Genomic DNA, 232,657 nt, shown 5'->3' on the forward strand with positions numbered 1-232,657 from the left:
ATGAAATGAACAGAGCCCCACCTGTCTGATTATTGTCCCTGATCCCAGCTCTGAATGGCAGAAGTCAATGGATTTTAACCAGTTTCTCTTTTGCTTGTGGTGTGTCATTATTCTGCAAAGCTGTTGGAGCTTTGATGAGGAGAAGCAATAACAATGATTCAGATAATTGCAGAGGAGATAATTATTCCTGATGTGGGGTTAAGCAAGTTACATTTCCCCTATTTTTCTGCTTAGTAGGACATAAAGTGGCATTTTGGTTCTGATGGCAACAATGAGCAAATAACATTAAGAGCCCCTGCACCCAGGAGATTTTGAATTTCAGTATCCACCAGCCCCTAGTCAACATGGTCAATGATGAGGGGATATGGGAGTTGTAGAAAAGTGTCTCATTCCTTCTTTATTCTGATGCTAGGAAAGGAGATGAACTCTATGACTTACAATGTAATTCTACAATTGTCCTCTCACTATCATTGATAAGATGATAAGATAGCAAGTGCCTAAGGGGAGCTCGTTGTTGGGATCCCCACCAACATGGCTGAGGAAGTCAATTATGAATTTACACATGGCTCATTTGTGTTGATGTTATATATGGATATTAGGTATCTTGCTTGAGTATGCATGGAATCTGATCTCTCCCACTGAGTAGTTCCCGTCTAGAATACTAATGTGAATTTTCCATTTTGGGAGAACACTTTTCACTTATGTTCCTCAGTGACAGTTCTTTTAAGAGCAGAAGGATTGTAATGTATGAATTCTCCACCCTCTACCATGTTCAAACATTTTTACACATGAGAGTAGTGAGTGTCACTAAGGCTCATGTTGCGAAAATATCATGCTGTCAGTCAGGGCCAGGGTGGTATGGTCAGCACCAGCCCTACCATTGGGAAGAGTTAGGCCACCTCAGGAAACAGATACTACAAGTATTTAGGCGTCTGGTGGACAGACGTGTGCCATGGAATACACTGTCTTATAACAGGCATTGAAGTGGAGAATAGGACTAGCAAAGACTATTAGCTACAATATGTTCTCCCTCCAATCAGTAACATCTTAAGGGTATCCAGCGCCGTGATTCAAGAATCCTCCGGTGCCCCCCCATGGTGGCAGTAGCGCGCGGCTGAAGGGTGGAGACGGAGGATGGCGGAGCCTGGATGGCGCACACCACCTTGCTGGCCTGGGCGCAGAGGGGGCTGCTCGGCCTCCTGCCCTGGACCGGCCCCTCCTTGGCGCCTCCCTCCAGCGGCCGCTCCGGGACGTGGCGGTGGCGCACGGCCATTGAGTTTCCTCCATGAAGCAGAATCAGCAAGTCTCCTGCCTAGAGTGGCAGCAGGGGGGGGGGGCTGCCAGCAGCAGCTGCTCCCAGACACCAGCCGTTCGACGCCCCTTCCACGCCACTGGTGGTCAGGCGCCCTGGTGCCTTGCGCCACCCAGCCCGGGCCTAGAGACGGCCCTGCCTCCAATGTCAGAGCACTATACCTCTGATTACCACTTGATAAGAAACACAAGTAGAGAGAGAGCTGTATTATTCTTTTCCTTTGTAAAGGCTTCCCATACGATGGGCATAGGGGGTTCTCTCTCTCTTTTTAGGGAGTATCTTTTTTGGAGCATTTTATTTGTTTATTTGTTTCAACCAAGGGCTTTCAGATCTATGAGTGCTTTCAGAGTAGCTAGGGCAACCCAGTCAGATGGGTGGGGTACTTTTATTTTATTTTATATTATTTTATTTATTATAATAATTATAATTATACCCCACCCATCTGGTTGGGTTTCCACAGCCACTCTTATTATACAGATATTATATCATCATCATTTTATCATCATCAAAAGATTTGCAAAACTACACACTACAAGCATATTCTTGCTTTATTTTATTTGTGGCTGTTGCTGCCACTTCCTATGGTATCAAAACAATGAAAAGGTAAACCACAGTGAAGTGCAAATATATAAATGTATATGCACCAACAACCTTCACATATACAGGGAGTTTCAAAAATGTGTACAAAATCTCATGCTGATATGACTCTAGAACTGCCATATATTTCTGTCTCAGGAGGATTTTAAAAGTGTGGGATACTTTAAAAGTATGGGATACTTTTCCGCATACTTTCCTGCCATGATTTAAGTAAGCTGAATCCAACTTGAATTAGATTTGGGGATATAAATGATTTACAGAAAGGTTGAGAAGTTGTTGTTGTTGTTGTTGTTGTTGTTGTTGGGAATGGCTCCCTTTTTAGAAACCTCCCTTTTAAAAAACCTCCAAGAATGAGGTGTTTCTTGAGCTAAACTCTGTGGCAGCAGCTGACACAGCTGTATATTATTGTAGCCAAGAAATGGAAGATGAGTAGCACAGTGACTAAGGCTCTTACAAAATATTCTGTGTTCAGAAAGAAGGGGATACCAGGGGACTAGGAGATGATTACGTGCATCTTTGTCTGGCATTTAAAAAGGTATTTATTTCCTTCTTTTATGAGGTAAATAAACCCAAATGTCTATTCATAAGTTCATATTTTATCTGCTAGAAGGTTGACCTAGAAGTTGCAACTAATGCATTATGTACAGTAGTTTGACTGCTCATGGGTGCAGAATCTGAAAGAATTGCTCTGGTTGCCAGTAAGGCACTGGTTTTGGAGCTCAAATACTGATACAGCTGGAGATCACAATACCTCAAACATTATCTCACTCCTTATATACCCAGTTAATCACTACACTATGCAGGTGAGGCTTTCCTGCAGATCCCATCTCATCAAGAGGTCCATTCTCTACAATGTAGGAACCAAAACTTTCCTGTGGCAGTGCCTACCCTTTGAAAGTTATTCCCGTATTAGACAGACACCATCTATAATGTGGTTTTTTTGAACTTACTAAAGACCTTCCTGCTTCAGCAATCACTTAAATTGGAGCTTCTTACTGAAATTGTTTTTATATATATATATATATATATATATATATATATATATATATATATATATATATATTTCTTGTTGATGCTACTATTGTTAGTGCTTTATTGTAGATTGCTGCTTTGTATGGTTAATCACTTTGAGATGTTAAATGGAAAATGATTAATAAATTAAATAAATATGCAAATATTGACAGCAAAAAATCATCCAGAAACTGTAGTATGGGTTAAGCAAACATACTGCTGTCTTCAATATGTCAAAAACTAAAATTGGTTTGAAACCCTAACTCTTAAATCCATCTATGTGGATTAGAAGGACAGGTATAGATTAGATTACTCAGAGGCATGGCAAGTTCTGCAGTAGGTTTCAAACCAATTTCTGGAGGGCGATACTTATGAACCTTGAGTTGAAGGTTATCTGTTATCCTCTCCTGTGAATCGTTCTTTTGCCCTCCAGGGACTGCAAAAGCATAGCAAGCAAGTCTTGACTGTTTTTCCTTTCATTTTGGACTAAAGAATATGGGCCAGAAAGAACATAACATAACCACTGAACATAAACCAAGAGACCCACGTTTTATTCATGAAAGATGCTTGTGCATCACATAGAGTATTAGCACATGTCTCAGGCAGCTGAAACTCAGCAGGGCTCGGACCATATAAAAACTATGCTCCAATTCATGACTGGTGGCTACCATCGCTCACAATGTCATTTCACATCCATCCCATTTTAAACTTGTGGAGAAAATGGAATGCCTTATCAGTTCCTGGGCTGATCTTCCGAACCTCTTGTGAATTTTTAAAGCTCCTGGTCACAACAGCCTCCAAATCTAAAAAAAACCAACCAACAACCCATTTTTCATCTACGAAGAATGGATGAAGCAATTTTGCTTCGCCAGACTAAAGAAAAGTAGATAAACAAACATCTGCCTTTTTCTCCAAGGTCATAGAACACTGTGTCACATCCCCAAATGGCTCATTCAAATGAACAGAATCCATCAAAGGACTCAGGGGTGGTGACAGCTACCTGAGGGAGTGTAAATGTGGTGTTTCCACTTCGCATTAACACCCCAGCACAGTCAGTTTGATATTTACAGTCTTTATTACATATGTACAAAAAAAGCTACAGTTCAGAATTATGTGTCCAAACCCGTTGAGTCAGATTCAGGGAGTGGCTTCCTTCGATTCCCACACCAGCAAAGAAGGCGGGGGAATCGCGCGAGATGTCTTTGCCCCTTACATTTCATTTCCCTCCTTGTCTGTGCTGATTTGAAAGCCCCCTCTCTTCCAGAGTCTGAGCTCCCTTCCCAGACCTCTGGGTGGTTGAAGGGCTCTGCAGCATCCCTGAGCCCTTCCTCCTCGTGGCTAATCTCCACCCGCTCTTCCGCATCCTCTGTCTCTGGGCGGTTTAAGGGCTCCACAGCATCCCTGAGCCCCTGCTCTGCCTCTTCTGTCACTTGCTTCTCCGAATTCTCCCTGGCAGTTAATGAGGTGGCTAAGGGGTACTTGGATGAGCAACAGAAACTATGGGGAGCATGTTGGTCTTTAAACATTTGTGAGTGTGTGTGTTTAGGGTAATAAAAAATACCTTCGTTACTGGGGACACACTGAGCCAAACCATTGTTCCATCTAGTTTGGTATTTTTTACACTGGCTGGCAGTGATTCTCCAGGTTGTAGAATCAAAGAATCATAGAATCATAGAGTTAGAAGAGACCACAAGGGCCCTCCAGTCCAACCCCCTGCCAAGCAGGAAACACCATCAAAGCATTCTTGCCATATGCCTGTCAAGCCTCTGCTTAAAGACCTCCAAAGAAGGAGACTCCACCACACTCCTTGGTAGCAAATTCCACTGCCAAACAGCTCTTACTGTCAGGAAGTTCTTCCTAATGTTGAGGTGGAATCTTTTTTCTTGTAGTTTGAATCCATTGCTCTGTGTCCACTTCTCTGGAGCAGCAGAAAACAACCTTTCTCCCTCCTCTATATGACATCCTTTTATATATTTGAACATGGCTATCATATCACCCCTTAACCTTCTCTTCTCCAGGCTAAACATACCCAGCTCCCTAAGCCGTTCCTCATAAGGCATCATTTCCAGGCCTTTGACCATTTTGGTTGCCCTCTTCTGGACACGTTCCAGCTTGTCAGTATCCTTCTTGAACTGTGGTGCCCAGAACTGGACACAGTACTCCAGGTGAAGTCTGACCAGAGCAGAAGACAGTCGTACTATTACTTCCCTTGATCTAGATGCTATACTCCTATTGATCCAGCCCAGAATTGCATTGGCTTTTTTAGCTGCTGCATCACACTGTTGACTCATGTCAAGTTTGTGGTCTACCAAGACTCCTAGATCCTTTTCACATGTACTGCTCTCAAGCCAGGTGTCTCCCATCCTGTATTTGTGCCTTTCATTTTTTTGGCCCAAGTGTAGTACTTTACATTTCTCTTTGTTAAAATTCATTTTGTTTGCTTTGGCCCAGTTGTCTAATCTGTTAAGGTCATTTTGAAGTGTGATCCTGTCCTCTGGGGTATTAGCCACCCCTCCCAATTTGGTGTCATCTGCAAACTTGGTTTTCTGATAGGGGACTTTCACAGCCCTACCAGGAGGTGACAGGCAATAAACCATACATGCCAAGCAGATTTCTCCTGAGTTATAGCCCTTCCCTAAATCCTACACTGTTCCTACATAATGACAGCACAAGAGAAAAATCAAAGAGTATCATTAATTCCTTCTCCTTATAAGTTGCTCTCGGTTGTTCAGCTCTGGCCTCAGTATGATGATATAGCATTTAGGGGCAAAGATGCAGCCCAATAGTCCAGCGCTGGAAGCTAAGATGGAGAAGATCTCCACCATCACCATGTATTTCCCTTTGGTGCTCAGGTAAGTTGGGACAAAGGACAACCAAACACTGCAAAACAGCAACATGCTGAAGGTAATGAACTTGGCTTCATTGAAACTGTCTGGTAATTTTCGGGCTACAAATGCTACAATGAAACTGGCAATGGCCAGGAGGCCCATGTAGCCCAGGACACAGTAAAACATGACAACTGACCCTTCATTACATTGCACAATGGTTTCTTCTGCTGCTGAGTCCATATCTAGATCAGGGAATGGGGGAGAGGTTGTCAACCACAGGATACAAATATTTGCTTGAATAAGGGAGCAGGAAAGAACAATGGAATGAGACAATCCTTTCCCTACCCATTTAGTCATGCTAGACCCTGGCATTGTAGCTATGAATGCAAGAGAAACCATGATAGTTTTGGCTAACACACAAGAAACAGCCAATGAGAAGATGGTGCCAAAAGTTGGCTGTCGGAGAAGGCAGGTCACTTTACCAGGTCGACCGATGAACAACAAAGATGAGAGGAAGCAGAGAAGAAGAGAGATGAGCAGGGTGTAGGTGAGGTTCCGATTGTTGGCTTTGACGATGGGAGTATCTCTGAACTTAATAAAAGCTGATAGCACAAAAACTGTGATCAGGGAAAAAGAAACAGCAACTGAGGCCAAACAGAACCCTAAAGGTTCTTCATAAGAAAGAAAGCTCAGAGTTTTGGAGAGGCATCCAGTTTTGTTCTTATTTGGATACTCATCTTCTTGGCATTTGAAGCAGACATCTGTGTCTGAAATATTGAAACAGAACACATTTCAGTGCCAGCTCATGTGTGACTCATGAGCAATTATTTACTTTCCATGTGGTGGTTGTTTCTCACATTGACTTGAATTTTGTAATTCCAAGTGAACTAATGGTCATATAAAAGGCATTTTAATATTATTTCAATTATTGTTTGACAGCATAACTGTCTTAAAACCAAATGTACCTTAGATATGATGTTTTGTGTTTTTAAGGTCCTTTAATTATAACTTAATGTAAATCTTGTTGCATTCAATGAGACTTACTCCCCAATCAATGCACATAGTATTGGAGCATTATTAGTTTGCAAATGTTATCTTGAGAAGATACTGGAAGGCAGTGGAAAAATATTTTAATATCTTCCCAAACTAGGTTGTGTGATTTAAAAAATGCAGATCAGCATTGTAATTTTCCAGTTGTGAATTCATTTGATGCAACAATCTCTGTTAATCATCACTGATGAAGAAGTAATGTACTCCATCACCTACCTGTCTGGTTTGAAATCTTCCCTTCTGGGCATGGAGTACAATCATAGCAGCAAAACTTTTCCCCTTCTTTCCTTTTCTTCTGATGACCAGGACTGCAGTGCTCATTGCACACAGAAAGAGGCATCCCCTATCCATAATCAGGAAAGGAGTTTTAGCTGGTAAAATGTTCACACATGCTCTCCAATTACTGATCATCAAGCAAAAAAACAAAAAAAACTGACTGTATTTGAAATTATACCACAACAGACTACATTTGGTCGAATTATACAGTATCATCTATACAGACCTGGATCTTCCCCATCCGTTCCTGGAGATATTAATTCTGAGCCTGGAACCTTTTCCATGCAAAACAACCAAGACATGCAACATGTCCAATACAAATAGAGACAGCCATCTGGTTGCCCATCAATAAATTTTATCTTTGTGTTGAAAAACAGAGAGCTACCTAGTAGTTCCATTTCCATTTTTTCCCAATGTGCTAGATAGTCAGAAAATTCATTGGATTGTTATGTTAGGCTAGGCTGCATGGGTAGTTTCTGTCACCTGAACAACCCATCTGAAGAATGAAAGGTGCCACCAAAATTCCAAAGATCCCATACCTGGTTAAAGCTTCTGTACCAGTCAATTGTATCTTCATGAATGGTTATTTTCTCCCCTTCAATAGCATCAGGATTGACCTGTCCAATTTTCACTCTAAGATAGGAGTTGTTTGGGAAAGTGATTGTGTTCACAATGTCAAAGCCACTTGCCATTTCCCTTTTATCATTAAAAGACACTGTTTCACCAGCTGAATTGTTAAATGAGATGTCTTGGAGAATTGCGTCGAGCTAATTGAAAGGGAAAATAACACAAATGGACTGAGAGTATAATTTTTATGTACACAGGCAATCCCTGATTTGTGCATTCTTGGACATCGTGCGCGTCTGTGAAATCATTTGCAATTGAAAAAAGCCTGCACTCTGCCCCGGTCCCACCTTTTTGTAATATCTTTTATTATGTTTCGGGGTCACTTCTGGGTTTTCTGCTGTGTGCATGTTTGCAATCATGCACATATTGGTCGTATCCAAAAAGGGGGTTGCCTGCATTAAAAATGAACTGTTTTGACATAATAGATGCAAAATACTCCATGCAGTGGTAGAAAACATAAATATATGTTGAATTTCAATCTAGAAGAGAAATTTGTGAATCTGCAAATCTTAGACCGATGTGCAACACTAGTCATACTTAGAGTAGATCCAATGAAATTAATGACCTTATGACGAACAATGCTATTTCATCATTTCTGGGTGAAATGAGTAGGATTTACCTGCCAAGCTTGCAGATCCTGAAATTCAACAGGTTTACTGCCAACCGTTGTTCTGTCCTTGGATCTTGATGAGTAAATAGCATGCAAAGCATGAGCCGCGGCATAGACAGCATTGTAGATGCTGTAACTCTCACCAGTCACATCCATTTCAAACACAGGCCTAGGAAGGCTCTGAAATTTCTCATCCCCAGTACACATTCCATCTAGCATTTCAGGCACACTGGGGTTTGAAAACGAACAATCAAATGCTTGCTCCCAGAAGTCTTTGAGAAAGCCATCCCCTTGTATCACACCAGGCCTTGTGTTCTGAAGAAATTCATCGAATCCTGGAAGATCTTTGGAGTGAATTGTGAAAGAAATAGCACCTTGGAACAGCTGGAAATCCCAGGTCCTGTGAACACTTGTTGAAACAAAATCCACCTGGGATGTCATAATCCACACCTTTGCAAAGGTTGTGTTTCCCTTCTTTGATGGATCTCCGAGAAAAATAACAGTTCTGAGCCATGCTATTGTCAAAGCCTCTCCACTGATGATAAAAGCATTGACTTTATCATCTGTAAAACGTTCAAAAATACTAGAGAATTTATCCAAAACTTCACCCATTTTGTCCCAATGAGCTTCTCGTGGTATTCTTTGTGTGAATGCTGAACAGATGCCATTCAGTGAGAGCAATGCGTCTACTATCTGCAAGAAACGTTCTCCCATATCACCAGCCACAGCAAAGAGCCCAACCCATGTCCACTTGAAATGCTGAAGAAGCTCGATAATCCCCATATATTGATGAGATTCATTTTGGACCATACGGTAAAAGAAAGGGACCTGACGTTCATCACTCTCCTCTGGAGGAAAGGAGCCATATGTGAGCTAAAAGGAAATGTGCATATATTTTAGAGAGATATTAGAAGTTTCCTTGCAAAATACTATTGACTTAACAAATATTTGATGAAGTAATGTGTAAGTTCACTGCAGTTGAATCCATGAACTGTTCCAGCTGTGTGGGAGAATCTATCTGGCTAGTAGGCCAGATGAGCTCTCCTACTTCTTCTGGGCCAAATCTGACAGGTGGGCATGGCCATCATGTGATGGTTGATGAGACTTCAAAGCAGTATGCAGGAATTGCAAAGAGCCCTGTCTGGTGCTTTGAAGCACCACTGATCAGCAGGCTTGCAATTGGCACTAATCAGCCGATGGACAGTGACTTCAAGCCTGCTTTCTTCCAGGGTCATCTGAGCTCAGAACTTTTTTGATGCCTGTCCTAAGAATATGAGGAAGCCACCTGAATCAGAAAAAGCCCAACTAGTCCAGAATACAGTTCTCACAGTGACCAAGTACATGCCTTTGGGAAGCCCAGAAGGGGCTCTGCAGTGTCTTGGTGGAGTGTGTGTGTGGGTTGTGTACATCAAGGCAATATTGGATGGTGGCCATGCGCATAGATCTGACTGTGGCTCCCTACCTACCTCGGTGGTGGATAGCCAATATTAATCCTCAGAGTAGGGACAGATGAATCCATCAATGTTGTGCCTCATTTCTCCAATCTTAAATTCAACTCTCCCAATTTACACACAAGTTTGCATTATTTTAAAAAATATATATCAAAAAGTCATTGTGAGCGTTTGTTAGTATTTTAATGCACAATTCTTCTAAAACACCCAGTTTTCTTTGTGATTTGCCTTGCATATATGTTTTGATACAATGCAATTTTGGATGTTATTTTATTTATGAACAGCTTCCTATAACACACTGGAAAGCAATTTAACAATAAAAAGCATGTATTTGTGTTCGAGGGGATTATCTGGGAGTTGTATCCACAGTTTTGTTTTCTCAAAATTCTAATATATAAGCTATATATTATATAATGCTGGAACAAGACCACCCACTGATTTTTCAGATGGCATGCAATGCCGTCCAGCATGGGTTGACCATCTTGTAGCCAGACAAGGGAAACATAAACTCACAGGAATTCATTCTTGTCAGGACTAAGTCTCAGTCAATACATTCCATCTTTATTTGAATGGCAAATGCATAATTTGTGGGGGGGGGGAACCCATGTTCCCATTCATAGATCCTACCTGTGGAATATTGTAGTGATCAAGGATCTCTGCCATACGGAAGGAGATATCAGCACTAAGTCCCCCAATGATGGCTATGTGATTTTTCTGCATGTCACATTTGTAGTTGGGGAAAAATCTATGTGATTTGAAGAGCAGATCCAGAGTGGTCCTGTATGTCATTCTCTCATCAAAGTAGCTGTCATAGATATGGAACCCAAGTGTGACATTGGGCAAGATCTTGAGGCTTTCATGTATTTCATTCACAGCAAATGCCAAAGCCAGATTGTGCTGGTAGAACTTTGTCACTACACTGCAAAAAAAAAAAAAAATCATTTACAATTTCAGATTAAGAATTCTTCAATTAGTTCCAATGGATGAGGTAGGGTTTACTTCTGTGTAGATGCATATGCACCATGATTCTTGAAAATGAGAACCCATTGAAATCAGTGAGACAAGTTGGTCGTGATTGGAAGCTGAACTCACTCAGTGCTACCCTATATAATCCTACTTGGAAGACAGTGCTTTTCTCTATTAAAAAAATGTTTAGGGATAATCTCATTTTCCTACTCAAATTGAGGCCAAACTTAGATTCACAACATGTTTAGGGGTATGCATCCCCCCCCAAAGGCACTGTTGGATGTGAATCCTCTGAGTTTTATGGATCATACTCCCAGTTATAGGATTGCAGTTTTAGTTTGGATCCAATCACCATCTATTATGAAGTCTGAATAGTCTATCCTAGTTTTTGCTAAATTTTCTGTTCTGAACTTGATAGCTGAATGAACTAAGCCAATCACCCCCCCACATTCCCCTACCTGTGACCACTTGATAATTGTTGAGGGTCTTGGCAGACCATTTAATGATGTTTCTGCTTGTTGTATCTACTGTAATGGGGAACACTGGCCTGTGAGAACTCCAGTTGGAGAACAACCTTTACCAAAGGTGTCATGTGTTTTGAAGATGCTTGAATTCAGGACAAAAGGGAGAAATGTGCTAAGAGGAAGGCACACTTGGCAAACCCTCAGCATGATCAACTCCCACCCAGAAACCTATGTCCCCACTGTGGAAGGACGTGTGGATCCAGAATTGGCCTCCACAGTCACTTACAGACTCAACAGTGTTCATGGAAGATAATCTTACTCAGCTACGAGTGATCGCCAAATAATGTTTAGTGCTAGGTGCTGTATGATTTTTATTTGCATTTTTACAGACATGCTATGGACAACATTGTTGTTGTTGTTGCTGCTGCTAAAATCAGTATACCGCTCTTCATCTGTAGATCTCAGGGTGGTTCACAACATAAAATTACAAGATATAAAACAGAAAATACATGATGTGCAGCCACAGTTGGGGAACCCCTAAACTAAGCTCCTCAGGCATGTTCTTATTTCTGTAAAGCTATACAGCAGTAAGCAAGCCACATGTCCCCAGAACATGTGGGGAATCATTTAGACTTTTGTTGCTAAGCCAGGTTTCAGTGATTTGGGTAACCTGAGGTTAGTGTTCTGGAAAGACAGGAGAACATATCTTGCTCCATATCCATATGTTGCTTTCCAAAATAAAAAAGAATTGTCATTGTTGCAGAACAAAATCCACTTTTACTTCCTGTAAAATTAGTTGACTTAGAAATAAGTGACTGAGAAAGTTGAGTACCCCTGGGGCAGAATGACCCTACATGGGCTTCCTCTCAATTGTTTAGATGAATGTCTGTGAACTGGCGAGGCTCAGAAGGTGCATTGGAGAGGAAGGGGCAACAGCCTTACTATGGAATCTCAAACATATTCTGCGAAGGGTGTTCCTTGAAGTCCACTTCATAGAAAACATAATACATCTGAGAAATAACCCCACCAATGAGGAGGTCACCTGGATGATACCACTCATGTGGAACAGGGAAAGGATCGTTTCTGGGACACCTGAGAGTATCTGCTTTAGACACAACAGGAGTTAGGAGAAGCAGCAATGATAATGACCACAACATCCTAGCATCAAGGCTAGTTCTCTCTAAATGTGAACTTTCCTGTGTCCATCCATACTCGCTGCTTGGCTAAAGCAGCCTGCAGTGGATGTTGCCTGGCTCTGCCAAGGCAACCGTAGAAAAGGCATTTGCAATACTTATTTTTAAAATCAAAGGGTAGCAAATAAATGCCTTGAATACTAGCTGGTTTTTTTTCCAAAATTTGAGTTCTCTCCAATGATATTAAATGGCTGTGTGTGTCGGAAATCCAAGCGACAGAGTCCCTCCTGCCTCTTTCCTCTACTCTCAACTCTCCCAAGTTGAGAGAGTCCAAGGGAGAATATTTGTAAGAACTTCCAGGCTTGCTTATGGTGCCACCTAGAAATGTTTAGATCTTTTGGCCAGGTGAACTAATTACACTACTTGGGATAATTGCAGGGAGAGATAATTACTTCATCTGAGTTTTGGCTCTGAGTAGCAATTTTGCTCCCCACTCCTCCGCATCTGACCACAAGTCTCTTCTGCTCTTTTGTGACAGAATAAGTTATCCATGGTAAGCAAACAGCAGGAGGAGACCTGTGCCTTTGGGGACACAAAGCATGAGAGCCAACTCTTGAAAAAAAGGCCACTACGGAACTCCAGTTTTTGTGGGCTCCTAAAGTCAACATTTATCCATACAATGCAACTGCTGCTAAATTTTTGAACAGAATATATTAGAGGAGAGGTGATCCTTAATCTAATTCAAAACAGTGCCTAGGATTTGGTATGAGATGGGACAGTGTTGCATTATTTAACTGTTATTATTCTGGTTTGTGCTACCTGAGTACTCTTTGTTAAAGGGCAGCACATATATACAATATAAATGAATGAATAAACAAATAAATAAAACTAAGCAAAGTTGAACCCTCTTGAGATAAAATTCAGCACATATGTCCATGGGGAATTGTCCAGAAAGACTGAGATGGTTATTGCAAAATAAATAAAATATAATATGAAATTAGTTAAGAGGAGGCTGCAGGGAAGAGTTAATTTGTATGCTCATCGGTGGGGTCTTTCATCTGTTTTGCACAATGTCTCTGGAGTAACGGATCACAGCCTGATACAGGTGTCTTGCTTATGTGCACAATCATGAATGTAGAACCTTTGGCCCTCCAGATTTTTCTGAACCATGACTCCCATTATCCCTGGTCATTGGCCATATTTGCTAGGTCTGATGGGAGTTGCAGTTCAGCAACATGTGGAAGGTCAAAGGTTCGCCACCCCCATTTCAATGGAACACTTGCTAGGAAAAACATTGTGAATGTTCCCCATCACTGTGTGTGTAAAAGAGAAATTTATTTTATTTTATTTTATAAATCTAAACTTCCAAGTATGGGTCTGAATTTCTCCCACAAGAGTGTAAAACTTTGGAGTCCTTCATCATAACCACTATAGTAAATCTTTGAATATATATATCAAAACAATAAGATAAAAAACAATGGTCTTGTTCAGTTCTTACTCATTATTTGCTCCCTATCTTTAAGCTCAGGCTTCAGCACAATGATGTAAAATTTGGGGGCAAATATTCAATTACATTATGTAATGAGCCTCCTCCTCCTCCGCTCTCAATTTAAGTAGCAGTTTCAATGCAACATGAAGAAAACTGTGCCTCCATTACCCCCAGCTACATGGTTGGGGGAACTTTTCTCCAGAAAACTAATAATTGGGAACTCATTTCAAGATCCTGATTCTTCTGCAAATGACACATTGGTACATTGTCCTACACTTGATGTCACATACGATGTCAACTGTGGTACAAGTGGATGTGGTTTGTGAGGGATGTCCTGACAATTGGAGCACCTGCTGGGCAAAATTTGGGAAGGTTCCTCACCCATATGCTAGTATGACAAAGCACTTTAACAGTAAAAAATATATATCCAAATTTACAAGTATGTGTTTGAATAGCTTCCTCAATCTGTCAATCATCCACTCACTCCACCCTTCTGAGTAATACCTCCCCCCCACCATCTGACTTCTGCTTCAGTGTATCTGATAAAGTGTGCATGCACACGAAAGCTCATACCTATGACAAACTTAGTTGGTCTCTAAGGTGCTGCTGGAAGGAATTTTTTTATTTTGTTTCGACTACGTCAGACCAACACGGCTACCTACCTGTTCCTCAAAAGAGTAACACTGTGGATTCAATCAAAGTAACCACCTCTATTGTAAAACCCAGAATAAAAGCAAAAAAAAACCCCAGTAAGATAAAAATGAAGGTATTGTTCACTTCTTTCTCATTATTTGCTCCCTATTGTTCAGCTCAGGCCTCAGGACAATAATGTAGCATTTAGGAGCAAAGATACAGCCCAACAATCCAGCACTGGAGGACAAGATGGAGAAGATCTCCACCACCACCATGGATTTCCCTTTGGTGCTCAGGTATGTTGGGACAAAAGACAGCCACACACTGCAAAACAGCAACATGCTGAAGGTTATGAATTTGGCTTCATTAAAGCTGTCCGGTAATTTGCGAGCTGCAAATGCCACAATGAAGCTCGCAAAGGCCAGGAGGCCCATATAACCCAGGACACAATAAAACATAGTCACTGAGCCTTCATTGCACTGCACAATGGTTTCTTCTGTTGCTGACTCCATGTCTAGAGTGGGGAATGGGGGAGAAGTCATCAACCACACAGTACAAATACTTGCTTGAGCAAGAGAGCAGGAAAAGACTATGACATTGGCCAGCCGTTTTCCTACCCACTTCCTCATACTAGACCCTGGCTTGCTAGCCATGAACACTATAACTACAGTGACAGTCTTTGCCAACACACATGAAACAGCCAATGAGAAGACAGTGCCAAACATTGGTTGGCGAAGAAGACAGGTGACTTTCCCAGGGTGTCCTATGAACAGAAATGACGAGAGGAAGCAGAGTAGGAGTGCAATAAGGAGAGCGTAGGTGAGATCCCTGTTGTTGGCTTTGACAATGGGAGTATCTTTGTGTTTGATAAAAGTTTCTATCACCAAAGTTGTGATCAGGGAAAAACAAAGAACAAGTGAGGCCAAGCTGATTCCTAAAGGTTCTTCATAAGTAAGAAAGCTTATTCTTTTTTGGATGCATCCATTTTTCTTCTTGTTTGGATACTGTTCTTCTGGGCATCTGACACAGTCATCCATATCTGAAAAAGAGGATAAGGTCAAATTTCAGCAGCAATTCATGTGTGCTCTTTGCTTTCATTGAATGGATCCTTTTAATTTTAAGGGAGCTGATGGTCATATAACATTATCTGAACCACCCTTTGAGTATTCTGCAGAATTTATCATATTCTCCTGGAATAATACCTCCTGCACATGGAGGTATTATTCCAGAAGAACCAATACAGTGGTTTCAGTAGATTACTGGGCATTAGTGGGATCTTTGTGTTGCTGGGAAGACCAGAAGTGGCCTGGTAGAGCATCGTGTGCCAAGGTACCAAGACTTCCCACCAATAACTCACATTTCACACGAAAATTAAGTTTTGGTTTTTGGCATTAATTTTGGCCACAACTTTATTTAAATACAACTGATGTGAGTGGTTGCTTAGGCATTGGTTCCCCAGCCATCTGTCCCCCGTCTGGGACAGATCTGACTCCCCTAGCGTACTGGGGAAGTCAGGATAGGTAAGCACCCTCTGAGAGAGGCTGGGGCAGGGCCACCAAGCCCTTGACCTCTCCCCCAGATGCTCCCCAAGGCTCATGCCTGGTCCTAGCCCCTACCGGGGGTACGGACAAACATGTGGAGCCCCAGGATTCCTTTAACGGAATACCCCTAAAGGCAGCAGCAATTTTGAGGGGCAGGCCAGCCAAATCCATACCCCTCCACCATCCAATTTGAACCAATGCCTAACCGCAACCTTACAAGTTGTGACATTTTGCTATATAGTAGGCAAAAACCACCTGGCACCAGCCAATCAGCCAAGTGGCAAAATTCCTACTAGGCCCCCACATCAAAACGGACGGCCCCATGACAGGCACAGCAACGTCATGTGCAAACAAACCCCTAAATATAGGGAGGGCGGGCGGGAGATCTGTTGCAAGCACCAAAAGTGAAACCATAAGCTGCTTGCTCAGTATATATAGGCTGTGGCTGTCAATCAAATAATTGCAACATAACATTCTCTCCAGCAACAATACCGCAGTGGCCATCCAAACGGACCCGCCCAACAAACCAGGGAACATCTTGTTAACCCTTCCACAACCCATGCTCTCCTTAAGGGGAGAACCTGCTGAATGAGGCTGGCCTTACCGAAATCAATATTGTGGTTGCTTTGTGGGATTCTTCACACTTTTCCCGAGACACACCAGTGTCCATCCCTGGTTAACACCTAAGCTTATTGTGTGCATCTCCCTCTTTCTGTGGAGTTTCAACAGCAGGTGCCCATTTGAATGATAACCCTCTGTAGATCCTAATACTTTTGCCACCCCTGCTTACCTATGCAATAATGAATAAAGTCTGGCCTAATTCCAGCCAACATGGATGTCTGCTGTATTTCATTGCAGTCATACACACAAGCCCCACTCATCTGAGATGTGTGAAATCTATGCACATTGTATTGCACCAGGTTTATTTACTTTTTAATATTTCCTTCAAAAGGTACTGAAAATCAGCGGAAAAATATCAGCACACCGCTCTAAGCAGGATAGTGTGGTTTCATGTAAAATGTATCATTTAAATAATCTTTACTAATATTGAACAATGAAAAAGGTCATGTACCATTTTGGTTGGAAATCTTCCCTTCTGGACATGGAGTACAATCATAGCAGCAAAATTTCTGCCCTTCCTTCCTTTTCTTCTGATTACCTGGGCCGCAGTAGTCATTACACAGAGAAATGGGCACCCCCTGCTCAGAAACAGGAAATATTTTCATAAGGGAGACATAATTTCTTTAAAAATGTGTTCGTCCACTGCACTTGAAATAAGAAATGAACCTCTCATGAAAAAAGAGGCAACAGACAATACATGGATTACATTAGGCTCACTTTATTAACTGTAACTTTAGGAACTGATAAATAGCAAAGGGGAAAATGTCTAAATATTCTATCAGTCTCCTAAACATGTCTTGATGAGGTGATGTCTTCCTCATAACACCAGACCACATAACACCGGTCCTAAGAGACCTACATTGGCTCCCAGTACGTTTCCGAGCACAATTCAAAGTGTTGGTGCTGACCTTTAAAGCCCTAAACGGCCTCGGTCCTGTATACCTGAAGGAGCGTCTCCACCCCCATTGCTTAGCCCGGACACTGAGATCCAGCGCCGAGGGCCTTCTGGCGGTTCCCTCATTGCGAGAAGCAGAGCTACAGGGAACCAGGCAGAGGGCCTTCTCAGTAGTGGCGCCCGCCCTGTGGAACGCCCTCCCATCGGAGGTCAAGGAGATAAACAACTACCTGGCATTTAGAAAACACCTAAAGGCAGCCCTGTTTAGGGAAGTTTTTAATCTGTGATATTTTAATGAATTTAGTATTTGTTGGAAGCCGCCCAGAGTGGTGGGGGAAACCCAGCCAGATGGGTGGGGTATAAATAAATAAAGAAATAATTCACAGCACCATTTATTCCCACAAGTTCAGGTTAATGACAAAGGTTTATCTCACAGACACCCATACTTTGCCACATTTTTCACAAAGCCCTGTGATGAGTCACAAGAACCAGAATTCACATTTGTGCAACCTAGGCAAAGGAGGAGAAGGGAGGCATGTGGAAACCACTTTAGATCCTTTCTGAGCTCTTAACCAGCGGCAGAACACATCCACATATGAAGCCAGAAGAAGCTAATTGAGAGCCCTTTGGCTCCGCCCAGAAGGGGTTCCGATTGGGAAGTAATACTAGATCTTTAGGAATATCTCAAATGTTGGGGTTTTGTCAGCCCTATTTAGATATGAAAATGATTTGATATGGGATCTTCAATTGAGACATGTTCAATTGAGACATGTTGAAGCAGAAACCACCCATATTTGCACCATGAGTATATTTTATCTGAATCATCCTAAGCTCTTCCATACATACAGTAAACAAAGCATAATAAATGTTATTAAAACTTCAACCAAGAAAAGAGAAAGTAAAGCTCAGTGCACACTTGCATCCATCTAGGTTTACAGACTTTTCCCATGAGGACATCAAAGAGAGAAGTAGTGCTGATCTCAAAAGTGCATCGGCTTAAAGGGATACCCGGATTCAGACCTGGTTAAAACCTTTGTTCCATATAATCATGTCCTCATGAATGATGGATTCTTTTCTGCTGGGAGCCCTGGGATCCACCCATCCAACCTTCACTCGAAGGAAAGACTGGTTTGGGAAGGTGAGCATGTTCATGATGTCAAATCCACCTCCCATTTCTCCTTCATTAGTAAAGGACACTGTTTCTCCAGCTGAGTTGTTAAAGGAAATGCCAGGAAGAAAATGGTGCAGCTAATTGAAAAAAGAAGGATGAAGGGGAAAGAACATAATGGAGGTATTGAACAAAATGCCATGATTTATAAAGACCTTTCTTTATGAGCATTAGTTATGGAGCTTCACTTTACATAGACGGGGTATAAAAAATCACGCGTTTTGACACAGCAGATGGAGACTTCTGGGGAAGGAAGATGGTGGACTGATGTTTGTTGGCAAGTGTGATCATACCTTTGAGATAAAATGCGGCTAAACTCTGAAATAGCCATTTTCTACATATTATTTATACCCCACCCACTCTGGGCGGCTTCCAACAAAATATTCAAAATGCAATAAAACATCAGACATTAAAAACTTCCCTAAAGTCTTCAGAAGTCTTCTAAAAGTCAGATAGTTGTTTATTTCCTTGACATCTGATGGGAGGGCACTCCACAGCAGTATTACTTTTGCAATAAAATTGTGATCGTGAAGCTGAGGCTCCAATACTTTGGCCACCTCATGAGAAGAGAAGACTCCCTGGAAAAGACCCTGATGTTGGGAAAGATTGAGGGCACGAGGAGAAGGGGACGACAGAGGACGAGATGGTTGGACAGTGTTCTCGAAGCTACGAACATGAGTTTGACCAAACTGCGGGAGGCAGTGCAAGACAGGAGTGCCTGGCATGCTCTGGTCCATGGGGTCACGAAGAGTCGGACACGACTAAACGACTAAACAACAACAACAACACAAAATTGTGATGAAATCTTTTTGTGTTACCTGCCAAGGCTGTAGATCTCGAAGTTTTAATCTTTCACTCATTACTCTCTGCTTGGATCCAGACAAAGAAATGGCTTGCAAAGTATGAGCCACAACATAAATAGCATTGTAGATACTGTAACTATGGCCAGAGAGCTCCATTTCAAACAGTGACCTTGGAAGACTGTCCAGGCTCTCCTCCCCAGTACACACTTCATTGATGTCCATTGGTGCACTTGGATTTGGAAATATACAGTCAAATGCTTGCTCCCAGAAGACTTTGAAGAAACCTCCTGCCTTTGTCCAGGAAGGGTTTATGCTTTGAAGAAATTCCCTGAATTCTAGTAGATTTTGTGAATGAACTGTCAATAATATGGCACCTTGGAAGAACTGAAAATCCAAAAACTTACAGAATCCTGTTAGTATTAAATCAGTCTGGGCTGTTAAGATCCACACCTTTTTAAATGCTTTGGTTTCCATATTTGTTGTGTCTTGCAAAAATACAAGACCACTCAGTGCTATAATTGTCAGGGATTCTCCATAGACAATAAAGGTAGTGACTTTATTATCTCTGAACACTGCATTCATACTTAATCCTACTTCATGCATTTCAGCCAGGTTATCAAGATGGACTTGATGTGGGATTATTTGTGTAAAGGCGGAACAAATTCCACTTTGGGAAAGCAACGGTTGGAATTTATTGAAGAAATATTCTCCACTGTTATCATTAGGAACAAAGAGCCCAACCCATGTCCAACCAAAATGCTTAAGCAAGCGGATAATCCCCGTGTACTGGTGGGCTTCATTGGGCACCATGCGATAAAAGGATGGGAATTGACTTGTGTCACTCTCCTCTGGAGGAAAGGAACCATATGCCAGCTAAAAGAAATTGTACAGATGTTATGCAGTGATGTTAAAATAATTCATCAGGTACCATGTGACCTTCCATAGAGGATGGAAGAATAAAATCTCTGTGCAAGCCTACACATAGCTTACCTGTGGAATCTTGTAGAGACCTAATATGTCTACCATATGGAAGGACGTATCAGAGCCAAGTCCCCCAATGATGGATATGAGGGTTTTCTGTGTGTCACATTTGTAGTTGGGGATGAATCTACCCATTTTGAAGAGGAGGTCGAGTGTTGTGCGGTAGGTCATCCTTGCATCAAAATAGCTGTCATGGATGTGGAAGCCAAGTGTGATATTGGGCAAGATGTTGGGATTCTCATTTATTTCTTTCACAGCAAATGCCAAGGCAAGTACATGTTGGTAGAATTTTGTCACCATGCTACAAATAAAGTAAATGATTTACAGAAATGAATATAGTGTAATATTGATCACAATCTCTTTCAAAATAAGTCATACTAGTCAAGGGCTAATGGCAGCAGAGTTGTTGCAAGTAGAATCCCTGATCTTGTGCTGAGTAGAAATGAATAATTTCTCCACCACAAGTAAGAGCCTCAAATGTTTCAGTGCAAACTGTAGCACCTTATGGACCATGACATCCCCTATTAAAAAGGTAAAGGTAAAGGACCCCTGACAGTCAAGTCCTGTCACAAATGACTCTGGGGTTGCGGTTCTCATCTTGCTTTACTGGCCGAGGGAGTCAACGTTTGTCCGCATACAGTATTTTGGGGTCATGTGGACAGCATGACTAAGCCGCTTGACCAGAGCAGCGCACGGAAATGCTGTTTACCTTCCCGCTGGAGTACTACCTATTTATCTACTTGTACTTTTTCAGCTTGCTTTCTCTTATCTGAAGCATAATAACTAAATTTATGGCCTAATTTCACCCAGGATGGATGTCTAGGTTGTCCCAGCCACCACAAAATTCTCAAACATGCAACTTTTTGTACAATTGTACTACTTGCCAGTTTCTCTTAAGTTACGTCTAGAATGAAATCATTTTGGGGGGCTTAATTTCAGATTCACATGCATGGGATTTCCCCAGCCTTCTAAATTTTTGAAGTTTTTGATGTGAAGTTACTGGAAAGTAGCAATGAAATATTAACACTATCCTGGTTACAGGCACAACATATTGTTTAAATTCTTTTCAACGGATATTTGCTGATCTTGTAGAATTAAACCTGTCTACCATTCTGGTTTGAAATCTTCTCTTCTGGACATGGAACACAATCATAGCAGCAAAATTTCTGCCCTTCCTTCCTTTTCTTCTGATTTCCAGGGCGGCAGTAGTCATTGCACACAGAAATAGGCATTACCTGTCAATAAACAGGAAATAATTTCAGAAGGGAGAAACATCGGAAAGTAATGTTCTGCCTCTGAACTTCAGATAAGAAAGTGGTCCTCTCTTCACATAAATATCTGCATAGGGCGGCTGCTTTGTACAAAGAACAGGCATTGGCTTATTTTTGGTTAGGAAACCAGAAAAAAGAGGCAATACCCTTGGCATGGATTAAACTAGGGCCCCTATCACTCTCCTAAACCTGTCAAGGATTTGGTAAGCCCCCATCCTCCTTCATTTAATGTACACACCTGCCAAGTGATGAGAAAGCCAATTTCCATAATTACTGTATGTGGCTCCCACTAGTAACATGGGAAAGTGTGCCAACCCTACCCCTGGCCCCTGTTCTATTGAAACAGAGACCACCCTGCATAGCTGCCAAGTTATCCCCTTTTTTAAGGGATTTTCCCTTATGCTGAATAGGCTTCCTCACGAGAAAAGGGAAAACTTGGCAGCTATGCCACCCTGTTGTGTCGTGGCTTAATAAATCTAGATACACATCTTCAAGAGAACAGTTCTTTATTTAGGGCAAACAGGACTGGGGATTAGGGTAAAGGGAAGCTGTATTTATAGGAACAAGGTTTGGGTAAAGAAGGATACATTTAGGCGGGAACCAATAACACACTAACTTTCCGGCGGAACCCAATCATGCTGAGGATTGTTTTTCTCCCCTTTAAACAGACAAATGGATACTACTCCCGTCAGATTACAGAATATTTGAATTAATACACAACATGCTCATGAATCTTCACTCATGAATCAGTTTTATCTGGATAATCCTGAACACTGCCATACACAATAAATATTGTTTTAATATTCATTTCAACTGGGAACATAGATTTGTTTGGTATGTTCATAGTTTCATCTACCGCTATCCAAAATATTTCATTGAAAATAGTAATGGTTGTTTGGGATAATGTGAATGACCCATTTGGAGAATGTGGGGCCCACATGAAAACCCTAGTCTCCAGACCTGATTAAAACCATTGTGCCACCTGATCTTGTCCTCATGAATGATGAATTCTTTTCCATCAACTGCATCAGAATCAACCCATCCAACCTTCACTCGAAGGAAGGACCTGTTTGGGAATGTGACTGTATTCATGATGTCAAATCCACCTCCCATTTCTCTTTGATCAGTAAAGGACACAATTTCTCCAGCTGAGTTATTAAATGAAATGTCATGAAGAACAGGGTGGAGCTAATAAAAAGAGAAAACAGAGTTGACTTGAAAAGAATATAATGGAGATTTTGAGCAAAATGCCATGATTTACAGAAACCCTTCTTTATGAATCTTATTTAGGTATAGTAAAATAGCTTCAATTAGCAAAGAGCACAGGTGAAAAATAAGTGATTCTGACACAACAGATGGAGGCTTTATTATGCATTCACTGAACACATAATGTTATTTCTATCAACATCTACACAATTTAAAATGCACACATTAATCTTTTTCAGTGGATAAGATTTGGAGTAACATTTCAACAGAACTTCTCTATCCGAATGCTATAGAGTTGTGTGTGTGTGTGTGTGTGTGTGTGTTATGTGTGATAAAGAGCCTAAATAAACACTATTTCAACAAGCTGAAAGCAGCATAGTGTTGGACATTATAATTTAAGTTGTTACTCCAAGAGATAACAAAAAAAAATACAATTTTCCCATAAATCTGTTAGGCTGGTCTATATGTATTCATTTATAAGTTACTGTCATCATAGCTAATATGCATCAAATTTTCTCAGTCCATTTAGATATAGTAGAGGAAATGCTACTTTCCCCCATTTTAGCAATATTACTCTCCACAAAAGTAATAAAATTGCATAGTATTACTTTATCATTTTCTGGAACAACATATTTTAGATAACCAAGCAGAAATATTTTAGGTTGCAAGGTTATGTAAAATCTTCTGTTGTACTAATGCAGATATAATAATGTTTTTCTCTTCAAAAGTTAAAAATGCACTGAATATACAATTTAACAGCACTTGTGGATGATAAGTTTGATTAAGTCTGCTTCAGTGCTATTTTTCTAGAAAAAGAGGTGCCGGAACTCACCATGAACGCCTCCCTCTTTTTCTTAGAAAAGCAATGGCACCCATCTGAGAGGTGCCGAAACTCACCTGAGATGTTCCTGAACCCACCTGAGACATGTCGGAACTGAGTTCCAGTGAGTTCCCCCTGAAACTTGAGTCTGCTTGCCTTAATCTGTCAGGCAGTATTGTTGCTTGGCACAGCCCCACATCAGTGATCCTGTACTAAAATAAAAAAATTGTATAGTAGCACCTTATAGAACAACTAAGTTTGTTCTGGTAATAAGCTTCTATGTGGAAGCATACTTCTTAAGAAGAAGTGTGCATGCACATGAAAGCTTATACCCAGAACAAACTTAGTTGGTCCATAAGGTGCTACTGAACAATTTTTTTTTTAATTTTTTGATTTCAACTGCATCAGACCAACACGGCTACCTACCTGAATCTAAGATACTGTACTAATTTATTCATGAAAACAATATATTTTGTTTCTCTTCATTTGCATTACCTGCCAAGGCTCCAGATCTTGAAGTTTAAATCTTTTACTTCTACCCATTGCTCTCTGCTTGGATCTCAGTGAGTAAATGTTCTGCAAGGCATGAGCCACAGTATAAACACCATTGTAAATGCTGTAGCTGTGACCAGTCATGCTCATTTCAAATAGAGACCTTGGAAGGTTCTGCAACCTCTCCTCCCCAGTACACATCCCATTGACCTCCGTTGGTGCATCGAGATTTGGAAATACACAGTCAAATGCTTGCTCCCAGAATTTCTTGAAAAAGCCATCTCTTTGGGTCCAAGGCGGCTTTATGCTCTGGAGAAATTCTTGGAATGCTAGAAGATTTTGTGAATGAATTGTGAAGGAGAGGGAACCCTGGAAGAGCAGAACATTCCAAAACTTAAGAAGACCCATAGATATGAAATCAGTCTGGGGTGTAAAGATCCATACCTTTATAAATGGTGTGTTTTCTTTATTTGTGGGATCTGGCACAAATATGATAGCTCTCAGTGCTATAATTGCTAGAGATTCTCCATAAACAATAAATGTAGTGACTTTATTATCTCTGATTTGTACATACATATTTGAAGCTATATCATGCATTTCATCCACATTATCAACGTGGAGTTGTTTTGGGATTCTTTGTGTGAAGGCTGAGCAAATTCCATTTTCAGAAAGCAATGGCTCCAGAATCTGCAAGAAATGTTCTCCACTGTTATCATTCTGAGCAAGGAGTCCGATCCACGTCCATCCAAAATGCTTAAGCAAGCGGATAATCCCCACAAACTGGTGGGCTTCATTGGGAACCATGCGGTAAAAGGAAGGAACATTACTTGCATCACTCTCCACTGGGGGGAATGAACCATATGCAAACTGAAAGAAAAATGTGAATATAATTTCAAATCATATGGAAAACATTCACCCTGCACCATTTGGCTTTTTAGTCAACAAATTCTAAGCTTTCTTTTTTCCAAAATGCACGTTTTGATTTGAGCTGTGACTAGATCAGTCTCACATTGCTAGAAATAAAACAGAAAAAGAAATGAACAGGGAATATGGGATAAAGATGTAGCCTTGTATACAACTAAATTTTAAATTAAAGATCCTGACTAAAATAGATCCATTAATTTTGTTGAATCTGCTCTGAGTAAAACTACTAAATAGATCTGCTCTGTGTAGAACAAACATGGAAGCAAACCATAAAGGGAATAAGAAAAAAAATCCCATGTGCCCCTTCATACCTCTTACCTGTGGAATCTTGTAGAGACCTAATGTGTCTGCCATATGGAAGGTGGTATCATGGCCAAGTCCCCCAATGGTGGATATGAGGGTTTTCTGGGTGTCACATTTGTAGTTGGGGACAAATGTCCTCATTTTGAAGAGGAGGTCTAATGTAGTGCGGTAGGTCATCCTTGCATCATAATAGCTGTCATAGATGTGGAAGCCAAGTGTGATATTGGGCAAGAAGTTGGGATTCTCATTGACTTCTTTGACAGCAAATGCTAATGCAAGGACGTGCTGATAAAATTTCAGCACCATACTGCAAATAGAGTAAATTATTTACAAATATGCATTTACTACAATATTGGACATCTTCTGTTTCAAACTGAAATGAAAAGATTGCATTTGTCATTAACACATTTAAGTGAATAAAAACCATGTTCTCCAAAGAAAATATGTAATTGATCAGGACATTATTACTTTGTATGGCTCCTTCTAACACCTGCCGTTCTTCTATTGCTTGACATTTCCCTCTCATTCAATCAATAATAATAATAAAATTAATCTGTTTCTGCTTAAGTAGGCTAGAACTTCATTTAACTGAAGAAATGTGTTCTGTACCCTGAAAGCGGCAATGTAAGAAACCCTTATATGAAAGTATACTTGAATTAAATGAAGCTTGCTTCTCAGCATAGAGTTGGGATAAGGTGAGGAAACACCTGATGGTCAATTTTGCCCACTGCCTCTCATCTTGGTCTAATGCCCTGTCCTTACAAACTTCTGCCATCTAACCTTACTCAATGCAATTCAACCAATCTCCAGAACCCTAAAAAAAACAAAACAAAAAAAACCCCACACACACTTACTGAACTTGCATTAAAGCCCAGGGAGTTTCATTATGGAACTTTTTCAGATCAGGAAAGAAGAAATGTTTTTTCCCCAGATTTTCCAAATATTTAATGGAAAGAAAATTTCACTCGAGTAATTAATACCCAACACACACTGAAACTTTAAAACATCTTGAATATGAGGGTAGTAAAATATAATGCTCTTTTAAATGACAAGGAAGCTTTGGAGATATTGAAGGACAGTGTGTGGTAGAGCTCTAGTTTTTTTTAATTTCTCTGCAATGTAACCTTATGTAATTATTTACATTTTCACCCTTCTCTTCCCCACAAATACCCTCGGAGTAAATGTAATAAAAAATATGAAGACTCTTTCCCCATCCCTTTACAAAATAGAAATCATGTTTTACTATGGGAGAACAAAAGGCATATTTGCTGTCTGCAAACATAGTAGACTGTGGAAGATTCAGGAGATGACAGAATGAGTGTGTCGGGAGTACATAATAAAGGTTTATTGTAAATCATTAAAATCATTTTTTAGCAGCTAGTTTGTGTGTGTGTGTGTGTGTGTGTGTGTGTGTGTGTGTGTAACTTTTTTTATTCCACCATTCAGTCAAAATGGGGCTCCCACTGCAGCTTTAAAACATCACTGATAAGACATAAGACAAGCCCTCCCTTTAGGGTTCCTGCCTGAAAGACATGAGACAAAGGGAAACGCCACCCAGAGGGGGGAATGGAAAATTCTTACGATGAAACATCAAACAGGTTCTGTGATGGGTGTTCCTTGAAGAAAACGTCAAAGAAAATGTAACAGTTCTGAGACATAATTCCACCAATGATGAGGTCACCTGGCTGGTACCACTCATGCGGAACAGGGAAAGGTTTATTCCTGGGGTACCGGGTAGAATTAGAGCTATTAGAAACTGGAGTGATTTGAAACAGCATCACCAATAGCAGCAACATCCTGGCAGCCTAGTTTGCCTCTGAATTTGATTCTGCTCTGTGCATCCATAGTAGCTACCTTTAAGGAGACTACATTCAGTGATGCATGGCTCTGTCAATGCAGCTCTATGAGGGAGATTATGAGCTAAAAAGTGTTAGAAATGAATTCCTTGTGTAATTACAGAGATTATATTGTTATAACTTGAATTGATAAAGCCCTGCCTGACATAGGCCCTACACTATCTCTCCATAGGTCATGGGCTTATTTTTAATCATGTTCAGGCTTGCTTGTTGATTGTTTCCTTGTTCCTTCAGGAAACCATCTGGAGGTTTAACCAGGTGGGAGAAAGATGCAGCGATTTAAGTAATTGCAGAAGAGGAGTATTAATTACTTATTCAGAGTTTGGAGTCTGAGTGACACTTTCCCTTTTTTAACTCCCAGTTCTGTTCCTTTTAGCAAAAAAAAGTGACAGAAACCTATTCCCTTGGTGGTGGTGTTTAGTCGTTTAATCGTGTCCGACTCTTTGTGACCCCATGGACCAGAGCACACCAGGCACTCCTGTCTTCCACTGCATCCCACAGTTTGGTCAAACTCATGTTCATAACTTCGATAACACTGTCCAACCATCTCGTCCTCTGTCGTCCCCTTCTCCTAGTGCCCTCCATCTTTCCCAACATTAGGGTCTTTTCCAGGGAGTCTTCTCTTCTCATGAGGTGGCCAAAGTATTGGAGCCTCAGCTTCAGGATTCCCTTGGTGAGCTAACAGCAAAAGGAAGCTCAGATTCAACACACTGGTTCTGGGAAACAAAGCAGCAGCGCTATATTTTGAGATTAAAGCTAATTCTCAACTCCACCTCTCTTCCGGGAAATTGGACCCCTCAACTTTCCCAATTAAATTGGAGAAGCATTTTGGAGGCATGCTGTCATATGAAAGCACAGCACCAAAACCACACAAGATCATGGCATCCCAAAAAGTGCCGTGCTCTTGAATGGGTCACATAAATCTCACGGAAGCATGACCCCAGAAGGTGTGCATTCTGGTTTTGGTTAGCCTCTTAAGGCACAACAAGACTCCTTGTTGATCTTATTCTACTATGTTGCTTTTGTTAATTATAGCATTTAATTTTAAGTTTGCTAATGGGTAAGGAGTAAACTCTTTTTTAAAATAATAATAATTTAAAAATCATCTTTATTTTAATTCCATAAAATACAACACCATAACATACAACACCATAAGAATTACAAATTATAACCTTTGTATAGATCTTGATATACAGTATATAATTGGTTCCAATAAAAGAAAATGTTACATTTTCTTTTATTGTAGAAAAGATCTACATTCACATGTTTGAATAACTTCCTCAAAAGAGTAACACTGTGGACTCAATCATAGTAACTACCTATATCATAAAACCCTGAAGTACAAAAAAACCAAAATAAGATAAAATCAAAGGTATTGTTCAGTTCTTTCTCATTATTTGCTCCCTATTGTTCAGCTCAGGCCTCAGGACAATGATGTAAAATTTAGGGGCAAAGATGCAGCCCAACAATCCAGCACTGGAGGACAAGATGGAGAAGATCTCCACCACCACCATGGATTTCCCTTTGGTGCTCAGGTATGTTGGAACAAAAGACAGCCAAACACTGCAAAAGAGCAACATGCTGAAGGTGATGAATTTGGCTTCATTAAAGCTGTCTGGTAATTTGCGAGCTGCAAATGCCACAATGAAGCTGGCAATGGCCAATAGGCCCATATAGCCCAGGACACAATAAAACATAGTCACTGAGCCTTCATTGCACTGCACAATGGTTTCTTCTGTTGCTGACTCCATGTCTAGAGCGGGGAATGGGGGAGAAGTCATCAACCACACAGTACAAATACTTGCTTGAGTAAGAGAGCAGGAAAGGACAATGGCATAGGCCAGACGCTTTCCTACCCACTTCCTCATACTGGACCCTGGCTTGCTAGCCATGAAAGCTACAACTACAGTGAGAGTTTTGGCCAACACAGATGAAACAGCCAATGAGAAGACGGTGCCAAACATTGGTTGGCGAAGAAGGCAGGTCACTTTGCCAGGGTGTCCGATGAACAGAAATGACGAGAGGAAGCAGAGTAGGAGTGCAATAAGGAGAGCGTAGGTGAGATCCCTGTTGTTAGCTTTGACAATGGGAGTATCTTTGTATTTAATAAAAGTTCCTATGACTAGCGTTGTGAGTATTGAAAATGAAAGAGCAAGTAAGGCCAGGCAGATTCCTAAAGGCTCCTCATAAGAAAGAAAGCTGATTTTTTTTTGGACGCATCCGTTTTTGTTCGTGTTTGGATACTGATCGGCTGGGCATCTGACGCAGTCATCCATATCTAAAAAAGAGGATAGGGTCAAAATTCAGTGGCAATTCATGTGTGTTCTTTGCTTTCATTGATTGGAACAGTATAATTTTAAGGGAGCTGGTGGTCATATAACATTATTTGAATTATCCTTTGAGTTTTCTGCTGAATCTGTCATGTTTGTGTTTAAACCATTTAAACTGCCACTCCATGCACCCGGCACATGGAGGTCTTATTCCAGTGGAACCAATACAGTAGTGGGAGCAGAGTACTGGGCATCAGTGGGCTCTTTGTGTTGCTGGGGAGACCAGACGAGGCATGGTAGACCACAGAATGAAAGCATGCCCAAAACTCAAATGAAATGAGGCTGGCCTTACATAAACCAATATCATGGTTGCTGAGTGGGATTCTTCACACTTTTCCTGAGACACACCCGTGTCCATCCCTGGTAAACGCCTAAGCATCTCCCTCTTTCTGTGGAGTTTCAACAGCAGGTGCTCATTCGAAGGATAACCCTCTGTAGATTATAATGCTTTTGCCACCCCTTCTTTCCTGTGCAAAAATGAATAAACTCTGGCCTAATTTCAGCCAACATGCATGTCTGCTGTGTTTCATTGCAGTCATACACAAAAGCCCCACTCATTTGAGATGTGTGGGTAGCGCTTTCATACCTATGTTCATAGTATTGCCCCAGGCTTATTTGTTTTTGAATATTTCCTTACTGGAAAACAACAGAAAAATATCAACACACCACTCCAAGCAGAATAGTGTGGATCTATGCAAAATGTAGTAATTACATTATTTAAATAGATCCAACACAATAAATCTTTACAAATATTGAACAATGACAAATGTCAAGTACCATTTTGGTCTGAAATCTTCCCTTCTGGACATGGAGTACAATCGTAGCAACAAAATTTTTGCCCTTCTTTCCTCTTCTTCTGATTACCAGGGTGGCAGTAGTCATTGCACACAGAAATGGGGAGCACCTGTCCAGAAATAGGAAATAATTTCATAAAGGAGTGATATTTCTTTGAAAATTCAGTCAGTTCAAATAAGAAAGTGAACTGCTCATCCCCTCAAAACAAACAAACAAAACAAAACAAACAAACAAAAAACATTAGAAAGCTGTTTCAAATAAAGCACAGCCATTGGCCCATTTCTTTTGCCAGGAAACAAGGAAAAAAAAGGCAAGACACAAGACATGGATTAAGCTAAGGCCACATTATTAGCTTTAACCTGAGGAACCAGCACAAATGAAGCCAAAAGAAACAAATTGACAGCCTTTGCATCTCCCAGATGGGTTCAAATTTTGAAGCAATATTAGTTTCGTGTTCAGACCTTTAAACCTCCCCCTTAAATAAATTCACACAGACTCAAATTTTGGTTTGGTATTTGGCAGAACTTAGGCCACAACTTTATTGATTACAGCAAGTGAGTGGTTGCATAGGCTCTGATTCGACTACCTCCCTGCACCCTTGCAGGTAGCGCTGACCCAGGGCACCAGCTTAGGTCAGCCTAGGGTGAAAACCTGGATAGGTGGAAAGCTGGGAACAGGCTATGTCCACCACCCACATGTCCCCCTGGACTCAGGCATGGGCACAACCCCCTCACAGGGTTAACCAAACCATTTGAGGCCCTAAATTCCTTTAATGGAATACCCTTCACAAGGGGTTGGCGAGAGCGTTCCCCCATCCCTATCACCTGAACCAGAGCCTATCCGCAATCTTACAAGTTGTGACTATTTGCTACGCGGCAGGTGAAACCCAAATGGCACCAGCCAATCAGCCAAGTGGGGAAAATTCCTGCCATGCCCTTGTCCCAACGACAGACGACACACGACGGCATAGCAAGGTCAAGCATGCAAGCCCTAAATGTAGGGAGAGGTTGGCGGGTGTTCCGATGCATACACCGAAAGAGGAAGCTCTGGGTCACATGCATAGGAATATATAGGTCCCTTGACCCAATTAGCCTGCGTCCCATTGACCTGATTAAACCCAGCATCACGGGACCTACCATCAGGTTGTTGTGGCTATCCAATCATACCCACCCACAACACAGGGTTTGGTTGCCAGGTCTCACCACAACACATGCCCTCTTTAAGGGAGGACATGATCTCTCTAGGAATGCAGGAAAGTTTGGGGTTTTGATAGCCCTATTTAGACACAAAAATGAATAGATATTGGATTTTCAACTGAGACATGGGTACTTTTTATTTGAAGCAGAGACAAACTGTATTTTCCACACACATAAATTTTATCTGAACCATTCTCAGCTCTGCCATACATACATGAACTGTAATAAATATTATTAACATTTTGACTGAGAACACAGGGGGGGGGGGAGTTGCATCCAGCTAGCTTTCCAAATTTGATCCATGAAGCTATCAAAGATTAAAGTGGTTAACTGGAGAGGGCATTAACTCAAAGCAATCCTAGTTTTCAAACCTCATTAAAACCTTTGTTCCATATTATCATGTCCTCGTGAATGATGAATTCTTCTCTGTTGGGAGCATTGGGATCCAGCCATCCCACCTTCAGTCGAAGGTAAGACTTGTTTGGGAAGGTGAACATGTTCATGATGTCAAATCCACCTCCCATTTCTCTTCTGTTAGTAAAGGACACTTTTTCTCCAGCTGAGTTGTTAAAGGAAATGTCAGGAAGAAAATGGTGCAGCTAATTGAAAAATAAAGATGAAGGGGAGAGAACATAATGGAGGTATTGAGCAAAATGCCATGATTTACAAAGACCTTTCTTTATGAACATTAATTATGGAGCTTCACTTTACATAGACCAAGTGTAAAAATCATCTGTTTTGACACAGCAGATGGGGACTTCGGGGGAAGGAAGATGGCGGACTGAATGTCTGCTCTCTGCAAGTTGCTGACAAAGATACAGTGGTGCTACCTCGGGTTACAAACGCTTCAGGTTTCAAACTCCGCTAACCCAGAAATAGTACCTCAGGTTAAGAACTTTGCTTCAGGATGAGAACAGAAATCGTGCTCTGGCGGCGTGGCGGCAGCAGAAGGCCCCATTAGCTAAAGTGGTGCTTCAGGTTAAGAACAGCTTCAGGTTAAGAACGGACTGTATTTACCTAGTGATTGATCCTACCTAAGAGATAAAACTCAGCTATCAAATTCACAGGGAGTTAAACTTTTAAGCTCTGAAAAAGCCATTTTCTACATCAGGAGGCTTTCAACTCCTGGAAACTCAGATAAAGCTGAGAGACTTAAGAGCAGATGACATAATATATTGCCAAAAAGTCAAGGAAAATCCCTAATGGGCATAGGGCCGGCAAAAGCCTCCCTTTCTCTGAGGTGCTTATAATTTATGACTGAGAGAAGCTTGTCTACTGATGGAAGTTGACATCTGTTGTATGAGCTACTTCCTGGCTTTAAGAAGTGAATTAATCTGATACATTTTTGTTTGAAGATTGGCAAAGTATTGCCTAACAGAAAGTAGATAAGCTGGATATCATTCTTGAGTAAATATTTTGAAATTTTTATTTTATGTTACTGACAAACAGAAAATGAGAAGTCCTTTGATTTTTAATCTTTTTTTTCCTATTTTCTTTTCTTCTCTCCAATTTTTTGGTTTTCCTTTGGTGTTTACTTTCCCTGTTATTGTTTTTATTTAGATTAATTATTTCATTTAGATTAATCTTATTTTATTGCAGTATTAAAAATTAATAGAATCATATTAAAAAGAAAAAAGACATAATAGATGGAAGATGTGTTATGCTTTCAGTAAAAATAAAATCAGTGAAATGTACGGAAGTAAATGTTAAAACATAAAGCCTTGTCACTCTGTGGTATGAGCAATACCATTGCAGTATTACTTTTGCTTGGAAATTGTGATGAAATCTTTTTGTTTCCTTTAAATAATCATATTTTTCTTGCTCTTAATTTCTCGAGTGTTACCTGCCAAGGCTGCAGATTTTGAAGTTTTAATCTTCCATGGCTCCCCTTTGCGCTCTGCTTCAATGTAGACAAATGAATGGCATTCAAAGTATGAGCCACAACATAAATAGCATTGTAGATACTGTAACTATGGCCAGAGAGCTCCATTTCAAACAGAGACCTTGGGAGACTGTCCAAGCTCTCCTCCCCAGTACACACTTCATTGATGTCCATTGGTGCACTGGGATTTTGAAATATACAGTCAAAGGCTTGCTCCCAGAAGACTTTGAAGAAACCTTCTATCTGTGTCCAGGAAGGGTTTATGCTCTGAAGAAATTTCCTGAATACTAGTAAATTTTGTGAATGAACTGTGAACAATAGGGCACCTTGGAAAAGCTGAAAATCCAGAAACCTACAAATTCCTGTTACTATGAAATCAGTCTGGGCTGTCAAGATCCACACCTTTTTTAATCCTGCGTTTTCCTTATTGGTTGGGTCTCGCAAAAATATAGTAAGTCTCAGTGCTAAAATAGTGAGAGATTCTCCATAGACAATATATGTAGTGACTTTGTTATCTCTGAATGGCTTATACATATTGACGGCTACATCTGCCATCTCATCCAGGTTATCAAGATGGATTTGTTGTGTGATTCTTTGTGTAAAAGCTGAACAAATTCCATTTTGAGAAAGCAATGGCTCTAGGGTCTTGAAGAAATATTCTCCAGTGTTATCATTAGGAGCAAAGAGCCCAACCCATGTCCAACCAAAATGCTTAAGCAAGCGGATAATCCCCGTGTACTGGTGGGCTTCATTGGGCACCATGCGATAAAAGGGTGGGAATTGACTTGTGTCACTCTCCTCTGGAGGAAAGGAACCATATGCCAGCTAAAAAAAATGTATAGATGTTATGAACCTATTTGAAAACAATTCATTCTGTTCCATAATCAACAAATAATTTTTCAATCATGTTAAATCCATTTTTTTCAAGGCTTTTTTTTACAGCTTCTTCTTCTCTTCTTCTTTTTATCATGTTTTTATTATTTTTTAAATAAATAAAAAAGACACTAACAATTAAACACTTATTCAGCAGTAAATCTAATGTAAAAATGTAAAGGGGCCCCTGACCATCAGGTCCAGTCGTGTCCGTTTCTGGGGTTGCAGCGCTCATCTCGCTCTATAGGTCGAGGGAGCCAGCGTTTGTCCACAGACAGCTTCCAGGTCATGTGGCCAGCATGACAAAGCTATTTCTGGTGAACCAGAGCAGCACACGGAAATGCTGTTTACCTACCCGCCGGAGCGGTCCCTATTTATCTACTTGCACTTTGATGTGCTTTCAAACTGCTAGGTGGCCAGGAGCTGGGACCGAGCAACGGGAGCTCACCCCATTGCAGGGATTTGAACCTCCAACCTTCTGATCAGCAAGCCCTAGACTCTGTGGTGTAACCCACAGCGCCACCTGGGTCCAATGTATTGCATTTTAATTTGCGATTTGACCAGATCAGTCTAAAATCCCTAGAAAAACCTGAGAAAACATAAATGTTGGGATAAAGATGAAAAGATTTATCAAACCAAATCTTATTCCAGGATGACCTATTAAAATTGATCATTAATATCAATGAGTCTTCTCTGAGTAGAACAAACATTGAATGCAACCCGTAGAGGAAGGAAAAAGAAAAAAATCCCTGTGCAACCCTTCATACCTGGGGAATCTTGTAGAGACCTAATATGTCTACCATATGGAAGGACGTATCAGTGCCAAGTCCCCCAATGATGGATATGAGGGTTTTCTGTGTGTCACATTTATAGTTGGGGATGAATCTACCCATTTTGAAGAGGAGGTCTAATGTAGTGCGGTAGGTCATCCTTGCATCAAAATAGCTGTCATAGATGTGGAAGCCAAGTGTGACATTGTGCAAAATGTTGGGGTTCTTATTGATTTCTTTCACAGCAAATGCCAGGGCAAGGACATGTTGGTAGAATTTTGTCACTGCACTGCAAATAAAGTAAAAGTATTACAAAAATGAATATAGCCTTGAACATTGAACACATTCCGTTTCAAATTAATTTCAGGGATAAATCAGTGTTGAACAATGATTATAACATGTGATGAAGCAGAGAGAACAACAACTGTTTCTCAGAAAAATAGAGATGAGCATAATGGGACATGGCAATTAGGCAGAACAGGCATGTGAACAGAATAGAAACTAGTGGTCTATTTGATGCAAGGGGAGGTAACACTCTTCTGCCTTCCCAAAACTGAGCATCATTTGTTTTCTGTGAGGGAGGGTTGGTGGGCTATGGTATAGGGAGCAGATAAAAGTTACTAAGCCACACTCACACTGAACTGAGCTCTCCACTTCTTGGCTCTCCTCCTACCCACTGAGAACAGAAGATAATGGGTGAATCTGGAAATGTATCTGCATTGTTCAGTCTTTCCAGTTTTTTCCAGTGCCGTGAATGACCATGATATTCTCCCCTGACTTTTCTGTAGGTTGGGAATGTGTGGAAACTGCAAACTCTACTGCCAACAAATATTCATTTTAACTTTTAGGAAAAGAGAAGTATTTTGTGTTGTAGTAAACTAATGCAGGATAATGAAATAAAAAATAAATTTAGGAAATACTACAGTGCTTCCAGGTAGTTATGAGCTAGCCTCTCAAACTTCCAGAATTTACATTTTAAGTCCAGGGAGATTCATCAAGGTGTAACTTCTTTCCAGATCAGGAGGCATTGAAGAAATGTTCAATGGAAAGAGAAACACCCTCTTCAATGTCACCAAGCTCATACTCAAGAGTTAAACTCAAAACCTCACCCACTGTGAAACATCAAAGCACCATGAACAGGAGATACAATAATCAATCACAAGGGAAGAAAGCTTTGGAGAAATTGGTGGAACAGATTGGGCAGAAACTTAGTTGTATGTTTGAATTTGTCCTCCATATTTATTTATTTAATTATCTAGTGACTTTCATTTTCACCCTTCTCTTCCCTAGTATCTGCACTGCTGAAGAGTACAGTTTTCAGAGTGAAACATTTTAAAGCACCATGAAAATATCTGTACTGTAAAGGGATTGAAAATACAGTTTGTGTGAAGAAAATTGAAAATACGAAGTCTCCTTCTGTACCCCTTTAGAAAACAGAAAGCATTTGTCTTTTACGAGAGAAGAAAATTAGTGTTTCCTGTCTGCCAGCTTAGTAGACTGTAAAAGACTCAGGGGGTGACTGAAACTGAGGAGTCCCTCAGGGCTAGATAAACAGGATTTTTTGTTAATTATTTAAATCATTCCTTGTGAGCTGATAAAATACTTTTAAAATTGAAATATCTTTTTAACATTCCACCATTCAGACAAGAATGTCTCCTGTTGCAGTTTCCAAATAAGACAGACCCTCTCCCTTGGATTGTTATTTAAAAGAGATGAGGCAAAAGGAAATGGAGGAATGTTTGGGGCATGGAAGATTCTTACTATGAAATATCGAACAGGTTCTGTTTGGGGTGTTCTTTGAAGAAAGCTTCATAGAAAATATAATAGATATGAGAAGTAATTCCACCAATGATGAGGTCCCCTGGCTGGTACCACTCATGTGGAACATGAATAGGGTCATTCACAGGGCACCTCATGGTATTAGAGGTATCAGAAAGTGGAGGTATTAGAAACAGGAACATCAATAGCAGCAACATCGGGGCTGCCAAGTTTCCTTCTGAATGCAGACTTTCTTTTGTTCATCCATACTAGCTGCCTTGAAACAAATGCATTCTTTGAATACTATCAGATATTTCAAAATCAGTAATTGAATTGGTAGAGCTTTGCCTGCCTCCAGCCCCTACGTGTATCAATACGTGTATTTACTTATAACCCTTTTCAGGCTTGCTGCTTGTTTTCTAGTTGCTTGCAGGAAGCATCTGGAGGTTTGACTTGGTGAAGAAATTGCTGTGATTGGGATGATTGCAGGGTAGGTTTATGAATTACTTCTTCAGAGTTTGAATGGCACTCCCCCCCCCCCTGGTTCTGATCCTAAGAGGCAGAAAAAGTGAGTGAAAGGCTAATGACAACAGGAAACTCAGAGTGAAGTCATTGGCTAAATAGCAGTGCTATGTGTTGAGATAAAGGACACATCCCAACTAGGGTTGCCAGACTCAATAGAGGACACGACTTCTGTTCCTTTAATTGCACTGCTCTCTTTTGAGTCTGGAAACCTTAAAGAGAAACCAGCAGACCCTTTGTTTAATTTCCAAGCAAAGGGTCTGCTGGTTTCTCTTTAAGGTTTCCAGACTCAAAAAAGAGCAGGGTAATTAAAGGAACAGAAGTCCTGTCCTCTATTGAGTCTGGCAACCCTAATCCCTACTCCATTTCTTTCCTAGCCAGGTGAAACCAACACCTCTTTATGCAGTAAAGCTGTAGTATTAAAACAGATGTCTTGACTCACTTGCATGAACCAACAGAAGGTATTGCTGTGTTGGAGGAATGGGCAAACATTTTCAGCCTGAGGACTGAATTCCCTTCGGAGTAACTTAGTCCAGAAATCATAGTTAGTGCAAAATTCAACAGCACAATTTCAGGCAGGAGTGAAATTCTGCCTGAGCTCAAAGATACGCCCCGGCTACCAGTTTGATTCCAGGCTACGGTCAAAGTGTTATTAATCACAAAGGAAGTCCTTAATTGGCACTAGTTTACTTAAGGAACTGCCTTCCTTCACATGTGCAAGTTCAATAACTTCCATGAGCTGTGGAAGTGCTGTGCAGTGTCTGTTATGCATTTTTCGGGAGCTGTTCCTTTAGTGCTACACAGTCTGTACTTTGGAACCCCCTACTTATTGACATTCAGTATTGCAGGCGCATGTGCAGTATACCCTGGGGCAAGTGGGGGGGGGAATGTCACAATAGTATTCTGGAGTTGAAAATGGCCACAAGTTTCTTGATAACAGGTGTAGGCCGGCTTTGGCCTAGGGCTAGGCATTAGGTATGTATTCTGACTCAGCCTTCTGGCTGAAGGCTGATGTTGAACAGGGTCATGCCTGGGCTAGTGTCATCTCAAGACACTTGTGTACTAAGCTGCTCCCTCCCTTGCTGCCATTGGAAGTTCTATGGCCCACCCACTTCCCAGTGGGACTTCAGTACAGAATCTTCCACGCAGACTCCTTTACTTTGGTACCGTGAGATATCACGCCTTCTCAAAGGAGTGATGCACCATCTCACCCCCCACCCCAACACTGTACCAAGCATATTTACATTGCACATTCACAGTAAGTGTACTCTTTTATGTGTCTGTCTTGTGGTCCCATCCAGACATATGATTTGTTTTGTTTTGTTCTTGAATTTGTGTGACATATACTACTTTGCTGGGGTAAAATACTAAGAGTGCCTTTGATGTACCAAAAACTTTGTTCAATGATTAAAGTACCATATTGGATTATCCCATGTTGGATTATTTTTGTCATGCCTAGGCTTCCTGCCATGCCCACATTTAATGGTGGATGTTCTTTGATGATGATGATGATGATGATTTATTATTTATACCATGCCCATCTGGGTGGGTTTCCCCAGCTCCTCTGGGAGTTGTGAAGAAGTTCAGAAAGAGGGAAGAGAATGAGACATGGCCTCTTCCAGACCTCCTCATGAAGAATCAAGGAGACTAAAGCATCATTTGACTTTTTGACTGCCTTCCTACAAGGCAGAAATGGGGTAATGCTGGGTGCAAGTCTCTGCCAAGAACGAGCCCCCGAAAACAATCCAGAAGATTCTTCCTTTAATTTGGATAATTGGGTAAAACTAGGAGGCACTCTCTGGACAAGATATGCAACTAAGATTGCAAATTTAGAAAGATTTATAATAATTTTGGGGGGGATGGCAAAAATAAAAGTAAAAAAAGAAATAGCCACCACATTGAGAAGAGCATATACTCCCTCTCCATATTATCCTACAAAGGATTTTGGGGCAGGGAAGAGCCTCAATCCCTTAAGTTTAGCTAACCAGGTTGAACCCCCCCATCCAGCCCTCATGCTGCCTTCTCAATGACACACCCCTCTAATGCCTCCCTAGACAAACAGATTTCAACAGATTGGATCCTACCTTCCAGAGTGGGGTAGTGTGTGTGGCAGGAGTGGGGAAGTGTCAATAAAATGGTAGTGGTGGTGATAGGTAATGGGACTCCACCTTGCTCCAAGAGGGTGAGGCAACTTCCATTGTAACTGCTACTGAAATGGATGTGGGGGATCCATTTAGCAGGAGAAATGCTTACACATACTAGCCCTCAGCATGCCCCCATGCAGCCCTTTTGCCACCTTCTCAAAGCCAGGTAAGCCAGGTGGGTTTTGGGAAGAAGGCATGAGGCTCTGGCAGAGTCCTAGAGCCCTTCACCATTTAGTTCTAACCAGGTGGTAGGTAGAAGTAGTTTCTCCTGCTAAGGTGGGTTCCCATCATCCATTTTTATAGCAGTTACAATGTAAATTGCCTTGCCGACTTGGAGCAAGGTGGGTTCCCAATATTCATCACCATCATCATTTGATTGCACTTTCTCCAAACATACTACCCTGTACCAGAGGGTAGGGCCTGAGGCAATGGATTTTGAAGATTCCAAATAAACATCTGGAAGAATGTTCTGACAGTAAGAGCTGTTTGACAGTGGAACAGACTCCCAGAAGAGGTGGTGGACTCTACTTCTTTGAAGAATTTCAATAAAAGGGTGGGTGGTCATCTGTCATGGATGCTTTAGATGAGATATCTGCATTGCAGAGGTTTAGACTAGATGACCGACAGGATTCTATGATTATTTTATTCTATAAAAAGTGGGGGAAATGGCTTATCTGAAAAATATAGGAACATATCTGAAAATCAATCATCCCAAAAATAAGAATAACAAAAAGCAAAACAATATAATGGCAAATATAAAAACATGCCAAAAGCAACACCTGAGTACTATAAATATAAAAAGATTGCAAAATCCACATTACTTCTCCTGCTAACAACAAATATGACAAGGGAACTTAGCAGTTTCACATGGTCCTAGAAAGACCTATCTCATGATGTTCCTCACAGTCCTTCTCCTGCAGCAACTTCTAATAAGACTTTCAAATGTAGGGGCTGAGATTGTTTAAAAGACCTCCCCAGAGGGAACCTAGGAAGAGAAAAATTGGAAATGCTTCTTTGGCTCCTGATTGTTTCTGTGAAGTCACAGGCAATGTCAGTTGTGAGGCAAGCGGGTGCAGTTTGTCAGGAATGGCCTGACAATGGCCTGTTGCACTAAATTGGACCCACCAGCCAGAAGTTCCTGATCCATGAGCTAAGGTGACAGAGCATTTTTACCTGCTTTAATTTCACATTGCTAAACATTCCAAAATCCCTCCCACAGAAAAGTATCACCCTGGAGGAGGTTTCCTTGATATATAGCAATACAATACATTAAAGAAAAAAGATACAGTTTACATCTTTCTCCTTATCAGTTGCTCCCTGTTGTTCAGCTCTGGCCTTAGCACAATGATGTAGCATTTAGGGGCAAAAATGCAGGCCAACAATCCAGCACTTGAGGATAAGATGGAGAAGATTTCCACCACCACCATATATTTCCCTTTGGTGCTCAGATAAGTTGGGACAAAAGACAGCCAAACACTGCAAAACAGCAACATGCTGAATGTAATGAATTTGGCTTCATTAAAGCTGTCTGGTAATTTGCGAGCTGCAAATGCCACAATGAAGCTGGCAGCAGCCAGGAGACCCATGTAGCCCAGGACACAGTAAAACATGGTCACAGACCCTTCATTACATTGCACAATGGTTTCTTCTGCTACTGAGTCCATGTCTAGATCGGGGAATGGAGGAGAAGTCATCAACCACACAGTACAAATACTTGCTTGAGTAAGAGAGCAGGAAAAGACAATGGCATTGGCCAGCCGTTTTCCTACCCACTTCCTTGTGCTAGATCCTGGTTTAGTGGCCATGAAAGCAACAACTACAGTGACAGTCTTTGCCAACACACATGAAATGGCCAGTGAGAAAACAATGCCAAACATTGGTTGGCGAAGAAGACAGGTCACTTTCCCAGGGTGTCCGATGAACAGAAATGATGAGAGAAAGCAGAGTAAGAGTGCAATAAGGAGAACGTAGGTGAGATCCCTGTTGTTGGCTTTGACAATGGGAGTATCTTTGTATTTAATAAAAGTTCCTGTCACTAAAGTTGTGAGCAGTGAAAAAGAAACAGCAAGTGAGGCCAGGCAGATCCCCAATGATTCGGCCCATGAAAGAGAACTGATTATTTTGGGGATGCATCCAGTTTTGTTCGTGTTTGGATACTGATCTGCTGGGCATCTGACACAGTCATCCATATCTAAAAAAGAGGATAGGGGCAAAATTCAGTGGCAATTCATGTGTGTTCTTTGCTTTCATTGATTGGAACATTATAATTTTAAGGGAGCTGATGGTCATATAACATTATTTGAATTATCCTTTGAGTTTTCTGCTGAATCTGTCATATTTGTGTTTAAAGCATTTAAACTGCCACTCCATGCAGCCTGCACATGGAGGTCTTATTCCAGCGGAACCAATACAATAGTGGGAGCAGAGTACTGGGCATCAATGGGCTCTTTGTGTTGCTGGGGAGACAAGAAGAGGCTTGGTAGAGCACAGAATGAAAGCATGCCCAGAACTCAAATGAGGCTGGCCTCATCTAAACCAATATCATCGTTGCTTAGTGAGATTCTTCATACTTTTCCTGTGACACACCAGTGTTCAACCCTGGTAAACTCCTAAGCTTATTGTGTGCATCTCAATCTTCGGGTGGAGATTGATCAGCATGTGCTCATTTAGATTGCAATTATCCATTGACACTAATGCTTTTTCCACCCCTGCTTACCTGTGCAATAATGAATTAAAGCCTGGCCTAACATTGATGATGAGTGTGTTTCAATTGTACTTCCTGATATGTGCACAACAAAATACATTTCAGATGAGTGGGGAGTACTTTCACATCTGTGTGCATAGCATTGTACCTGACTTATTAGTTTTTGTATATTTCCTTCAGAAGTTACTGTATAACAGCAGGAAAATATCACCACATCACTCTAAGCAGGTTATGTGGATATTATCTGCTCACCTGGGACTCTGAGGTGGGACCAGGGAAGCTGTCTTCTTCTGGCAGGTCTGGGGAAGGTGATGGAAACCTGGCACTGCCTACCTCCAGCTGTGTGAGGATCTCAGGTAAAGGCAAGTAGTGCCCGCTTAGCCATTCAGAGGCAGGGGCTTGGGGACTGTGGCCAGGTGCAGACCACCCTATAGGCCAATCATTGGGGGGGGGGAGGAAGAGTAGCACTCTGACTTCAGACCTTGCTATGGTTTATGTGGTCGCTGTATTTTGTGCCAGGGAGGACTTTTCTCCTGCAAGTACATTGGCTGGCTTGCATGGTTTTGCCTACCTCATAGCAACCCTCACAACTTTGGAGGATAAGGCATTGGGCTGGATCCTTAATCACAGGGCTACCCCATAAGAGGGATCCAGGAGGACTGGCTCTGTCCGAGAGTCCCCCAGGGGACTGATGCACCAATGGAGGCCTTTTTGGGTCGTAGCATCAAATCCATCTCAGGAGCGACTCCCCAGCACAAGTTTGACTCATCCAGGTTCCTACCAAGTAGCAGGTGGGCTGCCAAACTTACTATTTCCTGTTAATCAATAAAGTTGTGCCCTAGTTCAACCCAATACCAGTCCCCTGTGTCATTCATTATGCGCCTGTACTGGTAAATGCAAAATGTAGTCATTAATTCTTTTACATACATATGACACAATAATCATTAGTAGTATTCAACAACTAAAAATGCCATATACCAATCTGGTCTGAAATCTTCCCTTCTGGACATAGAATACAATCGTAGCAGCAAAATTTCTTCCCTTCCTTCCTTTTCTTCTGATTACCTGGGCGGCAGTAGTCATTACATACAGAAACGGGCAGCACCTGTCCGGAAATAGGAAATAATTTCATGAAGGAGTGATATTGCTTTGAAAATTCAGTCACTTCAAATAAGAAAGTGAACTGCTCATCCCATCAAAACAAACAAACAAACAAACAAGAAGAAGAAGAATTGTTTGGATTTGATATCCCGCTTTATCACTACCCTAAGGAGTCTCAAAGCGGCTAACATTCTCCTTTTCCCTCCTCCCCCACAACAAACACTCTGTGAGGTGAGTTGGGTTGAAAGACTTCAGAGAAGTGTGACTAGCCCAAGGTCACCCGGCAGCTGCATGTGGAGGAGTGGAGACACGGACCCGGTTCCCCAGTTTAGGAGTCTACCGCTCTTAACCACTACACCACACTAGCTCTCAAAAAAGCTGTTCCAAATATAACACAGCCATTGACCCCTTTTCAAAAAATCAGGAACACCCCCCCCCAAAAAAGGCAAGGCACAAGACATGGATTATCACTTTATCACTTTATCAGTTGTAACCTTAGGTACCACCACATGTCCTGAAGCACATATCTGCAAATGAACCCAGAATAAACTAAGTGACAGCCTTTGCACCTCCCAGATGGATTCAGATTTTGAAACAAAATTAGCTCTCTAGGAATGCAGGAAAGTTTAGGGTTTTGATAGCCCTGCTTAGAAATAAAAATGATTAGATCTTGAATCTTCAACTGAGACATGGAGACTTTTCATTTGAAGCAGAGACAAACCATAATTTCTGCATACATAAATTTTATCTGAACCATTCTAAGCTCTGCCATACATACATGAAATGTAATAAATATTATTAAAACTTCATTTCAACTGAGAACATTGGGTGGGGGAGTTGCATCCAGCTAGCTTTCCAAATTTTACCCATGAAGCTATCAAAGAGAAAGTGGTTATCTGGAGAGTGCATCAACTCAAAGCAATCCTAGATTTCAAACCTCATTAAAACCTTTGTTCCACATAATCATGTCCCCATGAATGATGAATTCTTCTCTATTGGGAGCATTGGGACCCACCCATCCAACCTTCACTCGAAGGAAAGACTTGTTTGGGAAGGTGACCATGTTCATGATGTCAAATCCACCTTCCATTTCTCTTTTATTAGTAAAGGACACTGTTTCTCCAGCAGAGTTGTTGAAGGAAATGTGAGGAAGAAAATGGTGTAGCTAATTGAAAACGAAAATAAAGGGGAAGGGGAAACAACATAATAGAGGTGTCGAACAAAATAGCATGATCTACAAAGACCTTTCTTTATGAGCATTAATTATGAAGCTTCACTTTGTTTTGTTTAGTTGTGTCCGACTCTTTGTGACCCAATGGACCAGAGCACGCCAGGCACTCCTGTCTTGCATTGCCTCCCGCAGTTTGGTCAGACTCATGTTCGTAGCTTCGAGAACACTGCCCAACCACCTCTGTTGTCCCCTTCTCCTTGTGCCCTCAATCTTTCCCAACATCAGGGTGTTTTCCTGGGAGTCTTCTCTTCTCATGTGGTGGCCAAAGTACTGGATCCTCAGCTTCACGATATGTCCTTCCAAGTGAGCACTGAGGGCTGATTTCCTTCAGAATGGATAGGTTTGATCTTCTTGCAGTCCATAGGACTCTCAAGAGTCTCCTCCAGCACCATAATTCAAAAGCATCAATTCTTCGGTGATCAGCTTCACTTTACACATATATAATATGAAAGTCAGCTGTTTTGACACATTAAATGGGGAGGAAGAAGATGGCAGGCAGCAGCGGCGCATGACACCAACATGCAAGGGGACGGGGCAAGCGGCAGAAAACAAAGGCATCGCACATGAAACCCCCACCACCACTGGAGTGACCCCAGCCTCAAGCGGAGGCTGTTGCGTCCTTCTGGCACCCCCCTCCCCAGATCCGAGCCTTGCAAGGCTGCTTGGTGTGGGGACGCAGTGTAAGCAAAAGTCACCTGGCTTGGTTGCTTTGTTTGTGTTTTGAAAGACACTCGCTGCTGCAGTGCTCCTGTTTGTGCGTGTTGTGTTTTCCTGTGGAAGGTTCCGCTCCCAAGTTCGGCCCCTACCCACATCTCCAGTGGGATGGAGTCAGCCTTTGCCCCCCCCCCCGGCTCCCCAAGCCAGTGCCAGCTGCCCCCAGTTCAATATGGTAGTTGTGGGAGGCAGGCACGCAGCACCGGCACCAGGGAAGTGGCATTCCCGCCTCCCAGCTGGTGGGCCATTTTGTCACCCCCCCTCATGCATGACACCCAGGGTGACCCGCACCCCCGTACCCCCCTTCCTACACCACTGGTGGAAGGTTGCCTCCACTGTGTTAAAGCCTCCCTTTCTTGAATAATGTCTGAGATGGTTCCAATTTATGACTGAGAGAGGTTTCTTTGTGAACCAGTGGTAATTTCCGTCAGATCTGTGAACTACTTTATAGTTTGAATAATTTCTATTATGTACCTGTCAGTTAGAAAATCGGAAGACCTTTTTATTTCCCCCTTTTATTCTTTTGTTCTAATTGTTCTGTCTTTGGGGATCCTTTTGTGTTTTCTTTTCTCTTTCTCTCTCTCTCTTATTGGTATAAGCTTATTTCATCTTATTTCATTATTTAAAAAAACCTTAATGATATACCAAAGATTAAATAAAAATATTAAAGATGAAATAAAATCTCATAAAGAATTACCAACACTGTTGAAGTATTATTTCTGCATGGAAATTGTGATGAAATCTTACGTTGTACTTATTGTTTCAATGAAATAGTCAAATTTTTCTTGCTCTTAATTTCTCGAGTGTTACCTGCCAAGGCTGCAGATTTTGAAGTTTTAATCTTCCATGCCTCCCCTTTGCGCTCTGCTTCGATGTCGACAAATGAATGGCATTCAAAGTATGAGCCACAACATAAACAGCATTGTAGATACTGTAGCTATGGCCAGATATTTCCATTTCAAACAGAGACCTTGGAAGACTGTCCAAGCTCTCCTTTCCAGTACACACTTCATTGATGTCCATTGGCACACTGGGATTTGGGAGTATACAGTCAAATGCTTGCTCCCAGAAGACTTTGAAGAACCCTTCTCCCTGGGTCCTGGAAGGGTTTATACTCTGAAGAAATTCCATGAAGACTAGAAGATTTTGTGAATGAATTGTGAAGGATATGGCACCTTGGAAGAGCTGAAAATCCCAATACTTAAAAAGCCCCGATAATGTGAAATCAGTCTGGGCTGTCAGGATCCACACCCTTTTAAATGCTGTGATTTCCTTATTAGTTGGGTCTCGCAAAAGTACAATGCCTCTCAGAACTATAACTGTCAGGGATTCTCCATAGACGATAAAGGTAGTGACTTTATTATATCTGAACACTGCATACATATTTAAGAATACATCATGCAGTTCATCCAGGTTATCAAGATGGAGTTGATATGGGATTCTTTGTGTAAAGGCTGAACAAATTCCATTTTGAGAAAGCAATGGCTGGAAATTCTTGATGAAATATTCCCCACTGTTATCATTAGGAGCAAAGAGCCCAACCCATGTCCAACCAAAATGCTTAAGCAAACGGATAATCCCTGTGTACTGGTAGGCTTCATTGGGCACCATGCGATAAAATGACGGGAATTGAGTTGTGTCACTCTCCTCTGGAGGAAAGGAACCATATGCCAGCTAAAAGAAATTGTACAGATGTTATGTAGTAATGTTAAAATAATTTTCTAACCTTCTTTTAAAACAGCATTCTGATTTGCAATTTGACCAGATCAGAATCACATGCATTGGGGGGGGGGAGAGAAAATGGAAGAGGGGATAGAGATTTAAAGTTGGATCAAACTAAAACCTATTCAGTGAAGACTCATTGAAATTGATCATTAGTATTAATAGGTCTGCTCTGAGTAAAATTGCAGAGTAAATATTACCTGATGGATCCACGCTGAGTAGAATAAACCTTGACTATAGACCATAGAGAATGGGAGAATAAAATCCCCATACAACCCTACACATAGCTTACCTGTGGAATCTTGTAGGGACCTAATATGTCTGCCATATGGAAGGAAGTATCAGAGCCAAGTCCCCCAATGATGGATATGAGGGTTTTCTGTGTGTCACATTTATAGTTGGAGATGAATCTTCCCATTTTGAAGAGGAGGTCTAGTGTAGTGCGGTAGGTCATCCTTGCATCAAAGTAGCTGTCATGGATGTGGAAGCCAAGTGTGACATTGTGCAAGATGTGGGGATTCTCATTGATTTCTTTCACAGCAAATGCCAGGGCAAGAACATGTTGGTAGAATTTTGTCATCATGCTGCAGATAAAGTAAATGATTTACAAAAATGAATATAGCGTAATGCTGAACACATTCTGTTTCGAATTGATTCGTACTGAAATGAAATTATTTCATTTGCAATTAATGCATCTAAGCTTATAAACACCACACAGTGCAGTGAACATTGAACACTGATGATTGATCAGGGCCTAATAATAATAATAATAATAATAATAATAATAATAATAATGAACAACTCAACACCCTGCCCACTGTGAAACATTACAGTACCATGAAAATCAGGTAGTACAGTGGAACCTTGGTTCTCGAACGGCTTAGTTGACGAACAAATGGACTCCCGTACGCCAAAAACCCGGAAACAAGTGTTCCGGTTTTTGAACGTTTTTCAGAAGCCAAACGTCCAATTCGGTTGTCAGCTATTGTTTCCAGGGCGCCTGCACCAATAGGAAGCAGTGCATTGGTTTTCGAATGTTTCAGGAGTCGAACGGACTTCCAGAATAGATTAACTTCGTGAACCAAGGTTCCACTGTAATCTATAATACTCAATTACAAGGGAAGCTAGCTTTGGTGAAACTGGAGGAACAGCATTGGCAGACCTCTAGTTATATGTTTTGCATTTCCCCTTATATACTTACATATAAGTTACCTTATATAGTTAACTATTTATATACTTAAATATAAGTTACCTTATATGTATATCTATTTATATTTGTTTTCACCATTCTCCCCCACAATATCTGTACTGCAGAGGAATTGTAAATACAGTTTGCCTGAACAACAACAACAACAAAAAGTCTATTTCTGTACCCCTTTAGAAAACAAAAAGGAAATGTGACACGGAGGAGTGTTAAGGGCATGGAAGATTCTTACTATGGAACATCGAACAGCTTCTGTGTTGGGTGTTCCTTGAAGACAACGTCATAGAAAACGTAATAGATATGAGAAACAATGCCACCAATGATGAGGTCACCTGGCTGGTACCACTCATGTGGAACAGGGATAGGATCATTCACAGGACACCTGAAAGTATTAGAGGTATTAGAAACAGGAGGAATTAGAAATTGCAACAGCAACAGCAGCAACATCCTGGCAGCCCAGCTTCCTTCTGAACTCAGACTCTCTTGTGCTGATCCATCCTAGCTGCCTTAGAAAAGGCTACAATGGATGATGCATGTCTCTGTTAACCCTGCCCTATAATAGTGTGTGTGCATGTGTGTGTGTGTGTGCTGCATTTCGTCAACGTTTAACAAATGCATTCTTTGAATACTACCAGATATTTCAAAATCAGAAATTGAATTTGTCAAGTCCAGCCTGCCTCTGGCTCCTACCCCAGGTTTCAGTATGCAGGGTTAGTTATTACCACTTTCAGGCTTGCTTGTTGTTTTCTAGTGGCTTCTGAGATGCATCTGGAGGTTTGATCTGTTGAAGAAATTGCAGTGATTTGGGTAATTGATGGGTATGATGATGAACACCTTTATTAGAATTTGGAGTCTGAGTGGCTCTTTTGCTTTTCCAATTCACTATTCTGCTCCTTAGGGGCATAAAAAAAATTATCACATGACTTTTCCATAGTAAGCTGACAACAGGAAACTCAGAGTGAAGTTATTGCACAAATAAAAGTGCTACATTTTGAGATAAAGGACACATCCCAACTCCATTTCTTTCCAAAGGAATGGGAACCAACAGCTCTCTATACAATAAAGCTATAGTTTAAAAACAGCTGTCTTGACTCACTTGCATGAACCCACCTATTTATTACTATGCTGGACAAATGGGGAAATTTTACATTTTCGTAGCAGTTACAGTGTAATTTAAACAAGGAGCGTTCCCCACCACCACCACCACCACCACCACCATTGTATGATTGCCTCTTCCCCCTCCACCCATTCAAGACAGAAAAAGTTGTTCAGCTTTCTTAGGGCTATCACCACTGCCGCTGAGTCTGAGCCAGAGCCGAGCCAGAGTAACCTGAGCAAATACTTTTTATTTTAAACCCAAAATAAACCCAAAAGACATTTGCTTTAAAATGTTGAAAAGAAAAAAAAACCACCATCCTGGATGGGAATGTAGGACCCCTAAAAGAGGATGTTTGTCAACCTTAAACTAATTACCAGGTAGAGCTTTCTGAAAGAAAGAGCTGTTTGAAGGTGTATCAGATTCTCACGAGAGGCAAAGGATTCCACTAAAGCATTTTAATGAAAGGTTGGGTGGTCATCGGTCATGGATACTTTGAGCTTCCTGCATTGCAGGGGGTTGGACTAGATGACCCACAGAATTCTTCCCATTTCTAGGATGCTTTTATTTTAATGGGAAAAGTTGCTTAAATGAAGAATAAAAGAATACATTTGAAAATGTACAGGGCGTCCAAAGCACAGAAACTGCTTTCGTTGTCATGTACGGTGACCACTGTTGAGAGACAGGTAAAGGAAACATGTTCTTGTTAATTCTTCTCAACCTCTCAGCAGCTTTCAATACCATCAACCATGGTATCCTTCTGGAACGACTCTTCTTTTCTGAACTAGGGGTGGGTAGCACCTCTTTGTGGTGGTTCCAGTCCTACCTGGATGGTCGTTCCCAGAGGGTGTTGCTTGGGGAATGCTTTTCAGCGGAACCTTCAATGTGGGGTTCCGCAATGCTCAGTTCTAATCCACACCTGGATATCCAGATGAGGAATGCGTTGGGAGGAGCTTATCCCAACGGTGCGGGTGAAGGTTCTGTGGAAGGCATTCCTGTGGCAATGGTGCTCCAGCTGGGTGAGAACGACCTGCTGGAAGCTCCCAGCTTGTGCCTGCAGACCCACATGCAGGAGGACTTGGATGAGTTGAAGGCAGCTCTTTCGGAACTCAAAATATTCTGGTCGCAACTTCTGCCGTGACGCGAATGGAGATGGAGTCGTTGCCCAATTGCCACTGAGCGGGCCAGAAGGCGCATCCAGAGTGCAGTGGCCAAGAAGGTTTGGGCCTTGGGCAGGACAGTCATCCACCACCCAGCCATTACCGTACGCAATGCATCCCTGTACAAGCTTGATGCCATTCATCTGTCTGTAGCTGGGAATGATTTATGGCTGACCTCCGTTTCAGTGGGGTTAAGGGATTGGGTGAGTGGTTGGCAGAGAGTGCGTGCGCTCATGTGGCGGATAGGGTCTAGTTCAGGTGGATAGGGGTGGCAGGATGCCTAGCAATCCCTATGCATTGGGTATTCCTTTAAGAAGTAATCCGCAAACTCATGGTTGGTCTTCCCTGTGAGGGGGTGTGCCCAGAGCCTGAGTTCAGGGGACATCTGGGTGATGGCCTAGCAGGGTCCTGCTTGTCACTGTCCCAGGTGTTCACCCATAGCTGACTTATGATTGGTGCCCAGGGTCAGCGCTTCCTGCTAGGGTGCAGGCAGCTAGTCGAACCAGAGCCTATGCAACCACTCACTTGATTGTAATCAATAAAGTTGTGGCCTAAATTCTGCCAAAAACCAAACCAAAATTTTGAGTCTTGTCTGAATTTATTTTGGGAGTGGTTAAAAGGTCTCCACATGCAAAAGAATACAGTACATATAAACCAGCCTAAGAAATTGTTGGCTTCTATCTGTCACAAGAGACAATGGAGTGCAATGCAGGACAATTTTCTTCTGTGGGGCACAAGCCTGGGCAGTGTTTGTGGAGGTCCTGGGCTTCCCAGATGACAAGAACCCCTCCCTCTTTTTTTTAATTTTTATTGCTTTTATTCAAAAAAGAAAAGAAAAGAGAAAAGAAGAAAAAGAAGAAAGAAAGAAAGAAAAAGTAAAAAGAGAATGAGAAATGGATAAGTAAAGTAAATAATTACATAAAAATACAAGAGGAGTGGGAAAGTTAACAGACATTAATATAAGTCACAATTCTTTCATACAGATTACTAATAAGCAAATGTAAGTACAAATTTCAGATTTCCAATAAAGTTATTTTGGCAATCAGATCTCGTTTTGTCCATTTTTTACCTCTTTTTCCTTTCCCTTAAAATTGCTCCCCCCCTGCTTGTTTTCCCAGTCTTTAATTTCTACTTGTTAAATTAACTATTTTCTCCAAAATAAACATAAGTAAAATTTTCATCTTTGTTCTGCCGAACTAAGACTTCCCCTTCCCGTACCCTTGGTTTTATTTATCCACTCTTTGCTTCTCGCGCCTTTATTACTCTAATTTATTTGTTTACGTTCACTCTACTCTCTATAGGTCGTCCATATTCTCACTGATGCAGGTATTACCACATTCCTGTAAGTGTCTTCACGTTTAAACAATACGATTTAAGATATTCCATGCATTTACTCAATTCATTTCGGGTTTTCTGATATTTTTGATCTCTTATTCTTCTAGTTAAACTTGCCAGCTCAATGTATTCTATCATTTTCCCTCTCCACTCTTCCACCGATGGAACCTCTGTTAACCTCCATTTCTGTGCCAGAAGCATTCTGGCCGCTGTGGTGGCATACAAGAATATCTTAACATCCTCCTTTTTAACTTCATTCCCTATTAAACTTAACAAGAGTAGTTCGGGTTTCTTTGGAAATGTGTATTTTAACATTTTTTTTAACTCATTGTAAATAGCCTCCCACTAAGGTTTTACCTTCTTGCACAACCACCACATATGGTATATATCCCCATCGGCCTCTTTGCACTTCCAGCATTTCTTGTCTCCTTTTTTATATATCCTGGCTAGCTTAACTGGAGTCAGGTACCAGCAGTACATTACTTTCATGATGTTTTCCTTTAAAAGCGTACACACGGTAAATTTGATGTTTTGATTCCACAATTTTAGCCATAAGTCAATCTCAATGTTATGACCTATGTCCCTCGCCCACTTGATCATAACTTCTTTGGTTTCCTCATCCTTAGTATGCCATTCTAGGATGTAGTCATACATTTTTGACAATATTTTCCTTTCACCTTCAATTATTTCAGTTTGGAATTGAGATTTATCCTTTCCAAAGCCATTTTTCCTATTGTCCTCTTTAAATAAATCCATAATTTGATGGTATTGGAGCCAGCTAATCAATTTAGGTTTTAACTCTTCGTATGATCTAATTGTCAGGCTTTCCTTTGATCTAACTATTATATCTTCATATGTTAACCATTCCTGATCCATATTTTTTTCTTTATTGATAGGGCTTCCGTTGGTGACAACCACAGAGGGGTCTTTCTCTCTAATAGATTCTTGTACCTCTCCCATACCTGAAAAATAGGTTTTATGAATGCATGTGTTAGGAACCCCCTATGCGTCTTGACCTTATTATACCACAGGTACGCGTGCCACCCGTACCTGTTTTTAAAACCTTCCAAATCTAAAAGGTCAGCATCTTTCAATAAGATCCATTCTCTTGCCCATAACAAACATGCAGCCTCGTAGTAGATTTTCAGATCTGGCAGGGCAAAAACCCCACGCTCCTTTCTGTCTATTAGCAATTTATGTTTTATTCTTGGGGGTTTCCCCTGCCAGATAAACCTTGAAATCTTTCTCCTCCACTGATCGAGGCTGTTTGTTCCTTTTATCACCGGGAGCATTTGAAATAAGAAGAGCATCCTCGGTAAAAGATTCATTTTTATTGTAGCTATGCGGCCCCATAGGGATAAATTCAACTTTTCCCACCTTTCCAGGTCTTTTTCTATATTCCTCCAAGTTAGGTCATAATTGTCATTAAAAAGATTTATATTTTTTGAAGTTATCCAGATTCCTAAGAACCCCTCCCTCTCAGCCTCGCTTATGGGGCCCAAAGGAAAGCAGAGCTTCTGCAGTCAAGCTGTTTGGCACCAGCTTGACTGCAGAAGATGCAAGAAGAAGGTGTACAACCATCTTGGGGACTCCAGTTTGGATTTTGTAGAGTTTACTCCTTAGCCTTTAGAAAACTTAAAATTAAATGCTATAATTAACAAAAGCAACATAGTACAATAAGATCAGCAAGGAGTCTTGTCACGCCTTAACCAGAATGCACATCTTCTGGGGCCATGCTTTCGTGAGATTTATGTGACCCATTCAAGAGCACGGCACTCCAAAACAGACCCTTTTTTGGATGCCACAATCTTGTGCGGTTTCAGAGATGTGCTCTCACATGACAGCATGGCCCCAAAATGGGATGTCCCAATTTAATTGGGAAAGTTGAGGGGTGTGCATGTTTTGCAGTGTTCCACAGACTGATACAAATCAAGCTACCGCCCACTAACAAAGAACATTCGAACTAAGCTGACATGGACTTGCAACCAGTGCAACTTGCTCATGCACATGAGTCAAGCTACCTGTTTGTTTGTTTGTTTTTAATATATAGCTTAATCTTATGGAGATTTTACTCCAATTTCCTGGAAGAGAAGTGGAGTTCAGAACTAGCTTTAATCTCAAAATATAGCACGGCTGCTTTGTTTCCCAGAACCAGTATGATGAATCTGAGCTTCCTTTTGCTGTTAGCTCACCGAGGGAATATGTTCTTGGAAGCAAAAAAGGGAAAGTGTCACTCAGACTCCAAACTCTGAACAAGTAATTAATACTCCTATTCTGCAATTACTTAAATCACTGCATCTTTCTCCCACCAGGTTAAACCAGGTGGTGTCCCGAAGGAACAAGGAAACAGTCAACAAGAAAGCCTGAACATGGTTAAAAATGAACCCATGGCCTATGGAGAGATAGTGTAGGGCCTATGTCAGGCAGGTCTTTATCAATTCAATTTAAGACAACACACTCTCTGTTACGACTCAAGGAATGCATTCGTAACACTTTGATTAAATGCAGATCATAATCTCCCTCATAGAGCTGCATTGACAGAGCCATGCATCACTGAACGTAGCCTCTTTAAAGGTAGCTACTATGGATGCACAGAGCAGAATCAAATTCAGAGGCAAGTTAGGCTGCTAGGATGTTGCTGCTATTGGTGATGCTGTTTCAAATAATAACTAACCCTGTGTACTGAAACCTGGGGTAGGGACCAAAGGCAGGCTGGACTTGACAAATTCAATTTCTGATTTTGAAATATCTGGTAGTATTCAAAGAATGTATTGGTTAAACGTTGACTAAATGCAGCGTGCACACACACACAATTATAGGGCAGGGTTAACAGGGACATGCATCAGCCATTGTAACCTTTTCCAAGGCAGCTAGGATGGACACAAGAACACAAGAGAGTCTGAGTTCAGAAGGAAGCTAGGCTGCCAGGATGCTGCTGCTGCTGCTGCTGTTGCTATTTCTAATTCCTTCTGTTTCTAATAGCTCTAATTCTACCCGGTGCCCCAGGAATAAACCTTTTCCTGTTCCGCATGAGTGGTACCAGCCAGGTGACCTCATCATTGGTGGGATTGTGTCTCAGAACTGTTACGTTTTCTTTGACGTTTTCTTCAAGGAACATCCATCACAGAACCTGTTTGATATTTCATCGTAAGAATTTTCCATTCCCCCTCTGGAATGCCTTTCCCTTTGTCTCATGTCTTTCAGGCAGAAATCCTAAAGGGAGGGCTTGTCTTATCAATGATGTTTTCAAGCTGCAGTGGGATATGTTTGCAGACAGCAAATATGTCTTTTGTTCTCCCATAGTAAAACATGATTTCTATTTTGTAAAGGGATGGGGAAAGAGTCTTCATATTTTTTTATTACATTTACTCTGAGGGTATTTGTGGGGAAGAGAAGGGTGAAAATGTAAATAAATAGATAAGGTTACATTGTAGAGAAATTAAAAAAAAAACACTAGAGCTCTACCACACACTTTCCTTAAATATCTCCAAAGTTTCTTTGTCCTTTAAAAGAGTATTAAATTTTACTACCCTCAAATTCACGATGTTTTAAAGTTTCAGTGTGTGCTGGGTATTAATTACTCTAGTGAAATTTTCTTTCCATTAAATATTTGGGAAATCTGGGGAAAAACATTTCTTCTTTCCTGATCTGAAAAAGTTCCATAATGAAACTCCCTGGGCTTTAATGCAAGTTCAGTAAGTGTGTGTGGGGTTGTTTTTTTTTTTTTTTTTTAGGTTTCTGGAGATTGGTTGAATTGCATTGAGTAAGGTTAGATGGCAGAAGTTTGTAAGGACAGGGCACTAGGCCAAGATGAGAGGCAGTGGGCAAAATTGGCGGTCAGGTGTTTCTTCCAGTGAAAAGATAAATATAATGCCGCCTGACTCCCCTTTCTGTCTGACGCCCTGCAGGATCAATGACTGTGTTTAGCTACTGTGGATTGCTCACCTCAAACCTGTGGTTCTGATGTGCAAGACTCTTTCCTCACCTTGTCCCTTGACAAGCAAGCTTCATTAAATTCAAGTATACTTTCATATAAAAGTTTATTACATTGCCGCTTCCAGGGTACAGAACATATTTCTTCAGTTAAATGAAGTTCTAACCTACTTAAGGAGAAACAGATTAGTTTTATTATTTTTTTGATAACGGCAGGTGTGAGAAAGAGCCTAATGAATCATGGATTTCCTTTGGAGAGCATAGTTTTTATTCACTTAAATGTGTTAATGACAAATGCAATCTTTTCATTTCAGTTTGAAACAGAAGATGTCCAATATTGTAGTAAATGCATATTTGTAAATAATTTACTCTATTTGCAGTATGGTGCCGAAATTTTATCAGCACGTCCTTGCATTGGCATTTGCTGTCAAAGAAGTCAATGAGAATCCCAACATCTTGCCCAATATCACACTTGGCTTCCACATCTATGACAGCTATTATGATGCAAGGATGACCTACCGTACAACTTTAGACCTCCTCTTCAAAATTAGGACATTTGTCCCCAACTACAAATGTGACACCCAGAAAACCCTCATATCCACCATTGGGGGACTTGGCCATGATACCACCTTCCATATGGCAGACACATTAGGTCTCTACAAGATTCCACAGGTAAGAGGTATGAAGGGGCACATGGGAATTTTTTCTTCCTCCTTCTATGGGTTTGTTCTACACATGTTTGTTCTACACAGAGCACACCTTTTGGGAAGTATTCTACTCAGTAGATTTACGAAGAACAGACTCAACAAAATTAATGCATCTAGATAAGAGGTATGAAGGGGCGCCTGAGAATTTTTTCTCTTTCCCTTTATGGTTTACCTCCATGTTTGTTTTACACAGAGCAGATCTATTTAGTAGTTTTACTCAGAGCAGATTCAACAAAATTAATGGATCTATTTTAGTCAGGATCTTTAATTTAAAATTTAGTTTTATACAAGGCTACATCTTTATCCCATATTCCTTGTTCATTTCTTTTTCTGTTTTATTTCTGGGGATGTGAGACTGATCTCATCACAGCTCAAATCAAAACGGGTAATTAGAAAAAAAAAAGAAAACTTAGAATTTGTTGAATAAAAAGCCAAATGGTAAAGGATGAATGGTTTCCATATGATTTAAAATTATATTCAAATTTTCTTTCAGTTTGCATATGGTTCATTCCCCCCAGTGGAGAGTGATGCAAGTAATGTTCCTTCCTTTTACTGCATGGTGCCCAATGAAGCCCATCAGTTTGTGGGGATTATCCGCTTGCTTAAGCATTTCGGATGGACGTGGATCGGACTCTTTGCTATGAATGATAACAGCGGAGAACATTTCTTGCAGACTCTGGAGCCATTGCTTTCTCAAAATGGAATTTGCTCAGCCTTCACACAAAGAATCCCAGAACAACTCCACATTGATAATGTGTATGAAATGCATGATATAGCTTCAAATATGTATGTACAAATCAGGGATAATAAGGTCACTACATTTATTGTTTATGGAGAATCTCTAGCAATTACAGCACTAAGAACTATTATATTTCTGTCAGATCCCACAAATAAGGAAAACACATCATTTATAAAGGTATGGATCTTTACAGCCCAGACTGATTTCATATCTATGGGTTTTCTTAAGTTTTGGAATGTTCTGCTCTTCCAAGGAGCCATTTCCTTCACAATTCATTCACAAAATCTTCTAGCATTCCAAGAATTTCTTCAGAGCATAAAGCCGCCTTGGACCCAAAGAGATGGTTTTTTCAAGAAATTCTGGGAGCAAGCATTTGACTGTGTATTTCCAAAACTCGATGCACCAATGGAGGTCAATGGCATGTGTACTGGGGAGGAGAGGCTGAAGAACCTTCCAAGGACTCTATTCGAAATGAGCATGACTGGTCACAGCTACAGCATTTACAATGGTGTCTATACAGTGGCTCATGCCTTGCAGAACATTTACTCACCGAGATCCAAGCAGAGAACACTGGGCAGAAGTAAACAATTAAAATTTCAAGATCTGAAGCCTTGGCAGGTAATGTTTTCAAAATGAAGAGAAACAAAATATATTGTTTTCACGAATAAATTAGAACAGGATCCTAGTTTCAGGTAGGTAGCCATGTTGGTCTGACGCAGTCAAAATTAAAAAATTGTTCAGTAGCACCTTTGCACCAACTAAGTTTGTTCTGGGTATAAGCTTAAGAAGTATGCATGCACATGAAAGCTTATACCCAGAACAAACTTAGTTGGTTTACAGGGTGCTACTATACATTTTTTAAAAAAAAAATTAGTACAGGATCGCTTACGTGGGGCTGTGCCAGGCAACAATGCCGCCTGACAGATTAAGACAAACAGAGTCAAGTTTCAGGGGGAACTCGCTGGAACTCAGGTGTAGCATGTCTCAGGTGCGTTCAGGAACATCTCAGGTGAGTTTCGGCACCTCTCAGATGGGTGCCATTCCATTCTAAGAGAAATAGGGAGGCGTTCATGGTGAGTTCCAGCACTGCTTTTTCTAGAAAAATAGCACTGAAGCAGACTTAATCATAATTTTCATCCACAAGTGCTGCTAAATGGCATTGCATATCTTATTCAATGCATTTTAACTTCTGAAGAGAAAAAAGTTATCATATCTGCATTAGTACAACAGAAGATTTTTACATAGCCTTGGAACCTAAAACATTTCTGCTTCATTATCTAAAATATGTTATTCCAGAAAATGATAAAGTAATACTATACAATTTTATTACTTTTGTGGACAGTAAAATTGCTAAAAATGGGGGAAAGTAGCATTTCTCCTACTGTATCTGAATGGACTGATAAAATTTGGTCCATAGTAGCTATGATAACAGTAACTTATAAAGAAATACATATAGACCAGCCTAACACATTTACCGGAAAGTAGTATTTTTGGTATGTTTTGGAATAACAAGTTCAATAACAAGTTGGAATAACAAGCTGCTTTCAGCCTGTTGAAATGCTATTTATTTATTTATCCTCTATTTAAGCAGGTTCTCTCCATAGGAGAGAACATGGGTTGCGGCAGGGCTAACAAGAAGACCCAGGGCCTTGGGGGTGGGTCCGATATTGGGCTTTGATTGGTGGTTTGATTGTTGCTGGGGATTTTTTCTTGTTGCAATTTGTTGATTGACAGCCCTTGCTTGGTTTAAGCTGGAAGAGCAGTTTTGTGCCATCTCTTTGCTGCTCGCTTCGAATCTCCCGCCCACCCTCCGCTTTATTTAGGCCCCTTTGCTTGACCTTGCAGTGCCTGTCTAGGTGGTCGCCTGTATTCGGGGGCCTGGTAGGAATTTTTCCACTTGACTGATTGGCTGGTGTCGGGTGGTTTTTGCTTACCATACTGCAACTAGTCACAACTTGTAAGGTTGCGGTTAGTCATTGGTTCAAATAATTGGACGAGGGGTACGGATTTTGGTTGGGCCTGACCCTCATGTGATTGCTGCTGCCATATAGAAGTATTCCGTTAAAGGAATCCCGGGCTCCACATGTTTGTCTGTTTATCCCCGCTAGGGGTCAGGACCACGCATGAGCCTCGGGGAGCATCTGGGGAGAGGACAAAGAAGGGCTTGTGCCCCCTGCCCCGTCCTCTCTCAGGGGGTGCTTACTTACTGACTCCCCTACTAGGCTAGAGGGAGTCAGATCTGTCCCAGGCGGGAGACAGATGGCTGTGAACCAATGACTAAGCAACCACTCACATTTAATTGATTGTATTTTAATAAAAAAGTTGTGGCCAAATTTTAATGCCAAAAACTTTAACAAAAATTATGGCGTCTGTGTGAGTTATTGGGGGGTCTTCTTGGTGCCTCGGCACGCAACTCCATTTTACTCTATTACATTTTGATCCAGAATGCTGTTGAAATGCTATTGCAAATCTTATTCACTGAAAAAGATTAATGTGTGCATTTTAAACTGTTATTCACTGAAAAAGATTAATGTGTGCATTTTAAACTGTGTGCATCTTGATAGAAATAATATGTGTTCAGTGAATGCATCAAAAAGTCTCCATCTGTTGTGTCAAAATCACTGATTTTTCACACGGGCTCTTTGTTAACTGAAGCTATTTTATTATACCTAAATAAGATTCAAAAAGAAGGGTTTCTGTAAATCATGGCATTTTGCTCAAAATCTCCATTATATTATTTTCAATTCAACTCCATTTTCTCTTTTTATTAGCTCCACCCTGTTCTTCATGACATTTCATTTAACAACTCAGCTGGAGAAATTGTGTCCTTCACTGATCAAAGAGAAATGGGAGGTGGATTTGACATCATGAATACTGTCACATTCCCAAACAGGTCCTTCCTTCGAGTGAAGGTTGGATGGGATGATTCTGATGCAGTTGATGGAAAAGAATTCATCATTCATGAGGACAAGATCATGTGGCACAATGGTTTTAATCAGGTCTGGAGACTAGGGTTTTCATGTGGGCCCCACATTCTCCAAATGGGTCATTCACATTATCCAAAACAACCATTACTATTTTCAATGAAATATTTTGGATAGCGGTAGATGAAACTATAAACATGCCAAACAAATCTATGTTGAAATGAATTTTAAAACAATATTTATTATGTACATATTATATATGTATGTATGTATGTATGTATGTATGTATGTATGTATGTATGTATAAAATAAAAAAAATTCCTTCAGTAGCACCTTAAAGACCAACTAAGTTTTTTATTTTGCATTTTTATTTTGCATGCACACAAAAGCTCATACCAAAATGAAAACTTAGTTGGTCTTTAAGGTGCTACTGAAGGAATTTTTTTATTTTGTTTTGACTCAGACCAACACGGCTACCTACCTGTAACTAGATGTATGTATGTATGTATGTATGTATGTGCTCAGGATTATCCAGATAAAATTGATTAGGAGTGAAGAAGGGTTGGTCTCTGTTTCAATAGAAAAGGGGCCAGGGGTAGGGTTGGCACACTTCCCCATGTTACTAGTGGGAGCCACATACAGTAATTATGGAAATTGGCTTTCTCATCACTTGGCAGGTGTGTACATTAAATGAAGGAGGATGTCAGAATTGATGATACACTCCTCCACTGAGTTCTGATTTAAGAGACTTCTACAATGGCCTCTTAAGCCTGTGGGGCAGAGAAAGATGTCTTTTCAGGTTGGCTTGTTTCACTTTCATGGAGTTTTATGCCTCAAAGGCAGTGTGACTCAAAAGGGGCTTACCAAATCCTGACAGGTTTAGGAGAGTGATAGAGGCCCTAGTTTAATCCATGCCAGGGGTATTGCCTCTCTTTTTCTGGTTTCCCAGCAAAAATAAGCCAATACCTGTTCTTGGTAGAAAGCAGCTGTCCTATGCAGATATTTATGTGAAGAGAGGTCCCCTTTCTTATCTGAAGTTCAGAGGCTGAACATTACTTTCAGATGTTTCTCCCTTCTGAAATTATTTCCTGCTTATTGACAGGTGATACCTATTTCTGTTTGCAATGACTACTGCCACCCTGGTAATCAGAAGAAAAGGAAAGAAGGACAGAAATTTTGCTGCTATGATTGTGTTCCATGTCCAGAAGGGAAGATTTCAGACCAAAACGGTACTTGACACTTGTCATTTTTCAATATTTGTAAAGATTATTGTGTTGGATCTATTTAAAATAATTTAATTACTACATTTTGCATAGATCCACACTATTTCAAACCAGAATGGTGGACAGGTTTCATTGTACAAGATCAGCAAATATCTGTTGAAAAGATAATATGTTGTGCATGTAACCACACTATCCTGCAGAGTAGTGTTAATATTTCGTTTCTACTGTCCAGTAACTTCACATGAAAAATTTCAAAAATTTAGAAGGCTGGTGAAATCCCATGCATGTGGATCTGAAATTAAACTCCCCCCCTCCAAAAAAATGATTTCATTCTAGACATAATTTAAGAGAAACTGACAAGTAGTACAATTGTACAAAAAGTTGCATGTTTGAGAATTTTGTGGTGGCTGGGACAACCTAGACATCCATCCTGGGTGAAATTAGGCCATAAATTTAGTTATTATGCTTCAGATAAGAGAAAGCACACTGAAAAAAATGCAAGTAGATAAATAGGTAGCACTCCAGTGGGAAGGTAAACAGCATTTCTGTGCACTGCTCTGGTCAGGTGGCTTAGTCATGCTGGCCCCATGACCCAGAAATATTGTCTGTGGACAAACGTCGGCTCCCTCGGCCAGTAAGGTGAGATGAGAACCGCACCCCCAGAGTCATTTGTGACAGGACGTAACTGTCAGGGGTCCTTTACCTTTTTAATAGGGGATGTCATGGTACTAAGGTGAATATAGGGTCCTTATTGCAACCAGCACTTGCTGTTTGATTGCCATTCTACTTGATGTTGTGGATGCGCTCTGCAGCCTTCAGAGTTGAACAAGGTTGGACCTTTGTGTTTGGTAAGATAAGCTTCCAGATTCCCAGTAGGTAACCTGCATGCATGTGGCTGTGTGTCAGAGAGAGAGAGATAGGCAAGATTGGACATGCCTTGCTCCTGTCATTTTATAAACCCTTTATGGTCCACCCCTATTGATGTGGTTCTTCCCAATGACTTTTCTGCCCATCATTTTGACAAAGTCTTTAAAGGAAAAGGTAAAGGGACCCCTGACCATTAGGTCCAGTTGTGACCCACTCTGGGGTTGCGGCGCTCATCTTGCGTTATTGTCTGAGGGAGCCGGTGTACAGCTTCCAGGACTCATGTGGTCAACATGACAAAGCCGCTTCTGGCAAACCAGAGCAGCACACGGAAACGCCGTTTACCTTCGTGCTGTAGTGGTACCTATTTATCTACTTGCACATAGACGTGCTTTCGAACTGCTAGGTTGGCAGGAGCTGGGACAGAACAACGGGAGCTCACCCCATAGTGGGGATTAGAACCCCTGAACTTCCCTAGGCTCTGTGGTTTAACCCACAGCTCCACCCGCGTCCCGACAAAGGTTTTAGAATACCTAAAAATGGCTACTGATACCAAACGAAAGACAAATTGTATCCTAACCTGCAGACAATTAAATATGGGAGTAGAATACATTTTTGTCTCAGTTAACTGTCAACCCAAAAAACCAAGGTTCTACCCGCTCTGCCATCCAAGTGACATTGGACAAAGGCCACCACCCTGCTGGGTGCACAGCAGGGCCACTTAAAATACTTTTTAAAAACCTATGTCAGATTCAGCAGAAACATCAAACACTAGACAAAAGACACACATGAATTGCTCCTTGAGTTTGACTTTATTCTATTTTTCAGATATGGATGACTGTTTCAGATGCCCAGAAAATCAGTATCCAAATAAGAAGAAAAATGGATGCATTTCCAAAACTCTAAGCTTTCTTTCTTATGAGGAACCTTTAGGTGTCAGCTTAGCCTTCGCTGCTGTTTCTTTTTCCCTGGTCACAACTTTGGTGCTAGGAACTTTTATTCAACACAAAGACACGCCCATTGTCAAAGCCAACAACAGGGATCTCACCTACATTCTCCTCATCACCCTCCTGCTCTGCTTCCTCTCATCTCTTCTCTTCATTGGACACCCTGGCAAAGTGACCTGCCTTCTTCGCCAACCAACTTTTGGCATCGTCTTCTCTGTGGCAGTTTGCTGTGTGTTGGCCAAAACCATCACAGTAGTTGTAGCTTTCATGGCCACGAAGCCAGGCTCCAGTATGAGGAAATGGGTAGGGAAAAGACTGACCAACTCCATTGTCCTTTTCTGTTCCCTCATACAAGTGATTATTTGTATTGGCTGGCTGATTACCTTCCCCCCATTCCCTGCTCTAGACATGCACTCGCTAACAGAAGAAACCATTGTGCAATGTAATGAAGGCTCGGTGACCCTGTTTTACTGTGTTTTGGGCTACATGGGCCTCCTGGCCATTGCCAGCTTCATTGTGGCATTTGCGGCTCGTAAATTGCCAGACAGTTTCAATGAAGCCAAGTTCATTACCTTCAGCATGTTGCTGTTTTGCAGTGTGTGGCTGTCTTTTGTCCCAACGTATCTGAGCACCAAAGGGAAATCCATGGTGGTGGTGGAGATCTTCTCCATCTTATCCTCCAGTGCTGGATTGTTGGGCTGCATCTTTGCCCCTAAATGCTACATCATTGTGCTCAGGCCTGAGCTGAACAACAGGGAGCAACTGATAAGGAAAAAGATGTAAACTGTATCTTTCCCCCTTGATATATTGTATTGCTTTACAGTGGTGCCTCGATTTACGAATTTAATCCATCCCGAAGGCACCTTCGTAGGTCGAAAAATTCGTAAGTCAAAAAATGCCATTGGAAATGCAATTTCCCATAGGAATGCATTGGAAACAGAAAAATTCGTAAGTCGAAGCAACCCCATCTAAAAATTCATAAGTCAAAAAATCCCTATCTAAAACCTCCGCGGTTTCCTTTCGGATGTCGAGACATTTACCCCCATCCGTAAGTCGAAAAATTTGGTTGTCGAGTTGTTCGTAAGTCGAGGTACCACTGTTTATTACATGTTTTAGTATAAAAGTGTTTATTTTGGGTTCCTCCACCCAGGTGATACACTTTTGCGGGAGGGATTTTGGAAGTTTTCGGTTTCTGAAATTAAAGATAAAAATGCTCTGTCACCTTAGATGAGGGATCAAGAACATCTGGCCAGTGGGCCCAATTTTGTGCAGCCAAGGCCCCAATAGTTAGGCCATTCCTGAGCGACCACGCTTACCTTGATTTGTTATATATTAAGGGTTTTAATATATAGGTGATTACTAAGAATGTCTCCAGAGTGTCCCTCTTTTGCATGAGGGATTCAAACAGTAGTGGAGCACATGCTGGGGCATAAATGGTCAGGGGTGCGGCGAGCATCAAGCTTCCTGGGAGTGTGCAGTGAGCGGCACGCATCCTGGGGGTGCGCTGCGAGAGGTGCACACCCTGGGGTGTGGTGCGTGGTGACACCGCCCGGATGACACCCAGGGTGCACCGCTCCCCCTGCACCCACCTTCCTCCACCAGTGGATTCAAACTCTATTTTAAAAGCATCTTTTCCTTATACAAGGTTTGATTGTCTCAGCCAGCACTAGCCCTGTTCCAGAATGGTGTTTCAAACTGGTGTACCTCTCTCCAGATTAACTTAACTTTATACCTTCATGTGTATAGGATTGGCCAGTAACTGTCATTTTCTAGACTACACTTAAAAACAAAAATGTGTACAGAAATATTCACTGCGTAGATGAAACTGGAGTTGGGCTATGATCATACTTTGGGATTTTCTGCTTTGCAACCCCAAAGAAAATGGCTTCACTCTCATTGGCATTGACTCACAAGGGAAAACAGAAAGGCAATTGCCATCTATTTGTGTGCCCCAAAGGAGCAGAGGCAACTTACGATGAGACATTGGGGGAGCACCCGAATACCAGCCTCTTGTTGCCAAAAGTGCCACTCTATGGGTGGTGGGGACCCTGAGCAACATATCTCTACCAGCAACAATCCAAATGTCCTTTTCTAGACTACACTTTTTGAAAAAAACAGAATTGTGTAGAGAAATATTCAATGAGTGGATGGAACTTCAGTTAGGGCAGGGTGGCCAACTCCCAAGAGACTGTGATCTACTCATAGAGTTAAAAACTGGCTGCGATCTACCCCCTTTTTGGAGGTTCAGGTCAAAGCTGTTGAGCTTTTTTGTTGAGTTTTTTCAGTGAGAGGTAAAATGTTGAGTTTTTTTTAGGGGAGCCACAGTTGTTCAGCTTCTTTGGGGGGAGCCAATGATCTACCAGTGATCTACCGCAGACGTCCAGTGATCTACCAGTAGATCACGATCTACCTGTTGGACATGCCTGAATTAGGGTATGACCATAGTTTGGGGTTTTCTGTTTTGCAACCATGGAAAAAATGGCTTCAATCTGATTGGCATTGACTCACAAAGGAAAATGGAAAGGCAATTGCCTTTTTGTGTGTGTGCCACAAAGGAGCAGAGGTAACTTGTGATGAGACTTGGGGAAACACACAAGCACCAGTCTCTTGTTGCCAAAAGCGCCACACCGGGGGGGGGGGGCTGAACAACTTATTATCTCTACCTGCAATCATCCAAATCACTATAATTTCCTCACATAAACACAGCCATAGAGGTTTTTTAAAGAAAGCACTAGAAAAGTCCAAAAGCAAGTCTGAAAATTATTACCATGTGCCATGGGCAAGAGATGGGCAATACTTCATCAGTTTCCTTTCTGACTCCCCTGCCCCATATTATTTGCCAGACTTGAAATCAGAGTGTCAACAATCTATTAAAGGCACGTGTTTCCAAGAAATTGATTTTCAGAAACAGTTCACAGAGCTCTCTTGTAGAACTACATTGGCAAAACCAGGCATCATTCACACTAGCCAGTTCAAGACATGAACCTTGTACTAATGGGCACAGGAAGCTCTGCGTTTTTAGAGAGGCAGGATGTTGTGGCTCTTGGTATTTCTGTTTCTGCAATCACCTGTTGCATGTAAAGAAGATACTTTGCCATGTCCTGTGAATGATCCACTTCCTGTTCCACATGAATGGTACCAGCCAGGTGGCCTCATCATCGGTGGGATAGCTTCTCAGCTCTATTATGTATTTTATGAGGTTTTCTTCAAAGAGCACCCTTCACAGAATCTGTTTGAGTTTCCACAGTAAGACTGTTTGCATCTCTACGTCACTCTGAATTTCCTTTCCTTTTGTGTAATGCCTTTTATACTGCAAGTCTCAGACAAGGTAGCATCACATTGTTAACATTTATCCACTGGTGTGCCAGATTTGTTTAGGTGAAGAGAGGGGCAAAGAAATGCTTGAATCAATAAATCTATAGGTCCTCAAATAACCAACCTGGGTACTCTTCTTTCTCAGTCACATTATTATTATTGTGCATTCTTCAAAGCAGCAAACAACAACAGCAGTCACATATTCCCTGGAACATACATCCCTCCAAATCCCCTTTCTCATTTTATTTATGTACCTTAGATTGCGGACCCTAGGTTACTTATTTTGCAAACTAAGCTTTAAGAGAGTTTGCATTGAAACATTTGGGGCATCTGTCTCCGCTCCTCCACATGCAGCTGCTGGGTGACCTTGGGCTAGTCACACTTCTTTGAAGTCTCTCAGCCCCACCCACCTCATAGGGTGTCTGTTGTGGGGGAGGAGGGGAAAGGAGATTGTTAGCCGCTTTGAGACTCCTTCGGGTAGTGATAAAGCGGGATATCAAATCCAAACTACTCTTCTTCTTCTTCTTCTTCTTCTTCTTCTTCTTCTTCTTCTTCTTCTTCTTCTTCTTCTTCTTCTTCTTCTTCTTCTCCTCATTCCTTTCTACTCTGCACAAGATCTGGGATTCAACTTGCAACAACTCTGCTGCCATTAGCCTTCTACTAGGAGCACAAGGTGTCAATCTAATAAAATCTGTTCCTATGCTCCCACTTCAACTGACCTCCATGTCTTCCTTTTGGGTGTGTTGGTGAACTGTTACTTTAGATGTGACCATGCTTTGCTTATAGGTTTTGATTGATAGATTGTGTCACGTTTGTTCTTAGGAGAGGGCAGATATCTCTGGGGTGGGGGGGCGGAGTCGTATCTCTGCTGGGGGACACATCATTCTCCTTCTTTGGTTGTTTGTTAACCTTTGGTCTCCCCCCTGCACTCATCGCTCACCTGTGGCTCTTGTAAGCTGTCACCATGTGACAACGAGCATACCCTGGGAACGACTTCAACTGGCTGGCTTAACCAGGTGAGTGTAGCCGATGGGTCTCAAACCCTCTGTGAGTTAGGGACTTCAACTGCTTGTGAAGACAGGGCCCAGCAGATTGAGTGGAAAAGACAAATGTTGGGTCCAATGACAAGAAGGCAGTTTATACACATGCTGTAAAGGAAAGTGAGGGGCAGATAGGGCTTGTCAACCGGGGAAGTACCCCATCTAGGAGAAGAAAAATGCAGATCCTTAACCTCTGCTTCCTTGTGAGAAGAAAAGGCTAAGGAGTAAAGCTTTTACGAAACTGGAGTGGAGCCCCTAAGATTGTTACACCTTTTACACCTCCTTTCTGCAACTTCCACAACCAAACCAATGTTAAATGTATTGGTGTGCATTCCTTTGTTGTTGTTGTTTGTTAATTTTTTATTATTATTAATTTTCAATTACTAAAGTCCAATAACAGCTCTGCTTTCCTTTGGAACACATCAGTTTGGCTTCACCCCAGAGGTGCACTCCAGTCTCTTGAGACGGACAAAAAATATATGTAGGAGACGTTGGGTCTGACATTTGAGTTTCACCTTAGTTTCACCTCCTAGCACTGTGATGCAGGTCTCAGGTTAGTAAGTTAATTTTGTTACAAATGTTGATTGATTGAGTGTGAGCAATTGGGAAACCACAGTTGTTCTATCAATTAGCCAAATACGACTTCCTTCACCCACACTGCAAAGTTTTTTTGTGAAGGCATTTTCAGCATGATTTTAAAAAAAGAAAACACACACAAAGTGTGATTTGAAGCGCTTTAGGAAAGTCAGAAGAAATGCTTCAACCCAGAGGATATGCAGAGCACACAGCGATAAGAAATAGTCTCTCTGCAGTGGTAGCAGCAAAATCAATCTATTTAAGAGTTTCAAATGCACAGACTGTTGACCAACCACTGGACTTTGTGGACTGCTGATCCACAAAGCAAAATCTGTGACATACAGAAGCTTGATGTGAAGAAAAGAGTAAACTTCTCAGGAAAGTTGAAATGTGGATTGACTGTGCTCATGTTATGAAATTCAGTAGTAGCATAGATGTTCCCTAAAGGTTTTGGAGGAACTTCTGTTGTTAAAAAAATCCAGTTGGAAGTGGAAGCAATAGCAATGAAGAACAATTGTTTGTTTGGTTAAATGACTGTTTGCGATGAAGATTTTCCACCTATGTTGTGTGTTTCCTCTAATAACGTTTATACTTGGTCACTAAGAGTCAAGCAGTGATACTGATGTAGAATAGAATGTCCCTATTTTCATCTGAGGAGTATTGGAGAGTGTGCAAGTGTCTGAACCAGCTAACTACAACCAGACTTGCATCCCACGATTGTTTCTGGAATTTAAATGAGCAAATCAGGAAACTCGGTGTGGGGTTCTCTTTTATTGGATTGAGGTTCATTACAATTTAATATAGTACAGGCTGACAAAGGATTTGTACAAAGCAATATTTAGGTGGCGGGAGAACAGAACAAACTGGCATACTGAACTGAGGAAATCAGTACTGTGGGTTGGTTTATGATAAGCAGTTTCAATTCAGTGGGGGAGAGGAAACTTCTGGCCAACTGGCTGCATGTGGCCCTCAAAATGTCTTTTTCTGAACCTCAGAGCTCTCCCTGGCTCCGCTTCATATCCTGAGTTGTTGCCTCCCTGGAATATGTCCTTGAACTCTGACAATGCCTCCTGGTGACCTGAATGGGAATAGAGAGGAGTGTATGTGTGTGAGTAGAAACTAAACACTATGCATTAGTAAAATTTGCACTAGGTGCTCAGTACATTTTCACATCTTGTCCCACCCACCACGGTCATATGACTTTTGGAAGATTACTCAGAAGGGAATTCAATCCTCAGGCTGAAAAAAAAATCCCCACTCCTCCAAACACCTTCTCTTCATTCATGCAAGACAGTCAAGCTAGTGTGTGTGTGTGTGTGTGTGTGTGTGTGTGTGGAGAGAGGGGGGTCTTTATTCCCATTCCCTTGAAGCATACCTGCCAAGTCCTGGACTGCAGAATCCAGGACCGGCAGCCGTGTGACACCAGAAGTTGTGTAGGCGCAATTTCCGGTGTCGCTTTGCCCATGTATGGGCACCGAAAATGGCTGGCGCCGGCAACGGAAGTCACGTCTACGCATGTCCGGAAGTGCGTAGACGCAACTTCCAGTGTCACTTTGGCCATCTACGGGCACCGAAAATGGCTGCTGCCGACACCGGAAGTTGCGTCTACGCACTTCCGGACATGCGTAGACACGACTTCCGGCGCTGGCCATTTTCCGTGCCCATAGATGGGCAAAGCAGGAAAAAAAAGGCTGCCGGCAGGAGCAGAATAAGGGAGAAAAGCGGGAAATGAACTGATATTGGGGACTGCCGGGAAACGGTACGTAAAAAACACGGGTTTCCCGGGGAAAACAGGGTACTTGGCAGCTATGCCTTGAAGGGAAATGGCATTTGGAAGTGGCTGTTATCTCGAAATTTAGCCCTGTTATTTACCCAATGACTTCACTCTGAATTTCTTCGTATCATCATGGCTATGTCATTCAATCACTTTTTATGCCTGTAAGGAGCAGAACTATGAGTAAAAAAGAAGCAAAAGAGCCACTCAGAATGATAACCCTGAAGAAGTAATTCATAATCCTACCCTGCAATTACCCAAATCATGGCAATTTCTTCACAAGGACAAACCTCTAGGTGGTTCCCAGAAGCAGCTAGAAAACAACAAGCAAGCCTGAGAGTGGTTATAACTAACCCCATTTACAGTATTGAGAACTGGGGTAGGGGGCAGAAGCAGGCAGGGCTCTAGCAAATTCAATTTCTGATGCTGTAATCTCTGAAGGCAGCTCATACTTTTTATTATATGTGTGGGTAAAAGGAGTCATGCATCATCCAATGTAGCCTTTTCTTAGGAAGCTAGTAGGAACAAGTACAATAGAGTCTGTGTTCAGAAGGAAGCTTGACTAGCATGATGTCGATGTTATTGATGTTGCTTTTTCTAATGCCTCCAGTTTCTAATACTGATAACACTATCAGGTGCACTGTGAATGTTCCTATTCCTGTTCCACGTGAGTGGTACCAGCCAGGTGATTTCATCATTGGTGGAATAGCTTCACATATCCATTATGTTTTCTATGAAGTTTTCTTCAAGGAAAACCCAACACAGAACCTGTTCGATATTTCAACGTAAGAATCTCCCATGCCTCTAACATTCCTCCAAATCACATTTCCTCTTGCCTCATGTCTTTTGCAAAAGCATGCTGAGGAGAGGAACTGTTGCCTGTAAGCTATAATGTGAAACATTTTTTTGGCTGAATGGTATAATAGCAAAAGTCGTTTCATTTTAAACAATAACATACTAGCTCACATGGAATGATTTAAATAATTTTAAAATGTCTGTTTTTTACACCCTTGAGGGACTCCTCATTTCACTCACCTTCTGAGTCATTATATATATGATTTTCTTGGTTTATAAAAGCATGTGAATTGTCTCTCTTTTAGCTTGTAGAGTTTTTTCTACTCTACAGAGCAGTTACGTTTGATGTGAGACATCAGTGTTGTATACAGAGTAAGTAGAAAGAAAAAGGGAGGGAAAGAAAGACTGTTGAACAGCTCTTATGGTCAGAGCGCTCTTGGAGAAAGTTATTCCTGATGTATAGTCAGAATCTCCTTTATTGTATCTTGAAGCCATTGGTTTGAGTCCTACCCTCCAGAGCAGGAGAAGAGAATCTTGCTCCATCTTCCATGTGACAGCCCTTGAGATATTGGAAGACAGCTATCATATCTCCTCTCAGTCTCCTCTTTTCCAGGATCAACATACCCAGCTCCTTCAACCGCTTCTCAAAATGCTTGGTTTCCAATCATTTATTTTCAGTTTCGATTAATTTGAAAAGGAAAGTGTCCAGTATTGTGGTATATTCATTTCTGTAATTCCTCTACTTTATTTGCAGTGTGGTGACAAAATTCTACCAACATGTCCTTGCCTTGGCATTTGCTGTCAAAGAAGTCAATGAGAATCCCAACATCTTGCCCAATGTCACACTTGGCTTCCACATCTATGACAGCTATTATGATGCAAGGATGACCTACCGTACGAGTCTAGACCTCCTCTTCAAAATGAATACATTTGTCCCCAACTACAAATGTGACACCCAGAAAACCCTCATATCCACCATTGGGGGACTTGGCTCTGATACCTCCTTACATATGGCAGATATATTAAGTCTCTACAAAATTCCCCAGGTAAGATGTTGCATAGGGATTTTTTAAATTCTTACTGACTGTATTGGATTTTGTTGTTTAGTCATTTAGTCATGTCCAACTCTTTGTGACCCCATGGACCATAGCACGCCAGGCACTCCTGTCTTCCACTGCCTCCCGCAGTTTGGTCAAACTCATGTTCGTAGCTTCGAGAACACTGTCCAACCATCTTGTCCTCTGTCGTCCCCTTCTCCTAGTGCCCTCCATCTTTCCCAACATCAGGGTCTTTTCCAGGGAGTCTTCTCTTCTCATGAGGTGGCCAAAGTATTGGAGCCTCAGCTTCAGGATCTGTCCTTCCAGTGAGCACTCAGGGATTTAACCTATATCATTGCTTGAACAAATATTTGTTAAATAAAATTTCACATTGTACATTATGAATTCTTTTTACATAACTTCATAACTGTAATTTATTTATTTATTTAGCTTGCATATGGCTCCTTTCCTCCAGAGAGTGACGTAAGTCAGTCCCCGTCCTTTTATCGAATGGTGCCCAATGAAGCCCATCAGTTTTGGGGGATTATTAACTTGCTTAAGCATTTTGGATGGATCTGGGTTGGACTCTTTGGTCCAAATGATAACACTGGAGAATATTTCATCAAGACCCTGGAGCCATTGCTTTCTCAAAATGGAATTTGTTCAGCCTTTACACAAAGAATCCCACATCAAATCCATCTTGATAACCTGGATGAAATGCACGAGGTAGCCTTAAACTTGTATGCATTGCTCACAGATAATAAAGTCACTACATTTATTGTCTATGGCGAAGCTGTGACAATTATAGCACTGAGAACTATTATATTTTTGCGGGACCCAACCAATACAGAAAAATTAGCAATTAGAAAGGTGTGGATTTTGAGTGCACATACTGATTTCATTGCCACAGGGCTTGTTAGTTCTTGGGATTTTCAACTTTTTCAAGGTGCCATATCCCTCACAATTCATTCACAAAATCTTCTAAATTTCAAAGACTTTCTTCTGGCAATCAAGCCTTCCTCCTGGAGCCAGGGCGATGGTTTTTTCAAGGACTTCTGGGAGCAAGCATTTGACTGTATAGTTCCAAATCCACATGTGACAGTGGAGCCCAAAGAACTGTGTACTGGGGAGGAGACTTTGGAGAGTCTTCCAGGATCTCTTTTTGCAATGGAACTATCTGGCCACAGTTACAGTATCTACAATGCTGTTTATGTTGTGGCTCATACTTTGCATGCTATTTACTTGTCTACATCCAAGCAGAGAACATTGGGTAGCAGTCAAAAATTAAAACTTCAAGATCTGCAGCCTTGGCAGGTAATGCTTTACAAATGAAAAGCAGGAAATATACAACTTAGGTTTACATAACAATTTTCATGCAGAAGTAGTGCTTCATTGATTCAGTTAGGTAGCCGTGTTGGTCAGACGCAGTTGAAATATATATATAAATACCTGAAGAAGTATTTTATATATATATATTGACTGCGTCTAACCAACATGCCTACCTACCTGAATCATTGCAGCATTACTTTTGAAGAAATGTGCAGGCACACGAAAGCTTATACCAAGAGCAAACCTAGTTGGTATGCAATAGTATTGCTCATGTCACTAACTGGCAAAGCTTTATATTTTCATATTAACCTTGTACATTTGGCTGGTTTCTTTTCCACTGTATGCATAACAATTTTTTTCATCTACATTGTCAAGTAAAGTGAGCAAACATAATTATATGTAAATGAAGAATAAAGAATGGTGTTAATACATCAATCCATTTTCTTCACTAACTTTATTGTGTTCTTTCCCCTTGATCTTTCCTTTCTCTTTCAATTAGTTGCACCACTTTCTTCCTGACATTTCATTTAACAACTCAGCTGGAGAAAGAGTGTCCTTTACTAATAAAAGAGAAATGGGAGGTGGATTTGACATCACAAACATGGTCACCTTCCCAAACAAGTCTTTTCTTCGAGTGAAGGTGGGATGGGTGGATCCCATTGCTGTCAATAGAAATGAGATAATCATTCGTGAGGACATGATTATGTGGAACAAAGGCTTTAACCAGGTCTGGAATGTGGGTATTTCTTTGACCCAATGCACTCTCTAGATCAGGGGTAGGCAACCTAAGGCCTGTGGGCTGGATGCGGCCCAATCACCTTTTCAGTCTGGCCCACGGATGGTCCGGGAATCAGTGTCTTTATTCAGACCTGGTCTCTCCATGGTTTTACGCTTGGTAATAAGTTGCAGTTCAGCAACTTCTCTTTCCAGTCTATTTCTGAAATTCTTTTGTAATAAGACAGCTACTTTGAGATCTTGTATAGAATGTCCTGGGAGATTGAAGTGTTCTCCTACTGGTTTCTCTTTCCTGCGATTCCTGATGTCAGATTTATGTCCATTTATTGGTGTAGGGTTTTGCCTGTTTGTCTAATATATCATAGTTATATGTTATCACAACTATCATAACTATCATGCCATACCATAGTTTTCATACCATAACTATGTTACCATAACTATCATAACATAGTTATATGTTATCATAGTTTGTGTCAAGCAGGAAATTATGTTCCTTCCTATGATTGACTGGTCAAAATGGGCTGGTTGACCTTTGCCACCTACTTCATTCTCCTACCCAGCATTGCCAAATAGGTGCAACTACAGGTGGCATGCACATTACTTGAATTGGCTTTCTGGTCACTAGGTAGGTGGGTGATGGAAAGGAAAGTTGGCGAAGAAGTTGAGTATCATGTGGTCAGCTCGAGTGATTCTAGAGAATTGTCACAGGGCTCTGTGTAACAAGTTGCAGCATTTCAAAGGTGTTATGAATCATGAAGACCTCACCCAATCGGTGCAGGTTTAGGAGCCTGATAGAAGAGTTAAGCATTTTCCACACATGTCCTTTGCTATTTATAAACTCCTAAAGTTACAGCTAATAAAGTGGCCCTAGCTTATTTCATGTATCTTGCTTCTTTTTTCTGGTCCCCTAACAAAAAAATGGGACAATTGCTGCACTTCATATGAAGTATTTGGGTGAGAGGTTTACTTTCTTATCTGAAATTATTTCCTGTTTCTGGAAAGGTGATGCCCATTTCTCTGTGTAATGACTACTGCAGCCCTGGTAATCAGAAGAAAAAGAAGGAAGGGCAGAAATTTTGCTGCTATGATTGTACTCCTTGTTCAGAAGGGAAGATTTCCAACCAAAATGGTACATGACATTTTTCATTGTTCAATATTAGTAAAGATTATTGTGTCAAATCTATTTAAATGCTACATTTCACATGCAACCACACTGTCCTGCTTAGAGTTGTGTGCTAGCATTTTTCTGCTGTTTTCAAGTAACCTTTGAAAATAATAATACTAATTTTAATAATAATAATGTTTATTAATACCCTACCCATCTGGCTGGGTTTCCCCAGCCACTCCGAGTGGCTTCCAACAAAAGATTAAAATACAGTGGTACCTCGGTTTAAGTCAGGCATCCCCAAACTGCGGCCCTCCAGATGTTTTGGACTACAATTCCCATCTTCCCCAACCACTGGTCCTGTCAGCTAGGGATCATGGGAGTTGTAGGCCAAAACATTTGGAGGGCCGCAGTTTGGGGATGCCTGGTTTAAGTACACAATTAGTTCTGGAAGACTGCACTTAACCTGAAGCGTACTTAACCTGAAGCGAACTTTCCCATTGAAAGTAATGGAAATTGGATTAATCCGTTCCAGACGGTCCGTGGAGTACTTAAACTGAAGTGTACTTAACCTGAAGCGAACTTTCCCATTGAAAGTAATGGAAAGTGGATTAATCCGTTCCAGACGGGTCCATGGAGTACTCAACCTGAAGCGTACTTAACCCGAAGTATGAGTGTAATTGGTTCTGGAAGTCCATACTTAACCTGAAGCGTACTTAACCTGAAGCGAACTTCCAGACGGGTCTGCGGAGTACTTAAACTTAAAGTACTCAAACCGAAGCATACTTAAACTGAGGAATTACTGTACAATAATTCCAATGAAATGTTCAAAAGCAAATAAGACTGGTGCAAAACTATGAAGCTAGATATGGAAGTGCTCCCCACTCAGCTCAAATGTCTTTTGTTGTACACATATCAAGTACTCTAATTGCCTAGGACAGTGTTTCTGAACCTTTTTTGGGCCACGGCACACTTGTTCCGTGAAAAAAACCACGAGGCACACCACCTCCATAAGACATACCTCCATGCCCTGTAGAGCGAGACCACCGAGCGCCCCAGCCAGCCAGAGGGGCCTGGAACCGGCTGCTGTTGCTGCTGCTGTAGCAGCAGGGAGCGCGCGTTGCACCCTGCAGCGCCTGGCCTCTTCTTTTGGGGGGGGGGCTGCCCGAGGCCTGCCGCCTCGGTGCCTGGAACCGGCGGCTGCAGAGCAGAGCGCTCCGAAACGGCGAGCGCTCGGAGCACCCTGCAGCGCCCGGCCTCTTTTCTTTTCTTTTTTGCTGCCCAAGGCTGGCGGCTGCAGAGCGGAGCACTCCGAAACGGCGAGCGCTCGGAGCGCCCTGAAGCGCCTGGCCTCTTTTCTTTTCTTTTTTGCTGTCCAAGGCCGGCGGCTGCAGAGCGGAGCGCTCCGAAACGGCGAGCGCTCGGAGCGCCCTTCAGCGCCTGGCCTCTTCTTCTTCTTCTTCTTCTTCTTTTTTGGGGGGGGCTGCCCAAGGCCGGCGGCTGCAGAGCAGAGCGCTCCAAAGTGCTGAGCGCTCGGAGCGCCCTGCAGCGCCTGGCCTCTTCTCTCTCTTTTGGGGGGGGGTCGCCCTTCTCGCCGCGGCATGTCGCAGCACACCAGCCAGCCTCTCGCGGCACACTAGTGTACCGCGGAACAGCGGTTGAGAAACGCTGGCCTAGGAGTTGCATTTTGGGGGATTCTGTGTATGACTGGAATGAAACACAAGTTGGGTGAAATTAGGTCAGATTTGTATTCGTTATTGCACAGGCAAGCAGGGCTGGTAAAAGAACAAGGGTGAAGAGAGGGTTATCGTTTCAATGAGCATGTGCTCTTCAAATTCCACTTGATGTTTCAAATGCACCCAATCAATACCCTTGGGAGTTGACCAGCATTGGACATTGGTGTGTCAAAAGACAAGTATCACGGATCCCAGAAGGCAGCCATGGAATAAGTTATGTAACGCCAGTCTCATCTGATTTAGGGGGATGCTATCATTCTGGGCTCTACCAGGCCCCTTGTGCTCTCCCCTGCAACACAAGAGCCCACCGGTGCCTGATGCTCCCCCCCCCCGTATAAGTGTAGCTGGAACAAGCCCTGGTGTGCAGGGTGCATGCAACAACAGCTTAATATTGTTTAAATTCAAACATTCAGCAGAATACTTGAAACGTATTTCACATACTGTTATATAATCATCAACTCCTTAAAATCAGAAGGATAAGATAAAAAAGAAATAAAGAGCACACATGAATTGTTACTGGAATTGGACCTTATTCTACTTTTCAGATATGGATGAGTGCATCACATGCCCAGCAGATCAGTATCCAAACAAGAACAAAACTGGATGCATCCCCAAAATAATAAGCTTTCTTTCTTACTATGAGTCCTTTGGGATCAGCTTGGCCTCCCTTGCTCTTTCCTTTTCACTGCTCACAAGTTTGGTGATAGGGACTTTTATTAAATACAAAGATACTCCCATTGTCAAAGCCAACAACCGGGATCTCACTTACATTCTCCTCATCTCTCTACTGCTCTGCTTTCTCTCATCTTTGCTGTTTATTGGGAAACCTGGAGAAGTGACCTGTCTTCTTCGCCAACCAATGTTTGGCATTGTTTTCTCACTGGCCGTTTCATGTGTGTTGGCAAAGACTGTCACTGTAGTTGTCGCTTTCATGGCCACTAAACCAGGATCTAGCACAAGGAAGTGGGTAGGGAAACGGCTGGCCAATGCCATAGTCTTTTCCTGCTCTCTTACTCAAGCAAGTATTTGTACTGTGTGGTTGATGACTTCTCCTCCATTCCCTGATCTAGACATGGACTCAGTAGCAGAAGAAACCATTGTGCAATGTAATGAAGGGTCTGTGACCATGTTTTACTGTGTCCTGGGCTATATGGGCCTCCTTGCCATTGCCAGCTTCATTGTGGCATTTGCAGCTCGTAAATTGCCAGACAGTTTCAATGAAGCCAAGTTCATTACCTTCAGCATGTTGCTGTTTTGCAGTGTTTGGTTGTCCTTTCTCCCAACATATCTAAGCACCAAAGGGAAATCCATGGTGGCTGTGGAGATCTTCTCCATCATGTCTTCCAGTGCTGGATTATTGAGCTGCATCTTTGCCCCTAAATGCTACATCATTGTCCTGAGGCCTGAGCTGAACAATAGGGAGCAAATAATGAGAAAAAACTGAGCAATACCTTTGTTTTTATCTTATTGATTTGTTATATATTAATGGTTTTAGTATACAGCTGGTTACTAAGAATGTCTCCATGTTACTAAGAATGTCTCCAGAGTGGCACTCTTTTGAGGCGTTTGTTGGGATGCATCTTTGCCCCTAAGTGTTACATCATTGTGTTGAGGCCTGAGCTGAACAATAGGGAGCAAATAATGAGAAAAACTGAGTGATGCCTTTGTCTTAAACTGATTCCATTGTATTTGGATTTGCTGCGTTTTGCAACTCCAAGGAAAATGGCTTCACTCTGATTGGCATTGACTCACACGGGAAAACAGAAAACCAATTGCTATTTTTTTGTGCCACAAGGGAGCAGAGGTGTGGTGAGACTTAGAGTAAACACACAAGCACCAGCATCTTGGTTGCCAAAAGTGCCACTTTGAGCTAAACATCAAAGGCAGTGTCAGGGACCGTTCTGAGGAGGGCTGCGCGACGAACCCCCTCGCCGACGTTGCCAATAGATTATGAGACGAAAGGGGACAGGGGTAAAGCAATCCCCACTCAATTCCTTACGCCTTAAAATAAACCCCTCAATTCTGGGCTTCTCAGTAAAGAGAGTCTAACTCCAGCTTTCGTGGCCTGATCTCACAAACACTCAGGGCTATTTGAATGAACAACCTCTTGCCTACAGAACAGGGACTCCCTCAACTCAGATCCCCACTGCATCAGTCTGCCATTTCACCCTGGCAAACCTGTGGCACTCTAGGTTTTCACCATACTGCCCTTCCTGTGTGACTCTAGGACACAAACTATCCCTTTTTCGTCAGGTAAGTTTTGCCCTTTTCTGAGTCTCCACCTCTGTGAGTTTTAATACGCTGCTGGAATAACCAAGACGATACTCTTTGGCACAAAAAGAAGATGAATTTTATTTTCTTGAGAACATAGGTTTTTCTTTTCTTAACGATGCATAAGTTTGCAATCTTAGTTACAGTTATACATTAACTTTGTCAGACTTTAAGTTTAAGTTATCCTAAGCCTAACCTAAACCACCACTATCCCGGCCCCACACCCTTCTTCTTCCCTCTTCGTCACCACACACTCCCCCTCTTCCAACTGCCAAAACAGTTATTCCCTCCTTTTTAAACCGGGCACCGTCCTGCCTCCTGAAGTTGCGCTGTCAGTTAAATTGGAGGTGGATTAACTTTTTCTAATCAAGGGTGTACTAAATCTCCCATCCTGGGGCTAATCCGTTACAGGTTGCACTGAGGAAGAATGGTGGGAGCCTCCCCCTTCTGATCCAGATCCTGAATCTTCACAGGAGCCAGAGGACAGTATAGATTTGGAACAGTGGTTTGCAGAAGGATATAGTTCAGAAGGCAGAAGCTGGGAAATACTGGATGGGGAACAGCTAGGAGAAGAAGAGAGAGGGTTAACAGATTTACAGTTTCTGGAGAGTATCCTCCCCCCTTTCCCAAAGTCCCTGAGAGCTCAGAAACCGGCAGAACAGAAAACACAGCAGTTTCAAACTCATAGAATCATAGAATCATAGAGTTGGAAGAGACCACAAGGGCCATCCAGTCCAACCCCCTGCCAAGCAGGAAACACTATCAAAGCATTCTTGACATATAGCTGTCAAGCCTCCACTTAAAGACCTCCAAAGAAGGAGACTCCACCACACTTCTTGGCAGCAAATTCCACTGTTGAACAGCTCTTACTGTCAGGAAGTCCTTCCTAATGTTCAGGTGGAATCTTCTTTCTTGTAGTTTGAATCCATTGCTATGTGTCCGCTTCTCTGGAGCAGCAGAAAACAACCTTTCTCCCTCCTCTAGATGACATCCTTCTATATATTTGAACATGGCTATCATATCACCCCCTTAACCTTCTCTTCTCCAGGCTAAACATACCCAGCTCCCTAAGCCGTTCCTCATAAGGCATCGTTTCCAGGCCTTTGACCATTTTGGTTGTCCTCTTCTGGACACGTTCCAGCTTGTCAGTATCCTTCTTGAACTGTGGTGCCCAGAACTGGACACAGTACTCCAGGTGAGGTCTGACCAGAGCAGAATACAGTGGTACTATTACTTCCCATGATCTAGACGCTATACTCCTATTGATGCAGCCCAGAATTGCATCAATTTTACAAGATGTAGGAATGATGTAGATTAGTTACAGGTAGGTAGCCGTGTTGGTCTGAGTCGAAGCAAAATAAAAAAATTCCTTCAGTAGCACCTTAAAGACCAACTAAGTTTATATTTTGGTATGAGCTTTCGTGTGCATGCACACTTCTTGCATGCACACGAAAGCTCATACCAAAATATAAACTTAGTTGGTCTTTAAGGTGCTACTGAAGGAATTTTTTTATTTTGATGTAGATTAATAAGGGATGGAGGAGGTGGTGAACTTAATTGGGAGTACTGCCTTTCTAGGAGGTTTGTTCTTTGTTCTCTCGCTGCTATTATTAAAGTTTCTAACTGGTAAGAAGACTCCTTTCCTTTGTTCTGCTTATCTACTGCCACCACGGTGGGAGGAAGCCAATTCCCCGAAGCCTGACAGCCAAAGAGGTTTCTTAGAAGGCACTATGGATGTCAAAAAAGCAAGTCTGGAAACCATTATAAATTATACCAGGTGCCATGGAGAACTGGGAATAGGGGCAAAAGATGGACAATACTTCATCAGTTTAATTCATCAGTGTTCATCAGTATGTGGATGATACCCAGCTCTACCTCTCTTTCAAATCAGAACCAGTGAAGGTGGTGAAGGTCCTGTGTGAGTGTCTGGAGGCGGTTGGAGGATGGATGGCGGCTAACAGATTGAGATTGAATCCTGACAAGACAGAAGTACTGTTTGTGGGGGACAGGAGGCGGGCGGGTGTGGAGGACTCCTTGGTCCTGAATGGGGCAACTGTGCCCCTGAAAGACCAGGTGTGCAGCCTGGGAGTCATTTTGGACTCACAGCTGTCCATGGAGGCACAGGTCAATTCTGTGTCCAGGGCAGCTGTTTATCAGCTCCATCTGGTACGCAGGCTGAGTCCCTACCTGCCCGCGGACTGTCTCGCCAGAGTGGTGCATGCTCTAGTTATCTCTCGCTTGGACTACTGCAATGCACTCTACTTGGGGCTACCTTTGAAGGTGTCCCGGAAACTACAACTAACCCAGAATGCGGCATCTAGACTGATGACTGGGAGCGGCCGCCGAGACCACATAACACCGGTCCTGAAAGACCTACATTGACTCCCAGTTCGTTTCCGAGCACAATTCAAAGTGTTGGTGCTGACCTTTAAAGCTCTAAACGGCCTCGGTCCAGTATACCTGAAGGAGCGTCTCCACCCCTATCGTTCTGCCCGGACACTGAGGTACATTGCCGAAGGCCTTCTGGCGGTTCCCTCGCTACGAGAAGCCAAGTTACAGGGAACCAGGCAGAGGGCCTTCTTGGTAGTGGCGCCTACCCTGTGGAATGCCCTCCCACCAGAGGTCAAAGAGAACAACAATTACCAGACCTTTAGAAGTCATCTCAAGGCAGCCCTGGTTAGGGAAGCTTTTAATGTTTGATGGATTCCTGTATTTTAAAGTTTTAATGTTTCGTTGGAAGCCGCCCAGAGTGGCTGGGGGAATCTGGCCAGATGGGTGGAGTATAAAAAATAAATTATTATTATTATTATTATTATTATTATTATTATTATTATTATTATTAATTTCTGACTTAAAATCAGAGTGTTGGCAATCTCATCTACTGTTTCATTTGTAATCTTTTGATGTTCAGAAACAGCTCACAGAACTCTGTTTTAGAACTGAGCTGGCAAGGCCAAGCATCACTCATAGTAGCATGCTCAAGAAGATAACTTGATACTGATGGGCACAGGAAGGTCTGTATTTTTAGAGAAGCTAGGAAGCCAGGATGTTGTGGCTCTTGGTATTTTTGACTCTGCAATTCCCTGTCAACTGCAAAGAAGATACTTTGAGGTGCCATGTGAATGATCCATTTCCGGTTCCACATGAGTGCTACCAGCCATGTGGTCTCATCAATAGTGGGATAGTTTCTCGGGTATTTCATGTATTTTATGAAGTTTTCTTCAAAGAGCACCCATCACAGAACCTGTTTGAGGTTCCACAGTAAGACTATTCCCCTCTCTACATCTCTCCAAATTTCCTTTACTTTTGTGTCATGCTTTTTAGATTGCAAGCCTCAGAGAAAGGAGTGTCATGTTTTTTAATACTTATCCACTTGTGTGGCAGATTTGTTTAGGTGGAGAGAGGGACAAAGAAATTCTTGAATCAACAAATCTATGATTTCTCAAATCTTGTTTCACCTCGGCCCCTCCTCTTTTTCAGTCACATTCTTAGTATTTATATTATTAGAAACATTAAATATGCCAGCAATTATTATTATTATTATTATTATTAGTAGTAGTAGTAGTAATTTATTCCCTGACATCTACATTCCTCCAAATCCCCTTTCCCATTTTACTCCTGTATTTTATGTTGTGGATTCCAGGCTATCATTGCCAGAAACTTTTGTGGGATACCTTTTTGGTTGAAGAGTGAGATAAAAGTAGTGCTTCGAGTACAGTGGTACCTCGGTTTACAAACACAATTGGTTCGGAAGTTTGTACTTAACCTGAAGCGTATTTAACCTGAAGCGAACTTTCCCATTGAAAGTAATGGAAAGTGGATTAATCCGTTCCAGACGGTCCGTGGAGTACTTAAACTGAAGCGTACTTAACCTGAAGCGAACTTTCCCATTGAAAGTAATGGAAAGTGGATTAACCTGTTCCAGACGTGTCCGCGGAGTACTCAACCTGAAGCGTACTTAACCTGAGGTATGAGTGTAATTGGTTCCGGAAGTCCATACTTAACCTGAAGTGTTCTTAACCTGAAGCGAACTTTCCCATTTAAAGTAATGAAAAGTGGATTAATCTGTTCACGGAGTACTTAAACTGAAAATACTCGTGTGGAACAGGAAAAGGATCACCCCAGGTACACTTTGTAGTATCTGCTTTGAACAAAGCAGGAGGAATTAGAAACAGCAACACCAATAGCCACAAGACCCTGGCAGCCAGGTTTCTCAAGGTATGCAGACTCTGTTGTGTCCATCCATCCATAGTAGCTGTATTTGAAGACACTACATTGGACAGGGCATGGCTCAGTCAATACATCTCTAGAAGAGAGAAGCTGAACTGTGTTTAATCAAAGTGCTACAAATAAATCCCAGGAATACCTAACAGAGATTATAACATCCCACAATGAAAGGACAAAACCCTGCCTCTTAGCCCTGCCCCAACTCTCCAAAGCAATGGGATTATTTATAGCCACATTCAGACTTGCTAACTGGTTTCTTCTAGAAAGCCTCTGAAGTTTTGACCTGGTGAAGAAATTACAGTGATTTGAATAATTGCTGAGTGGCACTTTTGCTCTCTCTTTTAAAAAAAAATCCCAATTCATGCCAGAAGACTCCCCCTGCTCCTTACTAGAACAACAGTGTCAGACTGAGTTTTACAAACTTAGCAAACACCAACAGACCTTTCATTGCCTACAGACAGCCACCCAATCTTAAACAACTCCTCACCCACAATAATACAACCACCAGACTTAACATGGACACTGGTACCAGAGCCTGCAATAAACCCAGATGCCAACTTTGCTGCCACATACACCCGGACAACATCATTACTGGCCCCAACAACATCCAACATACCATCTCAGGACTATTTAATTGCTCATCTTCTAACATTGTGTATGCCATCAAATGCCAACGGTGCCCTTCAGCTCTCTATATTGGACAAACAGGCCAAACCCTACGCCAAAGGATAAATGGACATAAATCTGACATCAGGAACCATAAGACTGAAAAACCAGTAAGAGAACACTTCAATCTCCCAGGACATTCTATACAAGATCTCAAAGCAGCTGTTTTATTGCAGAGAAATTTCAGGAACAGACTGGAAAGAGAAGTTGCTGAATTGGAAATCATTACCAAGCTTAAAACCATGGAAGCACCTGGGATGAATAGAGACATCGGATTCTTATCTCATTATGCATGATCAAGCTTTCTTTAGCACCTCAGCCCAGGACTAATTGCAGCCATCAGCAGCCATTAACAGCCATCTCAGCCCAGGACTAATTGCAGCCATCAGCAGCCATTAACAGCCATCTACAGGTTTACCACTCCCATCAGCCCATCACCCATTCCCACCCACCCCCACCACCCTCTGTATATATATATATAGGGTCTGACACTTCTGTTTCTAGTGTATCTGAAGAAGTGTGCATGCACACGAAAGCTCATACCAAAATATAAACTTAGTTGGTCTTTAACGTGCTACTGAAGAAATTTTTTATAATAATAATAATAATAATAATAATTTATACCCCACCCCTCTGGCTGGGTTTCCCCAGCCACTCTGGGCAGTTTCCAACAAAATATTAAAATACAGTAGTCCATCAAACATTAAAAGCTTCCCTAAACAGGGCCTGCCTTCAGATGTTTTCTAAAAGTTTTGTAGTTGTTGTTCTCTTTGACATCTGGTGGGAGGGCATTCCACAGGGCGCGTGCCACTACTTAGCAGTAGCAGTATAACCTAGAGAGAGTCCTGATGGCATGATAAAGAGGTTTGGAGGGCCACTGGGATTATGGTCCTTTCCCCAGCCCCCAGCTGTAGTGAAACCACTTCTCTTTTTTCTAACTATTTTGGTAGCAAGTTCAATGGAGGCTACTTATGCTCCTGTGCCTTCATTACCCACCAGCTGTTCGAGGTTGCGGGGAGTGGATAAATTCCTCCAGAAAACTAACAACTGGGAACTTCCTTTAAGATCTTGGTTCTTCTTCTAAAGCCATATCAGTACTCACCCCATACTTGTCAGGTGTCGTGCAGGTGGGTGTGTTGCAGCCCTACTGGGCAAAATTTGAGAAATCTCCCCATCCCTGCACTATGGTGACAGAGCACTTTTTAAAAAAAAAAAAAAAATCTTAACTTCTAAGTATGTGTTTGAATCCCTCCAGCAAAACAGTGACGCTCTGGAGACATCATTATTAACAACCTCTACACTAAAAGCATTGATATACAACAAAACAATAAGATAAAAACAAAGGTATTGCTCAGTTCTTTCTCATTATTTGCTCCCTGTTGTTCAGCTCTGGCCTCAGCAAGATAATATAACATTTTGGAGCAAAGATGCAGCCCAATAACCCAGCACTAGAGGCTAAGATGGAGAAGATCTCCACCACCACCATGGATTTTCCTTTGGTGCTCAGATACGTTGGGACAAAAGACAGCCAAACACTGCAAAAGAGCAACATGCTGAAGGTGATGAACTTGGCTTCATTAAAGCTGTCCGGTAATTTACGAGCTGCAAATGCCACAATGAAGCTGGCAATGGCCAGGAGGCCCATGTAGCCCAGGACACAGTAAAACATGGTCACAGACCCTTCATTACATTGCACAATGGTTTCTTCTGCTACTGAGTCCATGTCTAGATCAGGGAATGGAGGAGAAGTCATCAACCACACAGTACAAATACTTGCTTGAGTAAGAGAGCAGGAAAAGACTATGGCATTGGCCAGCCGTTTCCCTACCCACTTCCTTGTGCTAGATCCTGGTTTAGTGGCCATGAAAGCGACAACTACAGTGACAGTCTTTGCCAACACACATGAAACGGCCAGTGAGAAAACAATGCCAAACATTGGTTGGCGAAGAAGACAGGTCACTTCCCCAGGTTTCCCAATAAACAGCAAAGATGAGAGAAAGCAGAGCAGTAGAGAGATGAGGAGAATGTAAGTGAGATCCCGGTTGTTGGCTTTGACAATGGGAGTATCTTTGTATTTAATAAAAGTCCCTATCACCAAACTTGTGAGCAGTGAAAAGGAAAGAGCAAGGGAGGCCAAGCTGATCCCAAAGGACTCATAGTAAGAAAGAAAGCTTATTATTTTGGGGATGCATCCAGTTTTGTTCTTGTTTGGATACTGATCTGCTGGGCATCTGATGCAGTCATCCATATCTGGAAAAGAGGATAGGGTCAAATTCCAGTGGCAATTCATGTGCCAGTGACACAGTATCCAAGCAGGTCCCTAGCTCAAGTGATGCTGGATTTACCTAATCTCATCCCATGGTAGTTTAGTGGAATCTTTGATTCTTGTCCTGTGGCACAATAGTGCCCAGTGCTGGTCAACTCCCAAAAGTATTGGCTGCATCTCAGCCATTGAGTGGAATTTGAACAGCAGGTACTCGTTGGAATGATAACTTTCTTTTCGCCCTACACGTTTGGCAACCCTGATTTACCTGTGCAATAATGAAAAGAAGTCTGGCCTAATTTCAACCAGCATGGGTGCCTAATGTGTTTCATTCCAGTCATACACACAAGGCACAAATCTGCACTTCTTGATATGTGTACAAGAAAAAGACTTTTGAGATGACTGGGGAGCACTTTCATATCTATGTGCATAGTATTGCACCAGGATTATTAGTTTTTAAATGTTTCCTTCATAAGTTGATGAAGGGAACAGGCAATTACCCATACCACTTCAAGAAGGATAGTGTTGTTACATGCACAACATAGTATTTAATTTTTTAAAATCAATATGACTCAATCATTATTGCTAGTTGAGTTTGATGAAAAATGTCATGTACCGTTCTTGTTTCAAATCTTTCCTGCAAACTACAGTCATACCTTGGGTTACATACACTTCGGGTTATGTACGTTTCGGGTTATGTACGCGGCGGACCCAGAAGCGTTTACTTCCGGGTTCACCGCAAACGCATGTGCAGAAGCATTCTGTAAGGTTTGTGCATGCACAAAAGCATTCTGCGCAGAACGCGCATGTGCAGAAGCGAGCTTTCACGTGTTTTTGGGTTGCGTACTTTTCGGGTTACGTACCGCACCCCGGAAAGAATCAGGTACGTAACCCGAGGTACCACTGTATTAAGCTGGACTGGGTGGTTACATGCACAACATAGTATTTAAATTCTTTTCAACAGATATTTGCTAATCTTTTACAATGAAAAATGTTATTTACCATTCTGGTTTGAAATCTTCCCTTCTGGACATGGAGTACAATCATAGCAGCAAAATTTCGGTCCCTCCTTACTTTTCTTCTGATTACCAGGCTGGCAGTGGTCATTGCACACAGAAATGGGTGTCATCTATCCATACACAGGAAACAATTTCATTAAAAAAATGTTCAGTCTCTGCACTTAAAATAAGAAAATGAACGATTCAGCCCCTCCCCAAAAATATTTTGCAGATCCCTGTGGTAAGTTTCCGGAATCAGAATTCACTTGAGGTAAACCTCAACCTGTTTCCTTTAGTGGCACTCACTTGCCAAGTGGCCAAAAAGCCAATTCACATATGACATATAAATCATGGAGGACCCAACACAATTATTTTTGCAAGCTTGCAATGTTGCCTATTGACCTCTGGACGGCACCAAGCCTAAACCCAATCTGGCCACATCTTTTACAGGGTCTCCAGAATACTTTATATCCTCAGTCCTGATTTTCCAGGGGCAGCCCTGGAATTATGAATTGTTGGAGAGTATGTGGTTGGCTCCTAGCCGGCAACATCACACATCCACAAAGGAATCCAGAAGAAATGAGTTGACAGGTTTTGACCCGTCCCAGACAGGGTTCAGATTGGAAGGCAGTATTAACTCTCTAGGAATATAGCGAAAGTTGGGGTTTAGAAATGGAAATGAGTTGATATAGGGCCTTCCAATAGGTCATGAATCCTTTTCAATTGAGGCAGAGAACACCCATATTTTCCCCATGAATAAATTTTATCTTGATAACCCTATACTCGTCCATACATACAGTAAACAAAGAAAAGGAAATATAATTAAACTTCTTTTCAACTAAGAACATAGATTCATTTTCTAACTTCATGTTTGCATCCAACTAAATGTCCAAATCTTTCTAATGAAGCTATCAAATAGAAAAATGGTGGTTATCTGGAGATTGCATCAGCTCAAAGGAATACCCAGATTCCAGACCTGATTAAATCCTTTGTTCCACATAATCATGTCCTCATGAATGATGAATTCTTCTTTGTTGGGATCCACCCATCCAACCTTCACTCGAAGGAAAGACTTGTTTGGGAAGGTGACCATGTTTGTGATGTCAAATCCACCTCCCATTTCTCTTCTATTAGTAAAGGACACTTTCTCTCCAGCTGAGTTGTTAAAGGAAATGTCAGGAAGAAAATGGTGCAGCTAATTGAAAGAGAAAAGAGAGATGAAGGGAAAGAACATCATGTAGATATTGAACAAAACGCCTTGGTTTGCAAACACCTTTCTACTAGCAATATTTAGATATAGTTATGTAGCTTCATTTTACATGGACCAAGTGTAAAAAAATCAGCTCTTTTGACATAACAGATAGAAGATTTTATGCATTCAGTGAACAAAAAAAATGAGTCGAATGTACAGAAGTAAATATGAAAACATAAAAAATTAGTGCCATGAGCAATACTTCTGCGTGAAAATTGTGGTGGAATCTTAGTTTGTACTTACTATTTCAATGAAATTATTGTACTTTTGATATTCTTTATTTGTACAGCATTACCTGCCAAGGCTGTAGATCTTGAAGTTTTAATCTTCCACTGCTCCCCATCACTCTCTGCTTAGATTTAGACAAGTAAATGACATGCAAAGTATGAGCCACAACATAAACAGCATTGTAGATGCTGTAGCTATGGCCAGATAGTTCCATTTCAAACAGAGACCTTGGAAGACTATCCAGGCTCTCCTCCCCGGTACACACTTCATTGATGTCCATTGGTGCACTGGGATTTGGAAATATACAGTCAAATGCTTGCTCCCAGAAGACTTTGAAGAAACCATCACCCTGGCTCCAGGAAGGCTTCATGCTCTGAAGAAATTCCTTGAATGCTAGAAGATTTTGTGAATGAATTGTGAAAGATATAGCACCTTGGAAGAACTGAAAATCCCAAAACCTAACAAGGCCCAGTACTATGAAATCAATCTGGGCGGTAAAGATCCAGACCTTTTGAAATCCTGTATTTTCCTTATTGGTTGGGTCTCGCAAAAATACAACACCTTTCAACGCTATCATTGTCAGAGAGTCTCCATAGACAATAATTGTTGTGACTTTATTTCCTTTGAATAGCATATATACATTTAAGGCTGCATCATTCATTTCATCCAGGTTATCGAAATGGAGTTGACGTAGGATTCTTTGTGTAAAGGCTGAACAAATTCCATTTTGAGAAAGCAATGGCTCCAGGGTCTTGATGAAATATTCTCCACTATTATCATTAGGAGCAAAGAGTCCGACCCAGATCCATCCAAAATGCTGAAGTAAGCGGATAATCCCCACAAAGTGATGACTTTCATTGGGTACCATGCGGTAAAAGGATGGGAATTCAGTTGTGTCACTCTTCTCTGGAGGAAATGAACCATAGGCAAGCTAAAAAAAATTTAAAAAAAATGTACAGTTGTTATGATGTTATGTGCAAAGAATTCATCCTGCAACACGTGACAATCTATTCTTACTAATATTTGTAGTTTACATCCAATTATTCTTCCAGTAAGGGCTTCTTCTATGCTTCCTTTTAAAATTGCATTTTGATTTAAGCAGAACAGTCTCATATCCTTAGAAATTAATAAGTAAAGGGAGTATACAGGGAAGACGAGATAAATATTTAGAGTTGTATCACATCAAATATTATTGAAAGAAGGCTGACTGAGATGAATCAGTTTATTTATCTGCTCTAAGTAAAATTACAGAGTAAATATTTCTTGATGGGTCTTCTCTGAGTAGAACAAACATAGAATTGAGGACAGATGAAAAAAAATATCACCATGCAACCCTTCATACACCCCACCTGTGGAATCTTGTAGAGGCCTAACATATCTGCTATATGGAAGGACGTATCAGAGCCAAGTCCTCCAATGATGGCAATGAGGTTTTTCTGGGTGTCACATTTGTAGTTGGGAACAAATCTAGACATTTTGTAGAGGAGGTCTAATGTAGTACGGTAGGTCATCCTTGCATCATAATAGCTATCATAGGTGTGGAAGCCAAGTGTGACATTGGGCAAAATGTTTGGATTCTCATTGATTTCTTTCACAGCAAATGCCAAGGCAAGGACATGTTGGTAGTATTTTGTCATCATGCTGCAAATAAAGTAAATGATTTACAAAAATGAATATAGATTAATACTGAACTCATTCTGTTTCAAATTGATTCATACTGAAATGAAATTATTTTATTTACAATTAATGCATCTAAGCTTATAAACACACTGGGCAAAATGTTTGGATTCTCATTTCTTTATTTCACAGCAATTGCCAAGGCAAGGACATGTTGGTAGAGTTTTGTTGCCACACTGCAGAAAAAGGATTTAAAACATGAATTTACCACAATATTGGAAAGATTCTGTTTCAAATTTGTTTATATTGAAAAGAAATCATTTTATTTGTTATTAAATCATTTAATTCAATAGCACCATGCAATCCAATGAATACTGATGACTGCTCAGGGCAATAGTGTTACAAATTCGCATAAATATTCTTCAACTCTTGCTTAAACATTTCAATCAAGTCAATCAAGAAAGTAAAAACTTTCTGTTTCTCCTTAAGTAGGCAACCACTTCACTTCTTTGCAGAAGTATGTTCTGGGCCATGAAAGCTACAATCTTATATTCATTTCGCTATAAAGTCCTAATGAACATTCTTCTCAGTACAAAGTTGGGAAAGGATAAGGAAATCTGATTGCAAATGAGAACCACAGCTTTGATGTGTCCACATTCATTGAGTGGAGAAACTAATCCTGCATGTCATTAGACAGAAAGAGGAGTCAGGAACATTAGCTTTACCTTCTCCCAGGAAAGCACAGCTGGTAGACAAAATAGTCTTGCCCTTCTTCTGGTTTTTGCACCCAATGCCTGATTCTCTTTTCTGCCTGATGTCCCATCCTGACAACCTAATATCTCTCTGTGGCACCCAAACTGAACTCTGGTCGTCCTTGACTGCCTCATTGCAATTCAGCTAATCTCCACATCCCTAAAAATAGACCCAATTGGAATAGTGATTCCAACAAATCGAGTGTAGTCCTAATGCTTTCTAGATTTATTTTCCTAAAAAGGGAGCATGCCAGTCAGTCTGGCAATACAGAGTTAGATGAACCATTAGGATTCCATTTTGGAGGACCAGGATTGGCAGAGCTCTAGCTGTATGTTTTGAATTTTTCCTCCACGTTACCTTCTCTAATTCATGTAATAATATTCTCCTCCCCAATATCTGTACTGCAGAATAATAGCAAATACAGTTTGTGTGAAGAAAACAAAAAACAACAACACCAAGTCTCTTTCTGTATCCCTTTAGAAAACGGAAAGCTTTTTTATGAGAGAAGAAAATCGTATTTCCTGTTTGCCAGCTTAGTAGACTGTAAAAGACTCAGGAGTTTATTGAAACTGAGGAGCCCCTCAAGTGTGGGTAAATAGGATTTATTGACAATTATTTAAATAATTCCTTGTGAACTCCTCAGATACTTTTAAAAATTGAAATATATTTTAATATTCCACCATCCAGACAAAATATGTCTCCCATAGCAGCTTACAAATAAGGTGGGCCCTCTCCCTAGGATTCTTATTTAAAAGAGCTGAGGCAAAATGAAATGTGATATCGAGGAATGCTTGGGGCATGGAAGATTCTTACTATGAAACATCGAACAGGTTCTGTGTTGGGTGTTCCTTGAAGAAAACCTCATAGAGAATATAATACATATGGGATGCAATTTCACCAATGATGAAGTCCCCTGGCTGGTACCAGTCATGTGGAACAGGAATAGGATCATTCACAGGGCAACTCATGGTATTAGAGGTATCAGAAAGAGGAGCAGCAAGACCAATAGCAGCAACATTCTGGCAGTGTAGCTTCTCTCTGAATGCAGACTCTCCTGCGTTCATTCATACTATTTGCCTAAGAAAAGGCTACCGTACATTGAAAGATGCATGGCTCTGTTCTCCCAGCCCTATAATAGAGAATTTGAGCTGCCTTCAAGTGCTACAAACAATGCATTACTTGAATACTAACAGATACCACAGATCCAGAAATTAATTTTGCATAGCCCTGCGTGCTTCTGGCCCCAGCTTTCATTATAACCACTTTCAGGCTTGCTTGTTGATTGTTTTCTAATTGCTTCCAGGAAGCATTTGGAGGTTTGAGCTGGTGAAGAAATTGCAGTGATTTGGGTAAATTACAGGGTAGGATTATGATTTACTTCTTCAGAGTTTGGTGTATGAGTGGCAGTTTTGCTTTTTAAAAAATTGCCATTCTGATAGGCAGAAAAAGTGACTGAATGACTTTTTTCTTGGTGAGCTAACGATACCATTAGGCATTCATTATAACTGTACTGTTTTAGATGCCTGTTGAAAACATATCTGTTTTGTGGGCCTACCTGGACATTTGATTCCATTTGTTTTGCTGTTAAATTTGTGTGAGATAAATTAGCCTGCTAAGGTTAAAAAATTAAAAGTGCCAATGGTGTATCAGAAATTTTGTTCAGTGATTAAAGTGCCATCTTAGATTATCCCAGAAAGAGCCACCACATTGAAAAGAGTATATACTCCCGCTCCTTATTAGCCAGCCAAATATTTAGGGTTCAAACAAAAAATAAAAATAAAAAATCCTTCCAGTAACACCTTAGAGACCAACTAAGTTTGTCATAGGTATGAGCTTCCGTGTGCATGCACACTTCTGAAGAAGTATCTGAAGAAGTGTGCATGCACACGAAAGCTCATACCTATGACAAACTTAGTTGGTCTCTAAGGTGCTACTGGAAGGAATTTTCTTTTATTTTTTGTTTCGACTACCTCAGACCAACACGGCTACCTACCTGTAACTAGTATTTAGGGATCAAGGAAGAGCTGCAGACCTTTAATGTTACCTAAAATGTCATCAGGTGGGCCAGCAATAGCGGGCAGAAGAGGCTTCAATTCCCTCAATATTTCAAGACAAGGAGATGAGCCCCCTCCAGATTTTTGAGGGGGCCGCCATCCCTCACTGCCCCTGAGCGAACGCTGGCCCGGCAGGTTGGGGCGGGAGGGTTGGAGGGCAAAAATCAGAATTAGGGACAACCTTGTTCAGTGTGTTTGTACGTGCGTGGAGGTCTGTTTTAATTGTAGGATCTCCCAAACCAGATTTTAACTGGTGTATCCGACATGTTCCAGCACAGAAAGTAATTCAAAGCAAAGCTAAACCTCAGCGGTCAAAAGGAAACCTTGCATTTCAAAAAGAAAGTTGCAGGAGGAGCTGCGTAAAAACACAGCTGTCTTCTTTTATTAGCCGATTTGCCAGCTTTTTACTTAGCCTGCAGCCCAGCTCCCTTCAGGTCAGCGCTTAGTTTGCAGCGTACCCTTAACCTGCTCCTGGGGACTTCACAGGGACCCTTTCCCTCGTGAAGTGAGAAGGGGGGGGGAACGAGAGAAAGATGAAAATGTGTGCATCTTTGTGGCTCCCACTGCAAGCACAATTCAGATTGAGAGGAGGCAAGGGTGAGAGAGAAATATATCTTCTCCTACACAGATCTTCGTGTTAATGTAAAAAAATGTTGGCAATGCAAAGGTGCTTGGGGCAGAGTCAGGTGGTTGCCGCCGCCTGCCTGCCTACCTATAGGCAGGGGAAGAAGGGGGTGGGCGTGCCAACTCCTTAGTTGAAAGGGGGGCAGGCAAAGTATATCAAAGCCATCACTCAATCTCCATGTTCCAATGCATTTCCCCATTGCTTTCCTAACCACAGAAATTCAATTTTTATTATAAAGTTTATTGTGCTAGTGCAGGAGTCAGGAACATTTTCCCCCAGTTGGCCAGATTGCTTGTTCTTCCACCCCTTGTGAGCCAAAGACGGATAGGTGAATAGGTCCACCAACCTGCCAGTCATAGGCTGTCACAAGTCAATGATTCTTTTAAAGGCATAGCTCCAAAGAGGCTTGTTCTAGGGGGTGGAAGGAGTTTCTCCTGCTGAAATGGATCCCCCCTCCCAATCAATTTCAATAGGAGTTCTGAGGAAAGCTTCTTCCCCCTCTTGGAACAAGGTGGGCTCCCATTATTAACTATCATTATCATTTGAATGACACTTTCCCCTGTCACACACTACCCAGTTCAGGCAGGAACTATAAGAAAGGACATTCCTGCTACATCCAGTAGAAAGAACTTTATGGTGATAAGAGGTGTTTGACAGTGGAATGGACTCCTTCAGAAGGTGGTGGACTCTCCTTCCCACTTGAAGGTTTTTAAGCAGGGGTTCAACGTAAATCTGTTTTTAAGCAGGGGTTCAACGTAAATCTGTCCTGGATGCTTTACTTGAGGTTCCTGCATTTAATGGGTTGGTCTGAATGAACCCCAGGAATTCTTCCAACCATACAAATCTATGATCCTGTGTATGAGTGTATGAGTTGGTGTATGAGTGGCTGTTTTGCTTTTTAAAAAATTCCATTCTGCTCCTTATAGACAGAAAAATTGACTGAATGACTTTTCCTTGGTGAGCTAATAATACCAGGATACATTAGGCATTCATTATAACTGCACTGTTTCAGATGCCTGCTGAAAACATATCTATTTTGTGGGCCTACCTGGACATTTGTTTCCATTTGTTTTGCTGTTAAATTTGTGTGACATAAATTAGCCTGCTAAGATTAAAAGATTAAAAGTGCCGATGATGTATCAAAACTATTGTTCAGTGATGAAAGTGCCATCTTAGATTATCCCAGAAAGAGGCACCACATTGAAAAGAGTATATACTCCCGCTCCTTATTAGCCAGCCAAATATTTAGGGTTCAAACAAAAAAATTTAAAAAAATTCCTTCCGGTAGCAACATAAAGACCAACTAAGTTTGTCATAGGTATGAGCTTCCGTGTGCATGCACACTTCTTCAGAACCATACAAATCTATGATTCTATGTTTCTATGAAAAAGGGACAAAGTGGCTTAACTGAAGAACAAAGGAACACATTTGAAAAATAGGCCATCGGATAATTTAATAATAAAGTAACAAAACAGCATAATAGCAAATATAAAAACATACCAAAAAGCAAGGTCTGAGTACTCTGAATAGAACAAGATTACGTGATTCAATATTACATCTCCCGGCAACAGAAAACATCAAGGAACATAGTAGTTTCAAATGTTCCTAGAAAGACTTCTCTCATGATGTTCCTCACAGTCCTTCTCCTGCAGAACCTTCTTATAAGACTTTCAAATGCAGGGCCTGGGATATGTGGAAGCAGCCCGCCAGGGAGACCTTCTGGGAATCGAAAAAGTGAACTCACTTTAAGCTCCTAATTGTTACTTTGAAGTCACATAAGATGTCAGCTGTGAAGAGGGTGGGTGTGTTTTGCCAGGAACGGCCTGAAAATTGGGACCACATCTGGGCAAAATAGGGCTCAATGGCCAGACCTTCCTCACCTCTTTTTTAATTTCACAAAGCTAAACTTTCCAAAATCGATCTCACAAAAGAGTATCACTATGGAGGAGGGACCCAAAGTAACAATTTTATACTAAAACCCTTAATATATAACAATGCAATAAGATAAAGAAAAAAAGGGGGAAATTACATCTTTTTCCTTATCAGTTGTTCCCTTTTGTTCAGCTCTGGCCTCAGAACAATGATGTAACATTTAGGGGCAAAGATGCAACCCAGTAACCCAGCACTGGAGGCTAAGATAGAGAAGATCTCCACCACCACCATGGATATTCCTTTGGTGCTCAGATAGGTTGGAACAAAAGAAAGCCAAACACTGCAAAACAGCAACATGCTGAAAGTAATGAATTTGGCTTCATTGAAACTGTCTGGTAATTTGCGAGCTGCAAATGCCACAATGAAGCTGGCAATGGCCAGGAGGCCCATGTAGCCCAGGACACAGTAAAACAGGGTCACTGAGCCTTCATTACATTGCACAATGGTTTCTTCCGTTACTGAGTGCATGTCCAGAGCAGGAAATGGGGGAGAAGTAATCAACCACACAGTACAAATAATCACTTGAATGACAGAGCAGAAAAGGACAATGGAGTTGGTCAGTCTTTTTCCTACCCACTTCCTTATACTGGACCCAGGCTTGGTGGCCATGAAAGCTGCAACTACAGTGATGGTTTTGGCCAACACACAGGAAACTGCCACAGAGAAGACGATGCCAAAAGTTGGTTGTCGAAGAAGGCAGGTCACTTTCCCAGGGTGTCCAATAAACAGAAAAGATGAGAGGAAGCAGAGTAGAAGGGCAATTAGGAGAGCGTAGGTGAGATCTCTGTTGTTGGCTTTGACAATGGGAGTGTCTTTGTGTTGGATAAAAGTTCCTAGCACCAAAGCTGTAATCAGGGAAAAGGGAAGAGAAACGGAGGCCAAGCCAATCCCTAAAGGTTGCTCATAAGAAAGAAAGCTTATAATTTTGGAGAGGCATCTGTTTTTCTTCTTGTTCGGATATAGATCTTCTGGGCATCTGAAGCAGTCAGCCATGTCTGAAAAATAGAACAAGGTCAAACTCCAGTTGCAATTCCTGTGTGTTTGCCTACTATTCAACTGTTATTTTTCCTGTTGTTCTGAACCTTCTGATTTTTAGTGAGTTGGTTAAATTAATCTTTGAATTTTCTGCTCAATCTGACAGGCTTGTTTAAATCAGTTTAGGCAACCAAGATGCACCAGGATGGCAGAATGGGTGGAACCTTGGTTTCTTGAATCAACAGTAAACTGGGACAAAAATGTATTTTTCTCCCATATTTAATTTCTCTGGTTTAGGAGGTTTACACCTTTCCTTCTGTATGTGGCAGTACCTAGTGTTAGGCATTCTAAAACAGAAAATCAAACAGGCAGAGTCACATCAAAATGAGTGGACCATAAAGGTTCTAGCAAAGGGTAGCAGCAAAGCATTCCCCTAGGTCAAATTAGACCCAGGCTTAGCTTAATCCCTCCCACAGTTGCCTGCTTGGAACCTGGATGCTTGTCTTGCCATACACACAAGTCCAACATTATTCAGCTCTGAAAGGTGTTGAACATCACATGGAATGCAATTCAAGCAGCAAGTGCTGATTAGAATCAAGACCCTATATTCACCATAGTACCATGCAATCCCCTCTGACCTGAAGAACAATGAATGCCCTAATTCCATCCAAGATGGATATTTCATTCCAGCCACACACAGATTCTCAAATCTGTAACATCTGTAGCATTTAACTACTTGACAGGTTCACTTAAATTATGTGTATCATGAAATCATTTGGGGGGGGGGCGACTTTCAAATCCGCTTGCATGGGATTTTTCCAGGTTTATGAGTTTTTTAAAGGTTTTGATGAGAAGCTCCTGAAAAGAAGCAACAAAATATTCATACTACTCCAATCAGGATAATTTGGTCACATGCACAACATAGTATTTAAATTCTTTTCGACACATATTTGCTAATCTTTTATAATGAAAAATGTTATTTACCATTCTGGTTTGAAATCTTCCCTTCTGGACATGGAGTACAATCATAGCAGCAAAATTTCTCTCCCTCCTTACTTTTCTTCTGATTACCAGGCTGGCAGTAGTCATTGCACACAGAAATGGGTGTCATCTATCCATACACAGGAAACAATTTCTTTTTTTAAAAAAATGTTCAGTCTCTGCACTTCAAATAAGAAAATGAACTGCTCAGCCCCTCCCCACAAATATTTTACAGATCCCTGTGGTAAGTTTCCAGAATCAGAATTCACCTGAAGTGAACCTCAACCTGTTTCCTTTTGTGCACCCACTTGCCAAGTGGCCAGAAAGTTAATTCATATAATTATAGGGATGTCATATGAAGCAGGGAGGAGCCAACACAATTTTTTTTTGCAAGCTTGCAATGTTGCCTATTGACCGCTGGACAACCACAAGCCTAAACCCAATCTAGCCACAGCTTTCACGGTGTCTCCAGAAAACATATCCTCTGTGGCATACTCTCCAAGTGTCCTGGAATCATGAAAGCCATCATGGCTTCTGATTTGATCCTGGAATGTCCCTATTTTGTTTGCTAATGATGCTGCTGCCAAGCTTGGGGAGGAGGGCTGTCCTGGGCAGGAAGAAAGGAAGAGCAGAGTGGAATTCAAGGAGATTTGATTCTTATTTTATTTTAAATGCTTTGTTTGTCTGTGTCTAATCCTGACCAATTCTAAAATTTATGTATTGGTGTGTTCTTTCTTTCTTTTTTTTAATCTATCAAATAATAAAATAAAATAAGGATTAAGAGGTTTTCTCAGGACTGTACAAGGCACATAGTGGTGATGGCATTCACCCTTTTCCTGATAGGAAATGATCTGTGTGTGCGGACAAAATAGTGGGGGTTTCAAAAGGGTCAGTTGGGAAGTGAAAAAAAATGTCTCTCTTTTCATCAGAGGAATGTTGGAGAGTATGATGTTGGCTCCTAACCAGCAGCATCACACGTCCACAAAGGAAGCCAGTAGCAACCAATTGAAAGGTTTGGACCCATCTCGGACAGGGTTCAGATTGGAAGGCAGCATTAACTAGCTAGGAATATAGCAAAGGTTGGGGTTTAGAAATGGAAATGATTTGATATGGGGTCTTGCAATAGGTCATGGATCCTTTTCAGCTGAAGCAGAGAATACCCATATTTCCCCCATGAATATTTTTTATCTTAATAACCCTATACACTGCCATACATACAGTAAACAAAGAAAAGGAAATATAATTAAACTTCTTTTCAACTAAGAACATATCTTCATTTTCTAACTTCATGTTTGCATCCAGCTAGGTTTCCAGATCTTTCTAATGAAGCTATCAAATAGAAAAATGGTGGTTATCTGGAGATTGCATCAGCTCAAAGGAATACCCAGATTCCAGACCTGATTAAATCCTTTGTTCCACATAATCATGTCCTCATGAATGATGAGTTCTTCTCTACTGGGACCATTGGGATCCACCCATCCCACCTTCACTCGAAGGAAAGACTTGTTTGGGAAGGTGACCATGTTCATGATGTCAAATCCACCTCCCATTTCTCTACTATTAGTAAAGGACACTTTCTCTCCAGCTGAGTTGTTAAAGGAAATGTCAGGAAGAAAATGGTACAGCTAATTGAAAAGAAAAGAGAGATGAAGGGAAACAACATAATGTAGATATTCAGCAAAATGCCTTGGTTTGCAAACACCTTTCTACTAGCAATATTTAACACCTTTCTACTAGCAATATTTAGATATAGTTATGTAGCTTCATTTTACATAGACCAAGTGTAAAAAAAATCAGCTCTTTTGACCTAACAGATAGAAGATTTCATGCATTCAGTGAACAAAAAATAAAAATAAAAAATCAGTCAAATGTAAAGAAGTAGATATTAAAACATAAAAAAATAGTGCCATGAGCAATACTTCTGCATGAAAATTGTGGTGGAATCTTAGTTTGTACTTATTATTTCAATGAAATTATTGTACTTTTGATATTCTTTATTTGTACAGCATTACCTGCCAAGGCTGTAGATCTTGAAGTTTGAATCTTCCACTGCTCCCCATCACTCTCTTCTTGGATTTTGACGAGTAAATGGCATGCAAAGTATGAGCCACAACATAAACAGCATTGTAGATGCTGTAGCTATGGCCAGATAGTTCCATTTCAAACAGAGACCTTGGAAGACTCTGCAACCTCTCCTCCCCTGTACACATGCCATTGACCTCCATTGCTGCATTGAGATTTGGAAATATACAGTCAAATGCTTGCTCCCAGAAGACTTTGAAGAAACCATCACCCTGGCTCCAGGAAGGCTTCATGCTCTGAAGAAATTCCTTGAATGCTAGAAGATTTTGTGAATGAATTGTGAAAGATATAGCACCTTGGAAGAACTGAAAATCCCAAAACCTAACAAGGCCCAGTACTATGAAATCAATCTGGGCGGTAAAGATCCAGACCTTTTGAAATCCCGTATTTTCCTTATTGGTTGGGTCTCGCAAAAATACAACAGCTTTCAATGCTATCATTGTCAGAGAGTCTCCATAGACAATAAATGCCGTGACTTTATTTCCTTTGAAAAGCATATATACATTTAAAGCTGCATCATTCATTTCATCCAGGTTATCGAAATGGAGTTGACGTAGGATTCTTTGTGTAAAGGCTGAACAAATTCCATTTTGAGAAAGCAATGGCTCCAGGGTCTTGATGAAATATTCTCCACTGTTATCATTAGGAGCAAAGAGTCCGACCCAGATCCATCCAAAATGCTGAAGTAAGCGGATAATCCCCACAAACTGATGACTTTCATTGGGTACCATGCGGTAAAAGGATGGGAATTCAGTTGTGTCACTCTTCTCTGGAGGAAATGAACCATAGGCAAGCTAAATTAAAAAAAAATGTACTACAGTTGTTATGATGTTATGTGCAAAGAATTCATCCTGCAACATGTGACAATCTATTCTTACTAATATTTGTAGTTTACATCCAATTATTCTTCCAGTAAGGGCTTCTTCTATGCTTCCTTTTAAAATTGCATTTTGATTTAAGCAGAACAGTCTCATATCCTTAGAAATTAATAAGTAAAGGGAGTATACGGGGAAGACGAGATAAATATTTAGAGTTGTATCACATCAAATATTATTGAAAGAAGGCTGACTGAGATGAATCAGTTTATTTATCTGCTCTAAGTAAAATTACAGAGTAAATATTTCTTGATGGGTCTTCTCTGAGTAGAACAAACATAGAATTGAGGACAGATGAAAAAAAAATATCACCGTGCAACCCTTCGTACACCCCACCTGTGGAATCTTGTAGAGGCCTAACATATCTGCTATATGGAAGGACGTATCAGAGCCAAGTCCTCCAATGATGGCAATGAGGTTTTTCTGGGTGTCACATTTGTAGTTGGGAACAAATCTAGACATTTTGTAGAGGAGGTCTAATGTAGTACGGTAGGTCATCCTTGCATCATAATAGCTATCATAGGTGTGGAAGCCAAGTGTGACATTGGGCAAAATGTTTGGATTCTCATTGATTTCTTTCACAGCAAATGCCAAGGCAAGGACATGTTGGTAGTATTTTGTCATCATGCTGCAAATAAAGTAAATGATTTACAAAAAATGAATATAGATTAATACTGAACACATTCTGTTTCAAATTGATTCATACTGAAATGAAATTATTTTATTTGCAATTAATGCATCTAAGCTTATAAACACATTGGGCAAAATGTTTGGATTCTCATTTATTTATTTCACAGCAAATGCCAAGGCAAGGACATGTTGGTAGAGTTTTGTCGCCACACTGCAGAAAAAGGATTTAAAACATGAATTTACCACAATATTGGAAAGATTCTGTTTCGAATTTGTTTATATTGAAAATAAATCATTTTATTTGTTATTAAATCATTTAATTTAATAGCACCATGCAATCCAATGAATACTGATGACTGCTCAGGGCAATAGTGTTACACATTCACATAAATATTCTTCAACTCTTGCTTAAACATTTCACTTTAGCAAGTCAATCAAGAAAGTGAAAACATTCTGTTTCTCCTTAAGTAGGCAACCGCTTCACTTCTTTGCAGAAGTATGTTCTGTGCCATGAAAGCTACAATCTTATATTCATTTCGCTATAAAGTCCTACTGAACTTTCTTCTCAGTACAAAGTTGGGAAAGGATAAGGAAATCTGATTGTGAATCAGAACCACAGCTTTGATGTGTCCACATTCACTGAGTGGAGAAACTAATCCTGCATGGCATTAGGCAGAAAGAGGAGTCAGAAGCATTAGTTTTACCTTCTCCCAGGAAAGCACAGCTGGTAGACAAAATAGCCTTGCCCTTCTTCTGGTTTTTGCACCCAATGCCTGATTCTCTTTTCTGCCTGATGTCCCATCTTGACAGCCTTATATCTCTCTGCGGTATCCAAGCTGAACTCTGGTGGTCCTTGACTGCCTCATTGCAATTCAGCTAATCTCCACATCCCTACAAATAGACCCAATTGGTATAGTAATTCCAACAAATCGAGTGTAGTCCTAATGCTTTCTAGATTTATTTTACTAAAAAGGGAGCATGCCAGTCAGTCTGGCAATACAGAGTTAGATGGACCATTTGGATTCCATTTTGGAGGACCAGGATTGGCAGAGCTCTAGCTGTATGTTTTGAATTTTTCCTCCATGTTACGTTATCTAATTCATGTAATAATATTCTCCTCCCCAATATCTGTACTGCAGAATAATTGCAAATACAGTTTGTGTGAAGAAAACAAAAAACACAAAGTCTCTTTCTGTATCCCTTTAGAAAACGGAAACCTTTTTATTTTTGAGAGAATAAAAGTCGTATTTCCTGTTTGACAGCTTAGCAGACTGTAAAAGACTCAGGAGGTTATTGAAACTGAGTAGGTGGGTAAATAGGATTTATTGGGTAAATAGGATTTATTGTCAATTATTTAAATAATAAATAATTCCTTGTGAACTCCTCAGATACTTTTAAAAATCGAAATATATTTTAATATTCCACCATTCAGACAAAATATGTCTCCCATAGCAGCTTACAAATAAGACGGGCCCTCTCCCTAGGATTCTTACTTAAAAGATTTGAGGCAAAATGAAAAGTGATATGGAGGAATGCTTGGGGCACGGAAGATTCTTACTATGAAACATCGAACAGGTTCCGTGTTGGGTGCTCCTTGAAGAAAACCTCATAAAAAATATAATACATATGGGATGCAATTCCACCAATGATGAAGTCCCCTGGCTGGTACCAGTCATGTGGAACAGGAATAGGATCATTCACAGGGCAACTCATGGTATTAGAGGTATCAGAAAGAGGAGCAGCAAGACCAATAGCAGCAACATTCTGGCAGTGTAGCTTCTCTCTGAATGCAGACTCTCCTGCGTTCATTCATACTATTTGCCTAAGAACAGGCTACCGTACATTGAAAGATGCATGGCTCTGTTCTCCCAGCCCTATAATAGAGAGTTTGAGCTGCCTTCAAGTGCTACAAACAATGCATTTCTTGAATACTAACAGATACCACAGATTCAGAAATTAATTTTGCATAGCCCTGCGTGCTTCTGGCCCCAGCTTTCATTATAACCACTTTCAGGCTTGCTTGTTGATTGCTTCCAGGAAGCATTTGGAGGTTTGAGCTGATGAAGAAATTGCAGTGATTTGGGTAATTACACCGTAGGATTATGATTAACTTCTTCAGAGTTTGGTGTATGAGTGGCAGTTTTGCTTTTTAAAAAATTGCCATTCTGCTCCTTATAGACAGAAAAAGTGACTGAATGACTTTTCCTTGGTGAGCTAATAATACCAGGATACAGTAGGCATCCGTGATCACTGCACTGTTTCAGATGCCTGCTGAAAACATATATATTTTGTTGGCCTACCTGGACATTTGTTTCCATTTGCTTTGCTCTTAAATTTCTGTGAGATAAATTAGCCTGCTAAGATTAAAAAATTAAAAGTGCTGATGATGTATCAAAACTATTGTTCAGTGATTAAAGTGCCATCTTAGATTATCCCAGAAAAAGCCACCACATTGAGGAGAGTATATGCTCCCGCTCCTTATTAGCCAGCCAAATATTTAGGTTTCAAACAAAAAATAAAAATAAAAATTTCTTTCAGTAGCACCATAGAGACCAACTAAGTTTGTCATAGGTATGAGCTTTCGTGTGCATGTACACTTCTTCAGAACCATACAAATCTATGATTCTATGTTTCTATGAAAAGGGACAAAGTGGCAAAGGGACAAAGACCAGACCATGTCATTACCGAGGAGGCAGGCCTAGTCTTTGTGTGAAGACTATCCCTGCCTATGGGTCTGGCCCTGACCGGATGGATACTGGAATCAGCAAGGGATACCCACATGACCTGAAGGTGCTGCTGTGCAATGCCAGGTCAATGATCCACAAGACCACTGCCATCCACAACCTGATTGTGGATGGAGGATTTGACCTGGCATGTGTGACAGAGACCTGGTTGGATGAAGCAGATGGGCCTGCCCTTGCTGCTGCTTGTCCACCAGGTTTCTCTTATGCACAGCAACCCAGGCCATCTGGGCAAGTGGGGGGGTGCAGTGATTTTTAGGAAGTCGTTAGTTTGCACCAGGCGTCCTATTGGTAAGACCAGGTTTTCTGAGTGCATGTTCTGGAAGTTGGGCAATGGGGCAGTACAGGATTCCTTTTGGTGTACCGACCTCCCCGCTGCACCAAGGATTCCCTGCCCGAGCTGCTTCAGGTCGTGTCGGATGTGCTCCTGGAGACACCTAGCTTGGTTGTCTTAGGGGATTTTAACATCCATGCCGACACGACCTTACAAGGAGCCGCTCGGGACTTCGTGGAAAGCATGGCCTCCATGGGGCTGTCCCTGAATAAGTCTGGCCCAACTCATAGCCGCGGACATGCCTTGGACCTGGTGTTTACCTCTATGGATGTTGGTGACCTGACATTAAGTAAAAGTGAAACTAACGAAGTGCCATGGTCAGATCACTACCTGGTGCAACTGGACTTTTCTGCGACCCTTCCCCTCTGCAGGGAGGTGGGACCTATTTGGATGGTCCGCCCCCGCCACTTAATGGATCCAAATGGTTTCCAGAGAGTGGTAGGGGATGCTTTATCCCACGTTGATGGCCTCTCAGCCGATTCCCTGGTGGCCCGCTGGAATGTGGAGTTAACCAGGGCCATTGACTGTTTGGCTCCGAAGTGCCCTCTCCGATTGCATGGAGCCCAGACAGCCCCGTGGTTTTCCCCAGAGCTGAGGGCGATGAAACAGTCACTGAGACGGCTAGAGCGCCGGTGGCGGAAAACTCATTCTGAATCCGACCGAACACGGGCTAGAGCTCAACTTCGAGCCTACCAAGTGGCAATAGCGACGGCGAAGAGTACCTTCTTCACCGTTTCTATCGCATCTGCAGAAAACAGCAGCAGGAGACTGTTCCAGGTGGTTCGCAATCTATCCGAACCACCTTCTTCATTGGGGCCTGATAGGGACCCCAATATCTCCTGCAATGCTTTTGCAAAGTTTTTTGCAGATAAAGTCGCTCAGATTCGGAGGGAGGTAGACTCCTCCATGGGAGCAGGGCCGGGGCGGGAGAGTGCTAGAGTCCTGTCTAGTCATGTTTCATGGGATCAGTTTCAATTTGTTACCTCCAAGGATGTGGACAGGCTGCTTGGACGAGTGAAACCAACCACCTGTCTCCTTGACCCTTGCCCATTCTGGCTAATAAAAGCTAGCTGGGAAGGGCTGGGCGATGGGCTCCGCGGGGTGGTAAATGCTTCCCTCTACGAGGGAGTATTCCCAGCCCCGCTGAAAGAGGCGGTCATTAAACCGCTTCTTAAAAAAAACATCATTAGATGCGGCTAATATGGCCAACTATCGCCCAGTCTCAAATCTTCCATTCTTGGGCAAGGTGATTGAGCGAGTGGTTGCTGAACAACTCCAGGCACGCCTGGAAGAAGCGGACCATTTGGATCCCTTCCGGTCAGGGTTCAGGCCTCATCATGGGACTGAAACTGCCTTGGTCGCACTGGTTGATGATCTTCGGTGGGCTAGGGACAAAGGTGAGAGCTGTTTCCTAGTCCTGCTGGATCTCTCAGCGGCTTTTGACACCATCGACCATAACATCCTTCTGGACCGTCTAGAGGGGTTGGGAGCTGGGGGCACTGTTAAACAGTGGTTCCGCTCCTTCCTCCTGGGCCGTGTTCAGAAAGTGGTGGTGGGGGATGAGTGTTCAGACCCCTGGGCTCTCACTTGTGGGGTGCCTCAGGGTTCTGTCCTCTCCCCCATGCTTTTTAACATCTACATGCAGCTGCTGGGAGAGATCATCAGGGGGTTTGGGCTGGGTGTCCATCAGTATGCGGACGGTACCCAGCTCTACCGCTCTTTCAAATCAGAACCAGTGAAGGCAGTGAAGGTCCTGTGTGAGTGCCTGGAGGCGGTTGGAGGATGGATGGTGGCTAACAGATTGAGGTTGAATCCTGACAAGACAGAAGTACTGTTCGTGGGGTACAGGAGGCTGGCAGGTGTGGAGGATTCCCTGGTTCTGAATGGGGTAACTGTGCCCCTGAAGGACCAGGTACGCAGCCTGGGAGTCATTTTGGACTCACAGCTGTCCATGGAGGTGCAGGTAAATTCTGTGTCCAGGGCAGCTGTCTATCAGCTCCATCTGGTACGCAGGCTGAGACCCTACCTGCCTGCAGACTGTCTAGCAAGAGTGGTGCATGCTCTAGTTATCTCCCGCTTGGACTACTGCAATGCGCTCTACGTGGGGCTACCCTTGAAGGTGACTCGGAAACTACAACTAATCCAGAATGTGGCAGCTAGACTGGTGACTGGGAACGGCCGCCAAGACCACATAACACCGGTCTTGAAAGATCTACATTGGCTCCCGGTACGTTTCCGAGCACAATTCAAAGTGTTGGTGCTTACCTTTAAAGCCCTAAATGGCCTCGGTCCAGTATACCTGAAGGAGCGTCTCCACCTCCATCATTCTGCCCGGACACTGAGTTCCAGCATTCTGCCCGGACACTGAGTTCCCGAGTGCCTTCTGGCTTTTCCCTCGTTGCGAGATGCCAAGTTGCAGGGAACTAGGCAGAGGGCCTTCTCGGTGGTGGAGCCTGCCCTGTGGAACGCCCTCCCAACAGATGTCAAAGAGGAAAACAACTACCAGACTTTTAGAAGACATCTGAAGGCAGCCCTGTTCAGGGAGGCTTTTAATGTTTAATAGATTATTGTGTTTTATTTTTCTGTTGGAAGCCGCCCAGAGTGGCTGGGGAAACCCAGCCAGATGGGTGGGGTATAGTATAAATATATTATTATTATTATTATTATTATTATTATTATTATTATATAACTGAAGAACAAAGGAACACATTTGAAAATCAGCCATCGGATAATTTAATAATAAAGTAACAAAAGAGCATAATAGCAAATATAAAAACATACCAAAAAGCAAGGTCTGAGTACTATGAATAGAACAAGATTACATGATTCAATATTACATCTCCCGGCAACAGAAAACAACAAGGAACATAGTAGTTTCAAATGTTCCTAGAAAGACCTCTCTCATGGTGTTCCTCACAGTCCTTCTCCTGCAGAACCTTCCTATTAGACTTTCAAATGCAGGGCCTGGGATATGTGGAAGCAGCCCGCCAGGGAGACCCTCCAGGAAGGGAAAAAGTGAACTCACTTTAAGATCCTAATTGTTACTTTGAAGACATATATGATGTCAGCTGTGAAGGTGGGTGTGTTTTTCCATGAATGCACTGAGAATTGGGATCACAGCTGGGCAAAATAGGGCCTACTGACCTGACTTTCCTCACCTCTGTTTTAATTCCATTAAGCTAAACTTTTCAAAATTGATCTCACAAAAAGAGTATCACTATGGAGGAGGGATGCAAAGTAACCACTTTTATACTAAAACCCTTAATATATAACAATGCAATAAGATAAAGAAAAAAGGGGGGAAATTACATCTTTTTCCTTATCAGTTGTTCCCTGTTGTTCAGCTCAGGCCTCAGAACAATGATGTAACATTTAGGGGCAAAGATGCAACCCAGTAACCCAGCACTGGAGGCTAAGATAGAGAAGATCTCCACCACCACCATGTATTTTCCTTTGGTGCTCAGGTAAGTTGGGACAAAAGACAGCCAAACACTGCAAAACAGCAACATGCTGAAGGTAATGAACTTGGCTTCATTGAAACTGTCTGGTAATTTGCGAGCTGCAAATGCCACAATGAAGCTGGCAATGGCCAGGAAGCCCATGTAGCCCAAGACACAGTAAAACATGGTCACTGAGCCTTCGATACATTGCACAATGATTTCTTCCATTACCGAGTGCATGTCTAGAGCAGGGAATGGGGGAGAGGTCATCAGCCAGCTACTACAAATAATCGCTTGAACGAGGGAACAGGAAAGCACAATGGAGTTGGTCAGTCTTTTTCCCACCCACTTCCTCATACTGGACCCAGGCTTGGTGGCCATGAAAGCTGCAACTACGGTGATGGTTTTGGCCAACACACAGGAAACAGCCACAGAGAAGATGATGCCAAAAGTTGGTTGTCGAAGAAGGCAGGTCACTTTCCCAGGGTGTCCAATGAATAGAAGAGATGAGAGGAAACATAGTAGAAGGGCAATGAGGAGAGTGTAGGTGAGATCCCTGTTGTTGGCTTTGACAATAGGAGTGTCTTTGTGCTGAACAAATGTTCCTAGCACCAAAGTTGTGATCAGGGAAGAACAAAGAGCAAGTGAGGCCAAGCTGAACCCTAAAGGTTCCTCGTAAGAAAGAAATTTGATAGTTTTAGGGATGCATCCGTTTTTCTTCTTGTTTGCATACTGATCATCAGGGCATCCAAAGCAGTCATCCATGTCTGAAAAACAGAAGAACGCCAAACTCCATTTACAATTTGTGTGTGTGTGTTTTGTTCCTGTTAATCTGATACTTCTGAATATTAGAGAACATTTTGTATATCTGAATGACCATTTGATTTTTCTGCCGAATCTGACATAGGTTTGTTTAAACCATTTTAAGTGGCCACGTGGTACTCACTGCAGGCAGGGGGTTGATGGATCCACGAAGGCAGAGGGGTTGGAACTTTAGGTTTCATTTGATGCTTGGGGTTGTCAGTTAACTGGGACAATAATGTATTTAAATATGTGTTCTGTCATTGACCTCCTTTGTAATGTTCGATTTTGAAATCTTTAAGATAATATTTTAGTTTCCTGTTAATTATGTTGTATACTTTGTATTTGACTTTCTTCGGAAATATTTGATTCTGGATTGTTTACTTGATATTTTAAGATTCTGTAAACCACCTTGAGATTTTTCTTAAAAATATAAAACAGTATAGAAATGATACAAATAATAATAATAATTTAACTTCAACAGATATTTGCTAAACTTGTAGAATGAAAACTCACATACCACTCTGGTTTGAAATCTTCCCTTCTGGACATGGAGTACAATCATAGCAGCAAAATTTCTGCCCTTCCTTCCTTTTCTTCTGATAGCCTGCACAACAGTAGTCATTGCACACAGAAATTGGCACCACCTAATAATAATAATAATAATAATAATAATAATAATAAATTTTTTATTTATACCCCACCCTCCCCAGTCAAAACCAGGCTCAGGCCGGCTAACACCAATAAAATTACAATAAGACATAAAAGAAAGTAAAACAATTAATTAAAATATAGATTAAAATACAATATTACAATTTAAAATGCAGCCTCCTTTTAAGTAGTCCATAAATCCAAAAATTAATAAACAGGAAATAATTTCAGAAGGGATAAATATTTGAAAGAATGTTTCAGCTTCTGAAGTTCAAATAAGAAAGGTGATCTCTCAACCCAGAAGCATTGGCACAGGACTGCTGTTTCATTTGTGTTAATAAACTGGAGTGAAAGAGGCAAAATACAAGATACAGATCAAACTAGGGCCATTTCAGAAATCAGAAACCTTATAGTGGAAAGACCATATTTGACAGATATTCCAAACTTATGTCACTCTCCTAACCCTGTCAGAATTTGGTAAGACTTTTTTTTTATTATTAATTCTGCCTTTGAGGCCCCAAACTCAAAGTGAATGAAACAAGTTAATAAGTGATCCATACTCTGCCCCACAAGCTTAAGAGGCCATTGTAAAGGTAAAGGGACCCCTGGCCATTAGTTCTAGTCGTGACCGACTCTGGGGTTGCGGCGCTCATCTTGCGTTATTGGCTGAGGGAGCGGGCATACAGCTTCCAGGTCATGTGGCCAGCATGACAAACCCACTTCTGGCGAACCAGAGCAGCGCACAAAAACACTTGGATGGGCTTTCGAACTGCTAGGTTGGCAGGAGCTGGGACCGAGCAATGGGAGTTCACCCCATCGCAGGGATTCGAACTGCCGACCTTCTGATCAGCAAGCCCTAGACTCTGTTGTTTAACCCACAGCGCCACCTATGTAAGAGGCCATTGTACAAGTCTCTTAAACGAGAATTCAGTGGAGGAGTATATCAGTGTGCTCATCAATTAGAGAATGTGGGGCCCACAAGTAAACCCTAGAGTCATAGGTGCCAACTTCTAGGGACCAAAGTCCCTTCGCTCCCCCCCCCAATAAAATAATTGAGGGTCCTGCCATCTTCCAAAGTTGATGGGCATTGCCATTCAAAAGGTGTGCATGAGCCACGTCTTGCAGTTGATTATTCAGGGTGGGGGGTTACCTGCCCACCCAATATTCCAGACCTGATTAAAATCATTGTGCCACATAATCATGTCCTCATTAATGCTGAATTCTTTTCCATCAGCTGCATCAGAATCAACCCATCCAATCTTCAATCGAAGGAAGGACCTGTTCGGGAATGTGACTATGTTCACGATGTCAAATCCCCCTTCCACTTCTCTTTGATCAGTAAAGGACACGGTTTCCCCAGCTGAGTTGTTAAATGAAATGTCATGAAGAACAGGGTGCAGCTAATAGAAAGAGAAAATGGAGTTGAATGGGAAATAGCATAAATGAGATTTTGAATAAAATGCCATGGTTTACAGAAACATTTCTTCATGAATCTTATTTAGGTATAGTAACGTAGCTTCAGTTAACAAAGAACATGTGCAAAATATCAGTGATTCTGACACAACAGATGGAGACTTTATTATGCACTGGAAGCCCTTTTTATTCTTCTCTAATATTCCTTTCCCTTTATTTTCTTTTTTTCTTGTTCTTTCTCTCTCTTCTTCTTCTTCTTTTTTCTTCCCAAGTCCTGTATTTGGGGCCCTTGCTAAGGTCCCTAGATTAACTACTCATAGGGTAGTATGATCATGGTGGACCCTAGGTGTGGGACAGGGAAGCACTGGCCCCTCAGAGGGAGAGGCTGGGAGGGAAAAGTAGGGATCTCAGGTGAGAGATGGGAATTGCCTCTAAGAGAGAATTCTGTATTCTACCTTTATGTAGTTTTTGAAGTTTTTATATTATAATATGGTGAAGAAAGAAATATTTGGCAGAAATATGTACATAAGATGCACATATTTATCTTTTTCTGTGAATACAATTCACAATACCATTTATGCAGCACTTCTGGATCCTAATCTAATAAAGTCCTATTTTAAAAATTTAAAAAAATCTTAATTTAATAAATCAAGAAAATCAAATAAAGACAGCCTAAATAAATACTATTACTACAGATTGAAAGCAGCATCGGTTTGGACATTATAATTGAACTTGTTATGCCAAAACATGACAAAAATATGAATTTTTGCATAGAGCTGTTAGGCTGGTCTATATGTATATGCTGGTGTAATCAAAGTTACTATGCACCAAATTTTCTCTATCCATTCAGATATTATTAGCTTTTCTAGTCTCAACAGCAGTTATGAGGCTGAACATTATTTATTGATTATTTTCTGGAATACCATCTTATCACAATCATAATATATTATTTTTACCACAGCCATCTGGCAGAGTTGCTCCATCCACCCTTGGAGTCTTCCAACACATATATAAATGTAATCAAACATTAAAAACTTCTCGATACAGGGCTGCCTTCAGATGACATCTGAATAACAATAGTTTTATTGGATAACCAAGCTGTAATGTTTTAAGTTCCAATGGTATATAAAGTCTTCTGTTATATGACATTATCTGTTCATGCAGATAATGGTAATATTTGTTTCTCTTCATTATCAGCACATTACCTGCCAAGGCTCCAGGTCCTGAAGTTTTAATCTTTCACTTTTTCCCATTGCTCTCTGCTTGGATCTAGGTGAGTGAATGGCATGCAAGGCATGAGCCACAGCATAGACTCCATTGTAGATACTGTAGCTGTGACCAGTCATGCTCATTTCAAACAGAGACCTTGGAAGACTCGGCAACCTCTCCTCCCCAGTACACATGCCAAAGACGTCCATTGGTGCACCAAGATTTGGAAATATACAGTCAAATGCTTGCTCCCAGAAGCCTTTTATAAAACCATCTCCCTGGGTCCTGGAAGGATTTACGCTCTGAAGAAATTCCTTGAACGCTGGAAGATTTTGTGAATGGATTGTGAAGGAGAGGGAACCCTGGAAGAGCAGAACATTCCAAACCTTAAGAAGACCCATAGATATGAAATCAGTCTGTGCTGTAAAGATCCATACCTTTTTAAATGATGTGTTTTCTTTATTTGTGGGATCAGGCAGAAATATAATAACTCTCAGTGCTATAATTGCCAGGGATTCTCCATAAACAATAAATGTAGTGACTTTATTATCTCTTATTTGTACATACATATTTAAAGCTATATCGTGCATTGCATCCACATTATCAAGGTGGACTTGTTTTGGGATTTTGTGTGTGAAGGCTGAGCAAATTGCATTTTGAGAAAGCAATGGCTCCAGGGTCTGCAAGAAATGTTCTCCACTGTTATCATTCAGAGCAAGGAGTCCGATCCACGTCCATCCAAAATGCTTAAGCAAGCGGATAATCCCCACAAACTGGTGGGCTTCATTGGGCACCATGCGGTAAAAAGAAGGAACCTGGTTTGCATCACTCTCCACTGCAGGAAATGAACCATATGCAAACTGAAAGAAAATGTGAATATAATCTCAAATAATATGGAAAACATTCCCTCTGCACCATTTGGCTTTTATTCAACAAATTCTAAGCTTTCTCCCCCCCCCCTAATTACACATTTTGATTTGAACTGTGACCAGTCTGTCTCATATCCCTAGAAATAAAACAGAAAAAGCAATCTACAAGGAACATGGGATAAAAATACAGGCTTGTATCAAACTAAATTTTTCATTATTGATCGTGATAGATCCATTAATTTGATGTGTCTGCTATGAGTAAAATTACTGACTAGAATACTTCCCAATAGGTTTGCTCTGTGTAGAGGAAGAAAAAATTCGCATGTGCCCCATCATACCTCTTACCTGTGGAATCTTATAGAGACCTAATGTGTCTGCCATATGGAAGGTGGTATCATGGCCAAGTCCTCCAATGATGGCAATGAGGTTTTTCTGGGTGTCACATTTGTAGTTGGGGACAAATCTATGCATCTTAAAGAGGAGGTCTAGATTCGTACGGTAGGTCATCCTTGCATCATAATAGCTGTCATAGATATGGAAGCCAAGTGTGATATTGGGCAAGATGTTGGGATTCTCATTGACTTCTTTGACAGCAAATACCAATGCAAGGACGTGCTGATAAAATTTTGGCACCATACTACAAATAAAGCAAATTAGTTACAAATATGAATATACTACAATATTGGACATCTTCTGTTTCAAACTGAAATGAAATATTGCATTTGTAATTGACACATCTAAGCTGATAGAATCCATACCGTCCAATGATCAGGGCATTACTGTTTTGCATGATACTTTCACACACCTGCTGTTCTTCCATTGCTTGACATTTCCATCTTAGTTGATCAAGAAAAAAATAAAACATCTGTTTCTCCTTAAGTAGGCAACAACTTCATTTAACTGAAAGTTGCAATGTTATACAGACTTACATGAAAGTCCCATTGAATTCAGATAGCTTTTTTTCTCAGTATACATCTGCGGTTGGGGCAGGCAGGTTGGGGCACATTAGAACCACAGGTTTGAGGTGTGCAGGCTGTTGTAGCTAAGGACAGTCAATGATCTTGCAGAAAGGGGAGTGAGTTGGCCCTGATTTACCTTCACACTGGAAGACACAACTGATGGCAAAATTAGTCTATTTCTTTAGATTTTCCAGCCCAATTTCAGCCTCTCTTTCTGAGCTAATGCCCCATGCTGACAATCTCAGGTTTCCCTGTGCTAACTAACCTGAACTGTCACAATCCCTGTCTGTCCTAACACAATTCAACCAATATCCATATCCCTCCACACAGGATAACTTTCACCATGATGTAACAATTTACCTAAGAAATCAATTCAAGTCATCACACACTTGAATATGTGGTAGTAAAATAAAATACACCTTCAAAAGCCAAGGAAGCTTTGGGGATATTGAAGAATGGTGTATGATTTTATCTTTGAATTTATCTGCAATGTGACCTTATCTATTTGTTTACATTTTCTCCCTTCTCTTCCCCACTCCTGACAATAAATATACTGCAAAGCAATTGTAAATACACAATTTTCATTCATATAAATCATGACAGTGCCTAGGTTTTAAAGAAAGAAAGAAAGAAAGAAAGAAAGAAAGAAAGAAAGAAAGAAGTTTGGGTTTTTTTATTCCCGTATTCAGGCAAATTATGGCCCCCATTGCAGCTTGAAAATGTCAGTGATAAAGAATCCCTCTTTAGGATTCCTGTCTGAAAAACATGAGACAAAGGGAAAGGCAATCCAAAGGAGGGATGGAAAAGTCTTACTATGAAACATCAAACAGGTTCTTTGATGGGTGTTCCTTATACAAAATTTCATAGAAATTGTAAAAGCTCTGAGAAAGAACTCCCCCAACGATGAATTCACCTGGCTGGTACCACTCGTGTGGAACAGGAAAAGGATTATTCCTGCGGCAGTGGATAGAATTAGAGGTAATAGAAGCAGGAGTTATTAGAAATAGCAACACCAATAGCAGCAACATCATGGCAGCCTAGCTTATGATATACATTTAATGGAAAGGTTGCAAATATATTCCTTGAGAAGTAACAGAAATTATATTGTAATAAATTCAACTCATAGACCCTTCTCTGTCTCTCACCCCTACACCAGCTTTCTGTAACATATGAGCTTATTTTATAAACGCTTTTTGGCTTGCTTGTTGATTTTTTCCCTTCTTCCCTTCAGGAAGCCATCTGGGGATTTGTCCTGGTGAAGAAATTGCAGTGATTTGAGTAATTGCAGAATAGGAATATTATTTACTTATTAAGAGTTTAGAGTCTGAGTAGCTTAAATAATAAAAAAGTGGCAGAAGGGTTTTTCCTTGGTGTGCTAAGAACAACAGGAAACTCTGAGTGAAGACAATGTCATCAGGATATAAAGTAGCAGTTCTACATTTTGAGATTAAGACCACTTCTCAGCTCCAGTTGTCTTCAAGAAAATGGGACTCAGCTCTTCTCAGTAAGATCAAGCTATAGTTTAAAAATGAATAGCACAATTCATTTGCAAGAACCAAGAGGAGCTATTGCTATTTTGGAGGGTGGGCTTTCATTTTCAGCCTGACTAATGAATTCTGTTCTGGGTAACCTTCCATAAACTTTATGCCCTTGGTGAGTGGAACCCAAAATGAAAGAGCAATTTTAACGGGGTTTCATGTCTACTGTCCGACACATTCACATTGCTCTGTTCCCTATTCAGAGCATCACGAGACATTGCGTGTAGAGGTCCCCCAAGACACCCCAAATAAATCACACTTCACACAGAAATTTAAGTTTAAGGTTTTTGGCATAATTTTGGCCACAACTTTATTTAAATACAAAAATGTGAGTGGTTGCTTAGGCATTGGTTCCGACTATCTGACATCTGCCTGCCTGCGGAAGTCAGGGTGAGGAAAGCAATTTGGGGAGAGAATGGAGATGGGGGTCAGAAACTCTACTCTCCCCAACTGCTCCCAGGGGCTCTTGCGTGGCCCTAGCCCCTTGTAGGGGGTACGGACAAAAGCATGGCGAGCCCCTGGATTCCTTTAACAGAATTCAGGGCCGTCTGTAGGCCCAGGTCCGGTGGCGCGGGCGCCAGGGCGCCTGGCCACCAGGGGTGCCGCTGCGCCCGCCAGATAGCTGGTCGTCAGAGAAGCACTTCAGCTGTGCGCGCACCCTCCTCCAGTCCTACGCAGTGGCAGGAAAGGGCTGGAGAAGCGCTCCGACGACCAATTGCGGTGCTGAGAGGAGGGGCGCCCACATACCAGAGAGGGGCGGAGCGAGGCTGATCGCTGCACGCCCGGTTCGCTGCCGATCACCGCCTCCTGCCTCCGAGCCTCGTCTGCTGCTGCGCCCTTCTGCGCCCGCTCTCCTGCTGCCGCTGCTGCCCCCACTGCCTGAGAGGCTGCTGGGCGCCAACCGCACCCAGGCAAAGAGCTGCCCGCATGGCTGCGACAACTAGGTGCTGCTGGACCACTTCGGGGTGCTGGTGCAGGCGCTGTTGGTGCTCGGCTGGAGCGTACCGCTAATTTATTAATGAATGGAGGTTGTGAGGCGCAGCTGGCCAATCACAGAGCCGTGCTAGCCACACACACTGGAACCTGCTCCCTTTCAGCAGCTCATTAGGCCAGGTGGGGGGGGAGAGTCAGAGGAAGGGCATCCTGCAAAGGCTTCAGCCTCCCCTTTGCTGACTCCTCAGACCCCGAAGGGGCGGCTCGCAAGAGGCGCCCTGCTCTGCCCACCTCAGCATCAGAGACGGGGTGCGGGAGGTGTCTTGCGCCATCCCGAGCAGGCTTGTTCTGGTGTTCTTAACCAAAAGCAGAGCAAAAAATAATAATAATAATCCTTCCATTAGCACCTTAGAGACCAACTAAGTTTGTCATAGGTATGAGCTTCCGTGTGCATGCACACTTCTTCAGATACCCAGAGCAGGTAGAATTGAGGAGGAGTTGCATTTCTGAAATAAGGATTTCGCCCCATCAACACCCTTTCCGGGTTCGCATTTCAGGCAGAAAGGTAAACCATATTATATATACTGAGGTTGGATAGAACTGGGCATAGGGAAGACTTTAGATAATTATCCACCCCAGTGGAACAACAGCTTGTCAGAAATTTAACCTGGCAAACTGCTGCAGCATTCACTCTCGCCGCCCTCCAGCCTGCCCACCGTGACGGAAACATGGGGGGGGGGCACCGGAGGGATTTTTGCACTACGGCGCTGGATACCCTTAAAACGGCCCTTGACAGAATTCCCTGTGCAGCAGCAGCATTGTAGGGGCAGGCACAGCCAACCACTTCCCCTACAGCAATCCATTGGATGGGCCGGCACAGCCAATCCTGGCCCCTCCACCAACCAGCAGCATTGGAGGGACCGGCACAGCCAATCCTGATCCCTCCACTAACCAATTTATTAACCAATGCCTAACCACAACCTTACAAATTGTGACAATCTGCTACGCAGTAGGCGAAAGCGAAGTAGCACCAGCCAATCAGCCAAATGGGAAAATTCCTACCAGGCCCTGCCCCAAAAGCAGACAACCCCATGACAGGCATAGCAAGGTGAAGGCAAAGCCTAATTCAAGGGAGGGGGGCGGGTGATCCATTGCCTCAGCGAAAGAGAAAGCCTGACGCTGAATCATAGAATCATAGAGTTGGAAGAGACCACAAGGGCCATCCAGTCCAACCCCCTGCCGATCAGGAAACACCATCAAAGCATTCTTGACATATGCCTGTCAAGCCTCTGCTTAAAGACCTCCAAAGAAGGAGACTCCACCACACTCCTTGGTAGCAAATTCCACTGCCGAACAGCTCTTACTGTCAGGAAGTTCTTCCTAATGTTTAGGTGGAATCTTCTTTCTTGAAGTTTGAATCCATTGCTTCGTGTCCGCTTCTCTGGAGCAGCAAAAAAACAACCTTTCTCCCTCCTCTATATGACATCCTTTCATATATTTGAACATGGCTATCATATCACCCCGAACCTTCTCTTCTCCAGGCTAAACATACCCAGCTTCCTAAGCCTGACCAGAGCAGAATACAGTGGTACTATTACTTCCCTTGATCTAGAATGCTATACTCCTATTGATGTAGCCCAGAATTGCATTGGCTTTTTAGCTGCTGCATCACACTGCTGACTCATGTCAAGTTTGTGGTCTACCAAGACTCCTAGATCCCTTTTCACATGTACTGCTCTCAAGCCAGGTGTCATCCATCCTGTATTTGTGCCTTTCATTTTTTATTTTTTATTTGCCCAAGTGTAGTACTTTACATTTCTCCTTGTTAAAAATTCATCTTGTTTGCTTTGGCCCAGTTGTCTAATCTGTTAAGGTCATTTTGAAGTGTGATCCTATCCTCTGGGGTATTAGCCACCCCTCCCAATTTGGTGTCATCTGCAAACTTGCTCAGGATGCCCTCAAGCCCATCATCCAAGTCATTGCTGAGAGTACCGAATAAATAGACTCTGGGCTGTCCATCAAACTTGCAACATATAAATCTACCCAACAACCCGGCAACCCCAAACACAAGCGTGGCCATCTAAATGATCCCACAGAGGGGTATCCTGCTAGGCCCCAACCACAACACGTGCTCTCCATGAAGGAAAACCCACTTTATCAGAATTCAAGGTCATATTCTGGGTAAGCAAAAACCCTGAAAATATGAAGCAGAGCATATGAGGCATATCTAGTTGTTGGGGTTATTATTGATAATGATGATGATGATGAGGTTCCGGTTTCCGCCGGCAGGAATGGCGGACCTGTTTTCCATCCCTCTGACCTTCGTAAGGAATTTGGCGGTTGCTAGGGGAGTAAATGGCAACCCCCTACCCTCTCCGGGGGTTACGGAGAGGGGCCGCTGGCCCGCGATGCCCCCAGACCCACTCCGACTGTTTATGGAGTGGGGGGAGCTTGGGCTGAAAAGCACTTACGAGGGCCAGGACTCCCGGACGCTAATCTGCATGGCGGGGATTTCCATGGTTAAAGAAGATAATTAGGCTTAAATCTATGGACATACTTCAGAAGGAGGGGAAGAAGCGCTGTTTACTGCTGAGAAATCTATGCTGCTGAGGGAGAGGAGTTAAAGGCTGTATATCATCTGGAAGAAGGATTGATGGGGACGGAGCGATAAGGGAATGGAGTTTTATTTTTCTTCATATGAGTTACTTCGTACCTTCCCAGACGCAATGTCCTGGCTTGTTTGGAGTGAAAGAGAAGCAAAAGACTGTGTGAGTTGAACTTTATAAACTGTTGTTACTGAGCATATTTTTTAAAGATGTGGAGTTGCCGATGAGAAAAGCCCCCCCCCCCCCCCTAGTCGGACGGAAGGAGTCCTGGACGCGTTCGGAGGATTTATGAGCTGTGACGCACTTTGAATTGGAGCAGCGACCTGAAGCTAAGTTCAGCTATAGGGCAAGGAGATCCATCAATTTACCAAGAGTTTATGGTTTGATGTTTGGGTCTTCTGCCTGGAAAAGCTGTAAATTTTATAAAGATCGTTAATCTTCATGGCTATGAGAGAAAACGAAAGTGATTTGAGCTTTTTAAGATGGCGCTGCTTCGACGCAACAGGGAGCTCCAGACTAAGAAGATTTATGGGGAGGCTGGACTGATTAACCCACACAGGAGAAAGAACATTTGTGAAACCTCGTTTGATATTTATCTCAGCAGCTGGGAAACAATCGGTTGAAAGTGGAAAACATCTATGTGACTGTAAGGGGAAGATCTGGATTATTATGAACTTGGAGGACGATTTGAACTTTAGAAAAAAGACGGCAGTGGACGGTTGCGAGGAATCCCCAATTTCTTGAAGCATGGGAACCCAAATAAAAAATTCTTTAGACGATTTGGCATAACATTCGGTTTGATTGATATATATATGTGTATAATTTGAAATAATGAATGTGATATAATTGGTTTTAATTGGAAAATTAATAAAATATATTTTTTTTAAAAAAAGATAATGATGATGATGATGATGATGATACATCATAGATGTCTAACCCGAGAGTGATATTGGATAAGATCATTGGGTTCTCATTGCCAAAGCAAGTCTGCGCTGGTAGAATTCAGAGTGATTTCATTGTGTAAATGACAGTGCTAAATTTTGAGGTAAAGGCAACTTCCACTTCATTTTCCCTTTAAGATATGGCAGTGCTTTTGTAACTCCTCATAACTTTAGGCATTCACAATAAGTTTGTTCTTTTAGATGCCTGTTGAAAACTTGTTCTTTTTGTGGGACCATCCAAAGAAATGATTTGTTCTGTTCTGTTCTTAAATCTGTGGGGCATATATTGCCCTACATAGTGTAAATATTGAGGATGCCTTTGATGTATCAAAGTTTTTGTTCAGCGTTTACAGTACCATCTTAGATTATCCCAGAAAGCGCAACCACATTGAGGAGAGTATATTCTCCTGCTTGATATTAAAGCATTTAAGGTTCAAGGAAGACACTCAGAAACTTACTTTTAGTTAACATGTTTCTTTACTTAAAGAAATATAATTTAGTATTACAGAACAGAGAAATATAAGGTAAATCAGTCCCATATAAGAAATACATATTTATAAGTGAATACAAAAGTAAATCATGCTCATTCATTCTACACTTTTCAATGCATTTCCCTACTTTTTTTCTATCCACAAAACTTCATTTTTATTATTAAGTTTCTTGTCCTAAAGCTGGAGTCAGTAACATTTCCCCACAGTTGGCCAGAGTTATCATTCTCCCAGCCTTTGATGGACAAAGTTTGATAGGTGGATGGGACCACCAACCTGTCTGTCACTGGGTGAAAGGCAATAAGTCTTTTAAATGGACAGTTTCAAAGAGGCTTGATCAGTGAGGTGGAAGCAGTTTCTCTAGCAAAAACCAAGCTTCGCTCCCCCACACCCATTGTATTATCATTTTCAATGGAAACTACCTCCCCCTCCTGAAGCACCATGGGCTCCATCATCATAATCATCGAGAGGGTAGAGCCCCAACCAATGAATGCAAGTTATTAGAAAAGAGATTCCAACTAAACATCAGGGTCAATTTTATGATTATAAGTGCTCTTCAACAGTGGAATAGACTTCCACAGAAGGTGGTATACTCTCCCTCATTGAAGGTTTTTAAGAATAGGTCGAATAGTCACCTGTCCTGGATGCTGTAATTGAGGTTCCTTCATTTAGGGGGTTGGAATAGATGACCCAGAGGGACTCCTCCAACCATACAATGCTATGATTTTATAATGGTGGGCAAATTGCCATAAACAAAGGATACATGAACACATTTTAAAATCAAACATCACAAAAATAATATCAGATAATAGAAAAATATGATGACAAATATAAAAACATACCAAAAAGCTGCATCGGCGTCCGATAAATACAACAAGGTTTCATGAGCAACAGACAACTTAACAAGGTAACATAGGAGTTTCACATGCTCCTAGAAAGACCTCTCTCATGTTGTTCCTCAAAGTCCTTCTCCTGCAGAATCATCTTATAACACTTTCAATTTGAGGGGCTGGGAAGGCTGGAAGCATCCCTCCAGGGGGATCTTCTGGGAAGAGACAATCTGGGAACTCACCTTCAGCTCCTGATTGTTCCTATGAAGTGCCATATGATGTCAGCTGAGAATAAGGTGGGTGTGGTTTGCCAGGAATGGCACGAGAATTGAAACCTCAGCTGGGCAAAACAGGGCCCACCGGCAAGTTGTTCCTTACTCCTGACCTAAGGTGACAGAGGATTTTAATCTGTTTTAATTTCAAAACCCTAAATACCCCAAATTGATCCTACAAAAGAGTATCACCTCGGAAAATGTACTTATGGTAACCACTTTTATACAAAACTCCCTTATATAAAACAAAGAATAGAATAAAGAAAGAAAATAAATTTACAGCTTTCTCCTTATTAATTGCTCCCTGTTGTTCAGCTCAGGCCTGAGCACAATGATGTAGCATTTAGGGGCAAAGATGCAGCCCAGTAACCCAGCACTGGAGGACAAGATGGAGAAGATCTCCACCACCACCATGGATTTCCCATTGGTGCTCAGGTAGGTTGGGACAAAAGACAACCAAACACTGCAAAACAGCAACATACTGAAGGTTATAAATTTTGCTTCATTAAAACTGTCTGGCAATTTACGAGCTGCAAATGCCACAGTGAAGCTGGCAATAGCCAGGAGGCCCATGTAGCCCAGGACACAGTAAAACAGGGTCACTGAGCCTTCATTACATTGCACAATGGTTTCTTCCATTACCGAGTGCATGTCTAGATCAGGGAATGGGGGAGAGGTCATCAACCACACAGTACAAATAATCACTTGAATGACAGAGCAGAAAAGGACAATGGAGTTGGTCAGTCTTTTTCCTACCCACTTCCTCATAGTGGACCCAGGCTTGGTGGCCATGAAAGCTGCAACTACAGTGGTGGTTTTGGCCAACACACAAGAAACAGCCACGGAGAAAATGATGCCAAAAGTGGGTTGTTGAAGAAGGCAGGTCACTTTGCCAGGGTGTCCAATGAATAGAAGAGATGAGAGGAAGCAGAGTAGGAGGGCAATGAGGAGAGCGTAGGTGAGATCCCTGTTGTTGGCTTTGACAATGGGAGTGTCTTTGTGTTGGATAAATGTTCCTAGCACCAAAATTGTGATTAGGGAAAAAATAATTGGAACTGCCATTAAGCTGATACCTAAAGGTTCCTCATAAGAAAGAAAGGTTATTAATTTGGGAATGCATCCATTTTTGTTCTTATTTGCATACTGATCTTCTGGGCATCTGAAGCAGTCAGCCATATCTGAAAAACAGAAGAATGCCAAATTCCATTGACAATTTGTGTGTGACGTTTGCCCCCCCCCCATATAACAGTTTTTGCTGTTTTTCATGTGAATCTTCTGATTATGTGTGAGCCAATTATTATATAATATCTGAACTACTCTTTGATTTGTCTTATTAATTTGACGTAGATTTGTTGAAACATTTTAAATTGCCACTCGATGCACCAGAATCATAGCTGCCAAGTTTTCCCTTTTCTCGCGAGGAAGCCTATTCAGCATAAGGGAAAATCCCTTAAAAAAAGGGATAACTTGGCAGCTATGTCCAGAATGGCAGAAGGGATGGAATCTTGAATCTTTGGGTCACCAGTTAATTGGAACAATACAGTATATATATTACTCCCATGCTTAATTTTCTCTGGGTTGAGGGGTTTTCACCTTTCCCTCGGGATGTCAAAACAACCTTTTTTAGTTGATCTTAAGCTTTTGTTGAAAAGCTGGGCCAAAAAGCCATTAGGCAGAAACATATCATTATTGCGGACCATATTGGACCTAGCAACAGATAATATCAAGCCATGCCCCGAAGTCAGTTGGGGCCCAGAATTGCCCAAACCCCTCCCACAGTTGTGACTGGGAACCTGAATGCTTGTTTTGCCAACACACAAAAGTCTAACATTATTCAACTCTGAAGGGTGTTGAGTACATCTGCACAATCAAGTGGAATATCATTTGAACAGCATGTGCTGGCTGGAATCATGACCTTATCTTCACCCTAGTGCCATGCCATCCCCTCCTTCCTGAAACATAATGAATAAAGTTCACCTACAATGGATGTCTAGTGTGTTTCATTCTTGCCACAGACATGTTTCACAAATCTGCAACTTCTGTACAATTGTAGTACTTGAAAGGTTCTCTTAAATTATGTGCACAATGAAATCATTTTTTCTGATGACTGGGGCTTCCTTTCAAAACCATGTGCATGGGATTTTACCAGGCTTAATAGTCTTTGAATGCACACAATGCACAATATAATGTTTAAATTCTTTTCAACAGATACATGCTAACCCTGTACAATGAAAAAATATGATTTACCATTCTGGTTTGAAATCTCCCCTTCTGGACATGGAGTACAGTCATAGCAGCAAAATTTCTGCCCTTCCTTCCTTTTCTTCCGATTACCAGGGCGACAGTAGTCATTGCACACAGATATGGGCATCACCTTTAAACAAACAGGAAATAATTTCAGAAGGGAGAAATATTAGAAGCCACTGAAAGGTAATCTTTGACTGGAAAGTTCATCGTTTCATCCAACTAGCTATTCGAAAATTTTCAATCAACCTATCCAGGAAAACGGTGATGGTTATTGCCTAATCTGGAGAATGTAGCGACATAATAAACCCCTAGATTCCAGACCTGATTAAAACCATTGTGCCACTGAATCATGTCCTCAAAAAGGATGAATTCTCTTCCATCTCTTGCATCAGGATCAATCCATCCAACTTGCACTCGAATGAAGGACCTATTCAGGAACATGACCATATTCATGATGTCAAATCCACCTCCCATTTCTCTTTGATCAGTAAAAGTCACTGTTTCTCCAGCTGAGTTGTTAAATGAAATACTATGGAGATAAGAGTGGAGCTAAGAGAGGGAAAGAGAGGTGAGGGAGAGAGAGAGATATAGTGAAAATAACAAATGCCATGATTTACAGAAACCTTTCTTCATGAGCAGGGCCAGCCCACCCAGGAGATAAAGTAAGGCAACCTCCTTTGGTGACAAGATCCATAGGGGCAGCCATAGGGGCCAACTCATTTTCAAAACATTACCTGCCAAGGCTGTAGATCTTGAAGTAATCTTTTACTTCTCCCCATTGCTGTTCGCTTGTATTTAAGTGAGTAAATGTGATGCAGGGCATGGGCCGCAGTGTAGACACCATTGTAGATACTGTAGCTGTGACCAGTCATGCCCATTTCAAATAGAGACCCTGGAAGACTCTGCAACCTTTCCTCTCCAGTACACATTCCATTGACCTCCATTGGTGCATTGAAATTGGGAAGAATACAGTCAAATGCTTGCTCCCAGAAGCCTTTGATGAAACCATCTCCCTGGCTCCGGGAAGGCTTTACACTCTGAAGAAATTCTGGGAATGCTGGAAGATTTTGTGAATGAATTGTGAAGGAAATGGCACCTTGGAAGAGCAGAACATTCCAAGCCTTAAGAAGACCCATAGATATGAAATCAGTCTGTGCTGTAAAAATCCAAACCTTTTTAAATGATGTGTTTTCTTTATTTGTAGGATTTTGCAGAAACATAAGAGCTCTCAGTGCTATAATTGTTAGGGATTCTCCATAAACAATAAATGTAGTGACCTTATTATCTGTGAAGGGTACATGCATATTTAAGGCTATATCATGCATTTGATCCAAGTCATCAAGATAGACTTTTTTGGGGATTCTTTGTGCAAAGGCTGAACAAATTCCATTTTGAGAAAGCAATGGCTGGAATTTCTTGATGAAATTTTCTCCACTGTTATCATTCAGAGCAAAAAGTCCAATCCACGTCCACCCAAAATGCTTAAGCAAGCGGATAATACCCATGTACTGGTGGGCTTCATTGGGCACCATGTGGTAAAAAGAAGGACCTTGACTTGTATCACTCTCCACTGGGGGAAATGAACCATATGCGAACTAAAAGAAAATTTACCAAAAAAAAATCTAATTAAGCAGAAAGCATTCATCCTGCACCATATGACACTTTATGCAACAAATATATGTTGAACGCTTTTTAGTTGTTGTTTTTAAAACGTTTTTTAGATTCTAAATGATTGTACCATTCCCTCCTTATGCTTGTATAAGACCATAATAAAGATTTCTTGTTGTTGTATGTTGAAGTAATATATCAATTAAATCAAGAACCCTTCCAGTCAAGGCTTATTCTCAGCTTTATTTCTGATTGCACATTTTGATTCAAGATTTGAACAGATCAGTCTCACATCCCTAGAAATAACAGAGAAAAAGCAATGTGCAGGGAGCATGAGAGAAAGATGTATGTTGGTATCCAATTTAAGTTTCAATCAAGGATCATAACTAAGAGAGAGCCATTAATTTTGATTAGTCAGCTCTGAATAAACCACTGAGTAGAATACTTCTGAGCAGATCTGCTCTGCGTAGAACAAATATTGGATAAAAACCAAATATTGGGGGGGGGGGGGGGATAAATATCCTCATTTATGCATCTTACCTGTGGAATCTTGTAGAGTCCTAATGTGTCTGCCATATGGAAGGTCGTATCAGAGCCAAGTCCTCCAATGATGGCAATGAGGTTTTTCTGGGTGTCACATTTGTAGTTGGGGACAAATCTATGCATCTTAAAGAGGAGGTCTAGAGTCGTACGGTAGGTCATCCTTGCATCATAATAGCTGTCATAGATGTGGAAGCCAAGTGTGATATTGGGCAAGATATTGGGATTCTCATTGACTTCTTTCACAGCAAATGCCAATGCAAGGATGTGCTGATAAAATTTTGGCACCATACTGCAAATAAAGTGAATTAGTTATAAATATGAATATACTACAATATTGGACAGCTTCTGTTTCAAACTGAAGGGGTTTTTTTTGGCAATTAATTCATCTACAGTAAGTTAATCAACATCATACTGCCACAGAAAACCCATGGTTGATTAGGGCATCACTGCTGTATAGTATACTTTCACACACCTGCTGTTCATCTATTGCAGGGGTAGCAAACTTTTTCAGCAGGGGGCTGGTCCACTGTCCCTCAGACCTTGTGGGGGACCAGACTGTGTGTGTGTGTGTGTTGGCGGCCAAATTCCTATGCCCCACAAATAACCCAGAGATGCATTTTAAATAAAAGGACACATTCTACAGCATGTAAAAACATGCAGATTCCCAGACTGTCCGCAGGCCGGATTTAGAAGGCGATTGGGCCGGATTTATTTTCACTTTCACCCTTCTCTTCCTCACTCCTCACAATATTCATGCTGCACAGCAGTTGTGAATACACTTGGAGTAAATAAAATAAAATATTCATTTACAAAATTGAAAGTATTTATTATGGGAGAAGAAAAGTTGTATTTTCTATCTAGAAGCTTAGGTTGTGAAAGATTCATGAGGTGGCTGAAACAAATGGGTCTCTCAGAGATGTATAAACAGGAGAATTTTTGACAGCTATTCAAATCATTCTTCGTGAGCTGGTAGCTTTTAAACAATTGAAACATCTTTTTTTTTAATCCACCTTTCAGCCAAAAAGTGACCCCTGTTGCAGCTTGCAAATGCAGGCGATAAGATATCCCCTCTCCCCAAGATTCCTGTCAGAAAGGCATGAGACTAAGGGAAAGGCAATCCAGAGGGGGAATGGACGATTCTTACTATGAAACATCAAACAGGTTCTGTGATGGGTGTTCCTTGAAGAAAACTTCATAGAAAATGTAATAGCTCTGAGAGGCAATCCCACCGATTATTAGGTCACCCGGCTGGTACCACTCGTGTGGAACAGGGAAAGGATTATCCCTGGGGCACCAGATAGAGTTAGAGCTATCAGAAACAGGGGGAATTAGAAACAGCAACACCAATAGCAGCAACATTCTGGCAGCCAAGCTTCTCCCTGAGTGCAGATTCTGCTTTGAGCTTCCATAGTAGCTACGTTTGAATAGGCTACAGTGGATGATACATGGCTCAGTCAAACCACTCTTATGAGAGATATTATGGGCTGTATTTAATTAAAGGGTTGCATCTCTTGAGTACTAACAGAGATTATAATGTCAGAAATTACATTGACCAAGCCCTGCCTGCCGCTTTCCTCTACCCTCGTTCTCCATAGCACATGAAATTATTTATAACCATTTCCAGGCTTGCTTATTGATCTTTTTCTATTTCCTTCTAGAAAGCACCTGGAGGTTTGTCCTGGTGAAGAAAGTGAAGTCACTTGAGTAATTGCTGGGTAGGACCATTAATTATTTCCTTGGAGTTGTGGTGTCTAAGTGGCACTTTGGTCTTTGTTTGTTTTTCAACTCCCAGTTCTAACCACAAGTCTCTTCTGCACCTTAGAGGCAAAAAAAGTGACAGACCAATAGGAAACTCAGAGTGAAGTCATTACAAAGGAGAAGTGCTGAATGTTGAGATAATGGCCACTTTCCAGCTCCAGTTCTCTCCAAGGGAATGGGGGTCAAGACTTCTCTGATTATAGTTCTTAAGACTATAGTTTAAAAACCAGTTGTTTGACTCACTTGCATGAACTAACAGAGAATATTCCTGTATTGGAGGGTTGAGCAATCTTTTTCAGCCTGAAGACTGAATTTCCTTCTGAGGTCATATGCCACTTGTGAGTGGGACCGAAGGTGAAAGTGTATAATGTAAATTTTACTACTGCATGGGGGCTAGATTCTACACTCACACATAGACCCCTCTCTGATCACCAAGAGGCATTATCCAAGTTCAGGTAAATTCCAGGCAACAAAACACACACATAAACACACACCAAAATCAAGCAGAGCTAGTGAGCGATATAACCTGTAGAGAGTTCTGTGGTCCAGATATAATATAACAAGGTCAGGGAGATGAACAACTACCTGACATTTAGAAAACACCTAAAGGGAAGTTTTTAATCTGTGATATTTTAATGTATTTTTATATTTGTTGGAAGCCACCCAGAGTGGCCAGGGAAACCCAGCCAGATGGGCAGGGTATAAATAATAAATAAAAATAATAATAAATAATAATACAAAATAAAGGCCATCATCCATTCTTTCCAGACTTTCCAATTCATACTTTCTCATTCCACAGTTTCCTTTTTTCCCAATTACTGTTCTAACCATGAAGCATATTTTTAAAAGGGGTTTGCTGTGCTTCGCAGGGCTCAAGAATTGTTCGCCTCCAGTTAGCCACATCTCCATCTGTGCTACCCTACATGGGCCAAATTATTAATAAGTGAATGGGACCATTAATCTGTCAGGCATCAGATTTTATGGTGATGTGCCTTTTGAAGGGACCTATCGGGGGGAAAACTTTATTCATAAGCAGTTCCTTCCCCATCCATTTTAGTACCTGTTTCAATGGTAGCAGCTTCCTTTACCTGGAGCAAGATGTGTTCCCATTCCCCATCATCATCATTTCATTTCTGTGCCACCTTCACAAAAGAACAATCACGTGACTTACAAAAAGAGAGGGGGGATATGTTTCAAAATGAGTTGAGAATAATTTTATTATAACTTATTGGTGGATGCCAACCCCTTGGTTTCACGCGATGTGGCCATCTACATTTTACAGGACCTGAAACTCAGGGCCATCTTTCTGGCTAACTTGCCCAGCCCTAGTCCTATGTAAATTCCTGTTATACTCACAGTCGACACGCCTTGCTTTGTCTTTTACCTTACCAGCAGCACTCAGCTGGATTTTATATTTAATGTTATAGTTGTATTTGTTGTGTTCTATGTTGTTGTGCGACAGTTGCCTGTTTGATCTTTTATATGTGCTATGGCTATATGGCTAATGTAATACACTTTTTTGATTTGAACTTTAAAAGAACAATGTTGTGATAGCAAATGTAACAATCTACAAAAAACAGCATTTCTGTACTGTGAATGAAATGGAACAATAGCAACATTACAGCATCTGGAAATAGCAGATTATCCTTGGTCCTAGAAACATTGACCACAGTTTTGCTCCTTCAGCAGCTTCTTTTAAGGCTTCCAAAAGTAGTGGGAGGGGTAGCAGGAAAGATCCCTCCCTTCAGCTATTGGGAAGGGGACTTTCCTCCAGCAAAGGAACCATCAGGAAATACATTCAAGCTAGGGTTCCGGTTTCCGCCTGCAGGAATGGCGGACCTGTTTTCCATCCCTCTGACCTTCGTAAGGAATTTGGCGGTTGCTAGGGGAGTAAATGGCAACCCCCTGCCCTCTCCGGGGGTTACGGAGAGGGGCCGCTGGTCCGCGATGCCCCCAGACCCACTCCGACTGTTTATGGAGTGGGGGGAGCTTGGGCTCAAGCCCTTACGACGGCCAGGACTCCCGGACGCTAATCTGCATGGCGGGGATTTCCATGATTAAAGAAGATAATTAGGCTTAAATCTATGGACATACTTCAGAAGGAGGGGCAGAAGCGCTGTTTACTGCCGAGAAATCTATGCTGCTGAAGGTGAGGAGTTAAAGGCTGTATTTCATCTGGAAGAAGGATTGATGGGGACAGAGCGATAAGGGAAGCGAGTCTTTTTTTAATTTTTTTTCATATGAGTTACTTCGTACCTTCCCAGACGCGATGTCCTGGCTTGTTTGGAGTGAAAGAGAAGCAAAAGACTGTGTGAGTTGAACTTTATAAACTGTTGTTATTGAGCATATTCTTTGAAGATGAGGAGTTGCTGATGAGAAAAGCCCCCCTCTAGTTGGACGGAAGGAGTGCCTGGACGCGTTCGGAGGATTTATGAGTTGTGACGCACTTTGAATTGGAGCAGCGACCTGAAGCTAAGTTCAGCTATAGGGCAAGGAGAACCATTAATTTACCAATAGTCAATGCATGGTGTGAGATCTGGTTCTTCGGCCTGGAAAAGCTGTAAATTTTATAATGATCATTTAATCTACATGGTTATGAGAGAAAACGAAAGTGATTTGAGTTTTTTTAAGATGGCGCTGCTTCGTGTTGAGAGCCGACGCAATAGGGACGCTCCGGACCAAGAAGATTTATGGGGGGGGGGGCTGGACTGATTAACTCACACAGGAGAAAGAACATTTGTGAAACTTTGTTTGACATTTATCTCAGCAGCTGGGAAATAATCGGTTGAAAGAGGAAAACATCTATGTGACTGTAAAGGGAAAGATCTGGATTATTGTGGATTTGGAGAGACGATTTGAACTTTAGAAAAAAGACGACAGTGGACGGTTGCGAGGAATCCCCAATTTCTTGAAGCATGGGAACCCTAAAAAAAATTTTTTAGATGATTTGGCATAACATTCGGTTTGATTGATATATATGTGTATAATTTGAAATAATGAATGTGATATAATTGGTTTTAATTGGAAAAATTAATAAAATATATTTAAAAAAAAAAGGAAATACATTCAAGCTGCTGCTTATTTCTGTGAGGCCATGTCAATACCTGCACTTCATTCTCCTTATTAGTTGCTCCTTTTTGTTAAGCTCAGGTTTCAGCACAATGACGTAGCATTTCGGGGCAAAGATGCAGCCCAGTAACCCATCACTGGAGGACAAGATGGAGAAGATCTCCACCACCACCAAGGATTTCCCTTTGGTGCTCAGATAGGTTGGGAAAAAAGACAGCCAAACACTGCAGAACAGCAACATGCTGAAAGTAATGAATTTGGCTTCATTGAAACTGTCTGGTAATTTGCGAGCTGCAAATGCCACAATGAAGCTGGCAAGGGCCAGGAGGCCCATGTAGCCAAGGACACAGTAAAACATGGTCACAGACCCTTTACTACATTGCACAATGGTTTCTTCTGCTACTGAGTCTAGAGCAGGGAATGGGGGAGACATCTTCAACCACACAGTACAAATAATTGCTTGAATGAGTGACCCAGAAAGGACAATGGTGTTGGCCAGTCTTTTCCCCACCCACTTCCTCATACTGGAGCCTGGCTTGGTGGCCATGAAAGCTACAACTACGGTGATGGTTTTGGCCAACACACAGGAAACAGCCACAGAGAAGACAATGCCGAAAGTTGGTTGTCGAAGAAGGCAGGTCACTTTCCCAGGGTGTCCAATGAATAGAAGAGATGAGAGGAAACATAGTAGAAGGGCAATGAGGAGAGCGTAGGTGAGATCCCTGTTGTTGGCTTTGACAATAGGAGTGTCTTTGTGCTGAACAAATGTTCCTAGCACCAAAGTTGTGATCAGGGAAAAACAAAGAGCAAGTGCGGCCAAACTAAACCCTAAAGGTTCCTCGTAAGAAAGAAATTTGATAGTTTTAGGGATGCATCCATTTTTCTTCTTGTTTGCATACTGATCTTCAGGGCATCCGAAGCAGTCATCCATGTCTGAAAAACAGAAGAAAGCCAAACTCCATTTACAATTTGTGTGTGTGTGTTTTGTTCCTGTTAATCTGATACTTCTAAATATTAGAGAACATTTTGTATATCTGAATTACCATTTGAGTTTTCTGCCGAATCTGACATAGGTTTGTTTAAACCATTTTAAGTGGCCACGTGGTACTCACTGCAGGCAGGGGGTTGATGGATCCACGAAGGCAGAGGGGTTGGAACTTTAGGTTTCATTTGATGCTTGGGGTTGTCAGTTAACTGGGACAATAACGTAATTGCAGTCTAAAAAAGGCAACTGAAGAGGAAGGAGTAGAAAGCACTCGAGCTATAAAGCTCCTGTCTCCGTCTTCGTAACCTATCCTAATAATATCCAGCTAAACTCCAGTAGACAAGAAGGGAAGATTCATTTTATTGGTGCGAATGAAGGGGTTGGAAACAATATGCTCAGGTTAAAGACTCTCAACTCCTATCCTGCTACCAATATATTTCCCAGTTTGGGGCCAGAGGACCAAGAACAGCAGTTGCAGACTTTAGAATGCTCTGAGGTGGCTTTGGAAGTTACAGTGTATAGAATAATTCCTGCCACTCCCCAAGGATGGGTGCTGGTGGTAGGTGATTCCCTACTTACGGACATAGAGGCAGTAGTTTGTGGAGATAGCAAGATGTCCCGGTAGGACATTGATCAAGACATGGCTCTAGTTTGGATGGGATTCAGCCTTGCATAAATCCCTACCATGTTTGCCTAGCAGGTGTGTGAATTCTTGTTTTGCCACACCCTATGGTCCAACCCTGGCAAGCTCTGAAGGGTGTTGAGTGCATCCCAACCATCAAATGGAATACAATTTTAACAGCAAGTGCTGCCTAAGTTCAGAATCTTACATTTGTCCCTATTGAAATTCATGTTTTGTTAGCTTGCACCCAGTTCTCCAACCTGTTAAGGTCATATTGAATTCTGATTCTGTCTTCTGCGGCATTAGCTACCCCTCCCAGTTTGGTGTCATCTGCAAATTTGATGAGCTTCTCCTCGATCCTTTCATCCAAGTCCTTTATAAAAGACCTTGAGCAACAACGGGCCCAGGACGGAACCCTGTGGCACCCCACTTGTCACTTTTTCCCCAGGATGATGAGGAAGCATTAAAAATTAATAGAAAGCAGCAGAAAAATATTCACACTACTCCAAGCAGGATGGTGTGACTACATGCACAACACTGAAACAATATTTTTACCAATCTTGTATGGCAAGAAATATCATGTACCATTCTGGTTTGAAATCTTCCCCTCTGGACATGGAGTACAATCATAGCAGCAAAATTTCTGTCCTTCCATCATTTTCTTCTGATTACCAGGGTGGCAGGATTCACTGCATATAGAGACAGGCATCATCTATCCATAAACAGGAAACCATTTCAAAAGGGAAAATGTTTTTTTAAAAAATAAAAATAAAAATCAGTCACTGAATTTAGTGGACAACTCATCACAAAAATATTAGTGTTTGTATAGTGGGAAGAAAGATTCACGCCCTGTTTGAGGCCTCAAACTCCAAGCAAATGACACACATTAACCTAAAAAGTCAGCCATACTCTGCTCCATGGGTCACAGAATCCTGTGTACACATTTCTGGAATCAGAGTTCACCTGGGGAATAGCTCAGGATACTCATTATTATTTTTTACAAATTCTTACATTTATTTTATTTTTTTGCACAAGTAATGAGAAAACCAATTCTTACAATTACATGTCTGCCAGCAGTAACTGCATTTATGTGGCACTGCTGGGTAGGAGTAGGAAGTGGGTGGAAAAGGTCACTCAGCCTATCCCTGGCCCACCAACCACGAGGTTCCTACTTGTCCCCAGTTGTGCCAACCAGCACCCTGGGAGTGAGGGCTAGATTCCATGTACTGTATCTGAAGAAGGAAAAGGTGAAGAGGAAGGTGGAAGGAATTTTATATCCTAAAACCATCTTCTCCACAGCACAAGCACAAGGCTACAGACTGAGCTGGAAGTGGACGCTTGATAAGCTTCTTGCCCCACCCAGACTGGGATCAGACTAATGGTGCAATACAGAAATGCTTGGGGTTTTCAGCCCTTCATTGGCATGGATCCCCTGTACTGGTATGCCTCCAGGATATAAACCAGAAGTGGATACTTTCCTGGCTTCTGGCACCTCTCACAAATATACTTTCACCTGGACCCCTTTGTGACAAGACAGGGGGAACAATATTAGCTCTCTAGAAATACAAATGAGGTTCACTTAGACAAGAAAAAAAATTGATGTGAGATCTTCAACTGATCTTTGGCCACTTTTCAATGTAAACAGATACACATCCATTTTTAGTTCAGGAGTCAATTTTATCTAGATCATCTGGAATCCTGCCATATATAAATGTGGCACAGCAAATATTATTAGACGTTCATTTCAATTAAGACCATAGCATAGTTACATGCAACTAGATATCCAGATTCTTGCCATGACCCTGGCCAAGAGAAGAATGATAGCTATTTTGAGCATCTGAATGACTGATCTGGAGAGTGTGGAGCCCACAAAAATACCCCAGAATTCAGACCTGGTTGAAACCATTGTGCCACATAATTATGTCCTCGTGAATGTTGAATTCTTTTCCATCAAAAGCATTAGGATTCACCCATCCTATTTTCAAACGGATGAAAGACTTATTTGGGAATGTGATCATGTTCATAATGTCAAATCCACCTTGCATTTCTCTGTTTTCACTAAAGGACACTGTTTCTCCAGCTGAGTTGTTAAATGAAATGTCATGGATAAAATGGTGGAGCTAATTGAAAGAGCAGGGGGAAAACATAATGGGAAAAGAATGTAATGCAGACTTTGAGCAAAATGTCATGATTTACCAACATCCTACTTTATTAGTATTATTATGTATTATTATTTATTAGTATTATTATGTAGTATTATTATGTATTATGTAGCATAATTTAACGAAGACAAAGTGTGAAAAATCAGCTATTTTGACACAACAGATAGGAACTCTATCATGCATTCACTGAACACAAAACAAAATTTCAATCAAAATGTAGACAAGTTAAAATTCACACATAAATCTTTGCTGGTGAATAAGACATGCAATGGCATCACATCATTGCATGTGTGGATGAAAATTGTGATACAGTCATTTGTTGCACTTATCTGTTTATTGGAATAATAACAATACCTGCCACGGCTGAACGTCTTGAATTTTTAATCTTTTACTGCTCTCATTTGCTCTCTGTTTGGATCTAGATGAGTAAAGTGCATGCAAAGCATGAGCCACAACATAGACAGCATTGTAAATGCAGTAGCTGTGGCCAGTCATACTCATTTCAAAAAGAGACCCTGGAAGGCTCTGCAACCTCTCCTCCCCAGTACACATGTCCTTGACCTCCATTGGTGCATCAGGATTTGGAAATATACAGTCAAATGCTTGCTCCCAGAAGACTTTGGAAAAACCATTTCCCTGAGTCCAAGAAGGCTTTATGTTCTGAAGAAATTCTTGGAATGCTAGAAGTTTCTGTGAGTGAATTGTGAGGGATATGGCACCTTGGAAGAGCAGAACATTCCAAAACTTAGTAAGACCCATAGATATGAAATCAGTCTGGGCTGTCAAAATCCACACCTTCTTAAGTGATGCCTTTTCCTTATTTGTAGGATCTCGCAAAAATATAATAGCTCTCAGTCCTGTAATTGTCTGAGATTCTCCATAAACAATAAATGTTGTGGCTTTAGCATCCATAAATAGTGCATACATATCATACATTTCATCCAAGTTATCAAAATGGAGTAGTTTTGGGATTCTTTGTGTGAAGGCTGAACAAATTCCATTTTGAGAAAGCAGGGGCTCCAGGGTCTTGAGGAAATATTCCCCACTGTTATCATTCACAGCAAATAGCCCAACCCACGTCCATCCAAAATGCTTAAGCAAACTGATAATACCCATGTACTGGTGGGCTTCATTAGGCACCATGCGGTAAAAAGAAGGAACCTGACTTGAATCCCTCTCCTCCGGGGGAAACGAACCATATGTGAGCTGAGGGGAAAAAATGTACAGATATTGCCAAGTTGTGACTATGCGAGTTTCTTTCAACAAATATTTCTTCAATCAATTTATAGATTAAATTCAAGGACTATTCCAGCCAGGGCATATTTAAGCTTCTTCTTTTTTCAATTGCATATTTTGATTTGGGATTTGGACAGATTGGTTGCATAGATGGGAAATATGAGATTAAGATTTAGGTTTGTATTCAACTGAGATGCATGGACTGAAATCCATGGAAGAAGCAAAAATCAAATCCTGATGCCCCTGTTCATACCTGTGGGATCTTGTAGATTCTTAACGCATCTGCCATGTGGAAGGAGGTGTCAGAGCCAAGTCCCCCAATACTAGCTAGGAGGTTTTTCTGGGTGTCACATTTGTAGTTGGGGAAAAAGCTGTTTGATTTGAAGAGCAGGTCCAGCATGGTCCGATAGGTCATCCTTGCATCATAATAGCTATCATAGATGTGGAAGCCAAGTGTGACATTGGGCAAGATGTTTGGGTTCTCATTGATTTCTTTCTCAGCAAATGCCAAGACAAGAATGTGCTGGTAGAATTTAGTCATCATGCTGCAAATGAAGTTAATCTTTTAGAAATAAAACGTACCACAATATCAATTCTGTTCTGTCTCAAACTGCTTTAGACCAAAATGGAAGTATTTTCTTTATCATTAATGTTTCTAAGCTAATAAACACCATACAGTCAAAAATTAATGGTGGATGATAGCACTTCTATTTTGCATAGTACTTTCACTTCACCTTCTGTTGATCTGTTTGTTTGACCTTCTCAGTTAATTTAGTCAAAACAATAAATAACCTCTGTTTTCTCTTTAAGTATGTGACCATTTCATATGTCAGAAGAAGCATGATCTAGACCATGAAAACTGCAATCCCATACTTGCTTAACTAGAAATAAGTCCCAATGGAGTCAGTGGGGCTTATGTGTCAGTAGACAGTTGGGAGAAGGGCATAGCTCTGTAGCAGAGCATCTGATTTTCATGCAGAAGATTCCAAGTTTAATCCCCAGCAACTACAGGAAAGGCATTTCCAAAGCAGCTAGCAGCTTTGATGCAACATGCATGACGATGCTTTCTACCTCCAGGGTCTATGTATAATGTAAAGAAAAACACCCTCACCGATGTCAGCCACCAAAGGTAACCTCAAGCCCCCCAAACATCGAAGCTTTAAAACACTGTGAAAAAGAGGCCAAAAACACAGTACTTTTTAAAGGGGGATGAAAGCTGATTTGGCACATCTCTCGCTTTATGTTATGAATTTCTTCCCCACTATACTTTATTGAGTCATTCATTTATTTTCATTTTCATGAATCTGCACACCAACAGCTGTACCGCAGAGGAATTGCAAACACTACAAACACAAAATTACAAAGTCTCTTTCGCCATCCCTGTACAAAATCCCTGTTCTTTTTTTTTCTTTTTTTTACAACCACCGTTCCTCTCCTCTGCTCCTTAGGGACACAAAAAGTGGCAGGTACAATTTTTCCATAGTGAGCAAACACCAACAGGAAATTCAGAATGAAACCATTGGCTTTAGGGTGCAAACAGTAGCACCACATTTTGAGATTATGACCACTGCCTAGTCCAATGTTTCTGAAGGAATCCAAGTCAACATTTTTCATTGCAGCTCAGCAATAGTTTAAAAACACCTGTGTGAACCAACAGAAGGTCTGAGTAAGCTTCCAAGGGACCTATGCCAGTGGTGGCTGGGACCAGAGGTGAAAGTGGGTGGAGAACCTAATGGAAACATTATATCTGTACAGTGTCTAATTTCTACACTTCTACAAGTCCCATGTAACATCTAATGTGCCTTTTTAAGGCGTAGTATCTTTAATGTTAGTGATGTATGGAAGTGAGAGCTGGACCATAAAGAAGGCTGATCGCCGAAGAATTGATGCTTTTGAATTATGGTGCTGGAGGAGACTCTTGAGAGTCCCATGGACTGCAAGAAGATCAAACCTATCCATTCTGAAGGAAATCAGCCCTGAGTGCTCACTGGAAGGACAGATCGTGAAGCTGAGGCTCCAATACTTTGGCCACCTCATGAGAAGAGAAGACTCCCTGGAAAAGACCCTGATGCTGGGAAAGATGAAGGGCACAAGGAGAAGGGGACGGCAGAGGACTAGATGGCTGGACAGTGTTCTCGAAGCTACCAACATGAGTTTGACCAAACTGCGGGAGGCAGTGGAAGACAGGAGTGCTTGGCGTGGTCTGGTCCATTGGGTCACGAAGAGTTGGACACAACTAAATGACTAAACAACAACAACAACCTTTAATGTGGCAGAACTTGTCCTTTGGAACTGACATTAAGCATTCACATTCACTGTACTCTTTTAGATGCCTGCTGAATAATTTCCTTTTTTTCCTGGGTACATCCAGACATATAACTTGGTTGCATCTGTTATACACTTTGTACTCCATTCTCAGGGTAAAATCTTATGTGTGTATTTTATGCATCCCAAAATTGATTCAATCGTTAAAGCAGCACCGTAGATTATCACAGAAACAGACACCATATTGAGAGGAAAGTCTAGACTCCCTCTTCATATCAGTACCCAAAATAATTAGGGTTCAGAGAAAAATATTAGTCTCTTAATGTAATTAGCAGGTTTATTTCCTTAAGCAAATGCATTCAGAGTTAAATAAGATAAAATATAAGGTTAATCAACAACATATGGGAAATAGAATGAATATATTAAATACTACCACTAGTAGTAGTAATAACAATAAAAATTTTTTATTATTTATACCCCACCCATTTGGCTGGGTTTCCCCAGCCACTGTGGGCAGCAAATAAATCAAAGCTATTGAATCAAAGAGATGTGGCAAATATACTTAATTACCTGGATGCTAACTTCAGTCTCTCAGCAAGGAAAGACTGACTTAGTACCAAAAAGATAACAATATTTATACTCCATCTCTCCTTTGAAGAACATTCCATTATTAAAAAATTGAAAGATATTTTTTAACTTTGTAGCATATGTGTATGTATATTGAAACATAGCAATAATTTTAATATCAGTATTCTATGTTTTAGTTACAGGTAGGTAGCCGTGTTGGTCTGATGTAGTCAAAACAAAATAAAAAAATTCCTTCCAGCAGCACCTTAAAGACCAACTAAGTTTTTATTTTGGTAAAATAAAAAAATTCCTTCAGTAGCACCTTAAAGACCAACTAAGTTTTTATTTTGGTATGAGCTTTCGTGTGCATGCACACTTCTTCAGATACAGTGAAATGGAAGTTTCCAGGCACTTATGTAGAGAAGGGGTGGGGAGGGGTGGGGATGGGGAGGGGGGATCACTCAGAAGGGTGGTGGAAATGGGTGATTGACTGACTGATAGCTGTTGATGACCGCAAACGACTGCAAATGGGTGTGCATGCACATGAAAGCTCATACCAAAATAAAAACTTAGTTGGTCTTTAAGGTGCTGCTGGAAGGAGTATTCTATGTGCATGTGTTTTAATCTAAATATCATTTAAGGTAAAGGGGCCCCTGACCATCAGGTCCAGTCGTGTCCGACTCTGGGGTTGCGGCGCTCATCTCGCTCTATAGGCCGAGGGAGCCGGCGTTTGTCCGCAGACAGCTTCCGGGTCATGTGGCCAGCATGACAAAGCTGCTTCTGGCGAACCAGAGCAGCGCACGGAAACACCGTTTACCTTCCCGCCGGAGCGGTCCCTATTTATCTACTTGCACTTGGATGTGCTTTCGAACTGCTAGGTTGGCAGGAGCTGGGACCAAGCAACGGGAGCTCACCCCATTGCAGGGATTCGAACCGCCGACCTTCTGATCAGCAAGCCCTAGACTCTGTGGTTTAACCCACAGCGCCACCTGACCCCCCAAATATCATTTACTTGTTATATAAAGCAGGTGGTGGGGAACATTTGGCCCTCGAATTTTTGCTGACCTATAACTCCCATCACCCCTAGCCACTAGCCATACCTGCTTAGGATAAAGGGAGTTGCAGTTTCTCAGCATCTGGAAGGCCCCACATTTCAATCACTTGGTGTCGCAATGCCAGGCAATGAGTTTATCTGAAGGCACATTTCCACAGAAACATCGTCTTGGAGTTTTTGTCTGTATCTTAGTAGCAGTTGCTGTCAGGCGGCTGCCAGCAACTCCCATGACTGGTTGCCCAGGAACTTACAAACACAAGGAAATGTTTCTTACTGTCCGCTTTTTATTCAGTATTTACAGAGAGAAGCTTTAGAACTCAACCTCTTGGATAATCGTGTTGTCCCGAATGAATCTCCACACAGACACACACACACACACACACACACACACACACACACACACGTCTCTCCCATTTCCTCATTCGTCATACTCATCACTTCCTTGGGTGCTGACAAGTGCCCTCTGCCTCTGAGCTCTTTGATCTCCTACTTTCAAAACTCGGTGGATTTTGGGAGATTGGGGGGGGGGTTTGTGTTCTAAAGACACTGTGTCCATCTGCTGTCGCCCCCTGGTGCTTCCTCTTCCTCTTCCTCCTCTCCCATTATTTCCCAACTTTTCCCCTCCTCTGCCTCCGAGCTATGACCTCCGTAAAACCCCTGTTGTAATTCTAAAGTGTCTTCCTCTCCCTGGGAGGGTAAACCTGGGGAGGTGGTCTCCACCATTCTTCCTCTGCCCAGCCCCTGACAGGCACCTTCTTACTGCAAATGAAAAAATCAAGAACTCACTTTAAGCTCCTGAGCATTCCTCTGAAATAATTGGTAACTGTGACACACTTAATGTCAGTTATATAGTCTGATGAGGGGTAGATGGGTGTGGATGGTCAGGAATGATCTGGTAATTTGGAATCATTCCTAGGTGAAATTTGGCTCACCAGCCAGAGGTTCCCTACCCCTGTGCTAGGTTGACATAACATATTAATCCACGTTAATTTCACAAATCTGAACTTTTTAGTATACTGTATGCTTGTATATGCACAACAGAGTTATAGACCACAGGTACTTATACAGTGGTACCTCAGGTTACAAACACTTCGGGTTACAGACTCCGCTAACTCGGAAGTAGTACCTCGGGTTGAGAACAGAAATCGCACGGCGGCAATGCAGCTGCAGCGGGAGGCCCCATTAGCTAAAGTGGTACCTTAGCTTAATAACAGTTTCAAGTTAAGAGCGGACCTCCAGAACGAATTAAGTTCATAACCAGAGCTACCACTGTAGTAACAACTTTGTACTAAACTCCTTTGTAACAGTACAATAGAATAAAAGAAGAAGATACAATTTACATCAGGGGTCAGCAAACTTTTTCAGCAGCAGGCTGTGGGGTGCCGGACTATATTTTGGAAAAAAAAATTATGGATGATTTCCTATGCCCCACAAATAACCCAGAGATGCATTTTCAATAAAAGGACACATTCTACCCATGTAAAAACATGCTGATTCCCAGACCGTCCACAGGCCAGATTTAGAAGGTGATTGGGCCACATCCGGTCCCCGGGCCTTAGTTTGGGGACCCCTGATTTACATATTTCTCCTTATCAATTGCTCCCTGTTGTTCAGCTCAGGCCTGAGCACAATGATGTAGCATTTAGGGGCAAAGATGCAGGCCAACAATCCAGCACAGGAAGACAAGATGGAGAAGATCTCCACCACCACCATGGATTTCCCTTTGGTGCTCAGGTATGTTGGGACAAAAGACAGCCAAACACTGCAAAACAGCAACATGCTGAAGGTAATGAACTTGGCTTCATTAAAACTGTCTGGCAGTTTGCGAGCTGAAAATGCCACAATGAAGCTGGCAATGGCCAGGAGGCCCATGTAGGCCAAAACACAGTAAAACAGGGTCACTGAGCCTTCGTTACATTGCACAATGGTTTCTTCCATTACTGAGTGCATGTCTAGATCAGGGAATGGGGGAGAGGTCATCAACCACCCACTACAAATGCTCACTTGAATGAGGGAGCAGGAAAGGACAATGGAGTTGGTCAGTCTTTTCCCCACCCACTTCCTCATAGTGGACCCAGGCTTGGTAGCCATGAAAGCTGCAACTACAGTGATGGTTTTGGCCAACACACAAGAAACAGCCACGGAGAAGATGATGCCAAAATTGGGTTGTCGAAGAAGACAGGTCATTTTGCCAGGGTGTCCAATGAATAGAAAAGATGAGAGGAAGCAGAGTAGGAGGGCAATGAGGAGAACGTAGGTGAGATCCCGGTTGTTGGCTTTGACAATGGGAGTGTCTTTGTGTTGGATAAACGTTCCTAGCACCAAAATTGTGATTAGGGAAAAAGCAGCTGCAACTGCGGTTAAGCTGATCCCTAAAGGTTCCTTATAGGAAAGAAAGGTTATTATTTTGGGAATGCATCTGTTTTTCTTCTTGTTCGCATACTGATTTTCTGGGCATCTGAAACAGTCATCCATGTCTGAAAAAATGTCAATTCATATGATCAAATACAAATGGTAATTCATGGATCTCCTTTGCCTCTTACGTAAAAGTTGTCATTCTTGTTTATCACAATCTTTGGAAATTTAGCTACTTAGTAGTGATATAATATTATCTGAATTACCTTTTGAGCTTAATTTATCACAACTTTGTTTACAACGTTTTAATTAAAAGTTATTTTTGAAAGTTTTTATAAGACGTTACTGGAAGGCAGCATAAAAAATGTTCATGCCACTCTAAGGAGGATAGTGCGGCAACATGCACAACATAGTATTTAAATTCTTATGAATAAATGTGACTCATTAATCATTACTAGTCTTGTATGATGAAAAATGTCTTTTACCATTCTGGTTTGAAATCTTCCCTTCTGGACACGGAGTACAATCATAGCAGCAAAATTTCTCTCCCTCCTTACTTTTCTTCTGATTACCAGGCTGGCAGTAGTCATTGCACACAGAAATGGGTGTCATCTATCCATACACAGGAAACAATTTCTTTTTTTAAAAAAATGTTCAGTCTCTGCACTTCAAATAAGAAAATGAACTGCTCAGCCCCTCCCCACAAATATTTTACAGATCCCTGTGGTAAGTTTCCAGAATCAGAATTCACCTGAAGTGAACCTCAACCTGTTTCCTTTTGTGCACCCACTTGCCAAGTGGCCAGAAAGTTAATTCATATAATTATAGGGATGTCATATGAAGCAGGGAGGAGCCAACACAATTTTTTTTTTGCACACAGAAATGGGCACCGCCTATCAACAGGAAAGTGTTTCAATTTTTTTGGAGGGGGGTGTTGAATAAACCTTATTAGGGTTCATAGATAAAAATACAAAACTTAATATCAAATATTTTTCCTCTTCTTTTTTGGGGGGGTCCAAACTAAGACTTTGATCTGAATACAATAAAAACATAAAGAGATGTGGGAGGAAGAAAGGAAGAAAGAAAGAGAAAGAAACAAAGGGGGGAATAGAAAAGAGGTTAAACAAGAGAGAAATAAAATTCAGAAGGTAAGGGACTTCTGAGTCTTCCTCTGTCCACTATAAATAAACAGTATTCCCTTTATCCACACCATGGACAGAATAATTGCCACACACAGGAAGAACAAGGATATAGTTTGAGTTCCTCACTTGTAGCTTTATAAATCACTTAATGTGTCAACACAAATAGAAGTTATTAATATTGCAGTTGTTGTATAAGGGATTTTTATTATGATTTGAATGTAATGGAAATCAATAAGATTTTGGAACGCAGAAATTAAGCAATAGATTATTCCACACGGGGAGCCACATTATCTAAATTATATAATTATATAATTATATAATTCGGTATTTGCACGATTGTTATTAATAATTGTATTATAAATTGGTATTGTTATAATGAGGCTATTAATCGATTGCAATCAAAAACTAATAAAAAGTATTATGAAAACAAATACAAGAAGAAGACGAAAAAAGAATGAATACCCCTCATGCCAGACCTGGTTAAAACCTTCATGCCACATAATCATGTCCTCATGAATGATGAATTCTTTTCCATCAAGAGCATAGGGATTCACCGATCCTATTTTCAATAGAATGAAAGACTTATTTGGAAATGTCACCATGTTCATAATGTCAAATCCACCTCGCATTTCTCTGGTATCAGTAAATGATACTGTTTCTCCAGCTGTGTTGTTAAATGAAATGTCATGGAAAAAATGGTGCAGCTAATGGAAAGAGACAAAATACATGAAAGGAAGATAACACAATACAATCAAACCTGCCCCGTTGTATATCAGGGGGGCCGTGTGGGGAGAGTCTCCTCCTTTAAATTCCTGGGAGTTTATCTTAGTGAGGATGTCACTTGGAAAATCAGCACAACTCAGGTGGTCAGAAAAGCCCAACAGAGACTCCATTTCCTCAGGGTCTTGCGAAGGAATAATGTTAAACAACAATGGATGAACTCCTTTTACCGGTCCACAATAGAAAGTGTCCTTTCATATTGTATCACAGTGTGGTATGCTGGCTTGACAGCCACGGACAGAAAGTCTCCTCAGAAGGTGGTGAATTCAGCACATGATATCATGGGCTGTCCCTTGAGTCCGCTAGGTGACATTGCAAGGGATCGTTGCCTTAGGAGAGTGAGAAAAATTCTCAGGGATTACTCACACCTCGGCCAGCACCTCTTTTATCTTCTAACCTCGGGCAGGAGATATAGAAGTATAATCAGTTGTACCAACATGCTAAAAAATAGCTTCTATCTGTGGGCTGTTGAACGGAAAATAGCATAGCACAACTGACTTGCGAAGTGGTGTGGTGTGCGATAAGCACACAGAGTGCAATGAGATTGAGTGTTTGGGGGGGAGGGAGGCTCAGTTAATTTCATTGTACACAGGTTGTACATTGGCAATAAAGTTATTATTATTATTATTATTGTTATTATTATTATTATGCAATGGAGTTTTTGATAAAATGCAATGATTTGCTACCACTATTCTTTAGGAATATTATTTACCTATAGTTACGTAGATTCTTTTAACAAAGACCATGCATGAATCAGCTGTTTGATCTTAAATATTTTTTTTTTAGTGAATGCAAGGTGTAATACCATTTCCGCAGCTACTTGTTTATGACAATTGTGATCAACCGATACTTTGCTACTCTTCAATTGCACAGTACATTACCTGCCAAGGCTGCAGATCCTGAATTTTTAATATTCCACTGTTTCCTGTTGCTCTTTTCTTGAAACTAGTCAAGTATATGCCTTGCAAAACACGAGCCACAACATAAACAGCCTTGTAGATACTGTAGCTGTGGCCAGTCATGCCCATTTCAAATAGAGACCCTGGGAGACTCTGCAACCTTTCCTCCCCAGTACACAGGTCATTGACCTCTATTGGTACACTGGGATTTGGAAATGTACAATCAAATGCTTGCTCCCAGAAGTCCTTGAAAAACCCATCTCCCTGTGTCCAGTAAAGTTTTATTCCCTGAAGAAATTCTTGGAACTGCAGGAGATTTTGTGAATGAATTGCGAAGGAAATAGCACCTTGGAAAATCTGAAGGCCCCAACTCCTTTGAAATCCTGTTAATACGAAATCAATCTGAGTTGTTATAATCCACACCTTTTTAAATGATGATGTTTCCTTATTTTCAGGATCTCTTAGAAATATAATACTTCTGAGCCATGTAATTGTAACAGATTCTCCGTACATTATAAATGCATTGGCTTTGTCATCTGTTAAATGAACATAAATATTGAAGAGTATATCATGAAGTTCATCCAAGTTATCAAAACGGGCTATTTGTGGGATTCGTTGTGTGAAGGCTAAACAGATTCCATTATGAGATAGTAATGGCTCCAGGGTCTGCAAGAAATGTTCTCCGCTATTATCATCGACAGTAAAAAGCCCGACCCACGTCCATCCAAAATGCTTAAGCAAACTGATAATCCCCATATGCTGATGGGCTTCATTGGGCACCATGCGATAAAATGAAGGTACTTGGCTTCCATAATTTTTGTCTGGGGGAAATGATCCATATGTGAGCTAAAAGAAAATGTAAGTTCATTATAGAGATTGGTTAGGAACATAGAATCATAGAGTTGGAAGAGACCACAAGGGCCATCCAGTCCAACGCCCTGCCAAGCAGGAAACACCATCAAAGCATTCTTGACATATGCCTGTCAGGCCTCTGCTTAAAGACCTCCAAAGAAGGAGACTCCACCACACTCCTTGGTAGCAAATTCCACTGCCAAACAGCTCTTACTGTCAGGAAGTTCTTCCTAATGTTTAGGTGGAATCTTCTTTCTTGTAGTTTGAATCCATTGCTCCGTGTCTGCTTCTCTGGAGCAGCAGAAAACAACCTTTCTCCCTCCTCTATTATGACATCCTTTTATATATTTGAACATGGCTATCATATCACCCCTTAACCTTCTCTTCTCCAGGCTAAACATACCCAGCTCCCTAAGCCGTTTCTCATAAGACATTGTTTCCAGGCCTTTGACCATTTTGGTTGCCCTCCTCTGGACACGTTCCAGCTTGTCAGTATCCTTCTTGAACTGTGGTGCCCAGAACTGGACACAGTACTCCAGGTGAGGTCTGACCAGAGCAGAATACAGTGGTACTATTACTTCCCTAGATCTAGATGCTATACTCCTATTGATGCAGCCCAGAATTGCATTGGCTTTTTTAGCTGCTGCATCACACTGCTGAGTCATGTCAAGATGCCTGTTTATTCAAGAAACACTTGTTTAAGCATTTTATGGGTTAAATTCAAGGATGGATGGATGGATGGATGGAAGACATATTTGTTCGTTCGTTTATTTGTTATGTATATTGCCCTTCATCTGAAGATCTCAAGGTGTTCTCAGCATAAAAAAAATTAAAATAAAAACACAAAATACCTAATATAAAAAGAACAACAAGAAGAACAAAACAATGACCCCCTACTCCCTCCCACATGATTTTTGTAAGTGACAGGAAGGGGGGAAATTGAAAATGCAAATGAATGGAGAAAGACAAATAACTAGAGTAGATTTTTTTTTCAAAATGGAAGGGACATTAACAGAGAAGGAATGAAAAAAGGGCCAGGAAGTTTGGGATGAAGTTGAAGAAGGAGCGAGTACTTTGAAAGAATTGAGGCATAAATTTTCCTGTAACTGAAGGATGTTGGAAGGCAGTGATTTCCATTTTGTTTCAGTGAGTGTGGCGGGGGAGGAGGTCGGGAGCTGTAACTTCCAGCCCCGGGTTTGTTCACGGAGCAAGCATGTTGGGGCTGGCATGGCTGTGTCCTCCTTATGGCTCACATGGAGATGGGAATAGATTGGCTAGAAATGGAATGCTAGGGAAATGGCTCTTGTAGGGGGATGCTCAGAGATGTACTAGGCCACCTTTAAACCACATAGTGTGGAGTTGAACAGAGCTCAGATCAACTTAACACACTGCTGTCTGTAATCATCATCATCATCATCATCAGATTTAAATGTTAGTCAAAAACTCTTCCTCTTTCTAAAGTTCAAAATGACTCCCACAATGGTAAGGCAAGAGTGTATTTTGTGATACCCTTTCATAGATCCTACCTGTGGAATCTTGTAGAGGCTTAATGTGTCAGCCATATGGAAGGAGGTGTCAGCGCTAAGACCTCCAATGATGGCAATGAGATTTTTCTGGGTGTCACATTTGTAGTTGGGAACAAATCTATGTGATTTGAAGAGCAGGTCAAGAGTGGTACGATAGGTCATTCGGGCATCATAGTAGCTATCATAGATGTGGAACCCGAGAGTGATATTAGGACAAAACTTGTGGTTCTCATTTATCTCTTTCACGGCAAATGCCAAGGCAAGAATGTGCTGGTAGAATTTTGTTAGCATACTGCAAGCAAAGTTAATTAATGTACAGCTTTGGAATATGAAATCAACATGCCACAATGCCATTTTTATCTCAAACTGATTCAGATTGACATGAAATTATTTTCAGTGTTACTGATGTTTCTAAGCTAATAAACAGTGCAGTTCATATAAAAATGTCAGGGCATGCCTAACACTTTGAATCATCTGCTATTAATCTCCTTTTTGACCTTCTCATTTCTCTTGGTTCCCCAGTGGGAATCTTGGGGTACAGTCTACTATACTCCTGACAGCTATCCATTGTTACATATTTAAAAGTCCTTGTCTTTATTTTTCAAAAGGGGAGAAAATAAAATCAGCAAGACCATAAATCTCAGGGACTTACCAGCCAGACTCACCATCTCCCTACATTTATATTAAAGCTCAGGGAAATACAACATGAGTTATCTCCTTCCACAGAGGAGGCAATTTGAAAGCATTGAATAAATATTTAATAGAAAGAAACAAAATTTAAAAATTCATTCCGGTAGCAAACGAAGTTTGTCGTTGGTATGAACTTTCGTGTGCATGCACACTTCTTCAGATACCATGCACATTTTTAACTTTTTAATATGGCTTTTAACTTGGTTTACTGCTTGGTTTTTATGTATTTCTGATGTAAACTATGGTACTTTGATATTTTTTATAAAATAATGATATAAAAAAAATATTTAAAATAGATTTGTAAGTAAAATACATACACACATATGGTCCACTGCACAACAATGAGGCAAGCTTAACCTCACACCTTAAAAAATTACTAAGGTAAAAGGTAAAGGGACCCCTGATCATTAGGTGCAGTCATGACCGACTCTGGGATTGCGGCGCTCATCTCGCGTTATTAGTCAAGGGAGCCGGCGTACACCTTCCAGGTCATGTGGCCATGATGACAAAGCCACTTCTGGAGAACCAGAGCAGCACTCGGAAATGCCATTTACCTTCCTGCCGGAGTGGTACCTATTCATCTACTTGCACTTTGACGTGGTTTCGAAATGCTAGGTTGGCAGGAGCTGGGACCGAGCAACGGGAGCTCACCCCATCGTGGGGATTCGAACCGCCGACCTTCTGATCGGCAACCCCTGGGCTCTGTGGTTTAACCTACAGCGCCATCCGCATCCCTAAAAAAGTTCCCTGCAAATGCGGGGGAGGGGGAATAGGATTCTTTAATGTGGGAAGGAAACATGAGGAATTGAAGGACAATTTAGCCATGGCACTCGTCTTATCATTTGAATTTCTCCCCCATATTAGCCCCCCCCTTTCAACTTTATCCTCACAAATGTCTGAATTGCAGAACAATTTCAAATTTTGGTGCTATAATTTTTCACAACAAAAATTCAAAACCCTTTCCCTCATTTTGCTTTACAAAATGGAAAGCATTCTCGATATGGTAAACCAAACTTCTAAGGTCTACACCTTTATAAGATTTCCCAGGATACAGAATGTGACAGAGAATGGGTGTGGCCAGAGATTGCCCATATGATTTTCTGTCAATCATTAAAAATGACTCCTTGAGGCATGGTAGATGATTCAAGCATTGTTTTAATGCCTCTCTTCAGCTACATGTCTCCCACAGCACCTGAAAATATCTATCAAATCAAATCAAAATACTTGATTCGACCAATAGTCAGACAGATGAAAAAAATATCTAAGACAATCTCTATGTTCAGGTTTGCAATCTAAAGCACATGACACAAAAGCAAAGGAGATTTGGAATGATGCAAAGAGGAGAAAGGTTCTTACTATGGAACATCAAACATATTCTGTGAAGGGTGCTCCTTGAAGGAAACTTCATAGAAGACATAATAGACCTGAGAAGCAATCCCACCAATGATGAGGTCACCCGGTTGGTACCACTGATGTGGAGCAGGAAATGGATAATTCATGGGACACCTAAGAGTATCTACTTTGCACACAGCAGGAGGGAGAAGAGATGAAATCAATAGCCACAGCATCCTCGTGGTCAGACTTTTCTCTAAACACACCCCGTCCTGTTTCCATTCAGAGCAGCTGCGTGACTTGAACAGGCTACATTGGATAATTCCTAGCTCTGTCAATACAGCTTTAGAAGAATGGTTTACAACCAGCATTTGAAAACCAAAGGGTTATGATTGTATTACCTTGTTAGCGGAGATTGCCAACACTGTGATGCTAAATCTGATCAATACCACATGTATATAAAGGTTCACATGTGAGCATTGAAACTGACAGAACCTTGAATGCCTCTTATCCCAATTTCCTACTCCCAATAGCATGAGGTTTCTTTATAACCACTTTGAGGTTTGCTTATTGACTGATTTCTTGAGTTCCAGAAAGCCTGGAAAGGTTCAGAGAGGCGAACAAAATAGTGATTTGGATAATTGCTGGGTGAGATAATTCCTTTTTCATTGCTTTGGCTGCAAGTGGCAGTTTTGCTAACAAACATGCTGAGCTGCCCCCACTTTCAACCATCTGCTACTTAGGGGCAGTAAAAGTGACAAATACAATTATCCATGGTGAGCAAACACCAAAAGAAAAGTAAGAGTGAAACTTTTGGCTTTGATGAAAGGAGGCTGGTCAACTGCAGTTTTATCAAAGAAATGTGAAGCTACAATTTCTTTTTGCCAAGAATAGAGAGCCTGTGGGGTTCCAGAAGCTGCTGGGATACAGTTTCCATCATTTCCACCACTGAACATGTAGGCAGGGGCTGATAGGGTGGGGGGCAAATTTCCTTCTCTCTCCTCTAAGAAATAAATCTGAGAAAGAGAGTAAATCAGGGGCAATAATAAATTTTAATCTTATGGAATGCCATCAGTAATGTTCCAGATAGAGTATCTCTTTGTATTATTATTATTATTATTACTATTACTATTACTATTACTATTACTATTACTATTATTTTTATTATTATTTGATTTTTTTTAATTAAAAAAAACTATTCTACTGTGCCATATTCTTTTTTTGTAATTCAGACCCCTTTAAAAGCAGGAAATGGAGAAGCTGGCTTCCATTCTTGGGCATCATAGAATTCTAGAGTTGGGAGAGACTTCAAGAGTCATCTAGTACAACCTCCTTTAATGTGAAGTGAGATTGTGGCTGACAGGAAAATAGGATAACCTTTATCAATAGCATATATATTTTTTTAAGTTATGCATATTGCCACCAAACCTGGAAATGAGTTTTATGAGACATAAACTGTCACAACTTTATTAACGATAAACATGAGGGTGTGACACAGAACACTGAACATATTACACACTGGGATTTTTCAGAATCCATCGTGGAGGCCAGGCTTTGTGGTTTTTACCTGGCAGTTCATAAGCTGGCTAAGAGGGAATTGGAACAGCAAAAGAAATGATGGAAAGCCTAGAGTCCCCTCCAGACTGTTGCAATTTTGAAGGAGGAAATAAATCCCATACTGGCAAATTTAGATTTTGTTGTAATTAAAGAGAATTAAAGTGCTCTGGTGCAACAAGCAAACTTTTAAAAAATGGAATAAGGAGTGGGGGTGGGATATACTCGAATGTGTGGAATAATAATTGCTAGTCATAATTGCTAAAGGTAAAGGTAAAGGGACCCCTGACCATTAGGTCCAGTCGTGACCGACTCTGGGATTGCGGCGCTCATCTCGCATTATTGGCCAAGGGAGCCGGTGTACAGCTTCCAGGTCATGTGGCCAGCATGACAAAGCCACTTCTGGTGAACCAGAGCAGCGCACAGAAACACCGTTTACCTTCCCACTTGGAGCGGTACCTATTTATCTACTTGCACTTTGACGTGCTTTCGAACTGCTAGGTTGGCAGGAGCTGGGATCGAGCAATGGGAGCTCACCCCGTTGCAGGGATTCGAACCGCCAACCTTCTGATCAGCAAGCACTAAGCTCTGTGGTTTAACCCACAACGCCACCCACATCCTATGATTGCTAATAAATCATAAAATATCTCTGCAACCAAATAAGGGTGAATGCGCAATGAACAGAGGGCATTAAGAATCGTGAAGATTGAATTCTCAATAAGGACATTGCATATTGGCACCCAAAGCAGACCATTTTAAATAAATTTCATTGATTAATATTAATCTATTTTCTCCTAAAATCATTGTTATTTTTCTAGAAAAGAGGTGCTGGAACACCATAAATCATAGAATCATAGAATCATAGAGTTGGAAGAGACCACAAGGGCCATCCAGTCGAACCCCCTGCCAAGCAGGAAACACCATCAAAGCATTCCTGACAGATGGCTGTCAAGCCTCTGCTTAAAGACCTCCAAAGAAGGAGACTCCACCACACTCCTTGGCAGCAAATTCCACTGCCGAACAGCTCTTACTGTCAGGAAGTTCTTCCTAATGTTTAGGTGGAATTTTCTTTCTTGTAGTTTGAATCCGTTGCTCCGTGTCCGCTTCTCTGGAGCAGCAGAAAACAATCTTTCTCCCTCCTCTATATGACATCCTTTTATATATTTGAACATGGCTATCATATCACCCCTTAACCTTCTCTTCTCCAGGCTAAACATACCCAGCTCCCTAAGCCGTTCCTCATAAGGCATCGTTTCCAGGCCTTTGACCATTTTGGTTGCCCTCTTCTGGACACGTTCCAGCTTGTCAATATCCTTCTTGAACTGTGGTGCCCAGAACTGGACACAGTACTCCAGGTGAGGTCTGACCAGAGCAGAATACAGTGGTACTATTACTTCCCTTGATCTAGATGCTATACTCCTATTGATGCAGCCCAGAATTGCATTGGCTTTTTTAGCTGCTGCATCACACTGCTGACTCATGTCAAGTTTGTGGTCAACCAAGACTCCTAGATCCTTTTCACATGTACTGCTCTCAAGACAGGTGTCTCCCATCCTATATTTGTGCCTTTCATTTTTTTTTGCCCAAGTGTAGTACTTTACATTTCTCCTTGTTAAAATTCATCTTGTTTGCTTTGGCCCAGTTGTCTAATCTGTTAAGGTCATTCTGAAGTGTGATCCTGTCCTCTGGGGTGTTAGCCACCCCTCCCAATTTGGTGTCATCTGCAAACTTGCTCAGGATGCCCTCAAGCCCATCATCCAAGTCATTGATAAAGATGTTGAACAAGACTGGGCCCAAGACAGAACCCTGTGGCACCCCACTAGTCACTACTCTCCAGGATGAGGAGGAGCCATTGATGAGCACCCTTTGGGTTCGGTCAGTAAGCCAGTTACAAATCCACTGAATGCCGCTGCTGTTTCCTTACTATGGCAATGGCACCCACCGGGAAGGTAACGAAACTGAGTTCTGGCAAGTTCTGGCAAGTTCTGGCTGGACAAGTTCTGGCTGGACAACCAAACAAAAAGCCCTTCCTAAAATCATTACCCTTCATATAAAACAATACAAACAATACAAAAGGTGGGAGAATCAAGAGTTCCTTTAATTCTTTTTTCTCCTTACTTGTTCTCTGCTGTTCAGTTCAGGCTTCAGAACAATGATATAGCATTTAGGCACAAAGATGCAGCCCAATAACCCAGCAGTGGAGACCAAGATGGAGAAGATCTCCACAGCCACCATGTATTTCCCTTTTGCGCTCAGAAAAGTTGGGATAAAGGACAACCAAACACTGCAAAATAGCAACATACTGAAAGTAATAAACTTGGCTTCATTAAAGCTGTCAGGTAGCCTGCGGGCTATGAATGCCACAATGAAGCTGATAAAGGCCAGGAGACCCATGTAGCCCAGGACACAATAAAACATAGCAATGGACCCCTCATTACATTGCACAATGATTTTTCCAGTTACTGAGTGCATGTCTAAATCAGGGAATGAGGGAGAGGTTGCTAACCACGCAATACAAATACTTGCTTGGATAACACAACAGAAAAGGACAATGGAATGAGACAGTCTTTTCCCTACCCACTTCCTCATACTGGACCCTGGTTCGGTGGCCCTGAAAGCTACAACCACAGTGTTGGTTTTGGCCAACACACAAGAAATGGCCACTGAGAAGATGATGCCAAAAGTTGGTTGTCGGAGCAGGCAAGTCACTTTGCTAGGTTGGCCAAAGAACAGGAAAGAAGAGAGAAAGCAGAGTAGGAGGGAGACAAGGAGAGTGTAGGTGAGGTCCCGATTGTTTGCTTTGACAATGGGTGTGTGTCTATGCTTAATGAATATTGCTAGCACAAAAGTTGTGACAAGAGAAAAAGAAATAGCAATTGATGCTAAGCTGATCCCTAATGGTTCTTCATAAGAAAGAAAGTTCAGAGTTTTGGCAACGCATCCGTTTTTGTTCTTGTTTGGATACTGATCTTCTGGGCACATGAAACAGTCATCCATATCTGAAAAGAAGAAGAAGAAGAAGAACAAGTTCACTTTCTAGTGGCAATTCATTTAAGATGCATGATTAATTTCTCTGCCTCTCACATGATAGCTATTGCTCCTCTTAATTTGAATCCATTTGTTCAAGTGTTAGGATATTGGAATAGGATCTATCTATTATAGTGATGTACAGCATGTAAGAGTTGTATTAACAAATGGAATACTGGGAGTGACGGGCAGCTGCATATCATCCTTTTTGGTGCATTCTGGCATTCCAACCATGAAATTCGGCAAAAATCAATTTATCAAAAGGTGATCATAGAATCATAGAGTTGGAAGAGACCACAAGGGCCATCCAGTCCAACGCCCTGCCAAGCAGGAAACACCATCAAAGCATTCTTGACATATGCCTGTCAAGCCTCTGCTTAAAGACCTCCAAAGAAGGAGACTCCACCACACTCCTTGGTAGCAAATTCCACTGCCGAACAGCTCTTACTGTCAGGAAGTTCTTCCTAATGTTTAGGTGGAATCTTCTTTCTTGAAGTTTGAATCCATCAACTTTCATTGAAGTTGATGAATAACTTCATTGCCTAACAGACGTTTCTTCTTTCTTGATGTTCATAACATACCACTCTGGTTTGAAATCTTCCCTTCTGGGCATGGGGCACAATCATAGCAACAAAATTTCGCCTCTTCCTTCCTTTTCTTCTGATTGCCAGGGTGGCAGTAGTCATTGCACACAGAAAAAAGCATCATCTGTCCACAAACAGAGAAGATTCTTTAAAATAATAATATAAAAAGTTCTGCTCTTCAGACAAAGAAATTGAATACCCAGGTCAGTAATGCACCCTAAACGACCTCAGCCCAGTACACCTGAAGGAGCTTCTCCACCCCCATTGTTCTGCCCGAACACTGAGGTCCAGCTCTGAGAGCCGAGGGCAGTTCCCTTACTGCAAGATGTGAGATTACAGGGAACCAGGCGGAGTGCCTTCTCAGTGGTGGCGCCTGCCCTGTGGAACACCTTCCCATCAGATGTCAAGGGAATTAGCAACTATCTGACTTTTAGAAGACATCTGAAGGCAGCCCTGTTTGGGGAAGTTTTTCATGTTAATGCTGCATTGTGTTTTTAATATTTGGTTGGGAGCTGCCCAGAGTGGCTTGGGAAACCCAGCTGTATGGGTGGGGTATAAATTATTATTATTATTATTATTATTATTATTATTATTATTAGATGCACTTGAAGGACCATCTACAAGGAGATTTCCTAAAATGTCATTCAAGATCCCGATTATTATTATTAGGATATAGCCTTGATATTGCCCTGTTCCTCTTCAGGGGTGAGGAATTTTTTTCCAGCCATCATACACAAAAATGTGGGGTTTGCATACTAACTGCAAAATTGGACAATGAATGTAACCCTTACCTTTGTAACTTGCAGTCCAACTAAGTACACATGCATACGCCAATGAGAGGGGGGAATGACCTGGTAGGTATTTGAGGACCAAACAAAAGTGATCTGCATTTAGCCTCTGGTACTGAGGTTCTCCACACACAGTGTCAGAAAGGGTAGCTTCAAGCCCTGCCTGGATAGGCAAGGGATTGACATTATTAACCCATTCAAAGCATTTGTTCTGGTGACCACAACCCAGTAGAAATTGTGATGGCCAACTTGTGGCAATTTTGTTCTGAATTTCCTAGAACCCTCCCATATTTAAGAAAGACACAGTCAATACCACCAACACTTCATCTGCCAAAAATACAGCATTGTTTTGGCAGAGCAAAATGTTGCATCTGAATTTTGGGTGTGGAGGGCAGTGAGATTCTCTAGGTAAAGGTAAAGGACCCCTGAATGGTTAAGTCCGGTCAAAGGTGACTATGGAGTGCAGCGGTCATCTCACTTCAGAACGCATGGAAACGCCATTTACCTTCCTGTCACAGTGGTACCTATTTATCTAGGGATGCTGTTGTCTAAAGCACTGGGCCTCTTGGGCTTGCCAATCAGGAAGTTGGCAAATCCATGTGATGGGGTGAGCTCCCATTGTTTTGTCCCAGCTTCTTCCAACCTAGCAGTTCGAAAGCATACCAGTGCAAGTAAATAAATAAAAAAATTCCTTCAGTAGCACCTTAAAGACCAACTAAGTTTTTATTTTGGTATGAGCTTTCGTGTGCATGCACACTTCTCATACCAAAATAAAAACTTAGTTGGTCTTTAAGGTGCTACTGAAGGAATTTTTTTATTTTACTTCGATCCAGACCAACACGGCTACCTACCTGTAACCAGTAAATAAATAGATACTGCTGCAGTGGGAATGTGAATGGTGTTTCCGTGAGCTCTTGCACTTGTCACGGTCCTCCATGCACCTGTAGCAGTTTAGTCACGCTGGCCAAATGAGTCAGAAAGCTGTCTTTGGACAAACTCTGGCTCCTTTGGCCTGAAGCAATATGAGTGCCGCACCCTGTGTATGCCTTTGACTGGATTTAACCTTCCAGGGGTCCTTTATCCTTAACTTTTCACCTATTTATCTATTGCACTGGCATGCTTTCAAACTGCTAGGTTGGCAGAGGTTGGGACAGAGCAACGGGAGCTCACCCCGCCACATGGGTTCGAACCACCGACCTTCCGATCGGCAAGCCCAAGAGGCTCAGTGGTTTAGACAACAGTGCCACCTGCATCTCCTTTCAGATTCTCTATGGTCCTATCCAGGAGAAACATAAATGATTGTACAGAAAAGGGGATTTTCAGATACCCAAATGACCCATCTGGAAAATGAAGGGAATCCAAAGAATACCCTAGAATGCAAACCTGATGAACACCATTGTGCCACACAATCATGTCCTCATGAATGATGAATTCTTTTCCTTCAAGAGCATCAGGATCCACCCATCCAACTTTCACTTGAAGGAAGGACTTGTTTGGGAATGTGACAACATTCACGATGTCAAATCCACCCTCTATTTCTCTTTTATCATTAAATGAAACTGTTTCTCCAGCTGAGTTATTAAAATAAATTCTTTGAAGAAAAGAGTGGAGCTAATTGAAAGAGAAAGAAACACACCAGAATAATATAGCGAACATTTACAAAAACCCACTCTAACTAATATTGTTTAAATAACTTCATCCAACAAAGATCAATGCATAAAAGAGCTACTTTGCAACGAACAAGGAAAAATATATACTGCAAATGTAAAATGTTTTAAACATTGGTTGAAAACTAAAAAAATAAAAAATAAAAAATCCATGCCCTATATACTCAGAAAACTTCAACAGTGAATGAAAAATACACAATTGTGGGCATTCAATACTAGTTCTACTCATAGTAGACCCTTGAATTCAATGGACATAACTAAATTAAGTTTGTTAAGTATACTGGGTCTACTCTGAGTAGGACAATTCCAAAATATCAGCTGCTCCCTATAACTCAGAGTAGGACTTTCACTGGGGCTCCCCGTGTTTTGTAGAAAAATATTAATGTTAAGTTACAAGCGTTCATTATCTGTACTTTCTGAAAATGAGTCGAGGCATTCTTATTTTCCATGTAATTTTCAAGATTGATGAAAAGATCTCTGCCTAGGTGTTCATTCTCTGTTGTTTTTTTAATCCTAAACTCTGCTGTTCTTCTAATTTAAAAATCATTGTAGCTGTTTGGGTTTCTTTTTTAAAAAGATCATCTTTGGAAGTCAGTGCACAAGTCCGTAATTATTATATCATCACCATCATCATCATCATCATCATCATTACATTAATTAGTTGTGCGTGGCTATCCATATGTAGTAGCGCCTTGCACAAATTAGTTCCTTGAAATAAGGTTTCCTTTCCATGACATTACCTGCCAAGGCTGTGGATCTTGAAGTTCAAATCCTTTATAGCGCATTATCCTGTGCTTCATTCTAGTAGAGTAAATGGCTTGCAAAGCATGAGCCACAACATAGACAGCATTGTAGATACTGTAGCTGTGGCCAGTCACACTCATTTCAAACAGTGGCTCAGGAAGGCTCTCCAATCTCTCCTCACCAGTACATGCTTCATTTACTTCTGTTGGCTCATGAAGAGTCAAAAATGTACAGTCAAATGCTTGCTCCCAGAAGTCCTTGAGGAAACCATTTCCTGAGGTCCAGTAAGGCTTTGCAACCTGAAGAAAATGCTTGAATCCTGTAAGTTCTTTTGAATGACTTGAGAAGGCAATGGTGCCTTGCAAGAACTGGAGATCCCATCCTCTTTGAAAGCCTGCTAATACAAAATCAGTCTGTGTTGTCAAGATCCACACCTTTCTTAACGACATGATTTCGTTATTTATAGGATCCTGCATAACTATAATCACTGTCAGCCATGTCAGTGTCAAAGATTCTCCATGGATGATAAATGTACTGGGTTTATCATCTGTGAATGGTATATAAATATTTGAGGCCAGGTCAATAACATCACCAATGGAATTGAAATGGGGTATGTGTGGGATTCGCCGTGTGAAGGCTGAGCAGATTCCATTCTGGGTAAACAAGGACTCCATTGTCCGTAAGAAATGTTCTCCACTGTTATCATTCACGGTAAAGAGTCCAATCCATGTCCATCCAAAATGCTTCAGCAATGTGATAATCCCCATGTACTCCTGGGTTTCATTGGGCACCATATGGTACAAAAAAGCAACCTGACTTTTATCGCTCTCCTCTGAAGGAAACGAACCATATGTCAGCTAAAAATAAATGATCAAATAGGGTAGAGATGTGTTAGGGCTGTTATATCTGAGAATGTGCTTGTTTATCCATGAAATATTTCTTAAAGTTCTTTGTAGGTTCCGTGAGTATTATACTAAATTTTCAGCTAAATTTTCTAGAGATATGGAAACAGTATACAATTTCTAGGAATCGTCATCCCTCAGGAATTGTAGAGGGAGTGGTTTCCTCAATTCCATTTTTTATCAACAGTTGTTCAGATATTGTATTCAGGGATCAATGGAACCCCAAACCCCAATAACTCAGAGTCCCTCGATGTGAACCTTTTTTGCTTCCACCTGCAGCATAGGAATGGCAGCCAAATGACACAGCAACAGTGTTATTTATGGAAACCCCCATGTCTCCAATACATTCCTACCTGTGGAATGCTGTACAAGTCTAAGATGTCTGCCATATGGAAAGACGTGTCCGAGCCAAGTCCTCCGATGATAGCTAAGAGGTTTTTCTGGGTGTCACATTTGTAGTTGGGGACAAATCTATGCAACTTGAAGAGCAGACCTAGAGTGCTACAATAGGTCATCCTCGCATCATAGTAGCTGTCATAGATGTGGAACCCAAGTGTGACATTGGGTAAGATCTTGGGATTCCCATTGATCTCTCTCACAGCAAATGCCACAGCAATGGTGTGCTGGTAGAATTTTGTCAGCATTCTGTAAACAAAGCAAATTAATTTACCATTTTAGAAGAAAATTTTGCAATGCATGAAATAAACATATTATTTCTGAGCTAATAGACACCTTCCTCCTTAGAACAAATATAATTTAGGCTGCATGAGTATATTCTGCATAGTATTTCGACACCTCTTGGAGTCTGAGTTTCTGCTGCAATCCACAATCCCCTGGAAACAAGTGGGGTTTACTCATGAATAGGCATATATGGAACTGCATCATATTTGTTACATTTATTCCCACTGAAATATTTGAAATTAATTAATCTGATTTTTCTTTTCTTTTTTTAAAAAACCCATTCATTTTAGTGGGGGGGGGATGTACAGTGCAAGCCTATTAATTTTTAGTCAGATGTCCTATTATGATGGATGACTAATATGTAAGATGGCAGTTTTAGTCTGAATACAATCCTTAATCTTTAAAGTACCAGAAGGTTCTTCCCTGTTTTGGTTAAGGATTGGATATTGAGTGATAGCAATTAATTTCAATGGTTCTACTCTGAATACCACCCAGTGTTTATGTTTCCCCCTATAATTTTTTGTTACTAGCTGCTTGGGTTCAAGAAATATGAAGTTGTGTGTGTGTGTGTGTGTGTGTGTGTGTGTGTGCGCAACAAATAAGCATTCTGCAAAATATCTAAGAATGATGCACAAAAATCAGTGTGGGTGCGCACACACACACACACACACAGAGAGAGAGAGAGAGAGAGAGAGAGAGAGAGAGAGAGAGAGAGAGAGAGAGAAATGAAGTGTCTTCTGTCACCTTGAAGACTAATGAACCTAATATGGATACACTTTTGTTGATTACAATCAATTTCATTAGTTGGAAGAAGTGTTACCCTCAGATATCTCTCCTTGTTCCTGTGCTCCTTGCTAAAAATAGAAACATTCCTATTGTATGTTTTATTAGTTCCCTAATAAAAATCAGCTACTAGTTGACTTTCAAAACATACGGTAGCACAATACACCAAAAAAACCAATCAAGCTCAATAAACACAACAACAACAACAACAACAACAACAACAACAACAACAACAACAACCAGTGAAATATCAGCAGCATAAATACACTAAATGCCTGATAATATACTGGAATAAAGTCCATATGTACTGCCTGAAAGCTTAGCAGAATGCACAAAATTCAAAATGTGATTTAGAACGAGGAGCTGGCCAACAGGATTTCTGTCAGTTATCAAGGCATTTCCCATGTGAACTGGCCAAGCCCAGAAGACAGAGAGTGGGGATTGATCCTTACAGTGGAACCTCAAACATTTTCTGCGAAGGGTGCTCATTGAAAGGAATTTCAGAGAAAACGTAAAATATCTGAGAAGTAATTGTGCCAATGATGAGTTCACCTGGCTGGTACCACTCGTGGGGAACAAGGAGAAGTTTGGTCACATCATCTATTCTGCACACCATGGGAGGAAGCAAAAACAGAAACACCAATAGTGGCAACATACTGGCAACAAAGTTTCGCTCTAAATACAGTCCTTCCTTTCCCCATCCATACCACCTGCCTTAATTAAATAGGTTTTGTTGAATGGTGTTTGACTGTGTCAATACAGCTGCAGAAGAATAATTTATCAGTTGTAATTTTACTATTAAATGATTGACTCTGAATGTCTTGATTAACTGCTGATATTACAAACACTTTGATATGACATCTGACCAGTATTACAGGGGTGGGCAGAAGAAGCATCAGAAAGGATACTAACAAAGCTCTGTTTGCCTTATGCTCCTATGGATCTAAGGGGGATTATTTATAAACACTTTCAGACTTACTTGTTGATTGTTTCATTGTGCCTTCTGGGCAGTCTCTTGAGCTATGCCCTTTTTTGTGATTTGGATAATTGCAGGGGGAGAAAATCACTTATTCAGAGTTTGGATCCTGAGTGGCCCTTTTGATAGAAAACATGTTGGTCCATATGCCACCTCTGTTCTCTAGTGGCAAAGAAAGTTGTGGATTGGTTACACTTTTCTCCAAAGAACAAATGCCAAATGGAAAATCAGAGTGAATCCATTTTCTTTGAAAAAACAAATCATTGCTAAATGCTAAAAATAATGGCTACTGCCAAAGCAATGTGCAGCTACAATTTATCCATGCAATAAATCAATGGCTTAAAAAAGTATGGAATTGACTATAGGGGTTAAAATTGTAGATTTAATCTCAAAGAATGTCTAGGGTTGGCTTGACTTTGAACATCTATGAAATTTATTTCATAGTCATTTCCAACTTATTAAAAATAAATAAATGAAACACTGAGTGACCTATTTGTTTTATGGTGGTGTGTACAGAATGCAAACAAACAAGTAAATGCCGTGTTAGAAACATAGCTGCCAAGTCTCCCGTATTCCCTGGGAAACCCCCGTTTTTCCAGCCGTTCCCAGCTGGAAAAATGGATTTTTTTGTTTTCCCCCGGTTTACTTACCGGCCGGGGGAGGCTCCTTCTGCGCATGTCTGGAGTCTCTGGTCATGCGCAGAAGCGATTTCTGGCGCGGCAGCCATTTTGGAACTGGGAAGAGCATGCTCAGAAGCGACTTCCGGTGCTGCTCTACCCAGCTCCAAAATGGCGGCAGTGCTACTTCCGGTCTGCCGATCCCTTATTTTTCTGGCAGGAACTTGGCAGGTATGGTTAGAAACCTACTTGTAAGCAGTGCCCAGAAGGCTATCAAATCAGCACATATTACATGAGTGAGGAACTGCCTGGGTAGACTGACATGCTCACCATGGGCTGAAGAAAAAGTTCACTCCCTTCCCATGTAGTTTGGCCCCAATCAAAATCACACACATGTGCACACAGACATATACACACTTATTTATGATAAATAAAAAAGGATTCAAAGAGTTTGCTGTGATGTATAACATGCCATTTTCTTTTAAATTTAAATCCACCGAGAAAAGTGCAGCTACAGGCTGACTGAAGAGTTCCTATATTAGTCTAAACCTGCATTCATGATTTAGAACATAACTCGTACCAAATTCTTCTCCAAAGAAGTAATTCAAAGGTCATTTGGCAGGACAGCTGTGAAAATGCTGGTTGTTGTTCATCATTTTGCTGAGGCCTTTGACTAATTAAACAAACTATTGGGGGGGGGGTAGTATTATTTCTGTTTGTTTCCATGCTGTGCATTTATGTGTTTTTAAATTGTAAACCACCCTGTGATCCTCGGCCAAGTGGTATAGAATTTTTTTTTTCATTATTCAATTTTCCAAATAAACAAAACAAATTACATTTCAAATCAACAAAACAAATTACATTTCATCTTAAATTCACCCTTCTAAATCCTTTCGCTCTGCCGAGCTTATGACTTCATGAAGAAGGAAAGCAATAGAGAAAGTCAAATATAAGTTTGACTGCTTTGCTGCACAGCCATCAGCTCGTGATTGCATGCTAATGTATTGCTTTGTGAGGAGGCAATGATGGAACCAGTCTAACATTCAGTTATTGTTGTTTTTAAACATAAACACCACATCTTTAAAAGGAGAGGGATGGAGAAACTGGGTGTAATCAATGGGAAATGAGCAGAAAGGGACAAACCTGGTTTGAACTTGGTTGATTTGTGTTTGGTAGAAAAAAATGGATAAACTGTAAACAGTATTTCCAAATATATATATGTTGGAAGTGAATGATTAGTGGAAAGGTGTTTTTTAGTTGAATTTGAATACTGGTGGGAAACAGTTGAAGGAGGTATTGGCTGTGGGAGAGAGTGGGTGGTTGTGGTAGGGTTAGTGAGAAAAAACTAGGTCAGCATTGTTATTGGTCATGTTTGGAGGATAAATGGTGAGGGAGAATTTATTTAAAGGTATATTTTAATAGACTGTGTATATGAACCAAAGGAACATCTAAGAAAGGATGTAGCAGGAACAACATGCTTCTGTATGCTAAATTATCATAAAACATTTAATTATATTCTTTATCAATAAAGTAGTTGTATCATACAAAGGTGTGCCTTGATGTTGGATTCAGACTGATACTTGGTATCTGCGGTGGCAGTGAAAATAAATTAAGTTTAAAATCCCTAATAAAAACCCAGATCAGGGCTGTAGACCTTAGAGCAGCCTTTCTTCCTAGATGTTGTTGAACTAGAACTTACATCATCCCTAGCTAGCTGGACCAGTGGTCAGGGGTGATGGGAGCTGTGATCCAACATCACTGGGGACCCAGGGTTGAGAAAGGCTACCTGAAAGCTAGAGAAGGTGGTACATGGGAGTTGAGGTAGATTGCAGGTTGCATTTTGTAAATGCTTCTGGGATTCCATTGAGCAGGCACTATTGATGTGCATTGAAGCATCGTGAAACTACACCAGAGAATCAACAACACAGCTATGTCAGCAAAAGAGAGGAGCAGATCCCTGATTGGTTTGAGGCCGGCATTAAGAATATGGAGCTTGTTTTCACTGCAAAGTTCATGGTTCTTATGAACTACAAGTGTGCACTGGGAAAGAAAAGGAGCGATGCCCAGCAGATTGCTAGACAACGTGCCACTGACTCAGGGCTGGCACATCCATTAAGGCGAACTAGGCAGTTGCCTAGGGCGCCAAAATGGAGGGGGCGCTGGCACGATGGGGAGCGCTGCTGGCTTCACAGGACTCACTCTGCCGCGTGGCCGCTGCACCCCAACGCCACCTACCCGTGTCCAGGGTGGGTGGCAGCAGTGGCGCCGGTGCAGCTCAGGCGTGCCCAGAGCGCCAAGGGCAGCAGTGTGTGGAGGACACGTGGGGCGAGAGCAGCCACAGCCGGGCCTTTGGCTCCAGGCACCGGTGCCGCGCTCTACTTCTCGGGCAGGCGGAAGCAGCTGCTGTTGCGCCCGGGGGTCCGTGGCTGAAGCCCGAGGGCGGCCAGAGCAACCCAGCCGTCGACGTCGCAGGTAAGCAGGAGGGGCATTGGGAAGGGAAGGGGGTGAAGGCTGGGCCAGGCCCGCAGGGAGGAGGCAGACACCTGGGGGGTGCCAGAAGGTGATCTCTCTTAGAATTTTTAAGTGTCAGGTGTGACTGTAGCCTGAACACAGCAGAGTTTGCGCAGGTTTTTTTCCGGAAGCTTCTGGCGGTAACTGAAATGACTAGACGTCTGGACGCAGAATAAACTATTTACAGGATTTATTAAAATAAAAGAAAACAGAGTTTCTATATACAAAGCAAAGCAAAATAAATCCTCTCCTCTCTGTCTCTCTCTCAACCTATACAGCAATTTCTCTCCTACACTCACCACACCACATACTGAACTGGCTTTCACAGATAACAAGTCTCAGTGTTGAACCTCAACCAATAGAAACGCTGTTGCTAAGGTAGAAGCAGACCTTGGCTTTCTGCCAAATGTTATTAGTTTGACCTAGATTAGTTTGACCTAGATTCGATTGTGTGAAGAAGTAATCTGATGGTGTTTTATGCTACTGACTCAGCAAAAACCCGAACACCCCCTCTCAGATTCTTCTGAACCAATTAACTCTTGTGTAGAGAAATTTTCACTTGCTTTTTCTAGCAACCCTAAACCTTTACACATTTGTTTGTTCTTGATCTTTGACAACGGTTTAGTTAACACATCAGCAATATTTTCCTCACTAGATACATAAGTACATTTAATCACATCATTCTGTACACAGCAACGTACGTTTTGGTATTTCACTGCAATGTGTTTCGAACGTGATTTCAAACCTTCTGTATTACTCAAAGTTATGCATGCTTGGTTATCCACATAAACTTGTACATGTTGTTCACAATTTACATTTATATCTGTTAACAACTGCTTGAAATAAATCACTTCATTGCATAATTCATTAATTGCAGCAAATTCCGACTCAGTAGACGATCCACTTACTACGTTTTGCTTCCTGGACCGCCAACTAATTAATGTCCCTCCAAACATAATGACTAAACCAGTAACAGATTTTCGATCTGGCAGATTTCCCCAGTCACTATCACAGTAACAATACAGTACTTCATCTCCTTCTGAATTTAATTGTAAAACATAGCCAATTGTTTGCTTAAGGTACCTTAGTACTTGTTTCACTGCTTTCCATGCATTAAGCGTAGGTTTTGAAACCAGTCTGCTTAGTATGCCAACTGCGTAACTAATATCTGGTCTGGACCACTGTGCCAGATATAACAAACTCCCAATAACTGAATGATATAGTTCAGGGTGTTCAAACAATGAGCTCTCATCTGTGTGAAGTGATTTTATAAATCCAGGCTCCATAGGTACTGCAGTTCCTTTGCAGTCTTGCATCCTATAGTTAATTAAAAGCTGCTTGATTTTACTCTGCTGACTTATCAAACAACTACCATCCTTGGCCCAGCACACTTCCAAGCCTAAATATGACCGAACTGGACCTAGGTCCTTTACTTTAAATTTGCTAGACAGTTGTTTTGCAAACCTTTTTGTCTGTTTGTCTGACTTGCAACCATATAAGACATCATCAACATATATTAGACACAACTCTTGTTCACTTCCAGTTCCACGAACATAGACACAATTGTCTGCTACACTCTGTTTGAAATTTAAAGATACCAATGCTTCGTGAAGACATTTATTCCAGGATCTAGCAGCCTGCTTAAGCCCATAGAGAGCTTTATTTAACTTTAACACTCTATTGCACCCTGTCCCAAATCCAGGTGGCTCAGTAAGGTAAAGTTCTTCAGTTAAAGATGCATGTAAGTATGCAGCTTGTATATCAAAATGATTGAGTTTCAGCTTTCTTTTAGCTCCTATTGTCAGAAGTAACCTTACACTTTCAGGCCTGACAGTCGGGGCAAAAGTCTCGTCAAAGTCCAGTCCAGGTCTTTGAGTATACCCCTGTGCTACTAAACGAGCCTTGTGTTTGTACCCTCCTGTTACTAGAGGCTTAAGCTTATACACCCATCTGCAGCCCACAATTTTAACCCCCTCAGGCTTTGCTACTGGTGTAAAAACTTTATGCTCATTTAGAGAAGACATCTCTTCCTGCATAGCCTGTAACCACATGTTAGCCTGCTCTTCTGGCAAACTCAGCACTTCCTGATAGCTTCTTGGCTCCACAAAAACATTAAACACGTTAGCCATATCAGGAGAATAACGTTCTGGTGGTACACCTTTGTTTTTCCTCTGAGATCGCCTGGGAGAAAAAGTTTCTGCAGTCTCACTTTCCCCCTCAGAACTTTGCCCCCCTTTCGGTTCCTTAGCAACAGGTGAAGTCTGACTAGTTTCTTGCTGTGAGGATATCTTATCTGTACTTTTCTCCCCCTCATTCTCAGACTCTCCACTCTCAGGCTCTTTTTTACTATCACTGCGTCCTTGGGAAGATTGAAACCAAATTTCTGTGTTAGCATGTAATTTCTCCCAACCACTATGCTCACAAAAAGTGGCATTTCTGGAAATTACAATTCCATTTGCTCCTTCTGCGAACCTATATCCTTTTCCAAGCTCCTGATAACCCACAAAAATTAGCTGCTTGGTTTTAGGCTCTCCTTTCTCGCGTACCTGTTTGGGAATAAGTACCCATGCTTTTGACCCAAACACATGCAAATGGTCTACTTTAGGACATTGGTAACCCAGCATCTTCAATCATAGAAAACATCATAGTTTGTAAAGATCTATTTTTCCTTTCCACAAGTCCGTTCTCCTCCGGGGGAAAAACGTTTGTTTTTCTATGCCCTATGCCCCGTTTATGCAACCAATCACGGAAAGCATTTGACAAAAATTCTCCACCTTTATCCGTCTGAATCCTTTTCAGTTTGAAAGAAAAAAACCTCTCCACAGACGCCACCCAGCCTTTGAACTTAGTAAACACGTCTCCCTTGCTTTTCATGGGATAAACCCAGGAATAACGCGTTGCGTCATCCACAGTAGTCAAAGAAAAACGTGCTCCACCTCTGCTAACAGCAAATGGACCAATTACATCCATATGAACAAGCTGTAGCGGTGTATCGCTCACTCTATCACTTCTGGGAAATGATACTCTCTGGGTTTTAACTTTTTTGCAAACATTGCAATCCAAAAATTTATTACAATTCTTCAATTTGCACCCATCAGCTAGCAGAGGCATTTTTAAAATACTTTTCCAACCAGCATGTCCCATTTTTCTATGTAATAAATGCACACAGTTGTCATGCACAGCTTTGTTACCCAACACAGGCTGAGATTCACTGACTACTGCTGAAATTGGAGAACCTGCTTTAAGCATAAACAAACCTCCCTCTGACTTAGCAGTTCCCAGAATCTCACCATTCTTTTTGATAACACAGCTGTTTTCTTCAAAATGTACTTTGAAACCAGCTTTTAGCAAACAATCTACTGACATTAAGTTGCTTCTTAGTGAGGGCACACATAACACATTCTCCAGGCACTCACGCAGACAAGGAACAAACACTGAACCCCCTGAATGTACCTCAGAAGTTCTCCCGTCAGCGAGAGCAATTTGGCTACGTTGTGCCATGCTCTTTGAAACAAACAACTCGTCAGAATTTACGATGTGACGAGTGGCACCTGAGTCAACCACCCAGACAGTTTGTTTCTCATTAGCAACCTTGACCACGGCTGTCACAAGATGAGCCGACTGTTTATGCTTGAAAAATTTCTTCTGCCGCTGTTGCTGCTGCTGTTGCTGCTGCTGATCTTGTCGCTGATACTTGGTCACCTCTGGGCACCCACGTTTTAGATGTTTTGTCGATCCACACTGAAAACACCATCGCACAGCATACGCTGACTCTTCACAGGAACGTGGTGGTTGCTGCTTCCCTTCTGGAACGGCATTCACATTCTTTCCAAGCTGACCGCTTGTCGATGCCTCTGCAGCCAATGACCTGTCTTCCCGTTTCTGCCATTCTTCCAGCAAACGCCCAGTAACATAACTAACAGTTAAATCATCTTCTTTCATTGCCTCAAAAGTCATTACTAAATTGTCCCAGCTTTCAGGGAGAGAGCTCAAAATGATAGACACTTTCTCCTCCTGGGCTAATTTACAGTCTCTTTCCTGAAGTTCTACAAACTTCATCTGTAAACTGTGCAGATGATCATGCATTGTCACTCCAGGCTGTAACATCGCCTTGTATAATGACTTACAAATAGATAACTTGGAAACAGCAGTTTCACGTACATGTGGGTCTTTCAACGCTGTCCACACACCTTTGGCTGTTTTAATCCCCCGTACATGCGGTAACTGGGAATTCTCTAGCCCCAAGATAATGGTGGCCCTTGCTCTTTAGTCATTATCCAGGTCTTCATCATCTGGCTTCGTAGGTGGCTTATTCACAGCCTGCCAGAGATGCTCCCTTTGCAGCACTGCCTGCATGCGTTCAGACCATAGCAAGTAGTTGCTGTCATTCAGACGCTCAAACGCCATCTGAAACGGTTGTGACGCCATCTGAGAGCAATGTTCCCTGGAACCTGGAACCAGCTACTCACGGCCTCCGAGAGAGAACAGGAAACACAGCATCCAGCACTTCCACGCTGCAGCTGTTGTCCAAACGATTCCACGCGTCCACGGCTTCACCAGCTCACTGATGCCAACACGCCAGCCAGGAACCAGCCAGTGTCCTTCCCATAACCTCTTAGAATTTTTAAGTGTCAGGTGTGACTGCAGCCTGAACACAGCAGAGTTTGCGCAGGTTTTTTTCCGGAAGCTTCTGGCGGTAACTGAAATGACTAGACGTCTGGACGCAGAATAAACTATTTACAGGATTTATTAAAATAAAAGAAAACAGAGTTTCTATATACAAAGCAAAGCAAAATAAATCCTCTCCTCTCTGTCTCTCTCTCAACCTATACAGCAATTTCTCTCCTACACTCACCACACCACATACTGAACTGGCTTTCACAGATAACAAGTCTCAGTGTTGAACATCAACCAATAGAAAAGCTGTTGCTAAGGTAGAAGCAGACCTTGGCTTTCTGCCAAATTTGATTAGTTTGACCTAGATTAGTTTGACCTAGATTCGATTGTGTGAAGAAGTAATCTGATGGTGTTTTATGCTACTGACTCAGCAAAAACCCGAACAATCTCACCTAGGGCGCAAAAAACCCTAGCACCGGCCCTGCATTGACTACTGGTTAAAGCTGTGTCAGAGCCTTCAACTCAACAGGGACAAGACTGTTGAGAGGCAACACTGTCGTAGATAGGCATGGAATCAGCATTTGAAGCAATAGGAAAATTGCACCACTGAAAACCTTGCCTAGAGAGATCATCACAGACTGCAGAAAGCAGATGAAGAGATGGGCAGAGATCAATCAGAAACTGTACTTACTAATGGGAAAACACAGCAATTGAAATAATCCAAACTCTGTCTCGGTAGAGCTGGATGTCCCTCCCGCCCTTGAAGAGCTGAATAATGATCTATGTTATTTTATTGATGCTGTTGCTGTGGGTTTGTCATGGGCTTTGCTTAGAACAATAAATTTATTTTGATTAAATGAGAACAAATGAACATAGAACTTAAGTCCCAATCAGTTCCACATTTGAAAGAGCAAGGCTTTCAAGAGCAAGCCTATCACACTCAGAAGTAACCACCATGAAGGAATTCATTTCCAGGACAAATACCACCGGCAAATGCAGCATGGAAAAGGTGATTAACAAGCAGACTATGTTCCTCTGGCTTAGAGTTAATGAAAGAAAGCAAAGTAGCTAGTCATAAAGGAATTTATTGGATCCCAACGCCCACCAATTTGCCATGCTTGGTCAATTTGTCAGCCAAATAGACAAGTGGTTGTCACTTTCCAGAGGTCCACAGTGACACTCCTGTTCATTTGCGGAGGTTTCATTTTTTGTGGGCCTCATGACAGATCTCTGCAACGGGAAATGAATATTAGAAAACTTTGATTACTCCCAAACAATGGATTCATATCTATCTTTAAATTGTGCAAATATTATTCCACATACCAGAATAATTACCTCCAATTAGTCACTTTTGATGATATATTTCCTTTTTACTGACTCAGTTTTCTGGCTGGCTTCTTTTATTTAACCTGCTTTTTTCTATGCTGAGACCCAATAAAACTTTATTTCTCTCCCTACTAAGTAGGACCAGATGAAACTTTGGCTTTGATAAGGTAAACATGATCTATGGCAATCTGATAGAAACACTTCAACTTAGAACTGGCAATTATCTCTGGTGTAATTATCCAATTAATCATAAGCACATCGGCTTCTCTTCTCCACCTCAGGGGAGTGAAAATAGCCACATACAAACTATGAAGCAAAACTGGATGAAGCAATCTCCAGACACTGTGCCATTCAGAGCTCATGCTGCATCCAAGGCAGCCTCAAACTGATCACTGGTTTGTTTACCCAGAGTGGGCCACATTTTCACATGCATGTCAGAGAGACTTTCCTCATCAACAATACTTGAATGATGATGTTTAAGGTTCCTATTGCTCAATGTTCTATGAGGGATCCACTTCCAATTTTTCACCAATATTATCAGTCTGGAGATTTCATCATTGGTGGCATCATGTCTCAGATTTATATAACTTCAATAATATTAACCTTCCGTAAACCTCCCTCTCCTCAATTTTTTGATGAGATTTTGTAAGGAATTGTGTTTTTTAATATATTAAATATATGTTTAATGAATATATTTCTGCATTTCACATATGACGATTAAGAAGATGGCGATGGTTTCTATTAGCCTTCTCTCCTTCTTAGTAGTTTAGATGCTTATTGGGGGTGGGATGGAAGACCTTGAGGTATACCTAAAAATTATTTGTGCAAGCTGTGCCAACCTTAGATTCAGAATTTCAATTTATAAGGAAGGTCTGAAACTAGCATCTAGTTATTATAAGATTATCAAAAGGCAGCAGAAACAGTTTCACTTTTTAAAGGTTTTAGTGCTATTACCCATGGAAGACTTTGAAATTGAAAATCCATATTTGACATTTCTGAAACCTGCCATGAATGGTTAATCACTAAGATTAGAAAATGACCTTGTTACCAGCTTTGGGTAGTGCTGTATGAATGGATGTCCGGGCATTGTCAACTCATTAAACATTATAATATATCATTACTATCATCATTAAGTTTGGTAATAATAAAATGATAATAGAGTTGGCAGGGGCAACTACTTACATTCTGCAAATAAGAAGCTCATTCCTACTTGAAATATGGTCCTAGATCACATTATGTTGTGTTATATGCACAAAATGTCCAAATACCAACATAACATTGTATTGGTAGAATCCTTTCTCTTTCCCAAACTGTAATAAAATTATGGGGGAAAGTAAATTAGATTTTTGTAATTTCTCTCATGCTCACAACATATTTCAATGGATTGAATCCATTCAATATAGGATTCAATGGCAGTATTGTGTGATTTTTGACACATAGATAGGGAAATATGTTAATATTGAGTTTTTCAGGAAACAATAGCAGGGGAAACAGAGTGTTGTGCTTGTATCTGTGCAAAGAGGCTGTTACTTATCAACATCAAAACCATTTTTTCTTTTTTAAAAAAAAATGTTTAGGGGTACTCTTATTTTCCTACTCATATTGAAATACTGCCCCACAATGAGGCCAAACTTAGATTCACAAAAAGTTTAGGGTATGTGTACCCCTGCGTATCCCCAGAAAAAGCACTGATCAAAGCCATGTCAAGAGTTGACTGTACAGGAAAGCCAAATGTTCAGGTCTATCTATCGACCCTGAACAAATCTCCATGGACAATCAATTTTTCTGAGCCTGCGCTGTTATTCAATGTGTTATGCTTTCCTTTCAGCCCAGTGACACAACTCTATCAGCATATCCTAGCTTTGACATTTGCTGTGAAGGAAATAAATGAGAATCCACGTATCCTACCCAATGTCACACTCGGCTTCCACATCTATAACAGCCATTTCATTGCAAGTTGGACCTATCAAGCCTCTCTTGAACTTCTATCCAGGCAAGGCAGATTCATCCCTAACTACAAGTGTGATGCTGAACATATTCCAATAGCTGTCATTGGGGGGTCAAACTCAGACTCATGTCTCCAGATAGCCACCATCCTGTGCAGATACAAGATGCCCCAGGTGAGATTTGTGCCTAGAGCATGGATGGCAGTCAAAAGATTTACATTTGTCTTTGATGATATCCCTTCAGGCTGAATGTTGGTACTTGTACTTGAGCATCTTTAAAAATTGGAGGTACATCACAAACCTCAGGGATAAAACAATTTAGACCTCAAGAGAACAGGGATCATTTTATACTGCCTGAAGCAGTTGTTTAAAAAGAATAGGTCACTGGTAATATTTGAATGTATTTTCATGGATATTGAAAAATGGAATTTTAATATACATGCATACCTATATAGAAAACATAAGGGAAACAAGGTAAAAACATAAGTTGTAATCCATGAATTACCGGTATAACTTGTTTGTCCTCGCTGATTCCTCTGGCCAGCATGTTCTTTAAGTTTCCACACTCAGCAAAACAACGGTGAAACAACCAGCCAACCTCCAACTCCTCCCTTCTTTTCTAAGACAAACACACACTTTTAAATGTCCCAGGACATTCTATACAAGATCTCAAAGTAGCTGTCTTACTACAAAAGAATTTCAGAAATAGACTGGAAAGAGAAGTTGCTGAATTGCAACTTATCACCAAGCTCAAAACCATGGAGGGACCTGGTTTGAACAGAGATATCGGATTCTTATCTCATTATACATGATAAGCGATCTTCAGCCATCTCAACCCTTGCTTTTTCATGCAAAACCATTTGCAGTCGTTTGCGGTCATCAACAGCTATCAGTCAGTCAATCACCCATTTCCACCACCCTTCTGAGTGATCCCCCCTCCCCATCCCCACCCCTCCCCACCCCTTCTCTACATAAGTGCCTGGAAACTTCCATTTCACTGTATCTGAAGAAGTGTGCATGCACACGAAAGCTCATACCAAAATAAAAACTTAGTTGGTCTTTAAGGTGCTACTGAAGGAATTTTTTTTATTTTACACACTTTTAAAGGGAGTTAACAAATCAACAAGACAATGATTCAGGATTTCTGTGACATTAATAGGAGTCACAATATTTTGCAGCTGTTACATTTTATTGCATAGGTTTTCTTTCCCCCAGTACAATTTATTCTTTGTTAAATACATTTTTTAACAGATAAAGTACATATAGTAACAATTCCATACTAACATAAATGAATAAAATGGTGGATTTATCCCTATTGTTAAGTACTAATAAGATTTCTTTAAAAATGAAATGTAGTTTTCAGTTGAATTGGTGCTTCTTAGCACAATTTACTAGCAACTTCTGCCGCCCTTCCTTTTAGCTCATCTATGGCTCTTCTCCCATAATGGAAGACAATGTACAAACACTTTTCTCCCACTGGATGTCCCCAGATGGGACACATCAGTACAATGGGATACTCCAGCTTCTGCTGCATTTCAGCTGGATATGGATTGGGGTGCTTTCTCTGAGTGATGACACTGGAGAGAGATTCGTACAGAATGTCCTTCCCATGTTTGCGCAGAAGGGCATCTGCTTTGATTTTATAGGAAGATTTCCTCAAGTTAAGTTTTCTGGAGAGTTCAGTCAAATGGTGGCTGATGGTTTCGAAACGATGCGCATTGTTAAGGACAGCACTGCCAGTGTTGTGATGGTTTATGGTGAAATTTTAACAATTCTGGTCCTGAGAATAATCCCAAAGTTTGCAGAAGTAGATGATATACCATTTCAAGCCACATCAAAAGTCTGGATAATGACTACACAGATTGAATTCACATCGCTTCCCTTTCAAAGAGGATGGGAAATAGATTTCCTGCATGGGGCTTTCTCCTTGGCTGTTTATTCAAAGGATCTTACAGGATTCCGTAAATTTATTGAGGTGAGAAACCCTACCTTAGAAAGAGAAGATGGGTTTCTCAGGGTTTTATGGGAAGAAATATTCCTCTGTTCTTTCCCCAATACTCCTTGGGATAAGAAACATGAGGCATTCTGCACTGGGCAGGAGAAGATGGACACCCTTCCTGGGACTGTTTTAGAAAGGAGCATGACTGCCCAAAGCTACAGTGTCTACAATGCTCTATATACTGTGGCACATGCTTTGCATACCATGCAGTGCTCCAAATTCAAAGGTAGAGCAATGGCAGATGGAATAACATGGAACCAGCTAAACCAACAGACATGGCAGGTAATGCTCTGACACAATCAATTATATATATATATATATATATATATATATATATATATATATATATATATATATATGCATTTGGCTAAATGTGGGCTCTCCTCTTGTAGATTATTTATTCTTTAGATTTTCCCTTTTAGGAAGACTTGGCACTAGGGCAGGCATAGGCAACCTTGGCTCTCCAGATGTTTTGGAACTACAACTCCCATGATCCCTGACCACTGGCCCTGTTAGCTAGGGATCATGGGAGTTGTAGTTCCAAAACATCTGGAGAGCCAAGGTTGCCTATGTCTGCACTAGGGTGATGACTTTTTTACAACCTCATTTCCCTGTATCATAATTTGATGAGTTTTCATTAAAGATTAGATAACATCTTACTTTCAAAGAGATTTGATTAAAAAACCTCTCACACAAAATGATTTTAAAAAAATTATTCATCAGTTTTTTTGACCATTTTTGAAGTCACTGTAAGCAGATATAAAATTGAACCCAAGCTTTAGAGTCACATACATACAACATTATATAGGGTCATCAAACACACAAGGAAGCTTTTTTTAGCTGCAGTAACAGTATAGACGCCGCTAGAGGACGATGTTTTGCTACCCCTCCTGTAGGTTCTTTTCCCAGCATGTCTGGCAGGGTCTGCTGGCTGAGTTTTGAGGTTCCAAAAGAGGGCTTTTACCTTGCGCAGGTGTGACATTTGTATACCCTATGTTGCTAAGAACACTCCCCATTGTGGAATGTGGTGTTGTGTCCTAATTTGATATGAAATATATATAGAATTGTTAATACAATTTTATGAAATGGTAAAATGGCATACAAAAAAATAAAAACGGTTTGTGTGTGACCTTTTAAAATATTTCAATGGAATATATCTCATTTTAGTCATTAATCAGCAAAAATTCATCCATTTGTGCTACAGGAAATAATTTTTGAGGGGAAAAAATGAAAACATCATCACCCTACTTGGCACTTTAGTTTGTTACAGAATCAGGCACCCCATGTATTAACATCGACAAAGTTTTGAATTCCCTAAATTGTATTTTCAGAGGCCAGGCACATTTATTTCTACTCACATCTGCCTAGTGTAACTCCACGTCATCATATATGCAAGAAACTAAAGGTTTGTCTCATCATGCGTGTCACAGAATGGCTCTTTTAATGTTTGATATTCTGGCATGACAATGGGTATCATGATCATGTCCAATACAAAAAGTGGGTTTCTACTCTTTGTCTCTAGGTCCCCCTGCATGTGTGTCTTGTTCTTTCATTTCTCGCCACTGTCTTTCTTCAGTTTCCGTCTCCATGCAACATTCTCAGGCTTCTCTTTTCATGGTCCATCTACAAATGTATCCCAGCTTCCAATGTTGTATTTCCCTGCTCACTTTCCAGCAACACATTTCTTAAAGAGATTAAGATAGGTGCCTTCATTCCCTGCACTTTCATCTTCACTTTGTGTCATCCATTGGGCCATGCCACATTGATCTTGCTCCTTCACCTAGCTGAAACACCATCTCACATTCACATACCAGCAGATAAATCAAAAGACCTGAATCTGTATTTGCCCCAAACTCTACATAACATTGGCCATCAGGTTTGCAGTAGGTAGGTATAGTTTAGGGAAAACTGCATCACAACTCAAAATGGGTGGAGTGCCATGGAGAGACCTGATGTTCACAGTCATTACTGTGTTTGAAGATGACAGAGTATTGAATGTGAGTTGGCAGACTAAAACTTTTTTGGACAAGATTATTGCAGTGTATTTTCAACTGTTCAATTAATATAATGAGATGGTCATTTAAACAAATCAGGAACCAAAGCTCTCAGCTGTGAAATATAATCTCACTTATGTAATAAGGAATCCTTTTGTAGATCATCATGATTTCCCCCCACCCCCAATTTAGCTCCAGCACTTTCTGAGAAGTGTCTCCTTCAACAATAATGCTGGAGAAGAGATTTCCTTTGACCAAAAGGGAGCATTGGTAGTTGGATTTGATGTTATCAACTGGGTCACATTCCAAAATGAGTCCTTTCTTAGAGTCAAAGTTGGAAAAATGGACACACAGATTCCCCAAGAAAAGGGATTCACAATTAATGATGATGCCCAGCTACTTCAACCAGGTAAATTCCATTTTATAGTATATCCAGTCCTTTCCCCAATGTTTAACCTCCTCTCTCCTTATGTCAATAAAGACTTGGCTAGAAAATCCATTGCAATTGCACTTATCTGGGGTCATTTCACCAACCTAAAAATATCTACCAAAGCAGTTATTGGAAGTGTGGTAGGGAAAAAATACAGATTAACGCATTCCTGAAAACATCTGGGAACATGTACTCTTTCACAAACACCCAGTCTTCTCCTTAGATCATCCAGCCACCCTCCCTATGCAGCATGGGCTTTTGCTTGTAGGAATTTCGGGGCCAGGACTCATTTTTCCCATCTACTTCATACAGTTGGGAGTAATTAGTTGAGGTAGTGTATTCATTTATTTGTTTTAATTGGCTGTTGGTCCAGGGAAGATAGACAATTCAAGAGATGATATGGCAAATAGCCGAGGCAGAAGTGAGTGAAGGGCGCTCCTTGATCACCTTACACTAGCTATCAATGAGTCTTTGGGTGAGCCCTCTAGGCTTGGCATGCAAACTGGATGAAACATTGAGCCAGTGAGTCTGCTACTTGTTTCTCCCAAGAAGGAAGCATTCCTTCCAATTCTTTGCTCCAAGGCTGCAGGCATTGCCAGTAAACATGTCCAGGAGAGGGGAGTGACCTGCCTTAGAGAACTTTCTGCCCAGACTCTATTTTGATTGCCAAAGTCACTCTGATTTGCACATCCTCTATTTAATAACTATAACCTTTCTTCCAAAATAATGTTTTGAGTCTTCTTTAAGTTGTGTTGGTAAAGGCAGTGTTCCCAATGGTATAATTGATTCTGTCTGCAGCTGCGTGAAAATTGCTATCAGGGGCTGGAGATGGCATTTTCCTATATTATTATCATTCTAATTCTGAACTGGTATTTCACTTGTGCCAGCAAGATGTAATCACTGAAACCGTTATCTTCTTTTATTTTTACACAGACGCCACCTCTTTCTTTGTGTAATGAGAAATGCCCTTTAGGTTACGCCCGAGCCAAGAAGGAAGGGAAACCTTCTTGCTGCTATGATTGTCACCTATGTCCAGAAGGGAAGATCTCAAACAAGAAGGGTAGGTGATGTAATTATTATTATTATTACTGGTATTATTACTGGTATTATTATTATTATTATTATTATTATTATTATTATTATTTACTTATACCCTGTCCATCTGGCCAGGCCTCCCCAGGCACTCTGGGTGGCTCTAAACAGAATATTAAAAACATGATAAAACATTAGAAACTTGATCATCACCCATGTCCAGAAAGGTAGGAGATGTACTGTGTGTGGATTCTTCAAAAATGATATCAGGATTGATATCACCACAGAGATATCTATTTGGTGTAGAATTATGAATAGCATGGGAGGGATGGGTTTGGGTAGGAATTTTAGCAGAACTATGTGTTTTATTTTTGTATTTACTGATAAAAACCACTTGCATACCACAATTTCATTAAAAATATCAAAGTAGTTTACAACCAAAAATAGACATACAGAGAGACAGAGAGATTGTCATGCACATACAGAAATATTACGTGTGTGTGTGTGTGTGTGTGTGTGTAGTTGTTGAGAGAGATAGAGGGGGGCAATCTAGAACTAGGTCCAGTGAAGGTTTACCTAGGTGTCAAGATTGACATGTCAGCAGATGGTAGTTTCCTGATGAGTCAAGAAAGCAAGATTGAACAGCTGCTTGCAAAGTTCAGGATGTCTGATAGCGCTAGCGTCAGAACACCCATGGAGACTTGTTTCATTAAGGATGCTTAATCTGGGGAACACTCTGAGTTCCAGAGCCCTGAGGTGTTTCAATCAGCTCTAGGGAGTTTGTTGTATCTTTCACAGTGGTCACGCCCAGACATTGCGTTTGCTGTAAATTTGCCGAGCAGGGAAGCTGCACAGCCTAGTGTGCATGCCTGGAATGGTGTCAAGCGAGTGCTTAGATACCTGAAAGGTACTAAGGATTTCTGCCTTAGGCTGTCAGCTGAAGGTGCAGCACAGGTCACATGCTGGTCTGACAGTAGTTGGTCCGAGTTGAAAGTCAGTGTCTGGAATAGTGGTGAAGTATGGTGAAGCTGTGATTGGATGGAGATCCAAACGTCAGAGCCTCATAGCTCTTTCTTCTACAGAAGCCGAATACAGTGCTCTGTCGGAAGTCTGTAGGGAGTTGGAATTTTACAGGTGTTTGGTCCAGGAGGTCAACGGGGAGTGTTGCCTGCCCATCACTGTTTGGGAGGACAACCAACCCTGTGTGAAATTGGCGGAGAGTGGTTAGTTCAAATCCAAAACCAAACACATTGACATTCATTTTTGAAACGTGTGCCAGAGTGTCCAGACAGGCTTGGTCAAACTGAGGTACTGTCCAAGCCAGGAGAACCTAGCCAATCGGTTCACCAAACCTTTGAGTTTCCAACGTCATAGGGAATTCTGTGATGGTTTGTGTCTTGCATAGGAGAGTTCTTACGCTACCCCTGCGATGCAAGGCAAGAGGGGAGTGAGCTGAGAGGGTTAATAGCTCAGCAGTCGTCCTGCATCACGGGGCCTATGACGTTCTCTTGTAATCAGGGAGTACTGTGTGCTGCTGTATTTTCTGTGATACTTGAGACTGTGTTTTTTCTTTCTGTTCTGTTCCTGCTTTCAGCCAGCCAGCATGGATCTTTCGAGTCCGGGCTGAGAGCACCTAAAATAAATCTGCAAAGTTTAACGACTGGAGTCGTTTGATTTATTTTCGACATGAGAAAGTTGATAATGCTGAAGCGGCATTTGATACTCTGCTAAATAGTATTAAGGAGAAAGGCTTTTAAAAGACTTAGAAAACAAAGCAAAATACGCAGGGAAATGTATTGGACATTTTTGTGATGCAGCTGAAATAGTTTGTGGACAGACGAGTCTCTCACCTTTCTGTCTCAGCTGCTGCGTTGAGATAACTTGACGTTATATTGCATAGAAACAGGGACCCTGGCTTAGCCACAGCAACGCGTGGCTGGGGACAGCTAGTTATCAATAAAGTCTTGGTCACAATTACTAAAGATACAACAAGCAATCCTCCTACAGATCATCTCAATCATCAAGCTGGAATAGAAGGGTTCAGGCTGTACCTTCAGTTCCTTGATCTGAGGTGTTGAAAGCTCTGTAAATTAATACAAGGACCATGAATCTTCCGTGGTAAAAGATGACAAGCCAGTGCAAAAATATTAAAAATGGCCATGTATGCTGTCAGCTATGCACCACCATTAACAGGGTGCGGGGAAGCTATCAGCCCAGGAAATGACCATGATAGCCCTTCACATTGATCCAGGATGTTAATTGTTGGGGATCATAAGCAAAACTGGCTGATGAAAAGGTTACGTCCTTTACTGGTAAAGGTTATGTCCTTTACCTAGGGGTCATAATTCACGCCTTTCCAATGTTTATGCATTATTTCTGCTAAGGATGACAGGGAGGATTTCAATGCATAGAAATCTGTCTTTTCTTTTTCAGACATGGATGACTGTTTTGAATGCCCTGGTGACCAGTATCCAAACAATGATCAGGATGGATGCCTTCCAAAACAAATTACCATCTTGTCTTACGGAGAAGTTTTGGGGATAATTTTGGCCACTTTGGCTCTTTCCTTTGCTTTCCTCACTGCTTTGGTGCTTGGAATCTTCTTGAAGCACATGGATACTCCCATAGTCAAAGCCAACAACCGGAACCTCACCTACACTCTCCTCATCTCCCTCTTGCTTTCCTTCCTTTGTGTTTTGCTATTCATTGGCCATCCTGACTCACTGACCTGCCTCTTTCGACAAACTGCTTTTGGCATGATCTTCTCAGTGGCGACTTCTTGCATATTGGCCAAAACCATCATTGTTGTTCTAGCTTTCATGGCCACCAAGCCGGGATCCAATAAGAGGAGATGGGTGGGGAAACCATTGTCCACCTCCATAGTTCTTTCCTGCTCTCTTATTCAAGCCACCATTTGTACTTTGTGGCTGTCAACCTCTCCCCCATTCCCAGATTTAGACATGCATACCATGTTGAAGGAAATTGTACTGTTCTGTAATGAGGGGTCAGTCCTCATGTTTTATTGTGTACTGGGCTACATGGGCTTCTTGGCTATTGTCAGCTTTACGGTGGCTTTTCTAGCTCGGAGGTTGCCTGACAGCTTTAATGAAGTCAAGTTCATCACCTTCAGTATGTTGGTCTTTTGCAGTGTTTGGCTGACCTTTATCCCATCCTACCTGAGCACAAAAGGAAAATATATGTTGGCTGTGGAGATCTTCTCCATCTTGGCCTCCAGTTTTGGGTTATTGGGATGCATCTTTTCCCCCAAATGCTTTGTTATTGTACTGAGGCCAGAGCTGAATACCAGGGGACAGTTAGCTAGAAGAAACTAATAATCAGCACAACCGAATTAACTAAATCACATTACCTTTAAATTTCATTGATTGGTGAAGAGTGGCACACCCTCAAAGGTTACAAAAGCAATGCGACCTGTGTTCCATTAAGTCAAGTATGATGATGCCATAAAGTTGGGAAATAATGTATCAAAGTGTGCCTTGGAAGATTGTAGCCAGCAATGTTCTTTACTTCTAGCAAGGTTTGATTAAATCATAATTCTCCAAACAAACTTTCATTTTTCTTGCATTTTTTTCCTTTCAAGAGATTTAATGCTCCTTTCGTGTGATATTGATCTTTTTAAAAGAGAATTAGATAAATTCATGGAGGAAAAAGCTATCTGTTGCTAGCTTTGTAATTATTCACAAACAGTGTATTCCTGTCCTTCACCATCTTTAAGTTGTGAATAGATTATTCCAAGTCTAGGAATAATTACTTACAAAGGATGGGTGCCTTCCAAAACAAATTACCTTCTTGTCTTATGGATAAGCTTTGGGGATAATTTTGGCCACTTTGACTCTTTCCTTTGGTTTCCTCACTGCTTTATTAAAGCCTTCCCTGGGTGTTCAAAGTTTGATCTGTTACAGTCACCTGGAGAGTTGAGGCAAGAGCATTTGGGAGCCAGATAAATTCACCTCTTGGGCTTTATCCCTCTTCCCCCTAGCTGTCCACTATGTGAAGTGTCCTGGGGGGGGCACTCTCCTTTCCCCCCTTTAATTTTGAGAAAATTGGCTGCTGGGCTCTGGGTGAAGGGTTTTGCCTCCTGCGACGAAAGACCCTTGCTTCCGTCTTATTTATTCTACCTCTCACTTAATGCAAGAACTAACAGGGATGATCTGGGGTAAACCGAGCCTCCCCCTATTGCTCCCTTTAGCCTATCCTGTATTCCCTCATGCACTCAAGGGTTTTATTCTTTTTCTTCTCCTTTTATACAAAAGAGAGTCCTCTTCCAGCGCAAACGTGGCCAGGTACCTTTTAAAGTTCAGGGCTATATCTGAGACTATCCCTTGTGTCCACAGTAATGGGAGTTCTGCCTCTAGAAATCCCTTTCTGTAAAAGCTTGCCTCTCCCCTGAGGTAACTTTATGACACCCTGGGTCTGTCTGCCTGGCTCGCCCTCTTGGTACACCCCAAAGATACAAACTAACTGTTCCCCTCTCGAAGGAAGTGTTGTCTTTTTAATGGATGTCCTCCTGAATGAGTTTTCATGTACCTTGGCTGGAAAAATAACACAGACGATTTTATAATTGGCACTTTAACACTGGGAATTTTATTGCTCAAGAACGTAATGGTTGCTTTAGGGTTTCCTTTGTACAAGCTTAGTTTCAACAGTCATAACTTTGTTACTCATGTACTAGATAAACTATCGACTACCTAGCCTAAACCTACTCTCCTAGACCTTCTTTTCAACCACCCTCACCCTCCCGCTCCCCAGCACCCTCTCAACTGACAAAATGGCTGTCCCTTCTCTTTAAACATTCAACCATTCCCCTCCCGCATGGAATGTCCAGTCAGTCAGTCGACATGGAGTCTGAGTTAACCCTTGATGGGTCGGGTTGATAAGGCTATACCAAACAGCGTAAAAACGTCACACCTCCCTCTCGTTTTTTTAAAAAAATTAAAGATTTTCTTGGTTTACAGAAATATATATGTCTCTCATAACATTGTTACAAATTAGTTTCATTTGTTGAGACGTTGGGAGGAAAAGGGGGAAAGAGGTAGATGTTCATTTGTTGAGACGTTGGGAGGAAAAGGGGGAAAGAGGTAGATGGGGGAAAGATGGGTGGGGTGGGGTCGGGTGATGATGTTTCTATTTTACTTAATATGTGGGGGGGGGGTTGTCAGTGTCACTTGTGCAGGTTCTCTGTTATTCCCTTGTGTTCCTTTGGTGGTGAGAGATGTTGGGGTTGGCCTAGGGTATGATTGTTCATTTGTGGTTGGCTGTGGTGGTCTTTGTGTCGTGTGTGAGTGGGGTCACCAGCACTTACCCGGGGGGGGGGAATGGTGGGGCACTCAATATTGGTGAAGAGGCTTAGCCCCCACTCAGAAATATTGATAGGGGTGAAGCACCTTCCGTCGTCTACAGATAACACCCCTGTCCCTCACCCCTTATCCCCAAACCGTGTCCAAGAACAGTGCTGACCCTACTTAACCTATCTCACCCTGCCACTAACCGGACACTCCCTTCCACATACAACTCCAACTTCCTAACTTTAAGGGGGAAGGCTTACAGAGAACAGCCTCCCCTCCTCAGGAGCAGCTCATCTCCGAGCAGCCACGAGAGCAAAGGGTCTGATGGGGAGAGCCAGGAAACGGAAAGGGAGTGCCAGCCCTCGAGCAGCATCCAAGAGCCCTTGCTCCATAGGCAGGATGAGAGGGAGGGAGAAAGAGGGGACGGGAGTCAGTCAGTCCGCAGGCCATTCCCCCCAACACTGGAATTGAGGAGGCGGAGAAAAGGGAAACGCTTCACAGTTCCGATGATTTTATGTTGGTCTAGAACCCGGTGATCGCCAGTGCAGGAATCTGATTTGGAGTGAGCAGACATGAAACCGGCAGCTCGTTACACTGTAAAAAATGTGCACTAATAAAACCATCTGAAAGACAAGCATGTGGAGGGTCGTTACTCAAGAGTAGCCACATCAACCCTGACACTAACTCTTATCCAATCACTATTCACTTCCAACATTCCAGGCAAACCCTCTCCAATCCTAATACTAATCTAATATGCTTGTCTAGATATTTAGCACAATACGAACCAGAACAGACTGATTGGAAATAATTCCTCAACTATGTCTCTATATCAGAGCATCAAAGCCCAGTAAGATTGGTGGCATATTAATAATGTTATTTTTATTATTATCCCTGCTTTTATTTTCCAAACTACACATCATCAGCTTTCCAGTTTCCTACAGCCCAAATCTTCAGTCAGTCCAACAGCACTCTAAAAGAAACCTGAGAAATCAGAGAGGATTTACTTCTCCCTTATTGCCTTCATGCGAAATGCAAATATAAGTCAAATGGAACTCACCATTGCCTGCATGTACACATTTTGAGGTTTTCTATCCACTTTGAGAAATACTACAATCAATCAGTATATTTTATGAAAGACAACTAAAACAAATTTCCACAGAGCCAGAAAAATGCACATTTCAATCTGTTTTGTGCCATCTCCTTATACAGTAAAGGTAAAGGGACCCCTGACCATTAGGTCCAGTCATGACCGACTCAGGGTTGCGGTGCTCATCTCACGTTATTGGACAAGGGAGCCGGCATACAGCTTCCAGGTCATGTGGCCAGCATGTCAAAGCCACTTCTGGCAAACCAGAGCAGCGCACGGAAAAGCCGTTTACCTTCCTGCTGGAGCGGTACCTATTTATCTACTTGCACTTTTATGTGCTTTCGAAGTGCTAGGTTGGCAGGAGCTGGGACCAAGCAACAGGAGTTCAGTCCGTCGTGGGGATTTGAACTGCTGACCTTCTGATCGGCAAGTCCTAAGCTCAGTGGTTTAACCCACAGCACCACCCGCATCCCTATCTCCTTGTATAAAAAGGTAAAGGGGCCCCTGACCATCAGGTCCAGTCGTGTCCAGACTCTGGGGTTGCGGTGCTCATCTCGCTCAATAGGCCGAGGGAGCCAGCGTTTGTCCACAGACAGCTTCCTGGTCATGTGGCCAGCATGACAAAGCTGCTTCTGGCGAACCAGAGCAGCGCACGGAAACGCCGTTTACCTTCCCGCCGGAGCAGTCCCTACTTATCTACTTGGATGTGCTTTCGAACTGCTAGGTGGGCAGGAGCTGGGACCGAGCAATGGGAGCTCACCCGGTCGCGCGGATTCGAACCGCTGTCCTTCTGATCAGCAAGCCCTAGGCTCTGTTGTTTAACCCACAGCACCACCTGGGTCCCTTCTATAACATACTGTAATTTCTCATTCTTCTTCATACCAGGTCAACCACAGATAATGTTTCTAAACTGGATGATATTTTGAAAACTCCTACCACACACTTGGGACTTTGTTACATTGGGGAAGAAAAAAGACCTTTATATGTGTTGTATATGCATTATTACACTGGGACACCAATTGGGCCTGTGGAGTTCCATTTTTGCCAACCTGATTTCTCATATGAAGTTTACAACTTGATTAACTGAAATGCTTCTTTGATGTGTCTAGACCCAGCCTAGGTCTTCTGTAACCATATTCTCTACCTTCCTATTAATTCATGAATGCTCAGATTCTACCAGAATACAATTCTTCCCTGGAGCGCACATTTCTTCCTTTTTGCTAGTTTCTTCCTTTTTGCTAGTTTCTATGCTCAGGATCTATCACAGGACTGAGGCCTCAAGCTTTGTGGTTGGCTTGGATTGGCATTGGCATTGGAATTCCTGCAGATCCACTATGGAGAGGCTATGGTAAAATGACACTTCATATACAACAACAAGACAATGGAGGAAAATCACAAATGTTATTTTTAATTCTTTCTCCATATTAGTTGCTCCCTTTGGGGGAGAGAGATAGAGTGTAAAATCCCCCCCCATTTTTATTATTATTTAAATGCTCAGAATGCATGGCAATCCATCACTTCCAAAACTGGTTTATTTAATTGCATAATATCTGGTGGCAATTTTATGAGGTTGAGGTAGACCTGGAGGAGCAACAGGACCTATGAGAAGGTCTAAAACAATAGGGCTGCATATATAATGTGGCAACGAGGGCACATTACAAAGAGTCTTTAATGTGTTCTCCTTATTAGTTGCTCTCTGTTGTTCAGCTTGGGCCTCAAGACAATGATGTAGCATTTAGGAGCAAAGATGCAGCCCAATAACCCAGCACTGGAGGCCAAGATGGAAATAATCTCCACCACTACCATGTATTTCCCTTTGGTGCTCAGGTAGGTTGGGACAAAAGAAATCCAAACACTGCAAAAGAGCAACATGCTAAAGGTAATGAATTTGGCTTCATTAAAACTATCAGGTAATCTGCGGGCCAGAAATGCCACAATGAAACTGGCAATGGCCAGGAGGCCCATGTAGCCTAGGACACAGTAAAACAGGGTCACGGACCCTTCATTACATTGCACAATGATTTCTGTGGTTACAGAGTGCATATCTACATCAGGAAATGGGGGAGATGTCATCAACCACAAAGTACAAACAATAGATTGAATAAAAGAACAGGAAACTACAACAGAATAGGCCAGTCTTTTCCCTACCCACTTCCTCATGCTAGAGCCTGGCTTGGTGGCCATGAAAGCTACAACTACAGTGATCGTTTTGGCCAACATGCAAGAAACAGCCATAGAGAAGATCATGCCGAAAGCAGGTTGCCTGAGAAGACAGGTCACTTTCCCAGGTTTGCCAATAAATAACAAAGAAGAGAGGAAGCAGAGCAATAGGGAGACCAGGAGAGTGTAGGTGAGGGCTCGGTTGTTCGCTTTGACTATGGGGGTATCTTTGTGCTTCGCAAAAGTGCCTAACACCAGAGTTGTGAGAAGGGAAAAAGAAAGAGCAATCGAAGCTAAGCTGATCCCAAAAGGTTCTTCATAGGAAAGAAAGCTGAATGCTTTGAAATTGCACTGGCTTCTCATTTTGTTTGGATATTGATCTTCTGGGCATCTCGAACAGTCATCCATGTCTGAAGAGAGAGAAAAAAAGAAATAGGTCAAATTCGAAAGACAATTCATGTTGTTTCCTTACCTCCATATAAGCATGCTGATTCTTAGTAAGTAGATGACAATGTAACATTGTATTTTGACAGAACACCAGGCTCAATATTATTACTATCAGTACCAATATGTGCCAAATATACCTGCTGCTGCACCAATTTGGGCTGGTTGAAGATATAATGGATGAGGCCCCAAAGCTACTGATATCATTCATTATTTTACCATAACCCAATGCAGCTCATTAAAATTAATCAAACTGGGATAAAGGAAACTTTTTGCTTTTTTTGATGTCCTTCAGTGATATACTGTATATCATCACTCAACCATTTCCTATCTTGGACTAACATCAATCTCTCCTGAATTTATGATTAATAATAGGATATAACTGACTTCACAGGATTATTTTAAAATTTTGAATTAATCAATTCACACCTACAACAAAATGTACCATGTGACCCAACTCCTGCATCACACTGACAGATACTCCTGTATCTTTGAAAATATGCATCTTATATGAACCAATCACGTACCATTATGAAAAAGTTGTGATGCAAAAATAAAGTATACCAATATTGCCATATGAAGAAGGTTTTTGTTAATGGGTGAATGTTTGTTAAGTTGTACATCAATGATATAGTGTTTCTCTGACCATTGAGGATTTAAGAGAATTTGCTGTAATATACATTCGTCTTTTTTGGAGGAAATGTAGTATAACTATCCCGTCTTTGGGGATCTAATTGGTCTTCTCTTCGGGATGCTCATTGCGTGCTTAGATTTTGCTGTTCTTATTCCTTAACCTATTTTTTCTTCCTAATCATAAATGTCAAAAAGTTTTGTTAAGTACATTAATTTTATTTTCTCAGCCTATTATCAGCATATAATAATAATTCGTGCTGATATGGAATGGGGCAAGGCCTCCCCCTAATTGTGGCATCTGTTGCAGAGGGAACTGGGCTGAAACAACTATCAGACCCAGAACTTGCGGCATATAATCAAGTTTAGATCTCACGCCTGAACCCACTGAATCAGTCATCACCATCACCATTTCTATCATCATTATCCCTTGACTGCTGAGGTTATAATAGCCTTGCTTAAACTGTTTTCATATGTCTACTTTTTCGGATATGGTCAACTAAATCATTTGGTCTTCATTGAGGGCTCACTGCCAAATCCATACAGATAGCATTGCACAAGGAATATTAGTTTCTCTAAGTACTGGAACTCAGCGGAGTTCTATTTGGACTTCGTACCAAGCAGGATAAAGTGGTAAGGACCTAACAGAAGCAGAAGACATCAAGAAGAGGTGGCAAGAATACACAGAGGAATTATACCAGAAAGATATGGAGGTCTCATACACCCCAGATAGTGTGGTTGCTGACCTTGAGCCAGACATCTTGGAGAGTGAAGTCAAATGGGCCTTAGAAAGCATTGCTAATAACAAGGCCAGTGGAAGTGATGATATTCCAGCTGAACTATTTAAAATTTTAAAAGATGATGCTGTTAAGGTGCTACACCCAATATGCCAGCAAGTTTGGAAAACTCAGCAATGGCCAGAGGATTGGAGAAGATCAGTCTACATCCCAATTCCAAAGAAGGGCAGTGCCAAAGAATGCTCCAACTACCGCACAATTGCGCTCATTTCACACGCTAGCAAGGTTATGCTTAAAATTCTACAAGGCAGGCTTAGGCAGTATGTGGACCGAGAACTCCCAGAAGTGCAAGCTGGATTTCGAAAGGGCAGAGGAACCAGAGACCAAATAGCAAACATGCGCTGGATTATGGAGAAAGCTAGAGAGTTCCAGAAAAACGTCTACTTCTGCTTCATTGACTATGCAAAAGCCTTTGACTGTGTCGACCACAGCAAACTATGGCAAGTTCTTAAAGAAATGGGAGTGCCTGATCACCTCATCTGTCTCCTGAGAAATCTCTATGTGGGACAAGAAGCTACAGTTAGAACTGGATATGGAACAACTGATTGGTTCAAAATTGGGAAAGGAGTACGACAAGGTTGTATATTGTCTCCCTGCTTATTTAACTTATATGCAGAATTCATCATGCGAAAGGCTGGACTAGATGAATCCCAAGCCGGAATTAAGATTGCCGGAAGAAATATCAACAACCTCAGATATGCAGATGACACAACCTTGATGGCAGAAAGCGAGGAGGAATTAAAGAACCTTTTAATGAGGGTGAAAGAGGAGAGCGCAAAATATGGTCTGAAGCTCAACATCAAAAAAACCAAGATCATGGCCACTGGTCCCATCACCTCCTGGCAAATAGAAGGGGAAGAAATGGAGGCAGTGAGAGATTTTACTTTCTTGGGCTCCTTGATCACTGCAGATGGTGACAGCAGTCACGAAATTAAAAGACGCCTGCTTCTTGGGAGAAAAGCAATGACAAACCTAGACAGCATCTTAAAAAGCAGAGACATCACTTTGCCGACAAAGGTCCGTATAGTTAAAGCTATGGTTTTCCCAGTAGTGATGTATGGAAGTGAGAGCTGGACCATAAAGAAGGCTGATCGCCGAAGAATTGATGCTTTTGAATTATGGTGCTGGAGGAGACTCTTGAGAGTCCCATGGACTGCAAGAAGATCAAACCTATCCATTCTTAAGGAAATCAGCCCTGAGTGCTCCCTGGAAGGACAGATCGTGAAGCTGAGGCTCCAATACTTTGGCCACCTCATGAGAAGAGAAGAATCCTTGGAAAAGACCCTGATGTTGGGAAAGATTGAGGGCACTAGGAGAAGGGGACGACAGAGGACAAGATGGTTGGACAGTGTTCTCGAAGCTACGAACATGAGTTTGACCAAACTGCGGGAGGCAGTGCAAGACAGGAGTGCCTGGCGTGCTATGGTCCATGGGGTCACGAAGAGTCGGACACGACTAAACGACTAAACAACAACAAACCAAGCAGGATAGCTTTCTTACACACACAGCATGGCAAACAAACATTTCTAATTAGTTCTTAGGCATAATAGTAACAATACTTCATGATGAAAATAAAAATAAAAATGAGGTCTTTCTCATGTACCATTCTGGTCTGAAATCTTGCCTTCTGGACATGGAGCACAATCATAGCAGCAAAATTTCCCACCTTCCTTTCTTTTCTTCTGATGACCAGGGGGGCAGTGCTCATTGCACACAGAAATAGGCATCACCTATCCACAAATAGGAAAGGAGTTTCAGGTTGGAGAAGTTCTCTTACTGAATTTCCTTTAAAATGATTTTTTTCATACAATCTAGCTTTACCTGCAGTCTGACCTTCAAATTCTCTTGCTGTTAACATTGATCAAAAGTTTCTTTTAATGTTTTCCATTTGTATTTTGAGATGCAAAGGACTGGCAGAGGGGACGTCACATGTTAAGGGAGATTTTCTCAATGGAGATTCATGCAATGGAGACAGAGATAACCCAATGCTGGCTCACTAAAACATTTCATTGAGATCCCTCAGATGAGGCATAGCTTTAATATGCAGCAGATATGCCATTGATTGCTGATGGTTCAGTGTCCCAACTAGGCTTTCAATGTGCTAGTTATCTGGGTCTTTAAGAACCTGATGCATATATAACATGGCAGAAAACACAACTTTATTTTTCAACTCAGTGTTGTGCCTAGGCTTTCATTCTGCTAGACAGCAGTTTATCCCTATGAAGTTTTCAATAGAAAGATAGAGAGTTTGCAGAAAAAAACAAAAATTTCTAACAGGACACATTTGTAGGTTATAGCGGACCCCCACCACCACCAAAAAAGCACTGTTAGGATGCTGACCTGGTTAAAACCTGGGTGCCACACTATCATGTCTTCATGAATGATGAATTTCTTTCCTTCACAAGCACTATCATCCACCTCTCCAACTTTCACACGAAGGAAGGACTTGTTTGGGAATATGACCATGTTCATGATGTCAAATCCACCTCCTATTTCCTTTTTAGCTGTAAAGGACAGCGATTCTCCAGCTGAATTGTTAAAGGAAATGCCATGAAGATAAAGGTGGAGCTGATTGAAATATTAAAAGTCAAAGGGGGGGGGGGAGAGAGAGAGAAATGAAGATTTTGAATGTAATGCCGTGATATAGAAGCACACATTTTACTGTCTGTGTTTGTTCGTATTATCTAAGAAAGAAGAAAAGTGAAAAATCTACTATTTTCCATAGAATCTAAAAACCTACATTTTACATTTATGACATAATGTCTTTCCAGGCTAGAATGCGCAAAACATTATTTAAATATACAAAGCTTTGTAAAAAAAATGAATGCAAAGTACCAGTTCATGCATTTTTTAAATTTCTATTTCTATTTCTTTTTTTTTCTTTTTTTGCAAATGACAATAGAGACTTATTTTCAGCACATTACCTGCCAAGGTCGCAGATCTTGAAGGTCAATTATTTTATGACCCACCATTGCTCTGTGCTTGGATCTTGTTAAATAAATGCCATGTAAAGCATGAGCCACCACATGTACAGCATTGTAGATGCTATAGCTGTGGCCAGTCATGCCCATTTCAAAGAGGGGATCAGGAAGGCTCTCCAGTCTCTCCTCTCCAGTACATTGTTCACTTGAGTCCACACTGGGGTCTGGAAAATCACAGTCAAATGCTTGCTCCCAGAAGTCCTTCAGAAAACCATTTCCTTTTATCCCATCAGGCTTTATGCTCTGAAGAAACTCATGGAACCCTAGAAGCTCTTTTGAGTGAATTGTGAAGCAAAGGGCACCTTGGAAGAGAACAAGAGGCCAACTCCTTTGAAGCCCTAACAGCATGAAATCAATCTGACTTGTCATGATCCAAACTTTTGTAACTGATGAAATATCATTATTTTTATTATCTTGCACAAGGAAAATAGCTGTCAGCCATATGAGTGCCATAGATTCTCCATAGATGATAAACGTTTGGGCTTTGTCATCTTTGACATCCTTGTAACCACTGAATAATACACCATAAACGTCATCAAGGTTATCAAAACGAGCTAGTTTTGGGAGCATTTGTGTGAAGGCCGAACAGATTCCATTTTTGGATAACAATGGTTCCATAGTCTGCAAGAAATTTTCTCCACTTTCATCATCCACAACAAAGAGTCCAACCCATATCCATCCAAAATGCTTAAGCAAGCTGATAATTCCCATGTATTGATGGGCTTCATTTGGAACCATATGGTAGAAGGAAGAGATATAACTGTCATCATTCTCCTCCTCAGTGGGAAATGAGCCATAAGTGAGCTGCAGATAAATGCACAGATATTACTGAAACACACTCTTGAATTCCCCTCTTTCAAGGGGAATGAACGAGGAGGGAGGCAGACCCTTCTTTTTGCTATTGGGTGCTGCATATTAAGTAATTTTGTATGTGTATTGGAATAGGGATGTTTGGTATGTCTTCAGGAGAAGGGAAGGTTAAGGAATAAACTATTCACATTATCTGGAGTCAAGTCCCTAAGATATTTGAATGGCATCTTGTATGCCTTTCTTCTTGCAACTTCTATGGCCATGCTAGTGCCAAATGTATTGCTCTGTTTTCCTTTGGACCATATCAGCAAGGCTGAGAGGTCTTCTCATCTGGACAGAGGAGGACTGGACCTCCATACATACCGCCCAGGCTTGTGCCCTGGGGAGGTCTCTTCAGTGCTGCTTGTGCAGCCAAAATAACACACACACAAAAAATTCTTCAGAGGTTTGACTTCACCCCTGGATGCACACTCCCTTGTCTTTTGAGAAAGACAGATGCCAATAACATTCACTATTGTTTTTCTGTGTTACTATGAAATTGTTGGTTTTATTGTTTTGTTATGTTATGGAATTGCTTTTGTAGTGTTTGTTTGAAATGCTTCCGTGTTCCTTTGTGGCATTCCACTTTGAGCCTCTTTGTAGAAACAACATGCAAATGAAATGAATGAATGACATTCAAGAGAGTAGGGTTGGTCCTAAAATGTAAATATAATGTGAAAATTCAAGGTGAGGAAGTGCATATTTAAAGAGCACATGACAAAAACTATACAATGAAGGCACTAGTCATTACCCTGTAACAAATTCCATATTTTAAGAGCTGGCACACATAATGACTTTTCTCACTAAACACTAAACCCACTAAACAAACTGGCAACGTACACCTTAAAAAAAAAAGTTATGGGAGTTCTAAATGTATAATCTGACCATGGGGCACTTGGGGAGGAAGTTTCAGTTTAATGGATTAATAATGGCCAGTAGTCCAAATCATAGAATTGTAGAGTTGGAAAATACAAGGCAGGGCCAGGAGAGAGGGAGGAAGGGTAGTGGGACTTTGCTCAATGAGAAACTTATTTGCTTCTAATGGAAGGCAATAATATCAGCAACAGCATCATTGAAATTACTGTGCTTTTTGAGAAGGATTTTCAAATAATAAAGACACTGTTTTCTAGCAGCTTGGTCAATTTTCCATGTTATTAACTTTGGAGAATGATTTTGAAATGCTTTCTTTCTTTCTTTCTTTCTTTCTTTCTTTCTTTCTTTCTTTCTTTCTTTCTTTCTTTCTTTCTTTCTTTCTTCTCAGTTGCAGTTTGTTCATTGCACTGCTATCTCAGTTTTTCAGTGCTGGAACTAACTGCTGGGTATCTTGCGCTAGCCCTTCCTTCCCAATGTATGGTCATCCTACTGGTTAAATATTTAATATCAATGTTTTATGGATTCAATAGAAAGTGCCAAAGTTCAGCTCCACAAACAAGATCAGGAGTCTATTCACCCTGGAAGTCATTATGCTGCCTCTGCTATTCAGAAATCCTACCTGTGGAATCTTGAAGAGGCCTATGTTGTCTCTCATATGGAAGGATGTATCAGAGCTAAGTCCCCCAATGATGGCCATGAGGTTTTTCTGAGTGTCACATTTATAGTTAGGGACAAATCTCTGTGATTTGAAGAGCAGGTCTAATGTGGCACGGTAGGTCATCCTTGCATCATGATAGCTATCATAGATGTGGAACCCAAGAGTGATATTGGGCAAGATCTTGGGGTTCTCATTGATCTCTTTCACAGCAAATGTCAAGGCAAGTATGTGCTGGTAGAATTTTGTCACCACGCTGCAAATGAAGTTAATCAATATACAATTCCAGAGGAGAATTCTACAACGCATAAAATCAACATACCACCATTTTTGCCATCTTTGTCTCAAATTATTTGTATTGAAATGAAGTTATGCCTTTTGTCATTCATGTTTCTAAGCTAACAGACAACACACCATTGATGAAAACGTATGATTCATCAGGGCATCTGTGTTCTGCATGGTTCTTTGACACACCTGCCTTTCATCCCTTCCTCAACATTTGCAGCTCAGTTGATTTTTTTTAATTAAAAAAATCTTTCCTCTCATCATTCTCTTTAGGTAGCTGAATACTTCACATATCTCATGAAGTGCTTTCTGACTCATAAACGTCTTTTTGCTATACTTGTTTAGTTGTATAACCTCAACTGAATTCAATGGGATTTTTCTCTGAGTAGATGGATATACATAGATGTGTTGAAGCTCAGTGGCTCCATATGGGCGATTCTGCCAATTTCGTGTTATCGTGTTTATATTTCGTGTTTATATTTCTAATCTTATATTCAGTTCTTCACATTTTCACATCAGCCAAATGGACACTTGCTATATGAAATCTTGCCTAATGCACTGATTCCTGTAAATACCTCTATTGAGGTTGTTGTGTTTTTTTGTTTTGTTTTGCAGTATTCTCTAGCATGAAGCATTGTGATTTATACATGTGTTTTATTTACACTTAACTGCAACATATTTTTGGAAACATTATTTTTCGAGAGCATTTTAGTCCAAGTTTCTAGGGGTCCATAATTTCAGTCAAGTGGTTCATAGGACATTCATATTAAATACTTATGATTATGTTTAATTTGTTGATTTATTTACCGGTGCTTTTACGTTCCACATATTTTATTTTATTGCAATCCCTTTGAATTATATGCCATTGCAAATGAAATATATTAAAATACAAAATAAAAAATAAAAGAAGCAGAAATGTACAATTCAATATCTAGCTCAGCAGCTTATATGTGTCAATGTACAGTCTCAACCATCAAGATTTCAATCTTAAGGATATGACAAAAAAGAAAAGAGACTTGTTGGGTAGGAAGGAAACTCTTACTATGAAACATCGAACAGATTCTTTGAAGGGTGTTCTCTGAAGAAAATTTCAGAGAATACGTGAATGATTTGAGAAGAAATTCCACCAATGATGAATTGCGCTGGCTGGTGCCACTCATGAGGAACAGGAAAAGGATCTTTCATTGCACACCGGATAGGATCTACTCTGCACACAACAGGCATTTGCAGGGATAGCAACACCAATAGCCACAGCATCCTAGCAGTTTAGCTTTTATCCTCTTCCAACAAATCTCTTAAGGAAAGCTGTTTCCCAGTCTATAGCTGTACTGAAATTATATTTAGATGTTTTCAGATGTTTCAATAATTTTATAGTTTGTGTGTTTGCTAACCTAGTGTAATGGTTAAGAGTGGTGGACTCATAATCTGGTGAACCGGGTTCGCTTCTCCGCTCCTCCACATGCAGCTGCTGGGTGACCTTGGGCTAGTGACACTTCTCTAAAGTCTCTCAGCCTCACTCACCTCACAGTGTTTGTTGTGGGGGAGGAAGGGAAAGGAGATTGTTAGCCGCTTTGAGACTCCTTAAGGGGAGTGAAAGGTGGGATATCAAGTCCAAACTCCTATTCTTCTTCTTCTTCTTCTTCTTCTTCTTCTTCTTCTTCTTCTTCTTCTTCTTCTTGATTGGCAGTATTGGATGAAGCCTGACGATGGAAATAAAAATAGTGATGATTCTCAAAGAGTGAATTGTCAGCTACATATTAGAATCAAATCCTGACAAATGCATGCCTTGATGTATATATAGATAAGACTGTCAACACACATTAAAGTCTTGACTCTTTTCAGATGCAATCAGAAAGTCTCTTAAGATTTGGCCAAGTGAAATACATATAATTATTTGGATAATTGCTGGAAGATATAATTTTCTGAGAATTTTGCCTCAGAGTCACATTTTTTTGTAATAAACATGTTGGGTTCCATTTGTTTATCCAAATCTGATTACATATTGCCTCTGCCCCTTAGTGGCCCCCAAAGTGGATTTTTTTCAAATCAAGAAAACTGGAAAGTCATGGTGAAACTATTTACTTTGTGACTGCAAAGCAGGGATTTCTAAATCTCATTATTTAGATGTTACAGCAAAACAGAGCTGAGTACAATCAGTTTTCGGATGACACCTTGCCCTACAATTCCTAATGCTCAAATCACATAGGAATTGTAACATAGGAATTGTAATCCAGAATGCGGCAGCTAGACTGGTGACTGGGAGCGGCCGCCGAGACCACATAACACTGGTCCTGAAAGACCTACATTAGCTCCCAGTACGTTTCCGAGCACAATTCAAAGTGTTGGTGCTGACCTTTAAAGCCCTAAATGGCCTCGGTCCAGTATACCTGAAGGAGCGTCTCCACCCCCATCGTTCTGCCCGGACACTGAGGTCCAGCTCCGAGGGCCTTCTGGCGGTTCCCTCGCTATGAGAAGCCAAGTTACAGGGAACCAGGCAGAGGGCCTTCTCGGTAGTGGCACCCACCCTGTGGAATGCCCTCCCACTAGAGGTCAAAGAGAACAACAATTACCAGACCTTTAGAAGGCATCTCAACGCAGCCCTGTTTAGGGGAGCTTTTAATGTTTGATGGATTTCTGTATTTTAGTGTTTTGTTGGAAGCCGCTCAGAGTGGCTGGGGGAACCCGGCCAGATGGGTGGGGTATAAATAATATATTATTATTATTATTATTATTATTATTATTATTATTATTATTATCATCATCATCATCATCATATAATTAGCACTAAGGAGATTAGGAGCCTGGTCCTCTGCAGCACCCCACAGCATAATTTCTACTGTGCTGAAAGATATTCAGTAGCACTGACGGCAGCCAAAACCAACCCCAATCTGCCCTGTGAGGGGCAGTTTATCAGGCATACCTATCCTGGGTTGACGCTGATAATACTCAACCCAGAACAAATCCCAAAATAAATGTACATGGTGAGTCTCTTATTCATTTCAGGGATAATACTGCTCCACAGCGATTTTGCAGGTACTTAGAATACATTGATTCAAAGGCTGTATAAACCCCACCATTACACTATGAGGCAAGAGCCTCAACAGGAGTGCTAGGCAGGTCAGCCAGAAAACCCCTAATTTCATTGGAGAATCCATCAAATTCTCTCACTCTCCAAGACTGACCAACTCAATGGTTCCCCAGCCATTGAAGAGTATTAACAGCAATAATAAATGGGGAGGAGGGGAGAGACAATATCATTTAATATTTTTTTTAAAAAAGAAATATGTTTATTGAAGAAATGGTTTTTTTAAACAATACAAATTTCCAATAACATAGGCAATTACAATTTCCCCCCTTTCCCCCCCTTCCACTCCTCCCTCTCCCACCCTCTCCCACCCTCTAATGACTTCCCTCAGCTCCCCTCTCTGGTTTGTTTGTACATATTGTTTTCTGCATGTTATAAAATTGTACATATCATTGCCTTATCTATCATATGTTCTACTAATAAATTGTGGGTGTTTATTCAAAACAAGCCAAGGAGTCAGCAATCCTTTTGTTGACTTTTTAAAATAGTTCGTAAAAAGTTCCCATTCTTCTTTGAAGTTACGGTTGTTCTTCTCACATAGTTTATATGTCAAATCCGCGTAACTCATCAATTTTTCTTGGCATTGTTCTTTCGTTGGGATTTTCTCATTCTTCTGTCTTTGTGCTAACAAGACTCTTGCCGCTGTTGTAGCATACATAAATAAGTTCTTTATTTTACTTGGCAGGTCTTGCCCTAGGATCCCTAACAAAAAGGCTTCTGGATTTTTTCTTTACGAATGTCATTTTGAACATCTTTTTCAATTCATTATATATCATCTCCCAATTTTTTTTGACTTCTCTACATTCCCACCACATATGATATAAAGTACATTCTTTTTCTTTGTATTTCGAACATATGTTTGACCCGGTTTTGTACATTTTTGCCGGTGTAATATGCCATCTGTACATCATTTTCATGTAATTTTCCTTCAAAAGAGAACAATCTGTAAATTTCAAATCTGCTTTCCACAATTTTCCCCAATCCTCAAATGGTATATTATGTCCTATATCTTGTGCCCATTTGACCATAACCCATTTGACTTCCTCGTCTTTTGTTTCCCATTCTAGCAGAATACTGTATGCTTTCTTCAGTAGTTTCACGTCTTCTTCTATCACCTCCTTTTGGAATTAGAAATTGTATAACTAAACCATAGTTGTCAAGTTTTCCCTTTTCTCGCGAGGAAGCCTATTCAGCATAAGGGAATTTAATTGTCTATAATGCAACCAACTCTGAAAATAAATGATCTTTAATTTCTTCATAGTCTTTTAATTTCTATTTTCCTTCTTGGTCTTCAATAAATCTCTATAAGTAGGCCACTTTCCTTTTTTGCCAAGTGGTTTGAGTAACAAAGCTTCTATTGGTGATAGCCACTAATAGAAGGCAGTCAGGCATTTGCCAGTTGAGCTACCCGATTCTGCTCCTACTCGGTGCAAGCAGGAGTGGAGGCGGGGATCTGTCAGCTGGGGAGTGGAGTCTTTGCACTCCCCAGCTGAGCTGCCCAATCCCACCCCTAATTGCAAGCAACATTTCCAACATTTCTGTGATGAAAATAAGGACATTCTGTTCCATACCATCCAATATTTCTCCAATGAAAAAAGGAACATCCTAAGGAAAACTGGGATATCCTAGGATAACATCAGAAACTGGGATATCTTCTGTAAATCTGGGACTGTCCCTGGAAAATAGGGGGACATGCAGAGACTGTTGGTTTGTCAATGGAATAGCAGCAGAATATCTTGTGGAGAATGTAGGTAAAAATGGCCATGGTCTTAAACAATACCACTTCATGTATAGAAGACAATAAAGGAAATTTCTAAGATTCTTTTTAATTCTTTCTCCTTATTAGTTGCTCCCTGTTGTTCAACTCAGGCCTCAAGGCAATGATGTAGCATTTTGGAGCAAAGATGCAGCCCAATAACCCAGCACTGGAGGCCAAGATGGAAATAATCACCACCACTACCATGTATTTCCCTTTGGTGCTCAGGTAGGTTGGGAGAAAAGAAAGCCAAACACTGCAAAAGAGCAACATGCTGAAGGTAATGAATTTGGCTTCATTAAAACTGTCAGGTAATCTGCGGGCCAGAAATGCCACAATGAAACTGGCAATGGCCAGGAGGCCCATGTAGCCCAGGACACAATAAAACAGGGTCACGGACCCTTCATTACATTGCACAATGATTTCTGTGGTTAAAGAGTGCATATCTACATCAGGGAATGGGGGAGATGTCATCAACCACAAAGTACAAACAATAGATTGAATAAAAGAACAGGAAACTACAACAGAGTAGGCCAGTCTTTTCCCTACCCACTTCCTCATGCTAGAGCCTGGCTTGGTGGCCATGAAAGCTACAACTACAGTGATCGTTTTGGCCAACATGCAAGAAATAGCCACAGAGAAAATCATGCCGAAAGCAGGTTGCCTGAGAAGACAGGTCACTTTCCCAGGTTTGCCAATAAATAACAAAGAAGAGAGGAAGCAGAGCAATAGGGAGACCAGGAGAGTGTAGGTGAGGGCTCGGTTGTTGGCTTTGACTATGGGGGTATCTTTGTGCTTCGCAAAAGTGCCTAATACCAGAGTTGTGAGAAGGGAAAAAGAAAGAGCAACAGAAGCTAAGCTGATCCCAAAAGGTTCTTCATAGGAAAGAAAGCTCATAGTTTTGGAGATGCATTGGTTTCTCTTCTTATTTGGATATTGATCTTCTGGGCATCTGAAGCAGTCCTGCGTATCTGAAAAGCAGGGCAAATTCCAAAGGCAATTAATGTGCTTTCCTAGCCAACTATATATCAAGTTACAGGTAGGTAGCCATGTTGGTCTGGCGTAGTAAAAAAAATAAAATTCATTCCAGTAGCACCTTAGAGGCCAAGTTTGTCATTAGTATGAGCTTTCCTTTGCATTTCCGTGTGCTGCTCTGGTTCACCAGAAGCGGCTTTGTCATGCTGGCCACATGACCTGGAAGCTGTATGCCGGCTCCCTCAGCCAATAACGAGAGATGAGTGCCGCAACCCCAGAGTCGGTCACATCTGGACCTAATGGTCAGGGGTCCCTTTCCCTTTCCCTTTTAAGGTGCTACTGGAAGGATTTTTTTTATTTTGCTTCAACTATATATCAGTCGTCTAATTTAAACCTGCTCCTTCTTAGTCTACCAACTTCATCTGATATGCCTGCTGAGACTCTACCTGCCTGAGCATTGTCTCACTAGGGTGAAACGTACTCTAGCTATCTCCCCCCTGGATTACTGCAATTTAATCTATGTGAGGCTACCTTTGAAGGTGCTCAGAAACAACAAGTAATCTAGAATGCAGCAGCTGCCAGGACCGTATAACACTAAAAAAACCTACATTGTCTAGCAGTACGTTTCCAATCACAATTCAAAGTTTTGGTGCTGTCTTTAAATCCCTAAACAGCCTCAGCCCTGTATGCCTGAAGTAGTGTCTCCACCAACATCTCAGCTTGGACACTGAGATCCAGCTCTGAGGACATTCTAGCGGCTCCCTCACTGCAAGAGGAGAGGTTACATGGAACCTGGCAGAGGGCCTTTTCAGTAGTCACATCAACAGTCCAAGGGGCAGCATATGAAGAAGAAGAAGAAGAAGAAGAAGAAGAAGAAGAAGAAGAAGAAGAAGAAGAAGAAGAAGAAGAAGAAGAAGAAGAAGAAGAAGAAGAAGTAGTTGTTATGGTGACAATGCATTTTATTATCATACCAGGCTCAAGATTATTTTCATCATTATCAACATGTTCCAAATATTATGATTTCTTGACCTATTTGGGCTTGTTGCAGAGATAATGTAACAGCCACAGAGCCAATATATCATTCATTAATGTATTTTAACACAGTGCACCACGCTTAAATTTATCATATTGGGAACAGAAGTCATGTTTTTGCTTCTTTTTTATGTCCTTGATTGATAGACCATATAAACATTCCTAGTATATCTTCACCAAACCATTTCCTATCTTGAACTAACATCTATCTCTGCTGACATTAAACTTATTAATAGGCTATAATGGAGTTGTCACCTTTATGCTAAAACCTTGAATTACTCAATCAATCCACATCTGCAAAAAAATCTGCAAAAAAATCTTTGAAATCATGCGCTTTATATGAACCTGTCACATACCTTTCTGAAAAAGATGCAATGCATCAAACATCAAAAATAAAGTATACCAAGATTGCTTTATGTAGTAGGTTTTCATTTTCATCGTATTATTGCAACTTAACCTTGAGTTAAGTTGCAATAATATGATGTTCCTCTGATAATTTGGGATTTAAGGGTATTGGAAATTATGTATTGTAGATTTCTGTTCTACAATACCCTATAAGGGGAAATGTAATATAACGATCCCTACCTTTGGCCGTCTAATCAGTTATGTCTTTGGGAGACTCATTGCTTAGTGACCAGTCTTACCCTCCTTACTGATCCAGGAAGTTATGATTTCACTAGGGTTTCTAAATTTACAATCAGTTATTTGTAATGTGAACTTGTAATCTATCTCTTGTTGTCGTTATTCCTTAGCCTCAGATATCTTCTCATCCATAAAGGTCAATGAAGTTCAGTTAGGTAAATTAATTTTATTATCTCAGCATATATTGGAAAGACTTATCCTTGACTCTTAAATATCATTTGTCCTGATAGGGAATGGGGCAAACCCTCCCCCTTAATGTGGTATCTGCTTCAGGGGGAACTGGGCTGAAACAATGGTCAGACCCAGAATCTGTGGCATATAATCAGGTTCAGACTTCACATCTGAACAGATTAAATTTGTCATCATCGTCATCATTGTTACCATCATTACCACTTGTCTGCTGATGTAATGCTTAAACTATTTCTTCTCTTTTGGATATCTTAAACTATGTTGCGGCAACTTCCAAATCCATCCATCCTTTGGGTCCCTTCCAACTCTAAGATTCTATGAGTCTATGAGAAAGCATTGCAGACAGTGGCATAAGCAGGGGGGAGGAGGCGGCTCCACGTTCCATCCCTGAGGAACACCATTGGGACACTCGTGCATTGGTGCCGCCCCCATTGGGACACTTGCATGGGCGATGTGCCACTCCCCCACGCTCAGGGTGCCAAAGCTCCTAGCTCCGCTACTGGTTGCAGAAGGGTAATTAATTTCTCTGAGTGTTTTTGAGAAAGTACTAGAGAAATATTTGCACACCATACCAAGCAGAATACGGTCATACCTCGGTTTAAGTACGCCTCAGTTTGAGTATTTTCAGTTTAAGTCCTCCACGGACCTGTCTGGAACGGATTAATCCACTTTCCATTACTTTCAATGGGAAAGTTCGCTTCAGTTTAAGTACAGACTTCCGGAACAAATTGTGTTTGTAAACCGAAGTACCACTGTAGCTTACTTACATGCACAGCATGGTAAATAAACATTTGTAATGAGCTCTTAGTCAAAATCTATAATAATAATTTGTGATGAAATTAAAAATGATTTCTATATCATGTACCATTCTGGTCTGAAATCTTGCCTTCTGGACATGGAGCACAATCATAGCAGCAAAATTTTTCACCTTCCTTCCTTTTCTTCTGATGACCAGGAGGGCAGTGTTCAGTGCACACAGAAATGGGCATCACCTATCCGTAAACAGGAAGGGGTTACAGGCTGGATTTATTTTTTATTTTTATTTTTTAGGTATCCTGATGAATTAATTGTACACTCATTCTATGACAGGCAGTCAGGGAGTGCAGCTCTAGCAATAACCAGAGAAGGAATGACAGTTACGAAGAGCACAAAGAGAAGTAGCGGCATTATACAGTTTGACTTCACCCTCAAAGCTTAACCCCTCCATTGTCTCCCAACATGGGATGCCAACAATTCAAGAAACAACAATTAATAAATAAAACTTTTACATCGAATGCACCACTATATATAGTCTGACCATTGAGCCATCTCCCTTGCTAACATTAGATGTTGCTTATCTTTTCCATTCCTTCTTGGAGATGCAGAAAACGTTGCAGTTCAAGCATGATTCTTCCCACTGAGGTTGGCTCTTGTGCAACAGAAAAATAGATAACCCAGTGCTGTATCACTAACACATTTAATCAAGATCCCTTAAATCCCTGTCATATACAAATAAGGCATAGGTAAAATCTACAAAAAATATACTGTTGTTTGTTGGCAGTTCAGTGTCGCACCTAGGATCTTCATAATAATAATAATAATAATAATAATAATAATAATAATAATAATAATAATAATTTATTATTTATACCCCACCCATCTGGCCGGGTTCCCCCAGCCACTCTGGGCGGCTTCCAACAAAACATTAAAATACAGAAATCAAACATTAAAAGCTTCCCTAAACAGGGCTGCCTTGAGATGCCTTCTAAAGGTCTGGTAATTGTTGTTCTCTTTGACCTCTGGTGGGAGGGCATTCCACAGGGTGGGTGCCACTACCGAGAAGGCCCTCTGCCTGGTTCCCTGTAACTTGGCTTCTCGTAGCGAGGGAACCGCCAGAAGACCCTCGGCGCTGGACCTCAGTGTTCGGGCAGAACGATGGGGGTGGAGACGCTCCTTCAGGTATACTGGACCGAGGCCGTTTAGGGCTTTATCCATGTGCTAGATAATCAGATTGTCCCTATGAATATCCAATACAAAGAGATATAGTATGCCGAACAAATAGCTGTTCTGTTGGGACACATTGGGAGAACATGGGGGTTATAGGAATATCCCAGGATTGTGACCTGGTTAAAACCTTTGTGCCACATTATCATGTTCTTGTGAATGATGAATTTATTTCCTTCACAAGCACTATCATCCACCTCTCCAACTTTCACTCGAAGGAAGGACTTGTTTGGGAATATGACCATGTTCATGATGTCAAATCCACCTCCCATTTCCCTTTTATCAGTAAATGACATTGTTTCTCCAGCTGAGTTGTTAAATGAAATGTCAAGAAGGAAAGGGTGGAGCTAATTGAAAGACAAAAAGGCAGAAAAGAGAGAAGTCATGGAGATTTTAAATGTAATGCCATGATGTACAAAATCACTTCATTGCCAATAGTATTGCTTACAAATACCATGAGTGAGAAATCTTCTATTTTCCCATAGAAGATAAAAAACCTACATTATGCACTGAAGACTGTATTTTGTTTCAGGCCAGAATGTGCAGAAAATAATGTGAATAAACTAAGTTTTATCAAAGGAATAAAATCCACAGCAGCATTTCATATAATTAGTTCCATATGAGAATCTGCACTTCTTTAAAACACATTACCTGCCATGGCTGCAGATCTTGAAGGTCAGCTATTTTATGACCCACCATTGCTCTGTGCTTGGATCTTGTTAAATAAATGTCATGTAAAGCATGAGCCACCACATGGACAGCATTGTAGATGCTATAGCTGTGGCCAGTCATGCCCATTTCAAAGAGTGGATCAGGAAGACTCTCCAGGATCTCCTCTCTCGTACATTGTTCACTTGTGTCCTTTGGCACACTGGGGTTGGGAAAATCACAGTCAAATGCTTGCTCCCAGAAGTCCTTCAGAAAACCATTTCCTTTTATCCCATCAGGTTTTATGCTCTGAAGAAACTCCTGGAACCCTGGAAGCTTTTTTGAGTGAATTGTGAAGCAAAGGGAACCTTGGAAGAGACCAAGATCCCAACTCCTTTGAAGCCCTAACAACATGAAATCAATCTGAGTTGTTATGATCCAAACTTTTGTAACTGATTCAATGCCATTTTTTTCAATATCTTGTAGCAAAAAGAAAATAGATGTCAGCCATATGAGTGCCATAGATTCTCCATAGATGATAAATGTGTTGGCTTTGTCATCCTTGACATCATTGTAACTACTTAATAGGACATCATAAACTTCATCAAAATTATCAAAACGAGCTAGTTTTGGGAACCTTTGTGTGAAGGCCGAACAGATTCCATTTTTGGATAACAATGGTTCCATAGTCTGCAAGAAATGTTCTCCACTTTCATCATCCACAACAAAGAGTCCAACCCATGTCCATCCAAAATGCTTATGCAAGCCGATTATTCCCATATATTGATGGGCTTCATTTGGAACCATACGGTAGAAGGAAGAGATATGACTTGCATCATTCTCCTCCTCAGTGGGAAATGAACCATAAGTGAGCTAAAAGAAATTGCACAGATATTACAGAAGTACATTGTGAACAATGACTCTTTCGGTTAATTCTCTACAGCTATGAATATACGTCCAAGATTCATAAAAATCATTCATCAATCATATTATGCCTTTCATGGAAATTTACGTCTGGCTTTTAAGAACTGAGTATTAACTATAGACATTTTCTGAATTTTCGAATCACAGCAAGAATAACATCATGATATAATGGGGAAAATGTTTTCCGCTACCCCACCCTTTGCCCTTGCAGCCCTGATAAGAAGCTGCTTCAGGTGAGGGGCTGTGAGAAACATCATGGGAATGATGTTTCTGTGACCAAGGGGAAAGTGTGAAGTTCCCTTGTCATTTTGTTTTTAGCTGCTGCATGTTGTTTAAGTAATCTTCTTATATTTATAGTTTACAAATGAGGGTTTTTGATGTTATTATCTTTGTATTGTTTTGCTATGCTATGATATTGTTATACAGTGGTACCTTGGTTTAAGAACAGCTTAGTTTACGAACAACGTGGATTAAGAACGCTGCAACCCCAGAAATAGGTGCTTTGGTTTGTGAACTTTGCCTTGGAATAAGAACATGTTCCGCTTACTGTCGAGTGTGTTCCATTTGTAAATCGAGTCCCCTGCTGCTATGGGAAAGCATGCCTTGGTTTAAGAATGCTTTGTTTTAAGAACGGATTTCCGGAACGGATTAAGTTCGTAAACTAAGGTACCATTGTACTATGAATTTTTTCTGGATGTTATTGCTTTGGTGTGTTAATATGAAATAGCTTTGTAATATTGGCTTGAAATGTATCCCTCTTTGACATAAGCTGCTTTGAGCATGATTTTGTTTATGGAAAAGTAGCATGCAAATAAAATGAATGGAAAGACGGATGGCAATCTATAGAATAAGGTTGGTCCATATGTATACATGGTGCGAAAGGCTGGGGTGAAGAAGTGTGTCTTTAAAGAGCACATGGCAAATAGTATTCACTATACACTGAAGGTGCTAGACATCACACTGTAAATATTTCCAAAATTTAGTGGATGCCATAGAGGGCCCTTCTGGTAGCAAGCAAATGAGAGTGCAAGGTGCTGTAAAGGGACTTTGATAATTGAGAATCATATATTGCTGCTACTAAAAGTTAATAATATCACAAATAAGAAAATTGCTTCAAATAGCATCTTTCAAATTATGCTGCTTGCTGGGTGGGATTTTGAAATAATAAAGATACTCCCATTTTCACCAACTGGATAAGACTTTCATTTTGGTTCCTTCAGAGAATGATGTTGAAAGATTATTCATTGCTATGCTCCCTCAATTCTTGGCAGGTAAAATATTAGGTAGCTAGCACTAGCCTTTCCTAACAATTATAACTTCGTCCTTCTGTTCCATATTTAATAATAATGTTTTAATGATAAATAAATAATAGATATTTATCAGTTCTATAGAAAGTACTGTACAATGATTTTGGTCTCTAAGGAAGATCTATTCAAGAATAGGACTCTATTCATCCTGGAAATCTGCCCAATTCAGTGATAATACCTGTGGAATCTTGAAGAGGCCTATGTTGTCTCTCATATGGAAGGATGTATCAGAGCTAAGTCCCCCAATGATGGCCATGAGGTTTTTCTGAGTGTCACATTTATAGTTAGGGACAAATCTGTGAGATTTGAAGAGCAGGTCTAATGTGGCACGGTAGGTCATCCTTGCATCATGATAGCTATCATAGATGTGGAACCCAAGAGTGATATTGGGCAAGATTGTGGGGTTCTCATTGATCTCTTTCACAGCAAATGTCAAGGCAAGTATGTGCTGGTAGAATTTTATCACCATGCTGCAAAAAAGTTAATCAATTTACAGTTTCAGAGGCGATTTCTACAATGCATAAAATTAACATGCCACAGTTTTCCCCATTTCTGATTCAAATTGATTATGATTAAAATTAAACAATGGTATTTTAATCAAAGCTAAGAGACAACAAACAGTATTTTGATTAAAATTAAACAATGGTATTTTAATCAAAGCTAAGAGACAACAAACAGTAAATGAAAATGATGATTAAGCTGGGCTTCTGTGTTCTGCATGGTACTTCGACCAAACCACCTTTGTTTCCTACATTCCCAATCTTACTGTAAATTCATTTCTTCACCTTTTCCCAGAAACACTTATATAAAAAGGTACCATAAGTCATGACATAAATCCACCTGCCTAATTCACAGTTGCTGTATGAACTTTTGCTTAACATACACATTTTAAAGGAACTATGTTAAAAATATAATAGGGGGGGAAGCACACACACACACACACACACACACACACACACACACACACACACAAATCTAGCCCAGCAGCTTACGGATGTCACTGTACTGCCTCAACCATCAGGCTTACAATTCTAAGGGCATGACACAGAAGGAAAGAGACTACAGAGAAATGTAGGGTAGAGAGAAAACTCTTACTATGAAACGTCGAAGACAATCTGTGAAGGGTGTTCTCTGAAGAAAACTTCACAAAATATATGAAAGATTTGAGAAGAAATCCCACCAATGATGAAGCCCCCTGGTTGGTACCACTCATGTGGAATAGGAAATGGCTCATTCATTGGACACCTAATAGCATCTATTTTGCACTCGACAAACATTGGCAGAAACAGGAACAACCATAGCAACAGCATCCTGAAAGTGTATCTTTTATACTCTTGCAACAAACCTCTTCAGTAGAAATATTACCCAGTCTATATCTGTATTGAAAATATTTTTACATATTTTCAGATGTTCCCCTTGCTTGGTTTCTGCCATAGTTTCTTTTAGGATGAATTTGCTGGAATGGATTATGCCTGACTCTGGTAATACAAATTGCGGCAAATCTAAAAGAGTGACTTGTGAGCTGAATTTTAGAATCAAAGCCTGAAAAATGCATGCCTTGATGTGTAGATAAGATTATCACCACTCATTTAAATTCTGGCCAATAATATGAAGAAAGGGGAGATTCCATAAATAAAAGTGACATGGTTCTGCCTGCCTCTTGCCCCTATGGCCAGCTGTCTGTGGCAAAAAAAGAGAGTGATTTATTATAACCACTTCCAGGGTGGGTTATTGACTGTTTTGAAGTACCTACCAGAAAGTCTTGTGGGCTTTGACCAAGTGAACTAAATATAATTATTTACATAATTGCTTGAGGATATAACCTTCTCAGCATTTTAGCTCAGAGTGGCACTTTTGGTAACCAACATGTTGGATAGGGACATATATTAGGGACATGTCAGCACATGTGAGGGGTGTGTCTAAAAATGCATTTAGAAAAATATTGCCTCAACGGCAACCATCAAAGACTGCAGCAGCACCCACATAGCTGTAAAGAAGAAGGTTAAACAGCAAAATAAGGCATGAATTGAGGGAGGGCAGGGTGGGGGAAGTTCTGGAGCCGACTGAGGACTAGCATGTAAGTTGTTGTTGTTGTTGTTGTTGTTGTTGTTTAGTCATTTAGTCGTGTCTGACTCTTCGTGACCCCATGGACCAGAGCACGGCAGGAACCCCTGTCTTCTACTGCCTCCCCCAGTTTGGTCAGACTCATGTTGGTGGCTTTGAGAACACTGTCCAACTATCTCGTCCTCTGTCGTCCCCTTCTCCTTGTGCCCTCCATCTTTCCCAACATCAGGGTCTTTTCCGGGGAGTCTTCTCTTCTCATGAGGTGGCCAAAGTATTGGAGCCTCAGCTTCAGGATCTGTCCTTCCAGTGAGCACTCAGGGCTGATTTCCTTCAGAATGGATAGGTTTGATCTTCTTGCAGTCCATGGGACTCTCAAGAGTCCCATGTAAGTTACATCCCCTATTGTAAGTGTGGGGCGGTCCTGACTCTACCTGGCCAACCCCCTTGGCAAGCCCTCCCCCCCAGCCAGGATTGGCTAATTGTCAAGGCTAGGCAGGAACCTCCACGTATCCAGCTCAGGAGAAGGGAGAAGCCAGCTACCTTGCCCATGCAAAAGCTGCCCCCCAGTTAATGTGGGAAGCGGTCATTACTACTTTTGACCACAAATCTGCAGCTGGTGCAAAATGTAGAGGCCCAACTGCTCACTGCAGTAGAATTTCACCATCATATGTTCTTTCATCCTTCTTGAAAGAATCACACTGTCTGCTAATGCATGGAAGGGGCTCGTGCATGCCCACCAAGCAATATACAGCTGAGAAGCAGACAGGGCACATTTTGATTATATGCTACCTTGAGGGAAAAGGACATTTCGCAACACTCTTCCCTAAATAATTCTTATTTCCACATTAATTCCTTTTAGTACAGTTGCTTTTTATGGATCTACTCAGTAAGTACTTGTATAAAGTCCCCTAAACTTGGTGCCCTGTGTGGGCCAATTGTCCGCACCAACCTAAATCTCGTGCTTGGAAGAATAGCTTTTCTGCCATCAAGTAGCCTACCCATTATGGCATTCTGCAGGAGTAAGCCTTCTGCAAATACCTTCTCATGAAAAGGTAAATACTGTACTTTGTAGGAATTAGGGCTTTCGTCATCCCTCCAAAAATCAGCTTGTTGTCCCAGATTTATTTCAGCTTCAAGTACAGGCATTGCTCCAGGGGTTTCAGAGCCTCTCACAATTTAGATGTTACAGCAAATTGGAGCTCAACAAAAAGTCACAGGCTGTTTCCTATCAGGATTAAATTATATCATATCTCCTCTTTGAAAACTCTTGTCATATGCTTGGTATTCTGTAACCCTGCATTCTACCTTCCAATAAATTCATAAATGCTCACATTCTACCAGAATACAACTCTTCCCCGAAAGGCATGTTTTAAAGTTCATATTGCATCACAATACAGTCCTTCCCTTTTTGCTAGTTTCCATCTATCACCAGGTCTGAGGCATGGAGCCAGTTCTATGAGGTTGGGGTTATGTTGGAATAGCAGCAGAATAGGGAGGCTGTAGTAAAAATGCCTTTGATCTTAAACAACACCACTTCATATATAATAAGACAGTGAAGGAAAATTGCTGGGGTTCTTTTTAATTCTTTCTCTTTATTAGTTGCTCTTTGTTGTTCAACTCAGGCCTCAAGGCAATGATGTAGCATTTTGGAGCAAAGATGCAGCCCAATAACCCAGCACTGGAGGCCAAGATGGAGATGATCTCCACCACCACCATGTATTTCCCTTTGGTGCTCAGGTAGGTTGGGACAAAGGACAGCCAAACACTGCAAAAGAGCAACATGCTGAAGGTAATGAATTTGGCTTCATTAAAACTGTCAGGTAATCTGCGGGCCAGGAATGCCACAATGAAACTGGCAATGGCCAGGAGGCCCATGTAGCCCAGGACACAATAAAACAGGGTCACGGACCCTTCATTACATTGCACAATGATTTCTGTGGTTAAAGAGTGCATATCTACATCAGGGAATGGGGGAGATGTCATCAACCACAAAGTACAAACAATAGATTGAAAAAAAGAACAGGAAACTACAACAGAATAGGCCAGTCTTTTCCCTATCCACTTCCTCATGCCAGAGCCTTGCTTGGTGGCCATGAAATCTACAACTACAGTGATTGTTTTTGCCAACATGCAAGAAACAGCCACAGAGAAGATCATGCCGGAAGCAGGTTGCCTGAGAAGACAGGTCACGTTCCCAGGTTTCCCAAGAAACAACAAAGAAGAGAGGAAGCAGAGCAGAAGGGAGACCAGGAGAGTGTAGGTGAGGGTTTGATTGTTGGCTTTGACTATGGGGGTATCTTTGTGCTTCACAAAAGTGCCTAAAACCAGGGTCGTGAGAAGGGAAAAAGAAAGAGCAACAGAAGCTAAGATGATCCCAAAAGTTTCTTCATAGGAAAGAAAGCTAATAGTTTTGGGCATGCATTGGTTTCTCTGAAACAGTCATCTATATCTGAAAAACAAGTCAAAATTCCAAAGGAGATTAATGTGATTTCTTTGCCATCTATGTGACAGTTGTCTAATTTCAACCTGCTCCTTCTTAGTCTACCAACTCCATCTCATGAACCGACTGAGAGTCTACCTGACTGCGTATTTTCTTGCTAGGGTGGCATGTGCTCTGGCTATCTCCTCCTTGAATTGCAATGTGCTCTATGTGGGTCTACCTTTGAAGGTGACTCAGAAACAACTACTGTAATCTATAATTGGGTGGCTTCCAAGACCATATAACACTGGTCCTAAAAGAGCTACATTGGCTCCCAGTACATTTCCAAACACAATTCAAAGTGTTGGTGCTGCCTTTAAATCCCCCAATGGCCTGATCCTGTATGCCTGAAGTAGCGTCTCCACCCACACCATGCAACCTAGACACTGAGATAAAGCTCTGAGGGCCTTCTGAAGGTTCCCTCATTGCAAGGTGCAAGGTTACAGGGAACCTGGCAGAAGACCTTTTCAGTAGTCACATCTGACTTGTGGAATGCCCTCCCAGTAGAGATCAAGCAGGCCAAATTCCAAAGACAATTAATGTGCCTTTCCCCCCAGCATGTGACAGTTGTTTAATTTTAATTTTAGTTAGTAGATGATATTGTAACAATAAATTTTATTATAATTTCAAGCTCAGTTTTTTTTTTATTCTCATTAATATGTGCCAATTATATGCCTAGTAGGTAATAAAGTATATAGAGAACTAAATAATTTGGACTTCGTTGAGGCTTCCTGCCAAATCCATGAAGTCTGCACAAGGGTAATTATTATATCTAAGTGTTTTTGAGAAGGTACTGGGAGTCAACTGAGACATATTTGCACCCCATACCAAGCAGAAGAGCTTACTGATATGCACAGCGTAGTGAATAATCATTTGTAATTAGCTCTTAGGCAATATACATTGAATTACTTTGCCATTAAAATAAAAATGAAATAAGATAAAATAAAAATCATGTACCATTCTGGTCTGAAATCGTGCCTTCTGGACATGGAGCACAATCATAACAGCAAAACTTTTCACCTTCCTTCTTTTTCTTCTGATGACCAGGAGGGCGGTGTTCCGTGCACACAGAAATGGGTATCACCTATCCATAAACAGGAAGGGGGTTCAGGTTGGAGACTTTACTTCAAAGTTCTCCTACAGAATTTCTTATATACCGTGCTCATTCCATGGCAGGCAGTAAGGTCACGTCCATTTAGGCAAACTAGGCAGCTGCCTAGGGCACCAAAATGGAGGGGTTGCTGGCCAGCCTGCCGGGGGGGGCGGGAAGGAAGCCTGCTCTTGCGAGAGGTGGCGGCGGGATGAGTGCCCCGAAAGGAGCGCTTTTGGGGCGCTGATCCTGTCGCCACCTCTCGCAGGGGTGGGCGGCCGCGTCTCCCTTCTCCCCGGCTCACTGTGGGGCAGGGGGAGGGAAAGCGGCCCAGACGGAGCCCTCCCTCGCCGCTTGCCCCAAAGCAAGCGGGCGGCGAGGGAAGGCTCCATCTGGGCCACTTTGGACACCTGAATGTATTTGCTCTGCAAAAAACAGGCATTTGCAGAAACAGGAAGAACAAAAGCCACAACATCCTTGAAGTGTAGCTTTTCTCCTCTTGCAACAAACCTCTTAAGCTGAGATGCTTCCCAGTCTGCAAATATACTTAAATTATGTTTATTTGTTTTCAGGTATTTCAGTTGTTTTATAGTTTGTGTGTTTTCTACATAGGTTTCTTTTAAGAGGAATTGGCTGGATTTGATGGTACCTGGCTCTGCCGATAGAAATAGTGGTAACCCTAAAAGAGTGAGCTCCGTTTTAGAAGTCTGACAAATGCATGCCTTGATGCATAGATTGTCTTCACTCGTTGAAAGTCTAGCCAATATTATGAAGAAGGGGAAACATCATCAATAAAAGTGATATGGTACTGCCTGCCTCTTGCCCCTATGGCCAGCTGTCTGTGGCAAGAAGAGTAATTTATTATAACCACTTCCATGGTGGGTTATTAACTATTTTCAAGTGCCTACCAGAAATTCTCTCAAGCTTTAACCAAGTGAACCAAATATAATTATTTGGATAATTCCTAGAGGAGATAATAACTTTCTCAGCATTTTAGCTCACAGTGAAACTTTTGGCAACCAACATGTTTGGTAGGGACCTATATTAGGGGCATATCAACACATGTGATGGGCGTGTCTAAAAATAGAAAGGTTTTGGGAAAATGTATTTACAGAAATATCTTTAATTATAAAGTGAACAGTCCCCATTACTCCAAGACTAGCTCTACTTAATTTGTATAGTCATGATACGTTGCCAGTTAAAAACAAAGAACATATTGTCACAGGTGGTTTGGGACGCTTTGTTGGACAATCGACAGGAGTAGACCTCCATTCGGTCTTTTTTGGGAATTGCTGCATGGACTTATGAAGTCAGAGGTGCTTCCACTGCAATCCATCCTGGGCTGCTCAACAAATAACATATCACAAAATAAACTCTGATATGGATAGGAAGCGTCAGGTCAACCTGCCCTAGGTTGACCCAAGCTGTACTCTTACGAAACAAAACACACATTTATTTGGGTTGTGGGGATGTTTCATTTAGTTTAAAAAACACACCTAATTAAACAAACCACTGGGATGGGGGGGAGGGAAGGAGAAATTGTGTCTCCATCCCTAAACCAACCCACGCCAACTGAGAGAACGTGGTTGAATTCTGCAAGGTACTTTTTGCAAATAGCTTCTCAGTGGGGCAGCTGCTTACAAGAGAGCATCCTGAATGCTGCAGGAATGCTGCAGCAGTGCAAGAGACGATCCTCCTTCCTGAATGTTTCTTTTTCCTAGATGTACTGCAACAAGGTCAAGCAGGAGTAAAGAAGCCTACTCAGTATGTAAAGAAGTACCCATAACAGGATCTCATTGCAATAAGGCCATCAAAACCCAGAACAATGAGCTAGGAATATGGGAATCGAAACTCAAAGCTTGGGTGTAAAAATATTGAAAGTTCAGAGCTTAACATAATGATTAAATATTGTTCATATTCAGTTTCTAAATATCCCTTTCAAAGTGAAATGGAAAGTATAGACAGGACTCAAATATATACTCAGTAGCGGAGTGGGAATGGTCTGCTAATTGTGCTTGTATTTCACATGAAATGTTTGAAGTGAGATGGTTAAATGCTTCCCTTAGAGAGATCTACAACCTATAGAGGGCAATCAAGTGGAGCTCAACAAGCTCCAAGTAACACATTCCAGAGCCATAAAGAAACAATCTTCATGTCTCTTTTGCCACTCTCTACCATTTTCAAGATAATAAATTGCAGTTCAAGTTTGTAGCAGTACAAGTATTTCCTCGTCATCTGAGCAAGAAGTCCTCAAATATGAATTGCCTTTCCAGCAGTAAAATCAGCAGCAACTAGGCCCCTGACAACCTTTGAAAACCTCCTCCAAATGACAAAGGGACACGACAAAGGGATGGTATCTGCAATATACAAAATACTACTCTAAAATCCCATGAATCCCCTAGACACAATCAAAAGACAATGGGAAGACGACATAGGCTATGAGAGTAACCCCAATCAATGGACCAGAATGTGGTCTAAAACCGCTTTTAAATCCATATCAACAAAAAGAAAATAACTCACACTGAAAATCACCTACAGGTGGTACCTAACACCAAGAAAACTAGCTCTAATACGCCCAGAAATCTCACCAAAATACTGGAGAGGGTGCACCTTAACAGGCACATATTTCCACATGTGGTGGGAGTGCCCCCAAATCCAACTATTCTGGACAACAACCATATGAGAAATAAGCAAAATAACCAAGCAAACATTAGAAATGACCCCAGGCCTTACTTAATATCTTCCAAGAAAATAATTCCAAATTACACCACAAAGAACTCATAACCCACTTACTCTCAGCAACCAGAAGCACCATAACCAGACAATGGACAGACCTGTCAGGAGTAAGCATGGACCAATGGTACCAAATAATATGGGAAACAGCCTTACTAGAAAAACTAACCAATAAGCTGAAACTGACACGGAGACAAATAGAAGAAGACGACTTCACCCCGGTATGGGTCCCTTTTATCACATACATAGCCCAACAAGACAATGACAAAACCACACCAACAGCATACAAATCAATATGGCTAATCTGATCCAAAACACTCACCCACCCCACTCACACACAAAACAAAGATCACCACAGCCAACCACAAATGAACAACCATACCCTAGGCCAACCCCAACATCTCTCACCACCAAAGGAACACAAGCGAACAGCAGAGAAGCTGCACAAGTGATGCTGCCAAAAAAAAACCCATATATTATGTAAAATGGAAACATCGTCACCCAACCCCAACCCCACCCATCTACTTCTTTTCCCCTTTCTTCCCAATGTCTCAACAAATGAAACTGATTTATAAAAATGTTACGAGTGACATTGCATATATCTTTGTAAAGCAAGAAAATATTTAATTAAAAAAAATATGAATTGTCTTGTGAATCTGTAATTTGGTACTAGAATGTTTTGTCAGATCAAAACCAGGTCTCCATAAACCAAAGGCAGCAAGGAAATGGAGGGAATCATCTCTATGTAATCTGTAGCTTGACTCAATACAGCAATTGATCTGAACACATTACTGTTTGGAAAACTCTTGCCAGGCACTGCTTCTCTGTTGACCCACTGTGGAGCTCTGCTTTCTTCTGCTTCTTTCTTTTTCCTTTCTTTTTCATCATTTTCAGTTTAAATTGTTTTGCTTACTCTTTTTATATATAAAAAAGGTAAAGGTAAAGGACCCCTGAAACTTAAGTCCAGAAGCAGACAACTCTGTGGTTGCGGCACTCATCTCGCTTTCCAAGCCGAGGGATCTGGCGTTTGTCCACAGACTGTTTTGTACGGGTCATGTGACCTGCATGACTAAGCCACTTCTGGCACAATGGAACACCAAAACCAGAGCAGCGCATGGAAATGCCATTTACCTTCCCACCGGAGCAGTACCTATTTATCTACTTGCACTTTTTGGCGTGCTTTCGAACTGCTAGGTTGGCAGGAGCTGGGACCGAGCAACGGGAGCTCACCCTGTTGCGGGGGGGGGGGGTCGAACCATATGCCAATTAAATGGAAGCTTTATTACACATTAGTGTACCAGGTTCTCATTTCATAGAAAACAGCTGCTCTGCTCTGATTAGCATATTTAAACAGCCCCTATCACAGGGATGGTGGCAGTTCGCTGAGAAAGATATGAGGTGAGGGGGATAAGCAGGACTTGGAGAACCATAGAAACTGTGCAAGTAAGACTTTAATTATTTCTCCTTATCAGTGCAAGTAAGACTTTAATTATTTCTCCTTATCAGTTGTTCTTTGTTGTTGAGCTCAGGCCTCAGCATGATAATGTAGCATTTCGGGCCAAAGATGCAGCCCAGTAACCCAGCACTGGAGGCCAAGATGGAGAAGATCTCCACCATCACCATGTACTTCCCTTTGGTGCTCAGGTAGGTTGGGACAAAAGACAGCCAAACACTGCAAAACAGCAACATGCTGAAAGTAATGAACTTGGCTTCATTGAAACTGTCAGGTAATTTGCGGGCCAGGAATGCTGCCAGGAAGCTGAAGAAAGCCAGGAGGCCCATGTAGCCCAGGACACAGGAAAACAAGGTCACAGACCCTTCATTACATTGTATAGTGATTTCTTCCATTAGTGAGTGCATGTCTAAATCTGGGAATGGGGGAGAAGTTGCCAACCAGAGAGTGCAAAGACTTGCCTGAATGAGGGAGCAGGAAAGGACAATGGAGTTGGCCAGTCTTTTCCCCACCCACTTCCTCAAGCTGGACCCTGGCTTGGTGGCCATGAAAGCTACAACTACGGTAATGGTTTTGGCTAGTACACAAGAAACAGCCACAGAGAAGATGATGCCAAAAGTAGGTTGTCTGAGAAAGCAGGCCATTTCCCCTGGCCTGCCAAGGAATAGTAAAGAAGAAAGGAAGCAGAGCAGAAGAGAGACCAGGAGAGCGTAGGTGAGGTCTCGGTTGTTGGCTTTGACAATGGGTGTATCTCTGTGCTTCACAAAAACTAATAACACTAAAGTTGTGACAATGGAGAAAGAAAGAGCAATTGAGGCTAGGCTGATTCCTAAGGGTTCTTTATACGAAAGAAAGCTGGTCATTTTGGAGATGCATCCATGTTTGTTCCTGTTTGGATATTGGTCTTCTGGGCATCTGAAACAGTCATCCATATCTGAAAAAACAGAAGCAGGTCAAATTCCAAATGTAATTCATATTCATCCTCTGCCTCCCATATGACCATTTTGGGCGTTCAACCTGAATATTCTTAATGAACTGGGATAAAATAAAAAATGCACTTTAGTATTGCAATAAGCCCCCAATTTACACCCAGTTAAGTTGTGTACATTCAACTTTACTCACTTGGCAAGCGAATAAATAAATAAATAAAAATAGGAGGAAAGCGGAGAGTGCATCTGGGAATAAAGGCTTTGGCAATCCCTCCCACCATGGAACCCAATGTGTTTTAACTATACACCTTTTTTTTTTTAGGTGTGATCCCCGGCATCTAACTCACAAACGTTGTGGGCTTACTGTATAACAATTATTCTTAGGAAAGGAGAAAGGAGATTCTGATTAAACATACAGAAAAACTTTCTGAGAGTTTTTCAAAAGGGGGACAATTTCCCTCAAAAGGTTGTTGACTCTCCTTCTTTAGAGGTTTTAAGCAGAAGTTGGGTGGTCATATGTAATACATGCCTTAGCTGAGATTTCTACATTGCAGGTGGTTGGAATAGATGACTTTTGGTGTCCCTTCCAACTCTACAATTCTATGATTAGGCTTATTGTATGGTATTGAGGAACAGATATTCCAACTTCTGAACCTGTTTTGGCTGACTGTGACAACATTGGATCAGACGACATAGCTAATTCTATTCATTATTATACTTATCTTACAAAATGAAGCAAAATAAGACTGAGGTATTGCTTGTGGGAAGTTCCCTAGACCAGGTTGATGGGAGACTGCCTGCTCTTGGCTGGCTTACACTCCCTCAACTTTAGCTTGTGGCTCTATCTGGACAGGGATAGCCTCACTTCTGTTCTCTATACTCTGGAAATGTCTAGGTTAGATTACTGCAAAGGCAAAATTTTCCATATGCGATGCCCGGTAGAGATTGACCAGTAGTCAATCAAGTCCTGGTATGTCACCACCTCACTTATGGCCTGTCTTGAACTACCTGTTTCTCTAGCCATACAACTTTAAGCTTATGTGAAGCTTCTCACTGCTGATACAGAGGGGGCTAAAATTCACCTCCCCCCCCCCAACATAGCAAATGTTGCAGAGGTAATTAAGGAGAAACATAACTCTCAGACCCAGCATCCACTACTCATAATCACACTTTGATTTCACCTCTTAAAGGCAGAAATTTGTCAAAATATTCACGACCATCATCATGACCATCATCAGGAGTGTTAACATTCCTCTACTAAGTATCTCTTTGGCAACAAACAATCTCTCTGATGAAAATAAAACATGAATTCTATGTCACAAACCATTCTGGTCTGAAATCTTCCCTTCTGGACATGGAGCACAATCATAGCAGCAAAATTGCTCCCCTTCCTTCCTTTTCTTCTGATGACCAGGGGGACAGCAGTCGTTGCACACAGAAACAGGCACAACCTATTCATAAATGGGAAAGAAAATTCAGAAAGGAGAAATGTCCCTACAGAAAAATATTGTGTAATTTCTTTGTTTGTTTAATTTTTGCCCGGGAACGGGAAATAAACTCTTTCCAGAAACTTTAGCTATAAACCTATGTTACAAAAGTAGAGCAATAATATCCAAGAAAACACAAAAGAATTGCTTTTTAAGATTACAGACTGTTGTTATTTTCAAGCCCTACTTGGAGATGCAGAGGATTGAAAATGGGGCCATTACATTTCAACTATTTTGTTATTCAGATGAGCTTTGGACTCTTTCCAGTGGGACAGAGCTTGCAGGGCTCATAATAACACTCCTGGACCCATACCTGGTTAAAACCCTTGTGCCATTTAATCTTGTCCTCATGAATGATGAATCTTCTTGCTTTCAAAGCATCATTGACCACCTGACCAACTTTCACTCGAAGGAAGGACTTGTTTGGGAATGTGACTATGTTCATGATGTCAAATGCACCTTCCATTTCCTTTTTACCATTGAAACTCACTGTTTCTCCTGCAGAGTTATTAAATACAATGCTACGAAGAAAAGGTTGCAGCTAATTGAAACATAACAAGACATAAAGGGGTTACAATTGATATGAAATGTAACAAAATGCTGTGATTTGGAAAGTCCCCATTTTACAACTACCGTGTTTCCCCCTTTTTAATACGTAGCCATAAAGTAAGCCATGACAGCATTTTTTAGGAGTTGCTATATCTAAGACACCCCCCGAAAATAAGACATACCTCTCATACCGTGTACAGCGAGGCCGCCGAGCGCCCCAGCCAGCCAGCGGGGCCTGGAACCAGCTGCTGCAGCGGCAAGCCACCTGCCAAAACAGGCGGCTGCAGAGTGGAGCGCTCCTCTTCCTGGCCCGGCCGAGGAGGCCTGCCGCCCCGCCGCCGGAACAGGCGGCTGCAGAGTGGAGCGCTCCGCAGCGCCGAGCGCTCGGAACGTCCAGCAGCACCGGACGGAGTGCCCAGCCAGAGTGGCGAGGCAGAGCGCATGGCCCAAGGCAGAGCAGCGGCGGGAGCCCCGCTGGCCCTGCCAGGGTGACGGGCGGCGGCGGGAGCCCTGCTGGCCCATTCCGCGCCGCCGGAACGTTGTGGGCTGCATGGCCCAAGGCAGAGCGGCGGCGGGAGCCCCGCTGGCCCTGCCAGGGTGACGGGCGGCGACGGGAGCCCTGTTGGCCCCTTCCGTGCCGCCGGAACGTTGTGGGCTGCATGGCCCAAGGCAGAGCGGCGGCGGGAGCCCCGCTGGCCCTGCCAGGGTGACGGGCGGAGGCGGGAGCCCTGCTGGCCCCTTCCGCGCCGCCGGAACGTTGTGGGCTGCATGGCCCAAGGCAGAGCGGCGGCGGGAGCCCCGCTGGCCCTGCCAGGGTGACGGGCGGCGGCGGGAGCCCTGCTGGCCCCTTCCGCGCCGCCGGAACGTTGTGGGCTGCATGGCCCAAGGCAGAGCGGCGGCGGGAGGCTCGCGGGTCCTTCCGCGGCACCGGGGCGCAGACGGCGGCGGAAGCGCTGCTGGCCCCTTCCGCCCCGCCGGAGCGGCGTGGGCTGCATGGCCCGCCGCCGGAATGTTGTGCGCAGGGAAGCAGGAGGCAGGCAGGCGGGCTGGGCGATGGGCTGCACTCGGCGGGGCCGGTAGTGAGCTCAACGCTGGCCTGCGCCAGCCTGCACCAGGGGCTCCGGCTCAGTCCGTTGCCGGCGCACGGCACCTCGTCGTGGCCGGGATCTGGGTCATGGTTAGGTGAGTGCCCTCCCCTCCCATAGCGGCGCCCGGGTCGAGGCTGCCTCTGAGCATGCACATCCCCCCCCCCGCCAGTCCAGTGCCGGGGAAAAGGCGTCTTGGAAAGCCGGGGTGGGTTTATAGCTGGGGATGGGGTGGTCTCTGAGCATGCACAAAGTGCCTCCCTCACCGCTGCCTTTGCTCTTTTTTCCTTGTCTCTTTTTAAAAGAAGTTGCTCCCCAGGGTGGGTCCATAATAAAAATCGTAATAAAAAATTAAGACATCCCCTGAAAATAAGACACCTTGTGTTTTTTTGAGGAAAAAAAGTTATAAGACGGTGTCTTAAAAAAGGGGAAACACGGTATTGCTAGATGTATAAGCTTAGATGAGGGCAAAAGGCCTTTAATTCAGAGTTTGGCTCATACAACCCCTTCCCCCTAGAACAAGTTCTGCTGGGTTTACAGGTCACGTGAATGAGCTTCAAAGGTTTTAGAATTGGGGTAATTTTCACCCTGCCCTCCCACTAACACCCCCTTTATGCAACCTATCAAATCCTTGGCTCAGTCAGCTGAAACACAGTTAACCTGGGATGGAAGACATGCATCAAAGTATCTTCAGTATTGCTGGGATGGGAAACATCAGATGGATCAGCCTGAGAACCATGGATTCCAATAAACCCTCATCCCAGAAGGTCTTAGGTTCGGCTTGCTGCCTTGCCATAACAGATTTACTGTAGTGTAGACCAAATTTATTTTCTGGAAAAATGTGCATAAGATGATGTAAACATAAACCACACACATCCCTACATTGCTGGGTTTGCACTAGATGGGCCTTGGGGTCCTTCCATCTCTAAAATTCTATGACTAAATGATTCTAATTTTCTCATTGAATAAATTTATAATGCTATTTTGTAAGGTACTTGTAGATGCAGTCCCACCTTGGAGTATTCAATCCATTAAATTAAGAAGAATTTGATTTCTATATATTACCTTCAGAGGTTGCCAATTTTGAAGATTCAACTTTCCATCTGCCATTAAAGTCTTCTGCTTCAATCTTGTTGAGACAATGGCATGCAAAGCATGAGCCACAACATAGACAGCATTATAGATACTGTAGCTGTGGCCAGTCATGCCCATTTCAAACAGTGCCCCCGGAAGGCTCTTCAGCCTCTCTTCCCCAGTACAATGTCCATTACTATCCAAAGGCTCACTGGGGTTTGGAAATGTACAGTCAAATGCTTGCTCCCAGAAGTCCTTGAGGAAACCATCTCTGTCTATTCTATCAGGCTTTATATTCTGAAGAAATGTGCTGAACCCTAGAAGCTCTTCTGAGTGAATTGTTAAGGAAATTGCACCTTGAAAGGGCTCAAGATCCCAAGACCTTTGAAAACCTGTTAATATGAAGTCAATCTGGGTTGGTATGATCCAAACTTTTCCAAATGACGAACTTTCCTTATTTTCAGGATCACTAAGAAATATAACACTTCTCATCCAAACAAGGGTTAAACTTTCTCCAAAGAGTATACATGTGGTGACTTTATTATCTCTTAAAGAGAGATAGATATTCAATATCACATCCATTATTTTACTCAGCTTATCTATATGGGCTACTTGTGGTATATTTTGAAAGAAGGCTGAACAGATTCCATGCTCGGAAAGCAGCGGTACCAGGGTCTCCAAGAATTTTTCTCCACCGTCACCTTCCACAACAAAAAGTCCAACCCATGTCCATCCAAAATGCTTTAGTAAGCTGATGATCCCCATATACTGATGGCTGTCATTGGGTACCATGTGGTAAAAGGAAGGGAAGTGATCTGTGTCACTATCCCCTGGAGGAAAAGATCCATATGTGAGCTAAAAGGAAGTGTACAGAGATGATGGAGTTAACATTAAGATAAACCTTCATTTTGAGCATGTACCTGATCATTCAACAAATGTAATTCAGAGCACGGTGTGGGTTCAGGGACAGTTAAACCCAAATTCCCTTTTCTAGTTAAATTTTCAACTATTTTTTTAAAATAAAAAATTCCGGAAATTTTCTTTCTTCCCTCATTTTATACATTTTCTAGAAATTCAGCACTGGCATGTTAGGCTAGTGCCTCAGTTTATAGTATCTTTCTAAAGCTTTATTATACGAGTGATTGCCAAAGAGACATGATGATCATCATCATCATCACTATTATTAGTATCATTCTAAATTGAATCCCAGCTATTAACATGACTGCTAGTCTGGATTATAAGCAATGGAAGAACGTACATTGTGAAAATCCACACCTGTTCCCATTCAAAGCTGCTACCTGAGGAATCTTGTAGAGGCCTATGGTGTCAGCCATATAGAAGGAGGTATCAGAGCTAAGTCCTCCAATGACGGCTATGAGGTTTTTCTCCATGTCACATGTATAGTTGGGGATAAATCTATTCAGTTTGAAAAGTAGGTCCAGAGTTGTCCGATACGTCATCCTTGCATCATAATAACTATCATAGATGTGGAATCCAAGGGTGAGATTGGGCAAGATCTTGGGGTTCACATTTATCTCTTTTACAGCAAATGCCAAGGCAAGGGTGTGCTGGTAGAATTTCGTCACCACACTGCAAATGAATTCAAGTGTAAATTCTACAATGTGTGGAATCAACATATCATTATATGGATCATTTCTGTCTCAAACTAAAATATAGATTGAAATGAGAATATTTTCTCTTCTTGTAAGTCATATTTCTAAGGTAAGAAGCACCAAAAAAATCCAAATAACATTCATTTTTCATCAGGTCATTTGCATTCTGCATATCAATCCTGCATATTAAATCTATTGTTAATCTGCTGCTTGTACTTTTCAACTGACTTGATTTAAGAAACAAAACAAAACCCACAGCTACATATATCTCTTTTGGTATGTGACCAATTCATATACCAAGTTTGTCCTGGACAATGAAACCTAGAACCCTAAACACAGGGACTGTCTTTCCTGAATTTCTGCTGTAGTTTGCTTTCAAAATCACTTTTGCGGGTCTTTGGACTAAAATAAAGAATATGTGTGACAATCCGATACTTATCAGGAAATAAGTTCCGTTTTTCAAATAAATTTATTCCATTTTCCAATTTATCAAATTAAAATAAAAAAACAATCTTTTATACAAAACATCTTATATTTTCCTCTTACATCTTGCTCTGCCGAGCTATGACTTCCCCCCCTCCCTTCATGCGGGTTTCTTGTTAACTCCGTTTTTTTGCAGTTCCTTTTTAACTTTTTAGTCAATTCGTAGGATTTATTTCAATCCTGCAAGTGTTTTTAAAGATCTACAGTTTTTCTCCATATAGTCCACATATTTACTCCAGTCCTTTTGAAACCTCGTCTCACCTTGGTCACGGATCTTGCAAGTCAGTCTAGCAAGTTCAGCATTGTAAGAGAGAGGGCTTGCAGAGAGCAGCCCACTCTGCTTACTTCCACCAGATGGGAGAGCAGCAGCAAGTCTGGGAGTTCAAATCAGGAACAGGAAGGGTTAAGACGGGTCCAGGGCTCTGCAGAGTCCTGGTGGCTCAGCTCCAGGTTGGTAGCAGGGAAGCAGGGGAGGAGCTAGCTTCAGCAGGGGCTGGAAAGGAGGGAGGAGAGAGAACGGCACCTCAGGAGCCTGGTTTGGGACCACGGAGGACCCATAGAGCAAGGAGGAGGGGCGTTTGGAGTCTTAAAAGGGGGGTCAGAGCCCACGAGACGCCATTGTGGGCTTCTGCCCCATGCAGAGCAGACATGATTTGAGACATCTCACCACTGTATATAGCATGCACAATAAAACTATGAAAATCCAGAGGATGTGTGGAGTGCTTACTCGGGAGTAGCCAACACCCCATCTGTGACAGCAAGCCCACAATCTCTTGATGGCTACCCCGAGGGAAGAGGGCTGCAAATGTAGCAGCCGGCATGAAGTTGGCAGCATCTAAAGCAGAAGAGAGAGATGCCAAGGGAGGATTGGCATGAGTTGCCAGCACCCTGCAACTATGGAACGGCTCAAGCACCAGGTAGGCACCCGGGCACAGGGGAAGCCAAGCTTAGTGAACCGAGCAGCTCGGAACACAGCCAAGCCAGAGGAGCGGAGGCTGGACAAGCAGAGAGGACACTCGGGACGGGCCAGCACTTTGTAGGGCGACCCTCAGCACAAGCTGGCTCTAAGACTGAGAGGCATGGTGGCGTGGAAGTGCAGGAGGCTGAGAGGCGAGTCCGGGCAGAGGGGACAGACGGAGGGGAAAGGCAGCGGCCACAAGTTCCCATACAGTCCCGGGGAGGCAGCTGCAGCCAAGCACAGCCCCCTCCAGCCAGATGTGATGCAGAGGGACAAGGCCCGCGCGCGGGTACTTTCAAACGCTGACGCGGGAAAACAGAGGGAAGAGAAAGGCGGGAGATGCCTTTACAATGCACCCAGCCACTGGGTGGAACACTGCCCCCAGAGGAAGGAATGGCGAGAGCAGGCAGGCACAGACACAAGCCTGGATGCCAGATCAGGAGGGGAGGGGCCAGGCAGAGCACCAACAACTGAGCCCTCCTGTAACACCCCACAGCACGACAAAGAGATGGAAGTAAGTCTGCAGCTGCCAAGAGGCCAGACCCAGGAGACAGTCGGGCTTCTCTGCAGGGGCAGCAGCAATGATTTCCTATCGGTGGACTTTGCTAGGCAGAATCAGATTCCCCTTTTCCCAAGGAAGCTTCCCATGAGCGTCTCGGCCATAGACGGCAGGGAATTGCAGGAGGGTGAGGTCACGCAACAGACCCCCTCTCGGAAGATGACAGTGAACAAGCACACAGAAGTGCTAGCTTTGGACTTAATGGACAATGACCCTGTGGGCAGCCAGCGACGGGGAGATCTCACCTTTGGAGATGCAGACGGCAAGGAGCACTGCAGGAAAGAAGAAGAACCCTCAGGATCGCACCACATCAGCTCCCCAGGCGGATGGAACGACGCAGAGGCGGGGATGCAGGAAGAGAAACTGAGCCGACTCACCAAAGAGGACACTTTTACCCAGAACATACGGAGGGACTTGAGGGAGAAAAAGGGGGCAGGGGAAGGGCTTGCCGAGAAAGAGGGGTTACTCTTTAGCAATGATGCCCGGTATATGCCCCAGGACTCCCTCAGAGGGAAGATTCTCAGGCAATATCATGACAACCCCACGGAGGGGCATGCAGTACATGTCTTCACGAGGCTCACACCCAGTAAGGCCAGTCTTGGGCGAAACCCCAGAGCCTTCCCAGAGCAGGGGGAGGGGGAGATTGGGGGACCACCTATTGAGGCATGGGGTGAGAGGAGGGAGACAGTACACCAACAACTGGATGGAGACGTGGCAAGGAGCAATGAGGCTTACAAGGAGGGGGCAGACCATCACGGGGGACTGGAGAAGGTCTTCCACGGAGGGGACAGGGTCTGGCTGTGGTCAGAAGGCCTTCCCATGGGGGGAAGGGGGAAGAAGCTGGCACCCAGAAGGCTGGGGCCCTTCAAGGTTCTGACACAGATCAACCCTGTCACCTTCAGGGGGGAAGTACCTACAGCGAGAAAGGTCCATCCCGTGGGTCACAGGTCTTTGCTCTCACACTTTAGGGAAAGCCCAAGGTTCAGAGGACGTGACACACATCCAACACAAGACGCTGACAGGAGGGAGGGGGAGGAAATCACACAAAAGACACTAGACAGAAGGGTGGAGGGAGAAGGCAGCCAAGAGGTTCCAGAAAGAAAGGAAGAGGAGGAGGTCTACAGTGCCACAGCGAGCCCGGGCTCCCGGTGGGGAGAGGGGGGGTTAAAATGTCTGATGGCCAGGCAGGGCACTCCTGCTTCCCAAAACGCGGAGGCAACCACGCACACCATGCAAGGGGAGGACCGCACACTGGAACTGCACGCTCCTTTCTCCCACAGACCCAAACCACCACACGTCAGTAGCACAGGGAACACAGAGGGGGAGGGCGATCCCAGGTGGGGAGCAGGGGAGACGCAGACCCAAGGAGCCCTCCGGGAATCGGAAGCAATTTTCCAGAGGGAGGAGGAGGATGACAACGGAAGGAACTACACGGACCAGCCACCCAGCACCGACGGGGAACAGGATTTTACACACACTACAGAGGAGGAAGACCTGTCAGGCTTCCAGCCCTCTTTACAGACATCAGACCAGGCAAACCAGGCCTCAGAAAGGGGGGGGGGAGCCTGGAGGGGGGGTGGATGTAAGAGAGAGGGCTTGCAGAGAGCAGCCCACTCTGCTTACTTCCACCAGATGGGAGAGCAGCAGCAAGTCTGGGAGTTCAAATCAGGAACAGGAAGGGTTAAGACGGGTCCAGGGCTCTGCAGAGTCCTGGTGGCTCAGCTCCAGGTTGGTAGCAGGGAAGCAGGGGAGGAGCTAGCTTCAGCAGGGGCTGGAAAGGAGGGAGGAGAGAGAACGGCACCTCAGGAGCCTGGTTTGGGACCACGGAGGACCCATAGAGCAAGGAGGAGGGGCGTTTGGAGTCTTAAAAGGGGGGTCAGAGCCCACGAGACGCCATTGTGGGCTTCTGCCCCATGCAGAGCAGACATGATTTGAGACATCTCACCACTGTATATAGCATGCACAATAAAACTATGAAAATCCAGAGGATGTGTGGAGTGCTTACTCGGGAGTAGCCAACACCCCATCTGTGACAAGCATAGTCCATCATTTTTATCTGCCACTCATCAATTGTTGGTAATTCCTGTAATTTCCATTTTTGGGCTAACAATGTCCTAGCCGCGGTTGTCGCATACATAAACTATACTTGATCTTCTTTTCTAATCTCTCCTCCTATTATTCCTAACAAAAATGCTTCCGGTTTTTTTTTTGGAAAAGTATATCTAAACATCTTTTTCAATTCATTATATAAAGGAAATAAGTTCCATTGAACTCTGTGGGGATTACCTCTTAGTAGACAGTTGTGGGTGGGTTTCTGCTCTGCGGCAGTTTGGTGAATCATCTGTTTTTCTCCTAGATGATCCCAGGTCCAATAGTTGACAACTCCACTAGGTCTGGGAATGTCGCTCTGCTAGAAACTCTGGTAAACTGCTACCCATTACTGTTTTTAATACTGAGCTAGATTTACTAATACAGTGGTACCTCGGTTTAAGTTCACAATTGGTTCCGAAAGTCTGTACTTAACCTGAAGCGTACTTAACCTGAAGCGAACTTTTCCATTAAAAGTAATGGAAAGTGGATTAATCCGTTCCAGATGGGTCTGCGGAGTACTCAACCTGAAGCATACTTAACCCGAAGTATGAGTGTAATCGTTTTGGAAGTCCGTACTTAACTTGAAGTGTACTTAACCTGAAGCAAACTTTCCTATTGAAAGTAATGGAAAGTGGATTAATCCGTTCCAGACGGGTCCGCGGAGTACTTAAGCTGAAAGCACTCAAACCAAAGCGTACTTAAACCGAGGTATGACTGTAGTATGACTCTTCATAAGACAGCTTCTGGTGTTTATTTCTAGGACTGCACCACATGAGCCAAGTCCTAGGTGCCAAGGCAGATCACCCGCCCCCGCCAAAAAAATTTTTTAGAGGGCCGTTTCACTCCACCCTTGGCTCTTTGCGATTTTATGCCTGTGACATGATGACATTGTGTTGGATTCCTTCAGTCATCTTGAGAAGATGGGGGTTCTGGACTACACCATAATTTCCTGAGAGTTAGTTCTTATTAAAATCCATGAGACAAATTAGTTGAGACTTTCAACGTCCCATTGATCCCAATAGGAAAACATCTGACACATTCCCATTCCAACCTATGTATTTCTATTCAGAACAGCAAACCATTTTGTTCAGTGGGTCTTATTCTCAGAGGAATGAAGCACTAAGATTTAGCTCTGTGTGTGTGTGTGTGTGTGTGTGTGTGCAATATAAATTTTTTCATTAAAAAATCGCATCCGTTTACAAAAATTTTTACATTAAACAATACAATAAGAAACATATAAAAATTAAAATCGGAAATTAGATTTTACATAAACATTTATGTATTCTAAAATGCCTGCATAAGTTTGATGTGTAAGAAACATTATCAGAAGACATTTAAAAGTCGGAATATATGTGTTGTATTGCTTTTAAATTGTTCTTTTATGTGCAGATGCCTTAGTGCTTTTCATGTCTCATGATGTTAAGTTGAATTGCAATTCCGCTGAAAATGGGAGCAGAAATTACCAATGCTTGCTCATTCCTTCTATGCCCAGACAGGAAATTAATCCCAAGAATATGATAAATATATGATAAATATATGCTTTTCCAGTTGCATACAAGCTGCAAATGAAATGCCAAATAATTTATTAATTTTCTCTCCCATTCTTAGTGTGTTTCTTGTGCACTGAAATTAATTGCATGAAATAATGTAATGGTAAAGGTAAAGGCAAAGGGACCCTTGACCATTAGGTCCAGTCGTAACCGACTCTGGGGTTGCGGCGCTCATCTTGCTTTATTGGCCGAGGGAGCCGGTGTACAGCTTCCAGGTCATGACAAATCTGCTTCTGGAGAACCACGGAAACACTGTTTACCTTCCCGCTGTAGCAGTACCTATTTATCGTATCTATTTGCACTTCGATGTGCTTTCGAACTGCTAGGTTGGCAGGAGCTGGGACCGAGAGACGGGAGCTCACCCCGACGCGGGGATTTGAACCGCCAACCTTCTGATCGGCAAGCCCTAGGCTCTGTGGTTTAACCCACAGTGCCACCCGCGTCCCTGAATGTAATGGTAAGATGCATAAATTCATCTCAAGTGGACAACAAGATGAATAGTTTATTTTTGTGTGAAAGATTAACTTCAGAAGAACAGAACTAAATCAGTGCTGCGTGTGATATAAGAATAAGAATAATTTATTATTGGCCAAGTACATTTTCCAACATACTTGGAATTTGTTTCAGCTACATTGCATTGTAAACATACACACACTGTTCCACTCACAATACAAATAAGCAAAGAAACCCACCCATAATTGACCTCCCCTTCAGCTACACATCTACAAGTTTAACAATTTTATGGCACAAGGGGAAAATACTGTTCCTGTGCCTGGCCGATTTTGTATATGAAGACCTGTAGCGACGTCCAGATGGGAGTAAATCTAGCAGATGATGACCGGGATGTAAAAGATCTGCTGCAATTCTCTCTGCTCTCTTCTTAACTCTGGTAGCATAGATTGTCTCTACTGTAGGCAAGCTGGCACCAAATACCCTTTCTGCAATTCTTACAGCTCGTTGGAGCCTTTTCTTGTCTGTCTTGGAGGCTGTACCATACCAAGCAGTAATAGAATTACAGAGAACAGTTTCAATGATGCTGCTGTAAAATTGGATCAACACTTCCTATATACAGGATAGAATGGAAAACAATGCCTTTTTTCATTCCTAGTCTCATATAAAGCAATTTGGAAATGAAATAAATAATATAAAATGAAGTGATAAATAGGTTCCATTAATTTGAGAAGCATTTTGAGAGAGATTTTGAGAAGACTTTGCACTCCTAATGTGATAGAGAATGAGGAGTTCCCAGGGATGGATGTATTGAATTATTTGTGATCCTGTAGAATTATTTACTTACTTGAAGTGTTTCTATCTCTTCTACAGCAAGAAAATGCCCCAAAGCAGTTTACACTGGGTAATTAGTGCTTTAAGACTTAATTTTGTATATGACACAAAAGTCAGAGGAGGAAGGCAAGAATGGGCACCAGATTTCGGTGTTGCACAGGCTTCCACTGCATTTGAAATGCCAAGGTTTACCACTGCAAAATGAAACAATAATTATTTTTATCATTTGAGGGGATATAGACCTTATTATGGAACTTCGAATGTATTCTGTGAAGCGTGTAATTTAAATAAAGCTTTCTGTCATTTGTTTTGGTGTGTATTTAGATATATGTGTTGTTTGTGTGTGTGTTTGTGTGTGTGTGTGGACAGACAGACAGACAGATGATAGGATTAATCTAAGGTTCCCATATTTCAAGAAGTAAAAATTCCGGACACAGTTGCTCAGCCTTTTGGGGGTGGCAATCATTCAAAAAGTTATTGAGCCTTTTAGGGGTGATCGTCCAAAGTTGTTCAGCTCTTTTTTTTTAGCAGGGAGCACAGAAAATCCTGGACAATTACTATGAATTTAAAATTTTTCCCAGTTGCCGATTTAGCACCAACCCTCCATCCCTCACATTGCCAGAATCTTCTGGTTCATATGGCAACCCTATTCAATCTGAAATAAGTTGGTGCACAAATAGTTATTTAAAAATAAAAGGAAAAAAATAAAATAAAAGACTTTCATGGGGGAAGAAATATTTTGCGAAACTGGACGACCAGCTTTCATACAGCACTAGATTTACGTTTGAATTTATTCCCAGTGTTATCTTTTTCATCTTTACTCTCCAACTCTCAAACATGAGGACTGTATAGAAATCACACATACTTTGGGTGCAATTAAACCCAAACTTATACCTTATTCCCTTTTCTCTATAGTTTTATAAAATGGGAAACAATTGTCTGTGATGAACGTCTGCAAGCTGAGTGCAAGAATGGTGCCCTTTTACTTGCAGATGGAAAGCAATACCCAGGCAGTAACTGACAATGAGAAGTGCTGAGGGTTTGACCTTTTGGAGCTTTCTCAATTATGTAAATGCTTCCTTGTGAAGCGGTATAATTATATATTTGCCTGAAACATCTTTGTCCTTTTTCAGCCAGAAAAGGCTCCCAAAGTGGCTTACATATGTCAGAATGCTTAAAATGTAGGAGACATGACACAAAAGGAATGGGGATTTGAAGGGATAAGTGGGGAGACACTTACTATGGAATTTTGAACATGTTCTGTGAAGGCTGTTCTCTGAAGAAAACCTCATCAGATTCATAAAAGATCTGAGAAGAAATCCCACCGATGATGAGGCCACCTGGCTGGTACCACTCATGGGGAACAGGAATAGGATAAGTGGTGGGGCACCTGGTCGTATATGCATTGCACACACCAGGCACTTGCAAAACCTGCAGCACAAATACACAAAACATCCTAGCAGTGCAGTTTATTTCCTTTTCGCACAAGCCTCTTAAGGAGAACAATCTTGCAGGTAAAATTAGCATGGTCTTCTCTGGCATTTGCCTCTACCCTCACCACTCTACTGAATACAACATTCTTTATTATAACAACTTCTAGCTTTCCTATTGTTTTTTTTTTTCCAAGTGACTACTGGAAAGTCTCTTGAGCCTTGACAAATTGAGCAAAATATAATGATTCGTTTAATTGCACGCATAGATAAAATTGCTCTCAGAGTTTTAGCTCAGAGTGGCAGTTTTGGTAACCAACATGTTCAGCTGCTTGTTTTTCTAAAATGTGACTCCATGATTACCTCTGACCCTGAGTGGCCCACAAACTGGCAAGTGGCTTGAAATCTTCTGTGGCGAATGAACATACCCAGGAAAGTCAGAGTGGTGCCATTTTCTTTCTGGATGCAAAGCAGCAAATCCTGAAATAAAGGCCACACGTGGAACCCTAGTTTTACAGAAGGACTGGGAGACACATTTCTTTACACAATTAGTCTAGAGGAACCTCCTCCCGCAAAGCACAACACACCCACACACCAGATCATCAAAAAGAGAAGAATTAATCAATTGATTATCCAAACTGTTACAAATTTCTGATGGTGTTTTGCTTGCATGGGTAACCTCCAGATTGCATTACTAACACAAGGCACCTTTTGTGAGACTGCCCCTGAGGCTGGCCATGAATGTGCAGCTAGCGCAAACTGTGGTGCTCACTGGAGCAATATTTCAACATCATGTTTCAACATCATAGCAGATGAAGGAACTGCCTGCAAATGAGGTCAATGTGCTGGTATTGGTGTACAAAGCCATATACAATTTGGAACCACAATATGTAAAAGAGAATTTCACCTTCATATAGACTACTAATCGCTGTGTTGTGCAGCTCCATATCTTCCAATCCCATTTCCAGTTTGCCATGATTTCGTGTCCTGATTTAAAAATAAAGTCCCTTCCATTTCTTCTTCTTTCATTCTGTTTCCAGAAGAATCTCTGGAGGCTTGGTGACTTTTTCCTCTAAATTCATTCCAAATTGTACATGGGATCCTTTCTCTCGACTCCATCTCTGGCATCTCATGAAGTTTCTTACTATCTCTGTCAATGGATTCAATCCACTCCTTCAGCATCAGAACTCCATCATTTGTCTGGTTCACTCCTCCATGCACCTTTGTGAAGGTCTTGTCCATTCCATCATCTGCAACCATTCTTATTTCCTGTTCAGGCAGATCTTGATCAGTATTTCCCCCAAAGCTCCTGTGTATTCTTTGGTTTGATCTTTCTCTGATCCATTTTGTTCATCATTTTATGCTTCTCAGCTATGAGCTCTTTCAATTGCTCACCCAATAACTGGCACACAATACCAACAATCAATGGGGTATTCAACAATATCTTTGCCATATTGGATAACAGTGGTACCTCTGGTTAAGAACTTAATTTATTCCGGAGGTCCGTTCTTAACCTGAAATGGTTCTTAACCTGAAGCACCACTTTAGCTAATGGGGCCTCCTGCTGCCGCCAGAGCACAATTTCTGTTCTCATCCTTTAGCAAAGTTCTTAACCTGAGGTACTATTTCTGGATTAGCGGAGTTTGTAACCTGAAGCATTTGTAACCTGATATATATGTCTTGGCTGTCAACGGGAGTATTAACCAGCGAAATTTCTCTCCACCTTAACAGTTTCTGCCTTGAAAGCTTGTGTCTGTCTCTTTAAGAAAGAAGTGCAGAGGAATGTAGTTTCACTTCTGCTGCCAGCACTCAAAGAAAGGAAGGGGGTGGTTAAAAGTAAGGTAAAATGATAATTCTAATCACCAGAGCATCCTTATGTACTCATAATCTTTCTTAATCTAAAATAAATAGAAATGCTTTTGGTATCTGCTAGTTATTGTTGTCTTTGTCCATGGAGTTTTCTTGGCAGGGATGCTGGAGTGGCTTCTCCAGGTGGATCACATTTGGTCAACTCCCAGAAGTGCAAGCTGGATTTCGAAGGGGCAGAGGAACCAGAGACCAAATAGCAAACATGCGCTGGATTATGGAGAAAGCTAGAGAGTTCCAGAAAGACATATACTTCTGCTTCATCGACTATGCAAAAGCCTTTGACTGTGTCGACCACAGCAAACTA

General features: G+C 41.6%; 21 protein-coding genes across 23 annotated transcripts; 3 read left to right on the plus strand and 18 right to left on the minus strand.

Moving 5' to 3' along the window:
- Positions 1-5,613: 5,613 nt before the first annotated feature.
- LOC118078081 (vomeronasal type-2 receptor 26-like) lies at positions 5,614-12,349 on the minus strand. The gene is made up of 6 exons (XM_035101810.3): positions 12,135-12,349; positions 10,390-10,681; positions 8,321-9,184; positions 7,614-7,841; positions 7,015-7,141; positions 5,614-6,515 (listed from the first exon to the last, which is right to left on the minus strand). The coding sequence occupies exons 1-6, from the start codon at positions 12,347-12,349 to the stop codon at positions 5,614-5,616; spliced, it is 2,628 nt and encodes an 875-aa protein (XP_034957701.3).
- A 2,238-nt stretch (positions 12,350-14,587) lies between these two features.
- Positions 14,588-23,860, minus strand: LOC118078082 (vomeronasal type-2 receptor 26-like). Its single transcript, XM_088654853.1, has 7 exons — positions 23,831-23,860; positions 22,710-22,915; positions 20,466-20,757; positions 19,491-20,348; positions 18,612-18,752; positions 17,061-17,187; positions 14,588-15,486 (listed from the first exon to the last, which is right to left on the minus strand). The coding sequence occupies exons 1-7, from the start codon at positions 23,858-23,860 to the stop codon at positions 14,588-14,590; spliced, it is 2,553 nt and encodes an 850-aa protein (XP_088510979.1).
- Positions 23,861-24,203: 343 nt separating this feature from the next.
- LOC118078083 (extracellular calcium-sensing receptor-like) lies at positions 24,204-25,049 on the minus strand. The gene has a single exon (XM_088654854.1). It carries the CDS (start codon positions 25,047-25,049, stop codon positions 24,204-24,206), a length of 846 nt encoding a protein of 281 aa, XP_088510980.1.
- Positions 25,050-25,183: 134 nt separating this feature from the next.
- LOC118078084 (vomeronasal type-2 receptor 26-like) lies at positions 25,184-37,090 on the minus strand. Its single transcript, XM_088654855.1, has 9 exons — positions 36,936-37,090; positions 35,172-35,463; positions 33,934-34,356; positions 32,021-32,248; positions 30,436-30,562; positions 28,730-29,606; positions 27,054-27,194; positions 25,488-25,779; positions 25,184-25,258 (listed from the first exon to the last, which is right to left on the minus strand). Exons 1-9 carry the CDS (start codon positions 37,088-37,090, stop codon positions 25,184-25,186), a joined length of 2,610 nt encoding a protein of 869 aa, XP_088510981.1.
- A 3,797-nt stretch (positions 37,091-40,887) lies between these two features.
- On the minus strand, positions 40,888-52,825 carry LOC148684114 (vomeronasal type-2 receptor 26-like). The gene is made up of 6 exons (XM_088654856.1): positions 52,458-52,825; positions 48,507-48,656; positions 47,363-47,654; positions 44,341-44,568; positions 43,281-43,407; positions 40,888-41,789 (listed from the first exon to the last, which is right to left on the minus strand). The coding sequence occupies exons 1-6, from the start codon at positions 52,823-52,825 to the stop codon at positions 40,888-40,890; spliced, it is 2,067 nt and encodes a 688-aa protein (XP_088510982.1).
- A 3,354-nt stretch (positions 52,826-56,179) lies between these two features.
- Positions 56,180-64,089, plus strand: LOC118078086 (vomeronasal type-2 receptor 26-like). Its single transcript, XM_088654857.1, has 6 exons — positions 56,180-56,470; positions 56,999-57,862; positions 60,016-60,243; positions 61,271-61,397; positions 63,084-63,960; positions 64,062-64,089. The coding sequence occupies exons 1-6, from the start codon at positions 56,180-56,182 to the stop codon at positions 64,087-64,089; spliced, it is 2,415 nt and encodes an 804-aa protein (XP_088510983.1).
- Positions 64,090-66,233: 2,144 nt separating this feature from the next.
- Positions 66,234-78,088, plus strand: LOC148684115 (vomeronasal type-2 receptor 26-like). Its single transcript, XM_088654858.1, has 7 exons — positions 66,234-66,448; positions 70,543-70,692; positions 71,457-71,748; positions 72,190-73,053; positions 73,568-73,795; positions 74,806-74,932; positions 77,190-78,088. Exons 1-7 carry the CDS (start codon positions 66,234-66,236, stop codon positions 78,086-78,088), a joined length of 2,775 nt encoding a protein of 924 aa, XP_088510984.1.
- Positions 78,089-85,159: 7,071 nt separating this feature from the next.
- On the minus strand, positions 85,160-90,189 carry LOC118078089 (vomeronasal type-2 receptor 26-like). The gene is made up of 5 exons (XM_088655856.1): positions 89,899-90,189; positions 88,617-89,480; positions 88,046-88,264; positions 87,074-87,200; positions 85,160-86,058 (listed from the first exon to the last, which is right to left on the minus strand). The coding sequence occupies exons 1-5, from the start codon at positions 90,187-90,189 to the stop codon at positions 85,160-85,162; spliced, it is 2,400 nt and encodes a 799-aa protein (XP_088511982.1).
- A 5,434-nt stretch (positions 90,190-95,623) lies between these two features.
- On the minus strand, positions 95,624-96,525 carry LOC132593011 (vomeronasal type-2 receptor 26-like). Its single transcript, XM_088654859.1, has one exon. The coding sequence runs from the start codon at positions 96,521-96,523 to the stop codon at positions 95,624-95,626; it is 900 nt and encodes a 299-aa protein (XP_088510985.1). The 5' UTR covers positions 96,524-96,525.
- Positions 96,526-98,853: 2,328 nt separating this feature from the next.
- LOC118078090 (vomeronasal type-2 receptor 26-like) lies at positions 98,854-102,882 on the minus strand. The gene is made up of 4 exons (XM_088654860.1): positions 102,632-102,882; positions 100,780-101,071; positions 99,499-100,362; positions 98,854-99,111 (listed from the first exon to the last, which is right to left on the minus strand). Exons 1-4 carry the CDS (start codon positions 102,880-102,882, stop codon positions 98,854-98,856), a joined length of 1,665 nt encoding a protein of 554 aa, XP_088510986.1.
- Positions 102,883-107,453: 4,571 nt separating this feature from the next.
- On the minus strand, positions 107,454-113,167 carry LOC118078091 (vomeronasal type-2 receptor 26-like). Its single transcript, XM_088655500.1, has 5 exons — positions 112,877-113,167; positions 111,659-112,522; positions 110,213-110,440; positions 108,910-109,036; positions 107,454-108,355 (listed from the first exon to the last, which is right to left on the minus strand). Exons 1-5 carry the CDS (start codon positions 113,165-113,167, stop codon positions 107,454-107,456), a joined length of 2,412 nt encoding a protein of 803 aa, XP_088511626.1.
- Positions 113,168-119,966: 6,799 nt separating this feature from the next.
- Positions 119,967-139,363, minus strand: LOC118078093 (vomeronasal type-2 receptor 116-like). The gene is made up of 5 exons (XM_088655094.1): positions 139,261-139,363; positions 125,494-125,785; positions 123,667-123,894; positions 123,346-123,472; positions 119,967-122,276 (listed from the first exon to the last, which is right to left on the minus strand). Exons 2-5 carry the CDS (start codon positions 125,782-125,784, stop codon positions 121,375-121,377), a joined length of 1,548 nt encoding a protein of 515 aa, XP_088511220.1. The 5' UTR covers position 125,785; positions 139,261-139,363; the 3' UTR covers positions 119,967-121,374.
- Positions 129,957-134,505, minus strand: LOC118078094 (vomeronasal type-2 receptor 26-like). Of its 2 annotated transcripts, XM_088655095.1 has the most exons (3): positions 134,447-134,505; positions 132,516-132,619; positions 129,957-131,256 (listed from the first exon to the last, which is right to left on the minus strand). In XM_088655095.1, the coding sequence occupies exons 2-3, from the start codon at positions 132,586-132,588 to the stop codon at positions 130,352-130,354; spliced, it is 978 nt and encodes a 325-aa protein (XP_088511221.1). In that variant the 5' UTR covers positions 132,589-132,619; positions 134,447-134,505; the 3' UTR covers positions 129,957-130,351. The 2 variants fall into 2 exon arrangements, with proteins under 2 accessions (XP_088511221.1, XP_060137356.2); XM_060281373.2 differs by lacking the exon at positions 134,447-134,505 and having other exon boundaries at positions 132,516-132,650.
- Positions 134,038-135,720, minus strand: LOC148684116 (extracellular calcium-sensing receptor-like). Its single transcript, XM_088655096.1, has one exon. It carries the CDS (start codon positions 135,233-135,235, stop codon positions 134,426-134,428), a length of 810 nt encoding a protein of 269 aa, XP_088511222.1. The 5' UTR covers positions 135,236-135,720; the 3' UTR covers positions 134,038-134,425.
- Positions 139,364-140,789: 1,426 nt separating the features above from the next.
- On the minus strand, positions 140,790-142,163 carry LOC148684117 (vomeronasal type-2 receptor 26-like). The gene is made up of 2 exons (XM_088654861.1): positions 142,055-142,163; positions 140,790-141,691 (listed from the first exon to the last, which is right to left on the minus strand). Exon 2 carries the CDS (start codon positions 141,687-141,689, stop codon positions 140,790-140,792), a length of 900 nt encoding a protein of 299 aa, XP_088510987.1. The 5' UTR covers positions 141,690-141,691; positions 142,055-142,163.
- Positions 142,164-142,589: 426 nt separating this feature from the next.
- LOC118078095 (extracellular calcium-sensing receptor-like) lies at positions 142,590-148,957 on the minus strand. Its single transcript, XM_088654862.1, has 5 exons — positions 148,815-148,957; positions 146,769-147,060; positions 144,373-145,236; positions 143,174-143,415; positions 142,590-142,602 (listed from the first exon to the last, which is right to left on the minus strand). Exons 1-5 carry the CDS (start codon positions 148,955-148,957, stop codon positions 142,590-142,592), a joined length of 1,554 nt encoding a protein of 517 aa, XP_088510988.1.
- A 3,484-nt stretch (positions 148,958-152,441) lies between these two features.
- On the minus strand, positions 152,442-158,700 carry LOC118078122 (vomeronasal type-2 receptor 26-like). Its single transcript, XM_035101843.3, has 5 exons — positions 158,410-158,700; positions 157,151-158,011; positions 156,127-156,354; positions 153,953-154,079; positions 152,442-153,343 (listed from the first exon to the last, which is right to left on the minus strand). Exons 1-5 carry the CDS (start codon positions 158,698-158,700, stop codon positions 152,442-152,444), a joined length of 2,409 nt encoding a protein of 802 aa, XP_034957734.3.
- An 18,443-nt stretch (positions 158,701-177,143) lies between these two features.
- LOC118078097 (vomeronasal type-2 receptor 26-like) lies at positions 177,144-194,217 on the minus strand. The gene is made up of 7 exons (XM_088654863.1): positions 194,075-194,217; positions 192,712-193,003; positions 190,314-191,174; positions 189,730-189,957; positions 188,993-189,119; positions 185,045-185,928; positions 177,144-177,341 (listed from the first exon to the last, which is right to left on the minus strand). The coding sequence occupies exons 1-7, from the start codon at positions 194,215-194,217 to the stop codon at positions 177,144-177,146; spliced, it is 2,733 nt and encodes a 910-aa protein (XP_088510989.1).
- Positions 179,395-180,300, plus strand: LOC118078096 (vomeronasal type-2 receptor 26-like). The gene has a single exon (XM_088655044.1). It carries the CDS (start codon positions 179,404-179,406, stop codon positions 180,298-180,300), a length of 897 nt encoding a protein of 298 aa, XP_088511170.1. The 5' UTR covers positions 179,395-179,403.
- Positions 194,218-197,942: 3,725 nt separating the features above from the next.
- LOC118078125 (vomeronasal type-2 receptor 26-like) lies at positions 197,943-206,042 on the minus strand. 2 transcript variants are annotated; one of them, XM_088655511.1, is made up of 5 exons: positions 205,752-206,042; positions 203,346-204,215; positions 202,814-203,041; positions 201,577-201,703; positions 197,943-198,844 (listed from the first exon to the last, which is right to left on the minus strand). In XM_088655511.1, exons 1-5 carry the CDS (start codon positions 206,040-206,042, stop codon positions 197,943-197,945), a joined length of 2,418 nt encoding a protein of 805 aa, XP_088511637.1. The 2 variants fall into 2 exon arrangements, with proteins under 2 accessions (XP_088511637.1, XP_034957738.3); XM_035101847.3 differs by lacking the exon at positions 202,814-203,041.
- A 9,382-nt stretch (positions 206,043-215,424) lies between these two features.
- LOC118078124 (vomeronasal type-2 receptor 26-like) lies at positions 215,425-230,413 on the minus strand. Its single transcript, XM_035101845.2, has 6 exons — positions 230,295-230,413; positions 221,815-222,106; positions 220,508-221,371; positions 218,122-218,349; positions 217,646-217,772; positions 215,425-216,326 (listed from the first exon to the last, which is right to left on the minus strand). The coding sequence occupies exons 1-6, from the start codon at positions 230,309-230,311 to the stop codon at positions 215,425-215,427; spliced, it is 2,430 nt and encodes an 809-aa protein (XP_034957736.2). The 5' UTR covers positions 230,312-230,413.
- Between the last annotated feature and the right edge of the window lie 2,244 nt (positions 230,414-232,657).

Source organism: Zootoca vivipara, chromosome 12 (assembly GCF_965207765.1).
Source record: "Zootoca vivipara chromosome 12, rZooViv2.hap1.1, whole genome shotgun sequence".
NCBI lineage: Eukaryota > Metazoa > Chordata > Lepidosauria > Squamata > Lacertidae > Zootoca > Zootoca vivipara.

Bases quoted from the DNA above. Each gene is read 5' to 3' on its own strand.
- LOC118078081 (XM_035101810.3), bottom strand. From the start codon at position 12,349: ATGTTGTGGTCATTATCATTGCTGCTTCTCCTAACTCCTGTTGTGTCT. The intron at 9,185-10,389 runs GTAGGATCTATG...ATTTCCTTTTAG, and splicing joins ATCACTACAATATTCCACAG to CTCACATATGGCTCCTTTCC. The intron at 6,516-7,014 runs GTAGGTGATGGA...TCAATATTTCAG, and splicing joins GAAGATTTCAAACCAGACAG to ACACAGATGTCTGCTTCAAA.
- LOC118078082 (XM_088654853.1), bottom strand. From the start codon at position 23,860: ATGTCTCAGGTGGGTTCAGGAACATCTCAG. The intron at 17,188-18,611 runs GTTGGATGGGTG...GTTTCTGAGCAG, and splicing joins AGTCTTTCCTTCGAGTGAAG to GGGGTGCCCATTTCTCTGTG. The intron at 15,487-17,060 runs GTACATGACCTT...CCTCTTTTTCAG, and splicing joins GAAGATTTCCAACCAAAATG to ATATGGATGACTGTGTCAGA.
- LOC118078083 (XM_088654854.1), bottom strand. From the start codon at position 25,049: ATGGTTCCCAATGAAGCCCACCAGTTTGTGGGGATTATCCGCTTGCTT.
- LOC118078084 (XM_088654855.1), bottom strand. From the start codon at position 37,090: ATGAGGTGCCCTGTGAATGACCCTATTCATGTTCCACATGAGTGGTAC. The intron at 35,464-36,935 runs GTAAGAATCTTC...CTTTATTTGCAG, and splicing joins AACCTGTTCGATATTTCATA to TGCAGTGACAAAATTCTACC. The intron at 30,563-32,020 runs GTTTGAAAACTA...ATTTCTGGACAG, and splicing joins GGAACAAAGGTTTTAATGAG to GTGCTCCCCATTTCTGTGTG.
- LOC148684114 (XM_088654856.1), bottom strand. From the start codon at position 52,825: ATGGGAGAGGTACAAGAATCTATTAGAGAGAAAGACCCCTCTGTGGTT. The intron at 48,657-52,457 runs GTGGGCGAGGGA...TAATACTTTCAG, and splicing joins ACCAAAGAAGTTATGATCAA to GTGTCCTGTGAATGATCCTA. The intron at 44,569-47,362 runs GTAAGCTATGTG...GTTTTCAATTAG, and splicing joins GTCCCTACAAGATTCCACAG to CTACACCATTTTCTTCCTCA.
- LOC118078086 (XM_088654857.1), top strand. From the start codon at position 56,180: ATGGTGCCGAAATTTTATCAGCACGTCCTTGCATTGGCATTTGCTGTC. The intron at 56,471-56,998 runs GTAAGAGGTATG...ATTTTCTTTCAG, and splicing joins GTCTCTACAAGATTCCACAG to TTTGCATATGGTTCATTCCC. The intron at 61,398-63,083 runs GTACTTGACACT...TCTATTTTTCAG, and splicing joins GAAGATTTCAGACCAAAACG to ATATGGATGACTGTTTCAGA.
- LOC148684115 (XM_088654858.1), top strand. From the start codon at position 66,234: ATGTTGTGGCTCTTGGTATTTCTGTTTCTGCAATCACCTGTTGCATGT. The intron at 71,749-72,189 runs GTAAGATGTTGC...TTATTTATTTAG, and splicing joins GTCTCTACAAAATTCCCCAG to CTTGCATATGGCTCCTTTCC. The intron at 73,054-73,567 runs GTAATGCTTTAC...TCTTTCAATTAG, and splicing joins AAGATCTGCAGCCTTGGCAG to TTGCACCACTTTCTTCCTGA.
- LOC118078089 (XM_088655856.1), bottom strand. From the start codon at position 90,189: ATGATGACAAAATACTACCAACATGTCCTTGCCTTGGCATTTGCTGTG. The intron at 88,265-88,616 runs GTAATGCTGTAC...TCTTTCAATTAG, and splicing joins AAGATCTACAGCCTTGGCAG to CTGCACCATTTTCTTCCTGA. The intron at 86,059-87,073 runs GTAAATAACATT...CCTCTTTTCCAG, and splicing joins GAAGATTTCAAACCAGAATG to ATATGGATGACTGCATCAGA.
- LOC132593011 (XM_088654859.1), bottom strand. From the start codon at position 96,523: ATGGCTGACTGCTTCAGATGCCCAGAAGATCTATATCCGAACAAGAAG.
- LOC118078090 (XM_088654860.1), bottom strand. From the start codon at position 102,882: ATGAACGCAGGAGAGTCTGCATTCAGAGAGAAGCTACACTGCCAGAAT. The intron at 100,363-100,779 runs GTGGGGTGTACG...TTTTTAATTTAG, and splicing joins GCCTCTACAAGATTCCACAG to CTTGCCTATGGTTCATTTCC. The intron at 99,112-99,498 runs GTAATGCTGTAC...CTTTTCAATTAG, and splicing joins AAGATCTACAGCCTTGGCAG to CTGTACCATTTTCTTCCTGA.
- LOC118078091 (XM_088655500.1), bottom strand. From the start codon at position 113,167: ATGGTGCCAAAATTTTATCAGCACGTCCTTGCATTGGTATTTGCTGTC. The intron at 110,441-111,658 runs GTAATGTGCTGA...TCTTTCTATTAG, and splicing joins AGGACCTGGAGCCTTGGCAG to CTGCACCCTGTTCTTCATGA. The intron at 109,037-110,212 runs GTCTGGAATATT...TATTATTATTAG, and splicing joins GGCACAATGATTTTAATCAG to GTGGTGCCAATTTCTGTGTG.
- LOC118078093 (XM_088655094.1), bottom strand. From the start codon at position 125,784: ATGGTGCCAAAATTTTATCAGCACATCCTTGCATTGGCATTTGCTGTG. The intron at 123,895-125,493 runs GTAAGATGCATA...TCCCTCTCTTAG, and splicing joins GACTCTACAAGATTCCACAG to CTCCACTCTTATCTCCATAG. The intron at 122,277-123,345 runs GTAAATCATATT...TCTGTTTTTCAG, and splicing joins GGAGATTTCAAACCAGAATG to ATATGGCTGACTGCTTCAGA.
- LOC118078094 (XM_060281373.2), bottom strand. From the start codon at position 132,642: ATGATGCCTGTCTCTATATGCAGTGAATCCTGCCACCCTGGTAATCAG. The intron at 131,257-132,515 runs GTACATGATATT...TCTGTTTTTCAG, and splicing joins GAAGATTTCAAACCAGAATG to ACATGGATGACTGCTTCGGA.
- LOC148684116 (XM_088655096.1), bottom strand. From the start codon at position 135,235: ATGGTGCCTAATGAAGCCCACCAGTACATGGGTATTATCAGTTTGCTT.
- LOC148684117 (XM_088654861.1), bottom strand. From the start codon at position 141,689: ATGGATGACTGTTTCAGATGCCCAGAAAATCAGTATGCGAACAAGAAG.
- LOC118078095 (XM_088654862.1), bottom strand. From the start codon at position 148,957: ATGAATTATCCATTTCCTGCTCCACATCAGTGGTACCAACCGGGTGAC. The intron at 145,237-146,768 runs GTAGGATCTATG...ATTTTCTTTTAG, and splicing joins GCCTCTACAAGATTCCACAG to CTCACATATGGATCATTTCC. The intron at 143,416-144,372 runs GTAATGTACTGT...TCTTTCCATTAG, and splicing joins AGGATCTGCAGCCTTGGCAG to CTGCACCATTTTTTCCATGA.
- LOC118078122 (XM_035101843.3), bottom strand. From the start codon at position 158,700: ATGCTGACAAAATTCTACCAGCACACCATTGCTGTGGCATTTGCTGTG. The intron at 158,012-158,409 runs GTAGGAATGTAT...ATTTATTTTTAG, and splicing joins ACTTGTACAGCATTCCACAG to CTGACATATGGTTCGTTTCC. The intron at 153,344-153,952 runs GTATGTTATGAA...TCTTCTTTTCAG, and splicing joins GAAGATTTCAAACCAGAGTG to ATATGGATGACTGTTTCATG.
- LOC118078096 (XM_088655044.1), top strand. From the start codon at position 179,404: ATGGATGACTGTTTTGAATGCCCTGGTGACCAGTATCCAAACAATGAT.
- LOC118078097 (XM_088654863.1), bottom strand. From the start codon at position 194,217: ATGAAAGATCCTTTTCCTGTTCCTCATGAGTGGCACCAGCCAGCGCAA. The intron at 191,175-192,711 runs GTAGGATTTCTG...ATTTATCTGCAG, and splicing joins GCCTCTTCAAGATTCCACAG to CTCACTTATGGCTCATTTCC. The intron at 189,120-189,729 runs GTCAGCATCCTA...ATTTGTGGATAG, and splicing joins GGCACCCAGGTTTTAACCAG to GTGATGCCTATTTCTGTGTG.
- LOC118078125 (XM_088655511.1), bottom strand. From the start codon at position 206,042: ATGGTGATAAAATTCTACCAGCACATACTTGCCTTGACATTTGCTGTG. The intron at 203,042-203,345 runs GTAATGTGTTTT...TCTTTCAATTAG, and splicing joins AAGATCTGCAGCCATGGCAG to CTCCACCCTTTCCTTCTTGA. The intron at 201,704-202,813 runs GTCACAATCCTG...GTTTACGGATAG, and splicing joins GGCACAAAGGTTTTAACCAG to GTGATGCCCATTTCTGTGTG.
- LOC118078124 (XM_035101845.2), bottom strand. The intron at 217,773-218,121 runs GTATGGGTCCAG...ATTTATGAATAG, and splicing joins GGCACAAGGGTTTTAACCAG to GTTGTGCCTGTTTCTGTGTG. The intron at 216,327-217,645 runs GTTTGTGACATA...CTGTTTTTTCAG, and splicing joins GAAGATTTCAGACCAGAATG to ATATGGATGACTGTTTCAGA.